This window comes from Mirounga angustirostris, unplaced genomic scaffold (assembly GCF_029215605.1).
Source record: "Mirounga angustirostris isolate CCGP_5_RB_7025 unplaced genomic scaffold, mMirAng1.0.hap1 SCAF_13, whole genome shotgun sequence".
NCBI lineage: Eukaryota > Metazoa > Chordata > Mammalia > Carnivora > Phocidae > Mirounga > Mirounga angustirostris.
Genome location: NW_026991721.1, coordinates 28,221,298 through 28,474,136, shown reverse-complemented (window position 1 = coordinate 28,474,136; position 252,839 = coordinate 28,221,298). Strand labels below are relative to the sequence as shown.

General features: G+C 41.1%; 1 protein-coding gene across 3 annotated transcripts; it reads right to left on the bottom strand.

Annotated features, from left to right (window-relative positions):
- Positions 1-48,949: 48,949 nt before the first annotated feature.
- On the bottom strand, positions 48,950-224,323 carry MPPED2 (metallophosphoesterase domain containing 2). Of its 3 annotated transcripts, none has more exons than XM_045893983.3 (7): positions 223,843-224,320; positions 218,103-218,351; positions 174,575-174,756; positions 138,085-138,310; positions 59,469-59,584; positions 56,010-56,123; positions 48,950-53,400 (listed from the first exon to the last, which is right to left on the bottom strand). In XM_045893983.3, exons 2-7 carry the CDS (start codon positions 218,228-218,230, stop codon positions 53,282-53,284), a joined length of 885 nt encoding a protein of 294 aa, XP_045749939.1. In that variant the 5' UTR covers positions 218,231-218,351; positions 223,843-224,320; the 3' UTR covers positions 48,950-53,281. The 3 variants fall into 3 exon arrangements, 2 of the variants coding, with proteins under 2 accessions (XP_045749939.1, XP_045749940.1); XM_045893984.3 differs by lacking the exon at positions 223,843-224,320 and adding an exon at positions 221,957-222,107; XR_008507472.2 differs by having other exon boundaries at positions 53,268-53,400; positions 55,472-56,123; positions 223,843-224,323.
- Between the last annotated feature and the right edge of the window lie 28,516 nt (positions 224,324-252,839).

The window sequence follows — 252,839 nt, the reverse complement described above, 5'->3', positions numbered from 1 at the left end:
TGTACAGTACTTAGAACTTTTCTAATTGCTTTTGCATTTGGTATTTCATTTCCAACTCACAAAAGTTTTGTGAGTAAATTATACCTACGATAAAGATAAGAAAGTTGAGGCACACAGTAAGGTTATATGACTTATTTGAGGGAATATACTAAGAAAATAGCATAGTTGTTGTTCTCCTCCATCACTGTTCATGTTTTTCCCTACCAAATAACGTGGCAAGCCAAACATATCTACAATTACTTATTTGTTTAATAACCATTCTCTCCTGCCCTATGTTAGTTATCTATTGCCATATAACAAATTACCCTGAAACTTAGCAGCTTCAAATAACAAACACTTATCACCTCATAATTCCTGTGGGTCAAGAATCCAGTTGTCACTCAACTGGATGCCTGTGACTTAAGGTCTCTCCTTAAGAGACAGGAGTCAGGTGTCATCTGGGGCTGCAGGCTCATCTGAAAGCTCAACTGAGCAATGATTCACTTCCATACTCTCGGCAAGACTGGGTTCCTCGTGGGCTGTTGGATGAAGGCCTCCATTCCCTACTGGCTGTTGGCCAGAGACCTCTCTCGGTCACCACACAGCCTCTCCAGAGGGCAGGTCTCAACATGGCAGTTGGCTTCCCTCAGAGTGAGCACATGAGAGGGCAAAACAGAGAAGCCCAAGGCAGAAGCCACAGCACTTTGTGTAACCTAATCTTGGAAGTGACATCCCATTACTTTTGCCATGTTCTATTCATTAGAAGCAAGTCAAAAGGTCCAGACCACACTCAAAGGGAAAAGATTACAAAAGGGCAGGACTGTCAGGAGTCTAAAATCACTGGAGACTTTTTAGAGGCTGCCTATCACATGTTCCAAATTAAAATTACACCCTCAAGAAGCCTAAGGTGAAATAGGTCTAGAGTTAGTTTATTATCCTTCAGTTTTTAAGGAAAAACATTTTTTTATTATAAAACAGAAAGGATTATTCATCCAAAAATTGTAGCTGGTAGCTTGTTTGATATTTTGAAGCCATTGTGCAAAGTGGACACATATCCCAAAGGGATAAATCTGTGATTCTGCCATCCATCTCTCCCTCTCCTCAGAGCATGCTAATTTCATAGCTTGATTTTTTTTCCATCTGAACCGAAAGTCTTGCCTTCCAGACAGCACGAGTGAATGACACTGCCTGCACGTCAGAAATTGCAACTGACATTTCAATTTTGCTTAATTTTTTTTCTTTCTTTGATAGTATTATGGAGAAAATTTACATTTGAATAAAAAGCAAATAGTGCATGTCAGAGTAAGCATCAGGGAATGTCAAATTGTTTTTTTCCAATTACAACTCTATTTCAAATAGGGTAATGCAATTAAAGGATAATTACTAGAAGCACAAAGCCAAGGTTATGATCAGAAATGGTTACCCTTTCACTTTAAGTCCTGTCTTGCTAAATAAAATATTCCTGAGGGGCAAGTTACTGTTTGAAAATAGAATACACTCATCCAGGAACAGCCAAACACTTGGCAGTGTTGACCAAAACATGTATTTGTGCATAAATACAAGTGTTTGAAAGAGATGAAAAGACAAGAAAGGTGAGCCGCATTTTCCTTGGCTTTATCACTCTGATTAATAATGTGATAAATTAGCTGTAGGATGCAATATTAATTAACAGTATATTAGTTGCATTTTATTGCCAATAACATAACAAGCTCTGAAATAGTAGTCAGAATAAACTGCTGACGTGGGCTTTTCTGCAAACTGAGCTGTAGTTTGATTTCTCATTTGTCCAAGTGAAGCATCAGCAACTGAGTAAAACCAATTACCTCAAAACCCACCAAGCCCTCGGCAGCAACTTAGTGCATCTGAGCTTTGCCCAAATGTTATTACTTTCAAATTAGAGCCTGGTCTTAGATGGGGCACCGAAGAATTTCTACTGCTGAAAATAATTCAATATGGCAGTCTAGTTTTGTGATCCTTTGCAGAGCCAAATAGAAAGCAAAGACTCCTTCCAAGCTCAAGACATCTCCAATCCATAGCTGTCCCCTTCCAGAAGGCAAATATGTTGTAGAAGAATTCCCAGGTTGTAGTCTTCATTTCTGAGGTGAACTCCTGGGTTTGGGTGGGGGACACTTTAGGAAAAAGGATGCAAGGCATAAGAAGGTTTGGATAAGGAGTTATGTCACCTCACTACATAGTGAGAAACTCTATAGCACAAAAATCCATCAGGTAAGGAGAGAAGTTATTGAGTTAGCACATGGTCAGAGGAATTAAAACAAGCTGGGAAAGGTGCATTATAGGTACTTGAAGAAACCTCTGCCCATTTATTCACTTGTCTCCCCAGTACCCCCGCCCTTCTCTCTCTGACCACAGACACAGTCATTTTCTACCCCTTTTTCTTACTTAACTTCCTTCGCAGCACTTACCACTATCCTAAATTACATTTCAGATAGTTTACTCATTCATCACTCATGTATTTGTTTATTGCCTGTATCCCCACCAAACTGTAAACTCCATGAGGTCAGGGAATGCGTTCTGTCTGTGCATGGCAGAGCCATGGCTGATACAGAGCAGGCATAGAAATAGTTGAAGCGAAGAATGAACCCGTTCACTGAACTTCCATTTACCAAATGCCCAATGTCGAAGCTCAAAGGATTCGAAGATGATGAAGTCATAACTGTCATTCAGTTATGTGCCCTCAGTGAGCTAAAAAGCTTTGAGTGTAATGAGTAACAGCTTTACATACAGTATCTTACTTAATCTCACAACAACTCTGCAAAGCATGTGTTTCAATTACCTTTTTTTTTTTTTTCCTTTCTTTTCTATTTAGATAAAGACATAGCAGCTCACAGAGCCTGGCTCACTTAATGCCACACAACTAGAAGGAGGTAAAGGCATGAATTAAATGGGTTTCCCACTCTGACTCTGGGTATTGTATTCAAAGATGAATAAGATACAAACATTCTCTTTGAGAACCTCCCAGTCTCATGGTTTGGTTTGAAACATCGTTGTCTTAGAAGGTCATCTTTGCCCTGCCTGGCCAGAGGAAGAATCTAGCAATGAGTCCTAGAGAATGGGACATTTGCCATCGTGGGAATTTCAGGAATGTCCTTCTTCCTGGCAGGATCTAGTATCCCATGCTGTTTTGCCTTTGGGTGAGGTCAGATTCTATTAGAGGTTCGTGAGAGCAACATATATTCTCACATCCCTGGTTCCAGGTCTGTGTGTGAACTCAGTATCTGTCAGGGATCCTATTTACTTTTAATAAATCCAGCAATGAGTGATAAATAAGTGATGAGTCTTCTGCCTCAGAGAATCCAGCAAGGGTAGGACCCAGCCAGGTACATGGGGAGCCAAACTCTTTTCCAGCATTCACAACTGAATTCTAAACAGCTGACACCAAACTCCACAGTCAGTTCAGACTGCAGAGTTTCTATATATTTTCTACGAACTATCCCTCTCTCTAGTCCCCTGGAATAAAAGAAAGTCCCTCAGCCTATTCATCCCACGAATTAAAAAAAAGAAAAAAAGAAAGGAAATTTTAAAAAGGTCTCCCTCAGTTACAATGCTGTTCATGTCCTTTGACCAGAAAGAGTTAGAGAAAAACTTCAGGATTGATCTGAGGGATGCAGAGCCCAGGTTCCATTAAAGTGTATTAATGCCAAGGTCTGTGCAATTAGTGAAAAGTCAATTCCCATTACTAGTTAACACTATTGAATATCTGCTTTCTTTAATAAAAAGCCATGTCCAGTACAAAGAGAATAAATCAATAGGTTCGCTGCATTTAGATCCATTTTGCCTTCTTCTAAAATGCACAGAGAAACTCCCTGTCAGAACTCCACTGTCTGTCTGCCAAGCTCAGTCTGGGAGCTGGCAACCGGCCCTGATGTTTTTGCCTGGAATCTTTCATTTAGCACTCTCTTGCCTTAGCTCTCATTTCTCTAATCAGAAAATTCGAGTTTACCCCCATGCCTAAAAATCCTCTGTGTGAGCTCAGTCTTGATCTGTCTCTGATTTGGACTTGTTTGGAAAACAAGCCGAGAAGCCGCTATGGATCTACTTCTAAGCCCAGCACCGGCTAGCTGCAGCTCTCCCTCAGGCTAGGAGAGGGTGAGGTGGACACAATCTCTCACCAGAGCCCAAAGAATCCCTAGGGCATGAAAGAGTTTGCCCCTTTAGATATGCCCTTTCCATTCTTTTACAGCTGGTTAACCTTTTTTGCTGCCAATTTTGGAGGCAGCCTGGAATGTTCCAGATCCTCAACTGTGAAGAGCAAAAAAAAAAGGATACACCTGTCCCTTGATGTTTACAAACCCTCTTGGTTCCCAGCATTTTCCCAGAGGAAGGACACATTTACTTCCCTACTTTGGAGGCTGCTTCTCTGTAGCTAAGCCAGGCTATTCATCTTCTTTGGTGTGGACCACAAGAAGGGGAAAGCTATTTAGACACTACTCTCATTATAATGCTTGGTTTACTACAGATTAAAAGGACATTTTGAACCCCTCTGTCTCTCACGTACTTGATTATATGTGAGTTACTCTTAAATTGGAATATTGTATTTCCACTAAAGTGACTTGCATTTCCCCAAATCATTTTGTTTTATTTAGCAGAATGCTTAGTTTCTGATTGAAAAAGGAGGGTTGGTATCATTTGGCTTTAGTCGGGTTTACTGCACAGAATTATTTGATATTCCTTTTTTATCCTTTGGTTCTTATTTTTATCAGTCAGTCCTCATTCACTGAGTCAATCTTGCATCTTCTCTCCCTTCCCAGAGTGTGTGTTTACCAGGGTGGGCAGGCTTGGTCGTGATAACGATTCGGGTCATGGTTTCAGTAGTAGAAAATATTTGAATTCCATTTTTTTTTTCCTCTCAGGATTCAGCAAATTAGAATAGACTATTTTTTTGATCTATAGTGGTATAGATTGTCTAATTATATAATTATACAAATAGCATAGATAGATTTTTCAATCGGTTCGAGTCTAATATTTCTGCACCCAAGAGGGTAAATCTATGTCATAAAGCAAGAGCTAGCTGAACCCATATCTGCATATTCCTGTTTCAGGGACCCTTTTATGCCACTTGCCACAGCTCCATTCCTGGTCCTAAGGTCGGGTCTCCCACGGCAATGATCACAAACCAGGCCCTACACCATGAAGCCAAAGAATGACCCCGCTACTGTTTTGGATGCTTCCTGAAGCCACTGAAATCACCTGTTTTCCTGTCCCACTTCACGGAGCAGCACTGACACAAAGAGTAGACATTTCTACCTTTCTAATACAAGGGTGGGAACTGATCAGTTGGGAGGAAGCATTTACGGCTACACAAACAGCTAGCTTTTCTTCACATTCAAGGTTAAAGATTTTGATAAGGCAGGTTGATTAGTGCCAAGGAAAGCCTTAAAAGTCATCAGACAGGCTGGCGGCACCCAATAGCTCAGGTGCCTCTGCCAAAGGGACACTAACTAAGGAACAGGAGACTGGATCAAGGGACCATATAGATCTTTGCCCTCCCAAGGAGATGAAAGCTGCCCTCTGGGCCAGAGGCAGTGACTCAATTCCCATTTTGGGATGGTGCTCAAAGCGATGAATTGGAGTTGTCAAGAAATCAATCCAAGATGAAGTATGGTAATGAATGTTGGGAAATGAACAAATGCAGTCCCAAGCAATCTGCCTATGTGACGTTTATACAAGAAAACTGCCTCTTAAGGGGTTCGTAGTTGTCATTGGTTCTTTAGCAAACCCTGCTGTGACAATCTTGAAATGAAGAGCAGGAGATAGAATTGAATTAAACTATTTCGCTTTTCAAAATATAAAGAGATGTTTTAAAAGTTTAAAATCCACAGAATTGCCTCAAATGCTGCAAACCTTATGCAACATCAAGGAATTGATCCCTTTTATCTTCAAGGTGGGGGTGGGGTGAGGGGAGGGGTGGCCAGAGATGTTCCTAACTCTGCAGGCACTCCTGAGAACCATCTTTTGCAACAGAGTCAAGGTGCCAAGCCAGAACTGGCAAGAGAGTTACTCCATAAAATGAGAATGGAATGGAATGCACTCTCACCTTTGAATTCAAGTGCATGTTAAGATTTTTATCTGAAATGAATTCTGATTCATATCAACTTGGACTAAGGGAAAAAAGACATTCAAACATGTGTTTATGCTTGTTGACATGCGTAAAGGATACATCTTAAATCTAAGTCATAATAGAGAAATGCGTACTACTGAAAGTCAACACTCCACATCCCCCAAGACACAGGGAAATTTATTTCAATGATTGTGCAGTCACTGTACAGCCATAAGAACAAGCTACACTGAGTGCCCTCAACCCTCTCCACACCACTTTGTTCTTCTTAGTTATTGTCTCAGTCCCTCTCTCCAAAACTTTATTTTCCGATCATTTCAGAAAAAAAGAGAAAGGGACATTCCTTCCATGGATACTTTAGAAGACTTGATGCTGGTACAGAGAGAGGAGAGAGGGCTGACTTCCATATTATTAGGAGAGAATTTGTGTCCATGGCAATGGACATCACACACACACACACACACACAGAATAAAACAAACTCATCTCTTTGGATAATGATGCCAGATGCTTGCAATCAGCTATCTTCATTAATTTGAACCACTCAAGTCTTTCAGTGGAGATAAAATGGAACTCCCACATTGGTTAAGATCTAGAGCTTGGCTGGGTAAGTCCTGTCAACAAGAAGCAGCAGGTTTTTCCATTTCTTCACTCTTAGCTTATAGTCTACATTCCTCGGATAGACAGTCTTACATTACCTGTTGCTTCTTCCATGATCTCTTATCAGAAATTATTTTAAAGGATATAAAACCATCATATCTAATGGCTTCCCATCTCACTCAAGGCCCATCATCAAGCCACCAGCCAACCACTCACACACCATCTTCATTCCTTCTCCAGCCTTCTCCAGGCACACTAGCCTATGTGTTAGTCCTTGAACACTCTAGGCATGTTCCTGCTCAGGGCCGTTGCACTTGCTATTCCCTCTGACTGGCTTGCTCTTACTACAGTGTACGCGTGGTGAAATTGGGTCTTAACTCAAATGTTGCTTTCCCAGTAGTGACTCAAATGTTGCTGTCTCACCTAAAATTTTAACCTCCTCCATCTCCCAAACAATTCTTATCCCTTTTCCTAACATAGGATATGATTCACTTTTTCAATCTTATTTAGTCTGTCTCCCCACTTGAACGTGGAAAGGACAGTGTTTTATTCACTGCTGTGTCCTTAGTGCCAGGAAGAATGCCTGGTATGTAGTAAGGGCTCAATAAATACTTTGAATGAAAAAATGAATATCAATTATTTACCAAGGGAGACAGTCATCTCCCTTTATTCACATATAAAGGCCTTTTCATGGGACAGTAGAAGCATTAACATGATACTCTTCATTGTAAACGGCTACGAGCTCTTACCATGTATCCAGCATTATGTGAAATGCCTCACACGTGTTATCTTATTTAATCTTCACAACCAACCCCTAAGCTGAGTGTGATCATTTTTAGTTTACAGTGACTAAATGAGAAGCCAAGGAGATCAAGTAATCTGCTCACATTGGCATATTAGTATGAGGTAGATAGAGCTCAAATGCAAGTTGAAGTTTGTCTAACACATAGGTTTCAACCAAGGGTGATTTTTACCTGCCCCCCCCCCCAACCTCCCTGGAACATTTCGCAATGTCTGGAGACATCTGTCATTGTCACAACTGGAGATTGTTACTGGCATCTAGTGGGTAGATATCAAAGATGCTGCTAAACATCCCACACTGTGCAAGCCAACTCTCCACAATAAAGAATTATTCAGGCCAAAAGGTCAATTGCGCTGAGGTTGAGAAACCCTGGTCTAACCCCATAGACTGTTCTTAGTTGCTTTGCAGTTTTGCTCGATTAGTCGCTAGTAGCAGTGAAAATGGCGTCAACTCTTCTAGAAAGCAATATGATGATAGTGTTTCTCAGGAGTGTCAAATGTTTTCATACCTTTTGACCCTGAAATCCTACTTCTGTAAATCTGGCCTCAGGAAGTAATATGAAATGTAGAAAATGTCCCCAAATATTTATCATGACAGTATTTGTAATAGCAAAAAAAAGAAAACCACCTAATGTCTTGTAATAAAGGAATCATTAAGTAAACTCTGGAATATCCACTTGTTGGAACATTAAGCAGCCATTAAAATGATATTTATTAGCGTTTTACAGGGAGATAGGAAAATGCTCACATAGAAATGGTAAATTTTAAAAATTAGTTTTCAAAATTATGTATGCAGGAGGACTATTTAAAAGCTGACAAAAATTTTATAAAATTATACAAAAGAGGTGAACCAGAAATACACTAAAATAGTAATAGTGTGGTAGGACAACGGCTGGTTAATTTATTTCTTTTCTCTTTCAGTACTTCCAAAATGTTCAATAATTACAATGTATTCATTTTTTAATGAGGAAAAATACATATTCTTAAAAATAAGGCTTTTTTTGCTCTTGTAAAAAGAAAGAAAGGTAAATAAGACAACTGTCCCTGAGCTGAACTTCAGACCTGTTTGTGGTGGGTTTTTTTCTCGCCAATGGATTTATTGTGTTTAATTCGTTTTTATTACGATTCCTCTTAGGTAGCTTTTGTCTTTGCTGTGGGAAGAAAGTCATGGTTACTTATCTTATGGCAGCTGCAACTAGCTCCATCTTTGCCTGAGTATACCTACCCAAAACATTTCACTCGCTCATCTTAAATTGGTCTTCTAATGTTTTAAAAACAGTTGAGCCCATTAGATCAAAGAAGTTCTACCCTTAGAACCAGGCCTGCCATCAAGGCAGGTACTATTCGGAGCCCTGAGGGACACGAGGAGGATGGGATGTGCATGGTTAAGTTCCTTTGTATGGACCTACAAACCCCGGAGCCATGAGTCTGGTGACTATGAGTGGGCTCTGCACTCCAACAGGCCTTGCTTCGAATTCAGATTCACACTCACCAGCGTACCTTTAAGTCAGCGCTTAACCCTCTGTGCCCTCTCTGGATTCCAAGTCTATGTTTAAATCCTCTGTAGGAAATGCTGTTAATGTCTCACAGACCCCATGTCTTTGGATACTGTGACTTGGAACCATCCACATAAGAAAAACTTGTCCCACGACCCACCTAGTGTCTTATCCTCATCCCGCACCCCGTTTTCCAGATGTCTTTCATTTGAAGGAAACTTTAGGCTTAGCCCATAAAAGTTATGATACCACCTATGAAAGCTCCATTCAAGATGCTCTACCTTTGGATTTTGTTTTCATTCAAAGCTGCCTTCACCCTGTGGACTGCCCGGGGTAAGGCTTGGCTTTCTGGTCCACCTGAGGGGCGGCCTGGGACAAAGAAGGAGCACAGACAAAGCAGCTACAGAGGTGGCATCCTCAGTCACTCGGACACAATTTGGGAAACGAAAGAATGGACACCTCGGTTATTTAATTAACCCACGGAGTCTCTGGAATGTAAACATTTTCTTTGTAAAGCCCTGAGACCTCTCTTATTTCCAACCAGCAGGTCCTTATTTCTGTCTCTCCTGTTCTCTCTGCTCTTGACCCCGCTGTAATGCATTGTTAGATGACTTGTTTGCACAGGATTTTTCTCCCCCTCACCCCCCACAAATTCTTGAAACATTAGAAATTTTCTCCCTATCAATTTCCCAGGGACTGGCCCTCTATTCCCTAATGGCACCGGACTGGTACACATGGCAGACAGTGCCTCAGAAACAAAAAGGAAAAGCAGGAAGATAGAGATACACAGAGCCAGACTCCCCAGCTATTCCCCATGTGTCCGACCGACAATGCTGTGTGGAAGGGAAATTGTTCTATCAGCGACTGTGTGAGATTCATGACCCCACCACAACCTTGAATTGGCCTTTAGTTGTCGCTGATGGGAACTGAAGAACAGCGCCTGTCGACATGATTGCTACTCTCCAATGAATCAGAACATACAGGGCGAGGAGCAGTACATTAAACCAGCAACAGAAATATATCACTGTACTTTTATATAGATGTATTGCTTTTGCCCAGGCATATAAATGATTGGGCCAGGCACTTATTTTTTTTCAAGGACTATAAATTAAAAATAAGCTAACGGTTTTTAAATTATGTTCTTTAAAAAAAAAAAAAAAATCAGGGTAGCTATTTTAAGGCAACAGTCAAATATTTAAAGATCATCTTATATGGATATTTCAGCCCCTGGCATTGGGAGGAAAATCAGCCCTTGCCACCTGCACTCAGGTTACTTAATACGTGGGCACCAGTTTATCATGTGCTGTCATTTGCTAATTGATCTTTTTAAAAAGTAAATGTTTCCCATATTTACTTCCCTGCCTGCTTATTGATGAGTATAGTTCACAAATTTAAGTTGTGATTTAAATAGACAGTAAGCATATTCACCAGCCTCCAACAAGGTGCTGTAACAGTCAAGGTGTTCAGAGAAAGCTAAGAGAAGGGATCAATAATTCTTAAATTTAGGGGTTATAGGGCCCCATTGAGAATATGCTGGGGCCAGTGGACACCCTCCCCAGGAGCGCACAGGCATGCTTACACTTATAAGCAAAATTCTTCATTTCACTTTGAGGACTCCCAAACTGTCTGAAGGCCTTCCCTTATAGGTTCTGGGTCCTCACTTGCCTCTGGTTGGGCTAGCAGATAGGACAGACGGTCTTTCAATATTGAATGTCCATGTTAAGAAGGATAATCATGCCTCTACCCCCTTTGTCCCTCTGGGCTCCAAATAGCAACTGAATTGACAGCAGTCTTGATTCTGAATACGTGTAGAAATTCTCTGATCTAATGGAATCAAATATTTTAAAACATTAGAAAGAGGGGCGCCTGGGTGACTCAGCCAGTTGAGCATCTGACCCTTGATTTTGGTTCAGGTCATGATCTCAGGGTCATGAGCTTGAGTTCCATGCTCAGTGGGGAGTCTGCTTGAGATTCTGTCTCTCCCTGTCCCTCTCCCTCTTCCCTCCCTCCCATGTTCTCTCTCTCTCTCTCTCCCTCTCTCTCTTTCTCTCAAATAAATCTTTTGGTAGCTATAAGCTGGCAAAGACTAAGCTAGGTCTAGCCACTACTACATAACTAACTACTGTACCAGTTCTAAACTCTCCACAACAAAATTCTAAGAAAGAGTTTGGTCCAGTCCAATCTTGAAATGCCCTTTTGAACTTCTAAAAAAAGTTCAGAAAATGAACCTAGCACTCTTCTAGTACCTCTGATAAAACTCAGGCTCACAGTCCTCTCCTCCAGCATCTGAAATCTATCTTCTTGCCAACAAGTTTCTCTCTCCTTTTTCATACTGCTGGTGGGAGTCATGCCTTCACAAGCACAATTTGGCTATTGGGTATCAAGATGCTCTAAAAACTATGTGGATTTTGACCCAGTAATTGATCATGACAAAATCAGAGATACCTACAAGATTATATGGCAAGATAGTCACAGCAGCTTTATTTATAATGGTGAAAAAATTGAAAATAATCTAAAGGAGCTTATAATCTCCCAAAATGTGTTCTGTGGAAATGGGTCTCCTAATATTCTCCAAACATACATATACAGGATTGGGTGATTAAATGACTTTGAGACACACATACGATATCCCTCTTTTGAAGAGTCACAAAACATATTAGATAAATCTTTTCTAAAGAATTCCTACAGTAAAGAAATCTATTTAAGCATGTTGAACTTAGTGTTTCTCAAATCACATGGCCATGGAACCCCTTTATTATATAACACTTCTTTTTTTTTTTTTTTTTTTTATTTGACAGAGAGAGACACAGCGAGAGAGGGAACACAAGCAGGGGGAGTGGGAGAGGGAGAAGCAGGCTTCCTGCTGAGTAGGGAGCCCTTCTGGGGCTCGATCCCAGGACCCTGGGATCATGACCTGAGCCGAAGGCAGATGCTTAACGACTGAGCCACCCAGGCGCCCCTAACACTTCTTGATATACTTCAGAAATAAGGCTCTGCAAAATATATTTCAGTAAATACTAGGTTAAATAAATTTACTTTTTTTTTTTAAGATTTTATTTATTTATTTATTTATTTGACAGAGAGAGAGAGATAGCGAGAGCAGGAACACAAGCAAGGGGAATGGGAGAGGGAGAAGCAGGCTTCTTGCCGAGCAGGGAGCCTGATGTGGGACTCGATCCCAGGACCCTGGGATCATGACCTGAGCCAAAGGCAGACGCTTAACGACTGAGCCACCCAGGCGCCCAAATTTACATATTTGTATTATGGAGTGCCTCACTGGTATTTAAGACAATGTTAAAGAAGATTAATTCTATGGGATAAGTACTATCTTATTCTAATTCTAATTCTATGGGATGATATATTGTTGAGTGGGGGGGAAGTAGGTTACATAACAATGAATATTGAATTAGTCTAATTTTGAAAAAAGGAATATGTGCACATTTATAACAAAATAGTAACAGATTTGGTCTCTTGGTGATGGAATTACTGATGGTTTTTTTTCTTTGTGCTTTTCTAAATTTTCCCAATTTTCTATAATAAATAGGCATGAATCTTGTTATGGGGAAAATATGATATATTTTTAAACTTAAATAAAATATATCATACTATGGGTATGATATGGGTATCATATCAAAATACCCAGTTGATGGTATTTTGTTATAGCAGCCCAAATGGACTAAGTTATAAAATTGCAAAAAAAAAAAAAAAAAAAAACCAGTACAGAAAGTTTTCATACACTCTTTACCAAGAGTACTTACCCTTGTATTAGCATCTTTTTTTTTTTTAAAGATTTTTTTTTTTTTTTTTATTCATGAGAGACAGAGCGAGAGAGAAAGGCAGAGGGAGAAGCAGGCTCCCAAGGAGCAGGGAGCCCGATGCAGGACTTGATCCCAGGACCCTGAGATCATGACCTGAGCCGAAGGCAGACGCTTAACCATCTGAGCCACCCAGGCGCCCCTTGTATTAGCATCTTACAAAACCACACAACGACTGAAATCAGGAGTTTAGCACTGATGGAATACTCCCGTGAATTTCACCAGTTTCCCCACTTATACCTTCTTTTAGGTTCAGAATCTAATCCAGGCTCCCACATTGTGTTTAGTTGTCATGTCTCCTTAGTCTCCTATGTTCTGTGACAGTTTCTCAGGTTTTTTCCTTGTCTTTCATGACCTTAATACTTCTAAAGAGTCCTGGACTAGTTATCTGTAGAATGTTCCTCAACTTGAATTTGTCTGAGGTGTTCTTAGGCTAGTTTCATGCATTTTTGACATTTTTGTAAAAATGTCACAGAATTCGTGTTGTCCCCTTCCCAGTACGTCATATGAGGAATTACATGATGTAATATTTTATTGCTGGTTTCATTAACTTTGATCACTTAATAATTATCTTTTGGGAAGCTATTTTGAGACTATGCAAATCATCATACTTTCACCTACTAATTTTAGTATCATAATGATTCTTAACTATACAAGTTATTACTGTTGTTTCCTAATATCATTCCACATTTATTAATTAGAAATCTACCATAAGAAAGAGTTGCCCCTTTGCTTCCATTTATTTATTTATGCAACTATTTTTATGTAGGTGTGGACTAATGGTTATTTATTTTATTCATGGGTTATCATTAATGATTTTGGTTTCTGAAACCATCCCCGATTTGGCCATTCAGAGCCCCTTCAAATTCACTCCTGTGTGCTTTTCATATGTCCCCATCCTTTTTTTCAGTACTACTTTTCTTTCTGGAACACAAAATATTCCAGAATCATCGTGTGCTTTCCTCTCTTCAGCCCTGGAATCAAACATTTCTCCAAGAGAAACCAAGATGTAGGTACATTGCTACCAGGGAATCACTGGTTCTAGGCCCTTCCAAGTGGACAGAGTTTGGAAATACACAAAGTGTACTCACACACTTGCATACAAAAATATCTTTATTTTGAGGGCCGCTGGGTGGCTCAGCCATTGGATGTCTGCCTTCGGCTCCGATCATGGTCCCGGGGTCCTGGGATTGGGCCCTGCGACGGGCTCCCTGCTCTGCGGGGGGCCTGCTTCTCCCTCTCCCCCGCCCCCTGCTTGTGTTCCCTCCTCTCTCACTGTGTCTCTCTCTGTCGAATAAATAAAATCTTAAAAACAAAAAAATCTTTATTTTCTTATCTACCCCTCTTTATCTATCGGGGACTTCATGTTGATAATACCTTTGATTCCAATCAAACTCTACAACATTAATTCTAGTCTCCCCACTTTTATTTGTAACCCCTTTCTCTGACAGTGAGAGACCTGGCTTTCATTACCCACAATACATTTATTTATTTGTTCAATCCTAGAACACACATAAAGAGTTTCAGAATTTCTAGCCCATAGCATGTGAAAAAAATTAACTTACCAACTGTAGTATAGTATTTGTACATAATTATTTTTGTCTTTAGCTGAATCATAAGTAAGTACTGCTTCCCAACATGACTTAGGTTACTTCTTCTCTTCTCCTTTTGGAGTGGTCATATTATTATTTTGTCAGTTAGGTTCATTTTTCAGTCAGGTTAACTTTTATGGTTTGTATTCCATTGGGGATCTCCTCATATCCTGGTTGATTTAAACTTTATAAATTTATTTTGGGGGTGAACAAAATGTACCTAAGAGTTAGAGCTATGTATTAAAAATTACACTTGGGGTGCCTGGGTGGCACAGTGGGTTAAGCATCTGACTCTTGGTTTTGGTTCAGGTCGTTCAGGTCATGATCTCAGGGTCATGAGATGGAGCCCCACATTGGGCTCCGAGCTCAGTGCAAAGTCTGCTTAAGACTCTTCCTTCCTCTCCTTTTGCCCCTCCCCCCACTCTCTCTCTAAAATAAATAAATAAATCTTAAAAAAAAAAATACACTCAAAGAAGTGTCACTCTCCCTGATCCCTACTGTACCTTTCCTATTCCCCCATTCTTTCCATCCTTTTCCCATCCACCACCTCTCAGTAACTAATTCGATTAGTTTTTAGTTTTTCCTTTCTGCATTTCCTTTGCACAAATGAGCAGATACCTATATATTTTCTTATATCTCCTTCTTTCTTACGTGAGAGATAACATGCTATAAATACCCTTTACACTTTGCTTTTTTCATTTAACAGCATATCCCAGAAATCATTCCGATTCTTTTTTATACTTACATAGTACTTCATTGAGTCACTATGCCATAGTTTATTCAACCACTTCCCTATGTGTGAGTATTTAAGTTCTAATATTTTGCAAGTACAACTAATGCTGAAATGAATAAACTTGTGCATATGTATTTACATATTGTTAGACATCTATCTTCAGTATAGATTCCTAGAAGTGAAATCGCTGCAACAAAAAGTAAGTGAATATGTAGTTTTGTTAGGTATTGCCAAATTATCCTCAAGAATGGTCATGCCAATTTGCATTTTCATCAGCAATATATGTTTGTTTCAGGGTGCCTGGCTGGCTCAGTCTGTAGAGCATGCAACTCTTGATTTTGGGGTCATGAGTTTGAGCCCCTTGTGAGGCCTAGAGCTTACTTTAAAAGAAAAAAAAAAAAGAATGCTGGGGCTCCTGGGTGGCTCAGGCAGTTAAGTGTCTGCCTTTGGCTCAGGTCATGATCCCAGGGTCCTGGGATGGAGCCCCGCATCAGGCTCCCTGCTCAGTAGGGAGCCTCCTTATCTCTCTCCCTCTGCCTGCCGCTCCCCCTGCTTGTGCTCTCTCTGTCAAATAAATAAATAAGATATACAGAAAAAGAATGCTTATTTCTCCATTGTCTTGCCAACAGAACGTGTTTTCTGCTGGCTAATTTTTACCAATCTGATAGGTGAGAAAAGGAATGTAAGTTGAGTGTTGATTCACTTTGCATTTCGCTAATAATGGCTGGTGCCTTGAATATATTTTTATATGTTTAAGAGCTGCTTCATATTTTTTGTGGGTGAATTGTCTTCATGCCTTTTTCTCATTTTTGTATCATGCTTTTGGTCATTTATCCCTCAGTTTTTAAGAGTTATTTATGTTCTTAAGTGGATTAGCCTTTTGCAGAATACATAACAAATATTTTTTTCCCAGTTTTGGCTATTTTTGACCTTTTTGAAGGCATTTCTGCTCTGCAAAATTTTTAATTTTATGTAGTCAAATTTATCAATTTTTTTTTGTCTCTGCATTTCATTGTATAATTTTAAGCCTATTCCTTACCTGGACTTAGACACTCCACTTCAGTGCCAAGAAAAGTAAGAACTTAACTCTAGGGTATTTTAAACCTGAGAGAGAGTAAGGAAGTAGAAAACTCAATGGCCCTGCTATCAGGTGGGCTTTATTCCCACCTCATTCACTTTCATCTTTTAGCTGTGAGACCTGTGGCAAAGTATTTAACCTCTCAGAGCTTAGTTTTTCTCTTCTGTAAAATGGGATGGTAAAACCTACCTTGTGCTGCTAAAAGGATTTGAAATGCTTATTTCAGTGCTTGGTACTAAGGAAACATTTAGTAGTAGTAGTAGTATTAATATTCATAATACATCTAATTCTAAGTGATAACTTAATGAAAATCTCAAAAGATGTATCTGATATTTTGTTCCCAACATTATCTCATCAAGACTCTACCACTTTTGGGGGCGCCTGGGTGGCTCAGTTGGTTAAGCGACTGCCTTCGGCTCAGGTCATGATCCTGGAGTCCCCGGATCGAGTCCCGCATCGGGCTCCCTGCTCTGCAGGGAGTCTGCTTCTCCCTCTGACCCTCCCCCCTCTCATGTGCTCTCTCTCTCTCATTCTCTGTCTCAAATAAATAAATAAAATCTTTAAAAAAAAAAAAAAAAAAAAAAGACTCTACCACTTTTGGGGCACCTGGGTGGCTCAGTTGTTAAGCGTCTGTCTTCGGCTCAGGTTATGATCCCAGGGTCCTGGGATCGAGCCCCACATCAGGCTCCCTGCTCAGCGGAAAGCCTGCTTCTCTCTCTCCCACTCCCCCTGCTTGTGTTCCCTCTCTCACTATGTCTTTGTCAAATAAATAAATAAAATCTTAAAAAAAACCCACAAAACTCTACCACTTTTATAAAAGCACAGAATCTAAAAGATTTTTTCCCATTTACCTGTATGTTCATCAAAATTGTTCTCCTCTTTGCTTTCTGAAATACTTTATCTTTTGAAATGCTATCATGTCTCTGTTCTATAATGCATTCAGAGAAATGTGAGGATGAAAGAGTTAACATCCATAAGGCACACTGAACTGACAGATAAGAGCATCAAAATGAGTTCCAGAAAGGATCCTAATTAACCCAATTCATTATCACCTTATCTCTCCAAAGCCCTTTCCTACCCCCAGATCCAAGTTCAAAGTTTTGTGGTCTTTCCCAAAGGACACTTGTTCCATAGAACCAGGAATCTTCAGCTGACACTGGTTATCGTCAATACCACAAAGGTACTCATTGGAATTCCTGTTGCCAACTGTGCTCTTGCCTTAACCAGCAATTCCTTTTCAGCTTCCCCGTGAAATGAAACAGATGCCCGTAGGGAAGTCTGATGTCACCTTTGTTTTCAGTACCATTCAAAGCAAACACAACCAAGACTATTCCCCTAATCCTTTGGCAGCTGCTTCTAAATTATTTGAACATGATGAAGTTCCCATCTACCAATAAGTTAATTAGGTGGATGTGTGTCCTTATAGAGTACAGATGTCTTGCAGGACAAAAAAAAAAAAGGAAAAAAATTGTCTAAGGGCCCCATGGATGGGAATAGATCTTCTTCTACTTAACTGATGTTTGTTTTTCTCATTGCCTATTCCCAAGGGAGTGATTTGGACACAGTCCTCCCACCACCCTTTCGTAATTCCTCAGTGCCTCAGGGCACATGCAACTCATAGAGGGAAAAAAAGAGTAGAAGTGACAAATAAAAGGCAACTAACTTCGATTGCACATCTACTAAAATCTGGGTGCTACATTAGCTACTTAGAGATACATAATTTCAATGGTCCTTAGTCAAGGGGATACCACCCTCAAGTGGCATTTGGAAAATTTGTGGAGCCATTTTTTGTTGCCATAATAATTTAAGAGTACTACTGACATTTATAGAGTGGTGTGGTATAATAAAAAAATAAATACTTGTCCAAGTTTTCTGGCACAAAGCCCCTAAAATGCTTGGAATCTTCTGAGCGATAAGAGTGTCTTCTGTCTTCTAATGAGATGGCTGTTAGGCAAGGAGTGGGGAATGAGATGGGGGGATGGGCTGGGGCATAGGGGCCCTAGATACCTTCAGGATGAGGGGTGGTCACCAGAAAGACCAGCCATGATTACATTGTTGGAACTTTATACACTCCTCCTCCCCCCACCCCCCTACCCCGCCTCTGGGGAGGAGGGAAGGGCTGGAGATTGAGGTCAATCACCAAAGGCCAATGATTAAATTAATCATGTCTACATAATAAAACCGCCACAAGAAAATCCTAAACAATGGGGTTTGGAGAGCTTCCAAATTGGTGAACATATCTCCATCCCAGAAGAGAGGCAGAGTGGCATGCCCAGAAAGAGCAAGGAAGCTCTGCACCTCCCGCCACCCCAGACCTTGCCATATGCATCTCTTCCATGTGGCTGTTCCTAAATTGCATCTTTTATAACAAATCTGTAATGGTAAGGATAGCACTTTCCTGAGTTCTGTGAGTCATTCTCGCACATTACTGAACCTGGAGTGGGGAGATGGTGGGGACTCCCCAGGTGTGGGGAGGCTTGGGCACTCCATTTGCAACTGGTGTCTGTAGTGGGGGAGCCTTGTGGGAATGAGTTCTTAACCTTGGGATCTGCACTAACTCTAGATAGCATCAGAATTGAACTGAATTGTTGGATACCCAGTTGGTGTTGGGAGAATTGGTTGTTGGTGCTGGAAAAAACAACAAAGGTGGGGACCAAAGATGCCTCATGCTTGACATCCTGCAGTGCATGGAACAGCTCTGCAGAAGGAAGAATTGTCCTGTATCCCACATGGCTTTCAAGGGGCTCACTAGTGCAAACCTGTTTAAAATTATCTGAGCCTAGAACTTCATTTTATTTACAGAGTATGTCTGGCAGTTTTTATATAACTTTCCAGAAATGCAACTATTATGTAAACTGAGGGAAGACTGCACTTTATTTTGTGTACTGTGGTGTGCTTGAGTTGGTAACAGCATAGTTGTATTGGTCTGCATTTGTCCTGTCACATATATGGTGAAAAATGTAGGTGTAAACACTAGACCAACTCATTATATTGTCTAGTGTAGTTGTGCCTGAGTATTTATAAATTATTTTATTATAAATTACTTTGCTTTTATATCTTCTTTATTTCACATATGGGCATCTTGGATTTTTAATGTGTGTATATAGGGTATGTTATTTATGAATTTTATTTCAGGATAGTAAAGGAGGCATTGCAAAATATTTGTAATGAAATTACAACATTTGTTCTAGGAGGGTTGAGACTCAATGTATTATTTCATCAACTCCTCACAATGATTTTGAGATCTCTTATTAGCCCCGCGTTACATATGCAAGAATTGGAGACCAGAGTGGCGAAGTCTCTTGCCCCAAATCACACAGCCAGTTAGTAGCAGAGCCAGGATTCAAACTGTTTCTTTCTGGTTCCAAAGGCCAAAATTTAGCAAAAGTAAGAGGACAAAGGCTAGAAGGATGAATTAAGGGAAGGATAAGGAAAGCAAAAAAGATTGAGGAAAAAGTATGGAGGAGAAAAAAAGATGCAAATTTATTTTCGTTTCAATTGTTAAACTCTGATGAGTCATCTAAATATACGTAAAAGGTTTTCACGGATACTGTTTGGTATCTGTTGTACATAATGTATATTAAAAATACTGAGGATACAAAATAATTTTTAAGTACATGACACAACCCTATTTTTGAAAAACTTGTAGTTCAGAAGATAGGGTATCTTCACTTAAACAAACAACATGGTCCAGCATACCTTAAGTCCAAAAGGAGAGGGGCAGCATCATTTATTCATCTAAACGCACAGCCTAGTTTTAAGATAGCCTTTCTTGGGGCGCCTGGGTGCCTCAGTCAGTTAAACATCTGCGTTCAGTTCAGGTCATGATCCCAGAGTCCTGGGATCAATCCTCACATCGGGGTCCCTCTCCTGCTCCCCCTGCTTGTGTGCTCTCTCTCTGCCAAATAAATAAAATCTTAAAATTAAAAAAAAAAAATCAGTCCTTAAGATAGCCTTTCTTTTTCATGCCATAGCCAAGGAATGAGAAGCTAAATGGTTAAACGTTCAATGAAAACTTCGTGTGGCAGAATCACAACTTTTTTCCCTCCTCAGTAAAGCTGATTCCTGTATCTGAGGTTGATCCTGGCTTTATGAGACACAACTTAGGCCAGTTTTATTTTCCATAGCTGATGCTTGGGGGTACCCAGATTTTACTGGAAAAAATACCACAGCCCAAAAAAGGGAGGATCAATCAGGTTGCCAGTAAATGCATCATGCTTGGTGCCACATCCAAAAGCCACAGCCACCACAGGGTAGATGAGTGGCCCACTTCCTGATCCTGTCTGCTGCTGCCGGTTCGCTGGGACCAAAGTCAAGGGAACTGCTGTCTCTTTACCCCAAAGGGAGTTATTTCCCTTTGAGGACTCACAGGCAGAGGCAGATTTCTGTGAAGCTAAAGAAGCTTAAGATTCAGGGACCCTCATTTGGGAGGGGGCACCAATATGTTCACGTGGTCATAAGCTTTAATAAACTTCCCAAAAGTAAGATATTGTAACTACAATTGGTTAAAGCCACGGTCTCTTTCCTTTTGGGCATCTCCTCTCACCCACATCCGTTTGTGCCAAGAGGGCGTTGGGGTGACAATGGGTATTTTCAGTTCCAGCTAAGAACGTGGGATGGGAATACATTTAGTTGGGGTATAGCAGGATATATTTTTGGGGTTTACACTCACTTTTCTAACCTTGGTCATTGTGTTTCTTTTCATCTATCTCTATCTATCTATCTATCTATCTATCATCTATTATCTATCTATCTTATCTATCATTGAGATATATTGACATATTAGTTTCAAGTGTACAGCATAATGATTATATATATATGTATATATATAGTATGATGACTCACTTCTATACACAAATAAGTATGCCTATCTGTACTGAGATAAAAATGGCTTCCAAGAATATTCTTATCACTGATTACGCTGGCTAACCCATCACTGAGCACGTCATGAAGATACAAGGCCACAGGGTTGTATGGCATTACCAAAGTGTCAGACGTTCATAGGTCATGTGGAGAAGCAAGGTATGAAATGTTTAGAGCCAGAAGTCGGTCTGTGGAAAATTCTTCCAAATCCTAGAGCTCATATATAAAAGAAACTTATGGAGCCTTTCCCAAATTTGACAATATTAAAAATGAATTGATGTTACCCATCACAACTGGCATGGTTGAAAAAAAAACTTTTCTAATCTATCAAAAATAAAAGACAAATTTTGATATTAGAGGAAAGATTGAATTATCCTTCTCTTCTTTTCCTTAGAATATTATAAAATCATTGTCAAATAAAGAGTTATTCAGAATACTGATCCAAAAATGTAAGGAATGAAAAAGTATTAGAGAGGTAAAGGTTCTGAGCACTCAATTTCAACGTGTGGCAGGGTTTTTCTCCCCTCTGCATCACGAAGCAATTCTTGAACACCAGCTGGTTGTCTTACAGCTCAACTCAGTAGTGGCTGATCCCACAGGTCAAAGGCTCAGTCCCACAAGACTACCCCCCTGTCCAACCCACTTCTATCCTCCACCCTCACACTTCAGACACTAGTCGCAAGTCTAGGTTATAGACCAGAAGTTCCCACGACCCCATCCTTGGGTTTGACTGATTTGCTACAGTGGATTACAGAAGTCAGAGAAAGATTTCATTTAATATATTACTGGTTGGTTATGAAAGGATGTAGCTCAGGGACAGCCAGATGGAGGAGATGCCTTGGGGGAAGGGATATGGGCCTTCCATTTCTTGGGCCTTGCATTTCTGCAAATTTCCACCAACCTGGAAGCTCATAATTTCAATTATGAAATTGCCTCATAATATACCAAGGCACCTTTATGGTTCCCATCACTTAGGGAATTCCAAGGGTTATAGGCTCTCTGTACCAGAAATCCTTTTGGGTTTTTATGGAGGTTTCATTTCATACACATGATTGATGAAATCATTGACCATTGACAATTGATTTGACTTCCAGTCCTTCTCCCCTCCCTGGATGGAGGTCAAGGAGGTAGGACTGAAAGTTCTAACACTGTAAGTTCTCCAAGGTAGGTTCTCCTGGCAACCAGCCCCCATTCTTAGATGCATTCCAAAAATTGCCTCATAATATAACAAGACACCTTTATGGTTCTCATCACATAGGGAATTCCAAGGGTTATAGGCTCTCTGTACCAGAAATGGGGACAAAGACCAAATATGCATTTCTTACTATAAATCACAGTATCACAGAGGTGTATTGGGCAATTTATTAATAAAATTATTATGTTCTTTTCTGGATGTTGTGATATTTGGATTATTGTCAGTTTTTTAAAATGTGTAATTTGTTGCAATTTATTTTCTTATTCAAAAGAAGTATTTATTTTTGTACCTAACTTTTTTATCAGTAATTTTATATCATTTTTCTTAAAGAGAGCCTTTCAAATTACATAAGCTTCAGGTCTCACAGGACTTGGGTTCATCCCAGCTCATGAGGCTTGGGTTAGTTATTTTCCAAGTGTTGGTATGCAAAGATGGTTCATTTCATATGGTGCGAGAAAGCTAAAACTTTAATTCATGGTGGGAGTTAAGGGAGGAAAGATTTCAGGTCAGTTGAAGACAAATATTTTTTTATTCAGAGCCTTATAAACCTGAAGAGGGAAGCTATGAGGAATAGTGAGTTTCATGACAGCAGAACTATTTAAGTAAAAGCTTCACAATCATCTGGCATGGCCACTGTCATGTGAGCCCAAGCTTGGAAGGCTGTTTGGGCATGATGGGCTTGCAGGTAGACTTTGCTGCTGAGAGTATCTTCTTCCTCCTGTCTGTTGTACCCTCGGACCCCTCCTTGTGCCCCCAGACAATGCTCTCGCAGTAGAATCTTTGGGAAGCAAGGGGTGAAACAGGGGAGTAATGAGGGCAGAAAACCAGGAACACAACCATCTTTTTATGAAGAGGAACAGAGGGCTCAGAAGTGAGATTAATGGCACGGTTCAGTGGTTGAGAGGGAAGCCACAGCAGACGGTTTCTAGAAACACCTTCTATAAGCTCCCCCCAAACCTAATAACGTCCTAGGGGAAAGGCCCAGCTTTTCACTAATGGTGGAGGCAGTTGCTTTACCATTAACCCTTTCAAAGGGTCACTTCCACACCATGAGCCCAATATGCCACCCAGAAAATGTAACTGAACATCAGTTTTGCTTTTTCTCTTCCTTAACTGTTTTAAATGTCCTTGAACTGCATTTCTCCACCAGGCTTAATTTTATGGATTGTGGATTACATTTACTGCTCAGCACTTCTTGCTCAACCCTGGACAATTGCAGACCTACTGAGTTGTTAACTCACATGGTCAGCATTAATGTCTCAGACTAGTTATACCAAATGACCGTAGCATAGCGTGATTAACACCTGGCCTTAGAGTGGCCCAATGAAATCAGCACTTTGGTTCTTCTTTTTCACCCAGCACAAACCTAGGAGGAATGTACAAGTAATGGCTTGGGTTAACTGTGCTTATCTTCCAAAGAGTTCAAATTTCTACCTCAATCTCACTAGCTGCCTTATCTTGGAAAATTGCATTTGAAAGCTGCAGGATGGCCACTTTTCCCATCTTGCATGAGTTTGCAAGATTTCAGAGAAAGGTGTGACTTCTTCATTGTCACACAGAGTCAGTAGGTTAGCCTGTTTTTTTTTTTTCCCACTAGCCCAAGTTACTTGGTTAGAAGAATTCCAAAAAGTTGTAGAAGCTACAAATAGCTTTAGAATCACAGAATCTTGAAGTTGAAAAAGACCTTAAAAGTAATTTATTGTTTGCATCTTTCCATCTGGAACATCTCAAATAGAGGTGAGTAGAACCTGCTGCAGGTATGACCTGTACCCAAAGTCACCTTATCTACGGATCAGGATGAAACTCCACCCCTGCCTGATGAATAGACCCAGGAGAACAGAGCACAGGGAGAGTAACTGGTCTCTGAGGGCACATGAAATCATTACCAAAGGGCTCCCAGTTCAGGGCTAATAACTTCGTCATCTTTTTTGGGTCTTTTTCTCATTTTGTCAGCCCCTTTCAGTGTAGATTGTCGTTCTGTGAAAGTCTGACATGTGTCTGGATGCTCAGGTTAAGAATGTCAGCAAGTCTATTTAGGAGGAGGACAATCTGCAGCTTCTGAGAGTGAGGAGAAAATTCTGAAATGTCCTCTCCTGATTCACTCAACCGTCCCTCCCACTGCTCCAGCGAAGGGGAAGTTGACAAATTCCTGATATCAAAACCAGCTGTCAGAACAACATAGGATAATAGCTGTCCTTGTCAAATGCACCAATTAATTCACCTAACTGTCAATGCTAGGATAATTGATAGACTCCACAATCTGGCTGAGTAATGAAAGTCAAAGGCATTACTAAGTCCATTTCACCTCCTAACAGGTCCTACAGTGGAACTGGGGCTGTCAGAGCTGGATGATATTAATAAACCCCTGCAAAAAACTAGAGCTTGATTTTTAAAAGTACGTGTGCAGGCACGGGGAGAGAGGCTCCCTAATCAACTATATCTGTTACTGTGTGACCAATTCCTAACAATATTACCAGAAAATGCTCAAAGGAAAACATGGCAGATAAGTAAACATTCTACTGGTTAATTCTAAGGTTTGTTTGCATGTGGATACATCATTGTTTGGACAGGCCATTGAAGACTGCATGCAGTAGCCTGGACCTTTCTGCACTACTTACTCACTTTGCTTAAAGTAGAAGATAGAAGTCTGGCTCAAACAGATGTATAACCAGAAGATTTAGTAGAAAATATTCCTTCTTCTTATGGCAGGAAAATCCAATGACTACCATGCAATGAGAACACTCATGGCTAGAGATCTTTGCTGAACATATGGTGATATAATATAAAATGTGGAATTCCAGGGTGACAGTCACAATTAGATCATTCTGGCGGGGGGAACCAGGGAAATTAAACGTCTGGTAGATTCCCTAGGAAGGCAGAGTCATTTGCAAGGAGGTCAGCTAAGGAAGGGCAAGTAAAGTATACTAGGTCTAAACAGGAAAGACATCAAATAAAAGAGTCGTCAGCTCTGTATCTGTGAACAAGGTTGAACTCTGGGGTGTGCATTCTAACTTTGTAACATGTTTCTTATGCTAAGGTGTACTATTTGCTGAGCATGAACAATCCTCAGCCCCAAAGTAACAGTGATAACAATAATAACAATTCATTGATCACTTGCTATGTTCTAGTACTTTGCTTAGATTTAATGTACATTATGTCATTTAATTCTCACAACAGCTTTATGAGACCGATGGAAGCGAATGCACATTTTTAATGTCACAGACTTCTAGCTTAACAGAAAGACACTTGTGATCTCCATCTCAATTCTCCCCCAGTTCCTCCCTCCCAAAGAGGAATGATTCTTTCTTGCTGGTAGAGGGACTAAGTACGGAGCTAATCACTAAAATACTGACAGAAGGGTAGAAGAATGCCTTGCTGCTGCTGATGGGGGTGGGGGTTTAGTTTTCAGGAGTATTCCAGGAGAGAGGCTTAGAGCAGATGCAGGAGTAAACTAAGTGGGTGGGGGAGTGCACGGAATGAATAAATACTACTGGGAACCAAGGATTTAAATCTTCTATAACATCCTTTGAGGGAAGCCAGCAAAAAACTGGAATATCCTTTCACCTACTCTGGGCTGTTGAAATCAGGGCTTATTATATAGGACATTACTGAGGTAGAACTACATGATCTGCAAGTTCATTAGGATTAGGGCATAAATATTACCCATTGAAAGACAAGGATATTGGAACTCCGAGAAATTACATAATTCACCCCAAGCTTTCAGTACATTTGTGGAACTGTGATTTAGCAGCACAGATGAAACTACCCATTTTCCCGTTCCTTCCCATGCCATTCTGGAAGAGTTCCATATTCAAGGATTTTCCTTGGCCAATTACACCAAATCCCTTAAAGCCTCAACTCAGAATTTAGCTGCTTTTGTCTCAGTAATAATACTTCCAAGCATGGAGTGCTTACTATGTGATAGGTTATGCCAAACACTTGACTTATGTTTTTTCTCATTGCATCCTCACGTCCTCCCCCAACGCAGGTATCATTATGTCCATGCACAGAAGAGAACAACGAGGCTGCAGGAGATCAAGTAAATTGGCCACGGATGCACAGGCAGCAGATAGCCGCATCCGAAGTTGAACCCAGCTCTGCCTAACTGCAAGCCTCAGCCTCCCTCTCTTTCCCTTAGGATCATTTTGATGCTTCTTTGCATCAAAGGCAAATTGTCTGTGGGGAGCATCTTGAATCTTGCTCAGAAACCCTCCAGGCATCCTTCTCAACTTCACCCCTTTTCTTTCTGATTGTCCGGGTCTAAAATGGCCACACCATTTGAATATCCGAGAAGAGAGATGCCGAGCAAAAGAGTGAGTGGTGAATCCCAGGCGGGCTGGGGCGCAGGGGTTCTGGCGCAGGGGATTAGCTTCCTTAGAGCAGCCTGATTGATAAGCCGGGATTTGCCTATGCAGGCAGTCTTCAATTTGGATTTGTCAGGATCAGGAAGATTTGTTTTCTTCTGGAGTAATGTGAGGCTCGGGGTGAGTTCAGTGTAATGTACTGTTGGTTCACCTTGACTATGATCTTCAAAATTACCACCATGTCTCTCGAACTACCCACCTAAGAAAACACTGGCATGGATCTGTGTAGTGTCTTCCAATGACAATAGTTTCTCTTGGAAAGTAAAACATTTTTCTTCCTTTCTGTACTTCATCTTGAGTGAAAATGTAAAAAAAAAAAAAAAAAAAAAAAAAAAAGATACAATGATAGAAAGGAAGAGAAAAGAAAGAAAGGTTCTGTCCTGATTTTTTCCCCAAGGATCATAACCAAGGTCCTTGTATCAATGAGAAGTAGATATTTGGTGCCCACTAAGGTCGCCCCTCTTTTTTTCCCCCATCATTCCGAACTCCAGAGGCTTTCATTTCATTTCATTTCATTTTTACATTGGCCAACTGAAGCTGTCATGTTCAAGAGCTAAATGTGTTGTCCTGCGTGGGCATCACATCCATCAATTAATGTTTCTGCCTTCTGTGCTAAAGGAATTATCTCTAAGTTCATCTTGATGAATTTTTCTCTCTACCTCATTACCCAAGCTAGATACAGCAGAGACTTCTCATGTTTAATGGCCACCATCTAACACACATTCTGATTCTTTTGAATGCACACATGCCTATTTATAGAGGCCCATGAGCATCCCATTGACTATTTTTGCATTAAAGACCCTTAAATTACAACAGCCATACAAGTCCCTTGTAAAATAAAACCAAGCATTATAAAAGTGTTTTTAAAAAGTGAAAATCCTTAAATAGAATTTCTTTTCAATGAACAATAAAAAGTAGAATCACACCATAGGGGCACCTGGGTGGCTCAGTGGTTAAATGCTTGCCTTCAGCTTGGGTCATGATCCCAGGGTCCTGGATCGAGTCCCGCATCGGGCTCTCTGCTCAGTGGGGAGACTGCTTCTGCCACTCCCCTGCTTGTGCTCTCTCTCTCTCTCAAGTACATATATATATATATACTACTGCAATTTGATTTCACTTACTTTATTTCAAATCTGAGTACACAGTAATAAGATGGACATTAATAACTGTTACATTTTTAGAGTGTATTTAACTTTTATAGCACATTCACATTTAATTTCTTAATTGTTCCTCAAATGGACCTATATGATTTTATTAGAGTAGACCCTCAGCCACTAAGAATCCTGAGGTAAATTCCTTATATATTTCTCTGTGTTTACTTGCTTATGTTCTCACTCTCTCAATGGAATGCAAACTTCATGAGGACAAGGGACCCCATTTGTCTATGTCAGGACTGTTTCCCACTGGTATACAGTAAGCGGTCAATAAATATTTGTGTACAAGTAAATAATAAATAATTTGAAATAGTTCTATCTTCTGGATAAATGAGTTTGGATTTTAAAAAATCTAAATGAATTTATTGCTGAGATACATAAAAGGCTTTCTTGCCTGTTAAAATGGAAGTGTATTGCCCATAATCTAGCTATTTTGGAGTGGTGTGAGATCATTGCTGTATCATTGCTAATTACTTTGTTGTGTATCATACCACCATGATTTTAGGGCTCAAGATACATCAGGCTTTTTGCCTCTACCCTAAGTGACTTAGACATTCATTTGATTCTGCTTGGCTCTATGAGTTTTCTGACTTAAAAAAAAAAAATCAGTGACAACTGATAATATTTTATTTCAGCAAATATCTATACTGAGTACCCAACATATGCTAGATTTCATCATGATTACAAAAAACAAAGGTATAGTGCCAAGGCACAAGATCATGTAATCATATTTCCTTGATGTTAGTACACAGGAATCCTCATTTTGTATCTCCTTCTGCTCTGTAATATTATATGGTAAATTTAGGAATCAATAACTGTTAGCAATGTGTGTAAAGTATGAGAAAGCAGGCATAGAAATAAGGTGTCTCCTATTTGTATTGTTAAGAGATTCTGTATGCAGATTGGATAATATCTAGCTGGTGTTTACGGAAGAGTTGTTTTTTTTTTTTTAATTGCATTTGATTCTCAATCATGTTTAGGGAACTGGGTTCTTTTTAGAGAAGTATTATTCTATGCCCATACAATAGAAATGAAACTGAAACCTGAAAGAATAAATATCTTGCCTAAGTTTTTATTGCTAGTTAGAAGCAGAGCCAGAACCAAACTTCATCTTTCTTAATCACTCACTCCATAGGTTTCCTACCAGACCACAGACTCACAAGAATTTGTAACAGAATGACAAGGTATACAAGCAATGCTTATATGCATCTCTGTGTAATACTCCCAGTAGTCTTCCAGAATACGGGATGAGGGTCAATTATCTTCTTTCCTATTAAGCAGCTGTCTTATGTGAATCTGTCAATATCAAATCATATAAGAGCAGAGTTGAGGCAAAGTTTTGCAATGTGTGTGTAAGGGAGGGGGACTTAGAAAAAACAGGCACAGATATGGGAGCCAATTCAAAAGATAATCAGCTATAATCTCTTGCTATTCTCAAATCTTAAGCTTTTACAGTTGCTCTAGGTATTAGTTTGGGTGGAGTAAAAGCACCAAGCAATGTCAACCCAGAGAATGCAATGTCAACACAGTTTTACTTCTTGTGACTTGTCTTCAGCTCAGGCTTTTCTTGGGCTTCTTGTTTAGATTAGTTTCCAGAGCCAGGTCACTTGTGGCTCAGGCCTTCTACTGTCCTAGCTTTCTGAATTTTCATGATAGGTGGTGACGTCTGTGTTGACTGACGTTATGAAGGCTCTTCATGCAAGTGCACCTTTACTGAACAAAGTCGCTAGAAGGAACTTCCCAACATATAAATCAAATCATGTCCTTTGATCACTTAAACCTTCTACCCTCTTCATATGGTAATTACAATGAAATTCTAAATCGAAGTTTGCCAAGAGGGTAGAACTTAAATGTTCTCACCTCTGTGTGTGTGTGTGTGTGTGTGCTCTCTCACACACATGTTAATTAGCTAGTTGGGAGGAATCTTTTCCCAATGCAAATGTGAAATATCTTACAGTTTTATTTGTCAATTACACCTCAATAAGGCTGAAAAAAAAAAAAAAAGAAAAAGACTACAATCCTAACTCTTACCAGAGCCTGCAAGGACTCTGGAGGTTTGGCACTTGCCCCAGCCCCTCCCCCTCTGCTCACTGGCTATGTTCTGGCCACACTGGCCTCTTTTTCTGCCCCTTTCTTCCTGGAAGCTCTGCATTTGCTCTTCCCTCTGCCTGAGCACTTTTCTTCCAGATCTTCGTATGTCTGCCTCATTCTCGTTGCTTAGGTCTTCACTCAAATGTTTTCCTGTCAGAGACCTTTTCTTTGGCTACCCTCCTTAATACCACCCACCCTACCCTGCCGGTCAACTTCTATCCCATCACGCAGTTATTTTCTTCATACACTTATCACAATTTAAAATTATCTTTTAAATTTACATTTTATTTTCTTTCCTCGCTGAAAGAATATGAGTTCCACAGGGCAAGGACTTTTACACTCTCATTTATTGCTGTTTCTCCAAAGCCTAGGACAGTGCCTAGCACATGCAGGGGCTCAGGGTTTGGATGTCAAGTAAATGAATAAAGAGCTCACAGATTAGATGAACACGGATACCTCTCATCGCCGCTCAAGTACATGGTTCTGCTTTTGAGCTCATTCACAAGTCAAGCCCTTCTGACTGTGGTAGATTTATAGTCAATAATTCTTGCCCACACTCATACCAGGAGGATCATTATAGAGTCCATATTAATAAATGTGTTTACAGGTCATACATAATGACCGCAAAAGCAATAATTATTATTAATATTATCAACACGTATTGAGCTCATGCCAAATGTCGGACTCAACACTTGTCTCACATTTATTTCTAATCCTCGCCACAGCCCTGCCAAGTAAGTGATAGAATCCATGTTTTGCGGAATAGGAAAGCAAGGCCACACATTCATTATGTCTCAAACATATGTGCAGGCTCCCATACTCCTCTCAGCAGGTGTAGCAATGCTTACTAATAAACTCCTACTCTGGGCGCCTGGGTGGCTCAGATGGTTAAGCGTCTGCCTTCGGCTCAGGTCATGATCCCAGGATCCTGGGATCGAGTCCCGCATCGGGCTCCCTGCTCCTTGGGAGCCTGCTTCTCCCTCTGCCTCTCTCTCTCTCTGTCTCTCATGAATAAATAAATAAAATCTTAAAAAAAAAAAAAAAACCTCCTACTCTGAGCAGATACGCTGTCCAGGACTGGGGACAGAGAGGCTCTCAGGGAGGGATAGGGAATGAGAGTGGTCTCGGTGCTGCTGACCACATGGGGCTGTGGAGACACTGTCCCCATGCTCTGGGCCAGCCAGAAAAGAGACTGAGCAGCAGGATGGAAAGGGTGTGGGAATGACGCCCATAACAACTAAGGGTTCATTAATCTCCTGTTTAGGGGGAAATACCCAGGAGTGTGGTAAGCATGCCAGCTTCTTTGAGATTCTGCCTGTGCAATCCTATCCCCTTTTTTGTTATAGTGAACACTTCTCGCAGAACCCCATCTGCAAAAGACATTTCCAAGGTGCGCCCCCCCCCCCCCCCGCCAGACAGCCCCCCAGTCCACGGCACTCCACTCTGCTGACAATGCGGGCCTTCGCTCCAAACAAATACCCAGACCTGGCCCCTTCAGAGTTCAGAGGTGGGGACCAGTGGGGGAGGGGCTGCCAATCGGTGTCCTCCGCAGATGCCCGACACTGATGCGGGGGAGGGCTTTGTGGGGGGAAGGTGGGAGCTGGGGTGTGCCCAGCTGGAAGCCGCCCGTAATTGAACACTCGCAGATGGAGACTGAGGGTGATGTGGTAGCCCCGGCTGCCGGCCCAGCGCTGCCGCCTTCAAGGCCCCCTTTGGCTGTCTGGGACTCGGGATTCTTTAGGAAGGGCCTGGTGCGGGTGGGGCAGCCTAATAAAGCAGCTGGTCTATTAGAAGATAAGCTTTGTGGAGAATCACACAATCATTCCGAATCCCCCTAATCCCAAACTTTATTGCCCTAGATAATAAGCTTTGGTGGCGACGCTCCATTGAAGTAGGGAACTGTCCGCAGGGTGGAGGCACCTGCTGTGTCACTCAGCTCCAGCGCGGCAACCGCCTTGCACACAATTCAGGGGCAGGTGCACAGCTCCCGCCTGGGCTCCCGGAGGGAGGGAAGGGGGCCGGTCGCGCTCCCCTGAGGGGCTCTAAATACTCTGTGCCCAGGAGGCCTGCCTTAGGCCTGAGAATGTTCTCTCTGGGGCTTGTGTATTAAGCCATTCTGGGGACTTGGGAAATAAGGAGCAGGAGGGAGCATTTGTTTGTTGGGGATGCTGAGGCTTAGAGAAAGGACCAGCCCTGTGTGCAGACCTCGTGGTCAGTGGATGATCGGTCTCTCCCTTCCTCCTGCAATTCCTTCTTGCCACTGCCCCTGAGGCCCACCATGACACAGGCTGTTTCCTCTTTTGCCTCTTCCCCTACATGTCCCCCACGGGGGCTTCCCTGTCCCCTACCGCCATGATGCCATCTGTGTCTCCACCAAGGAGATGTGTGTCTTTTCCTATGTGTCTCTCTAGTTCTTAACTCATGTCAACACTGTAGCCCACACAACAATTAGTCAAACAATCAATTTCTTCTACTCCTGTCTCTTCCACTAGACTAGGGCGTCCTTAAGGGCAAAGATCATATCTGATTCATCTTGTCCTCAGAATCTTGGAGATGCTCAAAAGATTTACCAAAAAAAAAAAAAAAAAAAGAAGAAGAAGGAAAGAAAGGAAGAAAGAAGGAAAGAGACAAAAAGAAAAGGAAAAAAAAAACCAAGCAGCCTAAAGGCATATAAAATGAATCCTATATGGCCACTGCGAGTAATGAAGCAGATCTACACATACAGGGCATGAGGTTCAGAGCATATTGTTACGTGGAAATAATGCAAAGTGCCAAAGAGTGTTAAGAATATTATGTTAAAAAAAAAAGTAATGCTGATGGTAATGGTTGCCTCTGGAAAGTATACGTGGAAAGGGGTTAAAATAGGTAGAAGGGAGACTTACTTTACGCTTTAAATCCCTTTGTAAAACTGAAATTGTTAGCATGTGTGAATATGACCTTTTTGAAAGGGTAGAAACAAATCCACTCGCCCATGTAGAAAGACAGTTGTCGAATGCATGAATAAACCCCCAGTTCATGCTCAGGTCTTACTCCTCTGATTGATCGTTCAAACATGATCTAGAAAGGCGGGATGTGTCCCCCCAAAGGCTTTTGCAGCAGATTCAGTTCCCTGAATGCAGATGAACCTGTTGGGCTGGAACAGCAAAGGGTCAGTTGCCATCCAGGAGCTAGGAAGCTATGGACGAGAAGCTTGGAAGGTATAATGCAGGAACTCAACACCTGCTCCAGAATGTACGACTATGGATGGGAAAAACCAAACTGGCATTTAAGGAACCTCTGAGGAATACTAGATCTGGCAGGAAACATCTTTAAAGAAACCTGTCAACTTTTCCTTACTGTCTGATTAGGACAAAAATGTTCAAATTCTCCTTATTAACATATACTTTCTCGCTCCCCGCCACCCCCCCGCACCCCCTGCCCTACCTCAACTACGGTTATAGATGCTTTTTCTGGAAGGTCTGCCCTCCCTCAGATGTACATGACCTAAATTATTTGGCTCCACTCTGATGGTGTATTGATTACTTCCCCATCCCCATAAACAACCTCTTGGCATCTCTCCAGGGTACTGCCTGCACTAGATTAAATTAAGAGCAATCCTGGCTTTTAACAGGGCCTCTCCACCAAGCAGTTGCTTTGTAGGAGTGATTCATGAGTTTAGTTAATGATCCTAATGGCCTCTAATCAGACTTATCCCTTCCTGCAGCATGGTCTTTGGGCTACATAGAACTGGATTTAGGGAACCTTCATTAAGGTTGGGTATATTCCCAAATACTAGAGACAGAATAGGAGAACAAAAATAGTGTGTGCGGTCACCTGCCGAACCAAACGGAGAGCTCCACTCGGGTGGAAATGGCTAATTCTACTCTTTGAAGATGGCATCCTGGGGACTGCCTCTTCTCTGTGGGTTAATGTGGCCATAAGAGTTCTCTTGGTCTTCCTGCGAAGCTGCTCTTCTAGCTTTTGCTTCTATGTTTTTATAAAATGTGTGGTTGTGGTTATGATTCTGATGCACAGAAGTTCAGGAAATCCCTGCCTCCTTTCCTCAGGGGGGTATTTAGGTTTTAAAATAATCCCCAAAGTGCTAATGAACAATTCAGGACTCCTTCATGGCTTCATTGAAGGATCCCATGATAAACTTTGCCCCACAAGGCTCTGTTTCTCTAGAAAACGCCATATTGCTTTTCTGTGACCTTTCTGCTGACTGTTCACCTTGATCTGCCTCAAGGAGCCTCTTGGAGGCCAAGGCAGGTGATGTTGACTTTTTTGGTAACTGACGTGGGTAGACAGGGTGCCCTGAGTTTTAGGAACTTCACAACTAATCTTCTTCCCAAGGATAGGACAGTGTAACACAGTGAGAGTTTAGGGCATTGGAGTAAACCTTAGTGGCCAAATACACAGACCTCCTAGGTCCATCAGCACACAAAATGCCCAAGCCACTAAAAATCTTCATGTGCCCCAGATCATCTACCTTTTAGGGAAATAACCTGTATCATCGATGTAAGTGCAACGGTTCACATTAAATATATTTTGTAAGTGTTGAACGTATCACGGAAAGTGTTGAAATGCAGGTGACTAGTTGGCACGTTATTACATTTGCAGACATTCAACTAAATATTTATTAGTTTTGATTTTCTGCTTTCTAAAAAAAATATATTGGAATAGTATGTTTCTCAGATCTCAAACACTGTCGGTCTGATAGTCTGGGTGCCCTGTCTAGGTCGCCCGAAGGATAAAAGAGCCCTGAAGCCATCCTTTGTTCCCTAGAGGAGTTTATGGTAATGAAGGCAGGATTCTGGAGGGCATCATTTTCACTGATTGAACAGCGGCACCCTTTGGAGTGTTCCAGAGAAGTGTGTCGACCAAGGACCCCTCCATTGCTCTGAACTTCCAAGGAACTCTGCTTGCTTCAGTTAGCCTTTGATGTGTGACACACCACCCCAAAATGTGGCTTAAAACAATAATTTATTATTTTCACGATTCCGTGAATTAGCTCCAAGGTTCCTGCCTGGGTTCACTCAAGCAGCTGCCTTTGGCTGAAGGGTCAGCTGGGCTGAAAAACAGAGATGGTAGGCCTTCTGGCAGGTGTGGCAGTGCGGGCTGGTGGCAGGGGTTGCTGGCTGTTGGCTGGGATGCTTCACTTCCCTCCCATTTGGCCTCTCTTCTTCCAGTAGGCTAGACCAGCTTCTTTGTAGGGTGGCCTTCGAGCAGCATTGTGACAGTAAGTCACAACCCCAGTCCAGAATCAAGGGGTGGAGGAACAGACTCTCCTCCTGGACAGCGAAGGGTGCAAAATTACAGGGCAAAGGGGCCTGGCCACTGGAATGGAAGGAATTCGCAGCCATTAAACAAGAGACCACAGGCATGGCACAGAAGGACTGCAGGTCCCAGAAGCTAGGGAGAGGAGACTGTCTAGAGCCTTCTCCTCTGGTCATTCCATCCTTTCTCTTACACTGCTAGTACACCCTGCAGAGAGGCTACAGATCAGCCCTTTCCTTTCCTTTCCTCATCGAGGAAATGTGGGATAGGTGCTTAGCTTTATCGGTCACGGGAGGAAGCATGGTACCTGAATGAAACAGCAGAGAAGAGCAGGTTCTCAAATCAAAATGCTTGGTTTGAATTCTGGCTCTACCACATACCAGCTGTGATACATAAACAAGAGACATAAACTCTCTAGGCTTCAGCTTCCTCCTCTGTAAAATGGGATGACCATCGAATCTTTTCTTTTTAATTCTGTATATATGTGTGTTGTGTGTGGATTCAAGGAGGAATGTTCTTTTGCTTCAATATCTGATATTTGTTGTCGTATTAGTTCTTACTATTTTCCAAAGAGGCAGAATTCAAATTAAAAAGAGGTGTCTGAGATAAATATCTTCATATATATTTCTAGAATCTAAAAGAACAAAGAGAAATTCAACCTCCTCAGTTACCCTGACATTTAAGACCCTGTTGTGCTTGAATGTGGGCGAGGGAGTAGCATGAAAAGGGTCCACGTATTATAGTCAAACCAACCTGGGTTCTAATCCTGGCTCTGCCAGTTACTTATTGTGTAATCTTTTTTAAAATTTTTTAAGATTTTTTATTTATTTACTTGAGGGACAGAGATAGTGACAGAGATAGCGACAGAGAGCAGGAACAGGGAGGAGAGGGAGAAGCAGGCTCCCCGCTGTGGGGTTCGATCCCAGGACCCTGGGACCCTGACCTGAGCCGAAGGCAGGCGCTCAACCGACTGAGCCACCTAGGTGCCCCCTTATTGCATAATCTTGAGCAAACTACTTACCTCATGGAATCTCCGTTTCCTCACAGGCAAAGGACACTTCACAACAGCATACATAGTCACAGCGGAGTAGATGTGAGAATTCAGGTAACTTGGGCCAATCAGCGGGCACACAGTAGGTGTTCAAAATACACTAGTTCTCTTCCCTCCACTTTCTGAATTTCCAATTTCCCGCCTGAGTCCAAATAACAAATTCAACGATACTTCCTGAGCGCCAGCGTACAGAGGAGACTTGACTCTAACAGTTTTTTGTTTGTTTGTTGGATTTGGGGGTCTTTGTCAGAGGCCCACAGAAAGCAGCAGCCTCCCCTCTCTTGAAATGTTAAGTATGTTTTTGTCGTATTGACAGTTCTGTTCTGTCCCTTTAAGGAAAAGACCCTGAACGAGCGGCTCACCCCATTAATACTAAAGGCTGTGAGTTTTTCAGTTCTACTGAACTTGGCATGACCCTCGCAGACAGTAATTGCTTTAACATAGGGTTAGGCAACTGCAACAAACTTGTCTAAAAATAAGCCAGGGCTTAAAATACAACTTAACCTGGGAGATTTAAGTAGGTAAAGAAGATGGCTTCTCTCTGGAATTGCTTCTTGATTAATCACCCCATCTGACGCTGTAGGAAAAATGACAGTTTTCAAACAGGGCTTTAAATGTCTACCGTTCTACTTTTCCATACTGGCAGGAAGCCAGGCCCTGCAAGCCATTGGTTCTTAAAGGGGACGGGTTCCTTTGGATTTTCCTGAGCCGCAGCTCAGGAAGACAGTGGGACAGTAATGGACAAACTGATAGAGTTTCCATGCTCTTCACTGAAGCTTTGTCCATCTTCAGGACAAACTCGAGGAGCAGCCATGGAGCCTGGCGGAGGGAAGAAGCAGTATCTGGGGGTATTTCCAGCGGTGCTCAGGGCTCAGGTCAAATAGGCTTCCATGTGTCCACTAGCTTCTTTCCAGTCACATTATTCAATATCTTGCATTCTACGAGTGCCCCAGTATTTTATTGACTTGTCTCTAGTCAGCCCTCTGTCCTTCCTGCTGGCCTCTTGTCAATCCCAGGGTTTTTCCCAGCCACCACTTCTCTGAACATCCATGCCTTGAGTTTGGGAACCTTCAGTTTGCAGCCAGTCTGGGGATCACCTCCCGTTCACAGTTGTACCTCTGTCCCAAATGAATTTATGCATCATTTGGGTTAGAGTCTTGCTTCTCCACCACACCTGCTGGGCACCCATAGCATCACTGGAAGATAACCAGTGGCCAGTCTCCTCCTCTCCGTGTCCTTCTATTGGACAAGCTGATTTCTGCCCTCACCTCACCCTGGACATAGTCTCTGTGGGCTTTAGGTAGCCTAGGCTTTATCACCTAGGCCTAAAGCATGCCTCCAACTGGTGGGATTTTCAGACAAGTGTTTCATCTGGCCTTGGGAAAGAGATTCTTACCTAAAAGAGATTTTTTCTTGGCTTGAAACCAGATAAGCTCTGTACAAGGATATGTTGGCTTAGTGCTTTTCACGTTGTATTCTTCATCCAAACCCCAGAGCTCTGCAAAGGATTCTCTAGGGATTTCCCACTTGGTTTCAACTAGAGTGGTTCTATTCTGGCCAGTCTTGTATACTGTATTGGAGGAGTTCCACCTAAGATTGCCTCTTTTGCCTGTAACATTCATCTCAAAATATCTGCATAACTTGCTCTTTCTCTTCCTTTGTGTCTATGGTTCAATTTTTCTCCACAACCACCCTACGTAAAATGGCAACACTACCTTCCCCAATTTCGTACTTCCTTCACCATAGTATCTGACGTACTATATAGTTAATATTTATGGTCATTCATGCTCCCACTCATTTTTGTTATGTTTAGTACTTCATCCCTGCACCTCAAATACTGTGGACATGTAGGAAGTACTCAATAAACATTTGTCCAATAAATAAATAAATTATACTTACAGAAAGAGTCCCAGAATTCTAGGGTGTTAGGTCTTACTTATCATAAGTCAAAATGACTTCTTGCTGGAATCATCTTCCTTCTTTTTATTCTATTCAAAAATTTTATAGCCAATTTCACTTTTTTGGGGGGTAGTGCAATGTGTTTGAGTTTTAAGACACGTATAGATTTGTGTAACAACCACCACCATCACAGTCAGGGTACAAAATGGTTCCATCATCTCCTCTCACCCCCAAACTTCCTACACTGCTCAAGTGAAGTCACATATTAACCTCACCCTAACCCCTGGCACCCATTGATCACTATAGTTTTGTCTTTTTGAAAATATCAAATAAATGGAATCATACAGAATATAACAGTTTCAAACTGTCTTCTTTTAGTCAGCATAATGTCGAGATTCATTCATGTTGTTGTGGATAGTAACGGTTTGTTCTTTTTCATTGCCAAGTAGTATTCCACTGTATGGATGTACCACAGTTTGTCTAAGCATTCACCCACCAAAGGACATTTGAGTTGTTTCCAGTTTCTGGTGATTATGAAAAGAGATGGTATAAACATCTGTGTACAGGTTAATGTGTAAACCTAAGTTATCAGAGCTCTAGGGTAAATACCCAGGAGTGGGATTGCTGGACCATATGATCAATGTATATTTAGTTTCATAAGAAACAACAAATCATTTTCCAGGTCTACCATTTTGCATTCCTAGCCTTAATGCATGAGAATTTCTAGTTTTCTATATTCTCATCAACACCTGGAATTGTCAGATTTTTTTTTCCCCTTCCTTGTCTCCCTCCTCCTTCCTTCCTTTGCCGTTTAATAGGCATGCAGTGGTAACACATGGTGGTTTTAATTTGCAAGTAGTGGTATCTCTTTCCCTAATGGCTAGTGATGTTGAACATCTTTTCTTGTGCTTATATGCCATCCATTATCTCCTCTTTGGTAGAGTGTCTATTTAAGTCTTTTACCATTTTTAATGTGATTGAATTTTAGACTTTTTTTCTTTTTATTTTATTATGTTATGTTAGTCATCATACATTACATCATTAGTTTTTGATGTAGTGTTCCATGACTCATTGTTTGTATATAACACCCAATTTTAAGACTTTTAAAAAAATATATTCTAGCTTACAAGACATAATGTGATTTGCACATGTTTTCTCCCAACCTGTAACTTGTCTTTTCATTTTCTAAATAGTGTCTTTGATAGAGCAAAAGTTTTTGATTTTAATAAAGTACAACTTACCTTTTTCTTTTCTTTTATAGATTGTGCTTTTGGGGTCATATCTAAGAACTCTGCCTAATTCCAGGTTATGAATGTTTTCTCCTATGTTTTCTTCTGAAAGTTTCATAGATTTGGGCTTTACAATTAGATCAATGATTCATTTTGAGTTAATTTCTGTATAAGGTATGAGGTTTAGGTCTAGGTTTATTTTTGTATTATCACATTCCTTTATTTTGCAAGTCTAATTGTTCTAATGCTATTTTTTGAAAGGACTATGTCTGCATTGAATTGCCTTTGCACATTAAGAAAAAATTGGTCATACTGTATGTTCTATTTTGAACTTTCTATTCTATTCCATTGAAGTATATATCTATCCCTTCACCAAAATCACATTTTCATGATTAATGTATCATTATAGCAATTGTTAAATTCAAAGAGAATCAGTTCTCCAACTTTGTTGTGGAATAATTTTCTAACTGCTGTCATCTTGTGCTCTGAAAGGAGGAGAAAGTAAAGAGAAAAATCTTTTATTGAGCACTGTCTATGTGACAGAGTGGACCATGGAAATTTACTGTATTTTAATTTTTAAAACAATGCATTTCAGGTGGGTATTATTTTACCATTTCTGAAGATAAGAGAACTGAGCCTCAGAGAATTTTAATAACATACCCAAGGCTATGTGGTTAATATGAGGCAGAGCCAGGACTTAACCCCAGATCAGACTGACCCTCAAGCTTGCAACCTTTCTACTACACAATAGTTCATGTCAACTCTTCTGGATTCAGGAGGTATGGAATACGCCTGAGGATATACCTTGAATCCTCTGCTGGACTTAATTTCAAAAGAATTTCAAAAGAAATCATTTATGTTTAAAGAAAAAACCCTCTGTGATTTCCCAAGTTATTTTGTTCCCATGGTTGAGATGCAAACATATTCTTATTTATACAGTCTGAACAGAAGGTTTAGTTTGGCCTCTTGAAAAACAGTGCTGAGTTAATAATCTAAGAGTAGATTGTCACACTGGCTACAGGAAGATAAATAATCAAGGATTCTAAGTCTTTAATATAACTTATTCTCATTAATTAAATGCCAATTACCTGCTTGTCTTTCCTGGGAACTGGCCTTTGCAATTAATCTTTTCAGAAACGTTGTACACACATGCTCACAGAGGTATTAATATCACTCTCAAGATTTACAGGCACTGGACTCTTTGGCTTAAACCATCCTCAAACACTCTACACTGTAACCGCAGATAATTGTCATAAATTTCCTGATCTTTGACCTAACTGGTTCTTAAATTTCCATTCCCTAACGGGCTTGAGGAGTTCGTATTTATCATACTGAGACGCTTACTTCTAAGGATCAACGCATTCCAGCAAGGCTTAGATTTCAGATCTCTGACCCATCTTCCTACTGGGGGTTTTTGCTAGTCACAGCAGATAAGACTCCTTGGGGACTAAGAGAGTACTCTGTCCTCTTGACTCCCCTGAGCAAGATCATTCATTCACAGACAATATAACCTTGCAAAATACCTTGAGCAACTTGACCCCTTAGAAGCCTTCTGAATGCCCCACCTGAACTGACGTAAGCATTCGATGGCAGCACATGTCCACTGCTGGGAATACTCCCATTCCAGCCTTTAGCAGCTGCTTGTAAGTATCTGCACTTATTAAATTTTTTATCCTCTAGACTGCTTATTCCTTATGCTTGTACATAACTATACATTTTATGGGTGCTATAAATTTAAGTCTTGCAAGAGGCTGGTGGTTTGCTTTGCAGAGCTAGTCTTGAATGTGTGCCCTCTAATTCCTTATTTGAGCTTGACAAAACAAGGAGACAGAGAAGGAAACCAAATTTATTGAAGGAAATCTCAGTTTACTTGCAAACTCAGAGTCACAGCTTCCTACATCTGATCAGCTTCCATTCTTTCTTTAACATTTCAATTTCAGTGCCCAGAGTACAATGATCTCCATCTCAATCACTAGTTGAATGTTCTTTTTCATTTGCTTTTTTAAAAATTTAAAATAGTTACACATGCACATGCAAAGTGAATTTAAAGAGTGTAGAAAAGTACAAGGGAGATAAGTCATAAATCAACCATTGGAATATATAAAAAGTCTAATAAATGATTTGATAATGGTAGCACATATGTGCCAGGCACCATGCTAAGCTCTTTGCGTCTGTTTTCTCACTGACTTCTCTCAATAATCTTATGAGATCAGTACTGTTATCCCTTTCATTTTATCCTATTTTTATTTATTTATTTTTTTAAGTAGGCTCCACGCCCAGCGTGGAGCCCAACACAGGGCCCAAACTCACAACCCTGAGACCAAGACCTGAGCTGAGATTAAGAGTCAGATGGTTTACCAACTGGGCCACCCAGGTGCCCCATCACTCTCATTTTAATGATGAGGGAACTGAGGCTCAAAGAGATTAAGAAATTTGATCAAAACCTCTCAGCTAGTGAGTGATGGAATCCTATCTTGAACCAAATCTGTCTGACCCCAAATCCCATGTTCCAAATATGATACTAAAAGTGTGAGCTATTCACCACCATTATCATCTCAGACTCATCTTTTCAACCATATGCCTTGTGACTTAGCTTAACCATGTAACTAAAAATCCATCTGTTAGGAGTCTTTATTGTGGGCAGGGCCAAACATCTTGCTAGAGATGCTTCATAGCTTAGCTTGTACAATTCATTCCTTGAGTTTGACCAATCCATTTCTCCAATTTGTAGGCAACAAGGAAAACTGGGCTGGGGATTTCTCAATAAGTCATTATCCTTATATGTAAACATGGTACTATGTTTCCTATCAGCACATCAAGGGTTATAAATTATTGTAGCTTTTTTCTCCTTTAGTAGCAGAGATAAGATTTGCCTCAATTCGCTTACAGTCTTTGAACCAATCTCCGTGGTCACACCAATGAGTTACTTTAAGGTGCTAGGGCTGAAATCGTGTGGGGCTTTGGATAAGAATAATGAATACTTGTCCCCATTAACACGCTGCTCTGACCTAAACTCAATCTATTCCACTCATTTGCCAAAGGGGTAGCTTTAAGTCTTACATAACCCTGGCTACTGCTGATTAGATCAGGGGTATGCACATGACCTAGGGAAGCAACTCAATGACTAGGAAGAAGCTGATCAGATACTATTTTTTTACTAAGCATCAGAAAAAGAATCCATGAACAACTACTACTGAGGTGCCTGGAGATTCTTGGCTTGTTCCCTCCCTAGGCTTGCTTATTTCTTCTATTTATTATGTCTGTACCCTTTAAACTGCAGCTACCCATGCCCCTGCTTTTTTCAAAGTGAACTGGAGTGAATTTTGGTTCCTGGGAATCAAATATCACTTGGACAAGAGAGACATATTAAACTTTTTAAATATCAGCAATAGCTCTTTGGAAGTACATATGGGTAAAGGTCTACCAACTAAAAAGCCTAAGATGGTATGTATCAGACTTGAAAGAGTTAACTTCCCACAAAGAACTAAGGGGTTGACTTCCTTCTCTTCAGTTGGGCCCAGATTAATTTTGGTTGGTTGCAAATGGTGTTTTTATTCAGGAGGCATGGGACACATGTGATAAATGTGAGGACTATCATATGTCTTATAAAGAGCTAATTGTTTGTGAAAGATGCTCTCCCAGTGACACACACACACGTCTGATACACACTAGCTGCCGGCTCTTCTATAACAATTTCATTAAACTATCCACCCTTACACCAGAACATAATGTGACAAAGCAAAGACTGTCTTCTTTGACCTTGGCAAGATCTGGAAACATTAAAAAGAGATCAAATACTTTTTTTTTTTTAGAATAAACAACTTTATGAAGACCTAATCACTCTGCATACTACATTCAAGCATAGGACTTATAAGCCATTTTCTCATTAATGCTGTTGTTAATTTTCATGCTGTATCCAATTTTCTGTCTTGAACTAACCACTTACTCTAATTTATTAGCTTAAGAATTGCCGAATTACAAAGGTAAGAAAAAATTGTATGTTTCACCTTTCCTCCAGAATTAGACTCCCAACCCAAGGAACTGGAATTCTTCACTATGGAATCATTTCCCCCCATCCTTTAAATTGGTGTTTTATCCAATCTTTGGCCTCTGGAATGCTGGCAGACATGACTCAGAGTAGAATGTAATGTACTGTTTCGTGTCTTTGTAAAAGTCATTTTGCATTTATCTTTAGAATTATTTTATCATTTTACGGACAGTTTAACATATTTACTCATGTGTAAATGGACAATGGGTGAAGATTAGAGAGGGTTCATTTGCAATGAAGACCTCAGTAGAGTCTCAAAAAAAAAAAAAATGGTTGAGCTACCAGCTAAAAATTATAAATTGTGGATATCAAATTATGGCCATAATCTCTAACCTTTAAGATACTGCTTTAAGAAAAGACAGACAGAAAATTTCTGAAAAAAATGAATCTATCTCTGCCTCACAAATAGAGTCTTGAAACTCAGCACTGTACTGACGAAATACTTAAAGTCTTGAGTTTGTAGTTAATTCTTTCATTGTAATTAGAGAAACATATTTGTGGAGAGAACGTTTTTGACTGACTTACTTGGAATAAAAAGGAGGCACCCTGAAACAGTAGGAAAATTCAGGAACTGCCTCAAAGCTTTAAAGTAGTCAGGGTCCTAGCCCATGGGAGAGATAGTCCATTCTTCATTATTTGGGTGTCCCTTTCAACATGACTTTGCTTATATCAATGTTAATATTAGCCAGAGAAGTTCTAAATCCTTGAAGAATAGAGAGTGCATTCATTTGCCTGTTTTAAGACATATCATCCAAAAACTGAAAATTTAAAAGGCCCCAAACTTTAATTTCTGAGATTTAACATTAGCCAGACCTCTCTGGCTTATAGACATGCTCTCCTAACTACATGGTACAAAGGCCAATTACTTTGTGTTCATTTCTTTTTCCAATAAAACATATTTGTCCTCAAACTTTCTTAAATGGATTTACTGATACATTTTCCTGTTTACACACATCATGGCCAAAAAATAAAAATTATAAAATATAAGCCGTGGTCTGCAAAAATTCCTAGAGGCGACTGAGACTGTGAGTTACAAGACAGCAGGTGGAGAAAATGGAGTAGCACCACTGATTTTCACACAGGTCGCCTGAAAGAAACAGGTTCATTTGCTCTGATTCAGGTCAGATCAGGTGATTAAGGGTTTGGCTGGAGCCTCTCTTTGGCCCAACTCTGGACTAAATCTTATGCTAAACAGAGTGCCTGATGCAGAGTGGCCACATGATAAATATTAGTTACTGGGTGCATGGATGTAGAAGTACAGATTGACTTCCCTGACCTCAATCTAATATCCCTGGGGTACATGTTACTGGCCACTAAAAACACGTGAAAAGTTATTGACTGGGTGTGCCACCCCACTTCCAAACCTCATTCTAGGAATGAGGTCTAAAACAGAATCTCTTTGACTTCAGGTGAGCAGTAGAAACATTTTGTAACAAACTAAAACAACTGTACACAGATTCAACTGGAGAATGACAATGACCATTTTACAAAACTTTCAGATGAGAGGGAACCACATAAAAGAAGAAAAATGACCAACATACATCTCCGTCCAGAATGCCTCTAGGTCAGCAGTAATTATTTGCGGGGGGGGGGGGGTTGTGGTAATGAAAAGAGATTGCCTCCACTGAATTACTTTTAACACAGGTCCAAAGTGGTGGTGATGATGGGGTTCTTTAAATAGCTTCGAGAATACTGAGCTTTAAAAACACTAGGTGATGTCCTCAGCATCCCAGCCAAGCTCCTCATAGCAAATATACCAACAATCACAGCATTACTGTCATGGATATAAATATTCATATCAATAAATGGGATACTGCTGAATCCACAAGTATCGCTGGAATAGCCTACATACTGTCACTTCACCAGAGATACCTCTTTTATTTCTTGGGAAAAGTCTTCTGTAAGAGTAACATCCTCACAAAATAGTTTCCCATGTGCCGTTGTGTTGTGTCGGAAAAACCCATCACATATAGACTGTGATGAAGGATCCAGATTTCCTGGGCCCCTACAAAAGCCAGCAGACCTCATATTAATAAAACAACCAGGCAACTCACTTGCCTTCTTTGTTCAAGGGAGTCCTAACATCAGAGAAGATAAATATATCAATTCATAGTTTAGAGAAAGAAAGTGATCAAAAGACATACACAATTCACACCTCAGCCTGGGAAATCAAAAGGTTCATTTGTGTTTAGATCTAAACCTCTTGCTTTCTCTCCTTCCTCCTCCTATTCCCCCAACCCCCACTTCACTGTTTTATTGAGCAAGTTTCTCCATACAATCTCTACACTGAAATAATTTCATAGCAATTCCTGGATGCTGTACCCATAGACCTCACCCTTCCTTGGGAAGATGATCTAATAAATGCAACTGCAGGAGGAATAAAATGCCTATCTATCATAGTTCCTGAATCTTTCCAGAACCTGTAGATTCCATTCGTAACATGTGAAACCAACATACTGCTGCCACTGCAACTAGTGGTCTTATGAGTAGCTCTAGATTTTTTATTTTGTTTATTTAATCCTTTAGAAAACAACATAAGGAAGTTCTTATCCTTCTGGACATCTTATTTGAATTCCATTGAAATAAGCCAGTCAAGGAAAAGGGTTAATTTGTTATACACTGAACATAGTATCTTTGAAGTAGACACACACACACACTCACAGGAGATACTTTAATGTGGAAACAAAGCTGTGATAAGTATTATTTTTCTTATTTCTATAACTTTCTCAGGTGAAACCTTCCAAGCTGTATTTTTCAACTTTTTGAGTTAAGAATTAAGAAGATAAGCATGGTATTTCAAATCTCACCACCATTTATTAATGCTACAGATAGGAGGACTGTGTTTAACATTTCAGGATCTCTGTATTATCTGATGCTTCAAACTGTTTATCTACATTATCGCCATCATCTAATGAGACAAAAACTTCGTGGAGTGGCCCCTTCAGGTGTTTGAGTCAGTACCAGATCTTACTTAGGAGAATGCTACACTCTGCACTCTCTCAAGGAACCTTCAGCAGTTAAGAATTATCTTGATGTTCCTATTTATCTTGCATTTCTGATCTATCAATCTATGCAAAACCGAGGGGGTAGTGGCCAGATGTCTCCGGCATGGGGAGTTCAAGGAAGTGGGACAAACTGAAAGCAGGAAGGGAACTGCACTCAGGCATGTAATACCTTTTCTCTTCCTGGTGAGTGTGAGTTCAAGAGAGCTCATGGGGGAATCACTGTCCACACACAGCTTCGAAGGACAAAGCTTCTGGCTTCCATAGCCCATAATGCAACCCTAGCGATCACACCCACAGGAACCCAAGCTCTTATATCCAAAGAGTCACAGACCACAGTGGACACCTGGACCAGCTCCCCAGGAAACCCTGGTCAGAAGGATATCAGTGCAGCCCAGGCCAAAGTCACCCTCCAATACAAGTGGAAAACAGCATAAAGAAACATGTGCTCAGGGCAGTATTTCTCCAGAGAGCTATTTCAGATTCCACATAAGAGTAACTGGTGGCCTTGGATAAATCATTCCTCTCATTTATGTGCTGAACGGGAGAAAACAAGTCAACAACTGATGCATGCAAAAGCATTTGGAGGTGATGGATGGAGACATTATGGTGCATTTTGTCAATGGCATGCCATTAGAGAAAACCATTTCATAGAGTAAATTAAGAAAACAAACCAGCTACGTGACACACTTGGAATTACCACTGGCCAGACCGGTTTTTCTCCTCCAGGAATGAAGCTGCATGGGATTGACATTATCATTATCACTCAGACTCCCCTTGCTAGGTTAGCTGCCATGCTTGTCTGAGACTTAAATCCCCAGCCTGCACTTCCCTATAACGATGGCCACTCACATAAGTGGGCAAACCTAGCACAGATCCTTTCTTTTACTGCTCTTTTGGACTATCATTTGAATCTTACTGCTATTTACCTTTGTGTGTCAATATCTTGCTTTCCTCACCAAGTTATAAGGACCTTTCGTGACGAGAACTGAGTCTTGCAAATGAAGCTTGCTGGTACCGCACCGTGCCTGCAGTGCGCAGGAAATGTCTGCAGATTTCATCTGTCATTAACTTCTCCTCTCTTTCTCACATACCTGGCTATTGTCTGCCCAACACGGATTAATTCGTTAAGACAGCATTTCTTTGGGCATGCAGAAGAAGAGACCTGGTCGCTGACCTCAGGGAGCTCACTGGCAGACCCGCCACAATCACAACACGGAGCAGGGGGCAGTGCTCGTGGGGGACACGGCAGTACCAAAAGGAGGTGTTCTGGGTATGAGCAGGGGGATTCAGGGAAGGCTTCCAGGAAATAGGAGTCCCTTTGAAGGATTCAGTAGTTGGTACCAGAGCACTATAGCCAATGTGTGCAAGAGCATGTTGGTGAGCCCAAGCCTGCAGCATTTGGGTTCCAAGTCATTTGCCGTTTCAGAAGCTTCTACTGAAAATTTCGACCTATTCTCAAGGTCATCCACTAAGGTCAGGGCAGAAATGGGCTATGAAATTACAGGCCCCTTCCCTTGGTAAGCGGGCTCGGAGAGCACTCGGATGCACCTCATGGTAACCGTGGCTTCATAAAAATCAACGCTGATTGATGGGTGCAGGCTCTGCCTCTCCGTGTTTAGTCTATCGGTGCTTTTAGTACCACTGTGGCCATGCTTCTTAATGGAAATGCATTTCTCTCTCTCACCATTACCCAGATATAGATGCTCTCAGATATGAAAGGCCTTTTACCTCAAGATTTTTGTCTTGTGAGACACCCCTAATTCAGGAAGGATATAGGAGCAGTTGAGAAGAAAGTACCACAAATGTTTTGTCTTATAGTTTAAAGAGAGAGAGAGAGAGAGAGAGGAATTTAAAGAGTTCAGTTTATGGATGGCGTGGGTTTGTAGCTCCACTACCTTGATTTAGTCCAGTTCAAGGAATTCACTTTCTCTTGTGAAGGGCTCTGAATAACCTGGAAAAATAAGCTAAATAGTTCCTTTTGCACCCCCCCACCCCTCTTTCTTTTGCTTTAAGAAATTGTGATGGACAGCATAATAAAATCTTCCATGTATAATGATAGATCTCTGGGCCTAGGACCCTAGTGATATTAGCATATCAACTCTGATAAATCCATTGGGAGGTAGGAATTACCCCCATTATGCAGGTGTGGAATCTGAGTCTCAGAGAAGTAAAGTAGCACGTCCAAGGCTACCCAGATGGTAAATGGCATTGCTGGGATTTGAAAGCAAGCCCATCTGATTTCAAAGTCAGGGGCTCTTCCTGACACCCAATGTCTTCCAGACTGGACAGACACATGTAGGTCAAAACACGTGACAAAGAGCAACATCTCTGTTGTGGGAGGAGGAAACGGGTGCCCATCAGAGTTGTTATAGGTGGACTGGTTGAGAGGAAAGAAAGTGAATCCTCATGGGAACACTTGGAGGTCAGATGCTAAGGTTTCTTTCAAATAATCAGGTTTAATAGTAATAAACTACAGATAGGCAGAGGTTGTTTTCTGCTATAAAATCACATTCTGTCTGGCCAAACTGATCTCTCCCTCTTTGGTTATTCCTGAATGTCAAACTGGAAAAGCAGTTCATGCTCAAAATTAAGAACTCAAATGCCAATGTGGGGCTATCTCTTTTGATCTGCTGTGTGACCATGGTGGTGCCGCTGACCGTCTCTGAACTTCTCTTGAGTTGCAGGGGCACCAGGGAAGAGGGAGGCTTTTCTGAGAGCCTTTGGAATCAGTGTGGTTTTCTCTTCCATGGAAAGGCAAGATAGGAGCAGAAAAGTAGAGATGACATCTTGAAAAGGAAGGGAAAGTAGCTCTAAACTTCTGGAAGAACCTTGTCAGAGAGTGGACACACAGGCAGCGATCTTCCTACTTCATCACAAAGTAGGAGAAAAAACATTTTGCATTTAGAAGCTGACATCCAGAAGGGGGCCTGGAACCTTCTATAAAAGCACCTATTAAGAATGTCCGGTGCTGGAACCCTCCCCACATCCAAACGTCTCCTGCTCCAAACCCAGCAGTGTTTCCAAATGCCCCTCAGCTTATAGCCAATTTCTCAAAAAATTGAAGTAGACTTGAATTCACTTCGGTTTCATAATTAAATGAAAAGTAATGAAAACTTTTAGGGAAGTGGGAACAGGGCATGAAAAGATACTGAGAAACCAAAATAAAAGATGGATGTTCGGTCCTGATGGAGCAGCATAGCCTTGCTGGGGGAGGGCTGGGGGAGGGGACATTATTCTGGGCACAGCAAGTATTTTATCTGCAATTGACAAATCCCAAATCCTCCCAGCTTCTGTTTCTCCCTACTTAAGCCCTGGGTCACAGTATTTATTTACTTAAGTGACAGAGATGAAGGCAGGCTTAACGCTGGCCACCTGTCAGAAGAACAGTGACCTGCCTCTTAAGGGGGTTTCAGCAACACCCCCTCATCTTTATAAGACAAAAGGGGATTGGGAGAAAATGTAGAGAAAAAATTCACTAATTGAGCTTGAAGGAGAGGGTGACATGGAATGTAAAGACTCCAAGGAGAGAGAGATGCTGAGATCCACGGGTGCCATTTAAAGCAACTCTAAAGAGTACAGACCCCTTCCTCTCCTGAGATTAGAAGGGATTTGCAAAATATGATGCCCACCCTGAAAAGTCAGCCCCCCTTAGCTGCCTCTCACAAATGCCCTTGGGGTCCTTCATATTCTTATGAAAGAGGTTCATTATAGTTTCCAAGGAATGCAAACCAATACACTTTCTCAGAAATAATGCCACTGGTGCTCTTGAGGGTGAGGAGGCAACAGACAGGTCCTGCCTGGAGAATTTCAAGGCAGCATGGGGACCCTATTTAACAAACTGGATGCCAGGCAGTGATCTCCACAGCACAACTCACGGCCACTTCATCATCATCAACCCCCTTTTACGGTGATGGGAAGTACCCAGCCGAAGGCATCTGAGCCAGTCCGAGGAGGAGCTTGGACTTGGGCAGGCACACTGGCCCCAGGCTCTGTGCTCAGACCCACTACGGTGCGCTGTGTCTCAAGCAGAGAGGAAGCGGTCCCATCCGAAGGATGCTCCAACAGCTCCCACATAAGGGGTAAGACATGCCCCCAGACCCCTATCAGTTTTTTTATCAGCTCTTGAACGGCATCAACTTTTCTGGTCCAGAGGCCAGGTGATAAAAAGGGCAGGGCTATGAATTCAGACAGACCTGGTTTTGAACCTTCCATTTTCCTAGGGAAATTTATTTAACTTTTGGAGGCTTGGTTTCCTATCTATAAAGTGGGGCTTCTGTGACCTCTCCCAGGGTTTTGTGAGGGTTAGAAACAAAATATGAGACCTGCTCAGCAGAGTGCCTGGTGATGAAAGGACAGAAAGTGCCAATTTGTAAGAGCTATTTCAAATGTTCCTTTGTTAGAAGGCCCAGTGGAGAAAGCTTCAGGCCTTTGGACAGTCACCCTGGCCCTCCTGGAGGCTATTCATACATATGGAATGGTGAACCTGGACCATGAGCCAGTCTACCCTGTAGATTTAGCAGGCTGGGTTGCTTCCTGCCCCCTCACAATGGAAAGCAATTTCAGTAAGTGCTTAGCTTAATTAGTTTGGGTCCAGACGTGCTGTCAAGAGCTGTACATGCACACTTGTCATCGTGATCGTCCACCTGTCTCTGGAAAGCCTGCTTTTCCAGAAGTCTGAGCTTAGCTCCAGATGAAATTTCCATTCAGTCACCTCTCACTCCAGCTCCCTAGGAAGAGCCCTGAAGTCAACACCTTCTTCTATTGATGTGGCAGATCAGAGGAGGGTTGTTAACTTCCCACAGTACCTCTTTTGGCCCATCATGGCTACTATGGTCATGGGCCACCTCTGCTTGGGAAGCTCAAGCATCTGTTAGGAGAGCTCAGACCAAAGTGTCCACCACACACTCTGGGTGGCAGCCAAGACGCTTAATCAATATTAACAACTAAGATGGTTACACGTGAGTCTGAGCTGGACTTCTGGCCTAAAACATTCTCTCTACCCAGTGGGTACTGAAATCAAGAATTCTTTTCATCGGTTACACCAAGAGTCCACAAGAGAAGGAGGAAAGGAAAATCTGCCAGAATACAACCCAAGGGGCACTGGAATGTAGACTTTTGGGCTACACTGCAGTTTCAAGATCATGCTGTTTTTCTTCAATGGCTGTTCCAGAGAATATAAAAAAGACATTACTTAGTTTACCACACCGCACCGCCGCCTGTTGAGTGCTGGCTGCCATAACATTTTAGTGATGGACATAAAGAAAGAACAGCAAGGGGGTGACAGTGACCGCTCCTGGGGACAAATGACACTGAGTAGTGGTTACTCTCTTACCCACTGGTTCACCCTCTCACCACCAAGCACACAGCCACGATAGCATCTGCAGCCTCCACTGCACGGTGACCCTTCCTATAGAAATTACAATGGCCAAGACGAAATATTCACCCTCTGAAACCCACGGCAAGATAGATGACAGTGTGATGTAAGGAAAGAGTAGACTGAGTGCCTTATCGATCTACCTGCCAGCCTGTGAATGATGGGTAATAAAAATTTATTGAAAATCAGGAAAAAAAATCACTTATTCTAATTCTTCTGGAAGGCAGTACTAATGTTGCATATGAATAAACCCCCTCCTTCCCCAGGACTAAAACCACCATCCTACCAGCCAACCCTCCAAACAGGACAGATTTAAAAATCTTGCAATTTTATTTGCATATAAAGGCCGCTAGATATAGAATATCACAATAAATTTAAAAGAAACAACTGCTTTCCTAAATTTCATTAACAAGATAACATAAAATAGAATAAAGCTCAACAGCATTTACAATGGGAAAACAGAAATGACTATTAGCGACAATATTTTGTGCTAGCGAAGATTGCATCGACACACAGTGCAAAATGGGGGGAGGGAGAGGAAGTAAGAAGACAATTCAGGGTATTTAAATATAAAGGACGACTAAGCCTCATTTTAGTTACCTTCCATTGCATCCACTTAAGTCTGTACATGCCTGTAATTGTACCTAGACTTAACTCAAGCTCTTTGAGACCTTGAGTTCTGAGAAAATGTGTCAGCCCCTTCGGACTTCTGATGCCCTGCTATAAAGCATTCCTTCGCAGTTGTCCTTGGCAATATTAAACTCCTAACTTAGCCATAATACACAAAAAATATTTATATATATATAAACCCATACTGAAAAGGAGTCTGTGCGCTCAACTGTTCTTTTAACTGCATGAAATACCTGCTCTTGACAGATTCCATTTCCATATTTTTAAAGCTAAAATAATTTAAAAGAAACAAACAATGAGACCTTGTATAACCACAATATGGATCTCACTAGCTAAGCCATCCTTTGAACGAGGGCCATTTTCTTCCCTGGACGCAGCTTTCTTTATAGTGAGAGTGTGAAGAGAAGTCTTTTCCACGCCTACTTTTGCTGAAAAGATTGCTATAAATCCAGGCCAAGTCTGCAAAAAAGAAGGGTTACCAAGAAAACAACAACAACAACAACAAAACATCAAAAAATAAAATACTTCAAACAATACTCTTAAACAGTTGTGCAAATCTGGGTGGTTTTTAAAACACTACCTACCTGTTTCTCTCTCTTTTTTTTTTTCCTTTTTCTTCCAGCTTAAAGCATATTAAAATAAGACTTTCATCACCTTTTAAAAAGAAAGCTTGGCTGTCCTTTGGCGAATACTAACAATTTACAATGGCGTGGCCTTTGAGAAAACGGAAGTCATTTTACAAATTCACAATGCTCCTTTCATTCCGAATGGACGCCCCATTAAAAAAAATAATAATAAAGAAGAAGCACAACCTCTAGCGACATTTGTGTTCCAGTAATTTACAAAAAGAACTCACAGGATTTGGAAATAAACAAGTAAGAGAATGTAAGTTTGTAATTAGAAAAATGGCAGTTTATAGACCTTCCCTCACATTCCAATTGGACTTTTAGAGCTTCAGGAACCCTGTGGGTTTGGAAGGTCAAATATAATTGGAGGGTTGGTCGGCTGAAAGCTGACTGTACACGTTGAGGCATTGATGTACGTTGTATAACCGTCGGTCATAATGCCGTAACCTGTGGAGACAGAGTGTCATGCTTACTGCAATATATACAAATGACAGTGACTCAGTGCTGAGCTGTCAGGCAAGGAAAACCAAAAAAATCTTTGCCAGTGGGCAGTGAGATAAGATTCAATGAAGCCTCCCCAGATGATAACAGCTTTCAGAAGCTGCCTTCCAATTACATTCTGTTTTCTTTAAAGGGAGAATCCTCTACTTCAAAGAAAAGTGATTCATTTTTTCCTTATTTAAGCATTAGCTTTGTCAGGGAAAGACTGTGATTTCTTTACTAGTGAGAATAAAGAAAAAACATTTTTTCCCTCTTTTTAAAATATGATTTTCATTTCAAAGCCCTGCATTAATTACTGAGTTCTAGGAACAGAAAGAGTAACGTAAGAGACTCCTCAGGGTACCCACATCCAAACCCCAGATGGGCTTTGGGACAGGTGAGGAGGGAAAGAGCACTGCACTGGGATTCAGGAGGGGCGGATGCTCAGGTTCCTTATCTATGAGATAATCTCTAAACTGCCTCAATGAAAGTTAACAATATGTGATCTTATCTCCCTCTAATTGTGTGGCTTTGGTGCTGAGTTCTCTTTCATTCAAATAAGTCAAGTAATCAAATATCCAAGTGATTTGCAGAGACCCCGCCACAGGATCGAGCAAAAACACTTCCCACATGGCAGTATATAAATCTCTTGTGACCTATTGGAAGGAAGCTAAGGAAGTTTTTCTGGGTCTTTCGTATGTATGTCCCTTTTATAATTTTTAATTTGTTGAAATTTTTAACATGTTTGCAAGTTTGCACATTTCCCTGGATACCTTATATCTACCTTAGAGTCTCTGCATTGAAGTTTGTAATTCTGTGTTGGTCTCAGGCTCTTATGGAATAGAAAAATATGCACGTGAAAAATTAAATTACCAGGACTTCCAGAAATAACTGAGGTTTTTTTCCCTCTTTCCATTTGCTAAAATTTGTCCAAGTAAGCCTGTGGAGAGCTTAATGAGGGCCAATGGAAAAATCTCTTAAGAAAAGAAAAGAGGCATTTAAAATGTGCACTGTTTAGTTCTGGGGTCATAAAGTCTTGTTATCTCTCTCCATCAAGAGGTTGGTATTTGCCCTCTCTCTGCCCTCTTCAGCTGTCTTAAGTGAATAAAAGTGAGACAAGTTTATTTGAATATGATCTCCTGCCTTTTAAGCAAGTTTATTATTTTGGGACATCAGTGGAATTCCCCAATTGTCTGGCTAGTTTAAAGCTAATTAATGATTTAAAAAAACCAAAAACCAAAAAACACGGATGAAATACAAACTCATAGGCATGCTGCAGGAATTCAAGCCTGATAACTGTCCCCAGAAATGCCAGTTAGACATGAGCTCCCATCCCCCACCCCCGCGCCAATCCTGGATCATGCCTTAGAGAAATGCCCCCTTTTCTGGGACTACAGCTCAAAGTCAGGGTAGGATGATGCCCACTCTTGGGAAGCTGCACCCCTGCATTCCATGTGCTTGGCTGGCGCCTGCACTTGGAGCACGATGAATTTTCTTAGGCATTAGTAGGATGATTTTCAATGCATATGCTTTTAATTCCATGCCTAACCCGGAAGCCAATAGATTTGTGGGTTTTGAAAAGCACACTTCATTTTTTTGCTTCATCAGACACATAGGCCTAAACAACTCGCCTGCAGATTCCTAAATGACTCCAGAGGACAAGCTGAAAGCAGAAGCTGGAGAAAATACGGCAGCTGCCTATGTAAAGGCACCCCCGGCACACAAACCCTCAGAACTGGGAGAGACCAGCAGGGCCAGAAAAGCGAAGACCTGTTGAAAGACAGCTTTGTAGCTGTCTAAAAACCCTAGCTTAAAAAAGGAAGGAAAGACAAAACCTAGAACCGTAAAGTTTCTGGGAGGCTTTCAGTTTTGTGAACTCGACTCCAGCTTAGCATGAAAGGCAGAACTAGAGGCAACTGGACCAGTTCCCATTAAGGCGAGATTTAATCATTCTGTTTAGCCTCAGCCTGACCTAAGAACGCCGATGATTTCTGAGAAGTCTGAAATGGTTTTCTGAGGTTAGTAAGGAAACAACTACCTGCAAATGTGCAGTTCCTGCCACTTCTGTTCTGTAACTTTCACTGCGTGTCCCAAGTTATTTGCTTCAGAGAATGCCTTGTCTTCCTTGGTCTTCATATGTGTTCCATATGAAACAGTATTTACAGGTAGAAAGAGGTCACGGAAGTTATTTAGTCTAACATCTAGGCCATTTCTTCTAACTATCTTAAAGAAAAAAAAATTGTCCTTTTTGACCTCAGGGCTCCTCTACAGTGGTGGTTAGCAAACGTTCCTCGTCAGAGCCCTGAGATTCCAGAAGTTGCCTGGAGGAGTGCTGGGTTTTCTGGAAGGTGAACCAGACCTGGTTCTTTCTCTCCACTCTGCTTAAAAGAGAGCAGCTCCGTATAAAATCTGTATCAGCTTTTCAGGCAGGTGTTTCTCCTAATCCTTCATCTTATATAAGGGTTCTACCACTGGTAAAAGTTGCTCCAGTCATTCCCAGGGTAGCCAAGGTCCCCATTCTGGAATGAGATCATGGCTAATGACATATCTGGTGAACTCCTTTCATCCGGTCTTACCTTCATGGATTCCACCAAATACATGGAGTTTGGGCCGAACTCGCCTCTGGACCGTGTTTAAAAGCTCCACGCAGCCCACTCTTTGAAGCTCCTTTGGAACCCAGTCTCGAAAGCCTACGGGCAAAATGCAATCAATACTCTTAATTTTCCTTCTTCAGGTAAGGTTTCATTTAGACTTTCAGGAAGCCATAACTCACAGAAGGTTTATTACATTATCTGTAATCCTAGCCTCTCCATTAAAGCTCACAATGGCTTTTAAGTAACTTTTCACTTGTCACTTTGTCTTCTTTAGGTTCTTGAAAAAAAATTTTTTTTTTTTTTGGTTTCCATTTTTTTTTTCCTTCCTGTTAATTAACATTTTTTTTTTTTCCTGTAAGGGATTTGATTTATGCAGCCCCGGTTTCAAATCTTCATGGGCCTAATGACATTTATTCCCGGCAGTCCCGCAATATCTCTTTCTTTGAATATTCAGTTACTTTCTCCTTTTTTATTATATCTTTCTTATAGCAGTTTACTTCTAAGATGGCTCAGAGAAGACAGGCTAGGAGAGGCTGTCCGTAAACTGGCCACCAGATACCTGGCTCTCCTTAGGTACATCAACTCTTAACCTTTGGTGGTTCCTGCTGACCAAAGCTTGGAATTGTCAAGCTCCTCCTGCAGTCTCATCTCTAGCAATAGGCAACAACGTGACCTCGTGGTGGCATCCCGTAAGCTGGGGCTAATTGACTACCTTTAAAGTAAAAGCCACTTACTTCTATGCTTAATGCAGAAAATCCATAAAGACTGACATCAATTATAGCACAAGTCAGGTATCTGAATGATTATCGTCAGAAATGGAACCCATATGCCTCAGCAGGATGGGTGTAAAGAAGGCATGTGGGACTAACAGCTAAATCGCCATCAGTGGGAATCCATACCACAGCTCCGTTAGGCGATTTCTACTATTTAGAAATGATCGGGCAGAAATCGACAGACAAGCTTATTCCACTTTGGCAAAACTGTAGAAACGAAAATAGAGCATCTCTGTAAAAATATGTTACCTGGGGTGTGGGAGGGGGAGTGGCCGGAAAGAACATCAGATGAAAAAGGGGGGCCCTATAAAAATTCAACCAGGGATTTCAAAACTGTTAATTAAAGGAAAAAATCCTTAATCCACAGTGATTGGCATATTCCCTCATGAATGTGTTCTTCTCAAAGGGGGAAAATATCTTACTCATATACGATCAACCTGAGAAGGCATCCTGCTTCTACCATAATAGTAAAGTCTTATAGAGAGATGGCTTTCCTTCTCAGCAGGACAGAATTCAAGGCCAATCTCCATCCCACACCCCAATCCAGCATTTTCACAAGAACCCCGATAATGCACTGATTAAGGTTCAACTTCACCGTGCCTGACCTTTTATTTTGGAACTCCTTGATGAAGAACTCACTTTGCTGTATGCACAGCCACTCTCTGGATTACTGCATGTTTGCTACAAAGAGAGGGACGGTAGCCTCCCTATGGAAAGTTCCTGGGATGTCTGAATTCTTCGGAGGCTAGAATTCAGACTTATTACTACTGTCACTGGCTTCTGTACCAAAATTAGTGGCTTGATGAAACTGTGAATCAATTGTTCTGTTCAAAGTTGTGTTCCAAATAACACTTGAGTCATGCAGATGTTTCTGTGCTGAGAATATCCAAGTCTTATTTACAATAAACAGCCTAAGGGGAATCATGTCTGTACCCAGGAGGCTGCTCAGGCCAAGGATCAAGTTGGCTGGGATGCTCTCTCTGTAGGTCTCGCTGGGCAACTCACGCTGATCAGAATATTTAGCTAGCAATTCAGGAGTTAGTCTCTAATAACTGCAAAATAGGGAAATTAATTAATTACGGATGATACATGTTGTTGGTAAGTATAATCTTTTAAAACATGGGATGGGACAGGATAGAATAGGGAAAAAAGCATGCGGATGGTGATTCCGAAGTATTGAAAAAGTCAGGAATTGCTAGATCTTGTGCAAATCTGGACAATTTCCCTATCTGCAACAAAGTTGGCTCCTCTTCTCTTGCTTCTCCCTATCGTTAAAATGTACCACCATAACTCATGCCTTGGTCCTCCCTTCGGCTGTTTCTATGTGAAACGCAGATGACCGCCTTGGTAAAGGAAAGAAAGCAGTCCTAAGTGGGTTGGAGGAAACAATATTTACAAGGATTAAATTCACAGTAGGGGACATGTGTTAGATTTTTTTATTTTTCAGGTTGACAGAGGAGGGAAGTGATATGGACAACAACCCCAAACCACGGGGAAAATTGTGAGAATAATTTATTTTGTATTAAGTGTTTTCTTCCTTTTTCTAAACCAAACTTTGCTAGTACTGTACATTTGGACATTTAGTAGGAGCGCAGATTTCATGTTGTGTTTTTTATCACAATCGAAGAAAAAGAAAACTCTCCTACTGAAAGTGAAGTATCTGAATGTCCTGAGGACACCTTTGTTGGACAGGAAGGGTCCTGGCGTAATAGATACCAGACAGATGGGGATCAAGGTGATAGGAGCATTTGAAAAATGTTCCGTGGCTAAGCCAAAGAGATAACAAGTTCTTGAATAATTAAAAGATAATTATATAAGTCAAAGAATCATCTTCTGGACCATAATCTGCATAACTAAAGATGGCTTTGAAGTACACTGGTGGGTGATCTAAACTGGGTGTAGGTTCAAAGATTCTGTAGGATGAGTATCTTTAAGTAACTTTCAACATAAATCCTTACTTAACACCTTAGCTTTAAAAAAAAAAAAAAAAGGATTCTTTGCTCCTATAATCAGCTCAAGTGTTAAACTTTTAAAGATTTCCTAGGAAATCTTTATGGAAAAGGAAAATGAGCTACTTTACCTTATCTTTGGGGGGAGGAGAGAGAGAGAAAGAGAAGGGGGACAGAGGGAGAGGGAGAGAGAATCTCAAGCAGACTCCGTGCTGAGCACGGAGCCCAATGGGGGGGCTCAATCCCACTACCCGAGCCGAAACCGAGAGCCAAATGCTTAACCAACTGTGCCACCCAAACACCCCAAATGAGCTACTTTAAACAAAAGTTTCCATCATTTCATTCCTTTGCAAGCCCACTGGTTGGGAGGTCTATGTCTATGTCTTCCTTCCATTCCCCACTCCACCTCCCTCACTCCTAAGTGAGTATAGTTCTTAAAATAAATGATCAAGCTCAAAAGACTGTGGTACTCCATACTCATTTGATTTTCCCTGACTCAACTAAATAAAAAAATTTAATTTCAAGAACACCTGTAAGCCCAGCAGAACTGCTGAGTTTAATTATCATACTGGTTTCTTTTAAAGACATTGACTTTTCTTTTTGTGTTCACTTTTTATTTTTTGAAGGAAAACGATTATATCCCTGAAGCATTTGTTATGTTTTATTATTATGAAAAAAGGCATCTCTTATGACAAAAGGACAACCTTTGCTTCACTTACCTAGAGGAGGTCCGTGGGTCATGAGTATGTCAATGCCCTCAGGGATGAGGTTCCACTTGTCCAGCAGAGACTGACCTCTGGGCAGGTTAAAGCCCCATCCATTAAACCACGGGGTCCTTTGGGGGAGATAACGCACACGGTATCAGGCCAGCAGAGCCGCGTTTCCGCTCTACAATATTTCTCTCTCGCACATTCCCTGCACGGTTTGCATTGCTCTCTTTTCTCTTTTTGATGGTTGGCCCTGGCAGCAGGATGCTTTTTTGTTGACTGCTTCAAAACCAGGGCATTTGAAAGCAAGTGTGGAGCCGGCGAATTGTTCAACCAGAAAGGGGCACAAGAGTCTTTACAGTGGAGACTTTCCCAGCAGACCTCTATCAAAATTTTAACAATACTTTGTCTTCTCCCCTAAATCTCCATGCTTCCTAAGATGTCTAGTCCCAATCCAAAGCATTTCCACCCTTCCTGCAGTATCCGAGAGATCAGAAATTCCATCAGTACTCCTTCCTCCCCATCACTGTGACACTGCTTCCCCAGAAGGATTCTTACTAGCCTCCCTGGCGAAAAGGCAAGTGCTCTGAAGGCACAGCGTGAACCCCTGTACAGGGAGATGTTCTGAACAGCCTGGACTGGGAACGCTGAAAAAATATAGGGGCTCTGACAGGTGAGAGGGGGGACAGGGAACAAAGAGCAAATGTGGGCTTTTCCTCCTGTCATTAAAAGGAAAATTTGGGGGGTCATTCTGGAATCTGCTCTCCTGGCAGGGAAGGTAAGCAGTCTACCCTCTTGGAAACTTCTGCTTCACGAATGAGTTTCTGAGACTGACTGCTTCATGCAGAAGTGAATGGGGTTTTGGTCCATCCTGTGAGCACCTCTAATTGGAGCTGAACATGCGTCTACCATTTATAATAACATGAGAATAACCAATTTTTCTCTACAAATACTACTGGCTAAATCACATCAGAGCAAAGCAGTTCCCAGTGCTGTCCTACTCCCGAACATCTAGCTATAACCTTTATTTTCTGAAAACGACTCTTTCCCCTTCTGTAGGAAAACTCCAATTTGCTAGTGCATACATGCAAAAGACAAGCTGGTCAATTTTCTGGCTAAGCTGAACTTTCCATGCCTACTGAGAGGTGACCCTGTGTCCAAGGCAACCTGGTCAATCACAGCTAACCAAATGAGGTCACTCTTATTTAAAGCCAGTCACGGGCCAGACTATCAGACCCTCTCAAGACTCAGAACTCAGAATGGTGGGGGGTATGTATAGGTAAGGACAGGGTGAAAGGAGGCCAACTGAAAACCATGTGAAAATCCATCTCACAAATGAGAACCTCAGTTCCCACTGAGGCGCTTGAAAGAAAGTTCCAGAGATAACAGACTGTGTGGCCCCAGCTAAAAAAGTGAAACCAAGAAAGTATCTGACCTGGTTCCTAGAATTATTGTCCAAGTTCCTAAGCCATCCTCATGGGCTTACTTATAATACCAATAATAACTTCAAAGCTATTAATTGTTGAGGGCTTACTCCATGTCAAGGAACTATTCTAAACACTTTATTTGTATTAACACATTTAAATTTCACAACGAGCTCATGAGGTAGCTACTAGTATTAACTCCATTTTACAGATGAGGAAACCGAGGCACAGAGAGTTCAAGTAAACACAACCAACAAACTGGATATGAACCCCAACAATCTGATTCCAAAACCCATACTCTTAGCCATCACACAACTCCTCTTCTTACATAGTACTTGAATTAACTTCCTACCTGCTCTGGGTGAGCTCGTACTCTATTTTAAGTTTGAGTGTCTTGTTGCTTGAAGCCAAATGAGCTCTGAACTGGGATCAGGTGCATGGTTCTGAAATCCAGCAATGAGATGGTGGAGTGGACACCCATGGTTTCTGCCTGCCCAGCTCTTTCACCCTTCTTTTGGTAATGGCATCTGAATTTCTTTGGAGAACCTCTCCCTCCCCCTCTCAGTACATGTGCTGTGCTAAGGCTGACTCATCGCTGCTCTAGGATCTCTCTGAACAGAGACTGGTCTAGGGATGTACATATGACCAAGCTGGGAGTCATCCTCAGGCTTTTGCTGGTGCTACTGAAAAAGAGCCCATGGGTTCCTCTCTGGGGTCCTGGGATCCTTGTGTGGGCTTGGAATTGCCTGGGAGCTTTGGTCTCAGCCACCATGCTGACAGCCTGTGCTTGAGGGTGAAACCATTACAAAAAAAAAAAAAGAAAAAAAGAAAAAAACCAAGCAAAGAAACAAGTGTACCCAGATGATCTTGTTGGACATATGGATCCAGCTGTGCCTAAAGCCAATCACACATTTCCTTCCAAGTGTATAAGCTAATAAAATATTTTTCTTTGTATTAACTTGAGTTAGGTTCTGTTTCCACAAGTGATAAAGAGTCCTAATACATAAAACTGTTGTATTTAGCTTAAAAATGACCTCTGTACTTACGGTAGGCAACAATGTCTGCACCCACTCCCACCCCAAAGATGTCCATGTCCTGATCCCTGGAACCTGTGAATATATTACCCTACCCGGCAAAAGGAATTAAGGATGCTGATGATGGAGTTTGGGAGCTCATCATGCTGACCTTAAAATGGGGGAGATTATCCTGGATTATCAAGGGGGTAATCACATGGGCCACCCAAGGCTGAGGAGGGAGGCAGAAGAGGAGAATGGAGTGATGTAACGTAAGAAGGACTCAACCTGCTGTTGCTGGGCTTTGCATGTGGAGGAGGAGGAACAGAAGCCAAGGGACGTGGGCAGCCTCCAGAAGCTGGAAAAGTTAAGGAAAGAAAAGGAATTCTCCCACAGAGCCCCCAGGGAAAACAAACAAACAAACAAACAGAGCCCCGCTGACATCCAGAGTTTAGCCTAGTGAAACCCATGTCAGGCTTCTGACCAGCCAATTGGAAGACCATAAATAGGTTCACTAAACTTGGGGTGATTTGTTACAGCAACGAACAGGACACTAATACAGTCCCTAACAGGTCTGAGCCGGCTGGCTCTACCCTCCAGGAGCTGTAAGTGGCGCCCGGTCTCACGAAGCACACGTGCAATCAATCAGCACAGATCTTGGCAGCCACACTGCCTTGCTCAGCTAGACGCTGTGCTCTGGGTTTCCTCGGAGGAAAAGGCAGTGCTTGCTTTCTTATCCTGGGCTGCCAGGGAGGCACAGACATCACAGGCCTGGGGGTAATGCCAGCTGGGCCCTTTCAGCGCTCAATTAGTCCATCTTGCTTGCGTTTATCTTCTAGGACTTCCTATCTTCAGGTTCTTAAACATTTTCATTAGAGTCTGAAAGAGACCTTTCCCAGTTTGGGATGCCCATCCTTCCCGTTCATTTTACCGTGACCCCTTTCCACGATCTGTCTTAAAAGTAAAAAGAAAAAAAAAATGCAAGTTCAAAACCCAGTGAAAACTCAGTGAGCATTTTGGCATGAGAGAGAGAAAAATAAGCAAAAACATCTGTTTTCCTAGATTTCGAAAACAAGCTTCTGGGCCTATGGTTTCTGTCTAAATGGCAAATAAAGAAGGCTTGAAAGAGTCCCAAGTACACCCAAGTAGTTGGTACAATGAGTAGTTGGTACTCTGATTTCGCTGCTAGAGTCTGTCTGTGGGCAGTCAGCCTCTGGACCCCCAGGTCATCCCAGGGGATTCCAAAGTCAAAGGAACAAGACTTCAATTTTCAGTCTTTCTAATTTTCTCTCACAGGGTCTTCTCGGGAAGCCCACAGCCCTAGTACCCCAGGAAGTGCTCAGTTTTATAAGTGCTTTGCAAGAACAAGACAAGCTCATTGTCTTTGGAGACCCCAAATTTCATTTGGTTAATGTTAAGCTTGTGACAAAATCCAGAAGTTTCCAAGTTAAGGGTAAACTTTAAAAATATCTGGCTTTCATTTTTGACTCAAACCTGTATGTATGTGTATGAGACTGAGATAGAATTTAAATTATAAGAAAAGGAACATTTATCAAGGCCCTGATATGCTTTACACAGAGGTTTTACATAGACTATTAAACTTAATTACTCATAACAATCCTTGAATTATTATTAACAATCCTTGAGTACTACCAGCTCTATTTTTAGATAAAAAGGCGGAAGATCAGTGATCTCCAGTAACTTGTCAATATTCCCAGGATTGGCTAAGTAGTGGAGCCCGGATTCCAACACGGATCTGCTGGCTCCAATGCCTCTGTTTCTCCCTTGCACAAGGCTGAACTAAAACCTTCTAGACCAATGACGGTTTTGACTCCCACACTTACAGAGTAAAAACAGGGCTGCTCTATACAGTCTCTTAGGCTGTGCACTGTACAACCTCAGGGGGTGCCGTGGGACTGTGTGATCGAAGTGGCTCCTAGTAAAAGTGGAGTGTGACTTCAGTGATGTTATTATGGCTTTTATGGGATAATTTCTCTTCCTTTAGATCCTCCAGATAAGGCCTTTTCCACAAGACAGTGGCCAGGCAATGGGAAAAGCAGCCCAGTGACGGGTTCCACAATTATCCCAGCATGGCCGTAATAAATAGGGGCACACAGAAGAGACCCGTGTGCTTATTCTATGCTGGCATCCATTTACTAACTCACGTGAACCTCTGCTAAGAGAGGGATGGTCAGTGGGCCACTTTCCTCATCTGAACAATGAATGAGTACATGGGTTTGATTACTGGATTTCAGGATTGCTTGTAGGAGAAATCTCATGCAGGAGCCCCACACCCAAAGCAGGTTCATGCAGGGGTGCTCTGGCTGGAGGGTGGGAAGAAGGGGCTCTGAACCTGCTCACTCACTCGGCTCCCTCCTCCTTTCTGACCTCTGCTTCTAAGCAAAGCCAGCAAAACCCGGCACTTGATGGTCCTTCTGTGATCAAGAAATCCTAACATTCGGTAAGTCTGTGCAGACTATCAATGTTCTAAATACTGTGAATCACTCTCAATGAACTGCCTAAATTGCCTATAAGGGACCGAGTCCAATGTGGAAGAAATAGCTGCACAGAGCCGAGACCAAATGTGTCAGCATCAATGAATAATGCTTTATCCAGTTGAGTTTCAACCTGAAACATGAAACCCCAGCAGTGAGCCCATCAGGGGTTCACTGGAAAATATGTGCACAGTCGACCTCCAGAGCCCCACAATGGATTTTGTTCTGTAGCAATGGGGGGTGAGGGGGGGAGGTGGGGGGAGGCATCCAGGGGAACAATGTCTATTGCCTCAGCCAAGGACTTAATAATTAGCTGTGACTAACAAATACCACATGGGAACCAACTTGTAAGAAAATGTCCCACAAAGCGCCCTATTGCCTGTGGGCCAATCAGAACCCGTAACCCATCCCCTTATAGAGAAGGATTCGAAAACTCTGGAAGGAAGGGGAGCACTACAGCTGCCTGAAGCCATTGGACCGAAGACTCAGATGGATGGAAGCTCTCGAAATTAGGGGCACTTGGCTTCTCGGGGCCGAAAGTCCAGGGGCAGGCGCTAAGGGAGTTAATGTAGGCAGAACTTGTTCCAAACAATGTCAACACAAAACAGGTTTTCTATATGGAAGTGGGTTGAGATGAAATCGCTGCAAAGGTCATCTGTGTTTGCAGTTCACAGAAGGGAACTGCTGGACCATAAATCTGAGGTTGGGACAGGTGAATGGCTGTTTACACTCCCCTACCCACATCAGTGGGGGCTGGGCACACCCTGGGAAAGCAGGATTTGGAAAAGAGAAGGTCCTACTTGTTCTGCTCAGATGGGGGCTACTCAGGTTCACAGCCCTGGTACTTGCTGGTCAACGTCTACAAATTCCCCATGTTCAGACAGGTCCCGGGCAGGCTGCATCCCAAAGACTCGGGATTGTTATAAATAGTCTCCTAGGTGCCTCCTGCAAAGATTAAGGCTTGGGAGCCCGGTGAGCTCCGCTGGGACTGTGCATGGAAGGTGTGAAGGGGAAAGTGCAAGGGCTCACAGCTGGTGTGCTGGCCATGCCACTTAGAGCTGCGAGGACCTGCAGGTTCTGTCGAAGTTCGCCACACTCGTTTTGGAGGCAGGAGGTACGAACATGGATTACGGAATCACAGATCAATCAAGTCCCAGGTCTACCGGCTTGTCGGTCTCCTCATTTTTCAAATAGAAACAAAATACCTGTCTACGTGGGTAAAGTGAGACAGATCATTTATGCAAAACTTTTGGCAGAATACTGGCACAGAGTGTTAATGTGCAGCTTTTAATTTATATATAAGATATATTAGCAATATACACACAGACAGGTACATACACACACACACAGTCGCTCATGTTACTTTTTCTTTCTAGAATTTCCCAAGCTTCGGCTCATCAAATAATAGGCCCTCCTGCTCCAGACTTTTGAAGAGTCCCCAATGAATAGGCAAGCATTGCTAGATGGCGAGATAGAGCCTGATTTCCTCCAGCTGATTACTTATTAAAAGGCACTTCCTCAGCTCACTTTTGAGTGGAAGTTTTTCAAACAGGCACTCACTCGCTCGCTTGCTCAGTCTTGCACAGACAATCCTGTGGAATGTAAGAGCACAGGGCAAAATGTTAGTCAAGGCTGCTTAGCTGGCTCACAGGTGGTTAGATTTTGACAGGCTCTTAAATTGGGAAAGTTCCAGGAAGGGCGTGACTTCGGGTCCTCGGAATATTAGTAACAGGGCACTAGGAGAGGCTCACTGGCGGCATGGACAAGCTACTAATTAACACCATCGCTGCAGCCTGGCATCTCCAGGAAGCAAGATTCAGAAGCCAGGGGCCAGTTTCCACATACACTTTCTTTTCTAAATGGCACACTTCAAGATTGCAACCTTGCTCACGCCTGGCTCTCCCAGCCGCCATCGGCCCCTTCTCGACGGCACATCACACCGGGTCCAGCAGAAGCTAATTTAACCACCGCTGGTTAAAATCACACCGCACTTCACAGCCCCCTTCACATGCCATGAAGCTGTCATGATAATTCTTGATCTCTAGCTCACCTGACAGCTCAGCCCTCCCTTGACTGCAAAGCTTCCCATCAGTTAGAAATAGCAGTTTCTCTGGTACCAGATGTGTCATCCTGAATATCCAGACGAAAGGCAGGCACCTGCCCCACTCCCTTCCTTGCCTCCTTTGCTCTTCTTAGCTCTGGAGTTTGTGAAGAAGCCAGCCTTCTCTCCCAAGTCCCTCCACTTGGCAGCCTGGAAGGTACCCTTGCGTGCAATTAAAAAGATGCTCTGCATTAGCCTGTGGAGGAACGTCACACCTTGTGCAGCGAGGAGACCCACACACACCAGTTGCCGAGGCTAGGAGAGAGAGGGACAGCTTAACTTTGGGGCAAGATTTACAGCCCCGTGCAGCTGCCTGGGAAGCCTGCCTGGCTCAAACCACAGGCTCAGCTGCCTCCAAGGGGCAGTGCCGGCTTCTCTCTCACCCCAGCTGTCTAGTCCCATCTCTTCCCTGTGACTTTGTAATGCGCTCTTTCCTTATGAGGGCCCTGGGATGACAACACACACTGTTCTTTTTTTTTTTTTAAAGATTTTATTTATTTATTTTGACAGAGAGAGAGAGACAGCGAGAGAGGGAACACAAGCAGGGGGGAATGGAAGAGGGTGAAGCAGGCTTCCCGCCGAGCAGAGAGACCGATGTGGGACTCGATCCCAGGACCCTGGGATCATGACCTGAGCCGAAGGCAGACGCTTAACGACTGAGCCACCCAGGCGCCCCAACACACACTGTTCTGATAAAGGGCAGGCCGGGGTGAATAATGCGGTCTGCATGCTGAGGACAGCATGGGAACAAATCTCACCTGAGGGGGTCACCTGAGGCCCCTGAGCTGTGAGCAGGGGCTTCACAAACCAAAGGCCTGCGGTCTTTACAAACACGCCAATTGTGACCCCTTTTCGGTAACGAATAAGGGAACAAGTATCAGAATTAAGCCTCTGCTACCCATTTTCCTTTCCCCTGCTGGAAAGGAGATGGTGTAAGCGGAGTTTGCTTTAGGAACCAAGAAAAAAAACAAACCCACTACGACCTGTTTTCGAACGTGGTGTGCCTTGAATTGTTGAAAGTAACATTAAAGCTTCTGTTGCCTTCCCATTGAGCGGTGTGGGAGACTCCGCTCATCTGTCACGCGAAGAGCCTGACAGGGCAGAGGAGGGGCCATGGCAGGACCTCTGTCTTGGGGGGCAGGTGAAGCAGATTTGGGGCATGCCCAGGTGCATCCAGAAACAGCATTTTGTTTTGTGGCTGAGGAAATTAGAGGACCAATACCAGGGTGCCCGGACCAGAAAATAGGCCCTGCATTGCTCTTTAACCCCCATTAGGGAGAATTCCTCAAAGAGGGTATCAGCCAACTCTCCCGGGTTTAAAAGAAAAACGGAGGCTCAGTGGATGGCAAGGAGTAGAAAAGAAAAGGAGCATTCCTCTTTTTTTGGTGATTTTTAAAATTGTGGTAAACTATATATAACGTGAAACTTACCACTTCAGCCATTTTTTTTAAAAAGTGTATAATTCAGTGGCATTCAATACACTCACAGTGTTGAGCAACCATGGCCACCATCCAGCTCCAGAACTTTCTCATCATCCCAAACAGAAGCTCTGTGCCCACGAACAACCATTCCCTCTCTCCGTACCCTCCCTCCAGACCCTGGCAACCACCACTCCACTTTGTGTCTCTGTGAACGTGCCTACTGCAGGTGTCTCACGGAGGAAGAATCCTGCCACATTTGTCCTTTTGGGTCTGGCTTCTTTCCCTTGGTACAATGTGTTCATGGCTCATCTGCACGGTAGCATGTATCAGAAATCCACTCCTTTTTATGGCTCAATACTATCCCATCGTGCAGCTATACATCATCCAATTTTTCATTTAAGGTTTCTGAAAGTCTAGGATGTGTCAGGCACTAAGCTTGGCCACAGGAAGACATGGGGTCCCTTGCTTTGGGAAGTGTGAGGTTACTGAGTTGTACGCCCAGGGAGGATGGGCTCAGTCTGGTACTTGTGGGGCAATTACTCATTCGACAAACATAACCTGGATGCCTGTCGTGAGCTAGGTTCTGGCAAGGTAGGTGCTGGGAATCCAAAATTGAATACAGTTTCCAGGATAAACCCACAGCTCACCATCTCACAGGTAAGGCTGCCCTGGATAGAAGGCCTTCATTTCTAAGTACTCTAATTTCAGAGGAACTTGGGGAACACCAGAATGATCTGAGAATTCATCCAGCAATTTCAAGGGAAGACTGGCCCCCAGGCCACCAGGTGACCGGGAGCATACTTGGCAGCACTTTTGGGGGAGGTTTCCTTCCATTTCCTCCTGCATACTCCTTAATAAGGCTGGGCAGCTGAAGCCAGGGCCACAAAACACAAAACCACATCCTACTGAAGACTGAGCTTGTGAGGGCAATGTGTGTCACATGCCTGGCTGGTTCCAAAGCACAGGACGGACAGGATGGGAGGAGACAGGAAGATTGCCAAGTACTCAGGCAACTTGGCAGAGAGTACCTGTACCTCCCCCCGTCCCTTTCTACCCTGCAGACGTGTCACAGAAACCTAGTAGGTAGAGGAAGGGTTTCCTAACTCAGATTTCCCAAAAGAGCAAGAAAAGGAGGAAAAGTGGGTTCAGAATTAATGGCATTTTGTCTTGTTACGTAGTGAACTCAAGAACTGCTGTTAACAGGCGGGATGGCCTGATGAAATCTGGGCCCCCAACGAGAGGATATTACAACATTTTATTATGCTTAGTTTATTTGAGAATGTGTCTGTATGAGTGTGCACTGTCACACATTTATGTTGATAATGCTGGTTTCTTTTTACACTATTTCATTTTGGGGGGGCCTCACGGGGTAATAGCTGGGGAGGTTCACACTGGCAAGAAAGCCTGCCACCTGAAAAACAGATCCCAAAAGAATATGTAATAAGTGGACAATAAAATACCATGCAGTCATTCATTAAACATAACAAGGAAGATTGGAAGTTCGGTGACTTCAGTCTGGTTCACCACTGCATCCCTAGCACCCGGAACAAAGCAGACGCTTAAGTATTTGTCAACTGAATTAAGAGGGACCATTCATAAAGGGTTTGTAACTTCATGAAAAACTGTGTCTACCTTGATGGTCAATGGAGAAGCAAAGTATTAATTTGCATATTAGTATGAATTCAAGTATGCAAAAAACGCTTAGAAAAAAGACACAGACCAACATACTGAATGGTTATCTTGGGGGTGGGAGGAGGATCAGGGATGATTTTTTCCCCTTCTGTTTGTCTACTATTTTCTACTTTTTCACTACGGATTAATATCATTTGGAAAGAAATAATTATGTGGTGTAAAATCTTCATACAGCCAAATGCAAGTTGGATATGGATGGACAGATTCATTGTCTACTTAGACTCGGACTGTGAGGCAGTTTCCCCAGGGGGTGGAGCACTGGGGGGATGTTTGCTCAGGAGGCTGACAGGGCTTGCTTTCTTTCTCTCCCCTCCTCACAAGACAGTTTGTGGGAAGAGAAAGGCATCTTTAGCAGCAGAAGTCTTTTATTCATTCAGGTAATTCAATACATGTTTACTGAGCACCTGCTATCTGCCAAGCACCACTCTGCTGGTGGTGGCTCATTTTTCATTTTACTGAGGAACCTGTTTCAATGTGGATAATGTGACATATCTGCATAGTACTTAATAGAAATCGTTCCCACCTTTCTTAGTTCATGATAACCCCAAGTGGTGAGCAAGGGATTCATTTAAGAGAAAACAGTACACAGAATTTTAGTGACTTGCCCGCGGTTGCCTTCGGTTGAGGTGGCATGACTACATTTGCAGGGTTAAAACTTAGACCAGTCTGGTTTCAGATTCGGACTGCTTTCTACTCGGCAATAGGACGTCGGGCAATTTCTTCCACCTGATCTCCTTTTTTCCATCTATAAAGTGGAGGTAACAATGGCAACCACACAGGTTCATTGTGAGGACTGGATGTGATAATATATGTAATGCATCTGGCAGGATGCTTGCCCGATATTAAGCATTAAATTTAGCTCTTTTTGTCATCATCACGAATGTTAACATCATTATAATTACTAGTTATCTTCAAGCCCTTGGCTCTTTGTTGCCTACTTTATCTTCTTCGTATCGCCACAAGGTGTACCTTCTCTCCATTGCTCAGATTTAGGATGTAAAAACCAAAGAATTAGAGTGACCCATTTGAAAGCAGTGAGCGTTAACATTTCAGTACAGAGGAGCCGGCTTTGGATGATGAGAAGGCAATGAGTTAGAGTCAGAGGACATGAGGTCCAGCCCTGGCTCTTCCAACTTACTTGCTCTATAACCTTGGGCAGGTAACCTCTCTGATCTCCTGTTTCCTTCACTGTGCCACAGGGACAATTTTTATGCAACTCGCAAGGTTGTCAAACAAAGGCCGGTATGAGCGGGTTGCTAAAGAGAAAATGCCTTCTAATTCCCATGTCACTGGCTGTCTGTGGTGCCTTTGTGCTGCTTGAAGAGCTCAGAAGAGCTGGAATAAGTGACAAGGAGGTCGGATGTAAGTTAAAGTGTTGGCCCCCACTGATCTACCATTTTGGCTCTAAATGACTAGTTGTGGTCCAGACCAATTTAGTCCAGTGAGAAAACTGTGAGTGCAAACTGGCTGTACACACAATCAGGGGGAGGAGTGAGAAGCTGGAGCTGCGTCTTCAGTTCAGAGGTTAAAGCACGTAGACAGACCTGGGTGTCTCCCTCCCCATGCCAGCCAACCATAGATTATTAATTGGGCTCCGCCACCATTATCAAGCCCCTTCCACTGCACGGCCTTGGCAAAGGCACTTTGGGGAGATTGAAATGCAACGCGAGACCATCCCAACCTGCCATCTGGTTGGGATAACGAGATAGTCACAGGCAGCATTGTTCTACCCTATTTCTGCCCATTAAAATTCGACTGAGCCCTTAGGGCTCAGCTCATATATCCCCCAAGAAGCTTTGCCGGATCCTCTCAACACTTTAATTGTCATTGTGGAATTTATCATATTCTGCATTACCACTGGCTTGTGCACGTGATGCATGTGTGTGTTTTAACTTATTTCCCACCTCATTCCAACAAGTTGTCAAAGTTGTGTTATGGGTATGTCTATCTTCCTCAATGGATTGTGAGCCACGCCCTATTCACATTACTGTCCCTAAGATCTGTGTCCCCAATAGGCACAATGCCTGTTACATAATAGATGTCAAGAAAATATTCGTAATAATGAAAAAAGCAAAAGAGAGTTTAGAATAAGCGCCCAAGGCAGTGATCCAAATAATATGTGTGACTGGAGGTTGGAATGGGGCAAGATGGATGAAGGTCTGAGTTTTTAAAAAACAAAGGCGATTTAAAAATACTGGATTTTAGGTCTCGGAGGCCTGTGCTGCCAAATACAATAGCCACTGTGTGGCTCCTGAGCACTAGAAATGTGGCTCATCTTGCTTGAGATATACCAAAAATGTGAAAGACATGCTGTATTTTGGATACTTCACAGAAAAAACAAATGTAAAAATATCTAAATTTTTATACCGACTGCACGTTTCAATGATAATATTTTGGATATACTGGGTTACATAAAATACGTTATTAAGCGAATTTTGCCCCTTTTCACTTATTAACAAGGCATATTTAAAATTACATATTCGGTTCATGTTGTATTTATATTGCACAGCACGGGTGCAGGCTACAGAAGCATTTGTACTATGACTCAGAAATCCCAGTTTAGGGCTTATACCCTAATGAAATCACCCCAAAGTGAGTAAAAATGCCAAGCACAAAGTTGTTCACCGCAGTGTTATTTATAAGTGCAAAATATTGGAAACAAGTATATCCTCAACTCTGCATAAAAATAGAAATGGTTAAGACAATTACCAGTATTGGAATATCCAATAAAATGTACATCATGTAAGTGCTAATTATCAAGACTAAGTAGCAACACAGAAAGTTCTTAAGATACAATACTGCTTGAAAAAGCGCTCAGTGCCTAAATCTATGTACAGTCTGCATGTAGGCACGTTCTTTCACTCAGCTCATCATACATTTGCTGAACTATTACTGCACCCCAAGTTCCGTGTTAAGGGAAGATTGGAACTGGAGATGAAAGGGGGTGGGGGACAGCCGGGTAAACAGACAATGGGGTGTGCAAATGGAAATATCAGGTAGAATCTGAAGGAGGTCACATATAACCCTTCCTGGGGTGAGCAAGGACTGGGGAAAATGTGAAGAAAAACAAGAAAGCTGTTCTTTTGGCTTAGGGTGGGATGGGGTTTTCCTTGGAGTCCCAAGCTTTCTCAGGTTTTTGCCATGAAAACACAGAATGGAGATCCGTCTCTGACTCCACAGCGAGCCCCTGGCGCCCAGCAGGTGTGCGCTGTTGGTTCAAAGAACTGGGCAGCCCTTAACGGCTCGGCTCTGCGGTCCGACCCCTGTCCTAAAAGGCGCTAACACCTCTCTCCGTTTCAGTTTGCTCATCTGTAAAATGGAGATAATTAATGTATCTGCCTCATCGATATATTGTTGAGAAAACTTAAACTCAGTAATCCATGTAAAGTTCTTAGCTGGGTGCTTTTGCACATTAAGAAGCATTACATAAATGTTGACTTTATTATTATTGTAAAGATTAGAGGAATAGCATGAAATAATTGATCAGGAAGATAAAGTGGAGGGTGGAACAATGCTCCCAACAGTACATTTGAGTGGAACTGGTTCACTTATTTTCAGTTTCTAGAATCATTTATAACCATTGAATTAACTCAACCAAGTTTTCTCCTTTTTTTTTAAATGCCTTGAAGGATGATGAAATTATAAGTGTTCTATATAATGTGATAGTGAAATAAGTTAACCAGAGAATTATTTAGGTCTGCTGTCTTTCACTTAGCAGCACAAAAAAGCCAGACTGTACTCTCATTTCAAATTTCACATTTTTCCCCCAGCATGTTACGCATTCGGTTCCAAACTCCTCAGTCAGAATATTAAGCACAATTTATCCACCTCCAGGTGACCTCTCATTAGACAAAAAATCAGGTCAATTGTCTCGTTTCTTAAAGAGTTGCTGATGAAGTCAAGAAATCTTGAAAAATAAACATTTTATTTTTCTGATACTCTGTCCTGCTCTTTTTCTAGTAAGAGTCTAAGCAAGTTTGTGTGAAAACAGACTCTTTGTTTTATAAATAGAACACTGTTCAAGGTTTTTTAGAGATGTCTGCTAAAAATAAAGAGGGTTATAGTTTACTTCTTTATAGCTCTCAAAACAAAACTAAACACAACAAAAAAGCCTGAGCTTAACTAAATGTTATACTTCTATTTTGAAAGGTGTCTTTATGCGAGTCAGGCATGATTTCTTGAAATGAAATTTCCCAGAAATTAAATTTCCTGTGTTTATATACAAGGTGTGCCTATATTAAGTAATGACACCACAGTGTGTGTTGTGGGTTTTTTTTTGACACCATGGTGTTTTGTTTTGTTGGGTTTTTTTAAGCATATGCCCCAGATGGGGCGCCTGGGTGGCTCAGTCATTAAGCGTCTGCCTTCAGCTCAGGTCATGATCCCAGGGTCCTGGGATCCAGTCCCAGATCGGGCTCCCTGCTCAGTAGGGAGCCTGCTTCTCCCTCTCCCACTCCATCTACTTGTGTTCCCTCTCTCGCTGTCTTTCTGTCAAATAAATAAATAAAATCTTAAAAAAAAAAATAAAAAAGATAAACATATGCCCCAGAATGAACACAACTAAATGTTCTACGTCCAACCTATCAAGTACTCACACAATTCCTCTTTGAAAATTGCTTACTTTGTGGAGTAGAATAACTATTTACATATATAAGTTCTTGGTTATTTGCTCCCAAATTATCAGCATCACTTTGAAGCTGAGCCCTTTGGTCCCCAAACTGGGAACTGACTGTATTCCAAACTGTTTGCAGGTTGCCTGGTTGGAACCGGTCAAGTGTCATGGTGTGGAAACAAAGCCAGGTTCCCAGGTGAGTCCCCAGGAGCCAAGCTAATTCCTATTGACAACATACAATGACAAGGATAGCACCAGAGCTCCACCACCACCTCAAATGAGGTGAGCTTGGAAGAAGGCCTGCTTTTCAACTCTGGATACTGGGCACAAGGCTCTCCTGGCCCCGGCTGGATGGAGGCTCCAGGACCAGGGGCAGGAGACTATGAGTTGGACACAGCAACTGAGGTGTCTTTCCAGGGAGCTTTCCAGGGCACTATTTCCCACAGCGTGCCCAGTAGATTGGATCTGTTGAGATTGTTCAGGATCACAAAGGGTTCTAGGGTTAAATAAGTCTGAGAAATGCTACTTGCTGCATTTCCCTTCCACTTTGGTGGCATAAGGTGAACCTTATCATAGTAAAGACTCTGAGAAGCCCTGCAGAAATCTGTTGAATTTGATGTAACTGAACATGTTCCAAACATATGAGGCCCCTACCAATCCTGTTGCACTGTTCTCTATCATGCCTATTAATGGTAGTTAACATGTATGTAAAGTATATGATGTGTCAGGTACTGTTCTGAGCACTTTACATATAAGAAATCATTTAATGCAGGTAGAGGTTAAGACTAACCTTACTCTGCAGATGTGGAAACGGAGATAAAGAGAGGTGAAGGATTTCCAAAGGCACAGAGACCCCTGTTTCATCACCATGCCAAACAAACCTTGGAAACCAATCTCCTTAAAAGTCACTTAGGATAACACGGCCCCAGAGGCAGGCCCCGATGGCCTGCATCACCCCTTTCTTTTCTTACCCCGGCCCTTCCCTCTCACAAGTCTCTTGAAGCTGAATTTGGAAATTTCCCACTTTTGCAACAGAGAATGATGAAGTCAACATGAGTCTTTTTTCAAAAAGACTGAAGAAAGATTCATCCACTTCCGAGGAAATCAGCTTTACTTTAACCTGGTGTATCAATGTCCTACTGCTCCTATAACAAATTGCCGCAAATTTAGTGGCTTGAAACATCTCAAATTTATTATCTTACAGTTCTGGAAGTCAGAAGTCCAAAATCAGTCTCACTGAACTAAAAATCAAAGGACTGGCAGGACTGGTGGCTTTCGAAGGCTCTAGAGGGAAAATCCATTTCCTTGTCTTTTCCCGCTTCCAGAGGCTGCCAGCATTCCTTGGCTCTGGGTCCTGCATCAATCTATTTGCTTCTGTGGTCACATCTCCTTCTCTCACTTTCACCCTCCTGCTTCTCCTCTCACAAGGACCCTTGTGATTATACTGGGACCACCCTGTTAACATTGGAGATAGACTGTTATGTCCCATACACTCAGACAACCAGGGAGAGTTTAAAAAGTGTCACGGAGCTTCTCTCTTTTACCATCAACAACTCAGCTCCTATGGCCTCTGGACAGCAGAGGTGAGATGAAAAAGGAAGGCTGGGCTGTGATTCTCAAATAGATGTGTGTTTACCTCCAGGGGGCATGGTTCTATACTGGGAACACCTGAATCCACAGATCGTCCTGATTTATCATCCTGGATCAATAACTGACCTTAAAGATGCTGAGATTTTAAAATTGTAATCACTTCTTTCATATTAACCCAAACCCAGGTCTATCTCTGATTCTGCTTAAAAATGACACTTTTTGGGGCACCTAGGTGGCTCAGTCGTTAAGTTGTCTGCCTTCAGCTCAGGTCATGATCCCAGGGTCCTGGGGTCGAGCCCCGCATCGGGCTCCCTGCTCAGCAGGAAGCCTGCTTCTCCCTCTCCCACTCCCCCTGCCTGTGTTCCCTCTCTCGTCTCTCTCTCTGTCAAATAAATAAATAAAATCTTTAAAAAATGACACTTTTTAAACTCTCCCTGGTTGTCTGAGTGTATGGGACATAACACAGTCTATCTCCAATGTTAACAGTAAGGTTTAAGTAAATTAATACCTATGAGATGCTTCAATCCACGCGTGGCATATAGGAAGCTCTCAGTAAGTGTGATAATTCGATTTGATTGTTGTTACTCTATCACTACCCGAACCATTACAGAGTCACCTGTCAGGTGCTTTCTATACATTAGCTGCTTTTAGCCTCACAACAGCCCTAAGAGATAGACTGTTATCCTCTCCATTTTACAGATGATCAAATGAGGTGAGGCTGATGGTGTTCAAATCCTTTGATTAGGGTCACACATCTGACGGGCAAAGCTGGGAGCCAAACTCTGTTTGCCTCTAAAGCCCACAGTTCCAACATTTCGGTCTCTCCCGCACATTCGCCGCCCAGGCTCCTCTGGGGCCAGGAGAGCATGCCACAACCACAAGTCAAATCAGAGTTAGCAGGACTTCTAGTGAGTTCCTAAGGGGCTCGTGGTTGCAGATTTCCTGAGTTATTAATTCTGCAAAGAACACATTTCTGCTTACTCCGTTGTTGGTGCTGGTGTTCTAGAAAGTAAGGGGAATGGAATTCTTATCCCTCACGCTTCCCCGGCCACCTTTACTCTTTATCTGATGACACACCATCTCCAGTGTGTCGTGGCCACAGCCTTTAGCTGGTCCAATACCTTCTTCTCAAAGCCCTTTAATAACAGTATTGAAAGTGGCACTGTCTGACTCCTTCAGCAAATGGAAATTTCTAGAGTCAAATTTTTGCTGGCTCTTACAACAGAAAACTTTGAACCTGTGGCTGTGGTATTCCATTGCAGTGACTCTGCATTTGGAAGAATACTTTATATAGACAAGCTCTGTGGTCTTCTGAGGACTCTGGCTAAGTATACCACAGGGAGAAAGACAGAAAAACATATTTCCTGAAATCTTCACAAACGTGAAGAACAGGAAGCTTTCCAAGTCCATGAGCAATGACACTTGTCTGGCCAACAAAGGCTGACCACCCACCACTATTCATCTCTCTTCCCTAGACTGGAGTCTCTCTCCGTTTTACGAGCTAGAAGTAACCGAGAGGTTGGAATTTCCAGCTTTGCCCCTACCAATAACATCAACCTCCCCAAGGTAACCTGCGCGGGGTAAATCTGGAAGCGGCCAAGCAGGGATTTGGTTTCAGGACAGTCTGTCTATAAACTTCATGATTCTCCCCCCTGACAAGATGCAGGGTGAAGTGGCTCAGGAAAGCATGCTCAGCAGAGCACAGGAGAAAGACACTAAATCGGACACCAAGACGCTGGGTTTTAAACCTGCCTTTGAATTATAAACAGTCGTGTCCCCCGAGAAGTCACTAAACTCCTTATGCAGCGGTTCCTTCACTTGCCCATCAGCGGGCAGAATGCGGAGTTTCAGCATACTTGCCATTTTCACTCACTGGCAACATAATCTGCCAACCGGAGGTAACAAAGCTTGGTGTATAAAGTACATAATGTCCCTTAGTGTCTCTAAGCTGTAAGCTCTACGAGGGAAGGCATTTTTGTATTTGCTGTATCTCCAACAGGGCCTGCCTCTTACTGGTACTTGATGAATATTTACGGGATGCAAAACAAAATCTGGAGAGGCAGCTTGGTGCAGTGCAGTGGTTCTCAAGCATGCGTCAGAATCGCCGGAAAGGCCCACTCCAAAGCTCAGCAGGTGTAAGGTGGGGCCTGAGAATGCGCATTTCTAAGAAAGATCCAGGGGCTGCTGGTGCTGGGACCAGAGTTTGAGAAGCACCGGTGTCATGGTCAAGAGCAGACTTCTGTGGCAGACCTCTTTAGTTCAAATCCTGGATGTTAGCCTAATTTACCTCTCTGTGCTTCCTCATCTGTAGTAACACAGATAACAACGAAACCTACCTCACAAGGTTCCTGTATGTAAAACATCTTGAATAGGGCCTGATATGTCATAAACCTTGTGTTTGCTATATTATTGGGAGATTTTTTTTTTCACTCTTGCTTTGATGTTTTAGTCTGTGCTTATATTAGTTCTTCCAACAACAAAACGAGTATGTATAATTTGGAAATCTTGGATCTCACCCCAGTAGTTAACTCTGGACACTGCTGGGGTGCACATTTTCCCCATTGAGAGCTATGTGGAACTTGGGACTTTGCTGAGGAACAGAAAGAGATTTCTCATTTAATAAGTCAATGTATCTTTAGACTTTTAAGGTGACCACCTGTATTTTCCAAATCAGGTAACATTGAGGTTCTAGCAATAAGTAAGGATGTCACCTCCTGCCTAGACAGTGTGGCCATGCTGGTCACTTCTAGATGGTCAAGGCCATGATGGATATCACCTCTCTGGGACTGCCTATGCTGGCCATGGGAGGTGCAGAGAGCTTCTCTATTTAAGCTGAAGGAAATTAACAGTGGAACAAATTAAAACAACAATCAGATTTAAGTGGCCTCTATCAGGAAATTAACTTTAATGGATATTGTCATCACCAGGCCTACCTCAGAGCTGCTGGTCTCCCAGTGTTGAGATGCAATAAAAACTAGGGCCTAAACACTGAGTTACCCACCCACAACTCGGAATGGATTTTCTTTTTACTACCTTATGTTTGCTTTAATATGTCCCTTTCCCTGTTCATTCAAGCTTTTCTGTGATTCTATTAAACTGATTAAACCTCTGCAAAGAACTGCACACCCTACTTGAGACAGAAGCTCAAATGGGGACTGGGAGATGCATTCCCTTGTTTTGCCACTTTCTTTTAAGTGAGATCTGAAAGCTTCTCTTTTCCCCATCAAATTCCAACCCTAGAATGCTGTGGGGGCTTAGAAGGTACTGTTTTGTTTTGTTTCCCCCCCCAAGTCCTTTCTTTGCAGGAGGGTAAGAACCAACCTTGTTATCTAGGCATGGCGACATCATCTGGGCTTTTCTGGATCAACACTTACTTGAATTCTAGGCTGAGTCTAGTCTCTGGCCTTCCTTGACCCAATGGACGTATGAGCAATCTTCCCTCTTCCTTCAAAACCACCCTAGAACCTACACTGAACTTGCTACGGCAAGATCCAGAGACCAAGACCAAGATCACTAGATCAAGAGCAATGCAAGGGAGGCAGTAGAGGGTATCTGACCTCACAAGATAATCTTTTGACTTACTAAAAAATGAGCCTCAAGGACCAAGGGGCAGGAATCTTGAGGCAAATAGAGTTGATGGGCCTAGTGAACCCAGTCCACCTGATGGCAACACCAAGCTTGGACTCCAGAGCCAGTCAACTGTGTTTGAATCCTTACTCTACCACTTTGCTGGGTGAACTAAGGCTAACTTCCTCATGCTTGTTTTCTCATCTGTATAATTAGAATAATTGTTCTTCTACTTCAAGGGTTTATTGTGAAGTTTACTTAAAATATATAGAACACTTTGAATGTTGCTTGACATGCATTAAGTATTAGGTGTTTGTTACATGACTAAAATATGTTGAGCCCTACTATGTGTCAGAAATGACCAGGACATGGCTCTTATTCTCAAGGAGTTCATGGTTCAGTAAAGCAGACAGACTTGAGAAGAAGTAAGTGGTGTGAGTGTGTGTGGAATGAATTCCAGTCAGAGGATAATTGTAACAGCTTCCTCTTGTAAAACACCTACTAGGTGCTTTCCACATGTGTCCTCTATTTAATCTCCATTAAGAGTTTCACAAGGTAGGTATTATAGTCTTGAGTTATCTATGAATAAGACTAAGAAAGTTTAAGTTACTGACTAAAAAGTCACGGCCAAGTGGCTGAGCTGGGATTTGGCCACAGAGCTGCCTGACTTCAAAGTCCATGCTCTTTACCCAGACATGGTAAAGGGGTGAGATACTTCGGAAACCATGTGGAACACAGGAGACTAGTTTTTATTTTAACCCATAGAAAATTGTGTGGTATCAGAGAAATTACCGAATTCCCCTGTGTTTCTGCTTCTTCGGGTGTAAGACGGCGCTATCTGGGTCCTACCTATACAGACTTGCAGTCACTGTGAGTTCAACGGAGATAATCAGGACGGCCCCGAGACGCATCTAGAGTGCCAGAGAGAAGCAGGACGCTCCAGCTCTAACCCTCAGGGCCAACAGCCTTCCCTGACTGATCTGCTACCCTCTCTTCCTTGAGCTGTTCCCACACAGTCCTAGTTCTTCGAGGGCAGGGACAACATCTCCCCCTTTCCTTGTATTCCCATGGCATTTTGCCCAGTGTTAACCACAGAGAAGGAACACACTGAACAGTTGTCCGGAAACAGGACTCTAGCAGGGTAGAAAGATTTAAGTCAAAAGTGGCAAAATGTGTCCAAGAAACTCATAGAGGGATATGGGGTTTGGTGAAACAAGACAAGTGAAACTAAACAAATGAACCGGGAATGAAATGTTGTCCGGTTTTGAAATGTTCCGGGTTCAGAGAAACTCAGGTTAGGCCCTTGTACTTCCAGACTCAGAAAAGAACAAACCTTCCAAACCTTGAGAGGTTTGCCAATCACTAATTATATGCCAATTATTCTATTTTGGGCTTTTGCTAATGAGATCTGGGAAGTGTCTTAATTACCCAAAATTATGAAAATAATTTCAAACTTGACTCTAGGGCTAGTTTTACTCCACTTAGGAAGAAAAATATAAACGAACGTACATGGGGTTATTTTTTATTAAGAAATACTCTGAATTTGCTGGAACTCTAGCTCCTGTTGTAAACACACATCTACAGCTCCCAACACTTTAACGCTCGAAGTTTCAGGCACACTGGCAGGGTCCCTATTACATTCAATGGACTGCTGGTGGGTTTTGGTGATTTCAAGAAAAAGGTGATCTCTTTAAACTGTGGTGCCCCAGAAATCCCAGTCCTTGCTGAACAAGGAGAAGGTGAATAATACTCTGTGCTCGAGGGGGGTTTGGGGAGAGCTGGGACATAGTGTAGAAGCAGCAGTAGACCCCAAATGAGGAAATAGTAAGCTTATGATTTAATATGTGCTTTTCCTCATGAACTGTCTCCTATAGCCCAAGTAAAGGGGATTTCCTTGGATAATACTGTGTCCTATTTGTATATACCTTTGTAATTTATAACCTGTTTTTCTGCGACATCATAGGGGAGGGAGTCTAGTGTGGAAAGTAAGGACCAGTTTTTGGTCCTACTTACTATACCACATTGCCTTAAGCAAGTTATTGAAAGTCTCTATGCTTCAGTTTGCTTGAGTATAAATCGATTTATTTATTGTCTTACCCTACAGGGTTAATTAAACAGAGGTAATATATGTAAAGCTTTCAAAGTACCCTAGACTAGGGGTCAGCAAATGATGGCCTGTGGACCAAGTCTGGCTTGTTGACTATTTTTGTAAACAAAGTTTTATCAGGACACAGCCATACCTATTCATTTATACTGTCCGTGGCTCCTTCCACACAGTCATAGCAGACTTCAGGAGTCATGACAGAGACCTTACAGCCTGCAAATTCTAAGATATTTACCCTACCCCTGTTATGGACTCCAGAGCACTGAATGAATGATGGTTATTAGGACAGTTGAGGACAGGTACTCTTATGGCATTTTACAGCTAAAAGAAGAAAAGCTCAGTAGAGTTACATTCCTTACTCAAGGTAGCAAAGCTAGTAAGAGCCAGGCCAAGCCTAGGCACTGACTGTCTGACTCCAAGCCCAATATTTTATACACTCTACTCTGCTGACATGTGCTTATTTTACTCAATAAACAATCAGGATCGAGTTGACACTGCTGACAAATCAATGACTGAGACCTTGCCTCTGGCATCTGTATGATGCATGCCTGTTGTAGGTCCTGTCAGCTCAGAATCACCACAAGGATGCATCCAGAGGATGCTAAGAAATCCCACTACAACCACATTTTCCAGAGAGTGTACTGTGGAATGACAACAGGTCTGGGTTAAAAAGAGGGTTTCATAGTCAAACACATCTGTGAAAGGCCAAGTTAAAAAGTTTCTTTACTGCAGGACTTCTCAGAGCCTTTGGCACACATTGAGAATCTCCAAGAGGACAGAGTGAGCGGCACTCTCCAAATCAATCCTTCCCCCTCTCTCCTCATCCCATGGTTATCTAGCAGGACTGGTGGTCCTCAGAACACTCTGAAACAAACACTGCTTTTTGGTCTTAGAAATAGTATTTCTCCATTTCTAGGAGGGACTATACATCCCCATACCCAGATGACATATTTTTTAATTAATTAAAAGAAATTAAAACCAATGAAATGCCCTCTTAATTACAGCTGAAGCATTTACTGACCAAACAGTTCCCAGGAGTTATTACTAGAAACACATGCTTTCCAATGCTGCTGAGGCAAGACTTAAGTAGCAGTTTATGCTCCTTCTAATCTTCCCAGACTTTCAGAACTCCGGGCTGACCATGAGACAATCAAGATCATCTGTTCCATGTGGAAAATCAGAAATGGATCGTATTTTTATACATTTGCCACAATTCCCTTCTACGAAACCAATCGCTCTTAGAAACATCTGCAATGTATGAAATACTTACAACTGACTACAATCTTGTGGTAATAGTTTAATTATGCCTCCAAAAGATGCCCCCCTCATTCCAGGAGCCTGGCAACAGATCTGTGAGTCTGTGGTTCAGTCTCATATTTCTCTCCCACTTTGTCCTTTAATTCAATCCCAACTATGAAAGCAGGAAACATTTCTGAAGCTTTGGTCCCAGGGCCATGGCCTGAATTTTCTTGGTCCCCTTTCTTTTTCACATTATATTTTCCCCATTTCTTAGACCCAGTGGGAACCAGTGCGATGGCTCCACCAGAGTCTTCGGAGCCCCACTCCAGGCTAGGTTAGGCATCCCTCTTATCCCCTCCTTCTCGCTCTGAAACATGTATCATCCTCAAATTGGTTTATTTACGGGAGTGTAAGTCCTACGAGGCAGGTCTTGATTTACCACAGTTATCCTTACAGCCAAGCCTGGTGTCTGGTACCCAGACATAAAGTAAATATTTCTGTTTGTTCATCTCAGGCTCACTGGAACAACTGGCTCAAAGAGGGCAAGAAGGGAGCATTTTATAGATATTCAAGACACCTGGTTTAAGTAGACATGTAGAAATTGTTGGAGAGTTGTGGAAGAACTGGAAGAACTGAAATGCTCCCTCAAACATGGTGGTTGAAGAAGAAAATCCCAAGACTTTAGATGGGGAGAAAGAAGAGTAGTTACCAGACAGAAATACTCCGGGTATGTTTTAGAGGAAAAAAGTAGAGCCCCACTAATTAAGATCTGTAATGTGATGTGCTGGCATTCATTCGTGACTTCATTCATTTGGCCACAAAGGCAAATGTTACTGAGCACTCACAATGTGTAGAGGCTGGAGTGACCACCTCCACGTGGAAGAGTTCTGGAATATCACATGCAAGGTGACATTTCCACTCATTATCCACTGGGGCTCCATTTTTAAAAGCAGTGATTGCTATTAAGCTCTGATTCTTATCTGCTTTGGATCAATCACATGAGAAAGTCCTCAGATGCAGTATCGCTATGTCTCTTTGCACACAGAAATGCAAGACTCCTGCTACCAATCCTCCAGACCTGCTTCCCCATCCACTCTCCTGCGGACTTGGTACGAAATGATATATTTTAAAAAATCAAGAAATAGAAACAGCATTTATGACGAGGAGATAGTAAAACTACTAGTAGTTCCCACTAACGAGAGCTTCCTCTGTGTCAGGCACTAGGCAGAGTGCTTTCCATACTGGAGCTTAGGATTACTACTTTGAAGTACCCTCTGTTTTCTGCAACTTAGCGAAGTTAAGTTAACTTGTCCAGGGTCACCCAGCACAGGTGGGAAGTCAAGCTCTGGTCTGCCTGACTTCAGGGTCAGTGTCCTGTCTCACTGAGCTCCTTTCACATTGTAGGAGGGGAGGGAGGAAGAGGAGGAGAGGAGGTGGGAAGGGGGAGAGAGAAGGCAAAGGAGAGACATCGTGAAGGGAGACAGAAGTTAAACATTTTGGAAAGTTGGCATGGTAAAGTGGAAAGGGCCCAGACTTTGCAGCCAGAAGATCTGGGCTCAACTCTTGGCTCTGCAGAATGTACTTAGGGAATGGGCCAATAGTAGACCCCTCCTCTGGCACCTTCTATCTCAAGAGAATGAGCAGTGAACTAGTTTGAAGGAGTTCTGCCTACCTGAAAACAGTATGAATCAGCGACATTTCTCACTTAGCAGCAAGACTGCCTAACTAAACAGAGAACTCATCTTAAGCCCATCTTATGCTTCTCCTTGGCACCCAGGTGCTTGGAACGGTGCATTGCTCTCAACCCACATTTGATATATGGATGAATGCAAATTGCTAAGGGACACAAGATTTTCTGGAAAACACTGCTTTCAAAGCAGAAGGAACATCTTTTTGTGTTCTTGTCATTTTGTGAGAGTTAAAGCAAAAGCAAGGAAATTGATTAAAGCTTTCTGTAATGAGTTCAAAAATACACACACACACACACACACGGCTGTTCACTGGGAAAGTCAAAAGGCAACCAAACAGCATGGACTCAGTGTTAGGTGAAAAGATTATCCTTAAAGCACAGAAAGGTACAATGGATGGAATTGGGAGCAGCATGATTTGCATTCCACCTGCATTGTAAAGTAATGAAAATAAAACCATGTGCTCGGCGCAGAGCTGCCACTTTCAATTGCTCCCAACTGTTTTGCTCGTCTCACGAAGTGCACTTGCCTTCCCGAAGAAGTGGTCCATAACAAGACTGGAAATTAATAGTGGTTTCTGAATTACTCTCAAACATACAAATGTCACCACCCTTTTTTAATTTTGTTAAACAGGACACATTTTCCCAAGATGACCTAACTCCATGATGGCTAATCCACTTAAACATTCCAAATAAACTCACCTCAGGGCTGACACAATAAATACAATGTACATTTACTACGATCCCAAATAAGCTAATAAGACCTAAATAGAATACATACATTAACTCACTTTAAAAAAGGACATTTGCCATAATCTTGCTCCATTCCACTTTTCCTTTTGGTTTTATATCTTATTTTTGGGTTGTGCTGGTTTGTTGGGATTCTCCCCACTTGCTTAACTTACTCTAGTTTAATAATGTTTAAATTGTTCAGCAATCCACGTTAACATGAAATCTTAACTGCATGTATGAGAGCATTAATTTCTTAAATCCCCATAACTGTATGACATGGAACCAGCCCTTGGACTACCTTAATTAAATAAATTGCAGCACGTCTTCCGACTTCACTTGACGGGATTTCTAGGAGTCAGCGATCACCCACATTGGGATGAAAGAACAGGACACACAGCAATTTCTTAACAGCAACCATATTAATTTTTTTTTCCTCTTTGGGAATTGAGAAATTAAGTTTTGGGGAGATGAGCAGTCCCTTTAAAGCGTCTGTCTTCTCATTCATACTTTTCCCCTGATAGCACCTAGTCTAGGTATACAGTCACTGCCTGAGTGGCCTGTGACAAAAAGAAAATACAAACAGCAAAAACCAGGCTGGCCTCATTAAAACGTCTACTGGGAGAACTCAGTTGGTGAGGAAGGGCTCTGGGCACATAGGGCTGGCTTCAGGGAAATACTGTTCAACCCTCTCGTATAAAGAAGAAATAAGGCTCAAAGGGCTGACATGACTTGTCCGTAAACCTTCAACTAATATATAAAGCTAAACTCCATACTTTCTGATTCATAAACCAAATTCTTTCCATTCTATTTTTGGACTGGGACTCAGGGGACCTGAATTCTGATCTAATCTGTCACTAACTAATGTAACCTTTTTTTATTGTGGCAAAATATACGTAACAGACAATTTGCCATTTTAACCATTTTTAAAGGCATAGGTGGGTGGTATTCGGTACATTCACGGTATTGTGCAACCGTCACCACCTTCCATCTCCAGAAATTTTTTTATCTTCCTCAACTGAAAGTCTATACTCATTAAACAATAACTCCCTGTCCCTTTCTCCTCCCTAGCCCTTTCTACTTTCTGTCTTTATGAATTTGACTAAAGTAGGTGCCTCATATAAATGGAATCACACAATCTTTGAACTTTTTTGTCTGGCTTACTTCACTTAGAATAATATTTTCAAGGTTCACCCATGTTGTAACATATCTCAATGTCCTTTCTTTTTAAGACTGAATAATGTTCCATGTATGTATACGCATTTTATTTATCCATTCATCTGGCGATGGGTATCTGGGTTGCTTCCTCCCTTTGGTGATTGTGAATGCTGCTGCTATGAGCATGGATGTACAAATACCTGCTCGAGCTAACGTAACTTTTGATGGAGCAATTTCCCTTTCCCTAGCATTGCTATTATCATCTCTAAAATGATGACAGAGGGATATGTACCTTCTTGAGTACCCCATTTTCTACTAGTACGATCATTTCTCCATAGACCATCCAGGATTGTGCTAGGCGGGATGCAGACAGCTATTAATCCAGCCCAAATTTAGGTTGATATAAAATAAATGGCTTTGCTGTCAAGGTCAAAGATTTTGAGTTCCTTCCTGGTGCTGAAAATTCCAACTGTGTATAGAAAATGGGATATGCTATAGGTTATAGGCAAGTTTCCTCTTCTACTCTTCCCAGTGTTTCACCCGTTAGGAATTCATTCTGAGTGGGACGCCTGGGTGGCTCAGCTGGTTAAGCGTCTGCCTTCAGCTCAGGTCATGATCTCAGGGTCCTGGGATTGAGTCCCGCATCGGGCTCCTTGCTCAGCGGGGAGCCTGCTTCTCCCTCTGCCTGCCGTTCTCCCTGTTTGTGCTCTCTTCTCTGACAAATAAATAAATAAAATCTTTAAAAAAAAAAAAAAAAGGAATTCATCCTGAGCAAAGACTCTCAATTCAACTCAACCTGACAGTCACTTATTGAGCACCTAGTGAGCAAGCACCGAGCTCTGTGCTAGGGATTCACTGGCTTGATCGTGGCATCACTAAAACCACTTTTGCGAGGAAGACATTGTGATGGAATGACACGTTTTTAAAAGTGCTAGCTATCACACAGCGTGACTTAAAAAGAATAAATTAAATCACTGCAAAGGAAAAGGAAAAAAAAAAAAGCAGTGTAAGTCAGCAGAAGAAACAAACATCTCTCCATCTCCTGGCATCTTTGTCCACATTTGCTTGCCTGCTGCAGCCTTCACACTCTGCCAGGCTGCTCCAGGCCGATTTAAAGTATCTACAAAGCCTGCTCCGCAAAGCAATTAGAGAGCCCCTTGTACGTTTCAGTCTGGCTAATGGCTTCCCAAGCCGTCCCCCCGCTAAAGAAGTGCCTCCCAGCAAAAGCAGCCGAGGAGCACCCCTCTGACTCCATACTCCAGTAATGGAAAACAAGCAGCCCAATCTGTTCGCCAAGACAGTCAGAGTGGGCCCCCCCAACGCCCCCCCCAATGCTGACTTTTATGTCCAAGTTGCTGATTTCCCTGCAAACAGCGACTCCCAATGAAAATATGGACATTTAACTCAAGTGCTCTTTTGCAATGGTTTTGCATTAGTGTCCTGAGAGGAAAGCCAGCACAAAGTTAGCATACTGCGTGGTCCTAGCGGGAAGGGAGGGAAGGAGGGAAAGAAAAGCTGTTGAAAACAAAAGGTCATTTTATTTGATAATGTTAAAAGAACATTAGATTTGTACTCTACGAACTGGGCCGCATAAACAAGGGGTCATTCTAGGCAGACAGGCTGCTGGTGGTCAGGGGGCTCCCCCTGAGTCCTGTCTGCGTGCGACAGAGCCCACTGGACCAGAATCTGTTCTCCTGGGCTGCTGTATGCCACAGAATTTCATCCAAGTTCAGAACTTCTGACAGTCTGATTTGATAAAAATCCCAAACCCACAGTAGCCCATTATGTGGGCAAACTATTCATTTTATATTCACCTCCTTGTCGTGTTAGTGCAGAGGTCATCTAAAGAGGAGGCCTAATTAATCAAACTGTCAGAGGCAATGAGGAGGAGCATGTTAATAGGACTTTTATTTCACCCAGGAAAGCGGTGGCCTGACAGGGACCAGAAAATATGGCCTTGGTGTTGCTGTTTATTAGCAATTCTGAGATCAGTGGTAATAGGAGCCAAGCAGCGTGTGGTTGATAAAGTGCAGGGTGTCAAGAAGTAGCAGCAACTCGAAATTAGACTGACAAGAGCCAGCACTCGCTGGATATTGATAGCTGGTAAACAAGAAGCCCAGTGCAAAGGGGCAGGCATATCAAAGAGGGTGGCATGGCCAAAAAGGGTCTGTGCACTTAGGTGGGGGGCGAGGGAGAAAAGGCAGAGTTCAGATTCTATCCTTTGCCGATTGCTCAAAGGGTCTGCTGCAAAATGAATTTTTCCTTGACTTAACCGGTGTTCTTCGGAGGTTGCACTACACCAGGCCCTGTGCTAGATGCTGGGGATGCCAGCCCTCCTGGCTAGTGGGTAGTGCTGTGCTTACTGATTTGGGGAGCAGACCCCATTAAGAATGCAAAGACAACTATCCACCTTCAAAAGAGAAAATTCATATATACACCAAAGACACAAAATTAACATACAATTTTGGGGGTGTTTTAAAACTGAAGTTCCCTGAGAAACACTTTCAGAGGGGAACCCTGGCTCAGAGTTCCCTGTCCACTCTCACCATGCACTGTTGAGGGGGTATTTTTCCAGAGACAAATGAGCATGACTTGGGGGAGGGGAGTGGAGAATGGGACAAACCGTAAGGGCACCATTTTCGTAATAGGGATTTCCACTGGAGGACTACAGAACGTCTTCACGCCACTCACATTGAGCCCCGTTCTTGTGCTTTCTGCAGCAACATTCTCGCTGCTGAGGAGGGAGCCCCGATGTTCACGGGAATCAGCCAGCAAAGGAATCCACAGCTCCCGAGGCATGAAAGGGGCTGAGACATGAAGGCACAATAGTAGCCCCCGAGGAGCTCCATGCTCTTGGCACTCCCCCCTCCCCCCCCGCCTCCGCCGGAAGCCTCATTCTCTGCCTCTGGACACAGACGCAGGCTTCCGATGGTTTCATGGGTTCCACGTATGATCATGTTAGGCACTGAAGTTTTATAGCTTTATCTCACTGATTCTTACCACGGTAGAAAGGCTACTGCTACCATGCATCCATCTATAAAGACAATGCCTAGGGCGCCTGGGTGGCTCAGTTGGTTAGGTGACTGCCTTCGGCTCAGGTCATGATCCTGGAGTCCCGGGATCGAGTCCCGCATCAGGCTCCCTGCTCGGCAGGGAGCCTGCTCTTCCCTCTGACCCTCCCCCCTCTCATATGCTCTCTCTCTCATTCTCTCTCTCATAAATAAATAAAATCTTTAAAAAATAAAAAAAAAAAGAGAGAAATGGTGTCCCTGTCCTAAAAAAAAAAAAAAAAAAGACAATGCCTAAACAATTTAGACAATTTTCTTCAACAAGGATGAAATGCAACAGGTTAACTTTTTTTGTGTTTAGAAGACATTCCTTGAGGGCGCCTGGGTGGCTCAGTTGGTTAAGCGACTGCCTTCGGTTCAGGTCATGATCCTGGAGTCCCAGGATCGAGTCCCGCATCAGGCTCCCTGCTGGGCGGGGGATCTGCTTCTCCCTCTCCTACTCCCCCTGCTTGTGTTCCCTCTCTCGCTGTGTCTCTCTCTGTCAAATAAATAAATAAAATCTTTAAAAAAAAAAAAAAAGAAGACATTCCTTGGGACGCCTGGGTGGTTCAGTCGGTTATAAACATCTGCCTTCGGCTCAGGTCATGATCCCAGGGTCCTAGGATGGAACCCCACATCTCCCTCTGCCTCTGCCGCTCCCCCTGTTTGTTTGTGTGCGCTTCTCTTGGACAAATAAATAATAAAATCTTAAAAAAAAAAAAAAAAAAAAGACAATCCCTGACAGCCCAGAAGAGCATCCCCCCCCATTATTTTTTTTAACCTCCTCTTTATATGTCCTTCATAGCACTTATTCTAATTCATAACTGGATTTATTTGTTTTACTCCCCCGTTTACTTGCGGTTCTTGTCTCCCCCATTAGACCTGAAGGTTACCACAGCAGGAACTGTGTCTATTTTATACTAATACAGATCCATTCCCAAGCACAAAGCCTGGCACATGGTAGGTGCTCAATAAATGTTTGTGGAATAAATGAATGAGTGAATGTCCCTAAATAGAGCCAAGAATAAAATTAATTAGGATATCGTGAATCTTAAAGTTCTGATCTGTTTGAATATAAATTCATTACTTCACTACAAGATATTTATTGAGTATCTATTATCGCCAGGCCTTGTCAGACCTGGGAATTCACTTAACAAAAGAGCTTTGACCCTGCCTTCATGTGGCCCTATAGTTTCACTCCCTATCTAGATCATAATAAAAAAATAAACGTAAGGACTGAAGCAATGTTAGTGATAGCAGGTGTTAGTGATACATCTCAGGATGCACAAAGCGATTTGTGCATATTTTCTCACTGATGCTCACAACTATCCTATAAATTAAATGCTGCTCTTGGTCCCATTTTACAGATGAAGATCTGAGCTCTGAGAGGTGAAGTGAGCTGCCAATGACCAGCAGTGGGCAAATGGGGGAGCTGGGATTTGTCAACAGCCAAGTCTGAGCCCAAAGCCTGGATGTGTAGGATCAGCAATAGAACCCCTCTCCCCCTGGTGCTTCTAAATCACCCAGGAAACAGATACAGAAAAATAACAGCTACACTTGTCAGAGTTTTGCACCCAGGTTTTGTAGTCCAGAGTTTAATGGCATGTGTCATAACAGGAATTTTCAGCTTGCAAAGAATTTCCATGTAAAATGACACATTTCCCCCTCAGAAAAAAACTCTGTAAAAGGGAAAAGAGAGAGAGAATATCGGACCCTTTTCCCAGAATAGGTAACAGGCTCAGAGAAGGGCTGGCTCAGGGCCACACAGCTGGTAAGCAGCAGAGATGAGTCCTGAATCTGGTCTCGTAGGCTCTTTGACTTCCCAGCATCACTTTAATTTTGCATTTAAGGATCCATAAACCATCCCAATGGATCCCTGGAAAATAATCTGTGGGATTAATACGACAGAATCCTGCAAGGGCAGAGTACCAGCATGGCATGGCAGCAAAAGCCACCTGGGTCACCGTCCCAGCCTCCTAACTAGCAGCGGGGGTCTGGGCAAATCACTTTCCCTCTCTGGGCCCCAGTTTCTACCCCCATAACGAGGCGGCTGGGGACCTCAAGGATGTGATCTGTAAGTTATTTCCCAACCCTGAAACTGTGAAGCTCCATCTCACCCCTTGTTTCCTTCTCCTCTTTGGCCTCCTTTCTTCATCTTTTAGCTGCTTTTATGGCATTTGGGAATTAGAGGTGACAAAGTTTGACCCCTCATGACTAAGGACCTTGGCTGTCAGGTCTCAGAAACACAATTTCCACCGCGGCGGACCTGACCCATGTGCAGTGTGAAGTGAGGGCTCAGAGCGAGGGAGATGGTCTTTACCAGCAGGCAGCATTGTGGTGATGGATAATGGAGATCTGAGTGCCCAGGGTCCTCGTATTTATCATCTAAACCGGGCTGACTCAGAAACTTTGCTACTGAGACATCTTCACCTTAGGGCCAGAAATGTAGTCTATTAAGAATCTTATCAGGAACCCTCCCACCCAGCCCCCCATCACTGTGTGGGAGATGCTATTTTAATGTTAAAAGAAGCTGGTTACCACAAATGTCCGTTTAACTTTTACCATTTTCAAGCGTGTTCCAATAATGTTAGAGGAACTTTCAAAAGAACACAACTGCTTTGTGCAGTGGGCCTCATTACCACAGAATTTAAAGGGGTGGGGGTGGGGGGTTGTTTTATCTCCCTGACTGACAGGCTGCTGTGGGAGATCCAGCTGGAGATGTGGAGGCAGGAGACGTGTGCCCTAGTTCCTGCTCCCCATGTAACTTGATGTAATCGTGGGCAAGTCGTTTAACCTTCATTTCTTAAATTGGGAATGGAATCACACCAATTAAGCCTGCCTCAAAGGAACGTGGGGAGCGCAGGGGAGCCAAAGAGGGGTTCTTATTTCCTGCCTCCTCTCATTTTGTCCTTTCTGCTCATGTAATGCTACCTCAAACCACCTCAACTGGTCAGTACAGAATGAAAGCAGGAATCAGACTGTTTCACCTCTCTGCGTAAAATTCTTCAAGGGCTTTTCACTGCCTAAGAATAATCCCCAAATTCTTGAGTTCCTCGCACGGAGTTCTGGCCTGTACCCAGTGCTCTGGCTGCACTGGGGCCCTCTGTGCCCTTTACCCTTTCACCTCAGCCTCTGGATCTTGTTATTTTCTGTTCTGAAGGCCTTCTCCCTCCAGCACTGCCAAGTGGCCAAGGTTGGGTCATCCTTCAAGACTCGGCTTAAACAAGACCCCGCCTAGGGGGTCTGTGGACCTACCCTGGCCCATCCTGCAGCATGAATACCTTCTCTGTTCCTAGAGCGCTCCACGGGGACCTTCCTTCAGTCTGTTTCTGTAGTACTGGAAATAATGATATTTCTATATCCTCTCTGTGGTCCTTGCATCAGGATTACCTGGGGGACTTGTTAGAAATGAGGTCTCTTGGCTCTCTCTCTCTCTCTCTCTCTAAAAAAAAAACGGGGGGGGCACCTGAGTGGCTCAGTTGGTTAAGTGTCCAACTCTTGATTTGGGCTCAGGTCATGATCTGCGCTCAGTGGGGAGTCTGCTTGAGATTCTTTCTCTCCCTCTCCCGCTGCCCCTCCCCTGCTCATGCACACACGAAAGAAAGAAAGAAAGAAAAAAGAAAGAAAGAAAGAAAGAAAGAAAGAAAGAAAGAAAGAAAGAAAGAAAGAAAGAAAGAAAGAAAGAAAAAAAAGAAAAGAAAAGAAAAAGAAAAAGAAATGAGGTCTCCTGGGTACCACTCAAACTCACCAAATTACAACTTCTGGATGTGCGGTGTGACCCGTACCTGCTAAAGTCCCAGAATCACTGTACCAGCACCTAAGCTCACCAGTGGCAGGAATCCTACCTCATTCACTGTGTGTCTCCAGAGCTCACCACAATACCGGGCACACAGTAGGCACTCAATAAACATTTGTGAATGAAGAAATAACTTAAGCCCTTAGGACACAGGCAGGTGGAGTTCTGGTTCTGGAGGTCTGACTCGAAGATGAGTTGCCTTAAGATGTCTCTGTGATGAGGGAGCAGAAGGCTGGCTGAGGACAAAGCACCCGCTGACACCCTGCAACCTGCCCCCCTACCCCCAGCCCACTCCTGGGTGGGACACGTGTGACATTCTTCCAGGAATCTCCCAGCTGTCTTAATGTTAATACCTTGCTAGAGGTGAAAACAACTTTAACTTGACAATGGCAAGGCCTCCGGTACCTTGTAGGTCCTCTTTAGCATTTGAAAGTTCTTTTGAAACCTCCCTTTTCCTTACCTCCCCCAACCCCACAGTATATAATCAGTCACCCCTCACAACCCTGGTGCAGCAGCTCTTTCTGCCCACGGGTCCTGTCCCCGTGCTTTAATAAGCCACCATTTTGCACCAAAGACATCTCAAGAATTCTTTCTTGGTTGTCGGCTCCGGACCTCACCCCACCGAACCTCACCTATATTCCAAAACCACATCATCTGGAAATGCATTTTGTCCGGCAGTGTGGGGCGCCATAAACATTGCTGTTAGGAGAAAAGACCTAGGAGAACACTGCCACGTTCCTTTGCCAACATTATTCTGTGTGGCTCTGCAAGAAGGATGGTGGGAACGGACAAGGAACGTGGGGTTTGAGAAAGAAGGGCCTCGAGGGCCGCTGCGGATGGAGACATCACAGAGGAGACCCTCCTGGCTGAGGATGCCCAGCATGCACTGCACCTTGCCCAGATGTGGCTTCCTGGTGAAGTCGGCAGGCAGTCCCTGCAAGGATGTGCCATCCAGTTACATGCTGTGAGCACTGAAGGGAAACAACCCTTTGAACTGTTTTTTCTTCTTCTTTTCTGTTCAGAACATTAAACAAATAGAAAAGGCTAAACTACCAGCAGCTAAAATCAAGCCTCTGGTGACAACGAAAATAGAAGCCATGGAGTCCCTGGGACCTTTTCATTGTAAAGAGAATTTGGTGACCAAGCCTACAGGGGCACAACTGTCACATGAAGCTGCAGGCTCGGTCTGGAAAGCCTCCACACCCCTCGGGCATTCTAGGTCCAGAAAGACGGGGAACCTGCGCAGGAGGATGCGCTGCCTCTATGCTATCCAATGGACCTCAGGCATCCCTTAATATACTCTTCTTCAAAACAATCTCTTTCAATTGAGGCTTTGCAGGGGCCATAGCAAAATGAAGATGGAGACCACTTTATTTTATTTCGGGGACAATCAGATTTTTCTCCAATAGAGCAATTTCAAGACTGGCTATTTTTGTAAATAGGGTACCACAGCCCCAACAGTAAGGCCGCACCCCAGATACATGATTCTGGTGGCGTACGGTGACGTTTCACTTAATTCTTTTCCTTTTAGGAAAATCACTGATTTTCCCTCCCTATGGGGAAAATTGAGTGCACCAAAATTTCTGGTCATTTTGTACAGTTTGCTCTCTAATTTAAAAATGGCAGATTTCACTGGACACTGATAAGACCAGGAAAAAAGACTGTTTCTTCCACTCTGAGCTTCCCCACTTGGCTCAAAAGGGCAGATGCCCTCCTGCTACGTCTAACTCTTGATTACTCCCTTCCAAGGCTGCGGAGGAATCTCCGACTTGGTCTCTCTGGGGGGGCTTTGCCCCGAGCGAGGTGGGACCAGACAGCATTTGAATAGCATTTGCATGCGGCTGGAATCAATAAGGCAACTTCCGGTGCTCCATTGTCCGGTGCCGCTCTAGTACACAAAAGAGGTCAGGGGAGTGACCCAGAGAGGTCAGCCCCGATCTTGTCTCCAGGCCACACCCCTTTGTTTCATGCATTTCTTTGAGCAAGCAACTTCTTCAAAAGATTCCTTTTAAAAGGAAAGGGGTTTCTTTCTCACCTTAGCCAGGAGACTATTGTTGCTTGAAAACAAAAGGAATCTGCACCTTAATCCTGATGACATTGCTACAGGAACCTTATTTACAGTATGACAAAAACCCGTTCCATTCTTACAGCCTCATTAAATCTAAGCCTCATTTAACTAGCGGGACATTTTTACAATGGGTTTACTGGCGTACTGTGATAAATGGCTGTCTAACATCTTTCAACAATAGCCGGGCTACAGCCATAACCATGATGTGTATAAACACAGCATCAGTTGAACAATGCACAGTGCTGAATAGCAGGAAGTGAAGGCAAACATTTTCGCTGGGTGTTTCTGTGTGTGTGTGTGTGTGTGTGTGTGTGTGTGTGTGTTGGTTTGGGGGGGTGGAATTCACTAGAGGGAAAATTTATAAAATTTTTTACAAGTTTAATGTTTCTGCTAAGGAGAGTAAAGATGACCTTTGCAACTCATGACCTATTTAAAAAAACAGTTTCCTGAAATCTGATAATTTGATCCCCGAAAGATAAAAGAGATCGGCAATAAAATGAAAATGACCCTGTTCCCTCTCTATTTTAAAAAATCCTGTATCCAAAAAATGAATAGAATGGCTTGTGAATACACACAGGTCACATGTCTACAAGACGAAGTCCAGCTTGCTTATTCAAGAATATAGGTTAGGATGCCAGGCAAATCAAAACCACCACGGCCAGGACAGATTCTGAAGCCCAAGGCACTTTAAAAAATAAAAACAAACAAATTGCATTTTTTTCTTTGTGAAAGAGAACCTAACCATCACATGCATACTCGAGATGGTCCGGGCCTCTTCCAGGTACCTGCGGGTACCAAAGAAGCACAGGTTTCCTAAATCAGGAGACAAACTTAAGTGTACTCAACACACTTAGATCCTACCTGGGTTTCCACTGGCCTCTGATTTAATTTCACACCAAATGCTATTGCATAACTGGACAGAGCAAAGCCTCTAGTATTTCCACTGGAGACTAAGGTCGACATTCTGTCTAAATGAAATTTCCCAGTTGTCCCAAGCAGTTTTTACCTTGTTTCCACGCGAGCAGTTTGAAATGTCACTACCTATTGCTGCAATGACAAGTGAGCAAAAGCCAAACCTGGCTTGGCTGGTGCTCAGAGCGAACAAGCCTGCGAACCAGCCTCGTGTCCTCTGCCCAACTCCCCTCAGGGGCACTGGCCCATGCTCTGTCCCATCAAGCAGAGCGGCCAAAGGGACCCAAAAGCTCTGCCAGTGACCCTCTCCAAAGGCTAATTAGGAGGAACTGTGGACAATTATCACTGAAAAGAAAGGACCCTTGATCTGTCTCCTTCCCTCCCTATGCTTTAAGAATCAAAGACTGCCTTTCCGAGTGGGTTTTGGCAATAGCTTTATTTTTATTATTAGAATATACACATAAAGCAGAAAACTAGTTTTCCATTAAACTAATTTTCATAGCATTTAATGGAAAACTAGTTTTCATAGTGTTAAAAGGATTAAAAAGCTAAGTATATGCCTTAGGTTACTCCAGTGTCTTGTTTTTTTCTTCTTCCTCTTAATACCAAAAGGCAGCTTCTGCAACCTACACCTTCCTCTCCATCTGGGATGGGAGGTAATCAGAAGGCATGACTGCTTGCTTCATCAACAGTGTGAATCAATTAAGCATCACCATTCCCCCCAGGAAGCTATCCCTTTGCAGATCAGCCTGGCTTCACATGATGAGATGTGGGAACTCCCCACTCACAAAGGTAAAGATTCCTCATCTGGACAGTCCTGCCAAGATCATAAGAGCCTTTGGGCATATCCAGAACTCACGAACCTGCTGGCCATTCTGCTCTGAGAGACTGATAAACTGATGCTTGGACCAAGAGGCTCTGTTATTCAGTTTCCCCACCCTCACATAGATAGGACACCGGCCTGGGTAATGTTTCATCACATTCTGAATTCAAAGGCTTTATGTCTTCCCTTTGAAATAGAGCATAATTTGTAAGAATTTAAGACTCTCTCCAGACAGGACCTTAATTGTTCTTTATACATATTATTTCTCTATAGAAAACCTACACAAGTATAAATAATGGAGGAAACCTTGTAGCAGGTCCTTTAGTTTTGTCTGTGATCCCCGAAAGTGGGAAGCAAAGGAAGAATCTGGGGAAAATTCATCTGGGGAAGAGATGACTAAGGAAAACACCAAATTCCTTTTGAATACCCTGAGGAACTGTCTGACATGTGGAGTAAGGCATAATGGATATGGGTTCAACCAAAGGAGGTTTGAGTAGAACATACAGCCCTGCCTGATGAATGGGCCTCAGCTGAGAGGAATAAAAGCATAGCAGAACGAGAGGAAGGGGGACTAACTAGCACCCAACCAGCAAAATCAATCCTGACCATATATGGGGTAACAGGTGTTCTGGCCACATTCCATTTACTACTTGAGGGATTCAGCTGAGAGTAGATGAATTCATTCATTCTCATTCTCTCTCACTCTCTCGTGTATGTATATGTGTGTGTGTGTGTGTGTAGTAAAGGACTGTTGGCACAGTCATTGGCTGGCTAGATAAACTTTAATGAATATGCAAGCCTGAACTTTTATAATCCTAAAAATCAAATGGAAACAGGAATGAAAAGAAATGGCCTAGTGGGGGCGCCTGGGTGGCTCAGTCGTTAAGCGTCTGCCTTCGGCTCAGGTCATGATCTCAGGGTCCTGGGATCAAGGCCTGCATCGGGCTCCCTGCTCGGCAGGAAGCCTGCTTCTCCCTCTCCCACTCCCCCTGCTTGTGTTCCCTCTCTAGCTCTCTCTCTGTGTCAAATAAATAAAATCTTTAAAAGAAAAGAAATGGCCTAGTCTCCACTTCCTATTTTTTTTAGCATCCCCTTTATTTTGTAGGCACAGTTACCTATTTTGGGCCTTTCCAATTTCTTAAACAGTGCCATAATGGTTTCACATATAAGATCCTTTTCACCGACAGTCTTAAAGCACTATGTGAGCACTAATTATTCATCAACCACATAATATGAATGAAAACTATCTAAATTGTCAAATACATAGCAATAGGAACAAATTCACACCTTGAAAAAGTGACCTATATCCCTGTTAAAATTAACACCACACTGAGAGAAGTTACATCGAGAAAAGTCAATTCCTGATAGCAGTCAATTTTCTTCTTAGACTTTGTTTGATAAATGTTATTCTCTGTCCTCTAATGGGAGAGAGTTCACTCATATGGTTTCAGTCTGTGAAAAAGACTCATCAGCATTTATGGAGTAAACCAACATGCTTTGAGAATGTACCCCCAGCACTGCTCCCTGGACATGTCCTAAAGGAATGCTGACAAGGAAAAGTGGGGACAAAATGAGGGAGAGATTTTCTGCCTTCGTATGTGACAAAGTTCTCTTGGGGGCTTGGCCTTAAAGATGACATAAACACATAATAAGAAAGCTCAAAAGGAATTTTTCATTCATGTATTAGTCTGGCATTTTGACCTTCTAATTTTTCAAAACAGTCCCTTCTTTTTTAAATTGCTGAAAGCTGATATCCTCCAAAAGTCACATGAGAAGCTTAAAAGGATCCCTTGGCATTTTCAAATTGTTGACATGTGCCTCAAGTTTGTAAAGTTTTAGACCCTAATAGTACCAAAAAGTAAATAAAGGTCCATGGAAAAAAGCTAGCATTTACTGGGTGCCCACCAAATTCCAGGAGTCTTTACATATGCATTTAATCTGCAAACCAGCTATTTCACAACCTTTATGCTGATGAGGCTCAGAGAAGTAAAGTAATTGGAGCAGAATCCTCCAGTTAGTAAAGAACTGAACCAGGGTTCAAACATGGTTCTATGTCCAAAGCCATACTCTTTCCAACACACCCGAGGATCACAATACAATTTGCAATTTATGCCTTTTTGGCATTCTAGAGTTAGTAACAAGAGTCATCTGGGATTTACTTGTGGACCTCCAAATTCGTATTTGCATCTTAATTCATATCTGAGTCTTCCCAGAATCTATGGTCTCAGAGTAAAGATACAGTTTGATGACACAGATGAACCAATCTGCATTAAATTCCCAATTTCCAAATGCCCAGGACAATCTCTGGTGCTGCAGCACCTAACGGAGTCCTTCCCATGACATGAAAGCAATTCTCGGCACAGGGAAGGAGCTCTCACTTGAGCTAAAAGCCCTGGGCTCTTGTTCAGGCTCTTCCAAAGCAGCACCTCCCATCTGCTTCTCAGTCTGTTTTCTCTTGAGCTAAATGAGAGATGAAAATGAGAGGATCTCCAAGGTCCTTTTCAGTTCCATGGATGAGAAAATGTTTTGAGGTTGGGAGAGGAAAAGTTAAAAAGTAAAATATGAAAACATAAAATGTTAGTGATGGAAAGAAATACAGAGATAAATTAGTACAGTATTTTCATTTCATACATGAAGAAAGTGAAAGCCAAAGGGACAAGGTAACAACTAAAATTACATGAGTAGGAAGTGAACGTGCACGTAACTGGGTTCCCTTGGCTTTCATGTCCACCCTCCTACAATGCAGAGCAGAATGAGCTCGAAATAAAACACATAATTAAGGGGAAATATTTAAAAATCAATAAAAAACACAATTATCTGTATCCCAACCAACACAGATCCTGAATTAAAAGAATTTTAATGTACTTTGCTCTCCACTTTTTTAGGCAAGAGGCAGAAAGATGCCCCCATGAGGAGTCGATTTACAAGGAGTAAATCTAGGAATAAATACACAGCAATTCAAACACCTATAGCTTCAGAGCCAGTTGTTCTCAACATTTTAGTGGGCATAAAAACCACCCTGCTAAATTATCCTGCTAAAGTGCAGATTTCCTGCTCCCCACCCTCCCTGCAAAGTTCTGATTCATGTCCACCTAGGGCCCGGGCACTGGATTATCAAAAACCTAGGTCAAGGCTGAGACCTGCATTCAGGAACCACATGTTCTAAAGCTAGATGAGTGGGGCCAATAAAATTTGTTAATTATGATCACCTGGAGACACTAGGGGATCCTGACTAAATTCCTAGGGCAATTTTGAACGGTTATTAAAATAAAACATTTTTTAAATTTAATCTTCAGAAATGTAAACTTACCAAACATTCCATATACCAAAGACGCCTGTTTATCAGTGTTGTACTACTGTCTGCGCGCAATGTTAGCACATTCATAAATAAATCCAATTCCTTACGTGGGACTTTTATGGAGCCATGGAATATCTGGTTTGAAATAGACAAAGTCACTATGACAACTCTAATTTTATAATAAGAAAACCCACAAACATCCCAGCACACAAAATAAAAGCTCAACTATGGATTTTGAAATGCTGCATCTCTTGAGGTTTTTCTGCAATTGGAAATGGTCAAGTCTTCCTAACAAGGAAGCCACGGCAGGGCCTTTTGGGTCACGTTATAAGGAGAGGTCTTGACAAGAAGATCATGAAATATTCAGTAGAACTGTTCTCAAATCCACAAAGTTTCACACAGAAGCTCCTTCTCTGGGTGTTATTATTCCAAGATTTATTGTGAGTTAACAGAGTTACATGAAATTACAAATAACGTTCTCCTACCCCCTCCTCTTCACCCTGAACCTGCCATGTCTGTGGCTAGGCTGGACTACATATGGCAGTAACAAACATCTCTTTCTCTTTGGGGATTCCTGAGCAGAACATGTGTGTTGTGACAATTAGTTTTGCCCAAGGGTGGCAACTGTTTTCAGAAAGCCAAAGGGACACTCTCTTTTTCCAGACATGAAAGGACATGGTTTGAACTATCTAGAGGCAAACAGCAGCAAGGAGTCTTTATTGGAGACTGAGCTCAGCATCTGCTCCACTTTGCCGCCCACATGGATACTCGTGTAGGAAAGAGAAAACACTGGGGGCTTGGCCGTTACAGAGGCACACAGGGCATTTTGTACTTGGCACAACCAAGACCAGGTGCACCCTAAAATGAAACAGTGACAGACAGATGAGAGTTTCACACCCTGCTTCCAGCATTTTCTGTTTAAATCCAGAGTATCCCGTGTTCTTCTCTGTGTTCATTATGCCATAGTTATTACTTTTTCCTTTTATTCTCTTTTTATCCATTTCTGCTTCTCTTGGTCACCATATAAATGTGGAGTCCAATTCCCCACCCCACTCCCACAAATTGGAGAAAAACCTTTCTTGACAAGAATCAGTAGTCCACCAGTCCCAAATTTTGCAGGGTACGGTGGGTGGGAATTATGTCTGCTGAAAAGAACCTCATGGATGGTTGATGAGAAGGTAAAATGGTGCAGCTGCTGTGGAAAATGGTATGGCAAGTCCTCAAAAAATTAAACATAGAATTGCCATATCATTCAGCAATTCCATTTCTGGCTACATACCCCAAAAGAAGAAACTCAAACAGATACTGTACACCCATGTTCATAGCAGCATTATTCACAATATTTAAGAGGCGGAAGCAATCTAAGTGTCCATCTGCGGATGAATGGATAAACCAAACGTGGTATGTACACACAATGGAATATTATTTAGCCTAAAAGAGGAAATTCCGGCACATGCTCCAATACAGATGAACCTTGAAGATATTAAGTGAAATAAGCCAGACACATTGTATGATGCCACTTATATGAAGGACCTAGAGTAGTCGGATTCATAGAGACAGCAAGTACATTCGTGGTTGCCAGGGGCCGGGGTGGGGGGGTAGGGGAATGACAGTTAGTATTTAATGGCTATAGACTTTCAGTTTGGTATGCCAAAAAAGTGCTGGAGATGGATGGTGGTCATGGTTGCACAATAGGAATGTACTTAATACCACTAAACGGTATACTTAAAAATGGTTAAAATGGTAAATTTTGTCATGTGTTTTTTTTATCATAATAAAAAAAGGAGCTGATAGGAAAATGATGATGTTGCACCAAAGACACTGTTGAATGGGATTCAGCTAGCATCTCACTTGTGCTGCAGCCAAGTTGAGAGCCAGCAAATCCATCCCTGCTGGAGTGGAAAGGATGTTCTACCTTCTGCAGCAGTACAAAATCCAGCACCCTGAGGCAGGCATTTGATGAAAAGGACCCTAAAGAAGAGAAAAGGTTCCCTGGAAGTTGACTACAATTGCTAAATCTTCTTCATGAAGAGTAAATGTTCTTTCAGCCTTTCCATATTTAAGCAAAAATCATCTTGACAATTTAACCTCTTGAATTTTTTCCCCAAGTCTCATTTCATATTCTGAAGGTAAGAACCATATATTTCCTATCAAAAATGGAAACTTATTTACGTTTCAGGAGATTATCCTGTGTCAACATCCAGGCAGCGATGCTGGGTACTCCCTGTCCTGCATAAATTCATCTCATCAACTTATCAACTGTAATTCAACAAGTCTGTGTGCCTCCTTCAAGTGTTGCCAGATTCAGAGGTCTGGGAAGTGGAGCGTTGCAGGATACTATGGGAAATACTGCAGTTACCAATAGGGCGATCTGCACTAAAAGACTCACAAAGCTCTGTCCTGATCTGGGCACGTTTTGAGAACATAAAACTGAAAGTTCACATTTAACACCTGTTCTTCATTACCCCTGTCTTCCAGGGTAAAGACATCCCTGTTACCAGGGAGTAATCAAAGATATAAACATTCCTTTAACTTAACAATAAATGGAAAACAGCAAAAAGCAGAATGCAAATTCTACAAGTGCTAACCCCCAGCACAAACTCACTTCTGTTATTCTATGACCCATATGGAACGAGAAAAAAATCACCCGCAGCCTACAGATTCAACTTGGGCATGAAGGAATCACAAAACTTTAATATACGTTTTGCGTAAAAATCACTGCCTAAATAATGTAAATAATTAAAAATAATGTAAAAATACCAAGGGTCTTTTAAAAGTATGTTCAGAAATATTCTTTTTTTTTTTTTAAATATTTTATTTATTTATTTGACAGAGACAGAGATAGCGAGAGCAGGAACACAAGCAGCGGGAGTGGGAGAGGGAGAAGCAGGCTTCCCCTCGAGGAAGGAGCCCGATGTGGGACTCGATCCCAGAACCCTGGGATCATGACCCGAGCCGAAGGCAGACGCTCAACGACTGAGCCACCCAGGCGCCCTGTTCAGAAATATTCTTAAAAAGGAAAGGGAAAATTAATCTCTTTTAAGAATTATTTTAAACAATGACTTCCTTCATTTAGGGTAAAAAAAAATCCTGTTTCTATTTCTGGCCCACAATCTATTTTCCTGGACTGGATCTCCAAGAGCAGTTTACTAACGTCCAAGTACTTGCAAACAAGGAATCCAATAATACCCCATTCCCATCCACTCTAACTCCCATTTAACAGATAAATAAAAGGCCACTGTAGTATGTTTAATTGATGGAAACTGAAATATATAGATGTATTTATTACCCACATGGCAAAAACTACGGAAAAGGGCATAGTCCCTATCATCTGGTATTTATTTGATGGATGGAAAGTTTAGTAAGAAATCTAAAAAGGCACATATGAAGAGATTTTAAATCTGGAAAGAAAAGGGTCATACAGAAGGGAATCAGTTGGGGAAAAAAGTACTAACCATGGGAGAGAAGAAAGATAGATTTTCCTAAAGAACCTGTGGTTTAGGAAACAATGAAATAAAATCATTAAGAATAGTTGAATGACTATGGGATGGAATCTGTCAATTTTTATGCAAATGGTAAACTTATGAAAGAGGGAGAAGAGGTTAAAAATCCCTAGTGCCCTTTCTTTGCACAGATTTATATCACTATCAAAGGTTTCTCTGCCATCTATTCAGGCCAATTCTGAATTATCAGTTACAATATAATACTGAGAGACCCACTGAAGAAAAGACACACCAAATAATTGCAATTATATAAAGGAAACGAGCTTCAAAGGAGAGCTGCCCACTTCCGGTCTCCAGTAAATAGTTCAGAGTGGACATTTGTTAGTTGCTTTCCCATGCTCATTCCTCCATTTCCTCTTCCCCCACAGTCCTGGCTTCCACTTGGGGATCCATGGTAAGCTGACTGAACTCCAGGCCAGCATCGCAGAGCTTGCAACCCAGGCTAAGGCCATTGGTGCATTCCATCCCTCTGGCTGTGGCAATTGGTACAAGGGTAGAGATATTCAGAACCCACTGCAGGATTTTACTGAGGCCGCCTTCCCTCTAGATGTGGTCTCTTTTCCCCACTTAGTGGCACTGGAAGCCATTTTGGAAGCATGAGGAGACAGTATGCCCGAGAATGGTCCCAACATGTAAGGAATGGAAAGGGAGAAATAGTATCCCAGTCACATGTTAAGGCCACGCTAAACCTTCTGATAAAGCCACATCTACTTTAAATTTTTTTCAAATACATAAGTCAATACTTTCCATGCATTCAAGTCAGTTTGGGTTGAGTTTTCCATCACTTGCAGTATAAATATCCTCACTGATATGGTGTTATGCCCAAATTGTTACTATATGTGTGTATAATTGATATATATAACTGCATATAGTATATTAGTTTCAGGCGTACAAGATTGTGATTTGACATTTGTTTACACTGTGAAATGGTCACCACAGTAAGTCTAGTTACCATCAGTCACCTTACGAAGTTTATATAATATTGACTATGATATATTTTTAATAAGGCAAAATATCATTAATATGGACTATACTAATGAATTTTAGAAAATGTGTATCAGGGAAGAGCTAAGCTGAAACTTAACTATGCAATATTTAAAGAAACAAGATTCAAACAGAACATTTAAACTATTAGATTATAAGCAGTATATGGTAAGCATTCAATAAAAACTGGATTAATTACACTGATATATATTTAAGATATGTTAACAACTATGCAAACACTCATTATAAGTATGCAAAATGAAAATTTGTATGAGCCTCTTTGATTTGACCTTTTATTAGAACTGAAGTTACCAGACTTTCGGATCTCATGACTAGTATAATGTCAAGGAATGTGCTGGGTACTCATCATAAGTTATTTCTTCTTTTACCATGAAAGGATTCTAAAACACAAAAATGTAAATTCTCACAAACACACTCACCATACTCAATTATCCCCTGCTACATTTTATTTAAAAAAAATTAAGGACCAAAAGTGTAGGTAGAACATATTTCAAATAGGTAGACTAGAAATAAATAGTCCTTCCCAAGAAAAATAAGTTTAAAGATACAATGAAAACACAAAACATATTGTTTTTTTTTCTCACTGTCATGATAATACTGTGAAAGTTTACCTTCAGTTTCTTAATGAACTTGACTGAAGGAAACCATTTTTGAAACTTAGGCTTTTCACTAATTCAGGCTGTCTCTTTCTCAATCATCTGGATAAATGTTTGTGGTTTGTGCCACTGGGCAAAAACCTGTTTACCTGAGGTTATTCTGACTATGAGAGGAAACTCTGATCAAGTTCAGAGAAAAATGTAGGCATATGCAAGACTGTTTCTTATTGCTCATCTTCAGTCAATTCACTTTTATGATTTATAAAATTATAATTTTTTTTAAGATTTTATTTGACAGAGAGAGCACAAGCAGAGGGAGAGGGAGAAGCAGGCTCCCTACCGAGCCAGGAGCCCAATGTGGGGCTCGATCCCAGGACCCTGGGATCATGACCTGAGCTGAAGGCAGCCGCTTAACTGACTGAGCCATCCAGGCATCCCTATAAAATTATAATTTTATCACTTATTTTGTTTTAGTTTCTATTAGGATGGTGCAAGAATTTAAATAAGGATGTTCTCAAGGAACTTAGCAGTTTGGGAAAGCCAATACTAAAACCCATGAGACACCTGGGTAATTCTCAGGCTCTATGGTTCAATCCTACTCAGCTTAGAGTTTAGCTTTTGTATTAGCAAATGGAGTCTATTTCTCTGATTCCTATTTCTACCACTCACTAGTCACCTCTGGGTCTCAGCTCCATGGTCTGTGCAATGACAGTTAGTATACCTTCCCCACGTGTTGTGATGGTGAAATAAAATGTTTATCACAGAGTACAGCACATGTTAAGTTCTTAAACAGGAAGAGTGAGACTATGCAAGTTAAGAAGATCTCAAGTGGTTCAAGCTAGAATTGCATTTAGAGTTTATACAGGTATGTTAGCAGGTGAAGCTGGAGTATTAAGCAACTGGAAATAGAGATGGGGTCTATGACATATTGGAGCATACACGTATCACACGAAGACCTTTAAACTTATCTGTTTAAAAAATACTGTTCATGGAAAACAATACACCTGAGGTCCAAATGTAGCCCTAATTCCTAGTTTGTGGCCTTTAGCAGGAGAGAAAACACATGTGAGGGGGGGAGGGGCAGAAGGAGAGGGACAGGATCTCCAGCAGACTCCCTGCTGAGCTCTGAGGCTCATCCCATGACCCTGAGATCATGACCTGAGCCAAAATTGAGAGTCGGACACTTAATTGCCTGAGCCACCCAGACACCCCTCATTCTTTACTTCTGAGCCAACCCTACTTGGTAAGAATGGAAAAGCATGTTTTTTTTTTTTAATTTTTTTTAAAGATTTTATTTATTTAGACAGAGACAGCAAGAGAGGGAACACAAGCAGGGGGAGCGGGAAAGGGAGAAGCAGGCTTCCCGCTAAGCAGGGAGCCCGATGCGGGGCTCGATCCCAGGACCCTGGGGTCGTGACCTGAGCCGAAGGCAGACGCCCAATGACTGAGCCACCCAGGTGCCCCTGGAAAACCATGTTTAATACTGTATCTATTTGAACACACTTCTGAGCCTCTGAATTGAAAGAGTGTATGTGTGTAATATTATAACAAGTACTTTAAGCCTTTACAAATTTTTACCTTCACATATGACAGAATAACAGATATATTAATCTCTGTTTGATTTTCCTCTTTTTCTCTCCCTTATTCCAAAAAGGGCTTTGTGTTCCTTTGCCTCGGGGGTGTTTGTATATCATGGTTTAAGTAGAAGTTGCCAGAAACACCCCTACTCCCACTCTTCCTGGCTTTTGTTTTCACTGAGGGCATGAAGCTAGGTCAATGCACTGGGGAGGGAGGCTGGGTGAGTGCCCTTGGGGACAGGAGTGGGGGTGAAGGACTACCAGAAGCCATCAAGATAAGCAGAGGGAGAACTCCCTCCTCCACAGTGAAAACAGAAAGACTATCTGGAATAGTGAGGACTCAGATGGAATTTCTGACAAGGGGGCACAGTGGGTGGGGGGCTCACAAACCCTCAGCAGGAACAGCTGTGCTATGATCCTCAGGAGGTCAAATCATGCCCTCGCTCCCAGCTTGGACAGCAATTTCCCAGCCCAAGTCAGGGGAAATAGAGCCATCCCCTGCCTTCTAATGCCAACAAAGGGCCTATCAGCAGTGGACCCCATCCACATGGTCCCCTCCAAATGGCCCAAATCTCATCAAGGCCCTGGGTTGGGTGCCAGGGCAGAGGGAGCCTTAATCATGGGTGAGATCTAATTTCTTCCTATGCGAAGAGGTAAGGACTCAGATTTAGATTTATTTCAACTCTAAAACAAAACAAACAAATAAGAATGATGTGAAATTTCTTGCATCTGTGTATGACAGAATAAGATTCACACCTGCTGCACATGTTTAAATGTTTAAAAACTCAAGTTGCTGGTGCAGAGTTATTGCTCACGCCTTGGGCTTTCATCAGTAGATGCAGCTGTGGAATTGCTGGGAGTGGGAGGGGTTGTTCATATTCAGAATCCTTACCTCCGTAATAGACTTGCGGATGGCATGCCATGGTAAGATGGCACAGATGCCTCTTAGAGATCACTTGGGGTCAACAGACAAGGCAACAGAGCTCCCCAGAGGCTCCGGATTCAAGTCAAAGATGCCATATCTTAAACAGTGTTTCTCAAGCTTTGGTCCTCGTGTGCTAGAGTCATGAGTCCCTCACCACATCTGTGTACCACCTGTACTAATATTTACTAAATATTTCTCTGCATATGGATCCACTTTTATTACTTAAATTTATCCTCACCCTCAACAGTAATAACCATGAAATCACGAGTTTGGTGTACTACATATATACTCACACACTTCTCAATATGTATGCAATAAATACAAAATTACTCAAGAACAAATGCTCATCTGTGCACTGCCTAAGATTATGTCATGCTTCATTAAAGTGGCATAACAGGCCAGTTTGGGAAACTGAATCACATGCATTTATGTAAGAGCTACAATTGTTCTGGATATTCTGATGGCATCTTCTCTTCCCTTTGATCCCAGTTTCCAGACTTTGATAACTTTCCGATGATGATGGGTCTGAATATAAAATGATACGGAGAGGCAGTGTGAGGGAGGGGTTAGAAAGGAGGGACAGAGGGAGGAGGAAGAGATGAAATAACGGGAGACGTAGAAAAAAAAGATGTGAGGCAAGAGATCCAAACAAAAACATTAACGGCATGGGAGCCTCTGTATTTGTGTATGTGGGTGTGAGTCATGCGATCACACCAGGAAGTATGTTTATCAAAAACATGGTTACCTCATGGAGGGGCAGTACTATCCTAAACAATTACACAGCACTGGTCCCAAGCATAACCTGAAAAGAGGAAGCATTTATGCTTGAATCCCCCAGATTCTCCTAGGCCCCTTGTAGTCCCCCCCGCCCCCCGCTACTCGATCTGTGCCTTTTTGCTCTGCAGAGACTTAGAGTTAGCTGCGTAACCAGCCCTGCCTGCCTCCACACCTTCCCCACTTACCTTCCTTATCAGCTCAGGAAGAAATTTCTGCAGAACTTTTCCTCTGGTCACTGATACCTCTGGGAACCAAATCCATTAAGATATTTTTGATCCTTACTCATGCTATTTTGAATGTCTGGTGCACAGGAAGGAACCGATAAAAATAGAATTACAATACCCTTACTGCCAAAGTAGCAAAGGGGCCGATTAAGATTGATGTCTGAATAAATACACAAGAGCAGGCCCTACATTTTAATAGCTTTTGATGGAAGTAGAAAAGGAGTGAGTGCAGTTTTCACTGACTGTATGTGTACACATTTCTGTTCCCTTATCACGCACTTTTGTCTTAAAATATGGCCCTTCTTTTTCTTTAAATATTAAAAGTCATGTAGAATAATAACACCAATAATATATAAAAGCATGGCTGATACTCACTGAGCACTCACAGGATGACAGGGCTGGTTCTAGGAAGTTTACATGTACTAACCCAGCTAATCCCCACGACAAACAACCAAACAAGGACGTGTGGATACTGTGATTCCTTTCTCCTAGATGGGGAAACTCACAATCAGAGATGTGATTAGCACAGCAGAGATCCACGTCTAGTCCTGCTTCTCCAAATGAGTATATTAGCATGGGAGTTACTAATATCTCTTCATCCCAACCTCTTCTGCAGTCAGAGCCTCTGAGATGCAGGTTTACATATATGTAAAGTCCTTCAGAGAGTGCCGGCCACCCAGTAAGCTCTGGAACACAATGCTGCATCATCGCCATCATCATCCTTTCTTCCATATCCTCCACTGATTAGGAGGAAAATTCTCTCTTCCTTCCTCTCTCTCTCTCTCTCTCTGCACCTATGAATCTTATGATATAAAACAAGTAAATTTCAATGAAAGGGTCATGGCCTCATCCCTACAGTCTCTCCAAGGAAAGGAGCTAGGGTTCACTGTCTTGTCCTGGCGGTTACCTAGAGAATTCCATGGGGACTGCCTCCAGCCCAACGAGAACCGTGTCCTTCAACTAGCAACATTCAATTTCTGGTCTGCAGTCGCTTTAACTCGAAGAGCCTTGTTTATCTGTAAGTGGTGATCCTTGGGGCTTGGTGATTGAATTCTTTTAGCTGTCCGTTTTAATCATTCTATCCACTTTTATTTTAGCATATTATTTTATGTAATTTTATCATTTAATTTTGCTTAACGTTTTACTTTTCAGGTACAAATAGGATGGTCCATCATGAAATGAACATCTGGGTAGGCAGTTCATGATTCAAATACAAGAGGTTTTAGAAAACTTTCTCCCTTCTCTTACTCTCTACCCTATTGGTCCAGCATGAACTTCAGCAACAAGTCTCCCATGGTAAGCAGCGGACACTGCTTAAAAGTAGACTGCCCACATCTTCCTATCATTCACAGTCTCATGTAAATCATCTGTACCCTGAGCTACTTATACCTATACTCCAAAAACCTCCCACTCCTCCCAGCCAAGAGTGTGGGGGTTTATTTCTACTTTCAGACTTGCCTTGTTACTACTCTCTCTTAATGCTTGGTACCCAATGGCTGCTTCTCTCCTTGCTTCTTCCCCCACCTCATCTGCTCCAAGTCATCCTGTCTGGGTTTCCAACCTCTAACACTCTACATGAATGTGCCTGCAAGGACAATGAAAGAAGGGTGCTTATAGGATGTGCCACCTAGGAAGGGTGCCCACTATATCTTAGGCAAATAATCAAACATTTCCCACAATAGGACTTCTTAGAGCAAGAGTGTAAGTTAACAATCCATTATCAGGTTACTGGAATCACTTAACACTAGTCAGCAAGTCAGAAATCTAATCTTGATTTCTCCCTTCCCCTGAGCCCATCAGATCCAAATCTTCTGATTCTACCTTCTCAACATGTCTTGAGTCTCCTCTCCTCTTCATCTCCCCTGACAATGTTTTAAGGAAGACTCTCCATATTTCATTTCTGGACAATTCCAACAATATTTCTGATTATTGTTCCTAGTCTCATTTCCTTCTCCACTCCCTTCATTTTAGTCTATACTGCAGCAAGAGTTCTTTCCAAAATATAAATTAGTCAAATAATTCTCCTACTTCAAATCTTTCCATGGCTCACTAGAGCCAGAAGACAAAGTCCAAACTCTTCCACCCGGCATATCAGGCCCATTATGGCCCTCTTTATACCTGCATTCTATGGCAATGGAATTACTTTCAGATCCTAAAATTTTAATTGCTTCTATTCACTGTATGTGCAGCTCTTTCTGCCTGAAATATCCTCTTCTAGATTCTTCTCAGTCTTCCTGAAGGCTTTCCTTAACCACCCAAGCGGAATCAAGTGCTCATCATGCCTCTGTCTCCAGAATAATCTTACTAAACTAGCTGTAGCACTGGTGTCAATCTATTCAATGATCTACTTGTCCTCTCTTTGGTAAGAGACTTCTGAGGTCCTCTACGGTCAGTATTCTGTATTGTTCGATCTCCTATTCCCAGCATCGCACCTACTTAGAGAAAGCCTTTTCACATTTTGCATATAGCTTTTTGGCCCCACCACTAAGTTGAGGCCATGACTTGACTTTTTTTCATTAAACAGTCTTATCAAATAATATTTTTTTTCAACTGAGGACTGGGTCTCATTAGTAGGTCATGAAAGGAATTTAGTGACCAGCATTTAAAAAATGAAATACACAATGAGATATTACTGCATACTCATTTGGATGACTATTATTCCACCCCCTCAATCCCCCCAAAAGTACTGGAGAAATTGGGAGTCCTGTGCTTTCCTGGTGGGAATGGAAAATGAGGCAGCTGCCCTAGACAATGGTATGGCAATTCCTGAAAGAGTTAAACACAGCATAATTCAGTAATTCCAGTTCTGGCTACATATCAAAAGAAGTGAAAGCAGAAACTTGAACAGACATTTGCATACCATGTTCATAGCAGCATTACTCACAACAGGCAAAAGGTGGAAGCAATCCAAATGTCCTCTGACAGATGGATAGTAAACTACCTATGATCTATACATACAATGGAATATGATTCAGCCTTAAAAAGGAAGGAATTCTGACACATGCTGCAACATGGATGAACTATGACGACATCATGCTAAGTGAAATAAGCTGATCCCAAAAGGACAAATATTGCCATGTGATGTATGATTCTGCTTATTTGATATACCTAGAGCAGTCAAGTTCATAGAGAATATAGAATAGTGGTTGCCAGCACTGGAAGGAAGGAAAATTGGAGTTGATATTTAACAGGTACAGAGTTTCCACTGGGAAAGATGAGGATGTTCTGGAGATGTGACAGTTGCACATGTTATGAATGTACTTAATGCCACTGAACAGTATATTTAACAGTGGTTAAAATGGTAAACTTTGCATTATATACATTTTACCACAATTTATTTTTTATTTTTTAAATTTATTTATTTGACAGAGAGATAGCACAAGTAGGCAGAGCGGCAGACAGAGAGAAAGGGAGAAGCAGGCTCTCTGCTGAGCAGGGAGCCCGATGCCGGGCTCGATCCCAGGAGCCTGGGATCATGACCTGAGCCGAAGGCAGCCGCTTAACCGACTGAGCCACCCAGGCGCCCCTTACCACAATTTATAGAACAAAACAGAATAGAGTAAAAGATATCAAAATGCATCTTATGTACAAAGGATAAGCATGTTCTATGAAAGTTGTATTTCTTTTTTTTAAAGATCTATTTCTTTATTCTGAGAAAGAGAGAGAGAGAGCAGGGGAAGGGGCAGAGGGAGGGGGAGAGAGAGATTCTCCAACAGACTCCTCGCTGAGCAGGCAGCCAGAGATGGGCTTCAATCTCATGACCCTGAGATCATGACCTGAGCCAAAATCAAGCTTCAGACACTCAACCAACTGAGCCACCCAGGCGCCCCACAAGTTTTACTTTAATAAATGTTTCTATATACTTATTTTTTAATGTAAAACAGATTTCTTACTCTGAGTTATGATCAAAAAGTTTAAAAGCCACCATTCCAAAAACTTACTTTTAATACCTATGATAGCCTATCATATAAATATAGTGCAATTTTTAAACCAGTCTCCTACTTTTGGACATTCAAATCATTTTCTTTGTTCCCTCCCTCCCTTCCCCTTCTCCCTCCCTCTCGCCCTCCTTCCTTCCTTCATTCCTTCTTTCTATTCTCTGTAATGAACATTCTTAAATAAAACTCTTTATATGCATCTCCTATTTCACCTCTTGTCATGTAACTATTTTTTCAGATTGTTTCTGTAATCATTTTTTGCACAGCACAATCCAGCTCTTCAATGGTTTTAATATTGCCTTCTTACCTGATTTGCATTTCTAACCCCCCTCCTGCCTCATCTTATTGCTGGAACTTCCTCCATCCACTTCACTCCCCAACAGAAAACTTCAATGGCAAAGAGATGGGCACATTCCTTCCTCTGTAGACACTGCCCCTGTCACTGTGATGCACAGCTTCTAAGATGCTCCCAGTGATCCCGCTTCCTGGTATTCATGCCCATGTGTAATCCTTTGCCTCTTGGGTAAAGGATATGGGCATAGCCTAGTGATTTGCTTCTAATGAAAAAAAAATATGGCAAAAGTGATAGAATGTTACTTCTGATTAGGTTACAAAGATGTCGGCTTCCATCTTGCTGGTCCTCTTCTACTCTCTCACTTGCTCACTCTGATTCTAACCAGTTGCCATGTTGTGAGCTGACATATGGAGAGGCCCACATGGCAAGGAATTGAGGAAGGCCACTGGCTAACAGTCAACAAGAAACTGTGAGAAACTGGGGCTTTCAGTCCAACCATTTGCAAAGAACTGAATCCTACCAATGACCACTTAAGTCATCTTGGAAGTGGATTTTACCCACATCCGGCCTTGAAATGAGACTACAGCTCTGGACAACACCCTGATTATATACTCTTGCTAGAACCTTTAGTGGAGGACCCAGCTGAACTGTGCCTCGATTCCTTACCTATGGAAACTCTAAGATAATAAATGTTTGTTGTTTAAGCACCTAAATGTTGTGATTTTTTACATAGCTGTAGATATCCAATACAGGCACAATCTCAGAATTTCTGGTTGTTGACCTAAAATATATAAAGGCATTTACCACTCCAGAATTTTCAATTCACACCACTACCCACTGTTGAGAGCATTTCTAGCTTCCAATGCCAGAAGCAAAGATATTAGGATCAATGAATAACCATTCTTGAAAAAAGAGGCTACAAGACAAGCAGGACCAGAAACTCTCTTGTTAGCCCTTCATGCATCTTGTGTTTGTGTTTGTAGGAGAGGACAACTATGACCGTTGTCTGTGGTACATTCAATTTACCTTCTTCTGGTGATAGCGCACCAATTTTCCTTTGAAAACTCACCTCTATTCCACCTGTACCCCAAGTGGTACAGGTGAGACCCACCCCATGTTGCACTTGCCTCAGGAAGGAGTCTGGCTAGGCCTAGCCAATTACAGCATTCCAGCCTCCTTCCCACACTGATGGGTTCTGGAAAGGACATGTAAGTCAGAGTGGGATAATGAGACTCTTGATTGGATGTAAAGCTGAAACTGCCAGCAGCCACCACAAGGGGAGAGTCTGTCTACAGAGGACGCCAACAGACAAAGATCCATCCAAGAAATAGAGATGGGTTCCAATAATAACAAATGGGTATCTGGATCAAGCCGTGCTCGATGTCAGTTATCCCCATGGACTTCTAAGTTACATGAGCCAATAATTCCCATTTTTGCTTGAGTCATTTTGAATGGATTTCTGTTACTTGCAACTAAAAGAGTTTTAACTAATACCCTCATCCTGCTTTGCTCCTCCAATGTTAAAAAAAAAAAGCTGTGTAACTTGACAAAGAATGTTGCTGATACGAATTGAAATTTTTCCTGATTAAAAAATCAACAATAGCCTTGAACTGTAAGGTAATATAAGCTTGTTTCTATAAATTGATTCTCTTATATCTAAGATGGCTGGATATGGAATCTAGAATTTGGGTTATTTCACTTAAGAAAACTTGAGCTTCTTCCCATCTTTTTCTTCTCTCCTATTAAAGAAATGACTGATATAAATATGCCTCAATAACTCCTTCTTTCCTTCTTTTCTTCCTTTCTTCCAAAGATATTTGATTAAACATAGCAATAAATGTTGAATGAAATAAGAAAGCCCCAGAGGACTACATTCTGTCTAATTTCCTTTTAAAAATCAACTTTATTGGTATAAAACTTATGTACAATAAGCTGCACAATAAGCTGGAATTTCTCAGATGTATACATATGTGTATACATATGTGTAATGATGAAACAGGGCCACAATTAAAAAAAATTTTCCATCACCCCCCAAATATTCCTCATACCCTTTGCAGTATGCCCTTCCCTCTGCCGCCAGTAAGCGGCAACCACTGATCTTTGTGTTAATTTAGATTAGTTTGTATTTTCTAGAGTTTCATATAAATGGAATCATGCTTTATGTACTATTCTGTGTCTGGCTTCTTTCCCTCAGTATATAATGATTTTGAGATTCATCCATGTTATGCTGAATGTATCAGTATCTCATTCCTTTTTTTTTTTTTAATCGCTTGGTAGTATTCCAATGTGTGGAATTTAATACTTGTTTACCCATTCACCTGTTGATGGACAGATGGGTTGTTTTCTGTTTTGAGTTAATGTGAAAAAAGCTCCTATGAACTATTGTGTACAAATCTTTGTGTGGACATGTATTTTCACTTGTTTAGGGTAAATATCTAGGGAGGAGAATGGCTAGCTTGTATGGTAGGTAAGGATTACTTTTCTAAGAAACTGGGAAAAAGTTTTCCCAAAAGGCTGTAGCATTTTATACTCCTATCTCCAGTATGTAAGCGCTCTATCAGTGGCTCCATACTTGTCATTTTCTGGTATTGTTAGTTTTAAAAATCTTAGTCCTTCTGAAGGATGTTTAATGGTATCTCATGTGGCTTTAGTTTGCATGTCAGACATGAATAATGATGTTGAATATCTTTTTGTATGGTTAATGGCCTTCTGTTTATATTTGTTAAGGAACAGTCAATTCAAATTTTTGACCATTTTTTATGAGGGTATTTGTCTTCTTCTTCTTAAGTTGTAAGAGTCTTAGTTTAGATATTCTGGATACAGATTTACATAATTGTCAGATTTATTTGTCAAGAATTTGTTCTCCCAGATTGTGGACAGCATTTTTACTTTTCTAATGGCATCTTCTGAAGAGGAAAAGTTTTAAATAATGATAAAATCCAATTTGTCTTTTTTTATTCTTTTATGGTTCATGCTTTTGTGTGTCCTAAGAAATCTTTTCCTACCTCAAGGTTGCAAAGATTTTCTCTTTTCTTCTGAAGTTTTATAGAATTAGTTTTATATCTCAGTGTAAGATCTATTTTGTATTTATTTTTGTATATGGTGTGAGGTATGGGTCAAGGTTTTCCACACTGATTATTTATTTGTCTAAGTACAATTTATTGAAAACTATTGTCTCCCTTTGAATTGCCTTGGCCCTGTGTCAAAATTCATTTGATCATATATGTATGGGTCTGTTTCTAGACTCATTTTTCTTTTCCACTGAACTATATCTCTACTTTTCACCATTAATACACTATTTTGATTAGTAAAAGTTTAATGATAAGCCTGGAAATCAGATAATGTAAGTCCACCAACTTTTATTTTTTAAGTGGTTTTTGGCTATTCTAGATCTTTTTCATTTCCAAATAAATATTAGGATCAGCTGCTTATTTACAAAAATCAAAAGCCTATTGAGATTTTGACTCAGTAGAGTGAGTTGAATCTACACATTAATTTGGGGAGAACTGAACAGTCTACAAATACAGTATATTTTCATTTGTTCAAATCTTTTAATTTCTTTCAGCAATATCATTTAATTTTCAGTAATAAGATAGTCCACGTTTTGTTATATTTACCCTTAGCATTTTATGTTTTTGGTGCTATTATAGTTAATATTTAAAAAGTCATTTTCAATTTTATGCTGCTGGTATACAAATATACAGTTGATTTTTGTATATTAATGCTGTACCTGTAAACTTGCTAAATTCACTTATTCTTAGAAGATTCCTTAGGATTTTGTTTTGTAAATTCCTTAGAATTTACTAAATTAGTATCACATGCCAAAAAAGACAATTTTACCTTTTTCCTTTACAATCTTCATTTTATTTCTTTTTGTGCTTGATTATATTGTTTAGGGCCTCAAAAAATTTAGTGTGTAATAGTAGAAGACCAGGAATCCTTACCTTGCTCCTGATCTTAGTTTGAAAGCATTCAATATTTATCATTAACTATGATGCTAACTGTAGACTGTGGCCCTATATCAGATTGATGAAGTTCTCTTCTACTCCTAGTTACTAGAGTTTTTATTATGAATGAGTGTTGAATTTATTCAAATGCTTTTTCTGTATCTATTGAAATGATCACATGGCTTATCTCCTTTATTCTGTTAACAGGGTAAATTACATTGATTGATTTTTTTTTAAATGTTAAACCTATCTTGAATTCTTGAGATAAACCCAAATTGTTTGTAATACATTAAACTTTCTGTATGTTGTTGGATGTGATTTTCTAAATTTTTTCAAATATTTTTGTGTCTGTTCATGAGGCATATTATTATGTAATTTTGGAGGTAATGTCTTTGTAAGATTTTGGTATTGATGTTATGCTGGCCATAAAATGAGTTGGAATGTATTGACTCTTCTACTTTCTGAAATAACTTATGCAAGATTTTGATATTTCTTCTTTGAATGGTTTGATAAAATTCACAAGTAAAACTATACGGACCTGGAATCTTCTTGTTGAAAAAATTTTTGAAAATGAATTCAATTTCATTGTTATATATAGGGCTATTCAAATTTTACACTTTAGCTTATATCTTTTTTTTAGTAAGTTGTATTTATTTTTAAAATTTATCTGTCCATTTCACCTTTTTTTTGGCATAAGGCTGTTTATAATATTATTATATTTTTAATGTTTCTAAGATCTATAGTGATAACTCCTCTTTCATTCTTGATATTGGTGATTTATTTTATCTTTTTTTCTTAATCATTAGAGGCTTATCAATTTTGCTAATATTTTCAAAACTAGCTTTAGCTTTGTTATTTTCTGTTTTCTAATCCATTGATTTTTGCTTTTCTCTTTAGTAATTCCTTCATTCTACTTACTTTGGAGTTGTTTTTGCTTTTTCTAGGCTCCTGAGGTGGAACCTGTGGTAACTGGCTTAGATATAAACATCAGGGCTAGAAATTCCCCTCTAAGCATGGTTTATCTGTACTCCACAAATTGTAGTGTGTTATACTTTCGTTTACTATTCAATTTGAAATTGTTTCTAAATTTGGGGATCTCTTCTTTGACTCATTTAGAAGCACGTTGCTTAGTTTCCAAATATATGGAGTTTTCAAATATATCTATTAGTAATTTTTTAAAAAGATTTTATTTATTTGACAGAGAGAGACACAGCGAGAGAAGGAACAGAAGCAGGGGGAGTGGGAGAGGGAGAAACAGGCCTCCTGCCGACAGGGAGCCCGATGCGGGGCTTGATCCCAGGACCCTGGGATCGTGATCTGAGCCGAAGGCAGACGCTCAACGACTGAGCCACCCAGGCGCTCACTATTATTAATTTCTAACAAAATTCCTTTGTGTTGAGGAAATATACTCTGTATGATTTCAATCCTTTTAGATTTATTTTGTTTTATGATACAGCATATGGTCTACCTTGGTAAAAGTACTATGTTCTTATTTATTTGAGAGAGAAAGAGAGAGTGTTGAGAAGGGCAGAGGGAGAGGGAGAGAGAGAGAAGCAGACTCCCTGCTGAGTGTGGAGCCTAATGTAGGGCTCGATCTCATGATCCTGAGATCATAACCTGAGCCGAAATCAAGAGTTGGATGCTTAACCAACTGAGCCACCCGGGTGCCCTGATCCTCTATGTTTTACCAATTTTATTGGGGGGGGGGTGTCTAGTTTTACAATCAATTAATGAGAGATGTGTTAAAATCTATTATGATTATGGAATTGTTTGTTTTTTCCCTTTAACACTCTCAATATTGGCTTTATGTATTTCGAAGGTCCAATGTTAAACACATACACATTTATGACTGTTCTGTCTTTCTGATGAACTGATCCTTTTATCATTATGGATGTCCCTCTTTATCTATGGTAATACTTATCTTCTTAAATTCTATTTTACCTGATATTAATATAGCCACTCCAGCCTTTTTATGCTTACCATTTGCCTGGTACATCTTTTCCTATCCATTTACATCAACCTATTTGTATCTTATATTTAAAGTGCATCTTTATATTTAAATGTGTCTTTTGTAGATAGCATATAACTGTTTTCTAATCTATTCAGATAATCTCTGCCTTTTAAGTTTATGTAATATAATTACTCATGTGAGTATACGTAGGTCAACTCTTACTTGTTCTCTATTTGTCCTCTTTGTTTTTTGTTCCTCTTTTCACCCTTCCTGGCTTCTTTTGTAGTACTTAAAAACATTTTGCAACTCCATCTTATCAACTCATTTTTAAGCTTTACATCTTTATATAGTGTATTTTTTTAGAGATTGTTTTAGTTACATTATACATCCTTAACATTTTACAACCTACTTAGAGTTAATATTGTACCATTTCACATAAAATGTAAAAGTCGTGAGATCACGTAAATCTTTTTACCTTACTTTATGACACAGCTGTCATATGTATTATGGCTATGTTATTTATAAGCGCAAGATAATTATAATGTTTGCTTTATGTCATACGTATTTTTGAAAATAATCAGTGAAAAAAACAGGTTTTTATATTCAACCAGATATCAGCCATGTCTGATACTCTTAATTAATTCCTGAAGATCCATGTTCCCCTCCAGTATCATTTCCCTTCAGTGTAAGAACTTTCTTTAGCATCTCTTATGGTGTGGGTTTGGTAGCAGTGAATTTTCTTTGGTTTCCTAAATTTACCTGAAAACGTTATTTTGCTTTTATTCTTCATGGATATTTTCACTGGCTACACAATTCTGGGTTCACATTTTTTTTTCCTTTTAATTCTTTAAAGAAGTTGTTCTATCTTCTGACCTCCATGGTTTGATGAGAAGTCTGATACCATTTTAATCACTGTTTGCTATATATAATATGCTGTTTTAGTATCTGGCTGCCTTAACTATTTTCTCATTTTCTTTGGACTTCAGTAATTTGACTATGCTATTGTTAGGCATAGTTTACTTGATATTTTCTCTCTTTGGGGTTCACTGAGCTTTTAATTTGTAGATTTATGCCTCTCAACAAATTTGGAGATTTGGGGGCCCTTATTTCCTCAAATAACTTTTTGGTTCTATTCTCTCTCCTCTCCTATAGATCTCAGATTACCTGTATGTTACACTTTTGCTATTGTCCCATAGATTACTGAGGCTGTTCATTTTTACAATAATTTTTCCTTCTCTTCTTTAGACTGGTTAACTTCTATTAACCTACCATCAAGTTTACTCATTCTTTTCTCTGTTAGAGAGAAAAATCTGCTATGAAGCCCATATGGTGAATGATGTATTCAACTATTACATTTTTTGGTTCCAAAATTTCCATTTCGTTATTTTTTATTTCACTTCCTGATATTTCCTAACTTTTTATTCATTATAAACATATTTTCTTTATCCTTACTTAGCATAATGACAATATCTGCTTTATTTTTTTTAAGATTTTATTTATTTGAGAGAGAGGAGAGAGAGAAAGAGAGAGTGCACAAGCAGGGTGGAGCGGCAGGGAGGGGGGGAAGGAGAGGGAGGAAGCAAGCGGAGGGAGAAGGAGGGAGGGAGGGAGAAGGAGGAAGAAGGAGGGAGAGGGAGAAGCAGACTGCTGAGCAAGAAGCCTGATTCAGGGCTTAATCCCAGGACCCTGGGATCATGACCTGAGCTGAAGGCAGATACTTAACCCACTGAGCCAACTAAGCACCCCATAACAGCTGCTTTAAAATCCTTTTCTGATAATTCTAATATCTGATTCATCTCAAGGTTGGCCTCTGTTCATTGTCTTTTCCTTTGACAACACGTCACATTAATCCTGGCTCTTCACATATCAAGTAATACCAGATACTTTGATGTCATGTTGTGGAGACTCTGAATTCTGTTAAATTTCTCAGAAGAGTGAGAGTTCATGGTTTGTCTTAGCAGGCAATTATCTTGGTTGAAATTGAACTCTAAACTCTGTCACGTCTGTGGTGGGCAGTAGCCCAGACCTCAGTTTAGACTGCTTTTAATCTGTCCATCATGCATAGCTCAGAAATCAACCAGAGACTTGGATAGAGATTATACACAGAATTTGGTGTTTCTCTTATTTGACTCTTCTTTTTTTTTTTTTTTTCCCTAGAATTCCCCCTCACTCTGTGGTGGCTCTAGTTAACTACGATCTTCTTCAAAGGGTTCTTCCTGCCTAAAAGAGTGCAGACTCTCTGTTGGAATTTTAGCCACCCAATGCTATAACTCTGCCCAACTGTGGCTTCCCTCAGAGAAAAACCACAGAAATGGAAAACTCACTCTATGCTTGATGCTTCCTCCAAGTTTCAACTCCCCTCCAAAAATCTACCTGCTTGTGTTTACTCCCCAAAGTCCTTAGGTAGTTATTTTTCATTTTTCCAGAGCTCATAGTTACTTGTAGGAGGTTCAATCTGTTAGGAGCTTATTCCACCTTAAGTAAAGCAGAAGCCTATAATATTTTTTTATGAAGTTTAAAACCAATAACCATCTGTGTGTGTGTGTGTGTGTGTGTATGTTAAGACAAATCTGGGGCGCCTGGGTGGCCTAGATGGTTAAGTGGCTGCCTTCGGATCAGGTTGTGATCCCAGGGTCCTGGGATGGAGCCCCACGTCGGGCTCCCTGCTCAGCAGGGAGTCTGCTTTTCCCTCCCTCTGCCTCTTCCCACTGCTCCTGCTCTCTCTCTCTTTCTGTATCTCTCTGTCTCAATGAATAAATAAAAAATTATTAAAAAAAGGACAAATCTAAATAAGCAAAGGAATGATAAAGACAAAATTCAAGTTAATGTTTACCTGCAGAAGAAGGAGGGACAAAAGGGGAAAATACACAGATTAATACAAATTATTGTCAGTGTGCTAGTTCTCTGGCTATGTGTGGGCTAACATGTTTACTACACTATTCATAAATGGATAAATATCATGATAGTAACAAGGCCTATACATAGACCAGTGATGACCCTGTGTCATGAACCAAGGCCTTCAATATATTTAATTCTGTCCATCTAAAAACAAGCGTTCACAGAGTCCTCACGTTGTTTCTAGACTCTTAAAAAGTCTGAATATTAACAAGATTCTGACAAGCTCCAGGATCTATGAAATGGCTAAGGATTTATGAGATTCATTTATAGATAAAATTTATGGACCATTCAAATTTAGGGACATCTTAGACACACGGTCAATAATGAGAAAACCCCCTAACTAATGTTGTCATTTTGAGTACGAATGATAAAAAGACAAAACCATGCATGTGTGTATTGTTTCTTTATTCACAATACATACAGGCTCTTTGACCAAGACAGGGAAAAGTTCCCAAGGGTGTAGATGCAAGAAATAAGAAAAGAGAATGAGTGTAAGAATGTTGAAGCATTCTCAAAGCAGCTAAAAACTTTAGCTTGCATGCCTAAAAGCATATCCACATGTCAAGGACCGTGGGACATTTTCCCAGAGGTGACTGGACACGAAGCCTCCCTGGTCTTAGTATCTTAAACTAGGCTGAATGGAACACCAGGGAATATGCTGGAGGGAGAGAGAGCACACTGGCCAAAGGGCTGGAAAAAGTGATGCAATCGGAGGGCTCTTTCCCATCTCTAATTTTATGACTCTCCCGTAAAAAGGAAGGAGAATTCAAACCACTTCAAAATAAGATCAACGGAGACCTGGCTTGGAAGGCTGGATCTGATGAGAAAAAAGTTTATAAAGATTTTTTCATGGTTGATAATCACATTCCATGCCAAAAGATACCTCTAACTGACAACCGTTTTTCATAGCATATATAGGGTAAAATTTTAAACTAATGCAGAATAATTTCTCTGGGAACTGTGAACAGTAGGGGGAGAATCTACAAACAATATTCACTGTAAAATAAAGGCTTTCCTTCCCGACAATCAGAAGCTTGACAAATCATTCCAATGTTTTATTTCTCGGGATATTTAAAAGAGCACAACAAACAAAGCTCTTCACTTGCTTGCTATCTGGTTTGATTTTAAGAAGAGTGCAATCCCAAAGACAAACCTCAAAAGGAAAAAAAAATAATATTCGATTTTCTTTTATTTTTTTCTTATTTGATGGCATTAATAATAAATTGCAAGTATTTTCCCACGTCAAGGAAAAAAAAAAACACCTTTCTGTTGCTTTCTTTGAAACATCCTTAAAAACATATTTTAAAGACTATGCTTTATAAAACTTTTTTTTAGACAGACAGAAATTCACTAAATGCTCTAAAATTCAAAATCTCTAATCAACTGAACACCGCCCCGGGTGTGAGGAAATAGGGCCTCTTTGGGGGAAGGTAATCCTAATTATGTGGCATGCTGGAGAGGCACCCAAGTTTATGTCAGTAGCAGATTCTGATGAGATATGCACCAAAAGAATCAGGTCTGGACTGTTTCAACGGTGAGCGGGGGGGGGGGGGGGGGGGGGGGGGGGAAGGGGGTGTTGGTGTAATGTTGCTATTTAACTGTGATCTAGAGGCCAACAAAGGGCAGGGTGGACAAAGCAGAGCCTAATGAAGCTGCTAGTGTCTGGGGTGAAAGAGCCACAAAGCCTTTCAAATTAGCAGCTGAATCCTGACACTCATTAGTGATTATACATGCAAGGGCTGCAACTTAAAGCTCCAACCAGTAAAACAGCCAAGACACTGCATACACACAAAGGAAATAAAGTATGTACAAAAATAAAAAACTAGAACCTTTCAAATGTCTTCCCTTTCACATTTTGACATTTTTCTTTTTCTTTTCTTTTCTTTTTTTTTTAATATTAATGATAAGACTGCAGAGTGCTTACCTTCCAATTTAGTACTAAAATAATTACCAGTATGACTAAAATGAGACTTTCATTTTTTTTTAATCAAGGAAGGTCTAGTCAGAAATTGCTTCTGCTAAGCTCTGTACAAGACATAATATACTCTTGTTAACTAACAAAACCAATAAATCAAGCTGAAGCACTTATTAAAGTATCTTACAGCACTAAATTTATCACTGATGACAAATTTAATTTGGGACTCTGACAGTTTGCTCCTTGCTTGTACTTCAACAGATTTCTTTTTTGGCGGGGGGAGGGAGTAGGGAGCACGGGCAGTTATTTCACAAATAATGAATGCTGAAATTTACTAGAATTTTTTCGAGTCATAAAAGACAACTTCTGATAGAAAACTGTGTTTTTCCCACAGCGTCACTGTCACTGGGGGAAGTTATGCATTAAAATTCTTTTCCAGCGATTCTGTCCTTTGCACATTAGAGTTAGCAGAATTTTTAAAATGGTGATAATGAGCACTTCACGAAGCAATTTATAATCATCACTCAGTTAACCCACACTCTATCTCCACAGTTAGGTCAGTGCACGTCCCTTGATAACGAAGATAAGAAAATTAAGATATCGAGTTTTCCCTACGGAACAGGTAGAATAATTTTAATCTATGGCAAGGTCATTCAGCACAAGGTAGGGTGAAAAGTAAAGAATTTCACAAGACTGTGTTGGGTTTTCTTATAATTACCCAATACCGTAGCTAAAAGGATGATATTCCCACTTTAAGGATCAAAAGAGAATTACATTACAAATACACATAAAATTATTATTAATAGGCAACCTTGGCTAGACACCATACTTCCAGACTACATGATATGAATAATGCCTTATTTTCTGTTCTGGTCAACTGCACAACACAACCAGGTTACAGAAGTTATATTTTCTATAAACTTTTCCTCCTCCTAAAACATAGCTCTGAATTCTACATTAGCATTTTCTGGTTGTCTTTTCAAATGGTGTTTTCTTTCTTGACAATGCAATCAGCATATAAAAACCAAATTTCACCCCCTGGTCCCAGTTAAGGCAAAACCAAGCAGCCTGAACCACAGCCTGACAAGGAGAACGCATTAAGCTCTGGAACAAAAGCATCCAAGTCGACCTGTTTTGCAGACTGATTAATAGAAACAAGCTCCAAGGACTAATCACAAGCCGAGCCCTGTTTTGCAGATTAATAGAACAAAGACACACGCGAGGAGGGGAGGTTACAGCACTGGAATACAAATAAGCAAAGGTAGACACCAGGCTTTCCCCTCCACTCAAGTCACCTCCTCTAAAGCCAGATTTACTGACCCAAAACCAGTGTGTCACATTCAGGGATGACTCAAAATGCAGCACCAAAGAGGTCTGGCTTCTCTCCGTCAGCCTAGCACCAAATGAGCCACCTAGGTTCCACCTTCTTTGGACATTCTGATTTAGAAGAGGAGACAAAATTTCTCTGCAGGACGATGCATGAGTCGGGGTGCTTTCAGGGCGGGGTGCTTTCAGGGAATCTTTTTCCACTTCAGCCAGGCGATCCACAACACTTGCTGACTGGGACAGATGCTTCCAACTCCCCATCTTCTGCAATGGCCTCACGGTGACACAGGTAATCTGTGAAGTGTGTGCATACGGGCAGGCGCACAAATATACAAGAACTCGATTCACGATGACAGAACAAAGTTAGAATAAGACAGTCAATTTCCAAATTACCCCTAGACACACATTTTACAACTGGAGAATGTGGCTTTTTATCCTGACTGTAAAAATGAAACTTAACCACTCTAAGCATATACAAAATCCCAGGAAAGTAGAATGAAAAGGAAAAAAAAAAAAGAACACTCATAAAAGAAAACCGCTGTTATATTTGTGGTGTATTACCTCTCAGTTTTCATTTTCTGTATATATTTATATACACTCTTTATAATGTTACGATCCCTCTGTATATTTTTGGTGGGGATATGGCTTTTGAAATGCTCAGTGCCAAGCATAAGAAGAAAAACATACCATTGACTGATGCTAATTCTTGAATGACTAAAACCAGGTGAGTGTATGAGTTTTTACTGGAATTGTAAAATCTTCATCCATGTGAGATCTGGTAAACTGAAGACAGTTTACACAGCTTGAGAAACAATCTTCAGGAATGGAGAGGTCTACTTTTTGCCTGATTTTTCTCCTTGATGATTTTCTGCAGCAACTACTTTCTTTTCTTCTCTCTCTCTGTCTCTCTCTCTCTCTTTTTTGTAGACAAAGCTTTTTTGGTGTCATTCAGAAGAAGAGTATTTGAGTCAATGGGCAGGGAATGGATTTTCTCTGCCATATTTGTATTCCGTGTTATCGATAATCCAATTATTCTGTTCATTGCAACAATCAACAAAGTAAAAATACATTTATAATGAAAATCATAAATTTCAGCAGTTACAAAATCTCAGAACTGACTCCAGAGCACAGTTAAGCCTGTGGTTTACAGGCTAGCCAAACTTCAAAATTTCCAAAGAAGTGATTGTGTTTCTCTCTGGCTTTTCAGGAGACTTCGAACTCTCCAAGAAGGTAATTCCTCTAGCAAATAAACTTAAAAACCAATACCTTCCTTGGTACCAGATCTTCCCTTTTTTTTTTTTTTTTAAAGATTTTATTTATTTATTTGAGAGAGAGAGAATGAGAGACAGAGAGCATGAGAGGGAGGAGGGTCAGAGGGAGAAGCAGACTCCCTGCCGAGCAGGGAGCCCGCTGCGGGACTCGATCCCGGGACTCCAGGATCATGACCTGAGCTGAAGGCAGTCGCTTAACCAACTGAGCCACCCAGGCGCCCCCAGATCTTCCCTTTAATGGTAATATTGAACAGCACATATGATGTGTTTGAGCACAGGAAGGTACTCAATACCCCAAATATCCCCCTGCTTTCACCAGGCCTGCCTTCGGAGCTTGCCTTGCAAGGGGCAACCACACAGAACTCACCTCTGGGAAGAGCTGTCTAAAAGCACAAAAGTCAGGGCCAGCATTATACACACACACTTGGGTTTTCCATTTTCCTACTCATTCTGCTCAACCTACAGGTAAATACTTGTCCTTACAGAATTATATATTTTTTTCAGGGAGAGGCTGAATTTGGGTAAGAAAAGGAACTTCCTTGCTATTTCCTTTGAAAAAACGGTTAAGTATCAAAGGAATGCTTAGTAACAGAGGCATCATAGGCAAAACCTACAATCCTCATTCTCAAATGCTTCCCATGGATTTATTTACTTATTTATTTTTTAAAGATTTTATTTATTTATTTGGGAGAGAGAGAGACATTGAGTGAGCAAGAGAGAGCATGGGGGGGGGGGGCAGCTCCCCACTGAGCAGGGAGCCTGATGGGAGGGATCCATCCCAGGACCCTGAGATCATGACCTGAGCCAAAGGCAGACGCTTAACCCACTGAGTCACCCAGGCACCCTGGATTCATTTATTTAAATAATATAAAAGTAAACCCCACAAACTAAGTCTCTTAAACAAACTTCCTTTCCACAATCTTTTTTTTTTTTGGCATAACACCAAAGGAAAAGAAGAAAAAGAGCAAGAAGGTGGCTAATAACAAGCCAACAGCATATTTCCAACTAGTCTTGCCATCAACAATTTCTGATTAGGTTTTAGTCTAGCATCTCTTATTTTGTTCTGTAAAGATCAAAGCAAGAAGGCTTTTTTTAAAAAATTGATTCCTGATTTACAATAAAAATAGAGACCCCAACTATGGCTAGTGAGAGGGGGATAGATTTTTAAATCATTAAGACAATACGAAGTTTTTTTCCCAGTTTCTGTCTTCGGTAGTCCTCTTTCTAGAACCATGGTACTCCAAGCTACTTTCCATTGCTCATGAAGCCTCCGGTGGTATGGAAAGTATTCAGTATTAAGATTGATATGCCCCACAATTTCAATATATACTGTAGCTTGAAATCGAGTGAGAGAAACAGTGATCTCCAGTTATTAAGCCACATCAGAGGCACTTAGTTTCGTGTACAACCATTTTGTACATAATAGGTAAAATAAGTGCCTACCCAGTTTTACAAAAAAGTGGAAAATCAGTGTGTCAACTCTGACTTTTTTCTTCCTTTATAAACATCATTGGTTTTATTTAGCCTTCAATGTTGATTTACTGTAGGATCATATGAAATTTTAGCACTATTTTTTTTGGTGGGGGGGAGGAGGAGATGTGATCTATCCTAAATCGACCATGCCAGACATTAGGGACATTAGGACTGAAAGTATCTAAATTACCCAAAGTATCACCAGCACCTTTAGATGCTGGCTTGGGAAATTTTATCTTGGGAAGAATCTTACTGAGGCTGGTTCCTAACCACTTTCTCTAATTTGCCTTTATACTCGAAGTATTTCCCTTTGTTGCCTTTTTCTTTTTTGCCGCAAATTTCATACTTGGATATTGTTGGTCTTAGTAACTGTATTTACACTTTAACCAAGCCGATCTTTTCTCATATTTGAGCAAAACAGTCTTTCTAAGTCCTCCCCTGGATTAATGCAGATTTGTAACTCATCTCGTCTACTCTTTACAGAACGCACGCACATTCTGCGAACCCACAGGCTTTCACATTTGCCATTAGCTTCCTGTTTGAGCGGCCCCATGGAACATTCCACATTCAATTTATAGTCTCCATCCAAGATTACCTTTATTTTTCCTGGGTGAAAATGCACTACCAAGCATTACTCATACATTTCAAATGATACTTCATGTAAGTGACCTTGAAAATGCCCCCTCTGTCTTCATTTAACAGACATCTATTCACACTTCCATGTCTTCTGACCACATGCAGCCCATGTATGGGGTACCTTTCCTAAATGGTTTCCACTTACCCAGATCCTAAGCAACCTGCCGTGCAAGGAAGCTGTACACTATTTGCTTTTAAAAATTTTCTTTCTCTCTCTCTCACACACACAAACTGGAGGAATCATTTTCCTAGATTATGCTTCCTATTCATCTCTTTTCTGCCTCTTCACTTCTCCCCTTCTCCCCTGATGTACCAGCATAAAAAAAGAAAATAAAACAGAACAGACACAAAACCAACCAACCAAATAAACAAACAAAAATAATAACCGTTATAAAACTACACAACTGTTACCTTTCAGGGGAGAAAATAATATTTACCGAGCATTTACCGAGTGCCAAGAACTTAACATACATGACCACATTTTAATCCCATAAAAATATGCCAAGTAGTGAAAAACATAATGGCTTTGGGGTTGACTTCCAGTTCTGCCACTTCAGGAAACGTGTGTCTTTGGGTGAGTTAGTTAACTTCTCTAACTTTCAATTTTTATCATCTCCCCAATGGGGGTAATCTTATTTTCTTTATAGGGTCGACGTAACACTTAAGAACAATGTGATATAAGGTACCTGGATGTGGGTGATGCTTAATATATAGTAGTTATTACTATTTGCATACCCATTTGACAGATGAAAGTATGGCTCAGAGAGATGGAATAACTTGCCTAACAAAGTAAATGCATCCTGTTTCTAAAGTCCGCTGCCTCTACCCTCCACTGCCTCCCGTCAGTAGGGAGAACAGGGTTGCAGGTGTTTAAGCTACGTCCAGTCTGGGGATTAGACCTTTCAGGGTACGTCTGCCCACTGGGGAGGTCCTGCCAGAAGTTTGTTAATAAACCTGAGGAGCAGATGGCTCCAGGGAAGAGCAAGTCAGAAAGAAGAGCTTAACCCAGTTTCAACAAAGCCTTCCCTGTCAGAGGGATGTCCCTGAGCACAACACGGTTTGGCCTATCCCCAACAAGCTCCCCCGGGCTTAGAGGTGAATCATTAGGAGGTGCGTGACATCATGTCTTGACTGCTTCTCACAGAGCAGCCCAGAAGGGCAGAGGGCCTCTCTCCTGTGGAGCAGAGAACAGAGCGTGGCTTTGATTATCACGCCCCTATTGTGAAGCAACTTGGGCAGCCCGCAGACTCATCGGAAGGCGGAAAAGGAGGAAGACTGTGCAGATGTGGTGCTGGGCCAAAGGGGAGCACTCCGTGGCAGCGGCAACCTCCAAAACGTGTGCTCCAGGGCCCATTTCACCTTCATCACTGATCATTGGGACGATTAAATGAACCTGGGGAGTTACTGGGACTCACTAGGGGGCACATGGGCTCTATAGGGCAGAAGTGCACGGCGGGAGGCAGGGCGGCAGCAGTGACTGGAACCAGGCAAATTTGGATCAAGACTGTCAACCGGACCCCAGTGCACTCACTATCTGGTGATACCTGGAGAAATTCACATTACACTTACGGTTCAGAGTATAAAATCAGAAATCCATGTTGGTCAGAGCTTGAAAAGAAATGGCACAGAATCCACATGACTTTAATTCATCTCTAAAAATTCAACCACTGGGAATTTGACCATTAAGAAAAGAGAATACCACATGTCTGATAACTGGTTTCTAATGTCCAAAGAACTTTCTGAGCGCCCAGCTGGTCTAGCTTCCTACCAAACTCACACTTTACACTACCTACTTTTGCTGCAGCTTGAAGAAACGGTTTTCAACTCTAATAGAAACTTCTACAGTTGCTCCTAGCCTGGGGATAAGGCATCTGAAGTACAGAAATGATAAGAACCTAAAAATACTGTTGGAGGCTTCCTCTGAAAACTCTCACTGCCTTCAAGGTTAGGTTTGTCCAACTACTCCCATTCCTCACCTTTTTATCAAACCATGCTCACCTGGAGAGACGTTCTACTCTCTGTATTTATGAATGTTCACGATGGATCTAATAGGAACAAAGCTCACAAACATAGTTTAGTGCTCTGTTTGGTTCCATTTTGCTCTACCATCTCTAGTCCTCCTGATAGATTCATGGCTATGCTTGATCTCATACTGGAAATATTCTGTCCTTTGCAACTCATGACTCCTCTACCTTCAGTCTGTCGGCCACAGACATGTCTCTACCACCACCGCCCTCCTTCATTCATTCAGCTGATACAGACTGAGCACCCACTGGGCTCCCCGAGGGGACGCAGAGAACAAAGCTGACGGGGACCCTGCCCTCATAGAGCTTAGAGCCGCCGTATCATGGCCTTCCATCCCCCAGCAGCGACTGTGATTGAAAAGGAGCCTGTTCGTGTTATACGAGAAAATGAAAGAACGGCCAGCAGCCAGCCAGCCGGCTGGGTCTCAGTGGCAAGGGCCAGGGCATGCTCCCTGGAGCCTGGTGTGTGGACCCATGCGAGGCAGGCCTGACCTCAGCAGGGGCACACTCCAGCAATGCCTTCTTGTTGCATCTGCCCAGGCCTGCAGCGTTCCTCAGCCGCTACCTGGTGCCACAGAGGGAAAAAAGCCACAGGCACCCAATACTTACTCCCCGCGGATGTGTGTGCAAAGGAATCGTGAGTCATCTCTACGGAGCAGAAGGACCAGAAGGAGGTGATCCATGTCTTATGACACACTGAAACATAGATTTTTCACAGAAAACCCTAGATTCTGTAGGTCGTCAGGCAAACAAATATTGGATCATTCCTTTAACTGTTTCCTCAATATCCCTACTTTCCCCCTAGGAGCACCTTACTCAGAATCCTGAGAGCTCCTGAAGAGTATTAGCCTGGATTTCTGTGTGCCCCTGCTGCAACTAGATGGAAAAAGCTAAGCTCAGGTCAAGGAGTAGAAGGACATCTGGTTACTAGGATATCCCGGTTTAGTCTAAGGAGCTCCGCATAGGAAGGCTGGATTCTAGTCCTTTTTCTCTCCAATCCCTTTGGGCAAGTCACCGTCTCTGTCAAAAATTCTATCTAGGCCTCCTCCGGCAAAAGGAGGCAATACCGAGCAGCACCTGACATACAGGCACTTGTAAATACTGCTATTATTAATTATTGTTATTAATACATACTCTGCTTACTTCAATCATTTAGAATTACTTTTTAACTTAAATTTTAATTATTTAGAACTGTTGTGAAGCCCAACTGAGAGAATACATGGGACAGTTCTCTGAGTGAAGTCATCATCCACATGTGAGGCTATTATTGTCATTTGCTAGTTGAGGGCATCTCTCAGAATGTGCAAGCAAAAATTTAATTTATGCCCATAGCTGATATTAAGCATATGCAAATGCACGCAAACATTTCTATGCCCCCCTCCACATTCTTCTACACAGCTACCACCGACACGTCAGATAAAGGCATCAGGACAGGCTTTAAGGGTCTGGATGGAGCAGGGTGGAAAGGTATTGACTGTGATCCAAACAGCATGGGCCCTGCATAACCCGGCTTCGGAACCACTACTTACTGATATGGCTATGGATGGGACGTAGAAAGCAAAGTGATCGGTGTTGCTTTCTCCTTTTTCAAATAAACAGGGCACTTGTTAAACCAGAAGTGAACCTGATCCCACGCAGCTTTAAGAACAGTCAGCTGCATTCTGGAACAGGCAAAAATGTAAACAGAGCCTGTAACCCTAGAGCAGGGCAGAACACCCATAGGTTTCATATGGGAGAGTCTATGGGCCCCATGCCAAGAAAAATGAAATGTTACCCTGGGCCTTTAAACAGAATCATGTAAAAGCAGAGTGCGTATTTGTTTAACACATACACAGACCTTTTTCTGTGCCAGTACCTTTCTGAACCCTCCTGAATAAAAGCTGGAATCCCTGAGACAGTGGTAGGAACCAATACTGTTTGTACATTCCTGTTCTTTAGCATGAAAGGACTTTCCTGCTGAACATGGAGAGGTTTTTTTCTTTTCTTTTTCTTCTTTCTTCTTTCCTTTTTTTTGGCCCAAGTTAATTACAAAGTAGGATTGTGAAAATAAAATAAATGAGCCCATTCCACCCATCCCCATATCTGAATTCTATCATATGAGCTGCCAATTGGTTTCCTAATCCTCTTACTCAATATCTGCTGTTAATTTGTTCACTATTTCAAGAACGTGAAGACTGTCAGCAAAATACATGATGCATTATAAAACTTATAATTGGAAATAAAAACATCTGAAGTTTTTCTGACAGGGTAAACATAAAGTACTATTGCATTGATCAGAACAAGGAAATGTGAGCAACCTTGTAGCTATTTCTGTGCAAACACAATTACAAACGCTGCAGAGAGAGGCATCGACATTTAACAACTCCCGTTTTCAAAAATGCTGAGAAAATTATACTTAAATGAATGAATGGATGAACTCAACATGTTCGTGGATCCGCAATGAGGGGAGGGGAGGAGGGGAAAAAAACATCCTGCTCACCCTTCCTTGGCAGATGCAACTCAATGGGCTTTCTCTTGTTCCTGCAGCCATTTTAGAATTACACCATCTAGGCCCGATCTAATTTTCCTGCCGCAGAAGTTAAGGCACTTCCTCCACAGTTACTAAATCTGACAAATTACACCTGGATCTACTCTAACATGAAAAAGTGTGTTCTTTGTTCCTGACCTCCTGGTCAGCATCGAGATCAAATTCCTGGATATCGGAAAGCCCCGCTCATATTCATTAAAAGCCACGGGAGACCAGCCCTGCATTTCTGTTCAAGAGGGGAACAAGGTGCAGCCACCGAGTAACAATACGACTGCTCTGCTTGGGTCGGAGCACTACGGGCTTTTTACTTTCTGCAGCTTGGCTCCTGATCAGTTAGTACCTGTATTTTTTTCGACACAGCATCTTAGTATCAAAAGAGCAATTGAAACAAACAAAAAACAAAAAACCAAAGGGGCTGGTGGATTTTTAAATGGTGAGTGGGTTTCCTGAAACCTCTTTGTACTAAGATGCTGGCTACAGATCCAGTAACCAAAAATACAAAGCTGATTTCAAAAATTCCACCTTTCCCCCAACCTTGGCCAGACAAACAGATTAAAATTTTGTTTCCTCCTTCAAGCCATACTCTCAGCCTTTGGAAAAGACAGAACTCAGAGTGGTCATAAACAGGAAATTAGGAACCAAGGTGGTGGCAGAAAATCAACACGAGGGATACAAGAAATCCACAAGCTTTCCTGTCGTGGGACCCAAGTCCTAGGCAGACCTAACCTCCTGGCAACACGAGACCTTCTCTTTCTCCCCCAAAGAGGGACAGAAAAGCATAATAGGAGAAGTTAAGAAAAGCTGTGTCTAAACCGTTACTCCCAAAGATGCTAATACATCAGGCTTGATTCCTTTCTTCAAGATACTTGGAAGAACAAGATGGTGAAGGAATATATACAGAAGCCACAGAATCTGCCATGAGGCCTCCCGAGGCAGGGGTGCTGTCTGGATCTAGTCAGCTCTTGCCTTCCTTCCAAGGGAGCACCTTTCTTCTGGGAGAAGGCAGCACACTTACGTCTTCATCTGTGTAGGGAGACCACTGAATTTCCCCAGACCTCTTCCTCAGGAATCTAAGAAGTACCACAGTGCCCTCCTATTGCAAACACACACAGATCCTTGGAAGTGTTGTGAGTTATTCTCCCCATACAGATTCCGGCTAAACTGTAAATTAGAGACATTGCTTTAATTCTCTCTCATCTTTGGGAAGCTTTCAGCTGTGCTACAAGTTAAAACGGTGTAATGAATACGGACTAGTACTCCTTTTCTATACTAAAAAGCAAGTCACGATCCACATTTTTAAAATACGGGAGTTACAGCTATCTTCCTGGTGGGATGGCAGTCACCTTCGAGAAACCCATGACAGGATGGAAATCCTTCATATCAAGGGTCTTATTTTGATTTGTTTGGAAATTAAGACCATTAGTAATATCAAAATTCACTGGAAAAGCCTGGGAATCAAACTTAAACTGGTTTACATTATTTGGGGGCTGGAGTAACTAATGGGTTACTAAGTAGGCATTCACCTATGGGTGAATCTCGGGGATGGAAAAACCTAACTTCTGAAGGGAGTAAAGCTCTGGTATAAATCCACCCAAACTTCGCTTCTAGTCAAATTCGTAAGTGAAAGTGGTTACAACGTGTACAAGATATTAAAATAATCAAGCATGCCAGCAAATATGGATACTCTTTGAAAATTTTAGCTTTGGTGACTATTTAAGCAAGTGGTGGATTAGAGATACTAGGGCAGACCTCGCTGGCCCTATTTTACAAAAACAGAAGTTCAGTGATTGGCTTTGTGTCACTCAATCAGCAGCGGCTGAATTTAAGCTCGAATGCGCCCCATCTGACTCCTGGTCTAACAGTCTTCGTATGAAGATGGACAAAGGTATAAAGTAGATTTGGAAGACTAACCCCCCTGTAATCAGTAATAGCTCACACTCATTAGATGCTTACTCTATGCCAGGAAGTCTGTGGTATGCTGCAGATGCATTAACTCCTTTATCCTCATAGCAACCACATGGAAGAAGTAATGCTGCTATCTCCCACTTTAAAGATGAGAAAACAGAGACAGGGAGATGTTCAGAAACCAGCCCAAGGGCTAAATAAAGGGGAGAGCTAGGAAAATCTGTGCTCTCTGCACAGAAAGGCTAGCACGGGCATTCCCAAATCAATGTTCAGATTATCAGCAGTTCTGGGGATATTAACTTTTTTTAAAATTTTTAATTTAAATTCAATTTAGTTAACATATACTGTATTATTAGTTTCAGGGGTAGAATTTAGTGATTCATCAGTTGTATATAACACCCAGTGCTCATTACATCAGATGCCCTCCTTAATGCCCATCACCCAATTACTCCATCCTCCCCACCCCCTTCCTCTCCAGCAACCCTCTGTTTGTTTCCTAGAGTTACGGGTCCTTTATGGTTTGCCTCCTCCTCTGTTTTCATCTTATTTTATTAATTTTAACAAAATATCTTCACAGTGAGATCCAAATTACTATACCTCCAAAATATATATTGAAACTGAAATTTGCTTTTCATCAACCTCTGTATTCTTAGTCAAAAGACAAAGTACAGCAATTCCTATGGGTGACACAAATTCCATTTAAAGATCTCCCTTACTGTAAAGAAGTGCTAGGCAGGAAATAGTTTAAACTTTCTGGAAATCACAACATGTTATGTGTAAAAACAACTTTAGGATAACATTTCAGAAGACGCACCCTGCCTACCTTCTTGATTAAACCATCTTACTAAAATAAACAATTTCTGAATGACATCAATTCTGCTCAGACATAAACATTGTCTGAAGTCTTCACGCCCCATCACATCACATATTTCTGCCATCAAAAACGGATTATGCCCCATTACATCACATATTTGAATTACTATGTGTTTAGTGTGTTTTTTTTAATTTTTAAAATTTTTATTTTGTTTATTTATTTTTTAAATTTGAGACGCTGCAAGATCTGCCTCATTCCCTCATTCATCACAGCCGTCAGCTGGTGTAGCTAAACCTTATCCTGTACAGATTTGAATCTGCTCAGATAATGGAGGAAGTTTGTTTGCTATCATCATTTCAGCAACTATCAATCCGGAGGTGTCTCAAAGTCTGGCTTGTTCAGGAACGGCCTTCCATGTTCCGTGCCTTCGAAAGTCTTTCAAAAATCAACTTCAGGTATTAAAGAAATGATCTTAACTCCACTCAGAGCTTCTCTGCCAATCAGAGGTCCTTCCTCACCTCCTGCATAGTCATTAAGAAGAGAGCTGTGAGGATGGAAAAGCTCCCTCTCTGGCTGTTTGCTCAGAAATGCTCATACCGACATCGGGCGTTACCCTGAGACCAGTCTTCAGATTACACTTGGATAGGACCAATTTCTACTGTTTGTTCTCTTGCCCTTTACCACCTTGTGTATAAAGAACATTCACTGATGTACATTAGTAAAGCTGGACATCACCACCGCAGATTATAACCCCCAATTTCCACACCGCTACCATCACCATCTCAGTCATACGGTGCACACCGCAGTCAGACTCAAAACCAGGATGCTGCCACTCAGAGTCTGGGCAATCCCTGAGCAGTTACTTAACTTTTCTGTGCCTGAGTTTTTTTCACCTGCAAAATCAGAATCACAGCAGTGTCCGTTTCTTAAAGGCATTTTAAGGAAAATGAGATAAAAGATAAAAAGGCTTAGAACAATGGCTGGCATATAGTAGGTACTCAAGTAAGCTTTCACAGTCATTGTCGGGTTGATTTTTAAATGAAATATACTTCCTGTATTCACTCCTCAGTCCTTCTGGATACCAACTAGTAAAGCTAGAAAAAAAAAATGATCAACTGTTGAGAAAATAACCTCAACTTCCTACTCTACAGAGAACAAACCAAACTGTCGAGTGGGATGGCCAATCTGAATTCACGCTCTTTGTCCTCTTCCAGACTTATCCGTAAATCCTAGCACAGGGCTGGGATACTTCTCCAGGTTGGGTGAGTAAAGGTTAGTTCTTCTGCTCTATATACACACAGAGCTCTCAAAAAAGTAGATGAATAAAAATCCAAGGCTCCTCTGATATTGATCTTCTAGTCTAAAACTCCCACTTTAAAGATGAAGAAACTGGTTTGGAAGCTAAGTGACTTGCTCAAGTTCACATAAATACTTAGGAGCAGTACTGAGGCCAGAAAATGATCATCATTACCCTAAGCAAACCACCAGGCACTCTTCCACATCCATTATAAAACATCACCTAATTTAATCCTCATAAAAATCCTCTAAAGTAAGTACTGTCTCCACTGTCCTGGAGGTGCAGAAACTGAGGCTCATCCTCTGTGAATTAACGTCTTCAAAAGCACAGAGGTGACAAATGAGAGAGACAAGATCAAATGCTTCCTGTCTGGTCCCAAAGAATACGCACCTGTTTCAAGTTTTCTAGAGCTCAGTGCTAGAATTCTCAGCACTGAGCCTCAACCTGTAAATTTCAAACTGAGTGTACATCAGTCTCGTCTGGGGAGCTTTAAAAATACAAATTGCTGGGCTCTACCTCAGGAAGGAGAATCAGAGTCTCTGGGGGTATGGCTTCACAAATCTGTACTTCTTCAGAGTTAGTCAGGTGATTCTGATGTGTAGCAAGATTTGAGAAAACCTAACCTAAGCAAGATCTGAGTGTTTCCAGTGTAAAATGAGAAGGAAATGAGTTACCTAAGGCTGATGGCATGTTCAGAGTAGCTGAATCCACGTGAAGGGTAACACAGTGACCTTCCCCCAAACCCTTCTGTGTCCCACAGACACACACATAGCCCCAGTCACATAATCATATGCATATCTACCAAAGCCCTACTTCCATTGATCTTGCCTAAGGAAATCTGCACGACGGTGAAAACAACAAGCACCGTTCTTTCCAGCAGTGCTAGAATCTGTGTTGTGTTGGAAATATAGCAATAAGCTTTCTTTCCACCCTTATCCTTGCCATTGAAAGCACCTACGTTTGCATCATGATTTCTTAGTGCTGAACTAAAAACAAGAAGGGGGAAGATTGTTCCAATGAGCACTTACCAAGGTGCCCCGTATATCCTGAATCCCTTCACTGTTACCTCCGAGTCTTGTAAGTAAATACTGTTTGTCAGGAGGGACTGAACGTTGTCAAAGTCCTCTGGTTTCAATTTGGACACAGAGGGGAAACGGTAGTAGTCCTGTTTAACAAGGTCTGCCATGAATTCCTTATCAAATGTCAGTTCATGATTCCCAGCAATCACTATTTTATATTCATATGGCAGGTTTCCTGAAATAAGAAAAAAGAGTACCAATTAGCACGTTCATTTCCCATCACGAAGTACAACAGCCGAGACTGTGTGATTAGCAGACAGTACACCCGAATGAAATAGCTCACGCATTCCTTTCTATTTCCATGGGAACCAAAATTTATGACTACGCCTTTATGCTAGCAAAAAAAAAAAAAAAAAAAATGACAATAAACAGGAGAGAGGAAGCTGCTAAGAAGCTTAAAAGCTACTAAGAAGACATTCAGCTTTCTAGTTCCATTTCCGTCTTCTGCATGCTAGAGATTTACCGTGATGAATCTACACTGTGATGAATCATACTTTATAATTATCCAGTGAAAAGCACTTTAATCACGATCCTTAAAAAAAGGTCTGGACTTGGTTTGGTCCTCAAAAATTAAGCCAACCAACTGTTCTTAACAACTCAAAGGACTGCTTGATTTGTAGTATATCCTTCAAAAGTATATTTGTAGTAATATCATACAAAAGACATGGCGTAGCCAAGCATTTCACAATGTACATAAAGGAAAGGAACTCCAGAGTACAATTTCATATTGTAAGTTAAAATTTACCTTGTGGCTTGTGAATAAAAAGAACATTAATAATGGCCCCCTGATTAGAAGGCTAACTTTCCTCCCATTGGGATGGGAGAAGAAACTGTAAAGCTTAACCCCCTTTTAATATTTATGGTATGGAAATGTGAGTTCTCGGTATGTGCTTTTTATGCAAAAGTTTCCCGATCAAAATGAGATAATTCTGGGAAGAAGAATGAAAGCTATAAAGGAAAACCCAAACACCAGACTTCTGCATAGATTTATAATGTTTGAATAAAGTACGGATCATACATATTAATAACTCACCGTGATGCTATAAGAACCAAAATCCAAAGGGAGATAGTGCCGGGCAGCTGTCCCCATCCTGAAATTAATGCCCTTTTCTCTTCTTTGTCATTACCCGTCCCTCAAGCCTCACTGCAGAGCTGCTGCTCATTTTATTTTATTTCATTTTATTTTAGGGGAGAAAAGGGTGGGGCAATGGTGCCTATAATTCCAGCTTCCTGAGACTCCTGGGTCCAATGCAAAATTAATGTTTCCTGCTATTCCAGGAAGAATGAAAGTTATCACTAGCAGGAAATTGGATACACTTGTTGTAGGAATTGATCCTTACCAGCAAGCCAGAGTCAATGATTTAATTAATGAAGCTTAGTGGGGAGGAAAATTATATTTTGGGGGTGGGGGCAAGTTTTGCCATAGGTATTCGGACCTCAGCAATGCAAACTGCAGAGACTATGCTGTGAAGTCCTCAATCTCAGCAGCACACTGCAAACATGTTTGCTAATATTGAAACTTTTTTTTTTTTTTAAGGAGAGCAAACACCAGTGGGGGTGAGGGGCAAGGGCAGAGGGAGAGGAATAGAGAATCTTAGGCAGGGTATGTGTTCAACATGGAGCCCGATGCGGGCCTCGATCTCACAACCCTGAGATCATGACCTGAGCCAAAATCAAGAGTTGGACGCTTAATCGAATGAGCCACTCAGGCGCCCCTGAAATGATTTTTAAGATCACCAGAATATGCTTTGTAATGCTATTTTCTTTAGCTTTCAATTTTTAGGTTTCTATCAGTAATGAAATTGCATCTATAACACATGGTTTAAGAGGGAGGCTTAAGAAAGAGATGAAAGCAGTCAGAAAATAACACCGCAGAAAGCGGAAACCACAAGCATCACGGCCAAGCGTCAATGGATATCCTTGACTACTAGCGCACAATGCTGTTCGACGTGCTTTTGGCCTCAGTTACACGTAAGGCTGTGCTAAAGAGCTCACAGAAAATAGGAAGCCCTCTCAAATGTGTGTTTTTGCAAGTTTATAATGTGCACTAGCATAAGGCAATGAGGAGTGTGATGTATGTTGCAAGCTACTCGGATAGAATTATATTTTGCACAATTCCCTACACTTAAGATACAGTTGAGAGATGTATTAACAGGCCATAAATCCCCGACACCACGCACACTGGAAATTTGTGAGATGCCCCACGACTTTAACATCATGGCTCTGTGACCCCCTTTGGCCTGATACTGCACCCCCAGAGTCACCTGTGCCCCCAAAGCCAGAATGGGCTGACACATTTTCCTTGACAGTAATCTCAAGGCAGGTCGGACCTGCGTGAGTCTTTGAGCAACTCTACTTGTACAAGTCATGCTATAGCTGCCCAGTTCTGTTTTAATCATTCATGATGATGGACTCAATGTAAACCTTTCTTTATGCACCACTGCTCTTGCAAGAAGGTTTAGCTTCTCACTTTTTCCATTTTAGAGTTTTGGTTCAGGAATGGCGTGAGTGAGACTGAGAAACAAGGCAAAGGAAGTATATTTTCCCCCTTTGAGCCATTTTTTTTTTTTAGAGAAAGTGAAACTGCTGCAAAGTAAATCTTCTTCAGGGAGACAGGTCTCTTCAGCGTCTTTTAAATCAAATTTTGGAGACTCAGCATAAAGAAGTAGCCACCAAAATGGAGAGCCGCGAAAACAGTGGTGATATTTACATACTGCCAACAAATTCGTCTCTTTCTGAGACTCCAGAAGTAGTTTCCAACTTCCATCCTCTGTTACCTATGTTGGGACACTGTCTGACATATATTTATATATATGTAATTTTTATATATACAATTTTTATATGTAATTTTTTCTGAACTGACCTTTCATTTATTATCTGCCAACCTTTGTTTTATATGATAGGTGTAAGCAGGGCAGCTGACAAATCTGTTACTTGATGGTATTTTTTTTCGAGGTTCATTTGGAAGGCTCTGCAGTCAAGCTCGAAACCTCTTGGTATTCATATAGCATCATTTAAAAATTGTCAGACAAAGAGGTGCCTGCCTTGATCCATTTTATTCAGATCAGGCCATTGAAGTTGACATGCCCGAATAAAAAAACCCGAGACTATATACAGTTATTCTAACATGGAAAAATTCTTGCTTTGAATGACATAAAGAACTCTAACTAAGCATTCCATCTTTCCCAAGACATGCTATATGTTCTACAAGCGAAATACAAGATTATTTTAAGTGGAATGGAGATAAACTTTTGACAAAACGTCAAATAGTTCTGTATGTCTTAAAAATGCATATTTGGAAAAATACAATATGACAGTACAAATAATGATATATGGTTTCATTTTTGGTTTCTGTTTTTCATCTCTACTTTCATTTTTCTATTTTTACATATAAAATAGGAGATGATTTAAAGAAAACTATCGAGCAAATAATACAGATGATTCACAAGTATGGCAAAGTGATGACTATAGCAAGTAAATGAACGAAATGTGGGAAATTAGCCCATCTTCTCATGTTTCTAATAACTGGCCTCTTGATCTTATTCTTCCCACTCTCACTGGCGCTTTAATTTTCCAGACATCTATTTTTGATATTTTGGGTATCTCCGTCTCTACTTAATCCTCCTTCTTAATGAGTTTTTGTTTACCAAACCCAAGAAAACAAAAACAAGCAGCCATTGACACTCACATACACACACACACACCTCTCACATACAATCCTAAACCATGCTTATTTTTGAGATGCTTCTTCGTTTCACATCTAAACTTTTGGAAAGAGGATTCCAGAAGCTTGCAGCTGGTAGGCTAAATACAGGCCACAGATGTATTACAGTTGGCCCTCAATGCTGTTTTGTGTTTTGTTTTGTTTTTAAATTGAACTAACATTTAGAAATCAGGAGATGTCATGCAAAAAATTCTGATTTTCTAGCTACTTTTGGAAAATCAGAAGACCAGTCAATACTGACCTTCATCCAGTTGGCCACAGACCTTTCCACTCCCTATGACTTCTCACACCTGGCCCACTTACCACGTTTATGTTGCCTGATGGTCCCCTCTGTTATCAGAATTAGCAACTTAAGAGACATGTGGTCACTCAGAACTTAGCGCATGCAATCTGGCTTGTGTTTCTATTCTCTTCCCAAAGCTTTCCCAGAATGTCAACAGTAACTTACTAAGAGCCAAAGCCCAAACATTTTCTCACTTCTCATCTCCGTGGATCATACCACAGTGACATTCCTGTCCCTCAAAGTCTCTACCCCCTTGACACTGGATGTTGTGCTCCCTGGTTCTCCTCCTGTCTCTGTTGCATTTCCTTTCCTTCGTCTTCTTCCTCAGCCCCCTTTGCCTCCTGTCTCATTCTCATGGACTCATTACATTCTCCCTCTTCATCTTTATTTTTATGGATATTAGTTAATATTTTCTTACAGTATGTCTCACCCTATTCTATTCTCTGTGATTCAATTTTAAACTATTACAATTTAAACGATGGAGGCAGCATAAGGTCACGGGCAGGGGCTCTGCTGCAGGCTTCACCACACATTGGCGGCGTGACCTTGGACAGAGTCCTTATGTCCTCTCAAGTATGCTAGCAAAATGAGGATAATAACTGCACCCACCTCATAACCTGTGCTCGAGATAAAATGAGATAAAGTTTCTAGAGCACATGCACGGTATGGACTAAACAATCAGTGCATGTTAATTATTTTTTTACTCCATTTTTCTTAGTTTTGCTTTTTGCATGTGACTTGTCTTCCCCCTAGACTGTGAAATCCTTGAAGGTATGGATCATGGCTTGTGGCTTCATATTTGACCCAAAGTACCCGGTTCCATACCTTCCAAATGGCAGGCACAGGAGTACTATTCGCTGAGTAAGTGGAAGAATGAACGAACTTCTGCAATATTTGCCAGGAGCTTTCTTAGGAGAGTTATAGAACCTGAGCTTGTCATCTTGGGATATGACAAAGTTTAACCGCTGTCACAATGTCCTCCAGAGACACTCAGAATTTACCCAGTTTAAGCCTCCGGAAGTGTCCCATTCTCTGCCCCCAAATCCAGTCTAGCCAGAAAAATCTCTAACAAGCCATTTTTTAACTGGCCTTTTCCTCAAATTTAAATGGGGGAAAATAATACTACCTCCCCCCAAGGTTTGGTACACATTAAACAAGATGCTGCATGTAAAGAACTTGCACAGTACTTAACACGTCAGGATGACTCAACAGATATTAGCTGTGATGTAATGGTTGTTACAATGATTACCCTTCCCAGGTGCCATCCAAGAAAATATTCGTTGATCCACAAATGGATCATTCTCTGGTCACAGTGGCTCAAGGTCACTGCTCCCAAGGGAAAACATCTGAGATGGAAAAGAGAACTTTGATTTTTCAGAGGCAGGGGCCGGAGTGGTCTAATGTGTCCTTCAAGTCAACAAAAGTGTTATTAGGGTCACGAAGGCATCTGGATCTACACGGCATGGTGGGTGGGCCTAAGAGGCCTTGAACCTGCACACCAATTGCTTCTGTCAATCTGATTCTAACCTTGCAAAATGTGTCTCCTGAACACACCACTTCTTTCCTCCTTCTGTTACCCAGTTACCCATCACTTCTGGTATTTACTGACTGCCGAAAAATGTGCCAGGATCAGCCTCTCACTCACAAATGAATGGAATAAACCATGACTGATAACATCTCTCCAGAGGGACTACTCACCTGGAATATCCCTAATATCCTCCTAGAATAAGAGGCTATATATGATCTCTATATACTCATATACTCTTCTATGAGTAATTAGAGAGGAACAGAACGTCTAGAAAAGTTTCAGATCTCCAGTTATGCACATGTCTGATAAATCCACAACAACTTTAAAGCAGACCAACAGTGAAATGTGTCAAGGTCAGCCTCCCTTCCGTACCAAACTCTGGACATTTCGTGTGTGACTTAAAGCAGCTCCCATGAATCACAACACATGACCCCAGCAGGCTCTTCAGAGACAGTCTCATCTGGTGATTTGAAAGCTGTGTTCCGTGAGCCTCCCCAGGGCTGGAGCAGGGCCACGTGAGGAAACAAGACAAGGGCAGAGGCGAGTGACCCGTTCCCGCGTTCACCACAGCCGCACTGCTTTCCTTTCCTTTACAAATTGGGGAAAGATTTCGTGTGAAGACTTAGCCCTGGCTTAAAAATATTCAACCGAAAAACCTCTGGTTTATCCAATTCCATTTCCCTGATGAAAAAAACGGGAGTGCCAGAGAGGTGCTGCCACTTGCTAAGCTAAGTCATGGGCCACGTTGGAGGCACAAGTGGGACAAGAATAGCTCTTCTGTCCCCCACGCTAGTTTTCTTTCAGGTGATCCCAAATTTTTAAGACTCTTATGAAGTTTGGCTCGGTCTGACCCACCTCTTACATGACTCCTCCTCATACCATTCGTCCATCTGTGGCGATCCTTTTCCCTAGATCTAGGCAGCGGTGGCCCTTTCTGTTTGTATCACAAAATAGAACTGGCTACATCATGGAGTTCTCCTCCAGGGATCATGAAGCAGTTTCACCTTCACACTATGACAACACACATTCTGGCTCAACTAAGGCATTCCCCAAATGCTACTGCAGCTGTGGGTGTAATTTCTTACCCACCCACTCTCAGAAGAATTTGGGAGCCTACCCAAGGAAGGGAAGGTCACGGCCTTGGGAAGGAGAAGGAAAAAAGCTCCTGTGCCCAACTTTATGCAGGGTCCCAGAATTTAAAAACATGTTGGCTCTATTATAAGAACTAAGATGAGACTTTGACAGGGGAATAGTAGTCCAAGATAATAAAACCAAATGCCTACAGGGACTAGATAAGTAAATAAAAAATGTGAATTGGACTAGGTAGAAGTAATAGAGGGTGGTGAGGACCAGCATCCGTGTGTATCACCATTTAAAAATCAATATATATTAAGCACTGCTTTGGCCAAACAAGATTCCTTGCTAGCTTGCCCCCCCCCAATAAAAGTTAATGTCCCTCAAAATTAAGTATCATACAACTGTGACCTATTTTTCTGCCACAAATAATTATAGGATATATTCCTCTAGAAAATTTAAGTTCCAGTCAAATCAAAATCCAAAGTCAATTCCAGAATAGTCACTTTTCTTGGGAATCTGCCTACCACCTGCAAGAAGATGACCCCTGCCCCATATTCTCTATTCCTCATGAATGGTGAGTATGGGAAACGGGGGTAACCAAAATGGCCATTAGGTTGTGGCAAATGCCAAATACTGCTTTCCCATGCCCCATTTTTTATCAGGGATCTGATGAGCAAGGCTAACTGACTGCTATCTCCTATTTATTTCTGCTAAAACTGAGGGAAACAAAAACCCAGAGTACAATAGCAGTTCTTTGTGAAGGAGAGCATCCCAAAGCAAACATGGCTTGCCAGGTATCGTGGGTAAGAGAAAACCTAAGTATATAAAGGTGACAAATTTCAAGATCTCCAATCTCTAGGCCCACTCCCCTCTATACCCTTAAATTATAGGCTTTGAAAATATATAAAGAAACCAAAAATATGTAGCATGACTCTCATATTAAATAAAGTTTATTATGCAGCAAGAAGAAAACACAGAGATGACGAGAAAAGAGGAGAACCTGCTGTAGCTTCCAGATACCCAGGAAAATCAAACTCACAAGGCACAAGCTTCAGGCCTACTCTCCCTTTCCAGTATGCTAGGAAAAAAAACTCATCTATGAAATGAAAAAAGAATAAAACAGATATATAGCCAGACCTATTATCACGGGACTGTTTCTAAACAAAAGAGATACATTACAATTCAATCACATTTCTGAAACCTTCAACCTGCGTGGGGGCAGTGCCATGGGCCTGTTTTGAAACACTGGTCCCTAATGCCAGTGTTATAAAAGGACCCTGTTATACCCCCAAGGTGGATAAAAGGCAATTTTTTTCTGTTCAAAATTATTATTGTATTTTTAATATCATGACTTCAGCAGAGAGGGAAAATGTTCAAACTCTTGAAGTCTCTATTCCACTGAGAACTAAGAGTAACCTGGGCTTGAAAACTATTCAAGCAGAAAATTTTGCAGGAGGATGAAAAGAAATAAATAATAATACCAGTGGCTAGGAGGATGGAAGAACTATGAGGCTCTGGGATGGACTAAGGAGAGTGTCATAGACATTCCTTCCCTGGATTATGGGGGGCTGATAGCTGAGCAGGGCTGCGCTGAGCCTGGAGGCAGGGAGAAGACTGTCAGCTCCAAGCGGGCAGAGCCCACCTTTCCCCACTGTTCTCCCAGAATCTAGAAAAATGCTTGGCATTTAGTTGGTGCCCACGGCCTACTTGTTAAATGAATCAACGGACCTCCGGCAATCCCTCTCGGCTCCACAGTTTGCACTCACTTGCCTGGGCTGCAAAGCCACCAGAAACATTCAATCAGGGCAAGCTCCGTCTCTGACCTCAGTCTGTCCCCCGTCAGGCTCCATTAATTTTCACAAGTCCTGACAGCTCTAACGTTAATACTCACACTTGCTGATGGAGCCACACAGCAGGTTCAGACTGCTACCTTCTCCTCTGAAACTCATGCATTAGGGTTTCTTCCATGCTTGCAATGGGAAACCAAGTCTAAGAAATATTAAACACAGAAAACTATATTACAATAATGTCAGGGTTGAGCCGGAAACCCAGGAGAATGAAAGGAATGCTGAGTGAAAGCCCGGGTCCAACTGCAGGAATTAGGGCTAGCGTAAGAAGCCACAGCTGAAACGCTCCCTCCTCCTCTTCTTCAGCCTCCTCCATAAAAAGAATCCCAAAGTACCAAAGATGCTGTAAGCCTTAATCCATACAAAGGAGACAAAAGTCTATCCCCCGCCCAGGAAAGCAGACCCCTTCTGGACCTGAACAGTCATCAGTATATGGCACTGAGAAGTATAAACCACAAGTGAGCAGGCTCTGTTAGTACCCATAATGACTAAAGACATAAAAACAGCTCAGAGATTTGATTGTGGCTCAGCAGCAACTTGTCTGCATGTGTTCCCTGTCTCAACCATAACCTTAATCCAATATAACTTCTTGTGATTTAAACACATATTCAGACACACACACTCGTTCACACTCATACATGTTAGAAGATAACTATAAGGTAGTAAAAACAAATGACAATATCTTTTTTGTTTCCCAACTGAGTATCTCTAAGTCGCCACCCAGACCAACATGGCACGTTCTACGTATGAAGATGTGGCAGTGCACTGTCCACTGAAATCCAGCTCCAATTATACTCGAGTATCACCATCCAGCTGGACAATAGAGCCACATACAGGTAGCTTCTTCACTTCACACTCTCACTGACAAGTGCAGGCCTTGGCTTGTTGAGAAAGATTTATACCCCATACAACAAATTTCAGGGGAACACTCAGAATATCTCCTTAAAGACCCTTTCATCGACTTCCTCAAGCTTCAGAAAACTGGATCCAAATCAGGGTTCCACTGGACAGTCACAAGAAGAACTGGTCAAGACACTGTCAATCTCATCTAAAACAGCTGGTGCATGTTTCGTTCAAACGTACTGGAATGTAGGGATATACAGCGTGATGGAAAGATCATGGGCTGTGGAGTCAGACCGATTTGGGACCAAGTTTCTGGTTCTGGCACTTACTTTATCTCTGAAACTCAAAAACCTCAAACTTAAAACATGCTCTTTCACCTCCATATTACTCATCAGAAAAAAATGAGGATAATTGTACAACCTACACGACAGAGTGGATGTGCACACCGAGTGAGATCAGGAAAGGACCTAATACGAACCTGACACATAAACGATAATTATTAACATCATAATTTTTACCCTGTCTTCTGCTGTGCATTGTAACCTCATTCAGGATAAGGGGCCCATCTCCAACTTCTTACCACCTTAAAAGAGTATTCCACAAATATCTTTAATAAACTAGTAGTGTTGACTGGCAAAATCTATGGTGAGCTGAAGAATATTGTTCTTTCCCCCACAAAGCCTTTAAAAAGCAACTGAGAAAAGGTGCTCCTTCCAGCATTAATCATAAAACGAGTGGCAATTATTATACTGAATAATTAGAAGAACAAATGCAATCCTATGTTTACATTTTCAGACATTAAGTATGCTAAAAATCAAATTAAATAAAAATAACACTGGTATAAAGACCATATTCTTTAAAAGAAAGAACACTTTTGGGCACCTGGGTGGCTCAGTTGGTTAAGCGACTGCCTTCAGCTCAGGTCATGATCCCAGAGTCCTGGGATCGAGTCCCACATCGGGCTCCCAGCTCAGCGGGGAGCCTGCTTCTCCCTCTGACCCTCTCCCCTCTCATGCTGTTTCTCTGTCTCTCTCTCTCTCTCTCTCTCGCTCTCTAATAAATAAATAAAAATCTTAAAAAAAAAAGAACACTTTTAGAAAATTCTGAATTCCCTCTCCACCTTAACCCTTCAAATAGTAATAAAAAAATCTTTTTTTCTAATAAATATTATTATTTTTGCTTGCTAAAATAATGTTTGGGCAGATGCATGCAGGATTTCAGTGTGCAGTGATTCCAGGGGGCTGGTCCACAGAAGCCAGAACAGAGAGTTGACAGTGGAAATAAAATCTCTGCCTTAACAGCACCACTGGGGCTAGATGAAAATGGTCTTCTAGAACTTGATTAAAACTAAGTTGAAAAAGAACATATTTGGCTAATATTACATTAGACTAAAATATAGAAATGAACCCTAATACTCTCAAAATCTAATAAGAAAAAGCCATCTCAATTTCCAAACTTTGAAAAGCATCTTCTTTAAATGCATCACAGATCAATTTACATGGTACTTTTACCAATAAGCAAAACCAAATCACAGGTTCCAATTGGCTTATATTGGAAAGTATAAGAGCAAATGCTAGAAAATGCAATTACTGCAAATAAACTCCATTTTCTCCCCTCTGAAGGGAATTTCAGAGAATATTTTATTGCCATCAAATAATATTTCTGAAGGCATCAATACACAATTCTATTTTCTTTTCAGAGTCCCTACTCACTGGATAATCTAATCCACTCTACAGAATATCTTGAAATTTAGAGAAGAGCCCAGGAAAGGGGATATTACCTTGCACACACATCCTATGTCAATTTTAACAATTTGCAATCTGGACAGGACACTGCACAAAGCAAAATTTAGGATCCAATAAAATTGACTTTCCTATTTTATAATTCAAAGTTTTAATGAAACATTTCAAGGATAAAATTTTAAAAGAAATCTCTCAGGGAAGGTTATTTTGATCAAGAGTGACAGTGATGAGATGGAGGAAATGGAGACCACGTTCCTTTCCTCTTCCGTTTCTGCTTCCCCCACCCCCCCCACCCCCGCCGCCAACTGGCAAAATTTCCTATTAATAAGAATTCCAGATAATCAGGAGCTACAAAGTAGACTTTCTGGGGGTTATGAAATCATGAAGTGTCCCAGTGATAAGGTTTGGTTTCCTTGAAATACCAGTACCAAAAATCTCTGATCTCTTTCCTTAGGTACAGTTTTGCAGCCTCATGCCACAAGCTTCCCCTCTGGGATAAAGTAGTACAAAGTAGTATAATTCTTTAGGAAGAAACCATTTTTGGAAAGTCTATTATGGCCCTTGGAGGTCCAAGGTTCCAGGAAGCGGAGTTGGAGATCTATTTCCCTTTCCCATTTTTATTCCTTTCCCATATGTCATGGGTCTGAATGTTTATGTCCCCTCAAAATTCATACGTTGAGATCCCAATCCCCAATTGTGATGGTATTTGGAAGTGGGACCTTTGGCAGGTGACTGACTGGTCATGAGGGTGGAGCCCCCATGAATGGGATTAGTGCCCTTATAAATGAGACCCTCCAGAATTCTCTAGCTCCTTCCACCATGTGAAGAAACAGCAGGAGGGCATTATCTGTGAACCAGGAAGAGGACTCTCACCAAAAGACTGTGCTGGTGCCTTGGTCTTAGACTTTTTAGCCTTCCAAACTGTGAGAAATAAACTTCTGTTGTGTATAAGCCACCCAGTCTGTGGTACTTTGTTATAGCAATCTGAGTGAAATAAGACATCATGGTTTTCTAGTTTCCAGAGATCTAGCCCTCAATATCTTAAATCTACAGTTCAAGACAAATCGACACTGGTCTTCCTAAGTCCATGTTTTCTCATAGTGTGCTTAAGGCATATGGTGTTCTTTACAGCTCTCCTTAAATTCAATTAAATATGTTAAGGAGTCCAGGTAATCACGGCACAGTTGGAGAGCATACTCATCCGCTGAACGCTGTTCCCAGCAAGACAATAAAATGAAAAAAGAGCAGAAGTGGTCAAATGTTCTGAATATTTGAAGTCAGGTAAACACACACTGCTTTAGCCTTAAATCTTCCATTAAAAGTACATGTCCATTTTTCTCCCCATATCATACACACCCAGGCCCTCTGACAAGGTATGGATTTCCCCTCCCTTTAGGTTTGCATCTTTTATGAGCTGAATTGTACCCCTCAAAATCCATATGATGAAACCCTCACTCTCAATACCTCAAACATGTCACTGTACTTGAAGACAGGGCCTCTAAAAAGGTGAATAAATTGAAATGAGGGCATAAGGATGGGCCTTAATCTGATCTGACTGCTCTTCTTATAAGAAGAAAAGAATAGGGATGCTCAGTTGGTTAAGCATCTGCCTTCGGCTCACGTCATGATCCCAGGGTCATGGGATCAAGTCCTCCATCGGGCTCCCTGCTCAGAGGAGAGCCTGCTTCTCCCTTTGCCTGCTGCTCACCCTGCTTTGCGCGCGCGCTCTCTCTCTCTCTGACAAATAAATAAAATCTTTAGAAGAAGAAAAAAATATATGGACCAGGAATGTGCTCCCACATGAAAAGCCACAGCAAGAAGTTGGCCATCTACCATCCTCCAAACCTACTGACACCTTGATCTTGGACTACTAGGAACTGACAGAACAGATAGATAATAAATTCTGTTGTTTAAGGCCCCCAGCATGTGGTATTTTGTTATAGCACCCCTAAGAAACTAATACATCTTACTATAAGGAAGACTTTGCTTAATCCATCCTACATACTAAAGCTGAGGTGATCTTATCAGAATACAAATCCAATCATATATTCCTTCCATACACTTACACATTCACCCACTTGAAAATCCTCCCAGACTCCCTATTATTGTCTACAGACCAGAGGCCAAACTCCCTGTGTGATGTGTGTAACTCTTTGTCACCTGGCCGCTTCAGCCACTCCTCCACTCATACGCTGGGCTCTGAGCTTGCCAAGTGCTTGCAGCTCATAGAATGAGAATGTGTCCGCAGGGATCTTTCTCCCACTTGACCATGGACCTCAGGAGGATCGTCTATATTTTACTCATCTTTGCATTCTCAGCAGACTTCAATAATTATTTATCAAACAAATGAATGAGTGAATGAAGAATGATTTTATCCTGGCTAAGAATCATGTGGATATGAGTAGTTAGTACCTCAATTTTGGATTCTGGATGGCCTTAAAGTGTGACAAATCCTATTTATCTTTTATCCTCGGATGGCACCAATTGAATATGTCACAAAATATACTATTCATCTGCAATTGAGAAGCTAAGTCTAATTTTAAAAATCTTTTATAAGGAGACTTGGTTGTTGTTGTTGTTAGGGAAGGCAAAGAGATTGGCCTGCACATAGTAAGGACTCAGTTTTGTTGAATGAGTGAACAAATAAATGGACGAATAAATGAAAGAATGAACTATACACATCATACAAATAATGTGTTTCAATTTCAAAACACAAGGGAATTACTACTGTTGCACGGTTAACATTACTCATTTAAAGATTTTTCCAACCTTTGTTCTCAGGATTGGGTAGCTCAGAGGAGATAATCAATACTGGAGTTAATGGAACAGCCATTCATTATTTGAGGAAGGTGTCTGTATTTCTTCTTCACTGTATCCCTTCATCTGAAAGTTCTTACCCGTAGGCCTCTCAGGCAAATCACTGCTGTTTTGACAGCTGGTTTTCCTGAGGCCACTCTTTACAAATGAGCCTACTGCCTGGGCCAGACAGGACATGTGCGTGCATCTTCTCAGGACCCCAAGTCACTGGGTCACATGAAAGAATCCACACTAACATACTTGCAGGGCCAGCTTTTTCCCTTTGCTTCCTACAGAAAAATCAAGAGGCAGCAGGGTGCTCCTGACCTCTTCTCCTCTAATTCCAGGCTCACTGAAATTCTATCCTAGAAGAGTCCCCAGAGATCAGAATCATTCTTTCTCTGGAATGGGAACCTAAGACCCAGCAAGGTTAAATGACTCCTCCAAGGTCACCCAAGGAGTTAGCTGCAAGGTGGAACTCCCCATCTTGCTGACCCGTGTTTTCCCTTTCCACCATATCATACAATTACGGAGTCAGAGATAGTCCAAATGATTTGCTTTACAGATCAGGAAATCTAGGTTCAGAGAAACTGAGAGGAGTTTCTGAAGACAGTGCCTACAATCATGAATCTGGACTCCTAAAATCAATCTGCCACTACCCGCAAGTACCATCCAATAACCCTCTGGGCATATGGCGACTGATTTCTTCATATCTCAGAGATACACAGGACTGCTCCAAGTTCACTGCCAGAATAATCTTTCTTGTTCTTTTTTAAACCTCTATTATAGTTTAAGACCATTTTCTTTCAGGGAAGGCATGTGTTTAGTTATTTTAACCGTGAGTTTAAATCAGAGAGTAACTTAAGACAATAAAAATGATTTCCCTGGACCCAGCCAATGTCCTTCCAAATTTTTCCTCTGTTTCTGACACTATGACTGAGGCACCTTTGCCGAAACCAGCGGTAAAGATCTTCCATGAGGCTAGCATCCAATTTTTACTTATTTTTTTCCACCAGAAGCTAAGAAATGGATTTGCTTACTCTCAGCCAATATGGTACCCCTTTTTCTTATCAAATACCAAGGTGGTTTCTCAAAGTTTTGAGCAAAAGATTTTCTAGACTGCTATCTTCTTATAATACATAGGCTCCTCTCAACCATGTAATCATTTCTGCATGTCTCTGAAATACTAGCATTTTTCACTGGGATTATTCTCAGAGTGAGAGGTAAAACCAGTATCACTGATTCTTAAATGCTGAAAGTGGAGGTGAAACTTTTTTTGAAAAAGACTATTCTTATTAATTTTTTTTTTAAATGAACTCTTTGAAGTGTTTTAGCCAGAAACTGAAGATCAGATACACTAGCAGGAAAAGAAGGTCTTTTTGCGGGTTCTTTTTTTTTTTTTTTTTTTCTTTTTGCGGGTTCTAACATAATTCTCTACAACTGAGAACACCAGCCACTTCTATTCAAACCCATGCAAAACCTGTAAAGTTAATTCCTTAGTAGGAAGGTCTGGCCAAATTTCAGTTCTTTGGGTTAAACTGTTCTTACTTTTTAATTCCGTCATGTGGCATTTCAACTGCACATTCTCAGATTCACCCACTTTGTAGTTTCCTTCCTCTTTTAGCTCATTTAAAAAGCTGATTTCAAAATTCTTGCAAAGTCAGGTCTCAACCTAATTTCCTAATCCAGCAGCCTTGAGGAAAAGAAATTCTATTAGATCCCATTAAATCTCATTAAATCTCTGACCCTCTCAAAAGTCGGGATGAGATTTGAGAATGCCCATGGAACGATCACAGTCTTTCTACTATGGTCACACTATTCCCCAAGATTGGTGAGTATGACAGTCAGTATGCTTGGTATGGGCTAGGAATAAAATGATGCACAAAACAGAAAAGGGTCTCTTATGGAGCCCCTTATGGAGCTTATACTCAGCTGGGAGCAACAGACAATAAAGAAGTAAATATCTACTAATACAACTTAGGTTATGGTAAGTGCTAGGCAGGGAATTAGCAGGTGCTATGAAAGAGAGTAACAGAGGACATCTACCGAGATACGGCAATCAAGGAAGGGGTCTTTGAGGAGGATCAGTCAACATTTTCAATCTGCCCAGAGCTTTACCAATAATCAGTTAAGAAGCAGACTTTCCTAATCATGTGTAACATAATGTAAGGAGGCATGAAGCACATCTGTGCGTGTGTGTGCACATACACACACGAAATGTTTAGAACAGTATATCAAACACACGGTTCCTTTAAAATCTCAATTTTCATGAGAACACTCAAATACTGCCATCCTCTATTAGTGATTAGCTAAAAACTAAAGAATATTTTTTCAAAACCTACTCTTGTGATGAAAATCTAAAATGTGTTTATTCAACTTCGTGCCTTAGTAAGACAAACATAGTAAGGGCCTCATGTTGAAACAACTATGCAGGAAGTAAAAAATGTACCAGATTGGACCAAATGTGTGCATACTCTCTGTTCATGTATTCATCCCTCTCCTCTCCACTCCCACCCCCACCCCCAGAGAAGGCATGTGCTCAAGAAAAGTGGGCCTATTCTTAGACCCAGGTGAACTGCTCTTGACTAATTGGTAATTTTATTTCCCTTGCCAGTGACTGGTTTAAAGAGGTGCATGTCTCCCAGTCCTAGTCAATGAGACAGGAGGCGCAGTCCGCTGAAGGGCTTCTGGGAAACGGTCACTACCTAGACAAAGAAGGAACAGCCCCTCTTCCCACTGAACTTCATGCTACGCCTTCATGCTCTGCCTGGCACTTCAACAGTCACTCTCCAACCTTTGTGGCAAGGCTAATAACATATGAGAACAGGAGAAAGGAATGCTGCAAGAATTCAGGCCCCTGAATTACCAGATCCTGAAAAATGCTTTACTCCCAGCCTTCTTGTTATATGGGATAATAAGTCCCTTGCTGTTGAAGCTATTTTGTTTCTTGCAGCCAAAAGCCTCCTGATTTAACTCACTATGTTTATACTTCCACATGCCTAATTAATAGTGTTTCTCTCCAACACTGCTATTTGTATACCTTCCTTTCCTCCTTACAATACAGTCTGGTAAGAGATCCTGATTTGCGATTGGCACAGATACTCAGAGTCCCTGTAAACAAATCAAAAGATGAGGATAATTATGAAGCCTAGAACCAACACAAACAACACTTACCCTCTGTTGGGCACCGTCCTGAAAAACTATATATACATTAACCTACTTAATCCTTGCATGAAACATACAAAGTAAGGACGATTATCCCCTTTCACAGATGAAGTAACTGAAATACACAGAAGTCACGGTGGAAAAGAATGGCCTATTGTTAAGGGTGATGAGAGCTTGTAGAATAATATCCCTGAACTTGACAACTGATACTGTCCTAAGTAAGAACAGTGGTGGTGAACTGGAAAACCCACAGAAGAGCTCATTAAAGCTCCAACTATTTAAAACCACCAGTAGAAAATCAGATTCCATAGGTCTAAGCTAGATTTCAAGAATCTCAGTTTTTAACTATCCACCTGGGACATTCTGATAAGCAGTCTGTTTGAGAAGACACGAACTTGAACTAGGGAAAACCAAGCTGCTCAAGATTTGCGGGACCTACCGGGATAAACTGAGTGGATCTATTAACTCCTTTTCAAATAAGTAGGCAAAAAGCTTCAAAAGTTAATTCCCCTTGGAAGGGTTAGATAACCTTAATTCTGTATAGGTTAGAATCATAAACCAAAGTTAATTTGCTTCCTAAATCCTAGAGGGCACAACAGTTGCATGTGTCCTCTTGTCTTCCTGACTGCCTGGTTCACATACTGACCCCAACTTGCCCCACAGATATGCCAGAACCTCCACAAGACATGAAACAGCCTACGATGTGAAGGAAACTTAAAAATCCCACCAAGCCAAGGTCACAGTCATTTCAGGAACTTGCCAATAGAGATACTTGAAAGTCTGGATTGGCCATTAAGAGTTAAAATAAAGCAGGCACATACTTCATCATGGCAATTTTCTGTCTACCACAGTCAGAGAGCATGAATATGACCAAAGATGAATGACACCAAACCAGGGACCTGCCCATCCTACAACATGGCCGACACTGCTAATCGATCCTAACATCTTTCCCACTGAGTCTGGATGTGGCAGGAAGATTCTTCTTAACAAAGTGCTCCAGGGCTGAAACTCCTAAGAACACGAATAAAAATTAGCCCTCTTACTAATAGATAAAAAAAAAAAGTGAAAATATTATGCCTTCACTTCCCAGACACTTTTCTGGTACATCCAAATCTCACTATTATTATTTCTACAGCTCCTCTCATCTCTTGGTCGTAAAGAGCACTTGGATAAATGTTTGCTGAATTTAATTTAGTTTTTTTCTACGACTTTGGCCAAAAGGATTTAGCATTTCCCCAACAGGAATATTAAACCCAGCAGAGCCCGTGAAACACTGGAACCAAAACAGTTAATTAGGAAGTCACCAAGACTGGAGCTCCTAAGAAGCAGGAGGCACAGTGTAGAAAGCTGCCCATTTTTCTTGTAATAAAGAAAATAGAGACAGTAATTCTAAGAACATTTATTAACCCCCCAGTATGGGTAATTGCCATCAGATGTGGGGTCTGTCAGTCTTGCATTAACATAAGCTACTGCATCTTGGCTTTCAAGGGCACAGTAATGCCCATGATACTGCAGATAAGTGCTAATGCTGGAGTTTTGAGAACCAAGCCCTGTGTCCAGCAAATGCTTTTAAAAAGATTTCACTCTCAATGGTTGCTTGCCCAGAGAAATTCATTTTATGTTTAAAAAAAAAAAAAGCAAGAAAGAAAACAAGGAGGCATTCAATTGAGCAAGCATTTTCTTAACTCATTTTAAGATAATCTCTTGCGTTCACCAACAATTTCTCCAATGGGTGGAACCACAGAGGGAGACTTTGTATGGTTTGGCTGTATGCTCCATTCTATATTGGTGTATGACCTAAAATAATGGAATGGCGATAAAACAAAAAAAAGAAAGGCTTTAAAATAGTCAGGACACGCCGACCAATTTTAAATTGAATTACACAGCCTGCTAATCTTTATGATGGGATAAAATTTCTTTCAACATTATGCATTATACTAAAATTTGCAGCACTTCCCCCCGCCCCACTTCTTGAGCTGAGAGCCCCCCACGCACACCTCCCCAGTGATAAAGCTTCCTTTTAACGCCAAAATCATTGTTCCTGCTGACTGGGAAGGCAGGGCACGGCTTGTGCAAGATTTCATTTTTATAGCTATTGTTAGTTGGTGTGCATCTATATTTCACACCAGGGTATACCCAAACGGTATTGTGAACCCTGGACATATTTTCCCAATATCCACAAGCACACATTTTTAAAAAAGGATAGATTTGAACACAGACATATACAATGAAAGAGATTTTTAAAACCAATAATGTTGAGGAGCTTTGTGAAGTGTTATAAAAGGATGTGCAGAACACTGCATATTTGATGAAGAAGGCAGATTGCAGAAACTCTGAACTATCTAAGTCCAGAAGTGGGAGTAACCCCACTGAAGGATGAGCCTTTCTGGGCTATGTTCATATTCGTTTGGTGTGTGTGTCTCTCTCTAGGTGACGGACACAGGATACTAATGTGAGGGGAAAGAGCTTGTTCCAAAAGTTCAACCCTTCTAACTCCGATGAAGAGAATTAAGAGAGGACAGCAAGAACTGCCTGCACAAGTTTCCTGATCCTCCTTCCTCCCGTCCAGGGAAAGGGAATTCCCAAATTTACCTTACTAAAAACCACATATAAAATACTCCTAGGAGACACGACCCTTCTTAAAACGTAAGATCCTCCCTTATGTTCCCAATACCTTAGACTATGGAATCTTACTCTGTGAAGCATTTTGGCTTACCAAAATAAAAATGAAAGACACACCCATAAACACGGAGTTGTGAAAATGTCATGTTCCCTATCACTGAGTTCTACCTACTTTTTTTTGTTTAAATCTTTGTAAGGTAGGTGGAGGCCATAGGTAAGAATAAAAACTTAGATCTAGGAAGCACTAATAGAGTTGTATATGGAAAATTATGAGCTATAAAAGAACTACCAGAAACTAATAGTTTCTCTTTTAGATTTTTCTAGAAATCCCAGACATTCATTTAACTGACACCAGTCCCGCAGAGACACACGCCGGCTGCTTTCTACAGTGCACGGACTAATGACAGTCACAGTTATCCCTGGGGACACCCCTATATGCTTCTGCTCCCATGTGTGGCGTCCCAGAGCCACCTGCATTTTCCTCCAACTAGTTTATGTCAGCTGTACTTTTTACCAGAAGTACCTCCTGTAATTATATATTACTTAAGATGATGAAGCAGGAGCGTTAAAACACTATATAAATTTGCTGTTGTACAAGGAGTAAAGGACAGCCCTTTAAAAAGTGAGGGGAAAAGAATCAGGAAAATCTAGAAGTAGTCTGCACTCAGATTGTTTTGCAAGGATCTTTACATTCTTCCTCGCCAATAAATAGGCTAAAATGGGGCGCCTGGGTGGCTCAGATGGTTAAGCGTCTGCCTTCGGCTCAGGTCATGATCTCAGGGTCCTGGGATCGAGTCCCGCATCGGGTTCCCTGCTCAGTGCAGAGCCTGCTTCTCCCTCTCCCTCTGCCACTCCCTCTGCTTGTGCTCTTCTGTCTATCTCTGTCAAATAAATAAATAAAATCTTTAAAAAAAAAATAGGCTAAAATGGAAAACGTGATAAAGATGATAAAGGTGAGATGAAGACAGTAAGTTATATGTGTGATCTGCCCAAGAAAGGCAGTGTTGATCTCTAACCACAGCGTTCGTATCCAAAGGAAGGGCTTCAGCGAGACCTCGGAAGACCGGCCCCCACACGCGCATCTGTGTGCCTCAAGTTAGAGGAAAAATATCTGGCTACATGATTATCATCGTTACAGTTTCCTGCTTTAGCAGTCTCTGGCACGCTGGGTAGGGGGGCTCTCGCCCGAGTCGGGCTACACAGGAACACACGTGGAGGTAGACTTTATGCCTTTCGCCACCCCTAACCCTCGCGTGGCCTTCTCAAAGAACAAAACACGCAGAAGCAAAAGCTATACAGGTCTGACAAACATGCAGACACACATGTATTTTCGGTTTCTACCTATTTTTATAGGAGAATCACAAGTTTCCTCACTTCCACAGTGCTAAATGTACAAGTTTAAAAACGCATTTGTCAATTCATACACTAGTCATTTTTTTTGGCCTTAGGGTTCCATTGCTTTCTGAATCCAGGCTTTCTGTGAAGAAAGGAGTCATAAAGTGAACAATGTGAAACTATGCAATGAAACAAGTGAAAATATCAGTTTGCTTTCCTAAGTCATGAAAGTCATAACTGATGGCTTCCTATGGAGGACTAACTACATGCAGCTCTCTTGCGCCCTTCACAACCACCACCACTGAGACTATGCCCAATGCCCTTGTTCGATGAGCAACTCCAAAGTCAGGGGTTAAGTGTGCAGGCCTTTGATAGATTGCTGGCACTCAATCGCAATCAGCTTTGTAATACGAAATTATTTAGAGTCAGTAAGTAAAGAACTAGACAACCTCAATTTCCACATTTTATAGAGAAACCAAAGCTCAGAGATTGTCTAGTTTATAGTCAGATGTCCTCACAGGGCAGTTCAATCTCCTCAAAACAGAAAGAGAGTTTACCTCCCAACCTTATTTTCATACAAAGGAAAAGAATTCAATGTAGAGGATAAATGAGATTCGACTAAGTGGCAGGGAGGAGGGAGGTAATACAGTTTAATTATACAACTTTACCCTGAAAGAAGAAAAAAAAAATGTGCTGTTTCTTTCCTGTTCCTGAAATTTCAATAGAGTTTAAGAAACAAGTCGGGGGGGGGGGGCGCCTGGGTGGCTCAGTCGTTGAGCGTCTGCCTTCGGTTCAGGTCATGATCCCAGAGTCCTGGGATCGAGCCCCGTATCGGGCTCCCTCCTCTGCGGGAGGCCTGCTTCTCCCTCTCCCACTCCCCCTGCTTGTGTTCCCTCTCTCGCTGTGTCTCTCTCTGTCAAATAAATAAATAAAATCTTTAAAAAAAAAAAAAGAAACAAGTGGGGGGGAAAGTTTGTGTCAGTTTCATAATGCACACAAAACTTGCTTAATAACATCTAAATCTGGTAGATTAATAATGCATGTTATAGTTAGCTGCTTAATTATTCATTTTGGATATACCAAATAGGGTTTTAAAACAAACTCCAGATGTGAGGCGAGCTAGGAAATACAGACTATAATAAAAAATAAAAGTCATTTTTCCCCAATGTGATTCTTTCCTGAAACATTATAAAAATCTCCTCTAATTTTCAAAATTAGAAAGAGACACTTTGATTAAGAACTTTATATATATGTTTTGACAATTATGTGTGTTTTACAGACTATTACGAGGACTAAAATCAAATGCCCTATATATCCCATTTCAAAATATGTACATAAAAATGTGGCATATATCACAATATCAAAAGATCACAAGGTGACAAAAGTAAATACTAGCATAAGAGCATTAATCAAAGATATGTAATAAAAAAAGCAAAAAAAAAAAAAAAAGAATGTTCATCTGGGAGGCAAATCAAAATAGAAGACTACTTGAAGGTTGCCTTATACGGTTGCAAAAGTTGTTAACTGCACAATAGCAGCAGTCAAAGAGGTGAGTGGGAGCTGTGTGCCATTCAACAAACATGTACTCATCAGGTCCAGGGGGCACCTCTATACACTTGGTACAAAAGCACCTTATGGACAAATAGCAGCCCTAATCAGGAACAACTTGGAGAAATGGAAACATTTCTAAGTGAAAGTGCAAGACTCCTCCTATTTCCTTCCCTAAGTAATAAAATAGAAAAACAATAAGAAGAATAAACAAAAACAAAACCAAGTGTAGAGATCTGTGAGTTTCAAAATGAACCCCCATTTTAGGCTAAAATATGAATGCCTATTAACCAGCTGTCTTTGAAGGACTCCTTCAACCCACGGCTCTGGAATGTGCCTTCAGGTTTCCACAAGGACTAACTCAGCCATGCCAGAAACACAGAGAGAATCTGAGTGTGCAAGTTTTTAATACCAGGTTATCAAGACTCTTTTGATCTCATTACTTAGCACATTCTACCCAGCAGTCTAGCAGCCTTCAATCAAACAAATCTAGTTTTTTGAGTTCATTGTATCTCCAACTTTTCTGAAACTTGAAATTAAATTCAATAGAAGAAGTAAAAAAATTTAATTGACAAATGATTAATCAACTGGGGCTACCCATTGGTGTGAGAAGTGCTGTCTACACATGAATGGTCCTTCTGGTACTTCACCTTGGATTCCACTTACTGCTCCCTAGGCTGGTGGCCTGCCCCACATGCAGGAATGGCTGTACTGAATTACGTGGGCTATGCTATAATTATGTCCTCTTTCATCTTCCTTGCACGACTCCAAGGGAACATGTGTAGGGTGAGCTAATGATTTGCTGCGTATCTCTGATGAGTACTATATTATTTGCATCATAATATTTTCATTTCTTCCCCCTGCACATAATGCCACGTTGACAGCAAGGTCAGTTAAGTTACTATAAGGGATTTTTAATGAAAACAATTATAAATTTAAAATAATTGTGTTTAAAGCACTTAACAGTCACTAGGGTCAAGTGATTACTGCAGTTACAAGACCCATGGGACATGTTCACACCAAAACAAAGTGAATAAATTACCTCAGCTGGTGCATGTAATCACTAAGTGACCACAGGGGTCAGGCAGAGTGGAACCCTGAAGACTTTCACGCAAAACCAATAATGAAAATTTATCAGTCAAAAGGGGAAGGGGGGCTGGGGAAACGTCAAGAATTAGTGCATGCAGTGACAGACTAAGAAGCACAACGGACTCTCCATGCCCTTTGAAGGACCAGGCAAATGACATTTGAAAACCCAGGGGACAGCTGGAAAAAAGATTCCAGGAAACAATATGCAGGCGGGCTGGGAGGAGGTAGAATAGCTAAAATGCAAGTGATCTATGAAGTATCAGCAAGTTCAAAGCCATACGGAGGGCCACTTTGGTCTAAGGAGGACTGTCCCTATCCAGAAACCTGTGCCGGGGTCTGGAAATGTATTCAGAGGCTGCACTATAAGACAGTGAGGGTTGTGATGTTAATGAAATGATCATCTCTAACATCTACATAGCTCTTCGTATCTTCTGTGTTGCAGAGAAGAGGTGGCTGAAGTTCAGGGAAGCAACGCATTTTGTTCATGGAAGTACAACTATGATGTGAAGAAAACCAAACATTTCTTAAGAAGTCCTTATTTGCTAAAGATTCCACTGGAGTGAGTGCTCAGGGGGTTCATAATCGAAAGAGGAGACCAGAAGTCCTAAAAGTAATGCGTGCTAATGGTCTGAAGACAGTGTGGAAGGGAAGAAGGGATTGATTCCCTGGGAAGGCAGGGCCAGTTTCAGAACAGAAGTAACTTTGAATTGGGCCTTAAAGAATGGACAAGAGCTCACAGAAGAAAGGAACAAGACTGGCAGGATCAACAAGAACAAATATTCAGTTATTCAGCAAAAATTTATTGAGTGCTTACTACGCACCCAGCGCTGTGCTTGCAACCCCATCAATGACAGGGAGCAAGAGAGACATGTCTGCAGCTCTCACGGAGCTTGCTTTCATTCATCTATCTGTTCACTAATGCACATGTTGTGAGAAGCTCCTACATGTCAGTAAGTGTTGTAGGTATAGAGAATATAGTGGAAAACAAGAAAACTGCAGACCCTCATGGAGCTTGCCCTCATTGGAGGAAGAACAATAAATAAGACATAGAAGTAGGAAAAAGAAGATCTTACCAAGGAAGTGGCATTTGAACAGAGACCACAGACCAAAGAAACTGTTCCGTACAAAGGTTCAAGGTGGAAATACCATGGACCAGAATGCAGCTGTGGTTAGAGATCAGGGAGCAGGGAGAAGATGATAAGACAGAAGCCCAAAGAGCTAAGGAGAGGACGGAGGGAAGTATGGTGGGAAGTGAGGCTGGAGAGATAGACTAGACCATTTCATGAAGAGCTTTGAATGTCATGATGGACTTTATCCCATCAGTTAACGGTTCCTAAAATACATCCGACAAAATGTCAGTCGGGTGGGAGACCTCATGGAAAAAGGGCTCTGTGCCTCCATCTCTGCATCTATGAAAATGGTCATAACAGCATCAACCAACTTGAGTATTGTGAAGATTAAATGAGTTAATTCTTGTAAAGGGTCTGGCAATGGTGAGTGCTCAGTAAATGTTATTATTCATATATGATTCCAAGAAAGAAGAATGGAAGGCTGAGCCTTGGCAGTTTCTTTAAGCACAGTGGAGGTCTGAAAGACACTTCAGGTTCCTAAGTTAACAGTGATGTAAATTGGAAGGGAAATTCAGGAGAATGAGCAGTCTTTGGAAGAGGTATTAATTCAGTCTGAGATACCCTGGTTTTGAGATACCTTGTGTACCTTCTACAATCTATGGCAAAATACCTACTCACCAGTTAGATACAAGGCTCTGGAGAAAGAGATTAGGACAAAATCAGTACTCCATTCCATAAACAAAATCTCAAAGAGTAAGAAGAATCTCCCAGATTTCAATACACAATATTAACATAGGAAGACAAATGGCATCACACCAGACAGAAAACAAGGTCCCTATTCCTGGGCCCTCCACTAACAGGTCTGTGTAAAACCGAGTAAGATAGTGAAATTCTGAGTTCCAGTTGCCTATAGAAAAGGGGGAAATCACACTGACAATCAGAGGCTGAATGCCAAATGCAATGATCTGCCCTCTTGTTCCCTTCTGCATTCTCAGTGCCTGTCACAAAGGACCTGGCCCTTACAAGGCAGTTAGAATAGATGCAAATCATCTTTTGAGGCTGAAGTCCCTTCATGTTCTGGGAGACAAGGATCCTGCTCCAGGATTTAGCAATACCAGTTGACCCTTGGACAATGCAGAAGTTAGGAGCGCCAACCCTCCCACACAGTGGAAAATCTGCACATACACATTTAGTGTGTATTATATGTATTATATACTGTATTCCTACAATAAAATAAGCTAGAGAATACAACATTATTAATAAAGTTGTAAGGAAGAGAAAATAATCTACAGTACTGTAAAAAGTCTACATGTAAGTGGACCCGTGCAGTTCAAACCCATGTTGGTCAAGGGTCTACTGTACACAATTGGGGCTTCAGTTTTCCTTCTTGGATCAGATGGCTTGGAAAAGCTGAAGACTTTTTTGTTACCAAAAAACTCTTTTTTAACTTTTATTTATTTATTTTAAATAGTGATACAATTATCATATAGAAAAATACAAAAAGACTCCCCCTTTCCAAAGAGTTTTTACCTGGCTTTTTCTATTTAGCTGATGAAATGATGGTTATATATGTCCTGCCCATGTCTGTTTCTTTTAAAGAGATGCTGATTATTTCAGAAAAGGAGAAAACAGGAAGCTTTAGAACCGAAAGCTGGAAGAAGCATGGAGTCAATGTCCAGTTCTTACATTGACTCACAGTATGACCCCAGCCTGTCCTTCCACATTTCTGAATCTCCATCCATCCGTCAGCAAGACATCAGCAATACTGTCTGCCCATATCAACCTCCCTGAACCATTATAAGCATTAATGATCTAATATACTCAAAGGTACTTTGAGTCCTTTGGAGGAAGGATGTCATATAAATTAGAAGCATTATAATTAATGTAATTTAAGAAAATGGCTGGCCGTAACAAAGAAGATTAGGTTCACATGGATCACAAATGACCTAGTCATCGTGTCCTCAGGTCACTAACGATCCTAATGGAACAAAATCCAATCTTACTTCATTGAGCATATTCAGTTGCTCTGTGTTTGGGTTCCTTTTTTCCCCCAAGAATCTTACTTAATTCTATATCAAAATTAAACTGTGCTTTAAAATTAATTTTGTCCTTATTGGAAAAATGTTTTATATATAAATTAGACCATGAAGTAATTCACTTTAGGGAAAAAGATTCTTCAATGTAAAAAAGGACAAGTAGATACTAAGCATGAATCAACTATTTGGGTGAAGCAAATATACGAGTACAGACATGAAAACAGAATGTCTGTATCCACATGATAGAATATATAGGCACCTCATAGGCACTTTTTAAAACTCTGCAATCTCATACTAAGGAAAATAAAGCAAAAACCCTAAGTAAATTGCTTAAAATAGAAACAGAAGCTATTAAATAAGTTATAACTTTAGAATGATAACTGGAAAAACCAAATTATGAATCAAAAGCTAGAAGTACAGCATGTCAGATATTGGTTTTTGTGAGCAAGCTAAAGATTAAGAAACTCCTTTGATATTAAACTCTAAACAATAAGAATCAGGGAATTCTAGGCTCTAAGGAACTCTCTGACACTTTCTTCTCTGTAAATCATGGGAAAAGTCATCTTGTTCGTCCTTCTCAAAGCCTCCTACAAAACCTCTTTATTAGCTATGACCATTAAGTGATAATAAAGTTATATGTCTATAAACATTCCAATGAGGCTCCCTTGATCAAATCATTTTTGAAACTTTTCCTTGGGAACTGCTAGGCACTTCACTGGAGAGCACTGTGTCACACCATTGTTTTGCTTTGTTTATTTTTCTTACTGAGGTATAACTGACATCAAATTCTATTAGTTTTAGGTATACAACATAATGATTCGATATTTGTATATGCTGCAAAATGATCACCTCAATAAATCTAGCTAACATCTGTCACCATACATAGTTGCCAAGTTTTTTTCTTGTGCTGAGCACTTCTAAGATCTAATCTCTTAGCAACTTTCAAATATGTAATGCTTGTATATAACCATCCTATAGTATATAGTATTACACTATACTCTATTACACTGTACTACATAATTATACTAGAGCATACAGTATTATTAACTATAGCCACCATGCTGTACATTACATCCCCATGACTTCTGTTGCCATTATGTCACATCATTATTTTTTATTCCAAATGGTATCTCTCAACTTGCCCACTTCACAAGCTCCAGTTCCTAATAATTTTGTATTGTTTAAGAAAAAAATCAGAAGCCTTAAATGGGACAACCATGTCTAAAAATCATTACGTGTGAGAGTTGAGAAAATAAACTGAAGTCTGACACCAATAACCTGGCTGAAGGCTGGTGCGGTGGAGTTTCCAAAGCAAGAGCAGTGCACAGGGATGGTTCCCAGAAGGAGGCACGGTGACACTGGCAAGGACAGTGAGTGTGCCAGATTCAAGATCGGGACAGGAGGGACATGACAGGACACTGAAGAGAGGGCTCTGAAAAGGGGAGGCCTGGCCCCTCAGGTGTGTAGCTCAGAGGGAATTAGAATCTAGCGAGATGTCGATGTGTGTTGGATGTGTTGTGTGTGTGAAGGAGACAAGGCCAGGGTTGCTCACCCTTTTCTCTACTCCGCACGCAGAATGGGCTTCAGGCCAGCAGGTCACTGCGGCACAAGAGTCTGTAAGACCACTTTCCCTGATTAAGTTCTGCTCTCCCAGGGAGTAAGAGACACGCACCCACAGGACGGGAAGAAGTCATGGCGCACTTAGCATTTAAGAGAGCAAGTTACGCTTACTGACCATTCACTGCCTGGATGCGGTGGGCACCCATTATATTATTTAACCCCACAACCATCCTTGTAGGTTAGATACACTAAGCATGAATAATTCTCCTTTGACAGAGGAATAAATCGAAGATCACAGCATTAACAATATTGAGATCAGGATTTAAACACAAGCAGACAGAGTCCAGTACTCATGCTCTGAACGCTATACCGTACTGTCTTTCTATACCTCGGTACGCACACACACACGCATTCATACACCACGGAACAGGATGCATGCCAGATGTGAAGAGAAGTTATCTGTGAACTGTAAGATATCCTGGTGATCTTTTTTTTTTTTTTTACCGTTATTTACATTCTTTCACCATGAGTATGTAAGCTTTCACTTAGAAAAAGAGTTTGCATTCATTTTTTAAAAAGCCCTTAGAGGATGGGAGATTTTTCTGACACTGAAGACATTCAAAAACACGTGACACAAATTTTCAAAGACTACTGAAGAGTATTAGGGAGAAATTATAATCTTAACAGAGGGACATTTGACAATATATAATAAACCATTTTTTTAAGGTATGTATCATTTGGACCAACAATTCTACTGCTAGAGAGAGATCCTACAAATATAACTTAAGGATGTTTGCAAAGAGAGAGCAGGAAGGATGTTCATCACACCAGTGCATATAATAAAAGAATGAAGACTTCTGAGGTGTCCAGTAATAGAGATCTGGTTAAATAAATCAGAGTGACCCACACAGCAGAATGCTATGCTAATGCAGAGCATGATGTGTTAAAATTTTTTAAAGTTACAGGATAATATGCACAGTTGTAATACTTTTTAAAAATAGTCATTAAGCAAAAAGCCCTTAAAGGGTGCATATTTGCTACTATTGAGAACATTCAAGACAGAAACAGAAAGTCAAAAAAATTCTCTCACATTCCATAATCAAAGACAACTACTCTAAAGATGGGATCATAGAGGGATGTTTATTTTCTACTTTGCACACATCAAATACTTGAATTTTTATAATACATGTGTATCTTATTTATATTAAAAATATTCTTTTTTTATATTAAAAATTTTTTGGGAAAAAATATTTTAGCCATATTTATTGATGTGGAAAGTTTTTTGTGATACATTAAGATGAAAAACACAATAAAACAGTACTACCATAAATCTCTATTTTGGTAAAAGATGTGTGTGTGCATGTGTGTACGTAAGTATTAACAGAAAACATTCCATAAAGATTCACACTAAAATGTTAACTGTAGTTATCTCTGGCCATGGGTAATTTTGTTTTCTTCTTTCACTTGTCTCTACTTCCTAAGTTATCAGGCATGCATATGTATTACATGTATTATAAGAATAAAATAAATAGCCCAGACTATGAAAGCTTTTCCTAAAGCCCAGCTCCAAAACTCTGGCCCAACAGCAAGATCGCTGGAAAAGGGACACAGTCTCCCAGTATGATTATTCCGAAAGAAGCAAAATCAATTTATATGTCTATGATCTGTGATGTTCGTTACAGTCACACTCTGTTATAAACCATGCCTAAAGCAATGCTCCTACAAATATGAATAACCTTCTTGAGATTTTCCTTGGGAATATTTTCATTCTTCCTTTCAGGCCTGGAGAAACTGAAGCTCAAAGCTATTATATAACAACCCAAGACCAAGGAAAAGTCATAATGGAAAGTTCATGGCGTTGGTGCTGTGCTAAAAGGGATTCTGACTAGCCAGATTGTTACATGTAATCTTTAGGCGGAAACAATAGGCCACCCAAGAACTTGGTCTAATTATAACAGGAAACAAAACAACAACAAACCCTTTATAATATTTCTGCACCATATGTAGGAATCATTAACAATAGCCAACTGGGTGTTATAAATACTTTGAGGAGAAAGGGAAAAGAGAAGGAAGGGAATAGAAAGAGATTTTACATACGGAACTACATAATTTTGAAGTCTGAGCCAGAAGTACAGGGAGAAAAAAGCCTTGTACTGTTATGTTCATTCATTCACTCCATGATTGCACAACCATTTCTGGGCACTATGTTTCAGGCCCTATACTCCAAACTGGGTGTACAAAGAGTGCTCATTAGGCACACACTGTTGTCTAGTAGGGTAGAGACAAGCAAACAATTACAGAACAACCACAAATGTTCAATGTGTATATGCCATGTTCAAGGAGAAGTCTACCAAAAATATGCTGAAGATGAGAGGACAGCAGGGATGAAATCGAGTGGACAGTGAAGACCAGTAAAGAATATCAAAGAGGCACAAGCTGGAAGAACACAGCGGCAACGTGAAGGAAGACCACACGTGGCCCAATGGCTCACAAAAATGTACCTTCGGGCATATCAGTTGTTCAGAATTTACTACCAATAAAAATAATCACATTGTAACTAGCAAGCATTTTATAGTTGGCAAGTTTATTTTTAAGCCAAGCCTGTAGTGATTAGGATGCATTTGTGCCAAGATAAAAAAGAAAATGCTGTAATGATTGAGTGGCTAGGATCTCAGTTCAGCTCACCAAAGCCTATTCACCTATAACATACCTGCAGCATATCTGACCTGACATATTAATGGGACGAGAGTATTTAACTATCACTTTAAAAATAATTTCTTGGGCACCTGGGTGGCTCAGTTGGTTAGAGCGACTGCCTTCGGCTCAGGTCATGATCCTGGAGTCCTGGGATCGAGTCCCGCATCGGGCTCCCTGCTCAGCAGGGGGTCTGCTTCTCCCTCTGCCCTCTTCCCTCTCGTGCTCTCTGTCTCTCATTCTCTCTCTCAAATAAATAAATAAAATCTTAAAAAAATAAAAATAAAAATAATTTCTTTGGGCAAGATTTATCGGTCCCTCTTTCCCACAACCCTGCAGTCCCTGGCAATAAGAAGCCACATGTCTCTCAGACCCTGGGCTGGTTCCCTTCCAGACAGCCCCATGGGTGGCAGCTGGGTAGGGAGAATGGGAGGTGTTTGCGAGATGGAGGACTCCAGTGTCTGATCAGCCAGCCTCGGGAGAAGTGAAAAATAGGATTCTGGTAGCTCCCTCAGGATGGCAGAGAGTGAAATTTAAAGTTTCACCCTCCAACCCACGGCAGAGATTTCCGAGGAAAGGGGCCAATGGGGCAACAGCAGAAGCTATCAGAATATGCTGGGTTGTTTTTTTTTTTTTAATTCAAATGTTCGCAAGTGGGAGAGACCGGCCCACAAAAGAAAAGGTTTTCAGGCTCCAGTCAGTGGCTATTCACTTCAAGGACCAAGATGAGTGCAATGAAATGCTGATGTCACAACATGATTTAGACACCTCTTGGAGCCTATGTGCCTGGCTGCATCTTCAGTATTCTCTATGGATATTTACCTCCTTGTAATTCACTGCCATTGGAACTGTCTACACCAAACGCTAAGAATGCTTCCCCACCTCGCAGCACCCTCCCAGCAGCCAGCCAACCCCCATACAGAGGCTGTGCCATAAAACTGTTGTCACATGACATAAACCCACCTTAGACCCTCAGCATCTGTATGTGTGAGTGTGTGTGTCAAAGGAGGCAGTTTTTCAAAGAACCACCATTATACCCAGGAGAGGGTCCCTCCAGCAGGGATCCTAAGCGCCACACTGGGAATAGAGAAAGACAGGAGGACACGCTAGGGACATGGAATCTGATGGACCCAAGTTCAAATCCTGATGGGCCCACCTAGTTGTTACGATCATAGATAAGTGAACTTCACCAAGGCCTCAGTTTCCTCGTAAGTATAGAAGAAGATAATAGCTTACTCATCAGTAACAAGAGCTACTTCATCAGTTATTGTGAGAACGAATGATACCTGTAATTGGGGGGTGGGGACAGGTACAGTGTCTAGACCCTACCACCTACAGATAATACATGCTCGTTCAACACCCCTCCCCATTCAAGTTCTAGTCCCCATGTGGCCATCTATTTTCTGAGTGACTCTGGGTGATTCATTTAATCTCCCACCTCAGTTTCCCCTTCTCTCAAATTAGGACGTGGGACGTCTAAGGCCTCTAAAAGTCCTAGCATTCTGTCTAGTAAGGGATGCTTGTTGTCACCTTCTATTCTTAATACCTTTTTAGTGCTCCCTCTTACAGTCCAAATCCCTCTTTAAATCCACGGTACCAGTCCCTTCCAGTTTCTGGTTTTTGGATTTTTTGCCTCTGGCTCTGTTGTCTTCCCCCATACTAGTTACTGAAAGGTGTCTACAGGCCAGGGCTGTGTTAAGAATGGTCTAAGCTTTATCACAGGGTGCATACGCCCTATGATGATCATTATGATGATGCCCATTTTACAAAAGAGAAAATCAAGGCTCAAGAGTTTAAGCAACTTACCAAAAGTAGGGGATTCAAAACTGACTCTTCCCAGCTGCTTATAATCCTTATATGGTATCCTACCTGTCCAAGTTTGAGCTCTATCTTCTTATGACTCTGTGCTGTGCTGGCTTATCTCATAAATCACTTTGTATTAATAACTGTGTGTGTTACACCTGCCAGGTGGCCTATGCACAAATTAACCAGGACTCATCGCCTCTGAACCAACAGGAAAGTCATGATGGGATTCTCAGGCCCTGCAGCTTGTAGGTCAGGGTGAGATTCAAGACAGACAGGACTTAAAGACATCTTTCAAGTAATAGCACATGGACAGACAGCTACTCATCTTCCACATGAAATTGCTGGAAGCTACCTTGTTTTAGTTCAAGTCTAAAGTGCAAGCTTCCCAGCTGCTCTGAGCCCATTCGTAATAGCAGAGTAGTAACAGAAAAGGCTCACACTTTGGGGTCAGACAACCCCAGGCTGAGTAGTCAAGTGAACCTGAGTGGATTTCTCTGATAACCTCTCTGAGCTTCTTATCTGTTAAATGACCTTGGGTAAGTCACCCCAACTGAGCTTCAGGTTCCCAATCTGGAAAATGGGGTAACACTGGCAACCTTAGAGGGATGACACAGGGACAGAAGGAATGCCTGGCCTGTAATAGAAATACATGAGCCTGTTGGAGAAAAAAGGAGCTGGGGGGGGAGGGATGGTCAGGTTGTTTCCAATAATCAGGATAGTCTAGAGTAGAAAGATGGAAATCAGTGAGAGGTACACTGAACTTGAAGTGCCTTCCAAAATCTGTAAGGACCCATGCCAGTGAGAACTAAATGCCCTGTTATGACAAAAGCCCCAGACCGATCTGACCCCTGACTCCACTCTGCTAGGTCATCTGGCAACTGCTGCTAGAAGCACTTTTTGCAGGTGAGAGGCTTCCGTTGAGCCAAGTGGTAGAGTGTAATCTCACATCCCCTCTCACTCTCAGCACCATAAGGTTGCCAGGGTAACTGAGCTATTCTGGTCCTTCCCTATGGGATCCCAACTTTATCCATATCCCATGGGTTCCCTTTGGCCTCATGTTCTGCAGCCCCTGCTGAGGCCTCTTACTTCTGCCACACAAGATCAGAGGGGAAATGAGAAGAGAAGGAACTGACCATGCAACTGGACCTTAGCATTTTATTTCCTTACCATTTTATTTCCTTAGTTACAGCACATTTCCATTTACAGAGTACTTTCCCTTATAAAATCTCCCAGTGTTTACTTCTAATCTACTAAATAACTCCTCTGACCTCTTCTTGTTTTTACCCTTTAAATATCTGTTGATGGTCCATTCACCACATTCCCCATTCAGTTATTAATGGCCCACAAAAACTTACTAGCAGCAATCATTTATTGATTAATCTGCATGACAATTCAAAAAGACAGGTAGTATTAATCCTTAGTTCTGCAGAGGGAAACCAAGGGGAAAAGAGAGGTTAACTCAGTTGCCCAAGGTCAGTGGCTAACCAAGATTATAACCAGGATCTATCCTGTCTTGTATGTCTATAAACACTTCCCACAGTGCTATACCCTTTCTTTACAAATCAACATTGTCAAGGCAGCTAGATCTTTCTGTGTTGAGATTCAGTTTCACACAACAGTTTAGAACTGTCAAGATTCAACTTCAAGTAATTCTGCCTGCTAACACTTCATAAATAAAAGTTGCTAAAATTAAGAGATAATAGTACTTGAAAGTCAATTCTACAAAGACAAAAGAGAAGTGAAAAGATCAGGATTATAGACCCAGCTCTGCCACAAAGAGACTCTCAGAGAGTCATTTAACTTCTCTATATCTCTGAGTTACCTATAAAAGTGGGATTATGCTGAATGTTATTTAAGGTACCCTGCCGTTTAAAATGAGAAGACTGAATAACTATTAAAACAGTTCAAAATATAAAGCTCCAATATCCAATGCTGCCGAGATCATGCTTACACTGGTATATCCATTCATTGTTAATGAGGTACACAGCCACAATCCCCTTGGAAAGCAAGATGCCAATACACAGCAAAACACATAAAGAATTCCATATCCTTTTACTTAGTAATTTAACTCATACAACGTTTTACCCTAAGAAATAAGTCAATAGAAGCAAAAAGGCATACACAAATGAAAACGCAAATTTCAGTGCTAGGAATCAGAGGAGCAATTATCAAATATCAATATTCATTTTTAGAGGAATCCCTTATTAAATAAAAGCACAGAACAATATTAATGTTATGTTGCTATTTAAAAGGATGAACATGAAAATTATGCAAAGTCGTTGAAAATCATGTCAATACTATTCAATGAAAATAGCCAGAAGTAAAAGAGCAGATACATACTCTGATGCCAACTACATAAAATGTGGATAGATCGACAAGGTCACAGGAAAACTGAAAATAGGTATGTTAGCAATTAGGCTTAGTTTTAAAAATATTTTAACTGCTGTTAATGCTGTTTTTCCATTCACACATTTTATCACCTCATCAATTATTTAAAAATTTCTCAGCCCCTGCTTTAGTTTGATGGAAAATGAATTTTAAACTTTCTGCCTAAGTCTCCTGAGTAATTTTTATTGGTTGACATATTATTCATGACATTATTCTTCTGGAGTGATTTCTGCTCTTTAGTATATAATTCTTCAGTGTCTTTAGAGATTCTAAAATCTCAGAACCCTTGCCTTCTTTTCCTCACCTAAGGGGATTCTTTTATTTTTTTTTATTTTTTATTTATTTATTTATTTATTTTTTAGATTTTATTTATTTATTTGACAGAGAGGTAGAGAGCACAAGTAGGCAGAGCGGCAGGCAGAGGGAGAGGGAGAAGGAGACTCCCCGCGGAGCAGGGAGCCTGATGCGGGGCTCAATCCCAGGACCCTGGGACCATGACCTGAGCCAAAGGCAGACACTTAACGACTGAGCCACCCAGGCGCCCCTAAGGGGATTCTTTTAAAAGATGTGTCATCTAATCTAGTTTTGAATAACCCCATGATTGCCTTGTAATGCTAATATTTGGCCACTGCCTGACCCAGGAGCCCACATTTTTCCATAACCCTGACCTGTGGGTGTCTCTACAGTAACCACAAAGTTGCCATTATCCTTTTCTTGGTGTATCTAGGGTGGTTTCACATTCCAAGTTTGGGAAGCTTTACAGCAGAACAACTTATCATTTCAGGGGTTTTAGGACATCCGTTGGTTCACTTAGGAAAGCTGCCCCCAAGGAGCACTGTGCTAGGACCCTCCCTTCATAGAAGGACTTTCACATCCTCCTTCATTTCTTAGAAATATTCTTTTACTAGCAGGTCATTTGTACATCTTTGCTCATAATATCTGGGAAAGACTGCAGAGCCAATGAATTAAAAATATGATTCTAGGTCTCATGTGTGCCAATGAATGCCCTCATTAAAGCAGCATGAGTGAGATGAGATGGGTTTCAAAGCTTTCCGTCCCTTTGCCCCAGAGCCGCTGAGGCCAGGCACTGAAAGGATGCACAGTAAAATTAAATATCTAAAAATTCATCTTTAATTAACAGAATTGGATTAAAGCTAGACACCACCGCATATCATATGAGAAATGGCTGAGCTGGCTTCCAAGTGCTCTAATTCAATTAGGACGCAGTGAGTGACACTCGGACAGGAAAGGTTAATTGGGGGCGCCAGAACGCAATCATTCCTTACCTAACCAGTCATTAAACTTCTTAACCTCTGAGGGCAGTCCCAGCTCGGTGAAATCGCCTGTGTGGAGAAGGATGTCCCCATAAGGCATCTGGATACCATCTGTTCTGGAGTGCGTGTCTGAGATGCAGACAAACCGCGTGTGGCCCGCTGGTTTTGGAGTGTCATATGGGATGGGGTCGACCCTAAAGTAGACATAACAGATCCCATAACAGTTAAATATATTAGAACCCCCGTAATTGTCATTGCACATACATATCGACGGTTATCCGTGAACGCACCCAGATAAACTGAAGCAAAGGCCAAAGGGGCCTTTGCAACAAGGGAGACTTTGAGGTGCACAGGAGAAAGCATCCCCCATCTACGACCCCACTGAGCAAATTCAAAAAGGCTTACTTACCTGGGAGGAGAATGAAAAGGAAAGAATATCTTACATGTAAAATCAGAAATAACCCAGGAAATGGATAGAGTGATTAATGGTGAAGTTTAGGGATATTGAGCCCCAACTGGGGAAGCAAAATTATGCTATTTTCTCTCATCATGCTCCAATTGATCCCACTACTCATTAAGAAATGGATAACTACATTTATTCCTTCTTAAACATGCATAACTTAAGCAATGAACTAATTTACGGAGAACACCTTGCACATGCTTTGCCAACTGAGATGTGGAGAGATATAGATAGTACTTATATTTAATTTCCTTTCCACAACCATTCGACACCTGTATCTTCTTGTTTTTGCTAAGTGATTCACAAATCAAACAGTGGAGAGAGAAGGTGATGTCAAAATAACAGAACTTAAAAGAAAAACACTGAATGTTAAAAGAACTTTGTCAAGCTCCTTCTTTACCACAGTGAATTATCTGCAGTCCCAGTTACACCTTAGATGACTAGCAACGCTCAAATGCCTTGGGCAAAGATTCTATTCAGTATAATTCGTAAGCCTTTTAATGGGTGTGTATAGATCTACATATGCATTAATATATGTATACTTTTAGAGACCTAAGCACTGTGAAATTACACTAGGGCATAAGAATCAAAAGGCAAAATAATCAACCCGAAGCAAAGAAAATGAAACAGAACAGTCTCACTTAATTGAGTGTAACAAAGTGTGCTAAATAAACTTCGTAAAGAAATGCAAATATGACTCTTCAAGCATACAGTTTTAATTATTTAAGGGGTTTGTAGCAGAGTTAAGGATGCTTTCACCATATTAACTCTACACTGACAGCTTCCTTTAATTTCTCTGTAGGAATGTACACTTATTTTGGATTATGGGTGAAAAAAAGCAGTTATAAAGGCAAAGAGAAGGTCACAAGAGAGGCAAATATGCAATGCAGAGATCAAAGTGTGAAACATTAAATAAGGAACAATACTTCATGTCACAGCCCCGCCCTTCATCATTAACATGCAGCAGAGAATACACTGAAAGCTCAACACGAGATTCCCTATATGCGTTGCCTCTACAGGCTTTAATTTTTCTTCCTTTTTTCCACTTTTCTGAAAGAAATGATCTGTTTTAACAATGGCAATTTTAGTGAGGAGAATAAAGACATCGATATACAACCTGGATAGTCTTGAATTTCTTTTAACGGTTAATCTTTTAATGTAATTTTCTCTTTGTCACAGGAGAAGGTAAGGAAGTGAGAAGAAAGGAGAGCAAGAAGAGAGAAAAGAGGGAGAAGAGGGGGAGGGACCGTGAACTGGTTAACACAGTGGGTCTAACTGGAAACCCAAAAAGAAAGTTTAACTTCTGCAAAAAATTAATGAATTTTTCCTGTAAAGCCTAGAAATTAATAATGCTATTACCATGGAGAATGTTATTCACTAATCCACCGAGATCTCATGAGTAACCTGGAAACCCTTCTGATTATTTCCGATGTTGACTTTTCTACATATATAAAAGTGTCTGGTGTCTTCCTTTCCATTACTGAGACTCTATTACACTCAGTCTTAATGCTTCCAGTCTCGTCAGTATCTCCTGTCTTCTAAAAGTAGTTTCCCGAGAGAATGAATGACTGTTTTCTGCAGCTGACTGGAAGGGAAAAGTGAAAAGTGATAGTAATATTCTGTTTCCATGTCAAAAGTTAAGACGCTCGCTGAAATGGGACTGTGCATACTGATACTTAATCCACCAACATTTGAATGAAAATTAAATAAATATCAACCACTGGACTTCTAAACACATGAATAATTCAAATACACGTATATGAATATACATACACACATAAGCACATCTTTATTTTCTAGTTCTCAACCTAATGGTAATATACAGACACAGTCCCTATTTCCTCTTTTCCGTAACTCAGCTGAGCTCCAGGCACAAGTCAAAATCCTTTACAAATCCATCGGAACCTCTCAGAGGGACATGCATTATAGTTATCATTTTGAATTTATTAGAAAGTAGCACAGATAGAAACCCTTCACTGTGCACAGGCCCTTATTCTGTGACTTCTCCTCGGTTTAGAGAAGCAAATCATCAGATGGTACATAATCTGTTTCCCATCTTAGTTCTAGACTGGGCAATAACTTTCTGAGGCCACTGATGGGAACATCAGTCAATTTTAAGTGGCTTCCACTTTCCTCCCCACCTTCCCACCTCCTCCAGAGAAACATTTAAATGTCCAACAGAATTAACAGTGAAAGAAAGGCCAAGGAATAGAAAAATAGAGGGGAAAGGAAAAAGGGAGAAAATGCATCTTCTTAGCTTTGAGCTGAAATAAAATGAGTCAGAAGGACACAGAAAGACTGTCAGAGAAGATTCACCCATCAATATCACCAATTTGATGTCACCAAAGGGAATTAGGTAGACGTTTAAGAGAGGTATGGAGGATTGGTTCAAGGTAGAGGCTTGGGGAAGGGAAGGGGGGAGGTATAAAGAGGCAAATGCGGAAGTCATGTACATCCTCTGACCCAGAGACATGGATGTCCTCTGTTACCCTCAGGACTCAAAACAAGGCAAGAGATGGTTTCAGGAGACAAGACAGCACAGCATGTCAGAGGAACGCTGCAGGATAACATGACAAATTTCACCCGGGGGGGTCACAGGAAGGAAGACATGTCCACCCAAAGACATTCAGAGTTGAAAATGAGACATCTAGCAGAGTAGGCAAGTTGCAACAGATATAATTAAAGTTGAGACCACCCTCGGGAAACTACTATTTCCAAACTGGGCATTTGGTAAATGCTTTGAAAATAAAAGTCAAGGCAGTCAAATATTTTCAGTGTAACAGCATGTCTAAGGGAGACCCCGGCTACCGTTAGATCTACCTGTTCGCATTGTGTGAAGACCCACAGACTACATTTTCCGTCTTAGTTAACTTCACTGCTTACTGTTGATGCTGCTGCCTTCTCAAACGATCGACCATTTCCCCTAAGGCATCATGTCAAGTATCCTAGCAAGTGAGTATCTTACCAAGGCAATCTAACCCCCAGAGCCAGATTCAAATATCACAGTGAGATTTGCACGTACATTTGAGTGCACCCAGGGGAAAACAAGATGACATGGGCAGATGAGAAGAAAACACAGCCTCATAAAATCCCAGAGCCGGACAAAACCTTAGCGGGCATTGGGTTCAACACTTTACATGAAGCTTCTACCCCATCGCTGCCTAACTGACACAAGTTTTCTTCCCAATGTTTCCAGAGAAGGAGAGCTCCTGAGTTCCCTCTTCTTCCCTGGGGACCCCCATTCTGGTTTTCTCAATTGTTCTACTTGCTAAAAAGTTTCTGATTCAGTCTACACCTCTGCAAGCACAGAGAAAGCTGAGCACGGTCCAAAGAGACTTAGCCCAGAGCCCGAAAATGAACAATATTGACTGAGGTATTTGCTTCTGGCAAGTCGTTTCATTCTTTGGGGCTATGTTGCTATGAGGATATAAATCGTCAAATACTGGGTCTGGCACAGAGCACATGCTCAGAAAGCAAAGACACAAAGTGACATAAGAGTGAAGCAGGCTTGACTATCTGCTTTGACTCTCACTCCAGATTTATTAACAGTGTAACACCAAACATGGGACTCAACTCCTGTGTCTTGGTTTCCTCACCAATAAAATGGATATAAAAATAGTACCTCTCTCATTGGATTGCTGTGACAATAAAAAAGTATCATGTACTCAAAGCATTTAGAACAGTCTGACACACAGCAGACACTCAGGAAGTGGTTTTTGGCTTTGTTTTGTTTTTTACTAAGTAGTCGTATTTTTGCTACTATTAGTAGAAATAGTATCTTTTAGTTTCTCTGACCTCCATCTCTTCTGTTACAAGGAGGTAACAGCTACCACAGGGGAACTTTCTGAGAGTTAAAGGAGGTCACATAGGGCACCTTGGTGGCTCAGTCGTTAAGTGTCTGCCTTCGGCTCAGGTCATGATCCCAGGGTCCTGGGATCGAGCCCCACATCGGGCTCCCTGCTCTGCGGGAAGCCTGCTTCTCCCTCTCCCACTCCCCCTGCTTGTGTTCCTGCTCTCGCTATGTTTCTCTCTGTCAAAAAATAAATAAAATCTTTAAAAAAAAAAAAAAAAGGAGGTCACATAAGCAACACCCAGCACAGTCTGGACATACACTCCACGGTCAGTAATTATATTGACTTCCTTCCTCTTACTTTCTTCTTTCATCCCAATCTTCTGCATTTGAAATACCAGAGAGTAAGAATCCAGTCCCCTTTTCCCTCTGACTGTTCTTCAAATATTTGAGGACAAGTATCATAACCCCCTGATATCTTCTCTACTCTAATTGAGGTTTTTTCAGCATTCCCTTGTGTGTTAAGATTTACAGTGCCCTCAGAGCCCTACTGGTCTCCTCCTCCATACGATCCGATGGGTCTAAACGCCTCCCTGGGCAGTGTCAGAATTCGTGGGCCCATGAATTCATTGGCCAGTGAGCTGCGTATCAAAGACAAATGTTGTTAGGTGCAGTGGAGAGATGACGGTGCTGGGCACACTGGTGGTCTTTCCGAAAGGCGCTACGTCAAAACATTTTCTAATTCAGTCTCCAGGGTTTGTGCCAAGCCTCAAATCTTGTTCTTCAAGCTTGACTGTCAAGTGTTTATATATCTCATTGCATATTCAAACAAATAAACCATTCTCATTTATCCAGTCTTGACGCATTAGAGTTTTTTTACTCATAAAAAAATATGATCATATTACTGCTTCCACTATGGAATACTCTTCTGACAATATCTGTTATTTGTCCCAATAACAAATTCATACAGTGTTTCAAGCTCCATTGATAGATCTTCATAAAAGCTGTTATCATGTCATTTGTTATGACATGGATTTCTTCTTTAGACCATGTGTGCAGTAAAAGCCTTGTGTACACAATTAGCCTATAATTCAGTGGGAGAATAGAGTATTACCCTTACAAAGCATTTTAATGGGAATCAAATGTATTTACCACCCCCATTCCACTTGAAAATCCTGATGCTGTTCATGCATTCCACTGACTTTATCTCTAAAAAGTTTTCCAAGGTGACATTAAACCTTCCATTTTTTTACCCAGAAAACTTGGGCGGAATGAAAGCCAAAGTTATATCCACCCTAGATATACTGTTTGCTAAAGATATGCAAAGCCCACCAGCAAGACAGTGAAATCCAAATACCTGGTGTAAGTTAGTAAAATCACAGAATTTTATATTGGAAGAGACTTTAGAGATTGTCTAATCTTCTGTTCCACTTCTTTGAATATCTTCTTCATGGTCTGCCTTACTCATGTACACTGCTACTTAGTTTCTGTTAAGTGGCCTACCCTTTTTATATATTTTTTAAAGTTTTGCCCTAAACAATATCATTTATGAATTCATGACGGAGATATGCTGGCTTTATGTTTTAACTACACATTAAAATAAACATGGGCGCCTGGGTGGCTCAGATGGTTGAGCGTCTGCCTTCGGCTCAGGTCATGATCCCAGGGTCCTGGGATCGAGTCCCACATCGGGCTCTCTGCTCCTTGGGAGCCTGCCTCTCCCTCTGCCTCTCTCTCCCTCTGTCTCTCATGAATAAACAAACTCTTTAAAAAAATAAATAAATAAACAGAGAACTACTACAATTTAAAGGTTTCTCCACTCTAAAGAACTAGAACTCAGATTTCCTAACTTCCAATTTCTTTCTACCCACTTAATTTTGGAAACTTAAAAAGATGCTAGCACTTGGAGAATAAAAAAGATAAAAATTATAAAATGCTAACAAATCACCTAAACTCTAGTAGCCACTAAGATCTAGTGAGTCTGCTTAAAATTATTGGAGTTCAGTGTTGAAAATATCCAAATTTTAATGCTGTGTATATTGACCCCTCAATTCTCATGTAGGTTATCTAGTCAAAAGGAATCTCTTAAAACCTCAAAAAAAAATCCGTATATTGTAGTATGTTGGGGGAAGTGAGCAATTTTAAAGTTTGATTTTTAGAATACTGGTAGAAATTAAAAGTGTTCCTCATTCTCAGGTATGTCAAGTCACGTGTGCAAACTGATTGTAAATGTTTCCAAATGCATGTCTCTTTAAAAGGACTACTTTAGCGACACCTCGGTGGCTCAGACAGTTAAGTGTCTGCCTTCGGCTTAGGTCATGATCCCAAGGTCCTGGGATCCAGTCCCACATCGGGCTCCCTGCTCAGTGGGGAGTCTGCTTCTCCCCCAGCTCATGCTCTCTCTCGTATACTCTCTCTCTCAAATAAATAAATAAAAATAAAACGTTTAAAAAAAAAAGGGACTTTAGTTGACAGATGAGCCTCATTGTTTTTGTTTGTTTGTTTGTTTTGTTTGAAAAGCCCTGTTTGTGGAGTTGAGGAGCTCCTGTACTTTTACTCAGTGGTCATCACTTAGTGAGGTGACCCTGGGCTAGTCACCTCTCTTCCGGCCTCTTCCTTAAGTGTGAAAAGAGGGGCAAGACCCAATGACCCCCACATGTCTAGCTGCATGGTTTCTACATCACTATTCGTTTAAGGCTTCAGAAATAATTCAGTCTCTTAAGTAGCTTAAAACATGTCCTTTCTCTTTGCAATTTTATTCTCTGCTTTCCTAGACAATGCAAAGATAAACGCAGTCCAGATCCATCCAAATATAATGCGAATTAGCCAGACTTTATATGGAAAAAGAAGTGAAATTGCAATGTAGGACTGTAGAAAAGACCTCCAGGGCTATCTAGTGTAAAAGAGAGCAAAGCCAGAATTCCAGTTACCACAACAAAACAAAAATTAAAGGGCATGTGATTTAACTAAGTTGCGTCAGAAGTGTGGCTGTTCTCATTTTTCTCAAACTATGAGCTGGCGAAATTCTCCCACTTTAGCCATCGTGCCCGGGGAACAGTAACGGTGCTGAAACACAGTAAGTAAGCATAACAGAACCAGATGTATAAATATATTCACATTTGTACCAAGGGCACTGCTTTTCTTTAACTGCTGAACTGCTGTATCAACACTGTACTATCACCGACTAATTATAGCTAACAAAGCCCACTGCACAAAGTATGTCTCGTCTATTTTTTCCTAGTACAGAAGTACAGTGCCGACATTCAATGAATATTAAGTGGTAACAACTGAATTCTTTGAGCACTGAATCTGATATGAATTCATGGTCTTTCTACCAATGCCATTCAGGTGTTTTAGTGCCCGTCAGGCTAGTGATTTTATGAACCACTGAAGCCTCTCAGATGGCACGTTGTTGGGTCATAAATATCTCATTGGAAATGTACTATATCCAGAGTTAAACGGTTCCCTCTCTTCTAACCTAAGAACCAAGTTAATCGGCTTACGATTCTGCGTAGAGGCCTGGCATCTGAGAAAAAGGGGCATGTGACGCCATACTGAGTGTCTGTTATTCCACACAGTGGGTCAGGCATTCGGTCAATAACCATTCCTTAGGCACCTACCTGTATGCCAGATACCATGATAGGTTCTAAAAGGACAAAGAAGCAACAAGCTTGGTTCCTTTAAGGATTCTGCAGTTGATCTGTCAATCGTTTATTCACCAAATGCCTACTGACATGCCTGGTTTCTGCACATTCAGTCGTTTCACAACATTTAAACAGGTGACTTTCAAAACAGTGTGCAAAGTAAGGCTCTGTCAGGTGCTGTGGAGTAAAGGAGAAAATGCCTGGCACTGCTTGCAGGCTGGGAAGGAGGACAGGGGACATTACAGCGGGCAAAGGACAAGGTAGTATGCCTGTTTCAAATGCCTGGGACAAAGGATCTTAGGCTCAGGAAGCAGGAGAGTGGCATGAAGCTGGAATTTGAATTGGGATTTCAACAAGCATAGGATTTGGAAAGTCAGGCAGAAAAGAAAGGCTGTCCAGGTAACAGGAGGAGCAATGTGGAAGCACTTAGCATGTGCAGGGGCCTCCTAGTAAAGAGGTGTGTCTGGGGCGGTCACAAGACAGTGAGCAGTGGAAGGTTTGAGAGGCCAGACTATGGAGAGCTAGATGGTGGGGCCTGAAGCAGCCCTGAAGGCCGTGGAAAATAGCCTCCTCCCTCACCCACTGAGAGGTGCAGGGGGCCACAAAGAAAGCAGGCTTTTACAGGAAAACTAAGGCTCTGTGCAGAGTGTGAGGGGAGGTGGGGGTGGGGAATGGAAAGATGGAAAGACAGAAAGGAGAGGGTATGGAACAAAAGCAGTAGAAACCTGATGATGATACTAAAACCGAAGCCCTCGTGAGCAGACCTCAGTGAGAATTTGAGAAGTAGCCACAAATGAGCTACAACATCCTACGCTATTAGGTCTCCTCTGGCTCCATCCTGTGCACACTTATCACCGATCTGGTGCTATGGACTGAATCTGTTCCTCCCGTAAAATTCGAACGTTGAATCCCTAATCCCGAAGGTGATAGTCTCAGGAGATGGAACATCTGGGAGGTAATTAGGTCATGAATGGGACTAGCGGCCTCATCAAAAGTGACACGAGAAAGATGATCTCTCTTGCGGCCATGTAAGGACAGGGCAAGAAGGTAGCCCTCGACAAGCCAGGGAGGGGCTTTCACCACCAGGAATCAAATTGGGGGGCACCCTGATGCTAGAATTCCCAGCCTCTGAAACTGTGAGAAATAAACGTTGCGTAAGCCACCCAATCTATGGTATTTGTTATAGCGACCCAAACTGACTAAGACTAACTGGATACAGACATAAACTTTTTTGGTTGAAAATAACAACAGTAATAATGAGGAGCGACTGCAGCAGTCTTCATTTAGAAGGCAGGCACCATGTGATGCCCTTCACACGATGGTTTTCATCTAATCCTTGCGGCAGGTAGCCCCTGTCTTTCTCCCATTTTACGAATGAGTAAACAGAGACTCGGCAAAGGCGCAGGGTTAGTAGGTGGCTCTACCCCAAAGGGCTACTCAGCATCTGCTCTGTCCTTCTGCCATCCTCCAGCTATACAACCTTCTCTTACACGACACAACACCCCCAGATGTAAGAGCAGACTGTCCTAAAATGGAGTACACCGGGTTTTTTTTTTACATCAATAATTACAACTTCAAAGACAAAATGTGGGTTATTTGCAAATACAGGTCCATCTGAAAACGTCTTCATCTGGCTCAGTCCAGTAGAAAGAACCTTAAGGGACATAAAAAACACAAGCATTTAATTTTTTAAATGTTGGGAGTGACATTCAGGAGGAGGTGTTGGGTCTAACTGACTAAACAAGATTTTTTTTATTAAAACTGCTAAAGGGGAACAAATTCTACTGTATTTCTCTACCATTCCAACTCATCAAAGCCAAGTTTTCAAGGCTTAACGTCTCACAAGTACTTGTTAATTGAATTCATTGTTTAGTTAATTGTGCTTATCAGAAGTATAGGTAGCTTCATATTTGCATGACTAATGGGCCTCCTTTAAAGTGTGTGGCCATTTCAGTTGGATTTTAATGATCTGTAATTTTTTTTTTCCAACTTTGGGTTGACTTGATTGACTTACTTTCAAAAAAATCAGTCATGCCTAAGGCAAAAAGACCATTTTTGCTACAGTTGGGACATCTTGTTAGTACATTTCAAAACAAATGCTTATTTGTAAGGCCACTTAACATGATGCCAACATTTAACGACCTTTCAAATACAATAATTTTCAGACTCAATATATGATACTCTGGAGCCTGTTTCATAACAATAAAGAGAACTATTTTACCTTACATCTTTATCCCTTGCTGAAATAGCTAGTCCGTTATTCAACCATAAAGATTACATAGTTCCCACACAACAGAAGCAGCCATGGAGAACTTCTTTCCTCTCTGGAAATGAATACTTACTACCTTGGTAGAGTATGTCATTGTTTACGTGATTATCACAAGGTTGGTATATCGAAGTACAGACCTGATGGATGACTGGCCCATGATTGAGCATATAGGATCTGGTTGAAAAGAGAATCAAATCTAGGTCTGACTGTAATTCCAGTGGTCAATTTACTTTGAATGGTAACAAAGGGAATACCTTCTCTCATGTTATAACTTCTAATTAGCACTGACCAAACTCTGCCCAGATTTCTCTGGGGAGTGACACGAGCAAGGTCCACCAACAGGTACGACTAGAAATTAGTCTAGTCCTCCATCCCAAGCTTTTAAATGAGCCATTGTATTCACTTAGCTCACAGATCAGCAAGCTATAGCTCAAACGAAAAATACAGCCCAATGCATGTTTCTATAAATAAAGTTTTACTATAGCACAGCGACATTCATTTGCTTAAATATTATCTACGGCCACTTTCAACCTACAAGAGCAGAGTCGTAACTGTACAGATGCCCTGTGGCCTGCAGAGTCTAAAATATTTACTATTTAGAACTTTCCAGAAAAAAGTTTGTCCACTCCTGATTTTGTCACTCAACAAACATTAAGCAACAACTGTATGTTAGACATTATATTACTAATAATAACACCTAATACTTAGCAGTATCTGTAATGTACTTTCCTATATTCCTATATTATTTCCTATATTATTACTATGAATCGTCTCAAGATCTCTGCATGATGTGTGTGCGTGTGCACACACACATGCGTGTGGTTGTTTGTATTCTCCAAATTTTACTTAAGATCCCACATTAAGCTTGGGACTCTTGATTTGGAACCTGTCTAAATCATGAGTTTCAGCCCTTTGCTATGCAATCCTGTTTCTCAGAGGTGACTTTGGAATGAGCATCCTTTTAATGGAATGCTGAAGCCTCTGGGCATTATCTGATCCCATAGGGATAAATGCCTTAGCCTTTGGGCTATTTTACAACTTGGTAACTTGTAGATAAGTGAAAGCAATGCAAATAATTCTTATCTATAGTTGCAAATAAGTTCTGTCCAGTGGAGGTTCAACTGACTCCCCCCTCCAGTTTTGAATCCATTTTTTTTTAAAGATTTTATTTATTTATTTGGCAGAGAGAGAGATAGGGATAGCAGGAACACAAGCAGGGGGAGTGGGAGAGGGAGAAGCAGGCTCTCCGCCAAGCAGGGAGCGCGATGCAGGGCTCGATCCCAGGACCCTGGGATCACGACCTGAGCCTAAGGCGACGCTTAACGACTGAGCCACCCAGGCGCCCTTTTGAATCCATTTGTAAATTCATCTCAACATTCTTTTAGTCCAAATAAATTTGTGGTTCTCCTGTGAGCCTATTACGACAAATTTCTTGGTTCCCTCATTTACTAGTGAGTTAAATAAAAATTTTAACAAGTGTTCGTTTTATATCCGTGTGAGTCAGGGTTCTGAAGAATTATTCTTTAACAGGGGTTACCAAGATGCCATTTACCATCTTGAATCTCACAGTTTTGCTTGGGAGGGTATACATACCAAGATGCAATCAATGTGGCCCCAAATTTTATATACCTATGCAGGTATGGGAGGAGGGAGAATAAGAGAGAACACAGTGATTAAGAGGTCACTTCAAGGGTCATTTTTGTCACTTAAAGCATCAATAAGACCTAGGTTTAGACCATGGCTCTGCCTGTGCCCAGCTTTGAGACCCTGGACACATTACTAAACTTCTCTAAGCCTTCGTTATATGTCATCTATAAACTGGGGATGATAGCAGTAGTTCCCTTACAAAGTTGATTAAACAACTATTGCTTATAAAGGGACTGGTGCATATTAAGTGCTCAATAAATGTTAGACATCATTACTGAGATTCTTCTATGGGCAATATTGAAGAAAGGAATTAGTTCTATTTGGGGACGGTGAAGTCTTCCCAAAGTGAGTATATTTGTCTGGGTCTGGAAGGAGTAGTAGGAGTTCACCAAGCAGACAGCTAGAGTAATGTCCTTCAACATAAAATGAACAGTGTTTTGTTGTGTTTCATTTTTTTCAAAATGAGAGGTGTGAAGGTGAGGAAGGTAAGTCAGAGTGCCAAATTTACAAGAAGGCAATTCCCAGGTAGACACCGAATTTATAAGGTGACCTGAATTTTCCTAAAGTTGTTAAACCCTGTACCTCTCTACTTCACTTCAGGACTGCTAAAGCCAGGTAGGAATGCATTATTCAGATACTAATTTTCACAAAATCCAGAGACCAAATCATCATGACTACAGTTATGACTACTCATACCAATTCAAGTACACACTGGGGACAAGGGTATAAGACCACATTTTACAGGAGCCAAACGTATACATTGTACTTTTAACAGTTAGCTTTTATTCAGTGCAAACTCTCTCTCTCTCTCCCCCACCCCTTTCTCTCTCTCATTCTGTCTTTTATACACCCATGAAAATAACACACAAATCCAATTACACTCTGTTCTTATCCTGGCCACACCCAATTTCTTTCAGTGCCTTGTTCTATGTCATTTCTACATTCTATTACTGGTTTCAGGATAGTTCACATACAAAATGATCCTGTTTTCTTTCAAATCAGTGACTTCCCTGGATACTTTGGATAAGAATAAATTTCAGATAATTCTCAATTCTGAGTCAATATTTGCTAAAAGTTTACTAGAAAGTCTTCATCCACCATGTTTGCATAATTCTGTTTGCTCCTTTTCACTCCTGCGTACACCCATTTGAATGCTGAACCGTAGAGGGCCGGTTATCTGACCCGAGCCTTCTGCAGAGGGCCTACAGGTCTGCTAAGACTCAGGCATGTCAGCTATCTCTTTCTGCTAGAGCAATGATGGATAAGATGAAAAGGAGGTTAGATATACTTTAGCTTTTTGGCAGGAAAATAACTTCTCCATAAGCTTTCTCCTTTAAAAAAAAAACCCACACACAACCAAAAACCTTACAGGTACTCCCTGTGCCCAACTATCAGATATCAGCCCGCCCCCAGTCTCCGGAGGTTCTGCTGTGTGATTGTTTTCAAGCTCTCTTCATCGAGAAGAGGTGAGCACGTGATCGCTGCCGTCCATAAAGGCTGAAGTGAGTGTACTTAGCTAAAGGGCATTGTAATAATTTTTCTCTTCCACGTGAGAAAGTTAGCCTTGAAAATTCTCTGGCTCAGTGCCTGTTTTTAAATCATCTTTTAGGGAGGGGTGGCCAAGGGGGCATGTTGGAGCCAGTCCCCTTCTCACTCCCGTATCAACTGCTCTTTAAGATCACAACAGTAACAATAATAATAAAAAGACGGTAGCCCCTATCAAGCCTTCAGATTTGCTTTCAAGGTAGTGCTAAAGACCCGATATTTTAATAAGCAATGCCCCCAAATGCTCATTGTGGGAAAGCAGTCCTGGCTGGTAGATTAAACTTGATTAGCATAGGGGCTGGCACTGTTCTATACAGACAACATGAGTCCCGTTGGAATCGAGGGTGAAGGGTGGCCTGAGAAAGTCAGTGAACAGATCTGTAACCCCCAACTACAAATCAGCTTCTGATTCCAAAGAAATGACTGTCTTTCCCCGACCCATGCTGTAGCATGTCTTTGTGTTAGGAAACACCGTCAGAATCGTGAACCCATTTCAATAAATACAGCAGCAGGACTAGAATATAATTTTTCCTTGTCCTGACTCCTAAATGTTTCTTTGCTTCAGGACCCATGGCCGGGCAGTATTCCCATTAGGACCCTGCAGAGGGGACGTGAGAAGAGCCAGGAATTCTGATGTGAGTTTGCCAAAGCAAAACTTTGCAGAGCACTCTTGGCTATTTAGCATACAGATAATGTGCAGAAGCACTTGGCCTGAGGGGAGGGACAAGCTAACACACACCTCCACTTGATGCTCCCACAGCTTGAGTGGCTGAAGAAATGGGCTCCCGAATGAAAAGGTAAACCTCAGCCAGGCCTTCCAGGGGTTTCCCTAAACAGCCTTCACTTGGGAAAACATGCAATAAGAACCCCCACAAAATCAGCTTAGGGCTGGTCCTTTTTTGATGAGAGGCCACAAATCAATGTAATTGGTGAATAGTGCTGCTAGGTTTCTGGATTCAAGTTTTTTTTTTTTTTAACAGACGACTGAATATAACTCAATGTGTTCTCCACAAACTGAACTCCTGTGGGAAAGTTCCAGTTACAACGTAAACTCAAGTCCATTACTCTGCCCCTTCTGTCTGCCTACTGTTCCCTCCTTCATCTTTTACTTGCACATTGGTATATTCCTTCATACTTTTTCAAAAAACTGGTTCATGTATAATCTGGTTGCACCCTCATCTTGCAGGTAAAAAGATCAGTGTTATTATTCCTGTTGAGTCTAAGATCCAGAAGGGTTAAGTGACTTGCTCATGGCCAATGTTAGCAGCAGAAATGGATCCAGGCTCCATGCTTTCCAATGCTCAGTAATAAAAACAAAAGTTACCCTCTGGGAGTGCTATTTACCACAGTGCTTCAGGCACTGTGCCAAGCAAGCCGTTTATGGACATTACCTCATCTACTCCTTCCTATAAGATGGTACTATTAATCCCATTTTACAGATGTACTGGGTTTCTGAGGTTAAATAATTTCCCCAAGGTCAGAGATGTCAAAAATGGGGAAGCCTCGATTTTAAGGAGAATCTGTCTGACTCCTGGCTTACTCGCTTACACTGCCTGCCTCCCAGGCCATTACCTGCTTCCATGTAAATCCAATGTGAAACTGAAGAAATACAAGTGTTCTCCACATCTGAACATTTCAAACATTAGGTACTACTTTTAGATACCTAATAAACTTCTGAAATTCTAGTTTTATCCACTTTGATACTGTCCAACAGAAAACATTAAAAACTACTAAGTGTTACCTTTGGTCAGGTGTTTTTACTGGTCTATCATTTGTTTCTCTCTTAGTCCGGTTCAAAGAAAAACAGATGGTTCAATAAACATTCCTGTATCAAATTTACTAGAATGCCCAGAAAACTTTATGAGCCTAATACATTCTTAAGAGACAGCATGATTTCAGACCCCAGATACGCAACACGCAAGACAGACAACATGATTTCAGACCCCAGATACGCAATACCCAAAACTTCTCTGGAACATGGTGCTACTGAGCCCCATGCTTCAGTTTTCTCCCATTTACATGAGGGGTACAAAGACTCACCTCACAGAGATGTTCTGAGGAAGTCAGGAGAATGCACTGAGCATGGCTATTAAGCATCAATAACTACCACAATTATCGGTTTTGTCATTATTTCTGTCTCTGCAAAATTTCTCAGGATTGCCCTAATTTCACGAGGTTGACGAAACCTGAATCCTCTCCTTAACGAAGTGTTCCAAATACGGCTTTCTTACAGACAGATGATAAACCCCCTGCACCCTAACTGGGAAAGAACACACCATTTTGTAACTCATAATTCAACTCTATCTCTTAAAATTAGTATTCGCCTCGTACTATTAAAACTGTCAAGTCTTCCATATCACCTCAGTACATGCGTCAAATGGGTGTTATTTTACACAACGTAACGTGTTAATTCAGTCAAATAAGAGTCACCCGAATCACAAACGGAAGTGACTTTCCCGGATTCACAGAATCGAGTTACCCCCACATATGAGAAATTATTTTACTGTGAAAAAAAAAGCTTTTATTCTTCTTTTTTTTAAAGATTTTATTTATTTATTTGAGTGAGAGAGAGAGAGAGCCCAAGAAGGGGGGAGGGTCAGAGGGAGAAGCAGACCCCCCGCTGGGCAGGGAGCCCGATGTGGGACTCAATCCCGGCATTCCGGGATCATGACCTGAGCCGAAGGCAGTCGCCCAACCGACTGAGCCACCCAGGCGCCCAGCTTTTATTCTTCTAATTGTAAAATATATACTTGCCAAAGCTACAGATAACTAACATTAGTAAAATTAAGAATATGTGTATAAAGAGCAAAGAAAGATGAACCCCTATTCATCTACCTAGAGACAGCTACGAGTAACGTTTTGGTGTCTTTCCATTTTGTCTTTTCACGATGCATTTTTAAAACATAATTGGGATCATTCTGCATTCAAAATGTTATATTCTGGGAATTTTTTGCTCCACTTAAGCCACCGTAACGTCAGCATTTTCAGCGCTACTGCAGACTCTTTATAAACGTGTTCACTGGCTGCAGGATATTTCATGGGTTAGTTTTGTCACAATGTTCTTAACCATTTCCCCTTGCTGAACTCCTCCAAAAGGCTTTTAAGCTGTCAAGCCCAGACAAGATTTCTAGACACACGGCGCTGACGATGGGGCCTGCCTGTGGTCGTGAACGGGGCCATTTTGGGAACTAGCTCCTTAACTTCTCTCCGTAAGTGAGAAACACGGTGGGTCTTACTCGTCAAATACCAACAGACCAGGAGTTCAGTGATGTGTGAACCCCAAATGCCAGTAGTTCTGGGCAACAATTACAGCAACTCCTCTAAGATAAATAAAATAAGGTTCTCGACAGTTCTGGCCACCCACCGTGAGCACAGGGCAGAGTGTAAACACCTCCCACCTGTGCAGCTTGCCACGTATGCTCCAAAGCCAACAGCGGGCACAGATGAGCGTATCCGCATTTCTCTTCTTCCCCTAAACAGTGTATTTCCAAAAATCACTGTTCCATCCCCACTCAACACCATTTGCTACCAACTGCACCATGAAACCTACTTTTTAAAGTAATGTACCATGTTCGTTATATTTTCTTTCAGGAAAGAAAAAGAGGCAGAAGGACAAGGGTTATGCAGAAGAAGAAGGAGGAGAAGAAGAAGAAGAAGAAGAAGCAGCAGCCACGCCAACATAGATCTTGCTTTTAGACACAGAATGCAACAATGAAGTTAGAAAACACAATTATCAATGCTCACACATGAGCTTCCTGCTTATGCACGACCATCATATTAAGATCCAAAATTCAGTGCACCATGCCTTTCGATTTAGGAACTTGAGAGTTACATTTACATTTCCCACAGTTCAAACAAACAAATAAACATGGATTTTTGTTTTAAGTACTTAAAGATATGCAAAGAGAAGGCAGCATTTGTGAACCTCTAAGCCCGGTAGATGGAATTTTGAAAATCTTCACTGTTCTGTGAAAAACAAGATTGAGAAACAGGGAAGAACTTACTTTAAGTCGAAAGTCAAGATGACCTCATGGAAAAGAATGGGCTTTGTCACAGGGACAGCTGGGCTGGTATTCTGATTCAAGCCTCATGAAGGAGGGATAAATAGCCACTTTAAAGATTAAATATGGCATCTACAACTCCCAGGACTATCTCTGGCATGAGGTAGTCCATACTGCAAGAAGGAGGAATGGTCAGATTGCACTGAAAATTTATGAGTGTAAATAATCATAAACAGAAGGTCAAGGACCTTATAAAATTGAAGACTACTGCTTCTTTTTCTTTAACCTTATGAAACAAACTAAGAACAAGGGAGAAAAAAAGCACATCCTAAACTTCTGGTTTGTCTTGGGCAGCTTGACCAACAATAGGGTCCTTAGGGCACTCTGTGAATTTCCCAACTGCAGGGCAGGGTGCCCTGCCCTCATGTGTGTTCTCTACCCAGACCCATGGCATCTTCATGCCCACCACTCAGTTCAATTCAAGACCAGGCTTCCGAACCAATCCTGACCAACCCTCACCATAGACAGCACTCAGAAAATCCCAATCCACGCCTCAAGCAGCTCAGGGACAAGCCATCTGACACCTACCTCGCTCTGCTGCGCCTTTTAACATTTCAGTTCTAATAAATGGGCTTTTGCCTCCTTCCTGTTACTAAGCTTTTGTAACCTCCCACATTTCCAGGGACTACAATCAATTTGCCCTTGCAATGTTCCTTTAAGGCTAGGCTCCTATTTTTAAATTTCTTCCCCCAAATTTAAGGATATCCACGAGAGGTCTGCAGCGTGCTGCCACACTGTCTTTGAGTTAGAATCTCCCCCACATTTGCCTGCCCTCGGCTAGCCTCCCTGACACAAGTTCACCAGTGTACAGCTCCAGACAGCCACGTGAGCTCTCGTTCTTTCAAAAACTGCAGCTCACACCAACCCTAAAAGCAGACAGCCTCTGGGACTCCGCCGCAGTGTGCTGGGCTGGACAATCTGGCCTCCTCCACCATTTTCTAGATGCCATTGTTCACAACAGCAAGATTATCATCACCTACTTTGCTCACTCCAGAGGACAAACCGTTCTCACTCAACTGCAAATTATTTTTTCAATGTCGGATTCTTCTTCTTTTTCTCTATAGAAACAACCTCAGTTCAGGTCCTCTGAATTGGTCCTTTAGCCATCATACACACCACTTGGGACCCTGGTCACTCCAAACACCACCATAATATCGTCACTCTCTTGCTTTACGGATATCAAAAGATACACTGATTCATAAATTTTTAGCATCAGAAAACAGTTTTGGGGACCTATTTTTACATCTTACAGAGAAGAAAATGGGGCTCAGATATTGAGAGACTTGTCCACTATCAAAGCATGAGTCAAGATTAATTCTGAAATTAGAGGCTCCCAGACCTAGAGCCTCTCAGGCTACTGATATATTCTTCGATGACCACTCCTCAAACTAGTAAAAAGAAGAAATCCTGACACACTTCTCCGGAATCTGAAATTTTTTATTTCAGTCAATAAAGGGCCCAGTCTCCACATATTTATTTCATACTTCCATAAGCCCCCAAACATACCTCGAAGTAGAGAAAATCTTTTCCTTCTTAAATTTTTACACTCAGTTTTGGGTGTTTAGTTGAATGGGTTAACAGTCTTGAGTGTTCCCTCTGGAATTCCATAACCTGTGAACATGATATTTCCATGTGAAACTCTCCATTGCATTATCACCTAATCCCAGTGGCCTTGGGAGTGGGAAGTCCAGGAACTAATACAAGGAATTCTGAGTAACTTCAGCCTAAAATCTTAGAATGCCTGAAATCCAAGGATCTTTGGAAACCATCTGCTCTAACTAGTATTTGTTCCATTTTACAGATGAGGGAATGGAGGTCTATACCATTTGATGCTCAATTGAATATGCTTTTCTCCTTTGACCCTTCAGCCTCCAAATAATGAATTCCTCCGTATTTGTGTTTCTGAATAAAAAAGTCATGCTAGGTCATGCTTCTCTACAGAGCCTCAACCGGTGGAACTATTCCAAAAAATATGTTTGTGGATCTGGATTGTATTTAACTTCATGTTCTTCATGACTTCAGTTCCCCATGGTTTTATCATGAGCATTGTTTTGGGAAAAAAAAGAAAACAGTCAAAATCCAAATTTTTAAATCATGGATCTGTCACTGCCTCTTTGACAGACTAGCATGATTCATAAACTCAGGAAAATGTATATTCCATTGACCAGCTGTGAAATCTTAATCTTGATTTTCTTATTTGCAAAATGGGAATAATACCACCTACTTCTGAGGGTTTGGTGAGAACTGCTTAAAATAATGTACTAAAGCAGGTAGCACTTAGCTCGGTATACAGTAAGTACTCAATAGTTGATAGCCATTATTCTTTTATTATTATTATCTCTGTGGATGCTACTTTGTCCTGTCTGGCTTGCCTTTTTTAAACCCGTTTCCTTGGTCTAACTTAGGCTGTGTGCCCTGCAGTCCAGAAGATCTAAGATGCCTTAAAGGGGGCGCCTGGGTGGCTCAATCATTAAGCGTCTGCCTTCGGCTCAGGTCGTGGTCCCAGGGTCCTGGGATGGAGCCCCGCGTCGGGCTCCCTGCTCGGCGGGAAGCCTGCTTCTCCCTCTCCCACTTCCCCGCTGCTTGTGTTCCCTCTCGCTGTGTCTCTCTCTGTCAAATAAATAAATAAAATCTTAGATGCCTGAAAGAAGAGAGAAAAGGGGTTCTCCAAAAGCAGTGTTTAACCACAGTTAACACAATAAAATGAGGAAAAAAGCCATCAGAATGGGAAAAATAACCATAAAAATAAGGGTAAGATTTATACTCTAGGCTAGAACAAATTTTGTATCGAGGCTGATTAGCATCATCAGTGGGTATTTACACTGAACCATTTTCCCCCATAATAAATTGGTAAGATTACCATTTTAATTTATTAAACAGTCCCAGACTCAGGCAAGTTTGCTTGCCTAGAACATAGCAGGCGTTCAATAAATATTTCAATTACTGAACGAATAAAAGAATGACCATGTCAAATAAGCAAATACATATCAAAACTCTGATACAGTTATATCTGCTATTCTGTTTATATGGCAAAGTAAGTTTTAGAGTATTTCTATGTTACCTAGAGATATCAATCCAAATTTTTTTATTGGAGACAATATATAATTTTATATAATCAAAATAAAAGAATTCAAATGTATTTTTAGAAATTGAGGGTATATTTTCACTTATTCATGACTCCTGATAGCCTAAAAGCAGCTATTATGTCAAGATAAATTATTAGCTTTCACAATGGTATAATAAACAGAGCTATAATTCATGTTCATTTGGAAACATTCTTCCCTAGTTATTGTGAGATTCAAAACACAAATACAGCCAGAAAATCTATTATGATTGTTAGTTTCCTTTAAAAAAATCAAAAAAGAATGGCTACTTGTTAAGTAACCCATCAGTAAACATCTCTAATCAGCCATCTTGGTCACTTAAACAACAAAATGTGCAATTATTTCGGTCTCTAAGCTGAGAGACCCTATTTCCCATTCATATAGGATCATTTGGATCAACTGTTGGGTCAACTTTCCAGTAGTCAGTCCAATATCTTTATGGACAAGTAGAAAGTTCCTATAGTACTACATATATGAAAACTCTTCATGGCAATGACCGTAAGGAGTCCAACCAAAGAAGACATTTAGTCTGGTAAGTCTAAAGAGCTCTGTGGCCAGAGTGAGAACATCAAAGGTAGGAACTCCCGAGTGAATTCTATTCCCTGGGTGTGTTGAACTGGCAGGTGCCAGGAAGGTATGAACAAGTATGATGAAGATGATTTCTGTAGCTGGAAAATATGGAGAACTCTTTCCATATATGCCCATGAACCGGCTTCAAAGACAAACCCTGAAGAGAGTTTCATAACTGTTCTCTGCAATGCAGTTTTGCAGGACTTGGTGATAACCACACCAAACAGAATATACACACACACATATATACGTATGTATGTACTTTATTATTCTACTCATTCAGGTGAATGTATTAAAAAGAAATGAACAATCTGGGTCAGTAGTTTATATAGTCACACTGCTAGCATGATAGTGATAGTCTTTCTCAGATTGAACGTTTGGGGGGGTAATCCTTTATCTTTCTCTTTCCCCCAAAGCTAGAGTTAAGCTGTTCCCAGAACTGCCTCTGCTTATAGGTACTTTGTAAACTGCTTTCCCCATACCCTTTCTTCTCTTTCTTTTGTTTCCTTCCTCCTTTCCTCTCTCCCTCCTTCCTTGCTCCCTTCCTTTCTTTCCCTTTTCTTCCCCTAGCTTGGGAACACCAAAATTTGCAGAGAAATAACTGAAAGCATAAAAATGCTTTACAGTCACAACCAATTCTTTTCAAATAGTTAGCAAACCTGGTCCTCCTCATTTGGACAATTACAGCCAAAAGAAGGATCTAGTTTCAAAGTGCAGCTGTTCATTTGAAGTGGGATAGGCATGGTTAATTTTTTCAAGGAGAAAATGGTGATGAATGGAATAGAAAATAAAGGTATCTTTTAAGCTAGATCAAAAAAAAAATTATTTTAACTCAAGAAGGTCATCAATTTGGAAATATTATCCAGAGAATTTTCAAATCACAGAGAGGAGCTTTCAGAAAATCTTAAGTGACTACAAATGAAAAGTATGCCTCGGAGACCAGTTTAAATAAAAGTCACAGTAGTCATACATGCAACTTTAAACCATGCAACACACAAGGTGGAGGAATCTTAGGGAAGCCACTGGGATCCCAATGCATATAATCATCCTCTTTGTAAACCACACAGCACTAGTAACAGTGGTCTCCACCATTTTTACTAATACAATTTTATTGTAGATTACAGTAACATTTCAATTCTTATGACTTCCGAATATTATTTTGCAGACTAAAACAAACAAATGATCTTTCAAACTACATCTGATGCTGGTCACGCAAGTATGTTCCCTTTGTGAAAATTCACTGAGTCAAATACAGTTAATTTGTACACTTCTCCATACATAGGTTATGCTTCAGTGTAAAGTTTACTAATTAAAGAAAAGCTATAATCAATCCTGTCCTTCTGTATGACATTTTTTAGATACGTCTTTTAAATACTATGAGAACACAAAACTGCACATCTCCTTCAAAACCTTACCCAAAAATTTTGTAAGCTATTTTAGAATGTTATTTTTTCTTTTGGGTTTAGTATCCTTAAGTCTTCTCTTCTGAGGAAAAAAATGCATGCTCTCCTATTTTAATTTTCCACTCACTATATTTAATTCTTCCCATTTCTCTCTAGTAATAGCTTTCCAAATAAGCCAAGATCACCATTCATTACTAAGCACCTTCACTGTTGGTATATCACTAAAACTGGCCTGCTTTTTCTTCTTGAAAGTGGTCTTCCCGTTCAGCAAAGGGCATAATCAGCACTAGGTGACTGCTGTTTTGTGGGGTTTATCAATAATGTAGTTAATAAAGAAAGGTTTTGTGGATAACCACACTATGTTATAGGTTATCTAAGAACTCATACCTTTTCTTCAACTTCCATCTTAAAAATTCCTGAATCAAGAAAACCTGAGGGAGGAGGAGGGTGTTTTGTGAAATAGGGCATTCTCATTTGTCACTGAAATTACTGACTTTTGGAGTCAGAGATTATTATTGTTGTGTTAAATTATTTATTTTCAAGGAAATAAGCGTGATAATCTCAAAAATGACTTTTAAATCATTGGCCTTAAGAATATCTTCTAAAGAGCTGATTAAGATATGTATTTTATACTGGTCACTATAAAAAAAGTGGTGACGAACTGAAGTTTTTATTTTGGTGTTTGTTTTTGCGTAAACCATTTTCTGGAGCCAACTCCCTGAAAAGCTTCAGATTGCTTTATACCAACCAACAGTGACTGGCATTTACTCTTAGTAAGCAGAAGTTGTCACAAACGACAGAAAGTGATTAGCAATCACTTGCTACACAACGTGAGACAGTCTTAAAACACCATTTACCCCCTACTGAACCAATATCTTAGCTCATTCTAGAGAATACGAACAAGTATTTCTCCAGCAACTAACATAAGTGAAAATATGAGCTCTAGCTCTGTAGAATGCAACAAATTTGGTCACAAAGGAAAATGAAAGCAAGCACCCTAATACTAACTCAAGAGACTTTAGTTGGAGAAAAACAGCCTGCATCCCGTAACATTTTATGATACCAAATGAGATGCAGGCAATGTAATTTCACTTATGTGATTCACTTACAAGCAATGCAAATGCAATCTTGCTGATTACATTTAAAACAAAAGACTGAATCTGCTTATTTATAGAGCAGACCAAGAGTCATGCAAAAATCATGCTACTCCCCCCACAAATATGGAACAAAAAGAAAACAATCTGCCTGAAGACCTTTTCATCTCCACAGAAAGAAAAATGATGTTAACAGTGAACCCTGAGTTGACCCGATATGCTTAATAATGTGGCTTCTTGGTGGCCTCAATAGAAAACAAGGTCAACTGTGTGAGTAATCATTAGCTGAGGTGTTCAACCCACATGCAAACAATGTCCAGGGTTTTATTTGTGTTACAGAAGTGTTCAGGAAGCGCCTGCAACTATGTTTTAATTTTAAACCTTCATTTATCTGTGGGTGTGTGTGCATGCGTACACACAAACGTATTTGTATATAGACAGTAGAGATGTATAATTTCTACAGTGAAATGTAGACTGCTACAACCAATATATTCACTAGCTGGACTCCTCGAAATGCATATTTTATGAACTTCTCTGCCTACTAAGATGGGGTCTTTTTTTTTTAAAGATTTTATTTATTTATTTGAGAGAGAATGAGAGACAGAGAGCATGAGAGGGAGGAGGGTCAGAGGGAGAAGCAGACTCCCTGCTGAGCAGGGAGCCCGATGCGGGACTCGATCCAGGGACTCCAGGATAATGACCTGAGCCGAAGGCAGTCGCTTAACCAACTGAGCCACCCAGGCGCCCCAAAGATGGGGTCTTGATCATTCCAGAACTACTAATTTTAATCAACACCAAAAACTTAGAGCTTTTATTAGAAAATTTTCCTATTATGAAGTTCAACAGTTAGAACTCAGTGTGAAGGTTGCTGCCAAATGCCATCTCTGAACTTCCCAGAAAAGCAACAGAGCCGGAAAAATTCTCCTACTTTCTGTGATGCTCCGCTTTTAAAGATCTAACAGGTACTCCTGGCTAACCACCAGCAACTGAACCAATGCCCAGCTGTGAGCCGTCGTACCAACAGCCTAGGCACTTGGCTAGAGTCTTATTGAGAGTTAGATCTGCAGCACCCCAAGCAAGGTGGATCATCGCCAAAGCCAACTTGGGCCCAGCTGCAGTTTTAACAGAAAGAAGTTTGGTGTGATACCTCACACCTGCCACAGAGAGCATTTTCCAAGAGGGAACTTGCATGTGGCTGGAAATCCTCCTTGTGGAGTGACTCGTGGCTACAGGGTTTCTCCATCTTAATGAAGAAGACACACTTCAGTGGTCTACCGAGTGATGCCAACACCAATTATGGATAACAGGAGCAATTTTCTGTGCAATAACACCACTGTTTTTTGGTCTGAGACATCATTTCCAAACAGTAGCCTCTGAGAACTTGTCAAAAACGGAGGGCCTTGGAAGCTGCCCTTGATCTTGGATACTCAGTCACAGTCAGGTCTCAAGACTACACTCAAATTGAACTTGGTGACGTTTATTGCTTTGAAGCATCCAAACTTCCGTCCTTGTGTCTCCAAATGGAAAAGACCTAAAAGCATATAGGTTTGCTCATTTCCACACAGCGCAAGCAGTAGGCCCCGAAACCATTTAACTTGTTTGGAATGTGAGCCATTATCCAAGCCCATGGCATATGGTTGCACACTTCTCAACTCCTGCATCTTAGCAAAAATGCAATTGCTCTCCAAGCGTGTAGTCTCTGAAGGAAATGGCAGCAGTTTCTGGAGCCCTGGGATCCAGAAGATGCCTCCAGATTTGAAAGGAACCAAGGGACACAAGATTGGTAGTGGTAAGAGCAGGAGGAGATTTTATAAAATGAAAGCAAAGTGTGATCCTCCAGGGCAGAAAATAGTTGCTCCTGTTTAATTGATACTGCTTTCCATCATAGGGTGCCTCCTCCAGGGAGCCTCCCTTCTTTCATGTTTGGGACAAGAGTCAGACGTGAAGATACTTTGACCTGGGGTATGTCTACAGGGAAAATTAGGAAATAAAACTGGAAAGCAATTTAATTGACTTAATTGTCAGATGAAAAAGGCTTTATTTCAGACATGTTCTTGAAGAAATTCTCCCTTGCCTCTCCTACTCGGTTAGGATTTAATATCTGCCTCAAATTCTAAGTTCCTTAAGCACTTTCTGCTCCGTAAGGGTCATAAAGACTATGACCGGCAGTCCTGTGTGACCTTCATCACGTCCCTCAACCTCTCTGAGTCACCAACTAGCCATATGCAAAATTCTCTACACATGTTGCACTTACAGTGAACACAACACATGGCAAGTACACAAAAATACACCTGATAGGCTCCTAATAAGAATGCACACATGATTATTTTATTAAATATTATTTAATTCAGGTGCATCTGATTGTCTCCCTAAATAGGCAAAACACCCCTAGCAGACAACAATGAGTAGCTTACAGTTCTATGCTATTCTGACTGCTAGACTCAAGAAGACATTCATTTATTCATCAATAACTATTTATTTATTATAAGAGACACTGTGCTATGCCCACGGAATAAAACAATTAGGTGAAACAGTTACTATCCCTAACCCACCTTGCTACTTCCAGTAAATACTGATTGATTCATTCATTGAAACATTTTCTGTGACACCAACTTCCCCCAGACCTCCCACTCCTCTTGCTCATTTCCTCCCTATCTGTAGATGGTTTCCAAGACTTCAATCAAGGAAAAAAGCTCTTTGTCTTACGCCAGTATTTTAGAGGTTCTCATTTCAAAAGAAAAAAAAAGGTGTTAGAGGATCACAGAATCACAAAAGAGGCCTCAGTCACTCAATGTCAAAATATGAGAGCTACCAACAAACCACCCTTCAGGTATTGATGAGTGAGTGACAGCAGGTGGCAGGGGCATCTTCAGCAAACTATATGGAGGAACACTGAAGCAAGCAAGGTTGGCAATAACTAGTCCTGGTGCGAGCATTATAATTGCAGGAATGACTTGACTTCTCTAAAGACAATGGGAAGATTTTAGGTTCAGAGAGAATGTACCACGAGGACAAAATTACATACATACATGTTGAAGCCTGTTATTAATTTGTTAAAGATGTACTTAATTACGGAGCCCTTGGGCATTGTGCTGGATTCAAGATCAGACTGCATTAGCCCTGCCCTGACAGAGCTTCTAGTCTGGAAAGAGAAATAATGCTATCTTGACCATCCCTTTATATTTGCAAATGTAATTTTCAAAATGGAGGTAATGGGTACTATAACGCTTCTGGGTTTAAGTCTTGGATACTGTGTAAGGCTGCTCTTTTGACCTTTCTTCCACAGACTTCTTGGCCTGGGACGAGGCTCTGAGAAACGAGTGGGAACAGGAAATGTTATAGACACTCTCCTACCCCGGCAAGTGGAAAGTTGCCTCTCTTTTTCTATTTCTTACCCTTTCCCCAAAATCTCACGGTTATTTATTTCCAGGGGTTATATGGACAAAAAGATACATATCATTAAGTATTTTATATTTTTAATGGCTCCCCCCAATTCACTGCAAGTTCCTTGACTTTGCCTGCCCTCAGCTTCACATGTACATGTCTACTCAAGCACACACCGGCTTACGAACCGATTCTCTGGGGTGCCGCACCTCAGCCTCCCCAGCTGCACCGGAAGGTGTGCTATGTCTGACAAAAATGCTGGTAACATGATACGAGCCAACACGGTGACAGGACTTACTGTGTCCCAGGAACTGTTCTAGGTACTATACACAAAGCAACCGATTTAGCATCCATGACAGCTCTAGGAGATAGGTACGAATTTTTCCCCTCATGTGCAGATGGGAACACAGAGAAGTTAGGTAGCTTCTCCAAAGTCATAGAGCTAGTAAGAAGCAGACCAAGACTCAAACCTTGGCAGTCTGGTTCTAGCGTCCACACTCTTAAACATTACATTCTATTGCCTCTCTGTCTTCTCACATGGTGAAGCTCAAGAATACATTCCAGACCCTTAGGCATTTATTCTCAAACTAACCTATTAAAGCCCCGTGTGTTAAACTTGACTATGTTTTCTTAATTTATGGAGCAGTCACACTATCTTAAAAATACACCCAAGAGAGCAAAAAGAGGGAGAGGACGGTGGAAACAAAGACACCTGATTCTATGTGCATCGAACACATGCATGGCCCCTAATCTGACTCTGTACGTGAGTAAAAAAGATACATAAATCTGGGTAGATTGGTTGTTCATATAAACAATTCAAAGCCTTATCATGCCTCTCTGAACTGACTCCAATTCATCAAAAATGTAGGAGCAGGTTATATACGGCACCCTCCATTAACTAAAAGACACCAATAAATTTCCAAAATGTAGGCTCAGCACCAAAACATATATATATAAATATATATGTAAGTATGTATGTATGTATGTATGTACGTATGGGTGGAGAAATCCCCACATATATTGCAGAACTCCGTGCAGCTTGCGTCTTCTCTGTGCAGTCTGGATCATGCATAATGCAACACTGCAACTGCTAACAGCAGGCGCGCACCAGATAATTTACACTTGTTTTTATGGACACGAGGAACTGATCTTTGAAGCTGTCCCTAATGAGATTCCGCTTGGCCCTAACAGCATCCTGAGAGAGTGTTCCGGTTTTCTACTTGGCATCCGGTGCATATTTATAATGCAGAATACAAGCTCATTTAAATTGCACATGTGGATTTTGGTGTCTTCCCTATTTTAAAGAAAGATTTTCATATCCTAAGGAGCACCGACTCCTCAATTACTAAACCATACTTTACCTAAACAATGTCACTGCCCGTCACTACAGGTACTTATCAGAGAGGCAGGTCCATCAAAGGGCCTCTACCTGCAGGGCAAAAAGCTCTCCCAATTGTAGTCCAGCCCTCACGTCCAGAAATTCAATTAGGTCTTCAGCCAAAGGGCATCTCCAGAAAGCCTAATTATACAACACCTTCCTTAGGAGACACAATTGCAGGGACAGTCAGGGGAAAAAACCTGAAGTCAGTCACCTAAATTAAAAACTTCCTGCCCCAAAGTGCTTGCAACGCAAGCCTCTTTTTCTTATTATCTCCCCTCTTTTAAGTTCTGCTCCATATAAAATTTTTCCTTAAGCTTGCCACTTTATACGGGCTTTTCTAATCATTTGGTTTTCAAGGGGTTTAGATCTTACTCACCCATAATCAGAGCTCCATTACATACGTACTTTGAGTTTCATCTGTTTTCCTTTATATTACATTTTTATTATTTTTTTAAAAGATTTTATTTATTTATTTGACAGAGAGAGACACAGCGAGAGAGGGAACACAAGTAGGGGGAGTGGGAGAGGGAGAAGCAGGCTTCCCGCAGAGCAGGGAGCCCGATGCGGGGCTCAATCCCAAGACCCTGGGATCATGACCTGAGCCGAAGGCAGACACTTAACCAACTGAGCCACCCAGGCGCCCCCCTTTATATTACATTTTTAAAAAGGTTTTCAATCTTTATGTAACATCAGTGTTGCTAGGATGGTGTTACTGTACTTAACCCAAATCACAGATTTCTGTCAAAATGGTTATTCTGTAAGAGCTTATTAACAGTAAGAGTTTATTATCTCAAAAAAAAAAGTAGTTACAAAACATATAAGTACAGAATAAAACTGATTCGCCCTATGCAAAATGCATGATTCCCATGATAACAGATGACCTGTTTTCAAGGTCTTCATTTCAGGTCAACTCCACAGATTAGGGGCAGTTGTCAGTCAGACTCCTAATCATGGGGCTGAAATATACCCTAAATTAATTTCACGCTTCTATCCAATAATTGTTGACTCCAAATAGGATCAATAAATAAGCACTTTTACAAAGGAATTAAAACAATATACTTTCTGGGCGCCTGGGTGGCTCAGTTGGTTAAGCGACTGCCTTCGGCTCAGGTCATGATCCTGGAGTCCCGGGATCGAGTCCCACATCGGGCTCCCTAGTCTGCTTCTCCCTCTGACCCTCCTCCCTCTTCTGCTCTCTGTCTCTCATTCTCTCTCTCTAAAATAAATAAATAAAATCTTTAAAAAAAAAAAACAATATACTTTCTAATGCCTCAGTTTTTAGAGAAAAATATAGGAAACCCAAATCTTTAGGGTCAAGTTGAAAGTGAAACTGATGTTTTCCCCATGTTAGGACTGAGAATATACTGTTGTCAATGCAAATGTCAACTGAAAGCAGGACAGATCATAGCATTGGTGTAGGAGTATCAGAAATACTCACTCTGAGCTTCATCCAGCTCCACCCTGAAAAAAACATGGGAAACTTACGTAAGTTACCCTTTTTAAAGCCAAGTATTTGGTCAAGTCTAAATACATGCTCTCAAAATGAATGGATGACGACGAGGGAGCACAGACTTCTTGAAGAAGCACATACTAAGAGACTACTGAATCCTTACAAACTCAACTTTCATTCATTCATTCAACAGGTATTTGGAGAGTATCTAGAATGTGCCTAGTACCGTGACAGCTGATCTGGATAGAGGCAGGCAAAAGGAAAAGAAAAGAAAACTACAAAGACAGTAGCTGCTTTCATAGCCTAGTGGAAGACAGTCATTTCACAACTAATTTAAAAATCCATTTATGGGGTGCCCGGGTGGCTCAGTCGGTTGAGCGTCTCACTCTTGGTTTCAGCTCAGGTCATGATCTCAGGGTGCTGGGATGGAGCCCCACGGCTGGCTCCCCACTCAGCAGTGAGTCTCCTTGTCTTCCTCTCCCTCTGCCCCTCCCCCGACTCATGCTCTCTCTTCCTTTTCAAATAAATAAATAAATAAATCTTTAAAAAATATATAAATAAAAATGCATTTATGATAAGTGGAGTCAAAGAAAAGCATTACTTGTAGGTACTCCGAATACAGAGCTTTCTCAACTTATAATGGGGGTTACCTCCCAATAAACCCATCGTAAATTGGAAATATCATAAGTCAAAAATGCATTTAATACATCTACCCTGAGGACCATCATAGCTTAACCTAGCCGACCTTAACCATGCTCACAACACATAAGCCTACAGTTGGACAAAATCATGTAACGTAAGGCTTATCTTATAATAAAGTGTTGACTATCTCATGCAATTTGCTGAATACCGTACTGGAAGCAAAAAACGGAATGGTTGTATGGGTACAGAAGGGTTATGAGTGTATTGGTTGTTGACTTTCATAATTGCATACTGACTGGGAGCTGGGGCTGCCACTTCCCGGGATCGCCAAAGGGGACTGAATCCTGTATTGCTAGCCCAGGAAAAGATCCAAATTCAAGTACAGTTTCTACTGAGTATCACTTTTGCACCATGGTAAAGTCGAAAAATCTTATGTCGACTCACTGTAAGTCAGGGACTGTCTATACATATAAAGGTTCACATAATCCAGAGAGGGGGTAGGGGCTCCCCTAAAGAAGTGACAAAGGAGGAAAAGGGAAACAGTATTGAGGGAAGAGAGCTGTCAACGTCATTTTGAACCTCAAAGTTTAGGGCAGTGGACCAGCCTGATGCTCTCCCCACACCTCTTCAGTACCACTCACTTGAAATGAATTAAAAATAAAAAATTGAGGAGGTGTGCCTAGAAAGTTGGATTTACGTGTCTTCCCTTCAATGTCAGCACCAAAAACAGGATCGAAGACCTTGGGAAAAATCGGTGGACAGATCACCGAAGTTGGCACTAACTGCTGCCAAATGTCTGGCTGGCACCAGAGTACAGACTAAATTGGCCATAAAAACCTCACTGTAGTCCTTGCTCCTCTCAAAGGAAATGATTTCGTGATTCACAATGAGGCTTACCCAGAGGCCAGTCTTAGGGGGAGGCCTTGAATTTTGAGCTTAACTCAATTGCACGGTTTAGGGCAAGAGTTTCATGTTTCAGATGTGCAGTCAGGTAATCTGATCCCATCAGCGTTTTTAATGGCTTCTAAAAAATCGAAAGTGTTAAATCATTTTCCCAGCCTCCCCCAGAGCGGCCTGAGGGTGTTTTCTTCCTCAACCTCCATTCTCCTCCCCCCAGTCTCTTATTTTTCATACTCAAACTGTTACTAAGTCTGAGACACTAATTTAACACACATTTCTTAATCCTCAAGTCTGACTGTAATTTGTGTGCTAAAAGAGTACACACATACCTAATATACTCCCTTTAAAAAGCACTGACCCAGAGGAAATAAAAGGATAATGCAATATGTAGAGATGGTGCTTTCTTTCAGAAACAGCATTATTATCGTGATTCCTTATAAGCCTGGGAAGAACATTCTCCGGTTCTGGAGAAACCAAAGGCAGCAGACCCATGTACATCCCACAGCTCCAGTAAAGGCACATCTCTTAGAGTCACACTGTCTCAGTAAGTTCACAGAGAGACTCCGTCCCTACCTCCCAGTGTGGGAGTCCCCCCCGCCCCCCCTGACCCGGGAGACAGCACAGCCCCTAAAAACTTTCAAAGCAGGAGTAAACGGAAACAAAAACAAAAACTTCTCAACAAGAGTAAAACAGACATGCCACGTTTAATGGCATCAGAAAAAAAAAGTTAGGGTGGGTAATGATGGCCCACGTGCCACCATGAAGACTCTGTGGCAGCTCAAGGGTTAATGCTGGGGATGCAGTCACAATGAACAATATTATTGATAATAATAGCTACCATGCATTGAGTATTGAGATGCTGTGCTACGTGCTTTACTAAGCACTAGGCATCCTCTAATATAAACTTGACTGTTACCTAGTGAAGCATATATTCTTATGATCCCCACAGTAAAGCTAAGGCACTAGCAGTAGAGAATATACCAGAACACATGCAAGGGGCATGGGGGTGGAGAGACAGACCGGGATATGGGTATACTATTGGGGGGGGGGCTTTTCAAATTTCTTTTTTTTTAATATATATGTATTTATAAATGTGCCTAGATTTCTGCTGGGCACCAGCCACTCTCCTCCTGAGTTCTCCCCTCCAAAATATATGCATTCAGTCTTCCCATCGCTCATGTTCTTCTGTTTACGGCTTTATTAAGATATTAAGTCCAGCAGTGGCTCCTGTAGCCCATGGTACAGCACCTCGCAAAACAGCACTGTTTGTTTATAAGGTGATACAACCTTCCCCACAGAGTGTGGGGGCATGACTGAAATCCACTAATGGCCAGAAAGCTCATTTTAATTCTACACTTAACAAAATAAACACCTCATAAAGGCAGGTAAGCAGAAGCTACTTTTCACTCTGGACTGCTCTGTCTTAATAACCTTTGAAAGGAAGGAACGGACTGCAGGAACCGGCTCTCGCACACGCAGAACACAATTATGGCACAAAGAGATTGTGATAAAAGCCAAACCCCTTATGCAAAGTTAAATTATTTTTTCTTCCTGGGAGGAGGCAGTACCTCTCCCAAATACAGACCATTGCTAAATTGCAACGGTTCTTTCTCTGCAAATTCTGGCTGCATTAGTGGGATCTACAAGCCTGTCTGAAAAACCAGGGCATTTGATTTCCCTGAAACCAATTCCCAAAAGGGCTGATTCCCCTCCCCACCCAACCCACTCTTTTGTCCACAAAAAATGAAGCTCCACTTACATGTTGGAGGAAATATTTCAAAACATTCCCTTTTTCCTCAAAGTGCAGAATTTATGGTAACAGATAATTAACAACAAATGACAAACAATCTGAGCAGTAAAGGTCCCAGTTTGGTTGCCAAGATGATGGTATCAAATTCCAAGATAAACAGTGGAGCGTGCCGACTGCCATTAACGTGGAGGGGTCGAGATGGAGAGATGCAAAACAGGCCAGGCATCCGCCACCGAGGGGCACAATGTGGAGCAAACCACCTCCCACCGGGTTATTATCTCCCTTCGGAGCCCTCGAGAGTGTCAGTGGGTGTGGGGGTAGGACGGAGCTCTCTCCACTGTACTGAACAGACACCCAAGCCTCTGTATCTCACATAGGGGAAACATTAATCTTCTTTGGACTGCATTAGGAAAGAATGAGGAATTAATATCCTTTAGGAGTTAACACCTCCTTCCTAAGTTTGTTCTTCCCAAAGATTTGAACTTCCCATCTTCTTTTCTCTGAGTTTGTTGAGTCAAAATAGGTTTCAGTGCTACCAGTTGTGCCCAGACTGTGAGGGTTAAGAACAAAGTGAAAACAAGTTAACCTGTAAAAATTGGAATTTGAGCACAACATATGGTAAGTCTCCCAGATACTAACAGATGGCCAACCTTGGGAAATCGCAATTTCAGATATTCTTACATTTCTCAAAAGCCAGTTCATAGTTTGCTATTTGTTAAATGGATTTTTTTTTTAAATATTGAAATACAAACCTAAAGTTTGAATTACCTACAAATTGTCCTTCTCAGAAACCAAAACAGGTCAATGTATCAAAAATTGCTATTCTAATCCTTTCAAGGGCTGGATTCGTTGGTATGTGGGGTTTGGATGCATAATCCAGAAAGCTAAGGTACAGTTTGTCTTATTTCCTTGTAAAGTCCATCTTGCCTGATGCTGAAGGATGCTGACACTCTCCTGGTATTACAGTCAAGCCCAAGACCAGGAACATCATAATTGCAAGAAAGAGTTATGATCTCATGTATATATCTGCTAGTCTGTCTGTCTTTCTCCTGCTAGTCTGTCTGTCTTTCTCTTTCTCTCTTCTTTCCTCCCTCCCTCTCCTCTCTCCGTCTCCGTCACACATACTCCCATTTCTCATTGTATTCCTTGCCCACCCATGCAGGACCAGTATGCAAAAGTTGGTAACATTTTTAAAAATGGAATACGTTAAACATAAGGTAAAACCAAGAGCAATGGGTATGATATTTGTGATTTAAAAAGAAAGTATCTAATACAGTCTGATAGGCCTCTAGTTATCTTTGAAGTCTTAAGGCAAAGCAAAATGAAACAAAAAAAGAACTATTTTCCAAAACTCAGGACTAAAATAGAGCTGGTATACTGTCTATGTCACAAAAAAGGCTAAATCAGGAAATTAGGGAAACATGCTTAAGTTGCTTAGCTGGTGGAAGACTTAATTTTTTTCTTGATTTCGGTTTTAAGTCCTTGTGCAAAACACATTTTAAACTAAGTGTGCAATATGTAAACGGTTTGAGACTTGGTCTGTGGCCCAAATACCTAAAACCAAATACCACAAGTAAGCCACTTTTCTTAGCCAATCAGTATAAATGCCAAAATAGCCCACCGCAAGATGGGAAAAGATATTTTTCCAATCCAAGAATTATCAAATCTTTGAGCTGGAAAGTTTTAGAGGCTTTCTGCACAAAGAAGTAAGTGGGCTTGAGTAGAGTCTGTGTTACGGCAATCTTTCAAGGAATCCACTACCAACAGAGGAACCAAGAATGGTTTAATTCTCACTTGGAATTTTAAAGCTCAGTAATATCAAGTGCTGAACATTTACCTGGTTGCTTTATTAATAGTACTAGTTTTTCTTTTTCTTTTCTGTTTTCAACTGGTGTCAAGAGCTTTACTACTTAATATAAAACTGCACAAAAATTTAAACCCACTAGAGGGGCTTATAGTCTTGATTTGTGGTAAAGAAGAAAATATGGAAAGCCTGCAAAGATGCATTTTCTTACGTACATTTTACCCTTCTACAGGGACAGAAATTGAAGAAAAAAAAAATCTTCAAAACAAAATAGAATAAAAATATGCGGACCCAAATACTGCAAGGGCCAATAAATCCAACAGAGTTTCCTCTTTGCAGAGTTCGTGTTTCCACACAGACAAAGCCTCCAAGTGTACTTCTAAAAAAATAAAAGAGGCAGGCTGACATGGTGGTCTGCAAAAGAGGGAGAGTAGTTTTGTCCATACTGATATTGAAATAATAGCCCAATCATGCCAGGATGGCTACTGAAACATCTAGTTTCCAGCATGCTGTGGAAGTCTAAAAGGGGAAAAAAACATGGAAGGAAAGAGCTGAGGAAAAACCTGAAAAAGAAGAAAAACAAGCTGATGGGCAGATCTTCTGAGACTCCGCAAACTTCTTTTCTTTTTTTGGAAATAATTCAGAACTACCAAGGGTTTGCTGTACAACACATGGTAGATTCAGGGACATTGGCTTTGTTTTGATATCTTAAAATCTACACCTTCATAAGCTCTAAAATCTCAGAATTAAAATTAAATATGTCTCAAATACAGACTCCCTATTGCATTACTTCCTGGTTAGCCATTTTGTATGTCTTTCTCAAAACATTTCCATGAAGGAAATTAAAAAAAAACCAAAACTGTACTTAGAACAGGCAACAGATTCAATCCATAAGGAGAGGTGATTTGACAGTTTCCCAATTTCAGGATGTGTCTATCCATTGACTATGACCACACTTGCCTATGAATCTTTCTTTATTTCTATAAATGTAGGTAAGTATTTCAGAATTTAAAATCCAGGCATACCATAATAGATGGGATTTACTTTATTTGTCAAAATTCTTTACCCTCCCCGAAAGTCAAGTAACCAAAAAACAAACAAAAAACACTGCACAGTTATACAACATACACCCAGGGTTCTAAGAACAAATCCCCATATGGACAAAAAAAATTCTAATTTTAGGCTGCCTTTTTAATGCTCGAATGCAAACAAAGAAATCTACAGAATAAGAAAAAAGTCAAGCTCTAAAATGAAGTCAAACTGTCACAGACCACAAGACCACTACCCTCAGGGAGTATATAGCAAAAAGAACTTATTAAAAAAAAAAAAGAAATGAGAGAGGAAAAGAAAAATACTCTGTGTTTACATATGAGTGCAAACGAAAAGAGCCATTCAGCATCTCCATGATGAATTTCAGATTGAAAACATTAACAAAAATTATGGCCATGCTAATGTGCAGGCCAGTGATAAATTTGTAATGAGAATGAGCATGAGAATGAGTGGCTTACCAAGAGAAAAAAAATGTTTAGAATGTTTTTTCAAACAGCTAATGCAGCCCAGCTCCAGAGCAAAGGATGAATTTCTACCTTGTTAGTAAAGTGCAATTGTATAGAGCCCCAGACATTCATTCATTCGTTGATATTAGTCTTCCTCTGGGTGAGAGTTAGAGGGGTCATTTCTCTTCTTCTTCTCCACCACATCCCCATGATGCCTCACTGTTATATTTTTTTTCCCTACAGAATACCACTAATGATGAGGGATTTATATTCTTAATTTCAAACAGACCTTAAGATAAGAAGCAGGAGAAATCCAAAACTGCCAGAGTGGGAAGCGATGATGCTAAAAGGGCACCAAGTTCCTGGTGAGGAACCTGAAATCCAGAGAAGCCCAAAGTACTAATGACTGTAGACCTAATTAGTGACCAAGACAGGACTAGAATCCAGGTTCTCTGAAATATGATCAAGTAGTCTACAGCAAGCTACCTATTTACGGATACTCTGTACTCTGATAGTTTCCAAAAATGCATCTAAAAAGACTTCTTAATCAATTTCATTTAGGTATAGGACTAGAAAGAAGGCAACCTCTATGGCACTGCTCCCACCTTCCCACACATGAGCAAGTGGAATTACACTGAACCAAAAAATAGCCTTTGGTCTATTTCTCGGTTATAACGTGAAACAGAAGAAAACACCACTGAAAGAAGGTAGGCCCAAAGAAAGTAGAAGATTTACATTTGTGGGAGCCTTCAGTGCAAATCTTGCAGACAAGGCAGAAGGACTTAGAGACAAATTGCATTTTTATCATTCTTAAAAAAAGTTTTTATCATAAAAGTATTACAGTTGTTATAATAAGAATCCAAATTATACAAAGGTATATAAAATAAAAAGTGAAGGGTCTTTATCCACCAACTCCCTCCCCCAAATTCATTCCCTAAATAATCACCAGTAATGTTGGTCTTTATTTTTCTACACACTTTTATATTTTTTTAACCAAAAGACACCATTCCATAACTCTCTCATGTAACTTCGTCTTTGTACCTAAGGATGCCTAAGGCAGACCTGACATAAACATTTACTTCCCAGCACCAGAAATGAAACTTCAGATCACACACACACACAAAGTCCTGTAAGAATCTGGCATGGAATGATCACTAAGCTACCCTAAAAGCTTCAGATCATTTTTGATTCACAATGTCCAAGCAAATACGGACCAGATACTTTATAGTGCAATAAAGAGTAATGAGAACACAAGCTGGACTTGTCAGGTTTTATACAAGAAGTTCAGAAAGGAAGATGTTAACACTGATGTTACCAGCTGGACATAAGACCATATGGAAAAGATCATAAATATTATCACAGCATCTATTTATCAAGTGCTGTATCTTTCAGGCACTCTATGTCATATGCTTTATCTCACTTAATACTCACAACTATCTTAAAGGGTCATTCAACCCATTCTACAGATGAGAAGACTCAGGAATTTTTCCATCATCACTCAGCCAAGCTAGTAACAAGCAGGATCAACATCTGTATGTAGATCTCTGATTTCAGACCATATTCTCAGCCATCATATGAATACTGTCCTCATTCCCTAGCCAAAGCTGTGGCCCTTTGGACTCAATCCTGGTTAATTATAGTTAATTCTTGATGCTTCTGTTTTAACCACCACCACAGGAGGGGAGCCTAAAACACTGAGGAGGGGTACAAAACCCTGAGAACAGCCCATGAGGAAGAAGGCCACTGTGATTTCACAGAGAATAACCAGGCAACACTCAGTTCACTGGATTCCTTCTCCCCTTGGGACTGTACCTCCCAAGGAGAACGAAATGAGATAATCCTAGGCTGTTTATGACCTTGACAGGCACCAAGAAGTCAGAACATCTGCCAACCCTGACAGTCAAATATCCTACTCAGAAAAGTTTGCTGGGAGTGGTTCCTTGAAGAAGACAGGACAAAATTTACCAGTGATTTTCTTGTTCATTCATTTTTACTCCACTGGTTTTCAAAATGAATTGAGACAGCTTAGAATTAAAAATGCAGAATCAGTAAAACAATCATTAATAACAGCTAACGTGTATTGAGTATAAGCTATGTACTAAGAACTCCTCTAAGAATTTTACAAGTAATACTGTTTTAAACCTTCACAGCAACCTTTTGAGATAGGCACTACTTTTATCGTCCACATTCTACAAATGGAAAAAGAAAACACAGAGAACTTAATACATTTCTCCACGGTTGGTTACACAGCTAGTAAGTGGTGCAAACCAGGCTTTAAATCTAACAATCTTATTCCCCCAGAGATGTCAACCACTATGCTACGCTGCCTCCCAAAACAAGTACAGTAATATTCCACGGGTGTTGACAACTGAAGACAAAGACAAGCATAGGACTAAAACTGAAAATAAAACTTGATACGAGCTTCCTAGCAACCAATTCTTAAAGAAAAAGGTGAGGAATTAACCTCAGTAGGGTGATCAACCATCCTGGCTAGCACAGGACTAAGGGGTCTCCCAGAACACAGGACTTTCAGTGCAAAAGCTGAGGTGGCTGGATGCCCTACTGAAAAAGGCTTTATAATATTTTATTAGGCCTCACATAATTAAAAATATACAAAATCTTTATGGTGCTTTCAAACCTACATTGGCTCCTTCAGCACCTCCTCCCACCAACATTAAAAATACTAAACAATTTTCTCTACACTCTGCTTGGGAAAAATGAAGGGATTGTAGAAAAATGAAACACTGTTAATTGTTGGTTTCCAATCATCACATCTATCACTGTTTTCAAGAGTCTGGGTAAGAGGGGCATACAAATTCTTGGCTAAATTCTGCCCTATCAACTCCAGCTGTGCTTTCATTTTCTTTCCCAAGGTCATTTAAGATTACTTTCTTAAAAAAAAAAAAAATCTTCCTTTAGATTTTGCCATTTGCAACAACAGGGATGGACCTAGAGGGTATTATGCTAAGTGCAATAAGTTAGACAGAAAAAGACAAACACCATACAATTTCGCTTCTATATATATGTGGAATCTAAAAAAACAAAACAGATGAATAAACAGACCAAAAAAAAAAAGCAGAAACAGACCCATAAATATAAGAATAAACTGGTGGTTGCCAGAGGGGAAGGAGCTAAGGGGATGGGTAAAATGGATAAAGAGGGGTGGGAGGTCCAGGCTTCTGGTTATGGAATGGATAAGTCATGGAGATGAAAGGCATAGCACAGGGAATATAGTCAGTGGTATTTTAATGAAGTGTTGTATGGTGATAAATGGCAGCTACACTTGTGGTGAGCCCAGCAAAAGGTACAGACTTGTCCAATCACTATGTTGTACACCTGAAACTAAAGTAACATTGTCTGTCAACTGTACTTCAATTAAAAAAAAAAATCTTCCCTATGTCACAGGTAGAGATGCAGGCCAGTGGTTTTTTAGAAAGCTTGGTGGCAGCCTCGTCAGAACTCATGGGAGAAACCAAACCAAGACCAAGCAGTAAATCTCCTAACGTCACTTGAAACAATAGCTCTGAAATCGGTGATGAGCTTGATGAAGATGAGGACCAAGTTTTATGTATCTGTATTCCCCCTATAGCAACCCCTTGCAAATAAATGTTGTCTTAATTGCAATCTTAATCTCAGTATGTCAGAGCTAAAAAGATCCACAACTGTCATTCAGTGCAAATGTGTACAAATGAGTATACATGGAGCATGGAGAAGAGAAGTCAATTGCCCAAGGTGGGTCACAAAAGTGACGTGAGACAAACTGAATTAAATGGGAGGTGAGCTATTCCTTAATTAAGGCAAGAAAACCCCACTAGGTTCTGTGAAAGAAAACAATGGATCACTTAAGGGGCCAGGATTGTAATTCCAATTCAGGTGATCCATTATGGGACGTAAGTAAAAAAGGAAAGGAAACATTTTAAGGATCCCATGTAAAATAATGAGCAACACTTCAAGTGGAAAAGACAAAATATTTTTAGGGAGAGGAACAAACCTCTGCCGTGATGTGTTGAGAACTTCAGGAAAACCGAAGAAATTTTAGACTAAATATTTTATGGATTTTTTCCAGCCAATTTAAGTTTCTATTTAGACTAAGTGCATTTTTTTTTTTTTTTACTATAAAAGAAATATAACATGATCACATTTAACCAAAATACCTGAATGCCTAGTATGGGCCAGTCACTGTGCTAGGGCAGCAAACAAGGAAAAGTCAAGCCAATGGGAAGGTGAGCCAGCTACTTGACAATACACACACACCTTCATACAAACACTCAAAATGTTAATACAGAACAGAAAAATTCCAATGAGAATATCTCCAAATCTCAATCACAATATCTCATCTCAATGCACAGTCAAATCAGTGGATCAATCCATCCATCAGTCAGTATTTCTGAACAGCTGTTACCTGCTCAATCACTGCTTTTAAGAAACAAATGGAACTGGAGGGTATTATGTTGAGCGAAATAAGTCAAACAGAGAAAGATATGTATCATATGACCTCACTGATATGAGGAATTCTTGATCTCAGGAAACAAAATGAGGGTTGCTGGAGTGGGGGGTGGGGGGGGAGGGATGGGGTGACGGGGTGATAGACACTGGGGAGGGTATGTGCTCTGGTAAGCGCTGTGAATTGCGCAAGACTGTTGAATCTCAGATCTGTACCTGTGAAACAAATAATGCAATATATGTTAAGAAAAAAAAGAAGAAGAAGAAGAATGTAGCAGGAGGGGAAGAATGAAGGGGGGGAAATCGGAGGGGTAGATGAACCATGAGAGACGATGGACTCTGAAAAACAAACTGAGGGTTCTAAAGGGGAGGGGGGTGGGAGGATGGGTTAGCCTGGTGATGGGTATTGAGGAGGACACATTCTGCATGGAGCACTGGGTGTTATGCACAAACAATGAATCATGGAACACTACATCTAAAACTGATGATGTAACGTATGGGGATAATATAAGAATAAAAAAATTTTAAAAAAAAGAAACAAATGAGAGAGAGATAGAGAGAGAGAATAATAGTATGGGTTGAAGTAGGGACTAGGGGCGTTGTGTTGGGGAGGGGGGCACAGTCAGTTTGGACTGAGAGAGACAGAAGAGGTTTTATTGATGGAGAGAGGGCTGAACTGACTTAAGGCATGTGATGAGCAGAGCATAAATGTGCTTCTCACAGCTGAGGTGCTCAGGCAACAGCGAGCCCACCTGTGGCTGGAGCAAAGCATTCAGGCAGAAAGCCCTAGGTAGGTGATGAAGATGAAAAAGGCCAGCTGGACCCAGACCAGGGATGAGTGCTCTACTCCAAGGTGGGAAGTCTAGTGAAGGGCTACACAGCTGTCCAGGCTACCACTGCAAACCTCATTTTGCAAGACTTTTTTTTTTTTTTTTCCCCAAAAAAGGTATATGTAATTTGATCCTTCGATTTTTTCATGGCTAGATCTAAGCAGATTAGTTCTAAGGTTACATGATTTTTTAAATATCTCTGTTTGTTCCCAGTTCACCAATACAGTCTTAGGGCCGTAAACGAGGGAAGACTTAAGGTGATATTCCATATTAGTCATCTTCCAAGGAATCTGAGGCAAAACATACTTTCTTTTGCCTGAAAGGAAACAGAATTCACAAAGTTCTTTGTGATTCTTTAACACAAAACGTCACACTGGCAGAACAGAGCTAAAGGTATCCCAAGTCCAGCTTGCACAAATTCTATAACATATTTGAAGAAAAAGAAATCATTAGAAGCAGAAGAATAAAAGGAAAATTTGAAATGAACAAGACTTATTGTTCAGAAAAGCCATTTTAACAAAGGAAAATCGTATTCACCTTAAAAACTTTTCCTTAAAATCATGTTAACAATCCTTCATAATCATGAATAAATTGTGATTTAAAGAAAGTATAAACTCCTTCAAAATAGTTCAGCACTAACCATTTGCAAGCATTTCTTTCCCTTTTTCTTCTCTTTTTTTTCCCAGAAATCCCAACATAGGTAATTGAGTAGCTCTATAGAATATACTTGTAAAGTAACATCCTAGTATTTACACTAATACCCAGGCAGTCAAGAGAGATCCTTTTGTTTCATTAGTGTTTCTAAATTTGGGGGGGCAGGGGTGTGTGTGTGTATGTGTGTGAGGGAGGGGGAGGCCCTACTATTTTTTAAATGCTCAAATAAAACAAATACCATAAAAAAGAACTTGTGACTTAGACATGCCCCGAGTTCAGTTTTGCCAGGAATGGAAAAAACAGTCAACAGAGCCCTAACCTCCTTTCTCTCTTGACTATACAATAGTGTTCAAAGAGGTTTAGTCCTACTATGAAAGACTCATGTTAGACATTGGAAGGGTCTAATAGAGAATGAGCACCAGGCATTGAATAAACTAGGGAGATGGTGACCTTTTGCCCCTTGTGCTGAAAGCCCAGCACATCCTGTAGCAGAGGAACAGAAAAAAGCCGGTGTGCATCCAGGTGCTGCAAAATCCTTGCCTCTGGATTTCTCCCACACTCTGTTCCTTAAACAGTCTAAAACTGAAACAGGACTTAAATGGTATTAGCGAGTGAGAGAAAAGTACAATTCCTGGAACCAACTGTTCCACTGTCCCTTAATCCTTTGTTCCCCATATTGTTTGAGTCCTGCAGCACGCAGCACACATTCCACTAGCAACAGGCAAGACAATGGATTTAGCAGCGGCTGGACAATTAGTCCCAATTAGGCCTATTTCCCCGCTGAATGTAAAGGGGTAGTGGGGTGAGGTGTGGGGGGAAAAACTACAGAAATTTTAAAGAAATATTTCATCGTGGAGGCAAACAATACATGTAAAGCAAACTGAACCAGGGGTCAGGAGACTCTGCCAAAAGTCACTGTGTGACACTGGGCAAATACCTTAACCTCTCTGTTGTTACCCACAAAATGCGGGCAACCGACCACCACCCCTTAGATCTGGTGATCCAACGTCAGATTGTGGTTTTCAAAAGTACATTGAAAATCTGAAAAAGTTACACAGATGCAGGGTATTCCTCTGAGCTATATTTGGAAGCACAGATACTCATCTGTTTTATAAATCATATACCTTTTATTCTCCCTGGCAGAAGTCATCAGAGACTTTCTTATTTTATTTCTATTTTCTTGATTGCTAATTTTTTTAAGTTCATGAGTGATACTTACATATGTACATGTGGCGGCTGGAATCTGCTCTGGTTGATATTGTAGTGCGTGAATGCCTGGGTGGGGTTTGAGCTATACTCATCCACCGTTATGGTAACTTTGCCTTGAGAAGGAATCCCATGAGCCATCCTTCCTCCCTATAGGCATGAGCAATTCACAAGTTTCCGGAACAAAGGATGGACGCAGGCATGGTGTGTTTCAGCCAACCTCTGAACCCAAGGATCTACTCATCAATACCACTGTGCGTTTCTGGAAAAAAAAAAAAAAAAAAAAAAAAATTTATAAAATGAGAACAAAGAAAACGAAGGTGCTCTAAGAAACATCAAATTTGACACCTGGACATGAAATGGACTCAGGAAAAATCTGAATGTGTGTCGTTGCCCCGTGAATACAACCTTCCCCAGCACTCTATCCTGCATGCACTTCAGAGTGGACCCTGCGCTCCATATGACATTGCTGGCTGCTGGCAAATCACTTCAGTGGCGTTCAAACTAAGATTTCCTCTTTAATTATAATTATGGCACTTAACATGAATTACGGAAGGGGCATATCCACAGTTGCCATGGTGTCTAACTATAAATGGTTTGTGCTCGAAGTGGAGAATCTTCCAAACCTTCCCTGCTAATTGGAATGTCTAGTCTGTACAAAGTTGATGTCATAGAATAATGTGAAATCTCAATGCTTAACACAGCCATATAACACGATATCAAATGTAAGTTTAAAATGCTGCACTTATAATAGATACCTGTGTATAGCTATAATACGCACATAATATAGGCACATGTTACATGCAATTTTTTCTTTCACAGGCAGTTCCCCAAATACCCAGGTACTCAACACCTGGTATACATATGTATTCCATTCTGGCCAAGAATCTTATGGTAGGGCAAATCCTTCTTGCTAAATGTAATATGATTTCTTCAAACACTACAGTCACACGGGGGAAAGTCAAACACATCCAGACTTGGACCACTACTTGGATGCATTCACTATGGCCCCTCTTAGAGCCCAAAGAGAGCACTGAAAGGGGGTGTCCATTACGTCTACCACCTCATTCTTGCCTGGTGCTGTATAATTCTCAGCAGCTGGTTTCATCCTCTCAAAATTTCCACTAGTTTTGATTTTTCTGATAAATGTCAATATATTATTTGCTGCGCTGGGTTGAGAAATGAGGATGTTTATTTTTATGGTAGGTATGCAAAGACTAAGAGAGCAAATCCCTGCACTGAGGCTGTTGGAACTCATCAGTGCAACAAAGAAGAAACGGGTAGCACCCTCCTTGAGTAACCCTGGGGTAACCCACGCTCCTTAAGTGCTCTGCATCAGAATATGTTTGCCATGTGCACCATTAAGCTCCAGGAGTCTTAGCTGTTATCTCAAATAAAAATATTTAGAATAATAAGATTAGATTTAAATTTGGCATGAAACACCTTAGATATCAAGCAAAAGGCAGATGGCCTGCCATAGGCCATTTATTTTATTATTTTACAACCCGGGGGTTGTGTAGTCCTCCATATGCTAGGTGGGCTAAGAAATTCCACAGCGTTCTACTCAAATCATTGCCTTCTTCATATTAGCAAAGCAAGCTAAATGACACCCACTTTGCCTTCGTTCCTAATGCACAACGCCACTGCCAAGACATGAATCCCTGGTGTTCTGGCATTTTAAACGAAGTGTCACTTTGGGTTCTCTTTCTTCTTCCTGACTTCATGGGAGGTAGGAGTCCTTTAAGCACTAGTTGATAGACAACCAGGCCAGTAGGATTAACTAAATTAAAATCTTTCCCTGCTCCTTTGATGTAAGATATCTATAAGAACTGCTTACAAATCATAATGTAGCAGTTTTCATACCAAGTTTGCAGCTGTTTCCTTAATTTCCCCCACAATTATATTTTACTGTTATTTTGCATAACAGTAAAACACAACACCTGCTTCAAATTGCAGTCCTGTTCTAAGTACTGTAATTCTCTTTTGAGACACAAAGTACCGAGACACTACTGAAGCGCAAAACTGCATAATTGCGCCATGCTGAAAAGTAAATACAAATGAAAACATCTTCCTGTTATAGAAATGACTGTCATTAAAAAGAATGTTAGCCATCAAAGCACAGAGGGAAAAAAAAATACACATTTTCAGACTGCGAGAACTTAGTGTTTGCATAAATTAAAGAGTGGTGTAAAAATTACATGGCAATTCTTATGTTCCTGCCATCAAAGTCTATTGTGTGAGATACGCAGCATTAAGAAGCAAAGGAGACAAAATTCACGTCTACGCCACTGTGACCTCTCAATAACGATCTCTGCACTCTGTGTCAGAGAAAGGTTTAAATGTTCCTGGAGTAAACTCACCAATTAAACTAAGCAAAAGAGCCTAGAAATAAAATTTCCACACCTATTATGTAAATATCTATGCAGTGACTTAGAGGAGTTAGGATTAGACCTTCCCATTTGAAGCAGAGAACTTAGAAGGTGATCAGTTCACACTCCTCAATGGTCCAGTCTATCCTAAAGTCCAAGTAGGATTGCCTTTTCTATCAAGTGAACATCTGTGCCTCTTTGCACCTTTGCCCCAGCAAGACAAATAGAACATCTTTTCATCAGCAAGCACAGGCCCCTGTAACTCTGAAGGGCTAAATGGGTGGCTGGCACCTCATTTGAATTCATCTCTACCATGTTCTCTTTCAAATGTTTTATCGAAAGAGTGCACCTGCAGTGTCTACCTTCTTTAATCTGGAGTCCTTTGAAGAAACTGTCGGACTGAGGCAGAGAGCTTCAAAACTTTCACAGGAACCTTTACAGACAAGTCAAGAAAAGGCTTATTTTTTAAAATACTATGTTCACCCCCACTCAGATATTAAACACCAACACATGGAAAAGGTTTTTTTTTTTCTAGCAAACTCTCAAAGAGAGGGGACAATGGCCCCTCCTCTGACCTGAGAAATTTGGAAAAAGCTTGAAACAAGACAGAATGATACACAGCCTAAAACTATCCAAAAGCTGATTTACCTTGCTTCACATATTTAGGCAGTAAAAGCTTCCAAATTTCAGATTTTGGAGCATCTCATCCTCATTACACTTACATCACTTTTTACATATAATATTTAAAGAGTATTCTTTCAATTTTCATTTTATAATTTCAGCACATTTGCTCCACAAAACAAAGGAACCTGGCACTAAATGCCAGGAATCCTAAAGGAGAATCTAAAAGGGACTGACATTGCCAAATATTCATGCTGGTGCTAGTTTGATTTTCGCCTTAAAAAAAATCGTGTGGGCTCATTTTGCATTTCCTAGACAGCAATAGAGTCTCCTGCCCCTTAAGCTGTGCAACTTGCAATGTTCTTTTTCAGGAATCTAGCTGGAAAACCTTTTAAAGTCTGCTGGCAATGAAAGGATTAAAAGCTGAGGAATTAAATAACTGTCTCCACCTCCTAGACACCAGAAGTCCAATTTACCTAAAGTTTCAAAGCAACAACTCATGACCTCCCTACCCGAGCTCGTTTGGCACAGCCTATGAGAAAGGAGCCCGTGATTTCCTCGTTTAAACAAGGATGCTCATTTTATTCACTAGCCCTGAGAAGATCGCCCGACCGCCTGGCCGGACTTTGGAACTCGCCTGCTCCAACTCCACCAAATTTCGCTCTCTCCTCCCTCTGCCTGCCGCACGGATCGAGTGATTTCTCAACTCACGCCCCTACTCTTTTATGCCCACCTCCAGTTACTCATCCCCGTATCCCGGAGCGATGCCTACAAGCCTTCTCAGAGGCTTCTCCGCCAGGGTTTTGAGAGGGATGCACAAAGTTCCACGTGCCTCTGTCCACAGAGCGCCCCCCCCCCCCACTCCCGCCGCACTTACACCTGAACTTGTCTCCAGCACTGCGGACACCCGCCTGGCACATTCTTTCGGAGAGAAAGGGCAGGACTTTTCTCCTGCGCCTCTGGCAACGCGTAGAGCCTATATATGGTGGGGCGGGGGGCGCGGAATTCTCCACTTTGGATTGGTTTGTTTGTTTTAAATCTAGGGTGGGCAGTTGGGGGGGGGGTGTCCTTCAGCAACTACACACACACACACACACTCACACAGTCACACACCCGCCCTGCCCTCCCGGCTCACGGCCGGCTCGTCCGGGCTACAGCTCCCCCTTCCTTCCTGCAGCACCAGCTCTCCTTACTCGCTCAGTCCCCCGTTGCCACCACCGTCGCCTCCGCTACTGCCGCCGCCGCTAGCACGGCTGGAGCTGGCGCTCGCGGCCCCGGGCTCCGCCGGGCGCCTCTCTCTCTTTCTCTCCCCCAGCCCCGGATTGATTGATGACCACCGGCGGCCAATGGCTCTGACACCGCGCCATCCTCGCTCGAGCATCACAGCCCCACGCCCCCGACGTCAGCCTCGCGGGCGCACTGGCATCCCCGAACCCTCAGAGCGGAGCCCGCGCCCGGAGCCGCCACCGCCGCCTCCCTGCTCTCTGCCCGGAGCTGCCGGGCTGCTTTCCTGGAGCGGCGGAGAAAGGAAGGGAGGGAGCCAGCGAGCGTTGGAAGGGGGTGTGGAGGCCACGGATTTCCCCCCTCTTTAGAAATCTTCTTTCCCTTAAAGTTTTGTTTTTTTCCACCCGGACCTGTTTGTGTTTGTTTGCAGCATCTAAATCAATTACACATTTTGCATGACCCGCATTTGCTCTTAATTTGGGGTATGTTGGGGGAGGGGGTTAGTAAATGTTCTATAAATCTACCCCACCGGGGCATCCTTAATTTCTTGCTGGTGGATTCTAACTCCCTCCCCGATCTCCGGAAAAAATGCCCCCTTCATCTCCTAGGCCGCAAAACCCCGGAATTCAAAGGCTTTACAAAGATAACCCTGTTCCGTGTAAATAGCAAAGAAACTCCTGCCTCTCTGGAGAAGAAATCGGGCGGCAACGGTTACTTTTTCTCCTCGCTCGTCCCCCCGCCGCCGTGCCCGGGTCGCAGGCTCGCTCCGCAGGCTGCCATCGTGAAGAGACCGGAGGCGGCAGGGGACAGCGAGGTTGCGGCGCGGGGACAGGGTGAGAAAAAGCCCCGCGCGAGAGCTGCGCGCGCGCGGGCGGCCCCGGTGGCGGCCCCGGGGGCGGCCGCGGAGCGCAGCCCAAGCACAAAGCTGCGCAGCGCCTTCCCGGCCACCGCACCTCGCTCGGGCCGCCTCGGGCGCCCGGGGCTCGGGCCAACACAATGCACCCGGGCCTAGGCCGGGGCGGTTCGAACACATAACCCCGGGACTTTCTAGTAAACAGCTCGCCTAGCCCTCGTCCCCACCCCCATCCCCGCCGCCTGGCTTTCGCTGATGCCCCTCGCGGACACCCCCTTCACCCCTCCTAAGAAATCCCGGCGGAGAAGGGAGCTGGAGGTGGGGACCTCGGGGGCTGAGGACTGGGGGGTGGGGGGGGAGGGGAAATGAGCAGAGGGGCGAGATGGGGAGTGGGAGGGAGACAGCTCCTGAAAAAGAATTTGCTTTCGCTCCGGCGTAGAAAATACGCCCTCCTCGGGTTCCGAATTGCCCGGGAAGCGCCCGCTCGTGCGAATGTCAGGAGCACCGGGGCAGCCGCGGTCCGCAGCCTCCGAGCCCCTCGCACGCGCCTCTGACAAGGCACCTCTCACCCGGGCTCCGCTTTGTGTGTGCATTTTTTTTTTCCCTTCCTCTCGCGCGCGGCACCGGGCGCCCGGCCGCCTCCTCCCCCTCCCCCGCCCTCCGCCTCCCTTCCCGGGGCGGATTACCTTTCCCGGGCTGCGCTCCGGGTCCCGGGGATGCCTTCAGCGCCCAACGAGCAGGCGATCCATCGCGGAGCGGCCCGAGCCGGAGGGAGGCGTGCGGGGGGCGCGCGGGGGCGGCGAGGGGCGCGGGCGGGCCAGAACCTTCGACCCCGGAGGTCCCGCCGCGGGCTGGGGCGGGGGGCCGGGGGGCGCGGCACGAGAGGGAGGCGGGGGGGAGAAAGGACCCGAGCAGCCTCGATCTGGGGAGAGAGCGAGCGAGGGGGCGAGGAGAGGGAGCGAGGGCGCGGCGAGCCAGAGGGAGCGCGAGCGGTGCAGTGACAGGGACTGCCACTGGGGTCAAAGGAGCACAGCTCCAGGAAGCAGGGCGGCTGAGGCGCCGCTCCGTGCGCGCTCCCCGGCGGGACCCCGCGCCCCCGCGCGCCCCTCCTGCAGCCCGGGCCCGCTCGAACCCCCACCGGCGCCCCGAGGCCCCGGGGTTGCAAGAGGAGGAGGGAGCTGAGGGCGAGGCCGGCAGCCTGCTGGTGCTCTCGGGTCAAGCAGGCAGCAGGAAGCTGAGCCGCAAGTTCATCATCAGGAGTGTGATCAGCGTAAAAATGATAAGGGACTGGGGAGGGGGCGGCTGCGGAGCCCCAGAAAAATAAAGGGAGTTTTCCCTCCAAATGGGCGTCTTCTGCAAAGAGAACACCCAGGCCCCCCCATCCACCGACCTGCCTGGGGCTCTCTGGAGTCCTGGCACAGCTCCAGGGCGCCGAGCTCGCCGCGGGGGCAAGGGGAGCGGCTCGGGCCCTGGGCTCAAACCGAGGAAGGCGACCCTGGGTCCCCTCCCATCTGCTGAGCTTAGGCTTTCCTGGGGGAGAGCTGTGCTCTCTTTCCTCAAGGCTTTCAACTAGCCAGATACACACACACGCACACACACACCTTTCTCTCTGCAATGTTGTTCCTGAGAAAGAAAAGGCCAACCCAGCTGATAATTTTTTTCACCTCCATGAATTAAGGCAGGTTCAGAATAGGGGGGGTGAAGAGAGTCAAAGACTCTTGATTGTTTCCATTTTTGTCTTGGGAGCACATATTCCCCCCACCCCAAAATAAGCACTTCAGAAACATTTTAAAAATTAAAGTTGGTCCTCTGTTTTCTGCTACTTTGGGTAATGGGGAAAAAAGACTTTCAGAATTGTATGCAAACAACATAAGGAAAGGAAAGGCTGCTGAAATGCTAGAAGACAGAAGACACAAGGAAGAGAAGGCTTTTAGAAAACTTGGTTGGCGGAGCTGTCTATAAAAGATGAGGTGGCCCTGTGATGTTATGCCATTGTCAGAGCTGAAGGATTTGGACTGCAACCAGATCTAATTCCTTTCTAGGAGTCGGACTCAAAGATCTAGGCATTCTCCAAAGGGAAATCCAATGGATGTGTGTGAGAGAGAGAAGTGTGCTAAGTATACTATTTGACAACTGACTAGACATCCTGGCTGAAATTATATCCCCTAAAAATAAAAAGGAGCCATTTCAACCTGGTCTGTGGCCTCTGTGCTGAGACTAATTGGTTTCCAGGGTCTGGGGAGGAAGGGAGAGAGGCTGGTAGGAGCCCCTATAAAAGAAGATCAAACGGAATTCACTTGAAAATATTTCCCTTTTACAATGGGCTTTCCTGGCACTTGAATTTTAAGTAACCTATCTCTTATGCCTGAGCTGAAATGAAGGCAGAGATGGTGTTGCTAATAAATTTATTTTGTTGTACAATATGCCCAGAGTGTCAGTACTTGTCAAGTGTTCTGAGATCAAGAGAACAGTGATTCTCCTTGCCCAGCACAAATCACAGCAAGTGGCATTGACATTAAAGATGGCAAAGATGGGAGGGAAGGGGGGAACACCTTTAAATTTTGTTTTTGTTTTCCAGCTTAGCAGCAAACACTGACTAGAATCATGTTGAAGAAATGCTTGGTTTTGTTTCCCTTATTCTGAGTTAGCAGTGCACTCGTCTTAACTAAATGGTTTGAATTTTTTTGACTGATTTGGGCTGATTTAATCAGTTAAAAAAAAAAAAACCCACAAGCCAAATAATTTCTGTGGTTTTCTTCCCTTTTTTGTAATAACTGATAGTCAATCAAAACAGCCAAACTTAAATTCGTACATGAACCTGAATCTATATATGTGCACACAGATAATAAATAATAATGTGTTCTACTTAGTGGCACATTTTACAGGATATTTAATGCTATACAAAACAAGTGGTTGATCCTTTATAAAGTTGATGAAAATTTGTATATCATTCTACTGAGTGGGGAAAAACTGAGGCAAAAAAAGCTGTTTGAAATTGTAACTTGTAGTGTAGGAAGAAGTCATCCTCTTCTGTGTCTGTGATGATCAATTATCCACTGGGAGAAGTAGTGACCAAGCTGTATTAAGGCTGTGAATTTTTATCTCTATTAGGTTACCAAAATAAAAAAGCCAGAGAAATAGAAATAAATCTAAATAGTAAGTCAGGAACAAAAGGGACTCACTTCTCAAATAATTCTCATTACATGGATTTGAACATATTGTGTTTTGTTAAATCATATTGTCCTTCAGTATAGATACCTACACTAAAAGCTTGTTTTAAAATGATTGGATGTGAACCATGTCTGTCCCCTGACATCACCTTTGAAACATCGAGCCTCATTAGAGCAAACTTGAAATGCTATAAGCTGGGACTTCTTTTTTTTTTTAAACATAAGTGAGACTGTAAGCTTCATTTTTTTGTCATTGTTAAATTCAATTTTTACTGTTTATAATGGAAAACAAAAGAAGGCTAAAAATAAAATGCCAAGTTTATGATTGCCTTTATGCAAATATTACAAATTTTTCTCTTTAATGGAATGTAAATTTGGACCCTTTCTCCAGTGATTTCATCGAAGGAACTGGTAAATATGCTTCCTGATAGCCTGCTGCAATATCTTTTAAAATATCTTTTCAGAATGCATTTAGGGAAGAAAATGAGAGAGCGGAGCGTGGGAGAACTTTGGATGGAAGCTTGGAAAGTGGATGCTACTTCCCTTGAAAGCTTAATACTTTATTTGGCATTAGCTCTCATTCTCCCTATGAGGACAGGTTTTCCAATACTTCAGGGACATGTGTATAACTGAAAACTTGGTTCAATCCTGTGGTTCTTCTTCAGAAAAAATTTTATCACAACTATTGCATTTCACTGAATAATTTTATTGAAATTATATACACCAATCTAACTCTATGAACAAACAGCAACTATTTTGCTTCTTTTTCCTTTAAATTTTCTGCATCTTTATCATTTTCCAGCAAAGCTTAAGATTATAGGTTATCAAAAATCAGAGCCTGCCAATAGAACTATTATGGTGCAATTCAAAAAAATCTGAGCCAACGAACATCCTTATTTTATTCTTAATTCCTACAGTTTTTACATTTTTTGACTCGTTTCAAATGTTTTTTGCTATAAACTCAAGTTTAAGAACTATGCCCTTTATCCCTTTGTGTCCTTTATTCTTATGTGCTGTGTACATAGTAGAAACTTGGAAATATTTACTAAATGACAGTATGGGTCAATAAATGAGAAAGTGAGTAAGACAAGGCATGAGTGAAGGAGACAACTATACAGTCAAGGAAAATCCATACCAGATATGCAGGAACGGAAATGATGTCATGAGACCAGTGTCAGAGGATAAGAGCTAAGAACTCATGGTGTTCAAACAGTACATTTAAAAGGGTTTTCTAACATCTTTAGAAACATGAAATAATACATAAGATTGTTTCAGAAATTTATTTTCTCATAGAGAACCTGAAGATTATTATGTATCACACCTGTTTAAAGATAGCCTTTTTAAAAAATACAGTAACATGAAAAAAAATCCCCGAGTAAAATTTCTATCTTAAAATTTACAGAGATGATGTACCAAGATATAGTCCCAAAAGAAACTTAGGTGATTAACCTGATTTTTTGATAGATCCTTTTTGAAGTTCTCAAAATAAATATATAATGTGTTTTGTCCTTTGTATTTAAAATTTCCTTTTGGTGAACCAATAAAAATGTTTATGACTGAGAAACATTCAGGAGACACTAGAACTGAGGAAATTTTGCTTCACAAAATAAATTTTTAAGACATTATCTTAGAAAGGCTAATCTTTGCCAGCAGCTTAAATAATAAGCATGGAAGGAGTGGAAATCTTAAAATTTTGCAAAACTCACTAATTCTTACCATACTTACTAGTCAACATCTAGCATGTATCAACAACTCAAACAAGTATTATTTATGCAATAATAATTTTAAAAATTAATTTTAAAAATCTGACAAGATACTGAGCATGCGTTAGTGTGTTTTCCATTTTAACAAACTTGAATGATTTCTGTTATCAATTAATATTTGCCAGGTTTTTTCCCATAGCATGATCCCAATTCTGGAAAAATGGTAGAATGTAGTGGTACTTGGGACAGGCTTGTCATGGTGGAAGAGCATTCTCACTGAAGTAAAAGGCAAAGTAATCTCTTTTGAAAGATGGGCATGTGGAAAACCCATAATAACCTGATTAAAGAAAATGTATGTGGGGGGTTTCAATTTTAATAATTCAATTTGACAAGTTAGTGTAAGATGTATTAGTAGTTTGAGTAAGCAATACATAATGTAATTTTTCTTCTTAGTAAAAATAAATGAATGAATACATTTTTTAAAAACTGAGTTTGAGAGACAAGGAGAATCTAAAACCCATCTCTCTCTGTATTATTAATGTAATGGTTTGATTATTCAACAAATATTTTTTAATCTTCACTCTAGGAAGAATACTTATACCATGCTGATGGTCTAAAGATGCAAAAAACAGAATTTTCCTCCACATTATGAAGTACATAATCTCATGGGCGTGAGCAGTCTGATGTTAAATAATCATACAGATAAATACAAATTATGTCAATGAAAAGAAGAGGCATCTGGTGCAAAAAAAATAAAACCCACAAAACAAACAAAAACAATAACAAAAAACCAAAACGGAAACATACAATAAGACTTTTTCTCCTCTGAGGTTGAGTGAAGATTTCCCTGATGGAGGGAAGAAATACAAGGATATCATAGGAAAAAGAAAAGCCGTGTGGGGGTTGCTGAGTGAGGAATCGCATGGTGCCTGAGAGAAGGGTCTAGATCCGGATCTGTACACAGAGGCCAGGACCAAAGGGCCAGGCTAAAAGCATTTGAAGGTCACAGCTAAGGCCCTGTTCAAGATGTTTGACTTCATCCTGAGGGCAACTGGAAGCTGTTTAAGGATCTTAAGTAGAAAGGCTAACATGATTAGATTTGTGTTTTGAAAGGGTCGTTTTTCCCCCAGCGTGGAGAATGGATTTTAGGGCGTGAGAGTGAACATTGGGAGGCCAGTTAGGGGTTATTGCTGGCAATGGGTTGAAGATGATGGTAGCCTTCAGCAGCATGACAGTTTGGAGGAGACAAGACACGGCGAGACGTGAATGGATTCAAGATATTCAAATAAATTTTACATAATAAAAATAAAGATTACTGGAATATTGAAATACTGGTGGGAGCCTGGGTGGCTCAGATGGTGATCCTGGAGTCCCGATCGAGTCCCGCATCGGGCTTCCTGCTCAGCGGGGAGTCTGCTTCTCCCTCTGATCCTCCCCCCACTCATGCTCTCTCTCTCATTCTTTCTCTCAAATAAATAAGTAAAATCTTAAAAAAAAAAAAAAAAAAAGAAAGAAAGAAAGAAATACTGGCATGGTATTCCCCAGCCAGAGAGGCTGAGCACCATACTTACCTAACATTTTTTTTTTTAACCTAACATTTTTCTGACAACACAGATCCTAAAACTTTATCTCCCATTCAGTGTCCCACAGCTACTTATGGCTCACACGTCTGGACTTGTTCTTATTTCAAATGAAGCATAAATGCAGGAGGTAAGTGTATTTCTGTTTTCCTATAAAGATTTTAGACGCTATATCACTTCCATGTCAGTCCTCATTGAAACTAGTTCACTTATATTTAAAACAATATTCTAAGGGAGTCTTCACAAGTGGCTGTTTTCTAAGGGAAATCTTCAAAGAAACAGATATGCTTTCAGAGGAAATGCATAGACACTGACTGCAAGTAAGAATATTGTTCTTTCGGCAAGGGATTATTCCATGTGAACCCAATCAATCTTCCCAGACCAATTGTAAGAAAGATGTTGTAGTCGCTGGGTTTCTTACTTATACAAGGTACGTCACTATGGCCCTGCTGGGCAACTCAGGCTTCTAAGAAAAGATGCAATGGAAATGCAGCAAATACAGACATTTCAGGACTTCTATAATGGCAGCTATGTTTTCTAACTTCACCCCTTTCTTGGCATTTCCACATCTTGAAAGTTCCATCAATTTCTTCTGTTCTCATGATTCCCCATAATGAACACCCCTAAACAAAGTAAAATCTGCACAAAAGAGAACAGTTGAATAGCCAAGATCTAGAGCACATGGTTTTACTAGAAGCTAAAATAAAAGGAAGGTTGACTGGAGGGTAGTTTAAAAAAAAAACACAGCACTATATCAAAATCCCTATTTCATGCTCAGTACAGAAGGAACTTTAAAAAGACTATTTTTTCATTTTCAACTTTTGTTCCTTTTTCTATTCATTGTTTTGTGACAATTTGGAAAATACAGACAAGCAAAAGGACAAAGTTAAAAATTAGCTGTGATTTCATCATTCAGAAATATCCATTATAAACATCTTGTTATATAGCTTTGCAGTCAAATGTAGTTTCCAAAAATGGAATAAACCTGGGAATGCAGTTAAGTGTATAGAGTGGTAGTTGAGAGAAAAACCAAGGTTGGAATCCCACTTCTGGCTCTTACTATTTGTGTGACTTTGAGCAAGTTGCTTAAACCCTCTGTGTCTTGGTTTCCTCGTTTGTAAAAAAGAGATATTAAATATACCTGCTTCATAGAGTTGTTACCAGGATTAAATGTGTTAATATTTTTTCAAGCACTTAGATTAATGCCTGATACATATTGAGCAATGATTATAAGCTTTGTACCCCATTTCTAAATCTTTTTAATACAACATTAATACATAGTCATAAATAAATTAAACCTAGAAGTACATCAAGAAGTAAAAGTTCTCCTTTTTCTCTCATGTCCCATCACCTATGTAACTTATTCCTTCAAAGGAATAGAATACTATGAACATCTCTCCATGTCATTAAACATCTTTCTATGGCTCTATATACTAGAACTTTCTTTAAAAGGGGTGCAATGCATGTTATAAGTTCAGAATACCCAACAGTCCATGTTCCATCTCAAAATACTACACATATATTATAATCATAGAGATTACTTTAAAAGATATTCCCTTACGGATTCAGTAGTCCTAAAACATATTAAGAAAATCCTTCTGCTATTCTTATCTATGGGAATGATTGAATTGATCTTTGAAAGACCAAGATACTTAGAGTTTTATTTTCAGTTTATTAATTCCCTTCTTTTGAAGCATGAGCAATATTCTAAAAAGTAAAATTAAGGATTTTATGCATGGCAAGCTGCAGTTTTGGGTTATTTATGCTGTTGAAATTCATAAGCAAAACAAATAAACTGATAGTTCGTAGCAAAATGATGATCGGTTGAAATTTGAACTTTACCTTCAGTTGTTGATATAACACTTATTTGCATACTTCAGACTTGTCTAGAATATATAATGGGTCATAATCTGTAGCATTCATTTGCCAACAGGAGGTTCAAGATGTGATGGCAGGAACATGGGAAAGTTGTTATGGGAATTTAAGGGAGGGGGATAAAAGAATTCTTTGGAACTTGGCAGCTTTTTGGCAAATTGGACGGCTGTTGCTTTTCCACCAGCTGGGACATGAAGTATATGGAAGTGTATATGGACAGTGTTTATTTTATCATAAGATCTTCACATCAAAATTAAATCGTCTGTGGTAATCCTCAACCTTCACCACACACACAGGCTAATCTAGTTAAACAAATATGAGTGTGTTTGAGTGTCAAGGAATTGGCCTGGTGGATTCTAAGATTTTCATTTTAGAAAAGTCTGTAGTAAGAGAAGAATGTGTTCTACAGCAGCTATTATCTGGTATCTGAATTTGCTGTTGGCAAACTGGTCCTTGCATGTCTTTGAGGCATATGGAAATTGATGATGAAAGTGTCTAGTGTAACTAGAAATATAATCTGATGAAAACTGAAGCAGTGAACTGTGAGAACTGTTAAACCAGTGTCATCAAACAGTGCTTCGAAAATAATGAAACAGAACTACTAGCCCTTTATGAGTAATATTGGGTAAAAATGAGAAAAGCACATGGTATATACAAAAAGTTTAAATATATGAGGTAATGCTCTTTTTAATTATTATTATTACAAAGACCACTCCAAAAGTCTACACCCAGACTCCTTTCCATTTATCTCTAAGTAGACAATGACATCACGTCTCCTCTAAATTATTCAGACTCAGGGGATGGAATTGGCTCATTCAATAGGGAATGCCATGTTTGGTGTTGGCACGGTACTTAAAGCCTCTCTCCACATTATCCCCAAACTGAAAAGCACATTTGATGGTGGCCAAATGATTAAAAAAATTTCCCTCTAGACTTTAAGCATTCAGAAAACCATGAAGAACAAAAATAGAACTGCACCATAAGGTATAATCATAAAACGTCACAAAAGAGGAAAACTTAAAAAGTAAAAAAAACGCTCCAGTCATCTGAAGGCTAGCAGTTCGTGAAGTCATTAGAAGTCATTCCATACGGGCTGAGTTTGAGAAAAGTCAGAGGTTGCTTTGTTCTTGGCTCTGAGTGAAATCAAAACCTACCCAGATCCTATACAAAGCCAACTGCGGTCCGCCTTTTTCTTGCTCGTGTATGTCACTAAACGCACGTAAATGACTTATGTTCAGAAAAGTCTGTGATTCTGTTCATATTAATCCATGTCTCAGGCTGGCAAAATGCCTACGCACAATCAAAAGGGGGGGGCGGGTAGAAGCCTGCCTTTTCAAACAGGCTAGAAAATTTGTACCAAAAGATCACAGGGCAACAGAGACAGCTGGAAAAATTGGAGCTGGGGCTCTGATTTTTGTGCCAATGTTACACCTAATGCAAAGGGAATGCAGATGATAGATTGAGAGTTATGTATGTTGTTTAGTTGGGGGCAGTGTGCTCGCACAGAGGTAAAAGTGTAACATTTTAAAGGTGATATCACATTGTAAGGTAACACAAAACCCCTTGCTGTTGCAAAGAATTAATACTTCAGAATCCAGGACAAGTTGCTAATAAAATAAGGTAAACACATACCAAGAATAATCATGAAGCCAAAGCTTCAAAATTACTCAATAGAAAGGTGTTTCACTAATGTCTCTTAATAATCATGTGTTTGGAAAATAGTGTTAACAAGTGTTTTTACATCTATAGAGTTTTCTGCCAGATGGTTTAAAACACTCGGGCTCCAAGGGGTTTTCAAATCAAAGCTTCTAGGACATTTGCGCTTCTAAAAGGAATGTGTATGATTTTTCTTGGGTTTTGTAGTGGTTTTATCCATAATGGAGAATAAAAAACCAAGGTATTACATGTAATTCTCTGTATCATCTCTATTTGAACAGACCTTTTCATTCGAGGTGCTATTCAATACAATTTTGTTCAGATGAAGTATGTCTTCCACAACTAAAACGTTGTGTGTATAAAATGGAGATCATTGAAAGTTTTATTGAGATGTGTTCGGGGTCTCCCGGGTCCATGCTGATTCAGGTTGTGTTTTCAGACTCCGAACTCTGTGGCCTTTGACAGGCATGAAGAAAAGCAAGACCAAAACAGTTCTCACAACACAGCCGGTGGTCACAAAGAACGGCCCATGGAGATGTCTGTCACTGGAAAAAGCAGCCTCTGGAAGAGAACCAAAAGAGGGAAAGAGGTGGAAATGGAGAGAGAGAGAAAGAGAGAGAGAATGCGTGCACGAGGGAGAGAGAAAAGAAAGAGAGGGAGAGATTGAGAGACAGATGAGAGCAGATAAAATATAATATTTGAACCCTAAGAGATAAAAATTAAATCCTAAAAAAATCAGTAGCTGGAATCACAGGCATATATTTTCCTCCTCTATTTATCTCTAAGAACTCCATTAACAAAAGAGTTTGAAAGTATAGGTGGTCAACAACACAATGACATTAAAAAAGATAATCTGCTAGAACCTTCTGGCATCTTAGGGAAATTGGCTAATTGGTTCCAGGGGGAGGGATGGAATAGTTCTAGAAACAACAAACAGTCTCTTGCTTCGTTATTTATTTTGATGTTTTTATCTTTAGTAAAACGCCATCATATTCGACATACTAATATCATTTGCTACTTTTCTAACTTGCTTTTTTTAATGTATTTTTTTATTATTATTATTATGTTATGTTAATCACCATACATTACATCATTAGTTTTTGATGTAGTGTTCCATGATTCATTGTTTGTGCATAACACCCAGTGCTCCATGCAGAACGTGCCCTCTTTAATACCCATCACCAGGCTAACCCATCCCCCCATCCCCCTCCCCTCTAGAACCCTCAGTGTGTTTCTCAGAGTCCATCGTCTCTCATGGTTCATCTCCCCCTCCGATTTCCCCCCCTTCATTCTTCCCCTCCTTCTATCTTCTTCTTCTTTTTTTTTTCTAACTTGCTTTTTTGACATCGATGTGCTCTTATGTTGAAATTTTTTTCTTTGTAGGGTGATATTTTGTTGACCACCCGATAATAGGCAATGGAACATACATTATTATTTAAAATGTGCACACAGGCCCTGAAGCTTTTTTTAAAAAAAGGGTTAAAATACTCTTAGCACATATATACATAAACTCATGTACCCCTAATATGTAAATTATTCAAACAAGCCTGGTTAAGATAAAATCATAAGCTAATATGTAGCTAGGCTGCTGTCCTGACATTCTCTCACCACTTTTTTTCTTTCTTTCTTTTTTTTTTTTTTTCTGGTTTTCCAAATAAACAGCAGGCCCTGAGGGCTCTTTAAACTCACTAGAGTGTTTAGCGCCAGCAATCACTGGTTCATGTAGCTTATCTTTTCCTGGTATTTCTATGTGATTTAATAGTTCCAGCCTGGCCAGGGGAATGAAAACTTCTGGGTCTGTTTCTGGAAGCACTGCACTCCTCATTGCCATCTGTGATAAACCAAATAACCTTTCTCTGCTTCAGCTATTTTTTTTATAATCATGTCTGTTTTGCAGCAATGCAGTGAAGCTTGATAAAATAGTTGGAGTTGTCCGCCAGAGAAGCAAAGTCATGCAGGTGTGTCTAGTAATTAGTTAATGAATAAGTACCAACCTCTTGATGGTAATATTAATTAAATATCCAACATTAAAGTGGCATTTAATTGCCAAGGGATTAATAAAACAGATCCTTACTCTACTAGATAGGGATTCTTTAGTGATAAGTAATAGAATCTGACCCTGGCTGAGATCGGCACGAGAGAGTTTATTGAAAAGTAACAGGATTACATCAATCAGGAGGCTTGGGGTGGTGGATTAAATTTTCTGAAAATGACTGCTCCGATATAGATTCTATCCCACGTGTGCCTCTTACAATATGATGTTGATGGAGTTCTTGAACATGGGTGTACATTTACAGTGTTTCAATCAAGTGCCGAGGTGACACCGCCTGACTTTGGGGCTACGTCATAAAAAGAGACAGGGCTTCCGCATGGTTCTTTCTTGAGGTGTGTACCTTTGGATCCCTGAGCTGTAAGAAGTCTGGCCACCCTGAATCCACCATGCTGGATAGACCATATCAAGATTTTGCAAGATGACCAAGGAGCCCCATCTGTTCTGGTCCTCAACTGTTCCAGTCTTCTCTGACCAGGTTCCAGACGTGTGAGCAAGTCTTCAAGCCCTGCCGTTGAGCCACCCCAGGCAAAAATAAGTAGAGGAGAAGCAAGCTGTCCTTGCTGGGGCCTGCCCAGATTGCAGAGTCAAGAGCAAAATAGATGTTGTTTTAAACTACTAAGTTGGGGGTGGGTTGTAAAACAGTTACTAGTAACTGGAATACTAGGTCAGGAAGCAGGAACCAAGGAGAGAAGATAGAGCTGGGAACCAGGAGCTAGAGAACTACCTTGTGGCATTAGTCCTGTGATCGTGGTACTGCCACTAGGATGACTCATGCCAAATGTCTCTTCAATCCTGGGTCACTTGCTTCAGAGTCAGAATCCTGGAGAGTATATCCACGGACCAAGCTGAGGTGGTGGTTTAGCTCCTGCCTGTATCTGAACAATGCAGGAAAGATTTGGTAAATAGAGCCCCCTCAGCAGCTGCTGTGACTCCCCAGTAGGAAGGCGGACACTTAGATTGATCATAGCCACCAGGACTATGATGGGGAGAGAGAAATGTTCCAAAAAGAATATTGAAGTGTTTTTCAGAGGGCAAATCGCTGACAGAAAGTCAAAAAACAGTAAGTCGACTCAGACCACATTTCATTCTACTTAAATAAACAATTTTTTTTCTATAGTTATAGTATCCTTGAATACAAATTAATTGCAAGTAACATGCATATTTTGTCTGCTAATGGTATTATTGAATAAAGTTACTGAAATGGTCTTTGAGATGAAGTAATTCATAGGGTTAAAAGATATTTGACATTACGTTGCTCCCTTTCTGTCTTCCTCACCACCCTCCCTCTTTCCTACCCTTCCTCCCTCCCTTTTTTTCCCTTTTCTTTGCTCCTTTCCTTCCCTTTCCTTCCCTTCCCTTCCTCCTTCTTTCTCTTTCTTTCTTTCTTTCTTTCTTTCTTTCTTTCTTTCTTTCTTTCTTTCTTTCTTTCTTTCTTTCTTTCTTTCTTTCTCTCTCTTCCTTCCTTCCTTTCTTTCTTCCTTCCATGATCTTTAATAATTTAGTATTTAGCTCCCAGTCTACAAAGTATTCACAAATATAAGACAAGAGACTATAGATTATAAAAATACTCAGAGCTGTCTTAAACCAATTTTATGGAACAAGATGGAGGAATAAACAAATAATAAATTGATAAAATACTAAAATTTTCCAAAGCCATTGTTTCTCAAACTATAGTTCTTTTTCACTTGAATCTGTTTCAAATGCCATGGCTCAACACATGCACACATACACATACACAATTACCTCTATCATTTTCAATAAAATAAGTTGCTCAATTTCTTGAAAATAGTGAGACTCACTGATTGTTCGAATGGATCAGAGGTTTATTTGACTGAATTGAAAGGTCATTGATTCAGTGGCCCCATGGATAGAAAATGTAAAAGATAATTTTCCCTTACTGTCATTGCTCATTCAAGTTTTAATTTGTTTTAGTTATTTAACAAGAAACATTGTTCTCTTTTAAACAATAGTGCAGCAGTGGAAAAAATGATTCTTCATCATTGAGATTTCTCATGGTTTTTAAACAGGAGAAATAAACACATTCTTTAAACCAAGATGCCTTCTTTTCTGTAGTAAAGACATCTATAGAAGACATAGAATTTTCACCAAAATTTAAAGCAGAATTACATATATTTTAGACACAATATATACTGAAACAATACATTTTTTTTTTTTAAGATTTTATTTATTTATTTGACAGAGAGAGACACAGCGAGAGAGGGAACATAAGGAGGGGGAGTGGGGGAGTGAGAAGCAGGTTTCCCCTGAGCAGGGAGCCCGATGTGGGACTCGATCCCAGGACCCTGGGATCATGACCTGAGCTGAAGGCAGATGCTTAACGACTGAGCCACCCAGGCACCTGAAACAATACATTATTGCTAAGAGAGTTTATTATCAGTTTCTGGAACATGCATGGAATAGATTAGGGAATACAACAAAATGTGAAGAATTCAAGCCAAGCTTAGGAGTCTTACATAGTTTCAGACTTTATTGGTGAAATTATTAGATGGATGGATAGATAGGTAGATACATACATACATACCTACATACATACCTACATACATACATTGATAGATTAATCTCAGAAATTGAGAGTTTCTAAATTCTATTTTGAGACGTAAGTGATTGCTTTCCTCCTTCTTATTCTACTTCCCCCCCCCAACCCCTTTTGCTTCTTTTTAGCTTGATTTGGCCAGTGAAATCTGGCGAAATCAGAGAAGTAGACTCAGTGTGAAAAGGCAGGGTAAAAATGAAAAGATCAGCATCTCTACACAGCCTCTTACTGTTGTTCTTTCAGTATTTTGTGAAAGTAAGATTTCTGAACCTCAGCCTGACTGACATGCAGGCTGGAAAATTCTTTGGGTTTTTATTATTATTATTTTTAAGATTTTATTTTATTTATTTTAGAGAGAGAGACAGAGAGCACATGAGTGGGAAGAGGGGCAGAAGGAGAGGGAGAAGGAGAGGTAGAGAAGCAGACTCCCTGCTGAGCGTGGAACCTGAGATCATGACCTGAGCCACAATCAAGAGTCTGACACTTAACCAACTAAGCCACCAGGCACCCTTGGGCTGGAAAATTCTTTGTTGCAGGAGCTGGCCTGTACGTGGTAGAATGCTCAGCGACATCCCTGGCTTCTGCCCACTGTGCTAGCAGCTAGCACTTGAGTCTTTTTTTTTTTTTTAGTTGTAAAATATACATAACCTAAAATTTATCATTTTAAACATTTTAAAATACGCAGTGCAGTGACATTAAGTACATTTATATTGTTGTGCAACCATTGCCAGCATCCATCTCCAGAACTTTTCCATCTCCCCAAATTGAAGCTTCATACCTATTAAAGAATAATTTGCCTTTCCCACCTCCCCCAAGCTCCTGGTAATCTCCATTCTACTTTCTATTTCTGTGAATTTGACTACTCTCGGTGCTTTACATCAGTGAAATCATACAATATTTGTTTTTTGGTTTTTGGTGTGTTTTTTTTGCGACCAACTTATTTCACTTAGCGTAATGTCTTCAAAGTTTATGTCAAAGCATGTCAGAATTTCCTTCCTTTTTAAGGCTGAATAATATTCCGTTTGACAGATATACCACATTTGTTTATTCATTCATCTGTCAATTGACACTTAGTTTGGATTCACCTTTTGTCTATTGTGAGTAGTAGTACTGCTGTGAACAGGAGCATACAAATATCTGTTTGAGTTTCTGCTTTCAGTTCTTCTGAGTATATAGACAGAAGTGGAATGACTGGGTCAAATGTCTCTAGACATCGTCAAAAGTCCCTTGAGGGGCAAAATCACCCATGATTAAGAGCTGCTTGCCTAAGGGAACGAACTTCTTTGAACAAAGGTATTTCCACAGAACTGAATTATGAAATTTGCGGTTTAAAAGGAACATTACAAGCCATCATGATGTTGCATGAATCATCTCTGTCTCACCATGGAGACTTATGTTTGGCCACCAGCTGTGCTCGGGAACCCAGTCACCCATAAGGTTACCTCAGACTTACCCTATCAGCTCTCTCCTTACTCTCTTATAGTCCACTGTCTCCTTCCCATCATGCTAAGAACATATTCATGTCTTTATATCCTATATCTTCCACCTGCTAGTCACCCTCAAACATCTTAATAGAGTAATCTATAAAACCCCAACTCCCATTTATTCTTTAATCAATTAACATCTGAAACTGCTTTGAATACAATCACCTAACTGCTAGATTCAATCACGTTTTCTCTTATCTTTATTCTAGACAGAGTCTTAGCAATATCCAGTGTAACCTGACCTAACACTCCAGTGGGTCATTTATTCAACAAGCATTTATTGCACGGACTATGTATCACCTTGTAATAAGCAATGTCACTGGCCTTTGTCTCTGCTTCCTGGAGGTTAACCTCTAAACCCTTAGAATTTCCCAAGTAATGAGGTGTATCTTTGCTATTCATGTCTATTCCTCAGATCACACTTGAAAGTATGCTTGAAAGTAGGCCCCTAGTAGTTTATGCTAATGAAATGGGCCAAGATGGGGGCTGGTTATGCTAGAAAGACCAACCATGCAATTAGACTTTGGACTTTGAGCCACATGAGATAAGCCTGACCTCTGAGGAAGTGGGTGAGGCTGGAGATTGAGTCATATGGGTAATGATTGAACCAGTCTTGCTTTTATAATGAAATTCTGATAAAAACTCTGGATACTGAAGTTCAGGTGATCTTCCAAGGCAAATACTCTGTGTATTGGCCCACATCTGTGTGTTGAGAGTGTAACATGTATCCTGAGGACAAGGAAGCTTCACAGTTGGGACCTTCTCTGATATCATTCTCTATACCTCTCCTTTGGGCTTGTTCTTCTGCTTTGTATTCTTTTGCTGTAATAAAACTATGATCATTAAGTATAGTACTAATAATCATTAAGGTACATGAAGTATCTTCCTGAGTTTTATGAGTTGCTCCAATGAATTTTCAAACCCTAAGGGGTAATGGGAAACTGAATTTGTAACCAGCTGGTCAAAAGTGACGGTAGCCTGAGGACTCCTCAACATGGGGCTGGTGTCTGAAATGAGGGCAGTCTTATGGAGGACTATGCCCTTCACCTGTGAAGTTTGGTTGAACTCTAGGTAGTTAGTGTCAGAAATCATTATAGTCATTCTGAGAGACTGACTCTTGAATACCATGTCAAACAAAACATTGATTCCTAGCCTCATGGAACTTAGAATAGAGAAGGATATCGAGACATCAAAATATAACCAGAAAACCAAACATAGAAACTCCTCTGGGTACAAACGAGTTAAATTTCCAAAGACTGTTTATAAGTCTATTTGTTCCTAAGTCCAAAATGATGCCATACAAGTGATGAACACATGCACATCAATTAATGTTAGGTTTTACTTTGTTTCCATTGTAATCCTATGCCACTAATTAGTAGTTTTCATCATCGTCATCGCTTGCACATTCATTGGACATAATGAGATTAATAATGTTCATAAAACACCTTGAAATTAAGCACAAACATAGCAAGCACTCGAGAACCGAGAAAAATGAAAACAGGATGACTAAGATTAAAATAACTGTACATGACCACTTCTGTCTTCAATTGTTGGTGAACAGAGCTGACTTGGCTTTGTTCCAGAACAAAGCTTTATTTATACAATGTCTATGAATTTCTTAAGTTGGACTTCACAAAGAGAGGCTATACAAACATACATCTATCTGAATAAATAAGTGGCTCATAGATGGAAGTTTAGGGAAGGCTTCTCAATGACCTGAAAGTTAAGTAAAAATCAGTCAGGCAGAGTGGGGAGAAGTACCATTGAAGGAAGAAGTTCAACAGGTACAAAGATCCTGAGGTAGGAAAGAGTTTGGTGCTTTGGAGACAAAGGAGAGTCTATGGAGAGAATAGGTCTGGGAATGAGGAAGCAAATAGGTAAAGGGGTCTGCCTCAGCAAGTCGGCACCAAGGCTCAGGTATCAGAGGGTGGTGATGGGCAATATGTTTGGGTCAATACTATGGCTAATACTGGGAAACATGTCAAACCAGTCACAGCACTGGGGTGTGAGCCTACTGGGGAATACAGACGTGTGTGTGTGTGTGCTTGCTTGTGTGAATGAATGACTTAGAGCTATAATAATTGGGGGTTGATAATAGGGAGACATTTGACTGGAATTAAATCAGGAGCTGTATGAATAATTTCCATGAATTCTTTTAGTTAATATTTAATAGCAACACTATGAGACAGGTGTTGTTATTGTGAATCCATTTTAAAGAAGAGAAAGGAGTAAGGTTAAGTGATTAGACTGGGATTTGAACTCAAGCTGTGTGGCTTCTGAGCCCTCTCTGCTAACTTGGTTCTAACAACCATGCCCGCATCAGCATGTACCACAGGGGAGATGGGTTCTCTTTCCCAGTGCACAGTGGACCCGTTGTGAAAATAAGAAAGCTGTGGCTGGATTTCCACACACCGGCCTCCAGTCAATGGGGACTATGAATTGCTCTCATAGCCAGCCTTGAGCCAGGCATCCACACTTGGGACTAGCAAAGTAGGCAATGAAACCTAAGTTCTCTAAGAATTGGAAGTGTATTTGGGGAATGAGTTTCCTTAGAAGACTGGGCTTTGTTCAAGTGAAGAGGATTTGGCTTGTGGAGGGATATTGGGGAATTAATGCAAAGGGCACTGAATTTCAACCCATGGCTGATAAAGTCTAGAATATCTCAGTTCTATGAAGTCATCCTGCTCATTATGGCTCTTCATTTCCAGCATAGACAGCTCCCCTTCCTGACCCTTCTGTATGCAAGCTGAAGTTCCTCTCAACTGATTTCATTTATTTTCAGTTGGTATCAGTCCAGCATCAAAACTGTCCAAGTCGAGACTCATCAAAGTTACTTAACTATATTTCCCCAAATTCTCCAGTGTTTCTGTAGTGCCAGGCACGCTGATAGTCCTATTGTCTCCCAAACTTCCTGTGCCTTCCCACCTGAGTGCACATTTAGTAAAAAATAGTCTTATCCATTTTATTCCACTTTTAAAGACCATTTCTACATCCTTCCATGAAGCTATCCCTTGAAAGTCACTCCCTTTCTAGATTAGCCATTGTCTGTGTGAAGAAGTTTTTGCACATGGTTATATTTGTCCTTTATTATATCCTGCTTCAGTTTTTCCCCAAATATTTAGTGCAGACACAAACGTTTACGCGTGACAAACTCCTGGTGGGCACAGAGGAGATTTTAGGTGGTTCTACAGATGTAGCAATGAATTGTATTCATGTCACATTGTCAGAAATGTATTTCCTCTTTGATTCCTTTTCAGTAATTGGAATTAGAACAAGTAAAAGTTATCTGTTGTTTTTTTTTTTTTTACCAAATGTATATTTAACATCTATATAACTCACAAACCTCCCTACATAGAGATGAAAATCCCTTAGTATCTGTATAGAATATAGTAAAACATTTCATTGTATTTATTTTTATAAATATAAATACAAGGCAAGTAAGAGAAATAAACCATGCACTATAATAATATACTTTTAAAAATTGATAGATTTAAATTAAAATAGAAGTAAACCTTAAAAATTGAGCAATCACTAGTACAGTCTGTATGTAAAGTTGTCACCATGAAGCATATAATTCACCAAGGTAAGGCTATTCTTAAGAAGAAATAATGGGGGCGCCTGGGTGGCTCAGTTGTTTAAGCGACTGCCTTCGGCTCAGGTCATGATCCTGGAGTCCCGGGATCAAGTCCCGCATCGGGCTCCCTGCTCAGCGGGGGGGTCTGCTTCTCCCTCTGACCCTCCCCCCTCTCATGTGTTCTCTCTCATTCTCTCTCTCTCAAATAAATAAATAAAATCTTAAAAAAAAAAGAAGAAGAAGAAATAATGGATGGCCGGAGGAACACTGATGTGGATATTGAGAAATCTTGGCTCTGGCAATCAGAGCTTAAGAGGACAAGTTCAGGAGTCAAATCACCTGGTTCTACCACATGTTAGTGGTGTAAACTCAGATGATTACTTAGACTTTTAGGCAGTACTGTCTAATAGAACTTTCTGTGATGTTCTTGAACACTATAGTAGCCACTACTGAGCACTTGAAATTTGGCCTATGCAACTAAGGGGCTGAATTTTAGCTTTTATTTAAATTAATTTAATTGTAATCGCAACATGCGGCCAGTGGCTACTTATCACATAGTTCAGCTCCAAGACTCAGTTTTCTCAGCTATCAGATAAAGATAATAATAGCACTTGCCTCAGAGGATAGTTTGAAAATTAAATGAGATAATGCACACGAGGCACATAGCTTAGTACTTGGCACAGAAAAAGAATCATTTTAGCATTATATTTAACTAGCTTTATTGATAACTTGTTTCACATCTCTGAAATTCAGTCGTTTCTTCAGTATTTTAATTTAATGGTGTCTAAGATCATCTGAGTACTGATGTACCCATTCAGTTCTGCCCTAAGACCCAAATGTAGGATGCATAGTGAAGACTCCATAAATAAGAGCAAAGGAGAGCTTTTGTTGGAGTGGACTTTTTTTTTTTTTTAAATCTGATTTGAACTCAGTTTCAAATTTCTTGGAGTTGTAAAAGTTTAAATGTCTAAGACAATAAAAGAAAATGCAGGATGACCAAGCGAAACTTCGGGTAAATTAAAAATATTGTCTGCAGGCACATCTAATGAAGTAATAATAATTATACAATATAATAATAATGTGCAATCCTTATAGGAGCCAATTAGCTTATAGTGTGGTTTCATCGGAATCTATATAATTCTTCAGAGTTTCCAAAGCTGTAGCCAAGGGTTGTGATTTTATTTGCGTGGTTTGGAGGGTTCTGCTGTGAAGGCTAGAAAAGAAATTACTAAGATATAGCTAAGGCTTTCATAGTTAACATTTGTTGGCAATTAATTGGCCTCGGGATCTCAGTGCTTTACTTGAGAAATCACGTTTGATCCTCTTAACCCAATCTGACACCTGCCATTCTTATACCTATTTTATTGACAAGTAAACTGGGCACAGAGGGCAAACAACTTCTCTAAGATCACGCACATGCAACTAAGATTTGGACACAGGCAGCATGACACCAACATGCAGGCTGTGAGCTACCACATTGCATTACCTACTCATAGTGCTTGTGTGAGGTCTGAGCAGCCGTCAGCACTTGCTTGCGTGTACTGGACTTGGGTTTCTCCAGCAGCTTCCTTATCATAACCCGAGTCTTTTTGCTGTGTCCCCATAATACTTTTCTTCTCCGTGCCTCTCCTTTTTCAGCTGACCTTTTGTGCCACTCAGCTCCAAGTCTTTTTCTCTGCTTATTTTTACTATCTATCGGGATACTCATGTAACATTAGGAAGTGTGTGAGTTTTCTGCCAAAAAAGAAAAAAAAATCTTTATTGATGGGAATAGTGAACTTTCAAAGCACCTGGAATAGAAAACTGTGAATTCAGAAAGTAAAAAAGCTCAAATCTCAATTCCTTCTTCATTTTGCCAGTATGGTTTTGAAGTAGTAATAGAAAGAGAAGCTGCAATATTTTCTGTTAAGAGAGTTTGGTTAAAAAAAAATCTATATAACTTTCTGCTTCTAGAAAAACTGCAGCTCTCAGGACTACAATATTTAAGGATATTAATGAGAAATATCCAAGGGAAACACTAAACATTGAGGGGAAAAATACATTTTCTGTGTCAAGGAAAAGATATTTCTGTGTTGTAAGTGGGCCAAATTATGAGAACTATTCACAGACTTTTTTTTTATAGCGCTTACCAGAGCAGTTAGGATAATCTATGCTCTATTGCATCATGTGGTACTTTCAGGGTTTGGCATTTAAGTAGGATACATGCTAAACTGAAAATATCCTCTTGTTAAAAAGAAAGAGTGAGAGAATTCTATGAGAGGTTTTTCACCTGTCAGAGGCTATTGGAAGTTGTAATTCAGGAAAAAAAATAGAATGTAAAGACATAGGTTGCCCAATAGATTAATACTACTTAGTGAATTTTGGGCCTCGTTAGTGGGGCTTCCATTTGACAGGCAAAGAAGTGCACATTTTGACGATGACAATCATGAGAATCCACGGTAAAGGCATTCAAATCGTTCTTAGAATATGTACAGAATATGCAAAAAACCCAGGTAAGATTAATCAATAGTTTCTTTTCTTCCATTGCAGCCAGACTAGAGGTGACGGAACAAAGTTGGATGCTATAGACTGAACTCTTATCATTTGTAGGTTTATATGAGAATTTATATTTATTCTAGCAACTGCTTTGGGCACATGCTCTGAGGTTCTATAAACTGTAAGTCTCTGTGTTTCTGAAAGCTATGAGCTTTCACCAGGGAGGAAATAATATATAATAGGCAATATGAATCTTTTTTATCTGATGTCAACATTACAGGAAATGTGTTGATTTTAATAGGGTAAACCATATGAAATTGTCAATATTTGACCGTTTTTGATTTACAAAATGTCAATTTTATATGGTTCAACCTAATATTTTAAAATGTGAATAAATCACAAGGCAAAGATATTAATTTTGGATTCTAACAATAACGGGAGCTGCATTGGAATTTGTTGCAGTTACAGAAGCTATGGTGATTTGAACACTTTTACTTCAGAATTGTATCTGGAAGTGATGGGCTGAGAAATAAACAGAATTTAAAGTGTTCTCTGACCTTCTTAAATATTGTATCAGACTTGTTCACCATAGAAGACACTTTGAAAATTGTCAGAGACCCAAACAAACAAGTCATAAATAGATAATGCAAAACATCTAGTGATTGGGTTGAGTGCTTTCTGTGTCAACCTGAGTAGCAATTAAAAGGCAAAGAGAAGCATAGGTAGCTTTTCCTCCTAGGAAACTCTATAGCCGTACAAAGAGTCTCTTGCTTATATACTAATAATTAGGTTAATTAAAACAAGAAAGAAAAAGTACACCATACATTAGGAATTACATAAGACCTTGGTCCCTTGATTTAGATGTGTGGGATTCACTTTGTCATTCAAACTATGAAGACACCTCTCCAAGAATGAAAATGAAGTGACTCACCACGAGTATCACTACTAAACATCAAAGGTCATCTAGTTCCCAGGAAGAACAATTAGCAAACTAGCAAGTTATCCTCCGCCCCAGTGTTTATCTTGGAATATTTCAAACCTACAGAAAAGTTGCCAGGTGATACAATGATTTTCCATACACTCACCTAGATTCACCAATTGTTTGTTACTATTTTGTTTCCTCTTCAACTTCTCTCACTTTCTCTCCCCCTCAATTGTTCTATCCACCCTGACAATCATAAATAAGCAAAGATATATTTTAAGGTTATTTTCAGGACTTTTGAATGCTCTTTATGTCAGGTATGGATCTTCCCCTTTCTTCAGTTTAACCAATGTGTCAAAGATTCATAGATTCATTTCTGTCTTTGGAAAGTACCAGCTTACCTCAGGAATTCACTCCTAATCCAGCTCACTCCATACCACAGGGTTCTAAAGTTCATTCCTTCAAGAGAGAGGAAGCAGGGATGGTAATTTTATCATTTACCCACAGGGCATGTAGGTGACAGCTATATATTCACTTGGTGCCCTCAGCAACAAAACAAAGCTCCAACAAATCAATTTAAAGGGGGAAAGGATTATATTACCTTCCTCCTATCAACACAAGGTCTAACTTTTCACAGCAAAATCCTGTGGGGAATTTATGTGTTCTTCTCACCTGATTGTGTGCCTCACCTGGAATAACCTGCTAATGGATCTCCCTGCCTCCAGTTTTCCCCTCTACTCTAACTCATCCAACACACAGCTGCCAGTTCAGCCTTCTAGATACTCTACTTTGATCATGTCACTACCCTGGCCAGAAATTGTTGCTGATGTCTTATGTCCAATAGGATAGATTGCAAAAGTCTTCACCTAAGACTGGTATTCCGCTGGTAGGACCTGGTATGGCTGTATTTGTTGTTGAAATGTTGCAATACTTCCATACCAGTTGGTAAAGAGAAATCCTCTACTTACTGACTCTATAAATTACCTAAAGATCCAGACCAGCAGCTGTGGCAGAGGGTAATGCGGCTTGGGAATGGTGCTGGTGTGAAGGTGTGTGGTCAGTGGTGATTGCTTAGGGACTAAGGTAGTTGAGGTGGGGCCAGTGGTGATGACTGTGCAGCTACCATCCACTCAAAACCAAGAAGATATCATCCTTGTTTTAGGTCTTACCTTCAGATCATGCATCCAGTCTACTAAAAATAAATAAGTAGATAAAAAGTCTCCCATGCATCAAAAAGGGGAACCCTCTTGTACTCTTAGTGGGAACGTGAACTGGAACAGCCACTCTGGCAAACAGAATGGAGGTTCCTCAAAAAATGAAAAATAGAGCTATCCTGTGATCCAGTGATTGCACTACTAGGTATTTACCCAAAGAGTACAAAAATGCTAATTTAAAGGGATTCATGTACTTTGATGTTTATAGTAGCGTTATCTACAATAGCTAGGTTATGAAAACAGCCCAAGTGTCCACTGACTGATGAATGGATAAAGAAGATGTGGCATATATACATATATATATTACTCCGTCATAAAAAAGAATGAAATCTTGCCATTTGTAATGACATGGATGGAACTAGAGGGTATTGTGCTAAGCAAAATAAGTCAGAGAAAGACAAATACCATATGATTTCACTCATATGTGAATTTAAGGAACAGAACAAACAAGCAAAGGGAAAGAAAAGTGAGAGAGGTAAACCAAGAAACAGACTCTTAACTATAGAGAACAAACTGATGGTTACCAGCGGGGAGCTGGCTGGGGGGATGGGCGAAATAGGTGAAGAGGATTAGGGAGTGCACTTTCATGATGAGCACCAGGTATTGTATGGGAGTGTTGAATCACTATATTATACACCCGGAACTAATATTACACTGTATGTTAACTAACTGGAATTTAAATAAAAACTCAAGTTTCCCATGTGTCACCATCAGCACCGCTACAATCTAGTCCAACCCTTCATCAGCTCAACCTTCACATCAACACGTCATTCTCCACTGACCAGCCAGAGGATCTTAATACTTACATCCGAACATACCAGGGCACAGCTTAAAACTGTCCGTGGCTTCCTTGCACATAGTAGGTGAATATCCAAGTTCGGGATCATGGTCTGTAATGCCAGACAGGACTGCTTACCCCATTCTTCCCTTCTCCCCATGCTCTTCCTGCTCTGGCTGGATCTCCACCCTTCAACTATTCTGAACTTGTAGCCTTCTCAAGACTTTTAGCATTTGTTCATTTGCTCTTCTTTCCACTTGGAACAAACTTCATACATTTGGCTTCATGACTGCCTTCATCTTGTAACCCATGCCTTTGTTGGAAGTCAGTTTCTCAGAGAGGCTTTCCTGGGACAGTTTTGAAAACCCTCATCTCCCCTACTCCATTACCTCATTTCTTCATTGTATCGCAGAACGCCTGAAATCATCTTATGTACCTCTTTGTTTTCAGCTTTATTTTCTATCTCCCTCTACTAGACTCTAAGTTTCTGGAAGGCAGCTTTCTCTGTCTTGTCATTGATTTCTCCTGGCACATAGAATAGTGCCTGGCCTGATACAAGTTTGTTGACTGACTGCCTGATTGACAAAAGCACTGAGCACAGTGCCCGGCACACAGTAAGTACTCAATATCTGTTAGCTATTTTGTCATCATCATCACAGGCCTCTATTCAGTTATATATCTGTTGACCTGACCTCCCCTGTTCTTTTGGCTCTATCTCTCTCACTTTCATTTTATTATTGTTATCTTTTTCTCTTTCTCAGTTTTGTATCTTCGTACCAGCAGTATGCTTGGCACTAAACTGATTTTGTTGAAATCTACTTTTATTACAATAAATAATAATCAAACTGTTATAGAGCTCTGATACTTTGGGGGTAGCTTTATCCCCCTTTTTTTCTCTCAATTTTGACTTTGGGAAAAGAAAGAATCAGGTTTCTTGCAAAAAATTGGTTATAAATTTCTCAAGTTATGCATATTTCCTATAAAACAAACGTAAACTGGCAGCCTGGATGTTCAATATAGCACTTGGATGTGATTTGTTTTGCTCAGCAACATATTAAAGTTTTTTCAGCATACATTTAAAAATCAAAAGAATTCACAGTTTTACTTGGAAAAAAGAAATTACATTTTAAGTTTCTCTTCAAAAAAAGCAAAGAAGAAGATCTGGATATAGTGAGCTCAATTTCATGCAACAGTTGGCTGGATCATGAGCCCTTGAGGTTGCCCTAGTCCCAAACTATTCATTCTCATTCATTCGTTACATGCCTGGATCCCTGGAAGAATTTGAGCTTGTAATTCCTATTGTAAAGAATGTTTCCATATGGGGAATCATATATATATATATATATATATTTTACACCTTGCTAAATGGAATTAGAATTTCACAGCTCATCTGATCCAGGGTCCTGGTTTCATTTGATGAACTAGGAGTTAGAGTAGGTATTTTAAGAAAGGCCCCTAACTTAGATATAATGGAGCCGAGTGGGGGGCAAAAGGTAGGAAAGGGACAGATTTTTATGGGACAAGAGATTTATTCAACCTTATGGATGCTCTATTTTCAAAAAGAATGTACAATTATAAATTTAAAAAAAAAATAGTATCTTTCCCAGGGCATTAAAAGAGGGTAGATTAACGGCAGGGCCTTGAGGTTTAAGAATCATGAGTTCTACGGTAAATCCACTTCTGATAGGAGTAAGGAAGGAAAAGAGAAGGAAGCTTTATAAGAGAAGGAAGAAAGCTTTATAAGCAATCATCTAGGCATGAAACATCTGTGCTTACTACAATATCAAACATGAAACTCAAGACCTGCTCCGTTAAATGGATAGAAGCTGAAGCATGGGCTTTGTGCCAAAGCATACTGTTATTTTTTTTCTTTTATTATCCACTTTATTCTGGGGGTAATCCTTTTCTTGGATCTAAGGATTCTTAGATCCCCTGCAGCCTGAGTTTCCCAGGCTCCCATGGCAGCTGGCTTTGGCTAATGGGAGCCACTAACTTGAGGTGGGAGGAGGCAAGAAACCAGGGAGTTTCTCTCCCTCCCTCTCTGTCTGGATGGCACCTCCAGAAGCAGCTGTCTCTTCAGTGGTTCTGTCTCCCTTTGGATGAACTCTTCATGGGTCTAGTTTCCAACAAGAGACTTCTGCCTCTAGGTCTGCTCACGAGCCCCTTCCCTTTGTCTCTCCACCAGAGGGGTGGTGGAACTTGCTGCTGGGGGCTCATCTCTGGGTTACCTCATTATTCCCTCTTTGGCTTTTCAGCTCCTCTGTCACCCGTGTAATCAATTCCCTGCATTAAAATCCTCTTGTTTTAAATACTCAGGGTGGATTCTCTTTTTCTATTGGAATCTGACTGATGTTGAGACAATTTTGTATAGTCTTATTATTACACTGTACTCATGCTTAATTCTATCATCTTACTATTCTTATTATAAACTGATTTTTTAATATCAAATCTTTATACTTTTGTCACCATATTCTTTACGTCATGAATATAGTTTGTTTATTGGCCTGTTTGTTTGATAATTTGAAAGTATCTTTTAACTATCCAGCCTATGATAAGCTTTGGATGTATAAAAGAGTGATCTTCCTTATGCAGATACCATTCATAGAGTAAATCTGATGAATGAGATATTGAAATACCAAAGTAGTCTCCAAAAATTATTTTTATAAAACATATGCACTTACTACGTGTCTAACATAAAACCTGTATTGATTGTTGATATAAATAATTCTTGGTTATAATAAGTAGTTTTTATTATGGAAAATTTCAAACATACACAGAGTAAATAGAATTGTATAATAACCCCAGTGTTACCATCATCTAGCTTCAACAACATTCTGACATTTTGTATCATCATCTATACCCCCATCCCATCACCACTCCTCCACATATGTAGACTTTTCAGATTGACTTCTTTCACTTAGTAATATGCATTTAAGTTTCCTCCATGTCTTTTCTTGGCTTGATAGACCTTTCCCTTCCCTTCCCTCCCCTCCTCTCCTCTTCTCTCCTCTCCTCTTTCTCCTCTCTTCTTTCTTTCTTTTTTTATTTTTATTTTTATTTATTTATTTGAGACAGAGAGAATGAGATACAGAGAGCATGAGAGAGAGGAGGGTCAGAGGGAGAAGCAGACTCCCTGCCGAGCAGGGAGCCCGATGCGGGACTCGATCCCGGGACTCCAGGATCATGACCTGAGCCGAAGGCAGTCGCTTAACCAACTGAGCCACCCAGGCGCCCATCTCCTCTCTTCTTTCTTTTCATGCTGAGTAATGTTCCATTGTCTGGAATGTTATTTATCCATTCACCGACTGAAGAGCATCTTGGTTTCTTCCAAGTTTTGACAATTAGGAATAAAGCTGTTATAAACATCTATGTGCAGGCTTTTTGTGTGGATGTAAGTTTTCAATTTTGGGTAAATACCACGGAGTATGATTACTGAATTTAATGGTTATTAATAATTGATCCAGTTTCTTTACTAGATATAAAATTATTCAGATTGTCCATTTTTTCTTGTCTGAGGTTTTTTTTTTTTTTAAGATTTTATTTATTTATTTGACAGAGAGAGAGAGAGACAGTGAGAGAGGGAATACAAGCAGGCGGAGTGGGAGAGGGAGAAGCAGGCTTCCGCTGAGCAGGGAGCCCGATGCGGGATTCAATCCCACGACCCTGGGATCATGACCTGAGCCAAAGGCAGACGCTTAACCGACTGAGCCACCCAGGAGTCCCTCTTGTGTGAGTTTTTATAGATTATGCCTTTGAAGGGATTGGTCCATAGCATCTAGGTTACCAAATTTGTGGGTGTAGAATTTTTCATAATTCCTTTCTTATCCTTTTCATATCCATGGGTTCTGTATGAATGTTTCTTCTTTCCTTCTTGACGTTAGTAATTTGTAAACTTGTCTTCTTTTTTCTTAGTTTGCCTGACTAAAGACTTACCATTTTTATTGATCTTTTCAAAGAATCAGTTTTTTATTTCATTGATAGTCTCTATTGATTCCATTTTTTAATTTATTCATGCTTTAATCTGTATTCTTTATTTTTTTCCTGCTTCCTTTGGATTTAATTTGCTTTTCTTTTTCTAATATCTTATGATGAAAACTTAGATTATCGATTGTTAGATCTTTCTGTCTTTCTAATATAGAAATTCAATACTATAAATTTCCCTGTAAGCACTGCATCCCACATAATTTTGATAAGTTTTATTTTAAATTTGAGTTAAAAAAATTTTAAATTTCTCTTGATATTTCTTCTTTGACCATGTGTGATTAGAACTGTGTTGTTTAATCTCTAATAATTCTCCAGGTATCACTGTTTTCTCTTCCTTTAAATTTGCTAAGACATGTTTTATGGCCCAGAATATGGTCCATCTTGAATGTTACAAGGGAGATTGAGAAGAATTCTTAATCTGCTCTTGTTAGAAGAAGTAGTCTAGACATGTCGACAACATCCAATTAATTGATGGTGCTGTTGAGTTTAACTATGTGTTCACTGATTTTCTTCCTGTTGTATCTTTCCATTTTTGATAGAGAGATGTTAAAGTCCCCAACCATACTAATGCATTTCATTTATTTCTCTTTGCAGTTCTATCAATTTTAGCCTCATATATTTTGATGCTCTGTTGTTAGACACATACACATTAAGGACTGTT

Coding starts and splice junctions, on each gene's coding strand:
- MPPED2 (XM_045893983.3), bottom strand. CDS start 218,230: ATGGCTCATGGGATTCCTTCTCAAGGCAAAGTTACCATAACGGTGGAT. Junction 174,757..218,102: donor CAGCCGCCACATGTACATAT/GTAAGTATCACT, acceptor TGTCTACTTTAG/GGTCGACCCCATCCCATATG. Junction 59,585..138,084: donor AGGATATACGGGGCACCTTG/GTAAGTGCTCAT, acceptor TCTCCCCCAAAG/GACCCCGTGGTTTAATGGAT.